Source organism: Sceloporus occidentalis, unplaced genomic scaffold (genome assembly GCF_023333645.1).
Source record: "Sceloporus occidentalis isolate IW3139 unplaced genomic scaffold, rSceOcc1.0.p SCAF_90, whole genome shotgun sequence".
NCBI lineage: Eukaryota > Metazoa > Chordata > Lepidosauria > Squamata > Phrynosomatidae > Sceloporus > Sceloporus occidentalis.
Window position 1 is genome coordinate 4,103,391 of NW_028317070.1, and position 219,292 is coordinate 4,322,682.

At 39.9% G+C, this 219,292-nt stretch overlaps 3 protein-coding genes across 3 annotated transcripts; 1 reads left to right on the top strand and 2 right to left on the bottom strand.

The window, feature by feature from the left end:
- Positions 1 to 42,991: 42,991 nt before the first annotated feature.
- Positions 42,992 to 73,435, top strand: LOC149284630 (cellular communication network factor 6-like). Its single transcript, XM_089496472.1, has 7 exons — positions 42,992 to 43,033; positions 46,205 to 46,369; positions 51,746 to 51,901; positions 54,174 to 54,465; positions 63,730 to 63,969; positions 66,921 to 67,114; positions 73,154 to 73,435. Exons 1-7 carry the CDS (start codon positions 42,992 to 42,994, stop codon positions 73,433 to 73,435), a joined length of 1,371 nt encoding a protein of 456 aa, XP_089352598.1.
- Positions 73,436 to 75,923: 2,488 nt separating this feature from the next.
- LOC149284631 (tubulin epsilon chain-like) lies at positions 75,924 to 82,034 on the bottom strand. The gene is given in 12 exon segments (XM_089496476.1): positions 75,924 to 76,082; positions 76,162 to 76,336; positions 76,615 to 76,755; positions 77,204 to 77,344; positions 77,806 to 77,975; positions 78,332 to 78,519; positions 78,702 to 78,823; positions 79,308 to 79,423; positions 80,203 to 80,258; positions 80,798 to 80,855; positions 81,443 to 81,516; positions 82,010 to 82,034. Coding segments are annotated over 12 exon segments (1,425 nt in total).
- A 9,797-nt stretch (positions 82,035 to 91,831) lies between these two features.
- On the bottom strand, positions 91,832 to 147,364 carry LOC149284632 (laminin subunit alpha-4-like). The gene is made up of 39 exons (XM_089496473.1): positions 147,285 to 147,364; positions 144,459 to 144,585; positions 135,652 to 135,753; positions 129,336 to 129,463; positions 126,856 to 126,936; positions 126,187 to 126,401; positions 121,630 to 121,722; positions 120,602 to 120,753; positions 120,178 to 120,333; positions 119,448 to 119,559; positions 117,350 to 117,517; positions 116,301 to 116,497; positions 115,194 to 115,310; positions 114,217 to 114,365; positions 113,736 to 113,877; positions 112,003 to 112,099; positions 110,467 to 110,583; positions 109,729 to 109,914; positions 109,185 to 109,324; positions 106,825 to 106,989; positions 105,438 to 105,583; positions 104,607 to 104,769; positions 103,444 to 103,577; positions 101,915 to 102,086; positions 101,625 to 101,756; positions 100,780 to 100,919; positions 99,587 to 99,722; positions 98,295 to 98,432; positions 98,069 to 98,202; positions 97,125 to 97,283; positions 96,413 to 96,609; positions 96,103 to 96,256; positions 95,056 to 95,245; positions 94,335 to 94,490; positions 93,764 to 93,923; positions 93,176 to 93,306; positions 92,979 to 93,072; positions 92,312 to 92,431; positions 91,832 to 91,977 (listed from the first exon to the last, which is right to left on the bottom strand). Exons 1-39 carry the CDS (start codon positions 147,362 to 147,364, stop codon positions 91,832 to 91,834), a joined length of 5,526 nt encoding a protein of 1,841 aa, XP_089352599.1.
- Positions 147,365 to 219,292: the final 71,928 nt, after the last annotated feature.

Consider the following 219,292-nt stretch of genomic DNA (forward strand, 5'->3'; position numbering starts at 1 on the left):
GTATATTGTATAAAGTACCTAATTCTTTCTGTACAAAAATGTAATTGACCTAGATGTATTGATAATCTGATTTAAACTGGAACACATATCTGGAGGGCCAGAAATCAAATGTTTTCAGGGACATGATAGTCTATTATGAGCCTTTTCCACTTTAATTCCTATAATATTATAAATGTTCAGTCACTCATACGTAACCTTCTTGTCAGATTTTATTGGACGCATGTCCTTCAACCATCACTATTTTTCCAAACAGATACTTGTACAACTAGAAGCTTCGGTAGTAATGATGATGTCATCACATGGGGCTTGTAGACAAAGTCTCGGCAGATCTACTCACACTCCCTGGTGCCCAGTAGACTGGACTCCCAAAGACCGAGAATTTGGCTGCGAAACACAAAGTGTCTTACTTAAATCTAACAATATGACAGATATTCCCAGTACCTGTTTTTTATAAAATATTTTTTGATACTAACTTCCAAAAAAACTACATGTTAGAACGTTTTGAAAAGTTTAAAAATATGAAGGTAAGTTTTTACTAAAAGATTACACAGGTCATGAAACTCACTCATTGAAAATTTCCAAAGTACGAAGGAGGTTGTGAAACCCTTATCTAGAGTAATAAAGGATGTGTCATAGTTATGTCCAATTATGCAGTACTAGATTAACCACTTAATGACAAAGCCCGTACATGTACCGGCTCAAAATGCATTGTTTTCAGGGTTTAGGGTTTTCATTGTTTGCATTGGGTTTAGGGACCGCCCATTTTCCTTAAGGGGTTAAAACCTCACAATACAGTCTGGCTGGCCTGGTGTCAGTCATAATACCACCAATCCTAAATAAATACGAGATCATGCCAAATACCAATTAGTGGTCACTGCATTAGATAAGAGAAATGTGACTCTTAAATAGTTTTTTGTCTGAACACACAATCACATGTTTGCGGATTAATAAGTGAACTTCATTAGCAGGGATAGTTCATGACATCTCTCAATTAAAGCAAATCTGTCGCCTTTCCCCATATCCCACATTTTATGCTCTATAGACCCCATATACATATATGATGGTGTTTCCAGATTCAAATAAGTATTACATAGTAATAAGAGCATACTTGATATGAATACCGCGGGGAAGGGTGATGAGAATGAAGAGGCGTTTACGGTATTAAAATCGATTAGATAATTCTGGCTGCTGTCCCCAAAATAGTTTTAGTCCCTGTAAATCAGGGTTGCCAAATTTTCTGGACAAAAAGATCACTCCCATAGGGAAATTCTACAGCATATGCAATATCTGACTAGCTTGCTAGTAGAGTACATGATAGGTGGCAGTCCATATAAAGGTCTGTAAAGTATACTGTGTTCTCTGCAATAGGTCCATTGCTTTTGTTTGGGGTTAAATAACATAAAATTTGCCTAATGTTTTCCGATCACAGCACAGCTCTACTGATTTCTCCTAAACACTTTTTTCAAAGGCGCTCATTTTAAAAACTATGGCGTATTGCTTCTTTGGATGTGCCCTGAAGCTCATAGGTAATCAGAGGATTGCAAATACACACATCAAAGAGGGTAATGTCAGGAGCTATCATTTTATATCATATGTTTGGAGGATTATTTTTTCCTTTAAAGCATGATCAGAAAGCACACTACGAAACCTAATAACCAAGCCCTTTAAACAATTCATTACTTAATGGGTTATTTATTGTCATATAACAATTACTTTTACTATATAATTACAATATATCACCACAACATGTAACATGTATCCCTATATAAAGAAATATCAAGGAAACATGTTTTTACGTTGGTATTCAAGTACATGATAGGAATTAAAAAAATAATGATGATGACATATTAACCGAATAGGAAAAAGAACTGCATATGAATGGTGGAACCACTTCCGGAAAAGAAAATATAATAATAAGCTATAGATGGCCTATGCCTGGTGGTAGGCTTCAGGTACCCAGTAACATGCCCTTTATTCTATATTTGCATTCAGCAGTCATTTGTGGTTGTTACAAAAAGCAAGAAAGAGGGGTGCAGCACCCAGGAGACACTGCAAGATTACATTACACTAGTAACACAAGCAGGGTGAGCTTTTTTGAGATCCATGAAGCCTGAATTGAAGACCTAGAGCTTCCGTATGATCAACAAAACAAAACCATCATCCGACAACTTCATGAAACAAAATCAAAGCGTATGCCAGTATATGCCAGATATTGTGTTCAATATCTAGACCACAGGAATCAAGACGATTAACAATAACATCTGAGATAACCCTAAGCGTGCTCAACAACGAAAAGCATCACTTGCATTATTATTATTTCGTATTAATGTTTTCCATCTTTGCCAATTTAGCCTTCGGACTGGTTTTGCAGACCCTGGCCTCTAAGATTAGATTGCTTTATCTTCGTGGCTCATAAACAGCAAAATAAAATACAACAAAGCAATGATAAATGTGTTGTATGTGAATGTAAGAATTAGGATTAGAGATAATTTATGGCAATGTATGTCAATGTCTATGGATTAAATAATGACCATTATTCCTACTTGATTAAGCCACGGTGGTGCATTGTCATTATTATTATTAATCTGGCCAAAATGCCTAAAGAATCTTTCTGTTTTAACAGTACAGCACATTGTCAATTTAATCTAGAGACAACCCAGTTAAAGTAGGGTGAAATACTCAGGCCTATTCGCATAAAAACATATGATGGCAGCTCTCATGGGCTACCAATGTGTGCACCACTGGCTATTTCCTCTTAGGATTTTCTCTTCAAGAAATGGATCAATGGAATCCACAAATATCGTATTTTAAATTATATCATTAAAAATAGACAATAACATCAACTGTAATAACTGTTCTTTTTTTTTAATTAAAATACATATGACAGACGTGTCACAAAGGTCAAAAGAGCATGAAGAAATTTAATTAGTCATAATCTGTGTTAGCTCTTACAGATATTAGTGCCATCTGATGCTTCTGATTGCCAGGGGCTTTCCACAGTAGGTAGTATTAGAATCCTCTGTGGTTGTTGATATGGGTCTAGGCCTCCTGCAGACATCTTTATTCAAGGGTTGACAAAACTGAGACATTTAGAAATGCAATAGTGGCTTTTAGCTGGTACTTTACTATATACCTATATGTGGGTCCATATTAGACTTTTTTTTAGGACTTGACACACAAACCTCTGCAACCATACGCTGCTAATAACAAGATATGAGATGCTACTTGGCCAAAAGGTCCAAGTGCTCAGATGCTCTGCACCCCTTGCTCCTGGAGATATATAGCAGGGAGCAGGTATATGTGTGCTCCCATTAGCACAAATATCACTATTCAAGCTCTCTGAGCAGTGAAAACTCCTGGGTATGATGTCATAAACCTGCACTCCGTGACTATGCTACCCAATAGACCACAAGGAACTCAGACCTAGACTCTCCTACCTAATGCATAAGAATATGACCTGAGTTGCAACGGATCGGTGTTTAAGGGCTCAAAATTAAAAACCAATACTAGCAAACAAAGCTGTATTTTATCAACAACCAGAGACAAGGAGTTTGTCCAACCCAAATATAATATAAAGAAGACTAATGAATTTGTAACACAACTTCACAAAACCATAAATGATTATGTAGTAGATTGAGATGCACTAGCAGAATTTACCATAACGTTGTGTTTTACCGGCAGACGTTGGTGCGGAAAGAACCAAAGGAGTTTGCAAAGGAAAAGTGGGGCTGGAAAACATTACTTATCTGAAGGGAGGAAGGATGTGGGAGTTGATGAGGTTGAAAACAAGCAGGAAAAGACAAGGTCTCAACAGATTGTTTTCAATGTTTGTGTTGCAAGCTTTTTTTTTTGTTTTCCGTGACCTACCATGTGGCAAAAAGCATCTTAATCTGAATATTTAAGAAGAAATTTATATAGTATTTTTGGCAGGCACATGGTTTCAAATCCTTCTAAAATGGATGATGCCAGCTGACTCTAGATCCAAGTTGTTTTTTTCAGGAAGCCAGGTCTAAAATGCTAAGAGGGGTCTAGAATTTTTGAAATCTGCCGTTAAAACGCATTCCACGAACCCACCCTGGTGGGCAGACGTTTCATTCAACCTAAACAGGGATTCGAGTCATTTGCATGAATAACAGCATCCACATTGCAGATGGGCAGTGGCAGCTAATGAGAAAAAAAATAATAAAAGGGAATCCAAAGACAAAAAATCCTTGTTTTGTATCCCACCACACTGGGCATTTTGTTGCTGTTTTGTGCAGTGAAATGAAAGAAGGCTTTGTCTGAAACATTTATCCGGCAGTGGGTTTTTTTTGTTCTTTTTCTGAATATTTTATAAGAAAATAAATCTGAAGCTTGTGCTCAGCGAATTTGCATAGATAGTGTGAATGTGCTGATGAGACCGTATAGAACCCATGCCTATGGTCTACGTGGGGAAAATACTGCAACGTGGTGCTTGTCCGTGGCAAATCCCACGCAAATTGCTTGTGTACCACCTGTGACGCCACTGGCACTGTACCACACATGCATGAAAATCAATGTACGCACACTGTACATTCGGTGTGATTGCATATATAAAAGGTGACTGTAGCCAAATAATATAGATATGTAAAAGCCAAGAAAAAAAACCATTTACGCGTTGACTATATATATATATATATATATATATATATATAGTGAAATTATTATTTATCATTATGTTTCAACATGCATGCATAAAATATACAATAATAAATACACAACTATTGCTAGACATTGAAGTGAAGCAAAAATCACTGGTAAATACCAGTGATATAATGGAATATAATGACTGGAATATAATGACTGTTATATGGATCATATATATATATATAAATATATAAATATATAAATATATATATATATATAGTATATATGGATATATCTATATAAATATGATGATGCAGAGACACAAGGCACATATAGCAGGATTAGTGTGCATTTATGCCCCGTGAACATGTCTGTCTGTACACACGAACAAGGCAGCTGCCAGGCACCTCTTTCGTATTGTACGAGGCTCACAAAGGCTTATGGAACAAATGCAGAAGACAGGGACACGCGAGAATACATTCATCTAAATCGGGGAACAATGAGACAATAACCCACCCACAGACAGACACATCCCGCAGGGCCCGGAGATGCTGTGCCCTGCCATCTACTGCACTCACTCTACGGTACAGCAGTGCGATGAAGAGCCATGCATGCAGATTATTACATATACATGCACGCAGGTTTACAGGGCCTGGACACACATACACCTATATGTACTAATGTATACCTGCGGTAGCCGGCCTCGGTGGAGCGCTTGATTCACATCATCATGTCTTGATCTGGTTGCTGTGTTTGTACCGGGGGCCGGTGTTCTCCTTTGTTGCGGTAGAGGGGTATTGTACGCCCGGAGCAGATCACACCAGACGGCTGCTGCTCACACCCGATGTGAACACAAATCAGTGCACCGAGAGGCCGGCCGTGCACAGGAGCAGTATGTGTGTGTGAGAGAGAGTGTGTGACAGCAGCACAGCCTCCTCCTCTGTGTGTGTGACCAAGAGAGGGGGCTGCAGGGGCTGCTCACAGTACAAGCCGGTGACTCCCTGCCTCCTGTTCTCTTCTCGCTGTGCCCGCACACACGCACACACACACACACTCACACTGACACACTCACACTGACACACTCTCTCCTGCTGGGGCTGGGAGGAAATCCCAGGATTACAGGGCTGAGATAAATTCACTGACTGCAGAATAAGAACGTGATGAGAAAATCTCCGGATTTCCAAGATGATTTTTCTCCTGTCTGCTTTTCCAAATCTCTCTCTGTATTGAAAAGCCAACCAACCCTTGCTTGACCTACTTGTTCAGCCCACAGCTAGGGAGGATCCTTCTCATCCTCTGATTCACATTACTCCTCCTCTGCTACTCACTGGAGACCACCAGACTTCCCCCATCTCAGCTCCTTTCTCCTCCTGATGCCCAAAAGAAGGAGATCTGAGCCTTATGTGCTCACTGGCATGCACTAAGAGTACAGGAGGGCTCTTGGTCTACACATGATCATCACTGGTGCTGTGTCAGTGATCTGTACGGTGAAATACCCACATTTAAAGATAACATCAAGGGGGAATCTAGTCTGGAGGAATAATACTGGTGCAATGCTAATGGTAACCACATGGGTGAAAATGACATGATAAAGAGTTAAATAAAGAAAAACATTGCTAGCAAAATTATTACGGAAAGGCTGCAGCTTTTTTAAAGTTAGGGATTTAACGGAATCTATATTTATTGAAATGTATTTCGAGTGTATTCATGAAAGGGAGAGTTGTGGTTTCAACTCCCTTGCTTCACTGTAGATCTTAAAGGGCAAACAATGGCACATTTTCCCAGCTGAATGTGGCTAGCTGGCCCTGTATCAAAACCAGATTAAGGAACTTTGGGGCCTGGGGCCTTGTTGCCAACTGTGGTGTGCGGTGTCAGTGAGAGAAGATCATTGCCGGACTACCTCGTGGGACCCGATTGGATCTCAAGCTTCATAGGTGTCTAGACTGTAAGCTTGCGAGCAGGGGACTCTCTACCTAATGTATTGCTTTGTCTTAGTCCGTCAATTCTGGTCTTGTCAGATACCTTGAATATATGTATTGTAAGAAGATCTGCGTAAATTGCTGACGCTATATAAATAAACAATAATAAGACAGATAAGAGGTACGCCGGGGCCCTTGAGCAATTGTATGAGCAAGTATCATGAAGAACCAAACCATAGTAGAACTAGGCTTTGGTCCTAAGAACAAGAGGACACAAGTGAAGATGAAAACAATGTTGTGGTTTTTTTTTGTTTTCTGTTTTTTTAAATCAAAATCTAATTCCCTCCTTTAACATCTTAACTTAGTTCATCCCTAGCCCAGCCCGACTTGGTGATAGCAAAATATCTGCATGATTTTAAACAATGATGTCCCATAGATATACTAGAGTAAACATGTCCCTGGAAACTGGCGTAAACGAACGCACTCAATACAACCTCTAATTAGCACTAAATGAACCATATAGCAAATAACTACGTGGAGTAGACACCTGTATATGACTGTGGGTGAAGGTGTACAAAAGCAGGTAGCTGGTTATGCATGATTTCAGGTAATTGAAGGTTAGAGTTACAGAAACGTGACAATAGTAAAGTCAATTGTGAGAGTTATTACCCATAACCTTGGTAATGATCGGCTTTCCTATCTGTATCCACCGTTACATACCTCAGCCATCCATCACTACACAAGTTGTTATTCTCACCCTAGGCAAATACATTTGTGTTTCTAAATGTACATTTCTGGATTCTTCAAGGGAATGAAATATAGTATTTGTTACAGAAATTTCCAGGGCAACATTTTTTCCTTTCTAAAAGTGTGAACTTGTTCCAAGTTATGTGAATGATGGGTTAACACCAGGACAGCAATGAGGTACCACTATCCACTAATACGATTGTTCTATGCAGTACTCTGATTGTACCAGCTGGTAGAGAACTCAGAAGTACGGTAGGGACCACAATACAAATAAGATGATGTGGGAATAGCTTATTCTGAAACACAGAATTTGCGGGGCAAGCTTTTCGCTGAGCAATTTGTGATATTGATCTGTGCCTCTGAAGTCTGTTCATAGATCCTGAGAATGACCTGAGCTTTGAAGTTTATTTGATTTTGTTGACCGATGTCAAAGAACCAAACTCCTAGCTGCCACTAACCTTATTTCAAAAATAGAAATACCTTTAACTGAAAATCTGTATAAAAGTATATACTGCATGACTTCACTAAAATCTTAATCATGGGTAACCATCATCCAAGATTGCAATCTTTGCAGTTAATAGGTGATGACAATTTTAATAAAAAAAAAATTAATATAAGCCCAAGTTATGCAGAAAATATAAAATGCTTATTTTGCGATAACGAAGCTAGCAATGCTAAATTTTGCCCCCACCATAATGACATTTGAGCAATTTAGAAAAGGCATTTTTAAGTGATGTAGCAGTATAACAGAGACTGCATTGATTCTACTTAGTAAACACGTCTTTTTTTTAAGATGGCTGTTCCTTTTGGCAAGTGAACACAAGACATGGCTGTGTACATTGCCGGCACAGGCAAACTAGAATGTTTCTTATCTGCTGCCAAATTCTATGTTTTTATGATATTGGATTGTCATATATCAGAATCTGTGTGAGCCACAGTTAGGGCCCATTGAAAGATATAGGCTCAAAGGACTAGGAGCATGGAGACCACAGGATGCCAGAGCCCCAAATTTCTTATTCAAAGAATTCACACCAGGCGTGACAATGGCAGGCATCCACAAAGGAGCCAAACCAGGAGGCCATGCTTTAATACCTGCAGAATCCATAGGCATATAGTTACATAGTACATAAGGTAGAAAAAAGAGTCCATCAAGTTCAACCCATCTACCTAACCTTCCTAATCTTGATCCAAAAGAAGGCAAAAAACCCTTATTAAACTACTTCGAATTCTGCCATCAGGAGAAAAAAAAATCCTTTTTTACTCCAAAAGGCAATTGGATTTCTCCTTGGATCAAGAAGCTCTAAAATATTAATTCTATTTATAGCCTTGTATGTCTTTTGAATGCATCTAATGTATTTGATAACACCACCTCCCTAGGCAGTGAATTCCATACCTTTATTGTCCTTACTGTAAAGAATCCCTTCCTTTGTTGTCTATGAAATCTCCGCTCTTCCAGTCTCAGAGGATGACCTCTTGTTCTTTGTACATTTCTGTCAATGAACAGGCAGACCAGGACTAGGTGATATATACTGTATGGACATGGGACACCTGACCATTACACCAACAGGGACTTTTATAAATACCGTATTGGCTCGAATATAGGCCTCACTTTCCCCCCCCACTTTAAGTCTTTAAAGTGGGGGTGCGGCCTATATTCGGGGTCTAGTGCCCGCCGGGCAGGCAGCGGGGTTAGGATACAGATCCCCCGCAGCAGTGCAGGGGACCCGAATCCTACTCTCCGATCCGCTCAGACAGCCTCCCCTGCCAGCACTTTCCACGGGGGAGGGTGCCGGCACGGGAGGTTGTCTAAGCGCATCGTGCGGACGGTCACCGGCTGCGGAGGTTGTTTACCCGCATCGCCGGAGCCGGTGACCGTCCGCACGATGCATTTTACCTCTGCCCCCAAGACTTACCAGAGCAGACTCCCGGGTGTCTTGCGGGGCCGGCAGGGGACATCTACGCAATACACGTATACAACTTCCGGTGCCGGCACATCCGCTGAGTGCCGGCACCGGAAGTTGTATACGCGTATTGCGTAGATGTCCCCCGCCGGCCCCGCAAGACACCCGGGAGTCTGCTCTGGTAAGTCGGGGGGGCAGAGTGGCAGCATATCTCGGGGGGGAGGACAGTGGTAGCATATCTCGGGGGGGGGGAGGAGGACAGTGGCAGCATATCTCGGGGGGGGAGGAGGAGGAGGACAGTGGCAGCATATCTCGGGGGGGAGGACAGTGGCAGCATATCTCGGGGGGGGGAGTGGCAGCATATCTCGGGGGGGAGACAGAGTGGCAGCATGTTTTTTTTTTCTTTAAAAAAACACCAAACTTTTAGGGTGCGGCCTATATGCGGGGGCGGCCTATATCCGAGCCAATACGGTATGTAGACATTAATAATTAGTTGGCCCCAGTTTGGAGCATTTGTTAGGCCAGGCACTGATGTTGGACCAGAATGCCTGGCTCGCAATCTCCATTCCAGTTCATCCCAAAGGTGCTCAATGAGGTTGAGGTCAGGACTCTGTAAGCCCCAGTCAAGTTCTTCCACACCAAACTCATCCTATCATGTCTTTATGGACCCTGCTTTCTGCACTGAGGCACAGTCATGCTGGAATAGAAAAGGGCCTTCCCCAAACTGTTCCCACAAAGTTGGAAGCAAAGCATTGTCCAAAATGCCTTTGTATGTTGACTTGAAAAAGACCTCATTGTGAGGTTGAAACGTTGTTTCTTGTCTCAATAAATCTGCCTGACGTTGGAACTCTTGAGTGCCTGGAGCCTTTATTTATCTACCGAAGAGGACATACCAAGACATTTTGGACAATGCAGTTTGGGGAAGGCCCTTTTCTATTGCAGCATGACTGTGCTGTCATTTCTGTCTTGCTAGATCTGCCCGGTCCACTGTAAATGCTATTATTGTGAAGTAATCACCTGTACTCTTTAGTATCACTCAGTTCCAAACTGCCTCCAGAAGCAACACACAAGCACTGTGCGTCAGGAGCTTCATGACATGGTTTTCCAGGCACTAAGTAGCTGCACAGAAGTTGAAGATCACTTTGTGCATTGCCAAGTATCAGCTGGAGTGATGTGAAGCACACTGCCACTGCACTCTGGAGAAGTGGAAATGTGTGAAATTAACTCCCATTGAACACATTTGCGATGAATTGGAACACCAATTACAAGGCAGATTTTGTCATCCAACATCAGCTCCTGACCTCACAAATACTCTTTTGGCTAAATGGGTGTAAATTCTCACAAACATACTCCAAAATCATGTGGAAAGCCTTCCCAGAAGAGTGGAGGCTGTCATAGTTGCAAAGACAGGGACAACCCTTATTAATGTCCATGGTTTTGGGATGGGATGTCCAACAAGCTCATATAGGTGTGATGGTCAATTGTCCACAAACTTTTGGTCATATAGTTCCCTGACTGGATTAATACATGTGGACTACTTTTAGAATCCTAAAGATCCCTGAAAATGTCATATAGATCTTCACCTTATAGGTCTGAAAAACATAAGAAACTTATAAGACATAATAAAACAAAAATCTCACAAAATGAAGAGGCATGGAAACAGGGGTAGGCACAGACATGTTTTACGGTGGGCATTTTCAAAACCAACTGGATCAGTGGAGGACGCACGTGACCCCCGATTACGCTCCTGTCTCTCTGTGCCGGTTCAAAATAGTTTAGAAAGGTCCCTTCCGACCTGGATTGGTACAGTCCAGGTCGGATGGGCCCTTTCTAAACAATTTTATACCGGTACGAGGAGACAGGAAGAAGGGGTTGCATCGGCCCCCTACCGGCATGGGTCTGATCACAGCTGTGACTGCTGAGACCCCTGTAGTTACACCAGTGGTTAAACAGGATATGATAACACATAGCAATTTGTACAGAAACTGCATGAGGAACGGTTCCAAAAGTAAGCCCTACTTGTCCTAATAAAAACAATTTATAATTTGGGTGGGTACTTAAAATGAGAAAGAGCACAATTACCTTTTAAGAAAGACATGGTAAAAATGCTGAGAATGCATGTAAAAAAACCTTCATGCTTAATAGGTTAAAGATGTTGTTCCACCTCAAACCAAATGTAACACTTTAATAACTAAATGTAGCATTAGAAACATTGTTCCTAGTACTGTTGAATACCCACATAATCATCTGAACATTTGATTCAATTTATATTTTTTCACTTGGCATTAAAGCAGGCACCGATAGGCTGTTGCCATAAAAAATGCCAAAACTTCTTAAACATTCAGGGGTGACCCTAGTGTGTAGTGGCTCCTGGGGGCAGTAATTATTTGGTGCTCCCTTCCATAACTAACACACACATGCTAACATGCAAACTTATCATTCACCCCAACACCATACACTAACACTTACAACACTTACACTTTCTCATGCTCTCTTTCCTTTTGCACTCTCTTGGACTCCACTAACACTAGACTCCTCCTATACATACACTCATGCTTACACCATACACTAACACCTACCCATTTTGCTAACACCAAATACTAACATACACTCACACTTACACTAACATACACACACTCTAACACCATACACTGACACGCACTCATGCTAGCACTGTACACTAACACTCATGATGATGCCATACAATAACACACATAAGCATCTTTTAGTAATAGACACACATACTTAAACACCGTACACCTACACACTCTACAACACCATACACTGACACTCACGCTAACACTATATTCTTGTTCTTATTCTTCCCCTCATCCTCTGTGCACCTCACACTGCTCTTCCTCCTTGTCCTTCCCTCCCCTCCTTTCCCTCTTAACTCTTGCAGACCTTTGTCTTTAGTGCGCTCACATTCTTCGAGCTGCTGCCTCAGTACCCCATTACGTGACTCTCCTGGGCGCCAGAGTTACTGGACACCTGGGTGCCATGCACACCCACCTTAGCATTTCCCTTTAAACGTTTATGTGTTGTTGTTTAACCTCCAGAAGAAAGAACCAAAAGAAGTGACCTTCTAAGGTGTATTTGATTGACATACTAGAGATTGTGATGAATATTTTAATGTTCTAAGAGCTGTCTTGCTTTGGTCAATGGGAGTTGGCAGTACATGGCCTACTACCACTGTTCTTCTGTGTTATTTACCAACCTCAACCGTGATTCATTATAACATGTACTGAATCACCAAGAATACTATTACCCAAAAGACATTATTTTTACATTCTGGCAACTAAGTCCTAAACTTAATTATGTTTTGCTTCTTCTGTTCATGAAGTCAAGTTTAATTTATACTGAATTAAAAGGCACAAGTAAAGCTTCTGATTTAAGACTAAATACTGCTTGCAAAGTGTGTAATTATTACAGTCACTTTCACCACAACTGACTGACCAGGCTTCTCATGAAGCTACAAAATTCTAAGTCAACGTGGCTTAATCTTCCTATATTCAGTAATTCAGAGGCTGCCAGAATAGCAGATTTCTTTTAAAAGCTTTATTGTGTTTTTCTATTACTGTTTCCAAAAATTAATTATAAAGACCAGAGAAGAAGGACATTTTAAATTACTAAAGGTGTTGCCCACAGTTACCTGTGATCACCCATAAGGGTTTTAAGTCAGATGCTAGAAAATGCTAAACATGTTGACATTAAACCATATTTTGGTCAGCATTCTGTTTTTAGTTCTCTTTTCGGTAATTATAACAAAGTGCTCTTTATAACCAAGGTTTTGGAAGCATTTTACTGTACTAAATTAAAGGTGTTGTTCCACCTACTCTGCTGAAGTTAAAATTTTTATAGCTAATTGTAGTATTAGAATATATATTTTATAATACTGTTGAAGGGCTACATGCTTAATTGCCATGTGCCAAAGCAACTAAAAAACTTCTTAAACACTTCTGTTTTTAAGTTATCAAATATTCAGAGGAAGAAATAAAGTGTTAGATCTGCTAAAATGTAATTGAAATTAGATACATTCAGCAGTCATTGTCATTAGAGAGTTTTGTATATTTAAGTATAGTTTGTTTTTACTTTAATATGTTTTTACAAATACAATTTTATTACATATCTGCTATTACAATTACAAAATTATGTCTATGGTAGATCGTAATATGGCTACTTCAACCATAACAAAAATGGTCCATAAGTACATATGCCATATATTACTTTTGAATATCCTAAATATTGGTAAATTGTTTATCTGTGAAAAGGGCACACAAATTGCTAACACACTCACCTTTTACACTCAGAATGGTAAAAGTAATTTCCAGCATATTGTGTACATTTTAAGTATTGGTTTATTATATATAATATTAACTCTGTAAAGATTGAGGTTTACTGTTTTTATTTGGTTGTAATATTTGGGGTTAATATCAGAGAGTCAAAAAATCTACTTGAGGCAAGGAAGGAAATCTTTCTTACAGTAGTATCTATAGAAGCTGTATAGTAGAAGCTGGCTATGCAGTCTACAAAGGAATCTTGAGAGAGCACCAGAAAATTAGCTCACAAAGGAGACCTACAGGACAAGCGGGACACAGGGCTCCTGATTGGATCTTTCACTCTTAGTGAATGGACCTGTAACTGTTCCATTGTATGTTTATATATGACTACCACTGATATTCTCACAATAAGCTGCTACTATAGCTGTTTCATTTTTATGTAATTTTGCCTATTAGATTGTATCAACAAATGGCGATTGAAAGCCAGTTATGTCAGGTCATAGAAAGGGGTTAAATATATATATGTATTTTTTTTAATTTTTATTTGACTTTTGTGTATATCTTGAGCCATCTTCCCACGTGTAATAGCAGACATAATTAGGATGTTCGGTCTTCATTCTGTATTGTATTGCATAAAGAGAGCATCTCTAACCTTAATCAAGACTTGTGATTATTTAGTTTGGATGTCTCTTACAGAAAGCTAAGGTGATGTCATAGCAGACTGTTACAACAAGGACAGAAAAAAAATAAAATTAATGGTCTATGGATGATTATGGGCAGGTTAGCACCTTTGGGGTAGCAAACATCATATAATAAGGAATGTATTATCACTAAATGTAATAAAGAACAAACTGGTGCTTGTACAATTAATGGACTGCCAAAACAAACCCAGGATAGACTAAAGGGACATTTCAGTGTACGACAATGAATACCGTTTCTTGTCTGAAAGCAGTCGATTTATTTTTAAAAACTTCCACAGTAGTGGTAGTACATTCTAGATATTTACAGCCTCCTTGCTGTGTAAAACATATTGAATGTGATCATTCTGAATACAACACAAATGGTTAGTGGCTTAGCTCAGGAAAGTTCCCGAGGACACAAAAAATCTCAGACAGAGAAGTTATGTTCCTTGAAATAGAAAACAACAGTAGACTTTGTAATATAACTTTATGTCCCAAATGGCTTACGGATTCTGCATGTTCAACTGATTTGTTTGATCAATTGAAATAACTGAACTTAAAATACCCAAGGAAAAGGTGTCTTTCCACATTAATTAAAAAATCATTCCAAGCAAATTTGAGAGACAAAAATACCAAAACTATGGACAGTTCCCAATGTTATAAACACCAGGACTGTAACCAGATAAGCAACATAACAATACAGCAAGAAAAGAAAAGCAATGTTTCAGAATTTTAAGTGGCTATAAAACATTTTTGGATCTTATAGAGCACTTTTCACATTTAATATCGATAAACAGTTATATCTGTGAATAAACGTTCCCTTATATGAGAAAGCCAGAAAAAGAATCTCATTCTACAGTAACACTTAGAATTATCAATAAATGTATGCTTGGCACTTTATGTTCAGCATCATTTTATAGCTCACCCAGAGACCCCGCCCAGCATTTCAAATATGGACATTTTTGTTGTGGGTGTGGTTACAGGTGTGGCTAATAACCTAGCAACTCCTTTGTAGATTTAGAACCGGTTCCAGTCTGAAGTCATGTTGTTGAAATCCACATTTGTTGTTTTAGAAGATTTGTTCTTTATAAATACTTGACTCACTGTTACAATATTTTAAAATTAAATACAGATCTTGTAACTTCTGTTTTTACTCATCTGTATTTACAGTTTGACAAATGCATGGAAAGTACCATGAATCTGTGGAATGTTACTAGTGGGTGTACTCCTCAAAACAGCTATAAAAAATCTTCTGATTGCCATAAAGTGTTGAGTACATCTAGTCTATTGTAGTCAGTGAGACATATATTGTAGATCTGTGGATTTTATTATTTAAATGCTTATTTGTTAAGGTCTAACTTGGCACTGGTCATGCCATGATCTGCACAACAAAGCTCGTTTGAGCAGGGCCCTCCTCACCTGTTGTCTCTGTAAGTCAATTTGTTATGTTACATACTACTTGTCATGTCCTGCCTACCTATTGTACAGCGCTACGGAGTTTGATGGCACTATATAAAACAATACATAATAATAATAAGAAGAAAATATATAGTATATACAATCTTTCAAGGAGAGTATCATTAGTTACAGACTATTTACATGGGCAATATTAATTAATCACAAAAAATTACCAAATGTTCATTAAACAATAAGAAATCCAATTTGAGACTTGTTGTTAGGAATTTAGAAAGCTGTACGCACTAACATAATTCAACACTCATCATATTTACCACAAAGTGTTAAAATGCTACTTTTACTCTAATAGTTAAAGCCTTTTGTGTTTCTCCACTAGCTGATATTAGCGGTCCCTGGCTATCAATCTTTGGAGTAAATACATACTATGACATGTTGCTTTTAATGTATGACATGTTTTGGTGTTAACACCAATAAGAACCAATATATTTTTTTCTAATGATATTTTGTGCAGAATAATACTGATAACTTTAAAGTATTATGTAATAAAAGGTATATATTCTTGTGTAATTTACGTGTAACAAAGGCTTTATAGTTTACCCCAAAACATCACAGCCACATATCACAATGCTAAGTATGTTGCTACACACCTGTGTGATTTTTTAGGGTAAATCAAGATTTCTTTATTTTGTAATTTTTGCAGGAAATAGGGGATACAGAAGGAAAAAAAGGGGAATGCGGGGTAAAACAGAAAACAATGGTCGCAACAAGAGACCCACAGTAACATATCTCAATACAAGAGGCAGGGTGCATTAGGGTAGCTCACATTGCGCGTAGAGAGAGCCACACATCAAGAGACATAGTTAACAGTACATCGTAAAACGGGCAGATCACATAACAACAGCGCACTCGTGCTCGAGAGAACCATATGACAAGAGGCAAAGTGGCACACATGATAACCCCTATTGTAAGGTTTGCAAGGTATTACAAAGGGCACTGTGTTGTTGCATACGTGGTAGCTAGAGGAGCTCTCGTTTCAGCAGCCCCAAAACTGAAGGGGAATCACTAAGGTGGGAGAGGGAGAGGGAAAGAAGGAGAGTGAGAGAGAAGAAGAGAGAAAAAAAAACAAAAAAACAAACCCACAAAAAACACAAACACAAACACCACAACAAAAACTACTACCCCACCGGGCCACCACAACCAAACGCAAAGGGAACACATCTCCGTGGAACTAATCCAAGAGAGGGCGAATAAGGGGGCCTGCAATAAACTCCAGCCAGTGAAACCAAGTCTTCTGGTATCTCACCTCCGCACCCGTGGCAAGCAGGTGCAACTCCTCCAGGACCCTCGTTTGCTCAACTCGGAGGACCCACTCCTTAAATGTAGGTGGGGCAGGATCACCCCAGTGCAGCGGGATGAGCGCCTTAGCTGCTGTGAGAAGATGGCGCGTAATAGACCTGCGGAACCAACGTTCCGAGAAGGGGGTATGAAGGAGAAGGCAAAATTCCGGCGTGAACGGGACCACGCGGTCCGTGAGGCGTTGCAACTGGGTATGAACAGATTTCCAGAAAGGAACTATACGAGGACACTGCCACCACAAATGCAGGAGAGAGCCTGGGGAGGCGTCACATCTCCAGCACCTGTTCGGCACGTCAGGGCGGTATACAGAAGTCAAGGCAGGGGGTCAGTACCAAAGGGCCAGTAGCTTATATGACATTTCCTGGTCGTTAGCACTCCTGGAGCAGCAATGAGTAAAGACACAGATCTTCTCCCATTGTTCCGCCGTAAAAGTGACCAGCAGCTCGGATTCCCACCGTCCCATAAACACAGGGGGCACTGGGTTAAGTGCCTCAAGGGGCAAACCATATAGCCGTGAGATGCCATGCGGCGGGAGCTCAGCAGCAACACACAGGTCTTCAAACACCGTGAGTGCTCGCGACATGTCATGTCTCCGGGGGAGTGACCGCACAAAGTTACGTAGTTGAGCATAGTGGAACGCTTCTAGAAAAGAGGGGGGCGTGCGAGGGGAAAGCTGATCCAGAGGCTTAAGACCCTCACTGGAGAGGAAAGTGCGGATCTCCGACCTCCCGCCCCCGGTTATACCGAACAGGGGTCAGCGGCAAGGGCACCGAGGATAGGCGCGTCTTCCTAAGAACCTGAAAGCAGACATCCAGAGTGGCCCGTATGAATGGGTGAGGCAAAGCCGCTCCCCGGGCAGTAGGGGGTAGAAGCCAAGGCAAAGAGCGCATAGGAAGGCCCAGTAAGGCGGTTTCAACAGCCACCCATTGTTTGTGTGCCGGGCTGTGGGACCATTCCAGCACACGTAGTAGATGGCACGCCCTGTAATAAGTGCGAGGGATTATTGGGGAGAATTAGCGTGGCAAGGCGTACCCTAGGGGCCCGAGAACCCCAGACAAAGCGAAGAAATGCCGTGCGCAGAGAAGCGAAGAAAGAGGGGGGGACAGCGATAGGGAGGGTCTGAAACAGATACAGAAAACGAGGCATGACGTTCATTTTGAGCACATTGATACGACCCAACCAAGAGATCGTCAACGACTTCCAGGACCTCAGATCAGACCGGAGGGTAGTCAGTAAGGGTGAGAAGTTATAGTGGAATAGTTGAGAGAAATCAGGCGATAACCAGGTCCCGAGATATTTGAGCTTAGAGTTACACCAGGCAAAAGGGAACGAGGTCCTCGGGGGACCGACCACCTCATGAGGAAGATTTATGTTCAATATTTCGGACTTCGAGGCATTAATTTTGAAGTTCGTAAGAGCACCATATAAAGAGAACTCACGGAGGATATTGGGGAGAGAGATCTGGGGGCGAGACACAACGAACAGCAGGTCATCCGCGTAACCTAAAATTTTATGATGGGTACCCCCAGCTTGCAACCCACATATATCAGGGTTCAGCCGCACAGCTTGGAGTAAGGGCTCAACAGAGAGCACAAACAGCAGGGGGGAAAGTGGGCAGCCCTGCCTCGTCCCATTTCGGATAGCAAAAGAATCCGAGAGGGAGCCCTTAACCCGGACGCGAGCTGAGGGAGTGGAATACAAGGACCGAATCCAGGTCAGTAGACCGGGACCGAAACCCATATGAGACAGGGTGGACAGCATGAAAGGCCAGTCCACCCTGTCAAAAGCCTTCTCAGCTTCCGTGGAGAGCAGCATGGTCGGAGTGGAGGTGTGCTTGGCGTAGTGCATAAGTGAAAGGGCTCTGATAGTGCTGTCCCTGGGTTCACGCCCAGGGATGAAGCCCGTCTGATCCGGATGAACCAGCGAGCGCATGAAAGGCTTGATCCGGTTGGCAAGGATCTTGGCCAGCAGTTTCAGATCCACGTTCAGCAATGAAATTGGGCGGTAGCTGCTGCATTGCTCCGGGTCCTTGCCCTCCTTTGGAATGAGAGTAATCGCGGCAGACAAAGTATGATCCGGAATACGACCGCCCGACAGAATAGAGTTGAAGGCACTCACAAAGTGAGGGCCCAAAAGATCTTTAAATTCCGAGTAGTAGCGTAAGGGAAGCCCATCAGGGCCTGGGCATTTCCCTGCCGGGGAGGCTGTGTGATTTTTTATTGGTGCAAACAGCAGTTTAATTTATAAGCATTCTTTTGCAAGTATATTATTTAAGAAAATACTATACAGTTGTTTTCAACTTTTTCTTTGCTTCGCTATGTTCAGAGTCGGTATACTTATCAAAGATGTGGGAGAAAAGGAGTCCTTAGCACTCATAATAAATGGAAGACTCATGTATTATACTTCGTGGGTAGATGAATAAAGAAAGTAAAATGAGCAATAGCCTAAGCTCACTAGCATTCCTTGGGATGGAATCCCTCAGAATGGAAAAGCCGCATCAGGCAGAAAGAAGTAGAGGAATGGAGCTTAGAGGCAGACCATTCATTCTAGATCAATTAAACGTAAATAACTGTTTCATTTGTATTTACAATACCATTGGCCTAGCATGCTTTGTAATAACTTAAAATAAATAACACTAATTATGTTTTTGTCAGTTTTGTACTGAATGCTGATTTCACTTGAAGAAAGTCCAGCTGACCAAACCACATGGACACTCCTTTATGGAATCTAGATCATTATGTATATACCATTATGGGGTAATGCATTTTCTCTAGATATTGTAAGGGTTTGCCATGAGCTGCTAGTAAGATCTATTGGCTCAAGTGCTAGCCATTTGTCTATTTATTCATAACTGAATGTTACCGAGCATTTTTTTCTTGTGCATTTCACTAGAGAGGTTAGTAATAAATGACTCCTAAATTGAAGTTTATCTAGATTTATACATAAATCTTACCTTTTCTTAAATTAATGGACCAGTAAATTATTTGTTCCATGAATTGACTGACTCATTTCCTTTCCCGTGGTTCAAGAAGAACGATTATAAAGAACATTTGTTTTCTATCTGTTTTTCAGCTGAAAGGTGGGGTTACTCAAAAGTTCAGAACATCAAGTCAGATTGAAAGAGAGTATGGCAGGCTCCATGCCAGTTGCCTTTACAAAGCATGCAAAAAAAATCTATTTATACTATTAAGCTTGTTCAGCATTCTGCTTACATAATTTGGCAATTTCTTTGAAATTCTTGAACAAAGCTTATGCATTTAGTTTACCTCTTGATCTAAATACATCTATAGGAAGGAACCTATTGTTAAAATCCACAAGAATGCAAGAATAGAAATGGGGCTCCAGTAGAAATATTTAAAACTCATTTTGGATATTTATTAAGTGCAGTTAAGTCTCCTTACATATTGAATTAGGCATTATACAGGGCCAGCTCAGGACTAAACACTGGTGAAACCTGCTAATGTTGGCCAATGAATAGTGAAGAAAGCTAAAACGACACTTCTCCTGCAAACTCTCCTGACAAACATCCCGTTAAAATGAATACATCCAATTGAGAAGTATATGGAGAGTAGATTGTTCCCTGCTAAAATGATGAATTGAAAAACCTTGTTAATTTATCAACTGAACTGGTAGTTCCGTATAAAGGTATCATTTATAAAAATTGGGTAAAAAAACATTTAAATTGTTAATAGCAATGATGTTTAAATTGGTTTGTGGATGTTAGTTACACAGAGTGTTCAACAAACTCATTACATTGAGAGAAACTCCTAGGGCCTGTGGGTTGCTGCAAGTTGAATTCCAATTAATTTTTATTGGCAATCAATTCACAAACAAAACTCACAGGAAACGCATGGGGTCTGGACTGCTGTGAGTTGACACATTTGCTCTACATTCAATACTAAGGGACCTTGTGGGACTGGCTTTATGGTTGAAAGAGATCCTAATAAATCCCCCTAGGGAGGCCCATTACATTTAAAAATGCTTAAAAAACATATATGTGTAAATCTATTATTAAAAGTGTCTTCAATTTGCAGAGCCATGAAAAAATATTAATACAACATTAAGTTTTTTGCCAATCTTAACAGCTTCATCATTTCTCAGTAATAAAATCTTTCCATCTCTTTAGAATGTTTGTTAATCCACTTGACTTGGTGGCCAAGGTCAACATCCATATTTATTATTGCCAACTTGCATGCACAGTACAGTTGATGTGAGTATGGGTAAACATAACAAGTAGTAACTAACATAAGTACTCTACTTACAGAAACAAGAGGTAAGGAGGGCCCTGCTCAAACCAGCTTATACCTGCTTTTAACTTGAAAGGTGAAGTCATGCCCAATTTTATTTGTGGGATAAGCAAATCTAACTATGCTTGGTTCACTTTCACTGGAAGCCGAGCAGTGCTATAAACATGCTGCTAATTCACTTACCCAAAAGGCAGCCTTTTCCAACCTCCATGTTTATGAAGACAACAGAATCAGTACATGATCAGAGCAACCACTATACAAACCAATGGTCAGTTTCTGTGCTGACAGTAAACAGTCTGTGGAGCTGGGTGATACAGTGATATTGACGTTTTGGACGTGGGAAAAAGGATCTGAAGCAACCAAGGACGTTAATTAGAAAATGTGCAATTATTATAATACAAACAAAGTTAATAGTTGAATGCGCCTTTAAAAAATCTAAGTTTGCCCAAAGTAGGACATCTTTGTTGGTTGACATGGTTAGAGGCAGGGCAGGTGGCATGGTTACAGATAGGGTCCAGCTACCTTTTGATGTATTAAAGCAAAATGCTGGGATATAACATCATGTGGAAGCTCTCTGCTTTAATACATAGCGAGGTAGCCACTTAGGAGCTGCAATTGAGGTCTATACTGATACGCACAGACCTAGATCAATTTCACAGCTCAATGAGTTGGTGAATGGAACTGGTCCATGATCTCCACTGCCCGAAAAAAGGAGGACAGTGGGGCAACTCAGAAGCAAAATACAGAAAAATCTGGATTATGCCACTTAAATCCAATATTTAGGAAAGATAGCCTTTTTAATGTTTAAATGGAATCAAAATGTGTAAAGTGGTTTGATTAATCCATAATTGTATGATGAGCTTCAGGCAGAATAATATGACATGCATTTGTTCAGTTATGTAGAATGATCATTTGGTTGGAAAATCTGTGCCAGTGCACACTGCAGCAATTAAAAATGATGTTCTATGAAACTATTTTCCCATGTATGGAAATAAAATTAAAAAATTACATTTACAAAGATTCAGCAGACTATTAACAGGTTATGAAGCGTTTCACCTTTCAGGAAAATATTTTGGAAAAAATCTGTAAAGTGCATTTTGTACCTTTTGTGGCTAAATGGGAACCTGCATATAAAGAAAAGGCTAAAGGACCAAATTCTTAAAATGAGAGAAGCACAAGGGGTAAATAAACGCCTGTCCATTGACATTCTGACAGTATCAATTCATCTAATCCAAGTAGAGTAAAAAGTTTGGATCTCAGATGTTGAGACCTTATTCTGGCCTGGTCCAACTAGGGTAACAAAAACACAATGTGTTGCTGCCCAATAGGCCAAGGGAGGTCTCTGTGTTAACCATCATAAAGGTAAGACCATCACATTTAGTGTACTGAACAGATCCATTTTAACCAAAAAAGATTTCAAATAAATCATTAGAATCTCAAAAGCCACCAAAATTGTTCATGCAGATTTGTATCAGTGTGCATAATAGTATTTTATGTTCCAATACCCAGTACCGTACTACATGGATGACAATTTTATGGCAAGACAGGAGGCTTCATATTTGCATCAACTTCTTTACTCAAAACCTCCAGCAGCAAAGAAATGGTTAATAACATTGAAACAAAACACCAATCAGAAACAGTCAGAGGTCATAAGAAAGCCCACAAAGTAGACCACTTCCTCTTCTTTGCTGCTGACCTTCAGGTGAGCACCCTCTTTTATAGTGTGCTTCCCAAATTGGGGCATAAGTATTTGGTCATATTTATTTAATTGCTGGGGTTTTTTATTCACCTCTGTTTTATTGTCTGTTGGTTTGTTTGTTTTGCCTGTGTATTTTAAACTTTATCCGCGCGGTTTAGTTTTCGCGCCTTTTTTTCCATGTACCGTTTTCTTTAATTTTCGTGTTGTTTGGTTTCTGTTATCGGTTCCCTACCTTTATCTCTGGTGTTCCCTACCTTCATTTTAGCTGCTGCTTTCTCCTTCCCGCGAGCCTCGTGCTCCGTGTAGTCTGCGTCCTCTTCTGTCTGTCCGCGGCGTTTTTATCCTATAGCGGCGTTTACTGCCTCACGGGACGGCTCAGTTTCCTTATAAGAAAACTTTATTGCCGTCCGGTCCCGTGTACAGCCGGTTCGGCTGCCTCTCTGTAGCTGTTGCTAGGCAGATACGGAGGATTCCCCCCCCCCGCGTGTGTCTTCCTGCGGCTTGTCTCCCTTCGCGGCCCGCGTAACTAAGCGGCGCGGAGCCTGTTTCCTTGTTTTAAGCTTCCCCCTATGTTTTGGATTGTTCCCCTTTATCCTGGCCATGTTGTCTAAACACGAAACTTCCTTTATAAATCATAAAATATTAAAATAAAAAAGATAAAAAAAATACTAAATGTCATATATATATATGTATATACTGTACATACTGCTTAAGCCTTTCGTGGCTACTTACCTATTGTGACTTCGCCACTCCTGTGATTGGCTGAGTTCCTCTCTGCCTGGCGTCTGGATACAGCACCCCTAGGGTAACCCCCTAGACAATCGGGTTTGGCCTCTGGCCTATAAAACCAGCCCTCTGGGTGACCCCCTCAGGTGCTTACGGGTGACCCCCGTGTTTTCTTACCGGATTCTGACTCTGTCCCTTTCTCTGTACCCACAGATTGTTTCTCGATAAAGAGTCTGCTATTACAACAATGTCTGAATCTGATCAGCCTTTACCCGCCGCCTTACAGGCATGGCTCAAGACAGCCCTAATGGAGTCCCTCCCGGCTGCACTGGCCTCCATGGCCCGCCGGCTCCACGCTCCGGCTCTCCAGGGCCTGACATCTCTGACTCAGACAAGTCACAACACTCTCCTCCTGAGGAACATCCTCGTAAGCGCCAATGGGTCGAAGGAGAAGTATCCCTTAAGGGCAAGGTTCCCCTAAAAAGAGCCAAGGCTCCCGCTTTACAAGTAACCTAACGACCTTCTTCTCGATTGGAGGGGGAAGGTGGCGTTGAAGGATACGAGACGCTGGACGAGTACCCCTCAGCCGCTTCTAGATCTGCGTCCCCTGTTCAACAGCCGGCCTTAGTACGGGAAATGATTTTGGAGGATCTTTCCTCTTCCTCTGCGCCAGGGACATCCACACAAATTCTGGACTCTGCGGGCCTCCCTATGTTTGACCCTCGGAATCTACGACATCCTAGATCTTCGGAGTGGGCCCCGGCGGCTCATATTTCACAATTCCTTCGTTTTTGGCAACGCCGGCCTCTTGAAAAAGAGGACCGTCAAAAGCTACGTGCCGAATTCCTTCGTCGTACTCTACCAGATAAAGTGGGTAATACCCCTGAATAACCCCATCCTTCGTTACCTTCATGACGCGGTCCTGCAAGGACCCTCGCAAAGGTCTGGAGCAGGGTTTACGCTCTGCCCAAGATAAATTGCTGGACGTGGCGGGCCCTCTCACTCAGCTTCTGTCGGTGGCAGACGAGGCCTTGACGGAGGGCACCCTAGCAGATCCCTTTGTCATTCGTGAATGGGCACAACGGGCAGTTTGCCTTCTGGGCAATGCCAACTCGGCAATCTCTGCTGAACACAGGAAAGCAGCCCTGTTTAAATTGGACAGCAAGCTAGCTGAACTGGCGCCCAAGGAGTTAGGGCCTGAAGCCCAAGGCCTGCTTTTCAGGGAGAAATTCCTCAAAGAGCTCAACATGCACGTGAACGTGTTTACCTCCCTGAACAAGGCACAGACCTCGATGCGGAAGGTTTTCAGATCCGGGGATCGTTTTTTGGGGGGAAAGCTGGTCGGCAGAGGGGCCGTGCCACCAGGAGAGCGCCCTTCCAAGACAACATGCCCAGGTTTCAGGAGGGCTCGGCGGGACAACGCTCCCAATTCCGCTCTCCATTCTTCAGAGGCGCCACCAGGGGTAGAGCAGTCTCCTCCAGATCACGAGGTTCTTCAGGTAAGACCCTCTTTAATGTTACCTCACATTCCTATTGCCGGTCGTTTGATGTATTTTTCCCGAGCTTGGTCGCATCTCACTCAGGACCCTTGGGTTCTTCAGTGTGTCCAAGTCTTTCGCCTAGAATTCCATTCTCAGCCTCGACAGGCCGGTTACCCGCGTCCCATTCACTTCTCCGAGGCAGCACTTGCGCAAGTTCATGCCGAGTTGACCTCGCTTCGAGACAAATGCGCGATGGAGCCATCGTCAGGGGCTCCGGTCTTCGTAAGCAGTATTTTTCTAGTGAAGAAAAAGACTGGGGAGTTCCGTCCGGTCGTCAATCTCCGCGCGCTCAATTCCTTCGTCGTCTATCACCATTTCAAAATGGAGGGCATCCATCTCCTAAGAGACCTGATGCAAGAAGGGGACTGGTTTTCGAGATTAGACCTGAAGGACGCCTACCTGACGGTGCCGGTCCACGCAGACGACAGGAAGTTCCTTCAGTTTCGATGGCAGGGCGCACTGTGGCAGTTCACCTGCCTTCCCTTTGGTCTGAGTTCCGCCAAACTTCTAAAACCTGTCACGGAATTCCTGAGAGGGCACGGTATCCGGTCCATTGTCTAGCTGGACGATGTTCTCCTGATGGCTCGGAGCCAGTCTGCCCTATCCCGAGATACCCTTCTCACGGTTCGCCTTTTTCAATCTTTGGGCTTTGTGATTAACGAGGCAAAGTCACAACTGACTCCGACTAAATCAGTAGGGACACAATATGTATATAGGTTGAACTTGATGGACTTTGGTCTTTTTTCAACCTTATGAACTATGTTACTATGTTACTAAATCGATCCAATTTCTGGGGTTTACGGTGGACTCGGTGGAGGCGGTCTTACGCCTTCCACAGACAAAGCTCTCGGCCATCAAAAGGGACATCCGGCGGTTACTCCGACGTCCGTACGTGTCTTCCATCCAGGCCATATTTCCGGGACCTCTTCACTACCGGGCGATGCAGTGTTTAAAAACGGCATGCCTCCATTGCTCGGGTTCCTATGACCAGCTCATTCGTCTTACAGACGAATTACATCTGGAGCTGAGGTGGTGGTTACACCACATGGAAGCATGGAACGGCCGGGCTATCTTTGGGCACGCCCCAGATTTTTATCTGGAATCCGACGCCAGCCTCCTGGGCTGGGGTGTGGTTTGCGGAGACTCCGCCACTGGCGGTTTGTGGACGGACTAGGAACGGGGCTTCCACATCAATTGCCTAGAATGGCACGTCAATTGTCACGATTTTCGGTGACGTGCCCGGACCGGCAATTGTCATCAAGGGATTAAAACTGCAAATATGAAGCCTCCTGTTTTGCCATAAAATTAGGGATTATTCTAGCTTTAGTGTAGAGATAATCTAAATTTTATTAAAGACAGGAGGTGAATATTTCCCTCCCTGTTTCTTTTTCCCTTCCCTTATCTTTGAGGGCATGGTCTTTTACGCTGTGTTATTTTACATTGTATTTATTGACCTTTTTATTTGGTGTAATATATGGCTCTGTTTGGATTACTGTCCCATGTACAGTTTACTTTCACAATGTCTTTTCTTTCTTTTAGTATGATCCTACTGGGATGTCGTCTGGATCCAGAGTGCCTTGGTCCTTTCCTGGGTTCTTTCTTTTCCGGTTTTTCTACACTGTTCATCGGTGTGCTACTGTTCGATACATCAAAGAAGAGGAAGTGGTCTACTTTGTGGGCTTTCATATGACCTCTGACTGTTTCTGATTGGTGTTTTGTTTCAATGTTATTAACCTTTTCTTTGCTGCTGGAGGTTTTGAGTAAAGAAGTTGATGCAAATATTCGTCCCCTGTCTTTAATAAAATTTAGATTATCTCTACACTAAAACTAGAATAATCCCTAATGAATCATTGGAGAGATCATGGCAGAATTTCCTTTTTTTCTAAGGGAAGCACCTGCACATTTAGGAGAAAGGAAGGAGACGCAGCTGCGTTTTCCCCCGATACATAACTGAGACAAGAATGCAGTATGAGTCCTTTCTCCTGTTTCCAATATGATTGTAAAAATTGTGCCATCAAAAAATTACATTACAATTACAATTTTTTACAATTTGCATTCTGTAGCATGCAAGAGTAATTTAAACATTAATTTTATGCAGAAAAAAAGCAGTAGTAGGCACTATCATTGAAAGATAGCATTTGTATTTTACCAAAATTAACATTAGTTTAAAACGTGACTGTTGCTTTATAACATTAAACAACAAATATTTTGCTCTGATATTAATATTTTAAATGTATGCATTTGCAATCGTTGGATCTACAGTATATTAGCATATTAATCAAAATAACACAACAAGCAACACATTTACTTTTACCATTGATTGTAAAGTGATGAATGAACTGGTGGTTCATTAGAGTGTCCCTATTTAGGATTCAAATTCAGTCTTGTTATACCCCATGAATATATGTATTGTAAGAAGCGCTGTGTAAGTTGTTGGCCCTATATCAATAAAAGATAATAATAACAATAATAATAATGTTCTTTTTTTTCTAGGAGCTCAGAATGTTCGTGTCACATTGTTCTAGTCACAATGATGTATTTAGAAACAGTAGAAGTGTCTTTATAAATTAAATTATGTAGTGGCCTGTTTGTGGGCCTGGACTGGCCATCTGGCACACCAGGCTAATGCCCCGTACTTATCTGTTTGGATAGACCAGGTGCTGCAGGGTGCGGCTGCCAGCTGAATATATCCGTCCGCGAACTGTGTAAGCATAAAAACGTAACATGCGAGCAGGTATGTCAAGTCAGGCACACTTATGACATCAGATGGCCACCAGCCTTAAAGTGCCAGTGCTGCCTTGTCATCGCCAGTCTGGCACTGCCTGCTTGGTGATGGGAGACAGTACACATTTTATTGATCCAATTGTGTCATACATGTTTTTTTAATAAAGAATTTATGTTTAATAAGACTATGAATATTAAATCTAATCCCCATGAAATCACTTAATTATAAGCAAATTAAAACAAATGACATGGAATTCTCTGGACATTTGAAATAATCTGATTGCACATGATTTTTAGAAAATCTAGATCATGTAGTTCTAACTCTGTAGAGCTAATCCAGCGTCAGATAGAATTTCCATCTTGATGAAGCTTTCTTTTGTGTGTCTCCATTAAGTGAACCACTTAATATTCAAATGAAATTCTTTCAAGCGTGTCACATAACCCCTCTTTTTAGTGACATGGTCCCTGACACAAAGGACCCCTCAATGAAGCATAGATGTCAGCGACTTTGCACATTCTATGCTGCTAAGAATTATGTAAGACTTTTCACAATATAGCACATACCTCACATTATTCATAACAGTGAAACAATAGTGTTTTCAGGATTCTTTACAGCTGCACACATATGTTCTGCTTATGATCAAGTGATGTCACTTCTAAAGCTCGCTTTCTGTTATTGTCCATAACTAGCTACGTAAACAGCATTCCTGGATAACTGCATCTCTGTCCAAAGTCAAGAAAAATATTCTATCCACCCACATTTTATTGTGCCATTCTTTAGCAAAGGCCAGCTATACATTAAGGGACCCTGATCAAGAAATAATCATAATAATCCAGAATCAGCTTTGGAACAAAATATTTATAAATGCAAATTTGTTTTAAAGAAAAAAAAAAAACATTAAATAATATTATACGGTAGATTTGAATGCAGCAGATGCAAGTAAAAAAATCCTGCCTGCAACTAAAAAAATCCTGCCTGCAACTTTCAAATTTGAGTCAGATCTTTTGTCCCAACTCAAAAAAAAAAACACCTTGCAACCCCAGAGAGGTTTAATATTTATATACATTTTTGGGGTTTGAGTTCCTCCTGGGGGGCTCTTGAAATATTCCCAGATAGGTGCTGCATTCTGTAGAGAGGAGTAAAAAGAAGCTGTAATTTTGTTTCCTCCTTGTCCCCTTCATGTCCTTATGATGAGTTAACTCGTCATGCAGTAAAACGGGCAGTGAGTGCCATACTCACCTCCACCCGGTGTTTCCTTGGTGCAGGAGTCTCACGGCAATCATTAACGATCACATGACAAAGTCCATGTTCTGAAACTTTGTGTCTACATCACTCTCTGTATCTCTCAAACTGAGGTACAAAGAGTGACAGGTACAGGTACAGAAATATTTTTGTTAAAAATGTATACAATGTATACAATTAATTACTTTTTAAAGCTTTTTAAAAAAAATGATATTGCTCTGATCAGTACATTGTACTGCTCAGATGCTTTTCTCTTTTTTGTGGGTATGTTGTTTTTATTTTAATTTTATTAGTTTGGTTGGCAATTGGTTGCGATAACTTGGTTATTTTTAGATTGGGAGTTAGACATATAAATGAATATATATTTTTTATTATTTTATTTATATATTTATTCATTTTATGCCCCATACCTATAGTGTGGATGAAATTAGTCATCCAGTTGAGACATCACATTTGAAATACCCTGGGGTGTCTAGTTGTCTAAACTATATAGTTTAATGGGAGTAAATTGAATTGGCCGCCTTCAAAGATATCCTTAATATGATATGGGTGTAAAATGACAGATGTCAAAATTCCAAATAGAAAAATTGAATTGCTTATGTCCCAAATGTGGTCTTATAGCCCCCAAACAACATGACAAACCTATGCATGGTTGGTATCACTGTACTCAAGAGATAATGCTGGACATGTATTGAGTGTTGTTTGGCAGTGACGTATACCATGAGCTGTTAATTCATACCTAAAGTACAATGTGTTACAAAAAAAACACATCAAAAATGACTACCACAGACACTACCATAATGCATGGAAAGTGTTAAAATACCACCATTTCAAATACACTGGGGTGTGTAATTTCAAAAATATATGGTTTGATGGGGTTAAATTGAATTGGCCAGCTTCAAAGATGTTCCAAATTAGACATGAGTACAAAATAACCAGATGTCAAATTTCAATTTGAAAAACTGAATTGCGCAAGTTTCAAATGTGGCCCCCACAAACCTATGCATGAGTGGTATCACTGTACCTAGGAGATGTTGCTGAACACATATTCGGGTTTTGTTTGGTTACATATACCAGGGGCTGTAAAATCATACCTGAAGTACAATGCGTGTGAAAAAACCTACAACAAACAATTACTACCACAAACTTTGACAAAGGCTGGTGATTAGATTGGTGCATGGAAGGTTATAAAGTACCACCATATGAAATACCCTGGGGTCTAGTTTTGAACAATATATGGTTTGGTGGGGTAAGTTGAATTGGCCAGCTTCATTGAAGTCCCATATAGGATAGGGGTGCAAGATAACCAGAGGTCAAAATTTCAAATTGAAAAAATGAAATGGGCATGTCCTATATGTGGCCTTTTACCCCCAAACACCCCAACAAACCTGTATATGTGGTATCCAACGAAAGCTCTAATTGTCCTTTTAAAAACAGCATATAACTTGAAAAGGTGCGTGGAATGACAGAGAATAAAATGACATTTAAACATCCACATATCAAAAATGGAAAAATCTCTCTGGTCATTTACTCAGGAAAATTCCTGGTCCTTAAGGGGTTAATGTTCCCTCTCTTTAAAAAACTGTTTAACCGTTTATTGAAACACTACAGTTGCCTTGGAGCAGAGTCCTGCCACTCCTCCAAAGTCCTCCTTTATGTATTACATCACAGCAGGCTGACCACCTATAACCACACCCAACTGCCATTTCATGCATCAGCAAAGCTTTACAGATCCTAATACACAGTGACGACCACAATGGGTGGTGTTGGGGAGTGAGTGTTATTGAATGAGCTGTTTTGTGTGATAGGTGTGATGGGAGTGAGGTCCCTTTAAACTAGAAGACCTTAGATGTAATGCCCCTTCTCTGATGTCAGAGATGGGCAGGCTGAGCCATGAAGAAAGGCATTATTAAGAAACGCAGCTGAAATGTTTTAGAAAATACAGCAAAACAGTATGTTAATTTAACAAAAACAATACACTTATTTAAGATACATACATCATAATAATATAAAAATCTGAGGAAGTTGGGTCTATGTGGAACAGCACCTTTAAGGTCAGATAAAATTCAGCAAATTCAGTAATACAGCGGAACAAGAATGTTTGGCTGAACTAACAGCAGACATTTCAAGGACAGGGTGGGTCAACATTGAAATGGCTTAAGAATAAAAAATCTGTCACGTAGAATTCCCCACCATAAGTATTATCTAACATTCCATGCCAAAGACATTGTAACAATTAAATAGTGCTGTACACGTGGCCAAGGCTGGATTGAGTATATTAATAGTTTTGTGGAAAATGACTAGTTTATTTATTGAGAATAGCATGACAACAGACAGTGCCGAGTCTCAGATGCCTTATAACAGCAACTATTGCTGAAAGAAGAGGCCAAGTTCTCATTTTAAATGAGAATGACTGTGAACTACATAACTAACTAAGCTTTCTTTAGAACCTCACTTCCATGTAAGCTGCCAAATACAAATAGAAACATAACATGCTAAGCCTGATGAGAACTATTTGGCCCATCTAGTCTGCCCATTTTCCTGATATAAAGACTAAGACCATAACATCCCATGGTGTCATGGCTCCGTGGCCCCCAACTTCAACACCTAATCTGTGCCATCATTGCCCCACACAATTGGTCTGTGCCTTTTTTACCCCTTGCCCCCTTCCAACATACAACATACTGTATGTAAACATTCTTACTCATACCCACTAACACCATTCCATCTCACCCCACTTACACATCCTTGCTCATACACACACAAGTACACATCTCTGCTTACACACACAAGTACACATCCCTGCTCAAACACAGACAAGTATACAGACAAGTATACATCCATGCTCATACACACACGTACACATCCCTGCTCACGCACACATAAGTACACATACCTACTCAAACACACACTCAAGTACACATCCATGCTCTCTCTCACACATACACAAACACACACAAGTACACATCCCTACTCAAACACAAACATGGAAGTACACATCCATGCTCTCACACAAGTATACATCCATGCTCTCACACAAGTTCACATCCATGTTCATATATTCACACACACACACACACAAGTACACATTCCTGCTTTCAAACACACACAAGTACACATCCCTACTCAAACACACACACGAACACATCCATGCTCTCACACAAACAAGTACACATCCTTGCTCACACACACACACAGAAGTACACATCTCTACTCAAACACACACACCCAAGTACACATCCTGCTTAAACACACACAAGTACACATCCATGCTCTCTCACACACTATCACGATCCGCAATGCAACCATTCGCCAGAGTACCCGCGTCTAGTGTGTACTCGATACTCACCTCCTCTGCTGCCCGTCCTCCAGGAGTGTCGCGGTCCGCGCCGTGTCCAGTCCTCCGAGTACCCGCGTCCGGCAGGTACTCGTGGTGTGCCTCCTCCGCTGCTGTCCCTCCCCATCCTCCAAGAGGTGGGCTGTGACAGCACAAAGTCACAAGTTGGGGGCAGGCTTAGGATGTTGTATTGGCTGAGCTCACTACTCTTGTAGTAGTTTACTTACAATCATTCTGTTGCTGATATTTGCCTGTTTTTGACCACGTTGATCTCTCCATTGCTGACCCGGCTTTTCTGACCATCCTATTGAAGTTTGTTGCTGCAATTTGCCTGTTTTTGACTACGTTGTTCTCTCCATTCCTGACCCGGCTTGCCTGACCATTCTATTGGACTATATTGCATATTTCCTGAGACTGTTTTCGCAATCCCTGCATACTGGGTTCCTCATCTGATTCAATCGTAATACCTGGCTTGCTTGACCATTCTATTGGACTACATTGCATATTTCCTGAGACTATGTCCATGTGTATGGGCAGGTTTTTGTAAGGGCAGTGTATATGTACGTATATAGGCAATGTATATGTGTATGTATGAGCAGGCGTTTGTAAGGGCCATGTATATGTGTGTGTATATGGGCAGGTGTTTGTAAGGGCAGTACATATGTGTGTATATGGGCAGTGTATATGGGTTTAAGCTACCATTTAAATTAATAGGATTAGAAGCAGCCAGTTGCATGTGTGCTTTCTTAACACTGATGTTTTGCCAGCATACATGTAATTGGCTGCTGCTTCCTGGTTTCAAAAAAATTTGCATCAAACGTCAAAAAATGAAAGTACAATTTTGCAGATGAGACTGATACTTTAAGTAAAAACTGCTTATTTTACTCATTTCATTAAAAGAAAGAACAACAATAATTTGATTTGATGTGTTCTAGTCCCAAATACTTCTGGTATGTAATCTTTAATTATTGTGCCTTATACATCTTTGTTATTTGTATGAGGTTTTGACCTTCAAAACAATACTGTCTACTATGGAGTTGCTTTGCCTGCTTAGGCATTGATTGGCACCCCATGCCGCTACCTCAGCTGCAGCAACACCTGTCATCATAATAGGACAAGTATGTGACACAAAGACCAGGTATGAGTTTCCACCCTTCTGGTTTAAGATGGCAATATGTATACCTATGGTTGATCCTTCTGCAGGATTCCATCAACATACTGCTCAGTTGAAGTGTAGCTTAATCAATCCAAAATTTCATATTACATTTCCTATATTCATTCAGTGAACAGAAGATCAATGTGCTCTAATTTACTTAAGTCTCTTGTTTTCAGATAACTTGATGCATACTACATCTGAAATATTATGTTGGTGGAGTGGTGCTGTCTCAGTTTTATGTAACTCTTATAATTTAGTAATGTTTCTATATATGGCTTGCTTCACAGATATTACTAAAACTAGGAAGCTCATTGACGAATTAAGTTGAAAATCTCTTGGGTAAATGTAGGAAGCAAACTCAATTTTGTTTAAATTATTTTGTTCAGTAATTGCAAGTAAATTCTTAATACTCAGCAGCTTAGTTCATGTTAAGAGTTACACATGTATTAACCTATGGATTGCAATGTATTTGCAAGATAATAGGCATTTTAAAACTAAGGAAGTGGGTTCTTTTAAGTAAATGAGGACAGGCATAAGAATCAGTACAATCATATCTGAGACAAAAAACTAGCATTGTTAAAGGGGCAGTTATCATATGCACTTGAATGCATGGATAGTTTAGTGTTCGTTTAAAATTATTTAAATTATGATGTTTAACCCCTTCACGACAAAGCCCTTACATGTACGGGCTCACAATGGAATGCATTCAAGTTGTTGCAGTTGCCGCATTTTCGCAGGCAACACGGCTTTGACGCGTTCACGGAAGCCTCACATGCGATGCTAGCCATGGACATTGGGAACGAGAAACCATTAGTGAGTGTGTGATAGACTTGGGCACCAGGGGGCTCTTCGTGTTCGTCTTCGTGCTCGTCTTCGGCAAAAAAAACAACTTCGTATTCCGCGAATATTCGCCTGGTCCTGTCTTCTCTTCGGGCGAATATTCGCGGACACTCTTCGTGCTCGGGTTTTCTTCGTTTTCCCCGGTTAAGGGGTTAAAACGGGGTTAAAGCCGCTCTGGCGCCAGGAGTTTAAATGTCCGTATGAGCAACTCTATTGGTCGTCAGCAGGGGGCTCGTCTGCCATTGGTTGATGGCAGACGAGCCCCCTGCGGGCGACCAATAGGGTCGCTCGTACAGACTGTTATACTCCAGGTGCCGTAATTGTTCGGCAGATCCCGCTGGTCTCCCTGTTCTATCATTTATTAACTGATAGAACAGGGAGACCAGTGGGATCTGCCGGGTAAGTTGCAGCATTGGGATTTTAAAAGTCTGTACGAGCGACTCTGTTGGTCGCTCGTACAGACTTTTAGGCTCCTGGTGCTGTAACTTACCCGGCACATCCCACTGGTCTCCCTGTTCTATCAGTTAAATGTCCGTACGAGCGACCAATAGAGTCGCTCGTACGGACATTTAACTGATAGAACAGGGAGACCAGTGGGATGTGCCGGGTAAGTTACAGCATTGGGGTTTTAAAAGTCTGCACGAGCGACTCTGTTGGTCGCTCGTGCAGACTTTTAAAACCCCAATGCTGCAACTTACCCGGCACATCCCACTGGTCTCCCTCCCTGTTCAATTAATTAAATGTCCGTACGAGCGAACAATAAAGTCGCTCGTACGGACATTTAACTCTGTACAGGGAGGGAGATGAGTGGCATCGGCAGGGTAAGTTGCAGCATTGGGGTTTTAAAACCCCAATGCTGCAACTTGCCCTGCCGATGCCACTGGTCTTTAACTAATTGAACAGGGAGGGAGACCGATGCCACTGGTCTCCCTCCCTGTTCAATTAGTTAGTCTGTGCCGGGTTAAATGTCCGTACGAGCGACCAATAAAGTCGCTCGTACGGACATTTAACTCTGTACGGGAGGGAGACCAGTGGCATCGGCAGGGTAAGTTGCAGCATTGGGGTTTTAAAACCCCAATGCTGCAACTTGCCCTGCCGATGCCACTGGTCTTTAACTAATTGAACAGGGAGGGAGACCGATGCCACTGGTCTCCCTCCCTGTTCAATTAGTTAGTCCGTGCCGGGTTAAATGTCCGTACGAGCGACCAATAAAGTCGCTCGTACGGACATTTAACTCTGTACAGGGAGGGAGATGAGTGGCATCGGCAGGGTAAGTTGCAGCCAGGGCCGGCCCTACAATGGAGCCGACTGGGGCAATTGCCCCAGGCGGCACTTCAGAAGGGGCGGCACTTTGCCGCCCCAAGCGTTTTTTTTTTGGTTTTTTTTAAGCGGAGGAGAGAGAGAGGGGCACCGAGTGGTTTTCGCTTACCCGCTCGGCGCCCCTCTCTCTCTCCTCTGCGGCGAGTTTCCCTGTTCGGTCTCTGTGCCGGCTTGTAATGCAGAGCGCCGGAAGTGACGTGAATTTCCGGCGCTCAGCATTACAAGCCGGCACCGTGGCAGCACAGGGAGACTCGCCGCAGGACTGTTTAAGGGTAAGTACCGGTGGGGGGCGGGTAGATAATGCCGCCCCCCCTCGGCGGGGGGCGGCATTTTAAACTTCGCCCCAGGCGGCGTTAAGTCTTCGGCCGGCCCTGGTTGCAGCATTGGGGTTTTAAAACCCCAATGCTGCAACTTACCCTGCCGATGCCACTGGTCTCCCTCCCTGTTCAATTAGTTAGTCTGTGCCGGGTTAAATGTCCGTACGAGCGACCAATAAAGTCGCTCGTACGGACATTTAACTCTGTACGGGAGGGAGACCAGTGGCATCGGCAGGGTAAGTTGCAGCATTGGGGTTTTAAAACCCCAATGCTGCAACTTGCCCTGCCGATGCCACTGGTCTTTAACTAATTGAACAGGGAGGGAGACCGATGCCACTGGTCTCCCTCCCTGTTCAATTAGTTAGTCTGTGCCGGGTTAAATGTCCGTACGAGCGACCAATAAAGTCGCTCTTACGGACATTTAACTAATTGAACAGGAAGGGAGACCAGTGGCATCGGCACTGCCGATGCCACTGGTCTCCCTCCCTGTTCAATTAGTTAGGGGTTAACTTTTTTTTAAAGGGTTAAGGGGCCGTGCAAGTGAGCCTATTGTTCGCTAGCACGGCCCTTTAACCTATGGATTTCCGCTCCCGTTAACCCCTTCGATGCTGTGTTAGATAACGCAGCATCGAAGGGGTTAACGGGAGCGGAAATCCATAGGTTCGCTGTCAGGGGCTACAAAGACCCTGCGAGTGAGCCTATTGGTCACCTGCAGGGTCTTTCTCTGGTATCAACCAATTGGTTGATGCCAGAGGAGGTCCCTGTAGGCGACCAATAGGCTCATTCGCACTGCCCTGTAGCGTGACGGCGAACCTGCGGATTTCCACTTCCGGGAACTGCCGCGATGCCGCGAAGCCAAGAAGCCAAGACAAGGTAAGATGAAGGGGGGGAATGGTAGACGAAGACGAAGACAATCACGAAGATCTTCGTGGTGTGTGTCTTCGTCTTCGCCTACGTTTTACCGCCGCCGTCTTCTCTTCGGCGTGTCTTCGGAACGAACACGAAAACGCACTCTTCGTGTTCGTTTCCATGTTCGCCCGAAGACGAATGCACAAGTCTAGTGTGTGAGAGTGATGAGAGTTATGCTGTACCATTGTCAATGTCTTGTTCAGTGTGTCGTGTAGGGAGGTATGCTGTACTACCATCAGTGCCTGGTTCACTATGTAGTGATGGGAGTTATGCTCTAAAGGAGATCATAACTCCCATCACTATATACTGAGCCAGACATTACATTATATGAATGTATATGTAATGCCAGCAGATTCCATAGTGCTGTTACAATCAGTCAGTAAATTTTAAAAACACATAGCAAACTGTGGTACAGCATAACTCTTATCACTATATACCATCCTCAAAGTCTTTCAGTATGTAATAATAGCAGTTATGCTGTACCACCATCAATGTCTACCTCAGTTTATAATGATAGCAGTTATGTAGTTCTAAAGTGTGTAGGGAGGTGCCACATACAGGATCCACCCTAGGTGCCAAATACTCAAGGTGCTCCCCTGTTCCTTTCATTAGTTGGAAATTAATTAGGTGAGATGTTATGTTTCTGGACGAAAAAATACTGCCAGGATTCGCAGGGATTTGAATCATCAACCTTGTGGATTCCAGATGAATCACCTATACACTACTCCACCAGGTGGATCTTGGGTTGCTGCTTCCTTCTGCCTCTCCTTGGCCATGTTAGTCCTGCATGCTCTTGACACACCTGCCCCTCATTCAAGCAATTAAAGCCCAATATAAACCAGGTATTATCCTAACCTCAGTGCTAGAGCATTGTGTTATATACTGAGCTACTGCATTGCTGCATCTGATCTGTCTTCTGCGTTTGACCCTTGGCTTTGGACTCTGAATTTGTTCTAGGGTTTGTCCCTTGGTACCCTGTTGATTGTGATATTCTGGTTTCTGACCTTTGACTTGGACTGCAACTATTCTTCAGATCATGCTTTCTACTGTGCTTTGGTCAGCATCCACTGCTGCGGCCTGCCAGTCTGCTGCGGCTTGCTATGTGCCCTGCCAGAGAGCTTCCAGCAGTGCTCCTGCCGTGTGCCTTGCCAGGGGGCTTCCAGCCGTGCTCTTGCTGTGTGCCCTGCCAGGGGGCCTCCAGTTTCCTTCTTGTACTTATAGGTTTTTATCATACTCATGCTCAGAACACCTATAGATGGCGCCCAAGAGAAAGACTAAAGCTAAAGTGGAGAGCTGCCATGAACCAGATACATCATCAGCCTGCCCACGGCCATGCTCTGAATTCGAACCTGCCCCTGCATCGAGACTCCTATCTGATCCAGACCCAGTGCCCTTAAAATTAGTTAGTTAATAAATGTTCCATTCATAAAGCTCGACAAACCCTGGGTGCCAGGGAGGCTAGAATCCACTTCCTGGCGCCCCAGAGTTTTGCAGGGCTGCCATCATAAATCTGGTGTAGCGGGTGCAGTAAGGCACCCAGCCGGGTCACATAATGCACGCTATGTGACCTTGCTAGATGCCTCGCTTCAATTGCTTCAGCGTGCACCCACAGGAAAGCATAGGAAAGATAGGCAGCTGCGTGGCAGGTGAGAGGGGTAGTTGTGTATGTGAGTGTGTATACAATAGTGTCAGAGTCAGCATGTATGTGTATTAGTGTATAGTGCTGGAGTCAGTGTGTATATTTATATAGTGCTGGAGTCAGTGTGTTTATGTGTATATGTATAGTGCTGGAGTCAGTGTATGTGTGTACTATAGTCAGAGTCAGTGTGTATGTGTGTGTATATATGTACAGTGTTAGAGTCAGTCTGTGAGTGTGTGTGTGTATCTACTCTAGTATCTAGTGTAAGTATGTATATGTATAGTGCTAGAGTCAGTGTGCGTCTAAATGTATAGTACCAGTAGGTCAGTAGATCTACTGTATTCTAGTGCAAGATTCAGTGTGTATGTGTCCATGGTGTTAGAGTGTTTAGTTTTATATATGCGTAGTGTTAGCCAGTGTGTGAGTGTGCATGTGTATTAGAATGTTAGAGTGTGTATATCAGTGTATGGTGTTAGCATGTGTGTACATGAGCATAAAATGTTAGCATATGTGTTGGTGTAGTGTGGTAGAGTGTGTAAATGTATGTTACTGTATGACAAGGCTCAACAAACCCGGGCACCAGTTTGGGTAACATATGAAAATAAAAACATGACTGGGGAAGAAAAAAAAAGATGGTTCCAAACCAAATTTGTCAATCCCTGCATTAAAGAGATTAATGTACCTGGATGGAAGTAGACATATGGGGTTGGTAGCCAAAGATAATTTAAAACTGTATGGAAGTGGAGAGGAATCGGGCCTGGAGTGGATATGCCTTAACCCCCCTTCCATGTTCAGGAGCCTCAGCACTGTGACCCAGAGACTCTAGGTAAAACCTAGAGAGTTCTCAAGTATGTTGATTACACACACGTTTTGCAACCCAGCAGTAAACGGTTTAAATAATTACACACCCCTCGTCCACACAATTTCCATACTTTTTCTTACGGTGCTGCTGCTGCAGACAAACATGGTCACATTACATTAGAGCCCACATGGCCAGCCATAGATCTTTGTAGCAGGCCAGACCATGTAGGAGGATGCCTCCATATTGTGACATTTCAGGTAGTAACCCTGTACCCAACCATCAATTTGGCACATTGTTTACATTACGCTCTCACACTCAGAAGCTTACACATAAACATGTGAACATTTTGCACACTGAATTTTTGCTCTCTAGCACACAGTAACAAGTATACTGAAAAGGTAGTGGTTATCGTCATTGTTGTGCTGCCTGGTTACAATGTATTCTTTACCTTCTATCAGTCAACTGACAGCAGGGTAGGGGCAGGCTGCCCTCTGAGCCAACTTGGGCTGGTGCACTTACAGAGGCAGGAGCACACTTGTGTCACGTAATGCATTACATGACCTTGTGGTAATAGCGTGGCTCCTTGCTTGTTCCAGGGAAGGTAAGGCTGTAAGAAGTGAGGTATGATTGTGTATGTGCTAGTCTGTATATTAGTTACTAGGGGGGGATGAGCCAGGGGAGGCCACTCAGATTTGGTTGCCTCTCTGCCCAGAAGCTGCCAGCCCTTCATGTCCTTTAAATGTAAAAACCACTGAGTAAGCATTGCTATATTGTATCCGACAGTGAATAGACAAGTCTACCAGAATACAGACAGCCTTGACCCTGCACATAGTGTTTCTCTATAGGGCAGATGAAGGTATCCAACAGACAGTTGGCTTAAGCTTTAAAGCTGGGCAAATATTGGCCACTTGGTAACCTTATTTTCTCCATAGAACTCTATTACTAAGTCAGTTCTGTGATAGTATTGTTAAATCCATGTGAACAGGCACAAAATGGTCTCCCACTTTATATTTGAGCTTTCAGTCAATTTTATCTTGAGAGCTCCGCTGTCTCCATCTAAGTAGCACATAATTATGCTAATTTATCCTTTAAATAGTAGCTGTGCGTATCACAAAATGGCAACTGGAAACTGCAGACATTTTAATTAAGTACCACTTATTCTTTGAGTATTATCTAACTTTTATAACCTCCAAAAAATATTTATATCTATACCAAATAGATACAAAAAATGCTAAAAAATGTCATAGATTATACAAACAATATAATAATATGTCTGGATTAAAAAAGAACATTGTCTCATCTATATATTTACAGAGCATTAACATCAAAATAAAACCAATATCCATCAGTGAAATTAAAGCTGTCAGCAGAGGAAAACAACGACCAAATCCTTTTGTAAAGCTTTAAGTGTCTTCCATTATTGTGTAATCGTTGTTGTAATTATCTGTGTGTGAAATTGGATTATTCTGGGTGCCTCTACCTCTCCAGTGTTAATGCCAAGGCCTGATTTCTTACTTAGATTCAGCCACAAGGAGAGGTTTTAATACATGCAGTGCTTTTGAAAACCATATCATAAAAAACAACAATATAAAGTTTGGAGTACATTAATATTTTAAACAACAATCATGGGCCAAAAGCAATCTTCAAAAGGATACCCAATAATTCCCTTAATGATGATTTGCCAATTATGATTTTCTATTTTACTCACTGTTCTGTGGGCATCTGCTCCGACGTCCTGTGTTGTGCCAGAAGGTATATGTGATGTTGCTGATGTCACAAACGCTATGTTTATGAACAGTGATGTCCTCTAGCTCTTCTATAAATCTTTCCTTAAAAGGAACCTTGGAGTGGCCCTCATAAAAGTCAGCATCTAGAAGTGGATAAACAGAATAAAAAATTGGGATAGCCATGTAAACACCACTTTAAATAGATTTTATAACTAAACCAACGTTTTAATGGAAATAAATACTATTAACATTGAAGATTAATGTTTACTGTCCAATACATGTACATACAAATCATTATTTCTGATCATATGCTTACAGTATCTGCATGGTTCGTTTTTACCAGTCCGCTTGGCAGTCTCAAGACCAAAAGACTACAAGGCAGGTACCAAGAGAAATAAACAGAGTACATGAAGACTGGCAAGGGAGTAGTGGGGCAATTGTATTACGGCTGCCCTGACGTAAAGATTTAGAGCCATTGCCATTATCCCCTTTAAGTGTGCTTTCCTACTAATCATACATACCCTATTTTGTAGCAAGGGCTCTAGCCATGATTGACCTTTTGTATATAACGTTTAAAAAAATAGTTTGTACATACAGCTGCTATTAATGAAAAGTATTTTCCAAAGAAAAAAAAAATGGTTACCAAAATACTGGCCTATATGACCCAATCATGTATATTTATAATGGATTATACTTATTTTTAATCAAACCAAATGTTAAGAATGTATTCATATATACAGCCTTAAAGGGGAAAATAATAAATGTTGTGTTTTTTTTGTAACATGTTATAGTTAAAGTAAAATTAGGGATTGATATTCCTTTAGACATTCTTTCATGGGTAATCAAGCTTATGAGGAATAATTATACTAGACGTAACCACTTCAGAATGGGGCATAGAGCTAAGCTTGTGGCAGATAAAATGTATCTGATCCCTGCAGGCTTTCTCCCAGACTTGATTCCCAAATACTACTCAAGGTTCATTTGGTCTCTAATGTACTATTTGTTAATAGATTTTTTTCTACAATAGGAAATAGGAGAAAACACCAAACAGATCTAGAGCAAGTAGGAAAAATGAATGGGAGAATGCAGGTCTGTCCTTAAAGTCCTTCTGTGACAATCATGTTGAAGTGCTTTGCCCGGCGGCTATCACATTCACATTCGTTTCACATAAAAGATATGTGCCTTCTGATTGTATATTAATTGATATGGCAGGGATGATGTTTGCATTCATGCCTCAGGTCTTCAGATGTCAATTTCCTTGGGCATGTCTATCATATAGTGTGGATGGATATGTTCTGAAGTTAATGTCATGGGTTATACAATATGTGGCAAGTCACAAGATAGTAGACCATATTTTTTTTCTTTAATTTATATATTGGTTCAAAAATAAGTAACCTATATTTCTCTACTTATGGTGTAATGTTGTGGTTTTTTCTATGTTTCATAACATCTATTTACATTTGCTTGTCTGGGCCACATAAACTCTGGCACTCTCTCTGTAATCTGCACGCACGCACTCTTATGCAAATATAAAATATAAAAAAATCATGTATGTATATTTTTTATTATTTTAATATTTTTTCTGTACCACCCTTTATCTGTATATGTTGTCTCACACTATGTGTACTTAATTGGTATTCATGCATATTGAAGTACCTAGATTATGGTGTATCATGAGTAGACACTGGGAGGGAGGAAGCAAGGGCAACATGCGTGGCTTTCCTAATGCAGATGTACACCTTGGCACCCTTGTGTTCGGTCATGTGACATAATGTTACTCCATAAAAAGGCAAAGGCAAGGGGCTGCTTGATTGAGGATAATCTGATTCTAACGCTGGTGTTACAGAGAAGGGAGTGGCGATGGGTGATTTCTTTAGGATTCAGATTGAGGGTATCTGGAGGGTAGGTTGTATAGTTCTCTAGGTTGGTGAGTGTTTAAAGTTAGAGTAAGTAGAGAAAAAATTAACCTTTCTTGCCTGGCCACAGTAGAATGTTGGCTACTTACAACCTATAATCCCACCTACAAATAAAAATGTTAATTTAATTATACATTTAGATCTCTGTTACATAAGCCCTCATAATGCTTACCCTGCTTAACCAACCTGCTTCTGAACCCTTCTGTGACCTGCCTCATGCATGTGCTGATGTGATATCTCTGTCCTTTGGCTCAACAAAACTTCAAACTACTATAAACAGAATGGCTAGTTGCACAAAATATCCCTCTCCATACTAAATGATGTCACATTATTGATGTGTTTTGTCTGCATTGAGGGAGCCTTTAGTGGCTTCTATAAGCTCCTACTCTTGTTAATCATAACAGTAATAATCATTTATATGTATTTTTCTTTTAATTATCATTGAATTGTAATTTTTTTCAGTTTTACCCTTATCAATTTTAAAATAAAGAATGAATACAATTAAAAAGCCCACCCCAATTACCGGTATGTAAGTAGAATTATGAGTAGATGGTCCGTTTAAAACTACTTATAGTGTTTTTTTTGGCACTCGGCATGTAGCACATTGACATGAGCCTTACTGGTGTTTTCTCTTAATATACTGGCCACTTCTGAGTAATGATTTTTATATCACTCTACCAGAACCACTTAACATTGTCATCATTATACAAAAAAAGCCTTAAATACTTGATGTAGCTGTAGCAAGTGTCATAAATAAATCCACTCAGTTCTTAAAAGCTAAAGTATTATAGCTGAATATAGTTCAAGAGGAGGTCTGTAAGGATAAACATCTATGTCACAACAGTGAAAATATATATCAGAAGAGTAATGAAAATAAAAAACTGCATACAGTTTACCACATTGTGTGTACTGTGTGCATATAGTTTCAAAAGGTGCAAATCAAATCGCGTATCTGATATTTGGAAAGGACTGGCAGCCATCAGGACCAGGACTAGCCAAATATGAATGATATAGTGGCTAAACATAGTAAACAGGCATGATGTTCAACACTGTTCAACACAAAGTACTCGAAAAATGGACTCCATAGAAAAGACATTCAAACAGCACAGGAAGGATCCAGTCATTGTGTAAACTCTGCATAAAGCTTTGTTAGTCTAGACAGCCATCTTGCCATATGTAGGACTGCACGTATACACAGACACATAAGAAAATGAATCCGCCGTGAGGGGTATTCCTCCTCTGCACCCCTTGCCAGCCCTGCTCATCTTGATATGAAAACAAACATAGTATTTACAACACTATATAAATCTTTACTAATGCTTACATGCAACATCTTTAATATATAACACACAAGGGGTGGTTTCCAGGCTGTCGATAATCCTGCACCTATGTTGTGGTGATAAAAGAAAATGTCCAGGCCTAAAAAAAACAATAGATTCCTCTCCAAGTGGAAGCAATGAACACCTTAGATTTCCATGTTCACGAACACTGTTACTATCTCTTTCATCTGAACATTATTACATCAACTCATGATATCTCTATAAAGAACAAGTTCTATTGTGATGTCATTCACCTGTTGGAATACTGGGCCTGCTAAAACAGTATCTGCTGCTGTAGTAGGAGATTGATTTTTTTAAACTCTAACAAGAATTTAAGATAATTTATAGAAAGACTTCCTTAAGTCTTGTTCCTTTTTAAGGAGAACTGTGGAGGAAACATATACAACCCACACATGGCATTAGTAATAATGGATAATTAATAATAATAATAATAATGAAATAATTAAAGTGTTTACCCCCCGGTCATATAATCATATTGTTTTAAATTCCTTATTATAAAATGGATATCTGATACTTAATCTGTGTTTTTTTCCCAACCAGCCATCATATCTTATTTCATCTTTCAATTCTATGTTTGTGACAATAGAGAAGCACTTACTTCTTCATCTATGAAGAGACCTTCGATAAGAAATGTAATATGGGGAATTTCTCTCTATTTGAATTCTAGTTGATGCACGTTTTCCTTTCTTTTAGTAGATCTGAAGTAGAAGTTATTTTGATTCAGGATTTAAATGTTAAAGCCAACCCTTTAATGCAGCAGGATAATACCTGCAATATTACATCCAAGAAAAACTGGCACTTAATTCCAGGGACAAAATATTTGGCTAGTAAAACAGGGAAAGAACAAAATAGAAGAATGTATTTTCACTATGAAATGGAGCAATAAATCTATAAGTATCCAAATCCCGTAACATTTGTGCATTTATTGGATCATCTCTAAATGTGGCCTTTTTCAAATATGCAGTAATTAGAAACCACCAGTAAAACCGAAAATTGGCCAAAATTATGTATAATTACTTATTTCAAAGAATCTTTAGGTAGGCGCAATGAAGGGGTAAATGCTAATAGGGGATATATCTGTATAGAAATAGCTCGGTGTTCGGTGTATTCTTATGAGTAGGTGAAGTTAAATATCCCTCTGCTTAGACAAGAATTTTTGTTCTTAATACTTCCTGCTCGATTTGTGTCGATCCATGAAGTAATTAGATTTTCTCAAAGGAAAATAGCAAGCTATGATATCTTATCCGTGTGAAATAACTGGTGAACCCTTGGTAAGCTTATTTGCTCAGTAATATATATATATATATATATATATATATATATATATACATATACAGAAAAATCACAGAAACGCTCTTTAGATGCAGCACGCATGTTGAAAGTAATGTATGTGATGAAGTCAGCAGCAAACCATACACAGGGAATACAACCTGTGAGACTCAATAATTTACACATATGTGTATATCACATAGTGTCCCACACATTGATTTCTATAAAGGGTTAATGGCATTGGAGTGTTTGCAGGATGCTGAGATGTGTGGCTTTTCATATTCTCACATTAAAATTGTGGACACAACACACAAATTTGTGCTATGTCACACTAATATTGAAAAATGTAAGAAGATGCACAACGCGATTCATGTGCCATCTCATCTGAGACATGAAGTAGGTATTACACTAAAGTGCAGAGGAGGTATTGATAGTGATTTTATTTTTATTCATAATAGATGTGATGGCATAAACTGTGGTAGTGTGACTCTTCAAAACAGAAAATTCTGGAAATTTACATATTATGCTTGTATATTCTTCTCCAACAGCCTTACAATCATAAAAGTGCCAGATGCAATGATTTTGTTTATGCACCGCAATCAGAAAATCGAAAGTCTATAAATTACGTATCATTAATACAGAAACGACGACTGATTAAAGATGTTTTTGTAGGAAACAATGATCTAAGCTTAAGTGTAAAAAACATATCGTTTGTGAGTAGCAGGCAGTGTAGATCATGCCTTCTTTCAATGCATGCTAAAGGTTATGTGTCTAAACAATAATAATGATAATAATGACTGCAATAACACACCAGATGGTGTGGCTGCTCCTGTGTCAGGTTCATAGGTCATCCAGACCAGATGCAGGATAACGCTTTCTAGGTCAGTTATGGTTTGAAATGGCTTACAAACGATTCCCAATTTGGACAGTGTATATGAAAAGGGCAACGTCTGTGCTTAATATTGTTTGATACCTCGTACAAAATATAATTATTTTTACGAGTGTTAGTAGGAAATTTAGATTTTAAAGAGGGGGTGTATATTTGCATCTCATCATTTTTTTAAATACCATATTGCAGTTTAGTCAGTGCCACGTGAAACTATAACAAGCATATATTTCTCATTAAATGACATTTTATCATGATTGCAATCATGTTCTAATTACATACATTCACCACCATGTATTATATGATCAATTATTTAAAATAATCACTCCTTAGAGAGTTCAGTATAATGTTGTTCAAGAATGGTGAAAACTATGTTAGTGGTTTGAAATTCCTATCAGTATCCCAGGGCAAGAGGGTACTAGAAGGAGGCCCCATAGTCCTCTCTTATTTCATGTGTCAAGAATGAGATGCAGCCAGGTCTTCTTTAAAACCTTCTAAGTAATTTCTCTGCTCCCTCAGTTACAAACTAATTAAGCCAACTTGACAAAAGTCGTTGAGTCTGTCCGTCATCATGGAAGCCTGCTCAATTGAGTCAACAATTGGATGTTGAATCTATCAGTCTTATTGAGTTTTATTGGGTTCTGAGTCAAAACATCCTCTCAAAAGCAGTAATGTTGATTGCATTAGGTTGAAATACCAACTTGACTACGCTCTTCATAACAACCATAAAGTTGTCAGTTGAGTTGATATGAATTCCACCAACGTGACCTGGTTGGAAGTCAAGTTCACCTAAATGAATAGGCAAGTTGCTTACTTACTGAATAACTTTTTTTACTGCTCACTTTAAACAAAAACACAATGGAAGCTATATATATGTAATCTGCCCTCATGCCCACTATATTTCTTTATGTAATTAAAGTTATTTCTTGCAAGTATATTCCTTATGTATAGAACCATATTTGTAAAGAGAGGCTACGGGGCTAAGTACTATTAAAGAGCAAGCACCTGGGATATTATCTTGTCTCCAATGGTGACTGCTCTACATTTAGAACTTTGCTCCAAAATTACGGTTTATAACTATATCCAACAGTCTGCACATATAAAAAAAAATATGTACTGATCTTTACTGATTATTGGACCATTTTTGTAAATGTTACGAATTGACATTAGCAGTGAAAAAGAGATTATTGACAAATATAAAATGCCTGTGTTTTCTGCTGACACTAAGTTATGTAGCAGCAATTTCCAGGCACCAAAATTAGGTTATTCCTAAATGCAGAAGGCTTTAAAAGCTGTTGCAGACAGCAGGCTTAGTAGTAATAAAGCAAAGACAAGCATCAGACAGCAGCTGCAAAAGATGAAAGCATGTGCCATGTAAAAGAATCTTCGCAGAAGGAAACAAAACTGGATATTGTCACTGAGAACATAGTCTGACTAAGAGTAAGGGGCATCAGTCCTTTAGTTATTACACAAATACGGGTTTCATATCGTATCTTGTTTTGTTTTATGCATTTTAAGTCGGTATAGGAATATTGACAAGACACGAACAAATTAGACCAAAGCACCAAGTGCAGGTTTAATCTATCTATCTATCTATCTATCTATCTATCTATCTATCTATCTATCTATCTATCAATACAATTTCTTATTTCTGCTGTTTTTGTACATATTATTGTGATTTTTTGTAGTTGTAGAACACTGTGATACACGCATACCCTGCAAACATTTAGCTCCTAGAAAAGAGGGACATCCATGAAGAAAAGGGGGGTTTGATGGATATGGATCTCAACGTGTAATTGTACAATAACAGTCAAGAGAACTAAAGCCGTTCATTACTAGACTGTACCTTCATTGCTATTTCAGAACTATTAAGAAGACATATGGCTTTAAAACCAATTTATTATTATGTTTGAATAACTCATGCTGCACATTTTATGGTACAAATACAATATGTATCTTTTATTGTGATTAGTGAAGTACAAGTTATTTCCACGAAATCTAAAGATTATTTCAGTATTACCTTCATCTTTGTGACAATTCATAACGTTCAATAAAAAGATTTGCCAGTTGTTTCCAACAGGTGGCAGCAGAGCACATTGTATGTCATTCCTGCATTTAGTGCTAAACTATATGGGTAAATATTTGACTATAACATCATAATTCATTTAAGGAGCTGTCAACCACACAACTTTCACATCTTACATTAATGTATTACAATTATCTATAATCTGTGCTGTAAAGACACAGGCCATTTAAAAGCAGTTGGCAGCAATACCTGCAGAACCTGTGACTCTTGATGCCTTCTTCTTATGCTAAAAGAAGGAAAGGGGATAAATCACAGATGTTGTGTTACTTTCCTGACCATTTATCACATACAGACCCTGTAACTTCCCTGTAACTTCTAGAGCACCTCTACACTACACCTTATTGGAGGCTGGGAAGAGGTGCGGCCATGACTAAAGACATGGCTACCTGTGCAAAAGGGGTAGGGGTTGCTAGATGTTAGATGGAAACTGTGCTTCTTACAATACATATATTCAAGGGGTATGACATGACTAGAATTGACGGACTAAGACAAACCCATACATTGGGTGTGGAGAGCCCTGCTGACAAGCTTACATACTTTAATGCATATGAAAGCTCCCCTATGCATTTGCCCCTTTCTATCCACCCCATCTATTTTCTGAGCTTAAGATTTGTTCTGCCAATGTGTTTTGAAGAATGAATATTGAGGTATTCATAGAATATTTGAATATGCACTCCTTTAATTGGGTTGTCAAGGTACCTTTAGCTTCTTCTGTGGTTACATTTATCGTTGTGTACCAGCACTACGGATTCTGTTTTATAAAAATAAACAAAAACATATAAAATATATATTCTTTGACTTATAGTCAAAGATCACAGAACAGATATAAAGCTTTGATACTTTGTAATAAAAATGCTTAGTATGATAATATTTATTTTCTAATTGCAGACATATTTAACATATTAATGAAATAGTTCAACTACTTCACATTTACTAATTAAGTATCCATTTACAGTTTAATACTGACTTTTACCCAGTAATAAAGAATGCTCAGATCGGAATATGCACATTATACATTTAAGAGGTGATTCTTTTACATAACTGCTTTTTCTATTCATTTAATAATGCATTTTGTGTTCGTGGGTGGACTTATTTCAACTGCGTCTCAAATGTAATGGTATGTTTTATAGATATGAGAAATATATTCGAATTATAAATAAAAATATTTCTTGATATATTTGTCAAGGGGATGCTTTCTGTTCTGTCATATGACGCTTTGGCTTTTTATCTATCCACTCATACAATTCCATTCACAATCCATATGTCGAATACAAGATGTGTTCATTATATGTATTTTACATTAATATGAAGTATACTATGTCCCAGGTGTGCTGTTGAGTGCCATCTGGTGGCCAATATAATAATTGAACTGTAGAGCACAACTACCGTATTTGCTCGATTATAAGACGACCCTCCAAATCTGAATATTAATTTAGGAAAAAAAAAAAGAAAAAGCCTGAATATAAGACGACCCTATAGGAAAAAAGTTTTACCAGTAAATGTTAATTTATCTAAACTTTTTTTTTTTAATAAAAGCTATGATTGAGAAAAATATTTTGGTTTTATTTCCTTCTATTTTCCAACCTGCCCGCCAGTTATGCACATCTGCCCCAGAAATGCCTTATACCCCCTATATGCCACTGTGCCCCATGATATGCCTTTTAACCCTCTAAATGCCACTGTGCCCCCTTATGTGCCACTCTGCCTCCAGAAATGCCTTATACCCCTATATGCCACTCTGGCATTTAGAGGGTTAAAAGGCATATTATGGGGAAGAGTGGCATATATATGGAGGTTTAAGGCATTCAGGAGGCAGAGTGGCGTATAGAGTGTTAAAAAGGCATTTCTGGAGGCAGAGTGGCATTAAGGGGGTTAAAAGGCATTTCACAGAGCACTCCAGAAATGCCTTATGCCCCCATTTAACACCCCCCCCCCCCAAACTTACCGGTGCTTCTGATTTTCCTGTCATGTAGCCGGGGCAGCGTGTGGATCCCACGCACTTACGCTGCAGCCGTAGACAACTTCCGCTGCAGCAGGAAGGAGGTGTGGCTAGCAGCGGGGGTTGTCTGCGGCACCGGCGCGGGGAACTCTGATCCCTGACAGCCGGGGAAGGTCTGCGCGATGGACGCAGACAACCCCCGCTGCTAGCCACACCTCCTTCCTGCTGCAGCCCCAGCTACACACCGGGGACTCAGAAGTACCGGTAAGTGGGGCGGGGGGGGGGGGAGACAGGAGGATCCAGGTCCCCTGCAGCTGCGGGGGATCTGGATCTTAGTCGTCTCATAGTCAGACCTATTTGAGGTCTGATTATAAGACGACCCCGATTATAAGACGAGGGGTATTTTTCAGAGCATTTGCTCTGAAAAAAACCTTGTCTTATAATCGAGCAAATACGGTATTTTATTCCACCAAAACTGTGGGGTGAAGTAGTGCTGAGCACTGCTAATACCAGATTAATTCTGGTATTCACTAAAGACAAAGCTCACAGATATAGTTTCATCCAACTGACTTCACAATACATAACAAAGGGTTAACCATAGTGAGCTTCTACTCTAAAAATAGCTTTGCTGGTCCTATATAACTCACACTTAAGTCAGTGAGACTTTTTGAAATTGATGTTACTGATGCATTATGCAGGGCCAGCTCAGCCATTCAGAAAAAAACGTCACAAATAGCTGTTTACACTGCGTAGTAAAGTTAGGGAGTAAAAACCACAGCTCTTCTGCAAACTCTCATTCTCGGCCTGGCTTTAGGAAATAATTCCAACTGTTATTCGTTTAACGTTAATATCAACATTTTACACAATACAAATCTTCAATAACAATTGGTTTCCATCAAATACCAGTTATTTATTTGATGAAAGCCCTGATGTACCTCCTGTACTCTTTATAAGCAATGTGGTAACCTCTATGACAGATAGATCAGGTAAGGATGGATGGTCTATTACATACACTATTAATGTAAGTGCCAACATTTTAGTAATGGGAGAGGTGATGCTTTTTTCAATAGTTGCACTGTATCTTATGTCTGTAAGAGAGTGTATGCCAACATTACAGATAAAAGCACACACTGCTCCCCTGCCCATTTTTCCCTTTAAATGTTTCCCCCTGACATCAGCGGAAATGCCCCCGATATCAGCGGAAATGCCTCCGGCATCGGCAGGACTGCCCACTGACACTGGAGGAACTCCCACTGATGTCAGCGGGACCTCCCACCGACGTCAGGGGAACTGCCACCGACATCACGGGACCGCCAGCTCAAGACTGTTCCCAGGTATGCCCATATCCCCTTCTCCAAACTGTGGGAAAACAAAACATTATTGCTAAAGGCACGGTTAGTGCATGCCTGGAGGCTACAACATCCTGCCATAAAAGACTATTGCTTTTTTTGTACCCACATAATAATTACTCCAGGATAGACTACTTACACGTCTCCCATCGCTACCTAAACTTACACTATATGGACAAAAGTATTGGGACACTTGAACATTACACTAGCAGGGACTTTTATGACACTAATATGTAGTTGGTCCCCCCTTTGCAGCTATAACAGCTTCCACTCTTGGGCCCACAGGGAGGGCTTTCCACAAGATTTTGGAGTGTTTCTGTGGACATTTTTGCCCATTCATCCACTGATGTCGAGCCAGAAGTTCTGGCTTGTAATCTCTGTTCCAGTTTATCCCAAAGATGTTCAATAGGGTTGAGTTAAGGGCTCTGTGCGGACCAGTCAAGTTCTTCCACACCAAACCCATCCATTCAGGTGTTTATGAAACCTGCTTTGTGGACTGGGGAGCAGCCATGTTGGAATTAAAAAGGGCCTAGCCCAACTCTCAAGAAAAAGCTACTGTTGTAGGGGAACTTAGGGGGGAGTGGGGCATGCTGCAAGACCACTCCCATGACCTGGAGTTTCTCCGGGGTTACCCGGAGACCCAGAGAAGCAGACCTACCCAGTTATGCCCATGTGTAGGTTCTAGATTTCTCTATTTCTATTAACCTCTCTAATATTTCTTTTTTTCCTTTCACCTTATCAATTTTAGAATGTAAAAGAAAAAAACCCCTAAAACTTCAAGGTTACGTTTTAACATTATAAATATAAAAACTGTAAGATCTTAATAAAATATGTCCTTAGTATGATTTTAAGCATACACAGCTTAGAGTTTTAGCATTTACTTTGCCAGTAAGTATGTTTAAATTCTAATAAATATTCATACTTCCACTAAAAAGGGGGATTACTCTATGTGTGTGAGTGTATGACAGGGTGTATGTGTGCACAGGGGAAGGTAAGGCAGGCGCTGAATACAGAAGAGACCTTTGTGCATTTTCTCATATTCAGCTCAGCCGAGTTTCTGTCTCTCATTAATATTCGAGTCTAGAAGAACATGCGGTGGCTTCTTTTCACTCTCCTTATGACCTGCTATCAACAGGTAATCTTTCTTTCATCTATGTACATTTTATTGTAGCAGGCTTACTTGTAATTGTTTAAGAAAGAAAGCAAAGAATAACTGAAAATGTCTTTGAAGGAGGACAATACTTTCCCACTGTTCTATATAGATTTTAACATTTTGTATCTAATAGCTCCCCTCCATCTTGCCGGTATACATTTTCAATTACTCCTAAGCTGACAGTAAGACAAGCACAACTTTCAAAACAGAACATTATAGCTTGCTATGCTGACAGCTTCCTGAAATAACAGAGCACTTACGTAAACGATATGCCTCCTTTCCCCTAAACCCAGCAAGCTCTGTGCCATCTGAGACTGCAAATGATTTCTGTATGTAGATTTGTAACCTTAAAAGAGTTGTATGTGAACTCTGTTGTATTAAACTTGTTAGTTTTGATGTTATTGATAGCGATGACAAACTGGTATGACATCTGGACAGCGGAAGAGACCACAGGATACAAAAATGTGTTCCATATCCTTTTGAAAGTTGTATTAAAATAATATTATTTTAGATTATATATTTAACGTCACAAAAATTACTTAAAAACGGTTATTTATTTTTAAAAACCTATTCAACAAAGATAAATCAAGCCTACATGTATGCTTTTTGTGGGAAAAAAACCCAAATAGGATCCCACTTTAATAACTACTCAAGTTAAATAATTATTTTATAATTGATAACAGAATGCAATCCGGGTTATGTACTAAGCAACAGTATTATTGGTGTGCCTTCTTATCTTGTTGTCTAATAATAATAACATTTTTATAATAATAAGTTACACATTAAAAGACATTAAAAATCCTTATGTTTATATCATGAGGGCAGCTATGTTAACTTCCTGTTACTTGGATCTAGCTTATAGCTAATTTTTTATTTGTTAGAAAAGTTATAGTTTCTTGATACATTAATCAAATTATGTTAAAAGCTGTGGAGGTGAGAGTTTCACCTAAATATCACATTTTTCAACAAGGTGAAGAATGCATGTGTCTGGGTTGGTTGTGAAGCCTTACATATACCCCCACTATATACACATATTTGTAAACGATATGTGTTTCTTAAAATGGCAGGCTGCATATATGCTCATATAATAATCTATTATCTAAGTTTCCCTGCAGTGCTGAAGAAACTGTGAACACGGTACTAATGAATGGGAAGAAAGCAACAACCTCAATTGTCCTGCAACGCAGAGAATTTTGTCATTGGCCGTGTAAATGCTCACATGAGGACACATGCCCACGAGGAGTCAGCCTGGTGATGGACGGCTGTGGGTGTTGTAAAATATGTGCGAAGCAGTTAGGGGAAGGCTGTAACGAGGCTGAGGTGTGCGACCACCACAGAGGCCTGTACTGTGACTATTCTGCTGATACACCCAAGTATGAAGTTGGAGTTTGTAAATGTAAGTTTCTTTCATAATACTATATATCCTATAATAACTGTAAATATTCACACTACTTGTCCACATTTTGCGTAGCGTGCCACTATATCAAATTACCTATATTTTGGGGAATTCTATCTAATCCAAACAGGGCTGTATTCACCCCAGTACAGCTAAGCCAGTGATACAACTTTTCAACCTACTGAGATTTCCTTGCAATTAATAGTCCTTTTTGTTGTGTTATATTATTATACATTTTTGTTGGGTTATAGGTTTCTGCATGTATGTTATGGTGAGAAAGTCATAAAACCCTTTAATATACACCAAGTATAATAAAATACACCTTTGTCAATATGAACACATCTAAAAACAATCCTGCTCCAAATGAAAAAAAAGGTAAGTTTCCAATGGACTTTTACATTTCTATGCAAATACATGTAGATATAGACATAAGGTGTGTCACTTTTTGATTCCTTATAGATGGCTACATTGGCTTCCCTCATTTTGGAATGCCTGCTCCTTTTTACATAACAATGAGCATAGGAAAGGGTTGGAACCGCATTAGTCTTGAGCTCTCTACCTACTTAAACTCTACAGTACCAAGAGTTTTTGTACCCCAAATAGAGTGCCGCTGCAATAAACTCAATACGCACTGGTACATCCTAATGTGCTTCTTGCCAGAGTTTTTCAGGCTGTACCGATATGTCCAGGGCTGGACTGGCCCACCAGGAAATCTCCTGGTTTCCCTGTGAGCCGGCCAGTCTTGGAGCCGGTGGCGCACTGAAGTGGTTGATGTGGTCGCACAACCGCCAGAGCTGTCTTTAACGCTTACCCTTGACTTGTACCATAAAAACCCACCCTTGCCCATATTAGTGTAACAACCTCTGGGGTCTAATATACCCCCAAAAACACGTTGACTGCTACCGTCTGATCCCCCTAATGACCTTGTCGTCCAGTCCCAGCTTTGCTGCCTCTATGGTGTCTCTGATATGAAAAGCATGCTTACCAAACTCTGACACCCACTACATCACCTCACGGCAAGGCAATCCCTACAACTTTGCTGCTGGTGCTGACTGCAGAAACTGCTTCCAATGAAAGCGAGAGATAATCAATAATCACATTTAAACAACCTGGGACATGTTTAGCCCTGAGCAACACATTCAATTCCATGCACAATAGGACAAACCACTGAAGTAAGCGGACCACCAAAGCAAAAGAAAATGACAACAGGATATCTGAATGGACGACCGCCACATTATCCATAAGGAGGCAGCTCTGCAATTGCGCATTTGCCATCCCCAGAGAGTCAGGCCCTCCAACAGCTCAAGGAATGCCAAGTTCTTGATGAGAGAACTAGAACGCCACTCCTCGAGCCACTTAGCCGCACACCCCTGGCGAACTAAATATGCCCCAAAACCAAGCTCCCAGAAGCATTCGTGTACAAAAAAAAAAACTAAGCAGATATCGTGGATTGGGAAAAAAAAAAACACCTTCCCATTGAACCTAGTGGGAAAAATGTCCAAGGGCTGAGAGGACCTGGAGAGTAAGGAGCAAACTACCTGCATTAGTCTCTGACAGTGACTTGTTAGGCATCCTTAAAAAATATATTAGGTGCCGATCTTCTTTAATGGCGCTCTCTATGTGTGTTCCTGGAAAAAGTCCATATAAAACCAAGTAGTAAGAGAGTTCTGCTCTTTTGTGTTTGTTTTCCAGGAATCTCAACAAACCCTGTGCCAGAACAAATATAGTGATGTCTCCTCTGCCACAATGCACTACGGGTATTATCTGTAACTGCACAGCCCCTTAGCATGCTTAAATGTCAATTCATGCCATGTCCTTGTATCAAATGGTCATCCTGCTTGATGCCAAATTAGTCCAAACAGTCTTTTCTGTGGCCTCCGGGAGCCCTGGAATCTGTTCCTTTGTGTCCTTGGCTTTGATGACCTTATGGATCACTCTAGAGGACCACCTGTACAACTGTTTTCAATGTGTTTATAAGTACAAGAACATTCATGGAAATCTGCCAAGGGTGACAAGCCACAGATTCAGTATGCTTATAGTGAGCAAAAACAGGAATTTTACTCACCGGAAATTCTCTTTTTCCTTAATATAGTGGCAGTACACATGGTGTTGCTCTTCCTTAGGATCTGAAATACAAAGAGTTAAAACCCTCCCCCTTCCCTAACTCCTCCTCTTCCTTACCCATAAGACCACACCGGACCAAACACAGCCAGTAAGTACCAAGAATACAAACATGCTTGAAAAATACCTTTAACCCCTTGATGACAATTGCCGGTCCGGGCACATCACGGAAATTCAAGTCGATAACGACAAATGACGTGCCAGGACCGGCACGTCTTTAAACGGGTGCAGAAAGCGATCTATTTTCGCTTTCTGCACCGAAACGGCGTTGCTGTAATGCCTCGACCTCGAGGCATTCAGCAACGCCATTATCGGCACAAAGGGGCCATCTCTGGCCCCTCCCCGGACGCCCGTTTTAAAAGCGTTTAAACTGAAATGGTGTCGCTGGAATGCCTCGATCAGGAGGCATCCAGCGACACCAAACACTTACCTGGGGATGGACTGTGACCGCTCAAATTGCTTTGAAATAGCAAAACGCTACCTGTACTTATTGCTCCATAACGTGCAGAAAAAAGCAAAAAAACATAAAAACATTGGGTATTTCTAAACTCAGGACAAATAGTAGAATCTATTTGGCAGGTTTTTTTATTACCTTTTATAGATGAGTAAAAGATTTTTCAACTAAAAGTTAGAAACAGTCATTTTTTTCTACATTTTTCACCATATTTTATACTTTTTTTAATAGTAAATAATATGATACAATCAAAACAATGTCATCTAAAGAAAGCTCTTCTTGTCCTGAAAAAAACAATATCTAATGTGTATGGGAAAGAAGAAAATTACAGCTAAACACGAGCAGCACACAAATGTTAAAACGGCCATTGTCACGAAGGGTACAAAAAGTAAAATCAGCCTTTGTCACGAAGGGGTTAATGGTAGACAACATGAGGGAGGGAATGTACTGCCACTATATTAAGGAAAAAGAGAATTTACGGCGAGTAAAGGAAAAAATATATGCCAGGAAAAAATTCCTGTTTTTCCTGGCATATAGTGGCAGTACACATGGGATATAGCAAGATAACCAAATGGGAGGGGAATACTTAAGAGGCCACTAACTGGTGCATCCTGCGCCAGAAAAAATGCCACAGAGGAGGAGAAGATGTCTAGTAAGTAATGCTGGACAAATGTATCGAAGGAACACCGGGTAGCTGCCTTACACATATATCTTCAGGAGATGAGGTCGACTTCCCAAACCTAGACCCAGACATAGCTCGTGTGGAGCGAGTCAAAATATGGGACAAGATGACTTGCCTGCTGCTTGAGTGAGATAGTCAAATGGTCACTGTAAGCTACCTCAAGATGGCTAGCATGATCTGAATATCTACCAAAAAAAAAAAAAGGACAAACAATTGATCCGTATAGCGGAAAGCAGTGGTGCGATCTGTAGAAATGTCTAGAGCTCTTTGGACATCCCAATGTGCCATTGTCTCCTCTAGAAATACCTGATCCTGATGGAAAAATGGTGACCATAGCAGCTGAAGACAGAGCTAGTAGGTATCCAGTTGCCCTGCTGAAGTAAGAGTCACCAACAATGTCATCTTCAGTGACAAAGACTTCTTCCAGCGGTTCGAAGGGTACAGAATAGAGAGCTAGTAAAATCAAGGTCAAAAACCCAGGAAGGAAAAAAATGAGACTGACTGGAGGTTGCTGAATAGTTGCAGCTTAAAGAAATGCCTGATCAGAACATACAAGGCCAAATCCGAAAAGAGAAAAGGGCCGATACTAGCCCTTTTGAGGTTGACACATTAAGACCTGCTAAGAATCTGTCTTGCAAAAAAAACCACGAGGATGGAACAAGTAGAAATAAAAAACCCTGCATAACCAGGAGAGGAATTTCCTCCAAACCTGAAACCTCCGAATAAGGAGGACCTCAGCATTTTCATGGGAAAGTCCAATACCTCTAAGGATAACCCTCGCCAAAGCTAGGCTATCAAAATGACCATCTGAAGGAATTCTGTTCTCCACCAGCTGGGACGAAAATGGCAGCTCCCAAACTCGAGGCCATATTGTATAACTCTGAGAACTAAGTCTGTATTGGCCAATATGGGATAGATGTTAAGACCCTGGCCTAGTCCTTTCGAATCTTGAGGAGGACACGTGGGATCATAGCGAACGGAGGAAAAAAGTAAGCCATCCTGAATCTCCATATCACTGGCATAATGTACAACACCAGAGGGTTGACCCATGAATACAGAGAGGCTAAAACCCAGAAGATTGCTGTTGTCTCTGATTGCCACAATGTTGAAACCTGGAAGACCAAACTAGAACCAGGATGGAGAAGATTCTTTTGTCTAGGGAATAAATCCGATCTGCTGATGTAGCCCGCAATACAATTGTCCCTTCCCCTGAAACGCGTGGCTGACAAATCTTGTGGTTTTGTTGAGCCCATTCCATGACTTCTTCCGAAAAGGCCTGAAGTTTTGGAATCCGGGTGCCGCCCTATCTGTTGATATATGATATTGTGGTAACGTAGTCGGATTGGATTCTTACAGCCTTCCCTTTTAGCCAAGGACTGAACGCTTAAAGATCTTGATAATTTGAGGACTGGGTAAGATTGTTAGTGACCGCTTGCCCTGCCTGAACCAAAATGAGCTCCCCAGCCTGTTTAAGGCATCTGTGGTCAGAGTGATCCACAGATGTTGATGAAAGCAAAGACCCTTGCTGAGACGATCTGTCCTCTTCCACCAGTTTAATTGGGCTTGGACACTGAAGTCGATGTCCAGATCTTCTTATTTCTGGGACAAATGCCCAAGGATGTCCCATTGAAGTGGCCTTATATGTGCTGTGGCAAGGTAATAGAGTCTGTCTATATCAGTGGCAAGATGGGCGCTCTATATTCCTAGCATGGGGGGGTTAATTGCTGGAAGTCAGCCGGTGGATCCAATTAATGTGCACTGAGACATTTAAAGGGTGGCCGTTAGAGGCATTAGTTGTCTGAACACAGGGAGAGAGGCAGTAAAGCCAGAGTTCCTAAGACTTTATGACTGGGACAGGATTAGCTGGCCAGTTTGTATAGGTAGTCTCCAAGATGGAGTAGGATTTGTTTCTTTGTTTTGTTTATTTACACTGTGAGGCGCAATACTGTGGACCCAAAGAAAGCTACAATAAACCACATTTTGCTTTTATTCTGTTGGTGTTGGGAGTTTCTAGATTGTAACTGGGCCATCCTGCCACAGTGCCTTGGAGCAGCTTGCTGCAGGGATACAAGTCATCAGAATGCCCAAGAAGCTCATAGCTTTTCTAAAGGGCCAGGTATGATTTTGTTACAAAGCTGACACAACCCTTCTTACTTTTCTGATCTTTGATATGGAATAAAGAGCCATAGGGAGGAGGAGTCCACTATCAGCTGCAAGAACTGCATACTTAAGGTTGGACTTTTTATGATCAAAACATATCTGTATGAACCATTGCAGCCGACCACCAATTCCATCAGAATTAGTCTAGGCTCTTGTTCTTAGGATGTTACTGAAACCTTTTGTCCTGTCTTTGTCTACAAAATTATGCGCCTAATAAAAAAAGTTGAAAAGTCCTGTTCCATCTGGTCTTCTTATCCTGGGGAAGCGTACTCTTGCTTGATGCGCTCTGCCAATGGGAAAAAAATGCCATCTTCATGAGAACGAAGGCCAGAGCTGTAAGTCGTCCAGGGATGGGATGACCCTGATACCTTATACTCTGAAAGTTGAGACCCAAACTGGAAATGGAGAATTCTTGGCCCATTCCTTATAGAGAGCCTGAGGAATTTACTAGATTCAACTGCAATAGGCACATGCACATGAGCATCCTTCAGGTCCATGGTCACCATGTAATCTCCTTGTTCAGTAGTTGGCTGACTGTGAGGATAGATTTCATTCTAAAATGCTTGTATAGAATACAGGCCTAGACCATATTAAAACTGGACTGAAGTATCCAACTGGTTCGTGACCAGGAACAGCCTGGAGTAAAAATTCTGAAAATTCCGAACATTTAGGATTCATTCTTTTAGAAGGGTTGCACATGAGACAAAGTTTTAGATATCCCATGTCTGCAGGTTTAAGACAGCTGAACTGGACAGCTTCTCTGGCAACTCTTTCACATTCACTAACTGGCTTGAGAAACAAAACGATACCAGTGATGATGTGAGTGATAATGTTTCACAAGAATGTGGCTTGTGTTAGCCATTTAAAGGCAAATCGTCCGCACTATGTTCCATACTTGGTGACAATGCATTTATTGCCTAAAATTATTTCCGTCTGCAATGATCCTCAGGATCCAATTGTCTAAACAGCTTATGCCTTACAAATGTTAAAACAAACAAGGCCGACATAGATGCTGTCCTGGCCACTGATTCTTTGGCAGATACGACAATTATAAAAAGCTCAATTTCCTAAATTGGCTAGATACTTCTGTATCCGGTTCCCTCGACAGGAAGTACTCCCATCCAAGCCCAACCCTGCTTGGCTACTGAGATCAGACGAGATCAGGTGCATACAGGGTGGTATGGCCGTAGGCCTAATACCTGTTACCAGATGCCTAGAGATCTAGCCACTGAAGCGCTAGATAATGCTACTTGCACTGGAATGCGTAGGATTGGAACATACTCCTCTTAGGCAACATGCAAAATCCTTTGAATGCTTCTCACGGATTACCTCTTGTAATCGTCTGGAGAGTTCTTATAAAATTTCCAAAGCTCTTGTGGAGGAAGGGAAGTTTTATCCTCTGACTCCTCACAAGATGAGACTGAATTAATAGATTTTTAAAACCTGGTATTCCCTGGTGGAAATTAACCAGGCCCAAGCCTGTTTAGCTACCGAGATTATGGCCATAGGCTAACTCCCCGGTAATCTCCCCCGAGGACAACAGATTCAGGAACCAACGTGAATGAGACTTGGGTTCCAAATCAAAAACAGACGCAGTCTTGAATGGTTATGTGCAAAGTTGTCTAGAAGCCAACGCCCAAAAACTGCATGTCCTGAGCAATTAAGCTGGGCAAGGATTGCTAACTCCTTTATTCAGCCGTCCGGCAAGGGGGTGCACAAAACATATTTGGATTTAAAAGGAGCCTTAATCTTTAGAAAAAATGGTACAGGGCAGAGGCTTTTTTTAAGATTAAGATAAATTAATCATACCATATCCAGTACTGACAAGCCCCACTGCTGTCAGACTGGACTGCACAGCTTAAATTTAAATTTTGTGCCCTGAAGATCGGATCCGCGCATGCTCTGTAACACGATCAGATCTTCGGCGGAATGCAACGCCTCCCAGGTGTGCGTTCCACCACTGTGCTACTGCTCCTTCCCTTGCCGGCTTGAAGAGAGAACTCTTATTCTGTTCCCTAACATCCGCCGATGCGGATGTTCCTACCTCACTCTGCTCACCACCCGGGGAGCAATCGGAGGAGGGATCCCCCTGGACACAACCCGTGTGCCCCACCAAACTACATGTCCGTCCCTGACAAGGGACAAGGAAGAACTGGCTGTGTTTGGTCCGGTGTGGTCTTATGGGTAAGGAAGAGGAGGAGTTAGGGAAGGGGGAGGGTTTTAACCTTTTTGTATTTCAGATCCTTGTCCCTAAGGAAGAGCAACACCATGTGTACTGCCACTATATGCCAGGAAAAAAAGAACCTGTCATTGTTTAAATTCAGGACTGGATTGGTTTTGGAGAAGCTCATATTGTCGTACATGTGTTATTTTTTTTCAGCTATTTTGTACATATAATTGTGATTCTAACAGTGTTATATGCTCATATGCAGCAAACATAATTACAGTATGCTCCAAGAAAAGTGGGGCACCAATGAGGTTTGAGTCACAAAGAGGTATTGTCCCTTCTAAAGAGGGACAATTTAGGCATACTACTCCGCACAAGGGGAATTTGAGTATGTGCATCTAATTACATGTTTCTGGCCTATGTGGCATAAGCATTCTGTAGTGCTTTCCTTGACCGATTGCTTGTTACCAAATACTTTCTGTCTCATAAGATCCTGTTATAAGGGGTGAGCATAGGGTTAGAGGTGTCTAGCCCCCCCACTAACTAAACCACATATATACATACCAACATGCAAATTTGCTATAACATACACACACTATCTCCCTCCTCTCCCTCACACTACTAACCCTAAGCTCATCCCAACACTCTTATACCACACATTGACATACACTATGAGCAATACTCTAAGAACAGATACTAACACACAGGGCTGGCCTTAGGGGTGTTGCGACCGCACAGGGCGCCATGGCAACAGGGGCGCCTGCCCAGGACTTAAATTAAAACATCGGGTTTTTTTTCTTAACTTTATTTAACATCCTCCATGGTAAATAAAGTTTTTTTTTAACTTTAACACGGGGGATGTTAAATAAAGTTAAAACAACAACAAAAAACCGGTGTTTTAATTTAAGTCCCCGGCAGGGGCGCCGAGCAGTTGCTCGTGAAATTTTCGGCAACCGCTCAGCGCCCCTCACTCTCCGTGACTCCGTCGCGGTGCCGGCGTTTCATGATGAGCGCCGGAATTATTCTGGTGCTCAGCTGTGAAGCGTGCACTGCGGCAGAGCGGGAAGACGCACACCTCCCGTTCCCACCACAGGACTCCGGCAACAAGGTAAGTAAGGATAGGGAGAGGGGGTAGATAGTGAGAAGGGGCGGGGGGGTAGATAGTGAGAAGGGGCGGGGGGTAGATAGTGAGAAGGGGCAGGGGGGGTAGATAGTGAGAAGGGGCAGGGGGGTAGATAGTGAGAAGGGGCAAGGGGGTAGATAGTGAGAAGGGGCAGGGGGGTAGATAGTGAGAAGGGGCAGGGGGGGTAGATAGTGAGATGGGGCGGGGTTGATAGTGAGAAGGGGAAGGGGGGGTAGATAGTGAGAAGAGGCAGAGAAATTTTTTTCCTCTCTTTTTTTGGGTAGGGGGGGCCCCAGAGGAGTAGTCCACACAGGGTGCCAGATCGTTTAAGGCCGGCTCTGCTAACACACTCCATACAATACCATACACACACTAAGGTTAACACCATACATTTGTATTAGTGTTAGCAATTAACTATAAGAAGAAAGGCTGTTCTAGTAATATGTCAGTTGAATTAACTACAAAGGGAAACAAAGTGTGAAAATGTGACACCTCTACGAGATAGCTCTATAACAACTAATGCATCTAAATTACCACCAATTTTTACTTATTTACAGATTTACTAGCTGTTGGGTGTGTTCTCAATGGCGTACTCTACCAAAATGGCCAAACTTTCCAACCTAGTCCCTTTTACATATGTCTTTGTATAAGTGACATTATTGGATGTACCCCTCTGCTCACGAAAAAGCAAGAGGAAACATCCTGTGGAGAGTCGACAGGTCTGACTAAAAATTCAGAACAATCAAGTTGTGCATTAGAAAAAGTTCAGCAGACACCAGACTACAAATCTGTACCAGGTATGTCTAAGTTTTTTAGTGTTTCTTTTCCACTGAATGATTTAACAAAAGATATGTTTTTCATAAGCAACAAAAGTGCACAAAAGTTTGACAGCAGGTAACCATCTGGCCCATCTAGTCATTAGCCATATGCCTGTGTTGTGCATGTTTAAATCATCTCACTCTTTTAATATCTGCAAACGTAGTTTAATTCTGACTTCAGTTCTAACTTAGCATGTTAATTACCAAATGGTAATTAACCAAACTATAGACCCATTATTCAATAATGAGTTATAAGTAAAATAAATGCAGACTTGGAACTAAATACCCGTACTTCCCCATGTATAAGACGCACCTTAATTTTGGGGTCTGAAATTTGAAAAAAATGTATTACATAGTTATTGAACTCAAGTTTTATTTATCATAAAATTCATACTTATCATCCTCATCACTCCCACCCATTAACTGCCCCTAAATTAACCCTAAAGACCCATCAACCATAACTGCCCCTAAATTAACCCTTAAGACCCCTTCAACCATAACTGCCCCTAAATTAACCCTAAACTCCCCATGAACCATAACTGCCCCTAAATTAATCCCCACCTTCCCTAACTTTCAGCAGCCCAAATATTATTTTTTTACTTACTGATAGATGAGTTGCTTAGCCATATGGATGCTATAAGGAAAGGGGCGGGGCCAATCATCAGTGTGACTGCAGGGAGGGACTGTTAATCAGAAAGGGGCGGGGCCGATTGGCAGTGTGACTGCAGGGAGGGACTGTTAATCAGAAAGGGGCGGGGCCGATTGGCAGTGTGACTGCAGGGAGGGACTGGGAAGTAGTAACTGCAGTCTACAACCACTGTATAAGACACACCTAGTTTTTAGACCCCACATTTTTCAAAAAAATGTGCGTCTTATACATGGGGAAATATACGGTAAATCTGATGTGTACACCACCTCAACAGTGTTTTAGTTTTGAAACTATGCCCTAAACAATTGTGATGTCTGATAATTTTGGTAAACTATCTTAGATCACAGATAGCTATGAGTAAGAGGGCACAGGGGTGTGACAGGACATAAAGAGGGCACAGTCCAGTAAGGAACATGTGGAGCTTTACAACAGCTCCCTGACACAGAGATCAAAAATGAAAAATTGAAGCAGCAATCAGCTGCCATTCACGGCTCATGTAGAGACATCCTAGGTGTATAGCTTAGGGAGGTTATGTTTACAACTTTTCAGCCCACTTCCTAGAGGTCATATAATAGGTAAATATTTAGATTTGTTTAATTCAATAAAAAGGGTTGTAGCAATCACAAACATATATAGTTCCTAGTGTTACATGACTTGTTTTTAATGATAGGTGTTGTTTTTAAACATTTTATTCTGCTATGTTTAGTTAACTAAAGACTTAACAAGTCTTATATAGAGGTATGCATTTACCACCCCCTCTCCCTTCAACCTATTCATTTTCCCCACTCGTTGCCCAATGTTTAGATTTTTTCTCTCTGCTTTTCTGCAATTCTCATTTGTTTTCTGCTTTCCCCAAGTCTCAGCCTTTTTCATTCTATGGACCCCTGCCTCTTCTTCTCTCCACTACCAATTAATAGCCATTGCCTCTATGTGCATACACTTTATCTGAGTCCATTCAATACGTTTCACAATTTACAGAACTCCATGTCAGCTCTTGACCTATGTATTGGGGAAAAAGTTATGTAAACCCCAGGCAAGTCTTTGGAGTTTTCTAGTGTCAGTAACAACAACTATCTGAACTGTGAAATCCTAGCCTCATCCTAAGCTCAGTAGGATATAATGACCGTTTAGTTTTTGCAACAGAGGATATAAAAAAAATCACCATTATATCCTGAAATGTTTTGCCAAGCTTAACTTCTATGCTTTATCATATTGCCAGCTTCTTAGCACAAAACTGTATCATTGTATGATGCAATGTTTCTAGATTTATTTAATTTTATCTCTTTCCGAACCATTGCTTCTGCTTCACACTTGCATTTTTAAACTTTACTTAAAGAGAAAGAACTAAAATTATAACCTGCCTTTATGTATTGCAGATGTATGCTGGGCTTCTAACCTGCTTCCTGCTCTGACTTCTGTAAACCAATGTCTACCTTCCAGGTATCCTTCAAGAACAACCCTCATTTGTTTCCCTCAAAATTTTTACTGGATTCAGTAATTTGTTGCAACTCAACAAGCAAATAAGGGTTTCCTGTGAGTCCTTGAAACATGGATAACCGTGCTGTCAGCTATTCTTTCACAGATCTGTATGTTCTAGATCATTTTGCTATTGCATAACTCATTTTCTGTAGATGGAAGGCATGACGACCTACTCTATTGCCATCGGAAAGAGAAGCCCACAACATAATATTTTGACCACTATAGTTGATGGCTAGCAAGAGGCTCTTCTCATATGATGGATATGATCTAGAGTGAACATTATATGAACACCATTCTTTTTCACACCAGGTAGACATAGATTAAGAAAGATGAAAGTGGCCTGCAAGGTGACTTCATGGATGGTGTATTATCATTTTTTATTTTTTTTTTAAAGATCCTGTTAGGACTACACAGCCCTAGATCCTTAGCATTTATTTTACACCAGTGGAAAACAATAACTATCTTTCTGATCTAACTGTATGGTAAAACCCAAGTTCATGCAGGTACTCATCCTCTTAAAAAACTGTAAGGTAGCTTATTAGCAGAGGTATTTTGCCACAAGTAGAATCAGTGAAAAGCTAGACACAAGCAAGAATACTGAATTATGACGTTCAGCATTAGTAAGCAAAAGAGCACAGCTCAAAACAATGTGGTTTTATACCTAGTATTGCTTTTAGAAGACTGCTGGCATAACAGAAAATGTGCTAAAAGAATCTCTGATTTCTTTTGATGTGTGAAGTACTAGGTGTGAAGCACTGAGTACATTTTCTTGTAATCTATGATCTTTTGGCCTATGTTGCAGTTTACAAAGTTTTACCTCTTGTTTGGAAAAGAAAATGCCTTGTTCAGGCAACACAATGGAGTCCTTGTTCAAGGACATGTGGCATGGGTATTTCTATTAGAGTAACCAATGAGAACAGCAAATGCGAACCGAGAAAGGACAGAAGACTGTGCTACCTCCGGCCATGTAATTCCACGGTACCCTCTAGTGTGAAGGTAATTCAATTGGTTAGTGATACTAGTTGCACTTTTCTTTTCACATATATATCACATACTTAACATTATATATTAACCACTTTGTTGAGAAATTAGCATGTTAGGGATAAAATTAAACTTAGGTTAACAAAGTTTGTATCATTATAATACTGATTTCATCGATGTATGTTATAATTCTAAATGTGCATTGTCTTCCACCTCTCATACATAAAAAAACATTTTATGTTTTTATGCATATGTTTTAAGTCTTTAGTAGGCAATACGCAGAACTCATTCTAACATTACAACTACTTCACTCATTTTCTACTTGCCAGTAAGACCTCAAACTTTTATTGTGCCTTGGCGTGGTCTTATGTTTAGAACACATGCATGCATTTCCCATATTCAATCTTAAAGTGTAAGTCTCATGGAAAACAGTGTTTGAGTTTTAAATACAGTGTTGTATACAGTATAGTTGTATAGCAATGAAAATAACTTTTTTTTTGTTTCACATAGTACCACAAAACTTATTTTTATCTGGAGGTCACCATGATAGGCAGACTTGAGATAGTTACACTCCAAACCTAAACTGAGCTTTCTCTTTATGGCTATCTAGTGAAATCCTGCTTATGCTGAGAAAATCTCTTTCAAAATTCCATTAAATTTATTTTTGTAGCACATTATTAGGCAGCGCTGACAGGAGACAGTATTTCTCTCCCTCAAATTGTATGGCAAGTGGTACCGATATTTGTCTTTCTCTAGGGGTATTCATGTATTTCTGACATCATTGCTTAGGTTTTATATACTCTTCCACTTTTAGAGCAGCACTGACTGCATTGGCCAACTTAATGACTACTTCAACTAGGAAAAAAAATATAGGATCTCTCAGGCCATTCACTTTTCATAACACACCACCCCTGAAAAAATTCCTCCTATTGGTTCTTCTTGAAGAATGATGGCGTTAGAAGGAATGGGAGATCTGCTGCCACAGTAAATGTATAATGGAGGTTTATAGATATTGGTGCTGTCTGCAATATAAATAAATGCACTGGGTATAGGTAGCATTGCTGTTACTATGGTAAACAACATACACGTACAGTGATCATATGGCACCCTTTCTTGCTGCTTTCAACAACTCGGATGCCATATTGTATATCACACAAAGTTGCTATCTGAAGCAGCCATCAGCCTTGATCTTTGATTCCACCAGGGACCAACAGAGTAAGACTTCCTCCCCTTTCAGTCATCCCTTCTTAAGAATCCTGCAGCACAAGTCTCATTGGAGAGCTATACTGCCAAACAATGGACTTCTCTAGAGGTCAGAAAAAGGGGTTCACTTCTTCTTACCCAACTGTGAATGCTACAGTGGGTAAGGAAAAACAAAGACCCCTACTTGGTGGAAGATCTCACAATAATGAACAGGAGATGAGAAGTCAGTTTATTGAAAGTAGGGCAGAAACAGGAAGTTCTACTTACCGAGAGCTTCTTTTCCCTGTCAATCCCTGGTGACACTAGGATAGACTCCTCCTCCGTACCTGATAGGGCAGGACTCAAAACTTTAAAAGGGCCCTCCCCTCCTACTAACACCAGTGAATACCAAAGACCACACAGGCAAAGCAATCTGATGCAACAAAATGTATTGAAAAGAAGGGAGGGAACAAAAACGTGTCACCAGGGATTGACAGGGAAAAGAAGCTCTCGGTAAGTAGAACTTCCTGTTTCCCTGCCATCCCAGGTGACACTAGGATAGATTTACCAAAGAAGAAGGGTGGGCAAACTAAGGAGACAAAACAGCCTCAAGGACCTTCCGACCGAAAAGAGAGTCCTCCTGAGCCATCTGGTCGAGACGGTAATGCTGCACAAAAGCGTGGAGAGTCCGCCAAGTAGCCGCCTTGCAGATCTGGTCGGGCGAAAGACAACATCTTTCAGCCCAGGAAGTGGAGACTGCCCTAGTAGAGTGGGCACGAATCCCCACAGGAGCAGGTTGGCCGGCTGCAGAATATGCCAAGTTGATGGTTGCAACAATCCACTTAGCGATGGAAGACTTGGAGATACTGATGCCCCTGTTGGGCCCTGAAGCAGCCCCTATGTCATTCGACGACTGTCTCACATTGTCAGCAGTCTCTTTGTCACTCGGTGACTGTCTCACTATGGCAGAGGTCTCCCTGCCCAAAAGGAAATCCTGATTGATATATGAAGAAGCCGAGGACTTCTTGTGCCCCCTTGTCTGTTGATATAGGCTACCACTGCTTGATTGTCGGAACGAAGCAAAATGTCCTTGCCGGCGAGCAGATGCTCCCAGTGATGCAGAGCTTTTTCTACCTCAAGTAACTCCAGACAGTTCGAGGGAAGAAGTTTCGTAGCTGGAGACCAGAGACCCTGCACAAACAGGTCCTGATACGTAGCTCCCCATCCCTTGACGCTGGCGTCGGTGGTGAGAAGTACCTTAGAGACAAGAGACCATCTTCTCCCTGCGGCAAGGACGTTCCGTTGGAGCCACCAGGAGAGGGAAGCTCTGACCTGCGGAGGAAGACAGACACGCCTGTCCAGAGCCAATGGGTTGTCTTCCAGATGGTTGAGGACAAATCCCTGAAGTATTCTCATGTGGGCCAGAGCCCAGGGCACTGCATAAGTTGCGGAGACCATCTTGCCCAGCAGGGACATACATAACCGTAAGGAGCTGCGGTGCGCAGAGCGAATCCTGCGTACTAGGAATCGAATCCCCTCTATTCTGGCAGTCGGAAGGAAAGCTTTCCCGGAGCAGGAATCCAGACGAAGACCCAGGAACACTAGATGTTGAGAGGGAACGGTGCAGGATTTGTCCCAGTTCAGAATCCAGCCGAGATCTTGTAATGTGTTGACCACCGTGGAAAGATGAACTCGAAGAATCTGCGCCGAACGGGCATGGATAAGCCAATCGTCCAGATAAGGAATGACTGAGATTCCCTGGACACGGAGATGGGTCGCCACGACTGCCAAAAGTTTTGTGAAAACTCTTGGTGCCGCCGACAATCCGAATGGAAGGGCTTGAAACTGGAAATGCTGGACAGTTGAACCCCGAGGAATCGCCACTCTCAGGAAACGTTGATGGGACGGATGGATGGGAACATGGAAATATGCATCCTTTAGGTCTAATGAAGCCATGAAGTCGTTGAGGTATAAGGTGTGGAGGGTGGATCTTACGGTTTCCATCCTGAACCTGATGAACTGGAGGTGACTGTTCAAAAAACGCAAGTCTATGATTAAGCGAAGACCACCCGGTCTCTTGGGGACCAGAAAAACCGGAGAATAAACCCCTTGGCCCAGTTCTGGCCAGGGGACAGGAACCAGGACTCTGAGGTCTGACAACTGCTGAATGGTGGATAACAGGACTGACCGCCTTGCCTGGTCTGGAGGAAGGTGGGAGATCAAAAAACGGTCTGAAGGTCTGGTCCGGAATTGAAGTTGATAGCCGTGCGATACAATGGCTCTCACCCAGGGATCTCGGGTGAGTGAGAACCAATTGTCGGTGAAAAAACGGAGCCTTCCTCCCACTGGAATGGAGGAGGCGTCATGCAGCGTTCTTGGGGTCTTGAAACGCTTTGGGGAAGGCGATCCTGTCAAATCTCCCCCTTCCACGAGGGAATCTGCCTCGAAAGTTTTGTTCTCTAGACGAGGGGTTGAATCTAGAACTATGGCCTCTAGATTGTCCCGGGAAAAAAGGCCGAAAGGACTGCCGTCTTTTCGAAGGAGGCTTTCGTTGAGGCATCCAATGCTTGTCCCCTGTGGTCTTCTCCAAAAGGGACTCCAGCTCTTCCCCAAATAAAGTCTTGCCCTTAAAAGGGATATTAAGAAGCTTGTTCTTAGAGGCATTATCCGCCGCCCAGGCCTTAAGCCACAAGGCTCTTCTAGCTGCCACCGAAAGCGCCGAAGCTCTGGCCGTCATTCTGATGTTTTCAATTGAGGCATCACAGAGAAAATGCACGGCCAATCTCACGGCAGCAACATTCTTGAGGATAGTCTGCCTGGAGGTTATGGCAGCAATATCCTCCTCGATCTGGCAGAGCCAAATTTTGACAGCTCTGGAAACTGAGGCAGAAGCAATTCCAGGTTTAAAGGTCGCAGCTGAAGCCTCGAAAGATTTCTTAACTGCAGCTTCGGCTTTCTTTTCCATATGGTCAGAAAAATGAGAGCCATCCTCAAGCGGCAGAGTAGTCTTCCTGGAGACCTTCATAACAGCAGTATCCACCAGCGGGGTAGCACAAAAATCAGCAAAGTTCTCATCAAAGGGAAACATGCGTTTAACCCATCTGGATAGGTTAACCCTCCTTTCCGGGTGGTTCCATTCCTGCTTGATAATGTCAGAAAGCGCAGGATGAACAGGAAACGAGGCAGACTGTTTGGACAAGCTGGCACCAAAGAAAGAGTCATTTTTCTGGGTGGAGGCCTCCTCCAAATGCATAGCTGACCTCACAGCAGAAATTAAAGTCTCAATTTCCTCCACCGGGAATAAAAAAGAACTTTCCTCCCGGATCTCTCCTTCCTCTGAGGAACCTTCCTCTACCTCAGGATAATCAAACTCAGAGTCTGAGAACAAGGGCTGACGCCCCAGAAGAGCAGGGTCTTGTACCGCGGGAAGGTGATGATAGGCAGGAACAGGAACAGGAACCGTCTGACGGAAGGCAGAGAAGGTAGACTGCATCTCCTCTTTAAGCCAGACCAAAAATTCCCTACCCCCAGACGGCTCAGAATCCGCTACAGACCTCAGGCAAGCGGAGCAGTTTCTTCCTTGAATCCTGCAAAGCCTTGTGACACCCAGAGCATTGGGCATGTTTAGACTTCATAACAGCTTTCTTAGGCTTGTCCTCAACAGAGGGCGGCTCAGAATTATCAGGGGCCGACATGATGAAAGACGCAACAGCACCTGACCAAAAGAAAACAGCAGGAACACACACAGCATCCAAATCACTTACCTTCTATATATATACAGTGAAAGGAGCTGAAATTAGGCTGGAATCTGCAACAGCAGAGAGTTTGGCGCCAAAATTTTTAATTTCGACCAAAACGACGCACAACCAGAAGTGCAGAAGCCCAAAACCGGAAGACATCAGACGCCATATTGGCCGAAGCCAGTAAGCCGCAACAGCGGCATCTGTACGCCGAACAGCCAGACCGGCAGGCGTCCCCGGCTATAGGAGGTGCCGGCAACCCGCCGGATCACCGTAAACACGGCCGGAGGAGTTGCCGCGCTAACCGCCAGGACGGCGGCCACGATCACCGCCGGGACGCCGGTGCAGCCGAACACCGCCGGGATGCCGGCGCCACCGCGGCCCGATCACCGTCAGGACGACGGTGCAGCCGCGATCACCGTCAGGACGACGGTGCCGCCGCGATCACCGCAGGGACGACGGTGCTGCCGAAGCCGCGAACACCGCCGCGACCGGGACAAGCGTTGGGCGACGCAGCACCAGCCATCAGGCTGAGGTGCAAGGTATCCCCCAGGAATGGGGGCTTAGCCCGGGGAAACGGCTCAACCTAGAGCCTAGAAAAATAATAAAAGGTAGACGAGTCCCCTACCTGGTAGGGCAGGAAAAAAACACTGGTGTTAGTAGGAGGGGAGGGCCCTTTTAAAGTTTTGAGTCCTGCCCTATCAGGTACGGAGGAGGAGTCTATCCTAGTGTCACCTGGGATGGCAGGGAAAATTAGTGAGCTGTGTAAGATTTGTCTTGACTGCTTTTGGAGGAAGAGCTGCCTTAAAATATAAATAAAAATATATTGTCAAATCAGGTTATACGCTCTTTAAAGTACATTAGTGAAAGGCATTTGGTTATACAATATGGATATTGCCATATTAACCCAAGAGTCTTTACAGTTATAACACCTTTTGAGTCAAATTAGAAACATATGAAGAGTCATATAAACATTTGGGACTACAGAGATCTCTCTATATGTAGGCCAAATAGAAAATACTGTGTTCCACCAAACACTAAAAAGAATGTCATAATTTAAAATAAGAAATATATTAAACGTGTGGTATTATGATAACAAATTTAGTAATTTGATATTTTATATATTTTTAAGATTCCAAAAGGGAAAACCTGTCAACCAACATTCCAACCTCCCAAACCTGTGAAGCTAATGCTATCTGAGTGTGCATCAGTTAGCAACTACAAGCCCATGTACTGTGGAGTTTGCAGAGATCGAAGGTGCTGCACCCCCAACAAATCGAGGATGATAACAGTGCATTTCCGGTGCCCCGGCGGAGGCACTTTCACCTGGAAAATGATGTGGATTACTTCCTGCGTTTGTCAAAAGATCTGCAGTGACCCTGGTGATATATTTCCTCACCTTAGAATATTGTGAGAGCTAGAACCATGGTTCCTGGACAGCTAAATTTTAAGTATTAGAACAAGATCTCCCCTGGAATTAGACAACAAAACTATTTTCTTAATTAAATCCAAGGCCTTTCACAAACAGATCAGTTAGCAGAAATTATGCACCAGGCTATGTACCATAAGTCTTAGTCTGTCAATTCTCGTCTTGTCAGACCGCTTGAATATATGTATTGTGTTAAGCGCTGCGAAAATTGTTGGCGCTATATAAATAAAAGATAATAATGACATGATTTGCAAAGCAAACCGTTTATTGCCTAGAATTGTGTAAATTATTTCAACTGTGTTTGCTTTACACAAGCAATTAACAGTAAATATGAGTGATAATGTCACATAATAATCCTCTCATTTGAGAATGAAATTGCTGTCCATGAAGGAATAGTTTACTGTGCCTGATAGCCCCACTAAAGAATGCATATTAAAGTACTCTGTGAGTATGTTCATATGCGTTGCCCAAAAAAGCACTTACCTGAGGTAGAAGCTGTAGCTCTGCATCTACCTTCCTCCTATGTGGTCCTATGTTATAAACTTTAAAATGAATATGATCACTGAAGTGTCCCTTTTACATCATTACTATATTGAGAAAGGGCCACATTTGTGATATATATGCCCCCATTTTACTTAAGTATTTAACATTTTTTTTCGGGACTTTGGTGGATCTGATGCTTTCCTTATGGTTCATATATTATAGCTACTATCGGTCAAGATATGTAGACTTAGTACTGGTGATAACTAAACGGTAGCCTGTGCAGCTGTTTATAGCCTGTGTGAAAAATGATTTACCCATTTCCCTGATGATTTGGATACAGACACTGTATACACAAAGATACGTTTAGCTTGTTCAAACTTTACTTTTTGTTTAAATAAATAAAAGCTATGTACAATTTGTAGGGTTCACTGAAATAAAGCTTGTGTTTGTATTATCCATCAGGTAATTATTCTGGGCTTGGAAAAAGTTTTGGTCTTCATATGCAACAGTACACAGAGTATGAATTTCAAGACATTAATATGCATAATACTTTGTTTTATCACTCAAGCAAACAGTACAAGTAGTAGACCATCATAGTTACACAAGCGCTGTTTAAGGCAAGAAGGGAAAATACATAAAAATATTGAGGTGTAAATGATACCCTAATATACAGTAGCTTTCTTGGAAATCTGGCTTAGTTTCCTCCATTAAACTTAACTAAAACTATTACACATTTTGGTATGAGACACTGTTATAGTGTAGCTGTACAAATGGTACATTTATGTCCTAAAGAGAATGCTATGGTACAAAGTCATTTCTGACAAGTAATTGTAACAGGAGAAAAAAAGATTTGTATGCTAGCCACTAGTTCATTTCTAAATGTACTGCTTGAGCTTTACAGTTACTGAGTGGCCTACAGTTGTTTTATGTTTTATTATCCAGTGCTCAGGCTTGGTTTCTGGAGCGTGTAACAAAAAGTCCTTGTTACCAAAATCTAAACCCAAATTTAAGTACACAAGATGCAGTGATCCAGAATGTTGCTTCAGTTTTTGTGTTAGGATATTACTGTAGATCAGACATGATATTGTTATACAATGAGTAAAATAAACCGATTTCAAAATAAGAATTATATTAACCACTTTATTTAAAAGCAGCTTCTATTCATCATATGGATTTATGTTCATCACAGCAAAATATACATTTTAATTTCATTGTTCTATACAGTAATTCCACAATAAATATCCTTTATATATCTATACAAGTGCCATCTATACAAAAAATGAAAACTTGTTAAATGACAAACTGAAATTATAATAATGTGATAGTTTTATTAGGTCAAATTTGCATATAATACCATATTAAAAAGGCAGACAGCAAAATAGCCGTAGGTGTTGAAAATAAATAAATAAATCAAAATAGGAGCTACAGGAACATGTTCCAGTGCCCTGCACAATGTTCCTGAGCCATGTCTATTGTTACCTCAGGGGAAACACTGACCTTACTTATATGCATATAAAAGTATAGCTAACAGGTACTGTTAAAAAAAGTTAAACTGAAATAACGGGCATGTCAAAGGTATATAAAAAAAAAAACACAGCTAAAATATACAACAGGAATAGTTAGAAACTATATTTTACTATATAGAAATTATTTCTAAATATATATTTTTTACATACAAAACTTTACATACATACAGTGCATTAAAGTAAGATTAAAAGGCAACTTGACCAAATCATGGCTTGGTGGGAAATACATATACAGTCAGGATCAACTGGGTATAAAAAGGATCACTGTGTGGAATCAGGAGTAGGCAGCAATATTCTTTGTTATGGACATCAGACTAAATGCCTCATAAGCAACCAAGACTTCCTGTGTACACGGGTCTTGTACTGTGGTGTCTGAGTAAAACACTTTGCTTATCCTAGTATTAAATTACCTTTTCCACATTTGAGGTGACTTTTTTTCATTTTTCTTGGTCAACCAGAGGTTGTTACAGGGCTATATTGAGTCTAGGAGGACCTGGTGACTGGATTCCTTTAGTGGCATCAAGCTGACTATATTCCTCTATCAGTGATGACAAAGAAGAAATTGCTTCAGTAAAACAGCCTTGCTCCATTCCATCCACTTGCAGGTAATGATGAAGATGGGCCTACAATGAGGAAACAGACTTCAGAATAGTGTTGCTGCTTTTGAAATACACACACTCGCGGATAAGTAGTGATCCTTACCTTCTTCTTGTACAGCTTATTAAACCTGTCTCGGAGATCAATAAACGTAGGCTTCACACAGGTGTTATTTGCCAATGCCAGTAATGAATGCGAATGGCCAACAGGAGGCACTGAGCACAAACCCGTCTTCCATCCCTCCTGGTTCCAGGAAACAAATTGCAGGGAAGGTTTTAACCTTAAAGACACAAAAAAATGAATTACATTTACATATAATTGTTGATCCTTCCATCAACTTCAAACATTTAAACCAAATGTCTTCAAAACAAATGCACTTACTGTAAAACAAAATACAAACTGTAGGTAGATTTAATCAAATTAGTTTAGTTAATATAAATTATATATATATATATAGTGAATTTCAAAGTATTGCATTGTTGTTCAGTTAGGGCTTAACATATTTCTTAAGGGCTTGCTGAAAAGATTTGTTTTAAGTCAGAAAACCGTGGTGCAAACCTTTCAATGTTCCTGCGAAGGTCTGAAATTTGGACATTTCCTCGAACCATCAACGCACACGCAAGGTACAGACTGTGTTTTGGGTCAGCATGTATGAGCTGGTGGTCTTTACTAAATGCATCAGAGAACATCTGATCCAACCTTTAAAATATATAATAATCAGATAATACAAACAATACAAATAATCAGATAAGAATACAGACACTTTTGGAAGCTCTTTTAATTTCTATGGCAACATGCCATCAGTGTTTATATTTGTGTCACTCGAAAATTAGGTATTCCAGGCCAAAATTATGAATGAGACAAAGTTTTACTTCATTCCTGAAAATAATTCTTTTATGGTTTGGCACTCGGCAATATTAGAAACAACACAATTACTATAGTGTTAAATTGAGTGGATCACATGGAAGAAGACCCTTAATCTTAATATTATAAGCACCGAAGACCAGAACAACTGCTTTAGTACAATCTCTACTCTGCTTCTGTACAGACAGTTAATGTATTTATAGTATAAAAGACACACAATCTTCAAAATCATGCCTTTGACGCTAACATTTTTAGTATCTCTCAAAAAGCTAATATATGTTACCTTCTACTGGGCACATTCACATCAGCCAGTGTATAGAGAGGTGTCAGACTAGATGTGAGGTAATGGAGTTGGGGAAAGGGGACTAAATTCATGCTGATTTCATTTAAATCCATGTTAAGCGAGCCCTCAAATCTGGCAGAACTGGAAAAACAATAGAAAAGAAAACATTATGGGAAACATTATAATGGCTAATAATACAATGTCATTTCACTCCTTTTATTTACTTTCAACAAAAACAGTGTAGCACAAATATATGTAGAAGAATGTGTAGAGGTCAGCTTGATATAATATTAGGAGCTTTAAATGGATATATCCACTGAGGTGAAAATTTGAGTTCAAACTATCTGGTGCCATCAGTAAAAATTTGGGAGCTCTGGTTACCTTGCTTCTGAAAATGCCCAGCACCCCAAAATATATAATTGCTTGGCTTACAATTTAATTCCTTTTCATATAACCACAAAATACAACTTCATGAAAGATAAAATTACATACACACACACTAAATTTATAGATGATGTAATATAAATTAATTTACAAAATTAAAGGAATATATTCCCCTCCCTCATTTCTGTGACATTCATTTACTGTAAAATGTTTGTTACCTGGTCAAATTCAGAAGTAGGTTAGCCACGATGTTGTTCATGGCATCAAATGGTTTCTCATTCTCTTTTAAACCACCTTTGCTGGAAGTAACAAGGCTGTTTTGTTTCACACTACCAAGCTTTCCACAGGCTGCCATTTGATGAATTTTGTTCACAATGTCAACTAGTGACTAAAAGTAAAGCAATCACATTTAGAGGTATTCATATTTTAGAAGTTGCCACTGAATAGCCAGACATTCTGAATTAAAGACAATGTTTCTCATTAAAAGTATACAGACAAGTCATTGAGTAACATAAACAATTACAGCGGGATTCATTATTAGTTTATCTATAGAGCACATCTAACTAATCCCCCACCCCTACTAAATTCTTCAGGTATAAAACTAATTAGTAAGTGTAAAAAATGCTCAAAGTGAAAGACGAAATTTGGAAGATGTGTAAATCCTACGTTAACTGTGTAACTTTTATGATCTGTTTATGAAAGCACATTGAAAACCAATTTCTGCATAACTGACGGTTCCCTTACTTGATTCTCTATTGGCAGTACACAGTCTGCGTGCTCAGTGAGTTCTCTCATAGCTAAAACACTGTTGTACGGAGATGTGATGACGTCATCCTCTGTGGATGGGTATACAGAAGTAACAAATCTGTAAACCTCAGGGAATTCTTCCTCAAGCACATTCAGTACAAATGTACCTAAACCAGAGCCAGTCCCTGTGGAAACAAAACCTTAATTGTATAACATAAAATAGGATATCATATATAAAAAAAGCATAACCACAATTTAGTATGTCCATTTTGGGAAAACCCTTATCGTTAGAGTTGTACAAGAACTCAAAAACTAAGGTAAGACTCGGACAGGGATTGGGCTTGCTCTTTTTCCATGGCTTACATACCTCCTCCCATAGAATGGATAACAAAGAAACATTGAAGACAATCACACTGTTCTGCGGTTCTTCTTAAATTTTCCACTATCTGCTCACGGTACAGACTGCCATAAAGTCTGTTGCCTACCGCCCTGGACAAAAGAGGCAGGCTTAAATGTTACACATGTTAACCTACAAAAAATGTAAATACAGTCTATAAGAGTATCTATTTACCAATGGTATGCAAAGCACTTGGAAGATAAATTTAAAAGCATGATAAGAGAACATGCACAATTACTTTTTGCTGGTCAGTCATGGACAGCAAGAGAAGAAACCATGAAGGGGGAATCCATAACCAGCAAAACCACGCAAAGAGAGATAGGTTTGGAACATTTAGACAAAACTAAGTTTATTTAGCAGGTACTTCACCACACACATGACATTGTGCATAAACCTTATTTTTCAAAGGCATATGTGATAATAAGCAAATGAGACTAAACGTTAATAGTACTACCCATAACTGCTTTTGAACAGACTTAACCAGGTGTCAACATTTTGTATAATACACGATGGTATTAGCATATAGGGATTGCTCTCTAGATGCTCTGATTTAAACGGTTATAACGGTTTACTTACCAATTGTTTCCTGAGCCTGAAACATCCGTGATAAATTGCTTAGTATCAAACAAATCTCGGAGCGGTCCCTGCAGCATCTCTTTTACTACTCCTTCTTCCATATCGATCAAGACAGCCTGGTAAAAGGGTTATATTTTATTGTACGTGAAGCAAAAACAACTGGGGTAAAACATAAGAATGGAGTAATCAACAATATCTTAACTATTATTTTTTTTAATAAACATAACATTAAATGCTTATATAAAGAAACCATCAAAAATAAAGACAAGCATTATTTTTTTGTGGGGTACTTAAGTAATACTGTTACTACTGCCATGTCACATTACCTCATTGACAATTACCCCATAACATATCTATAACAAGATTAAATATAAAAAATGAATGATGGACACCACTTTCCTCTCTATGTGGTTTACTAGGTAAGGACAGAATTGGCCAAAAAGTAGCTCACAGATGGAAATTTGGGGGTATTGGTTTAGAGCCAACCTGGTCCTCATGGAGGGGTCCATGTTATGTATATTTATTTGTGCCATTTAAATAGAAATCCATGTAAACATTTCAATGTTTGGAACCTGGTACTGGTGGAAAAATCACATTTTATTTTCACTCCAACATGCTAAATTACTAATAAATAAATAATTTGGAAGATTTACTTCCACATGAGAAAGAAACGTTATTCTTAATGTCTTTATTTAAAAAAAATGCTGATAACTTTCAACTGTGTTGCTAGATTATTGTAAAGTATAAATTATTGCAAGTATTGAAAGTCTTCATTAAATACTAATCAGTATGACACCGCTTTTGTTCATGTATATCCTCCATTCAAAAGCGACAGCAATGTCTAGGTAGTGGAGACTAGAAACCACACTACAATGCAATCAATGTTATTTCTTACTCTTGCTTTAAGGGAACAAATTTTGCCTTTCTGAATCTCTGCTCCACCAGATCCGGCTCTGAAAACCAAAAACAGTGGAAAGGGAATTAAGGTATTAGTGTATAAGAATTTAAAATTATGTAGATGGAAGCTAACACCAATATGTCTAATCTTCAATGCTGAAGAGAGGGCTGTGAGCAATTCAATAATTAAAGTAACCTAAGATTGTATTCCTATAAAATTCCTGTCTCCAATGTAGACAAACTGCAATCTATACACAAATTTCATTAGAAAATCAGGCGTGGGTTTTCACCTAAAATATGAATTGAACTCTCTAGCGTGTAAAGCAAATAGACCACAGCAGATTTGCCATTGTATTCTTTCTTCTGACTTTTTAATCACATACAACCAACACAGAAAACATTCCTAACTTTAAGTGTCATTGCAAGCAATCCTTGGCCAATTCTACATTGATAGAAAAACCTGTTCCTATGATGAAATTGTGTATTCATCAGTAGTATGAATGATCCTACATTTAGTTGCAGTAGTAACAAGGAATGCCACTTTTAATATAAGCTTATATGGTGTTACCATTTGAACAAAATCAAAATTAGACCTTACCTTGTATCAACATTTCTAAAGAAGCTGCAAAGCGCATCATCATAAATTCCTTTCTGCAAAAGCAAACCAGTAAGTAACTTTCATCCAAGTGACAGCTGAAAACTATATATGTAGTATGAAGTGTTTTAAGAAACAATTAGGATGAAATACACTAGCAAATATTTAAAGTGTACTATAATTATTCAAGGTGTCTCAGGTTTCAGGTGCTGTTCAACATCCTTAAATGAATATAAAATCACTAGGGAATCTGTCTCCAGCAATACAAGCTAATAAAGCTGTAAGAACGAAAGGGACAGGTTAGCTGAATTTTGGGATATATCAGCCACAAAAGTGACAGGAAACCAAAATGTGTTTCTTCTCAGCTAGGTAGGGTAAGACCAATTAGCTTGTGTGTTCCTCTTGCACGAAAAGCTTGGTTGGCCCTGTCTAATGCATAGGTAAAAAGTGTTCTTTTACCTTATTGATAAACTGCTTATTATGCAAGGCCAGCTTAGCCCTTCATGCAAAAGACATTCACTGGGGTTGGCCCTTCATAAGGCAAAGCAAGGTCAATGCTTTCCTTCAAAATCCACTGTAAACCTCTGCCTGAATGACTAAACTCCATAGACATATATGTGCATATTATGGGTAGTTTACTTACCTTGTTGACAGAGGCATGTTCTCTTAAGGCCAGATCCCAGAACCTGCAGCCAATCTGGTTGCCACACTGACCAACTGTAACAAAATCAATCACATTAACAGATTACAATGTATGTTTCACATTCAAGAACATAGAATACACATTCATCTATACACCCAGACTTTTATCATTATATTGTGAATTAGAACCTTTATGAGATGGGGCAGTTGTAGGTCTCGGAGATGCTAATTTGAAATAAAAATAAGTCAGTTACAGTTAAAAGTCATAAGAATGCTTTCTGCAAGTGACCATGACCACTCATCTATCATACCCAAGATGCTGTAGTATTTGCTTAGTTTATTACCACTAGGGACATTAACTGCATCTTTTCCCTCATTGTTTGTAAAGAAACAAAATAATAAAGAAAGCATTTCATTTACTGCTTTAAGAATTAGCTATCGCTAAACCTAGAGCAAGGTTGTAGTGCTACTTTCTAACAAATATACCTACCTTTTAAACTTACAAATTAAGCACTATAAACTTTCTGCTCTGTTATTTTTCAAAGCAATGTCAATGTTGTTTTCTCACCTTGCACTACAATGGACTGCGTCATGTCGCCGTTATATTCAAACTATGAACCTGTTAGCTGCCAAGACACTAAACTGCAACCGGAACCTTTGTAATAGCTCAGAAGCAAACGCACGGAGCAAATTCATTAGTCGAACCAATAGACACTGTAAACATTACTCCCTAGTTCCCGCTTCCTCTTTCGTCGCGCGGCAACGCTGACTGGCAGGGCTGTAAACACCAGAAACACAACACGGTTTTCCAATAATATCATCAAATCATGGAATCATCTTGTTTTACACAAAGGAAATTTACTTAGTTGAATATTAGTCGCCGGACAAATGGTGGTTAACTTAGATATCTGCCTGGAGATTGAATCAGTTCTATTTATGACAAAAGTTTTATTGGCAGTTGAGGAGTTATTGTTTAGAACTCAGTTTACCGTTTCGCAGCCGAAGAGCAGCGTAACTGTGTTCTCTCTCTCTCTCTCTCTCTCTATTATTAATACACACATTATATATATATATATATATATATATATATATATATATACACACATACATACATATATATATATATACACACACATATGTATATATATATATATATATATGTATATTTACACTGCTCAAAATAATAAAGGGAACACTAAGATTACACATCCTAGATCTGAATGAATGAACTAATCGTACGACATACGTCCTTCTTTACATAGTTGAATGTGCTGACAACAAAATCACACAAAAATTCTCAATGGAAATCAAATTTATCAACCCATGGAGGTCTGGATATGGAGTCACACTCAAAATCAAAATGGAAAACCAGACTATAGGCTGATCCAACTTTGATGTAATGTCCTTAAAACAAGTCACCATGAGGCTCAGTAGTGTGTGTGACCTCCACGTGCCCGTATGACCTTCCTACAACGCCTGGGCATGCTCCTGATGAGGTTGCGGATGGTCTCCTGAGGGATGTCCTCCCAGACCTGGACTAAAGCATCCGCCAACTCCTGGACAGTCTGTGGTGCAACGTGGCGTTGGTGGATGGAGAGAAACATGATGTCCCAGATGTGCTCAATCGGATTCAGGTCTGGGGAACGGGCGGGCCAGTCCATAGCATCAATGCCTTCCTCTTGCAGGAACTGCTGACACACTCCAGCCACATGAGGTCTAGCATTGTCTTGCATTAGGAGGAACCCAGGGTCAACTGCACCAGCATATGGTCTCACAAGGGGTCTGAGGATCTCATCTCGGTACCTAATGGCAGTCAGGGTACCTCTGGGAAGCACATGGAGGGCTGTGCGGCCCCCAAAGAAATGCCACCCCACACCATTACTGACCCACCACCAAACCGTCCATGCTGGAGGATGTTGCAGGCAGCAGAATGTTCTCCACGGCGTCTCCAGACTCTGTCACGTCTGTCACATGTGCTCAGTGTGAACCTGCTTTCATCTGTGAAGAGCACAGGGCACCGGTAGCGAATATGCCAATCCTGGTGTTCTCTGGCAAATGCCGAGCATCCTGCACGGTGTTGAGCTGTAAGCACAACCCCCACCTGTGGACGTCGGGACCTCATACCACCCTCATGGAGTCTGTTTCTGACCGTATGAGTGGATACATGCACATTTGTGGTCTGCTGGAGGTCATTGTGCAGGGCTCTGGCAGTGCTCCTCCTGCTCCTCCTTGCACAAAGGCGGAGGTAGCGGTCCTGCTGCTGGGTTGTTTCCCTCCTACGGCCTCCTCCACGTCTCCTGATGTACTGGCTTGTCTCCTGGTAGCGCCTCCATGCTCTGGACACTGCGCTGACAGACACAGCAAACCTTCTTGCCACATCTCGCATTGATGTGCCATCCTGGATGAGCTGAACTACCCGAGCCACTTGTGTGGGTTGTACACTCCATCTCATGCTACTACTAGAGTGAAAGCACCGCCAGCATTCAAAGGTGACCAAAACATCAGCCAGGAAGCATAGGAACTGAGAAGTGGTCTGTGATCACCACCTGCAGAACCACTCCTTTATTGGGGGTGTCTTGCTAATTGCCTATAATTTCCACCTGTTGTCTGTTCCATTTGCACAACAGCATGTGAAATTGATTGTCCATCAATGTTGCTTCCTGAGTGGACAGTGTAACAGTATGTAGGGCAGCCATTTATTGTAATTGAGATTCAGGTCCTTAAAATAACTGATTTGTTCACCCCTCTCAAAACTGGTGGGAATCATGTTCACACTTTCTGTGTTTTGATTTTGTGCATGTTTGATTTTATTTTGATACAGAATTTTCTGATATTGTTTATGCACTTAAAACAACACAATGCCTTGGAGCTCAGCTGTTTGGTGTTTGAAGAAGAGCACTTCCACACTAACAATGGGAAGCACACAATACCTCTGGCTTCAACAAAAAAGAAAAAAAAACATTTTCCTCCAGCAATCTCATCCGCTTCATAGTGTATTGTATTTATCAGTGATATATTTGGCATATCACTAGGGAAGCAAATTGAAAAGTGAAGCAAGCTGCGCACAAAACGCTGCCCAAGAGGCAGCAGAGATCTATTCCGCTCCAACATAGATTAGGGAACCATGATAGAATATAATCAACAAACCAGTTTGTCAAACATGCTAAGGTGCCCTGGTCAACTGTGCTGTCATTGTAAACCTGAAACGTCTACAACAGCTCATTTGTGAAGTGGTAGGGACACAAGTTAAGAGAATGGAGCCACAGAGTGCAGAAGTGTAAAGTGTGTGTATATGGTTGCATTGATGCCATTGAATTTCACGCTACCTCTGGAAGAAACATCAGTATAAGATGCCTTTTTTGGGAACTTCATGAAATGGGTTTATGTGGCTGATCAGCTGTGCATAAGCATATCACTATCTCTGTCATCCATCATGCTTCACTATATGGCAATCTGATGGATGACCCTGGCTTTGGCGGATTCCCGGAGAACACTGTTTTATTGTATAGTACTAACTGTAAAGTTTGGTGAAGGAGAAATAATGATCTTAGCTCCTGGCACATGTTAATGCTACAACATACAGTGACTAGAGGATATATTCTAGTCACAATTCTAACTTTGTGGCAATAGTTTCTAAATGCCCTTTCCTGTCTCAGCATGACAATTCTCCCCATGCATAAAAAGAGGTCATCACAGAATTAGGATTAGTGTAGAAGAATAGGTCTCTCCTGTGTCTTGTCCACAACCCCATCAAACACCTTTGGGATAAACTGGAAAGTTGCAATGACAAGCCAGGTTTAATTGCCCAATGTTGGTACCTGACCTTGCTATGCTCTTATGCCTGAATGGAAGTAAATGCCCACAGCACTGTGGACTGTCACAAAGGGAGCTTAAAAAAGAAGCCTTACAATAGCACCCCTTTTGATTATATTATATTGTCCCTTTGCCTTGCTTTATTTGCCAATTGCACTTATGCAAAAGTTACTTGGTGACAAAAAAAATGTGCATGAGTACCCCATTGGTGATAGGTGTACCAATGGACCTACGCAGGGGATATAGAGGAAGTCAAAAAAACCATGCAAAAGTTGCGTCCCACTATGTGTGACCTAAACGCTGCCCCAAATCTTCTTACACTTGTGCTCAAAAGTTTGCATACCCTGGCAGAAGTTGTGAAATGTTGGCATTGATTTTGAAAATATGACTGATCATGCCAAAAAACTTTTATTTTTATCTTTTAGGTTAGTGATCATATGAAGCCATTTATTATCACATTTAAATCATAATGATAACAGATATCACCCATCAGATGTCCCTGATCAAAAGTTTACATACCCTTGAATGTTTGGTCTTGTTACAGATACACAAGGTGACGTACAAAGGTTGTGGCCACACTTGTTGCTTTTTAAATTGCAGTTGGTGTCTGCGTATAGTCAGTTAATTTGTTAGTTTATTAGGCTAGATACTGAGCCATGGGGAGCAGAAAATAACTGTCAAAAGACCTATGTAACAAGGCAATGGAACTTTATAAAGATGGAAAAGGATATAAAAACATATCCAAAGCCTTGAAAATGCCAGTCAGTACTATTCAATCACTTATTAAGAAGTGGGAAGTTTGAGGAGCTCTTGGTACCAGGCCAAGGTCAGGTAGACCAAGAAAGATTTCAGCCACAACTGCCAGAAGAATTGTTCAGGATACAAAAAAAAAATCTACAGGTAACCTCAGGAGAAATACAGGCTGCCCTGGAAAAAGACGTTATGCTTGTTTCAAGCAGCACAATACAGCGATACTTGAACAAATATGAGCTGCATTGTGGAGTTGCCAGAAAGAAGCCTTTACTGCACCAATGTCACAAAAATTGCACATTGTAATTTGGAGTGATGAGACCAAAATAGAGCTTTATGGTCACAATGTTTTGAGAGGGGGTCAACAAGCGGATAGAATACCATTCCCACTGTGAAGCATGGTGGTGGCTCACTGATGTTTTGGCTGTGTGTGAGCTCTAAAGGCACAGATTACGACCTCCCTCTAACTAGCCCAACATTAGGGAGCTCGAGGTCTGGCACTTCAGACCTCGGCTTCCGTGCTCCCTAATCACTATGCGCCGGCTATTGATGCCGAGCGTGGGGATGGCGTCATATCCCGGTGCTCGGCATCAATTGCCGGCGCGTAGTGATAAGGGAGCAGTAAAGCAGAGGTCTGAAATGACAGACCTCACGCTCCCACAACTGGATGGAAGATAGAAGATGAGAAAGGTAAGAGATGGGGAGAAAGGGGTGTAAGTGCAGTGTATGTGTATATATGTGTGTGTAAGGTCAGTGTATGTGTATGGTCAGGTGTGTGTAAGAGCAGTGTAGGTATTTGTGTGTTTGTAAGCTGGTGTGTATATATATATATATATAGATATGTGTGTGTGTAAAGGCAGGGGTGTGGGCAGTGTATAAATGTGTATGTATGGACAGGCGTATGTCAGTATGTGTATATATATATATATATATGTGTGTGTGTATGTATGGGCAGTGTATGTGTATGGACAGGTGTGTGTAAGGGCAGTGTATGTGTATATGTGTGTTTGTAAGCTGGTGTGTACGTGTATATGTGTGTAAAGGAAGGGGTGTGTGAGGGCAGTGTATGTCTATACATGTGTGTGGGGACAGGCATATGTTAGGGAGAGCTGACCCACCCAATCCAAGCAGGCTTTGTATACAACAACCAGCCAATCACCGGTAAGGTACATCGCTTGCCGTGATTGGCTGGTTGTTGTATACTGGGTAGAGGGGTAGTCTTATACGGCGAGTATAGCCCAAACTCTATATTTTAACTGGAAAAGTTGGGGGTCGTCTTATACGCCCAGTCGTCTTATACGCCGGAAAACACGGTACATTCTGGAACTCTTTACCGCTCTCAATCAGAGACGCAATATCATTACAGACTTTTTTTTTTAAAAGAGCTACCTCTTTCAGTCATCTCATCTCATCTGACCATCAGGACCGACTAATGTCCTTTTTGTGTTTGTTTATATATTTGTAAAGTGCTTGGAGTATCATAGGGAGCAAAGCTTTCTAAAAATTTGCAAAAAATAAAAATGATAATAATAAGTATTATTATATTACTCAGAAAATCCTAAACAGCTGAGACTTTAAACTATTTCCAGCCCCATAATCAGACCAAACATTCCCCCTTCTCACAAGTACTTACTTATTCTTTAATAAGGATCCAATATGCCAGCTTAAGTCCTAAATAAACAAAATGTTACTCCACCTTTGGAGTGCTCGATCAATGGGACTCAGTTCACTAAACAATGTAGCACCAGCTGACACCAGTAAAAAAGTAACTAAACTTTACTGCAGTTCGTAGACCAAAACAAAATTATCATAAGACAGGCAGCACATGGACGATGTGTTTGGCACAAAAATGTCCTTATTCCTAAGAAGCCCAGTTGAAGTACAACCATTCACCCTATTTAAAGGCAATGGTCAAAACAGAAAATCAATCAATTAAGACATAAATGTGCATTGGAGGAAGGGAGAAAGCAAGGAACTCAGAGGTAGTATAACAACTCCATCAGAAACTACTTGATAAGTCTCTCCCTCTGACACAAAAAATATATCCACATAGAGGATGCCCTCTCTTTCCCCCGTTTTTGGGGTGTGTGTGAAAGAATTACACCTTGGTGAAAACCCAGATTTGAAAAGCCTAATTTTTTATATATTTAAAATATTTTTTTTAAAAAAATTAAATATATATATGTATTTATGACTACTTGATTGATTTTTGAGCTTGATATTTTTTTACATTGATTTATTGATATACATGTTTTATTTATTGGTCATTTATGAATCTTATGGATTAAGTATTGATATTTATTTCAGGAGGAATTTTAGACCATTTCTCCTTATAGAACTGCTTAAACTCAGCCATATTCTTAAAATGTCTGATGTGAATGGCTCTTTTGAGGTCATTCCACAGCATCTTTAATGTGTTAAGGTCTCAGCTCTGACTGGGCCACTCCAAAAGGCATATTTTATTATTTTTAAGCCATTCTTCAGTAATTAACTTTAATGTTTAGGGTCATTGTCCTGCTGCATCACACAAGATATACTGAGCTTCAGCTGGCAAAAGCTATCTGGACATTTTCCTGTATTGTACCTTGATAAATTCATTGTCCTCACGATGATGACATGCTGTCCAGGCCTCCAAGGTAGCAAAGCACCTCCAAATCATGATGTGCTGTCCCCCGTACTTCATCGTTAGGGTGATGTTTTCAACCTCAGTTTAATGAGTCCACAAAACATTTTTCCAGTAGAATTGTGGAACGTCAAGGTGTTCTTTGGCAAACTTGAGGCGCGCAATGTTTGGGTTTTTTGGAGAGCAGCATTTCCTCCCATGGACTCCACGCCTGTTCATTGTTTTGCATGTGGTAGCCACGTGAAAAAATATGTTAACCAGTTCCAGTGATTCATTCAATCCATTAACTGTTAGTCTAGGTTTCTTTTTTAACTTATTGAGCATTCTGTGTGGTGTCCTATGAGTTATCTTGGCTGAGAGCCCACCTCTGGGAGTAGCCACAGTACTATTTTTTTCCATTTATAAACAAATTGGCTAACTGTGGACTGATTAATAAACTCTTTGAGATTACTTTATAACCCTTTACATTGTTATGCAAATAAACAATCTTAAATGTATGTCTTCTGAGATTTCTTTTTTGTAAAGCAAGTGATTAGCCTAGAGGTTCACATACTTTTTCCAACTCACACTGTGAATGTTTGAATGATCTATTTAATATGGACAAGAACAATCCAAAAATGTGTGCATTATAAAACAGATTGTGATTGTTCATTATTGTAACTTAGATGAAGATCATATATTTATTTAAACATTTTAAGGCACATTTATACATAAATGCTGGTAATTCCAAATGGGTTAACTTACTTTTTCTTGCCACACTATATAATTTTACATTTCTTTTTATAATTGCATGTGTATTATTGTTATTCTTGGGGATTATTATATCCCCTATGATTATATTTTTTTGTATAAGAGACAGGGACTTGAGTAATCACGGGTTGAGTTGTTATACCTCTGAGTTTCATACTTTCTCCCTTCCCCCAACTATTTTGACTATTGCCTTTAAATAGGATGTATTATTGTACTTCAACTGGGCTGTTTAGGAATAAGCACATTTCTGTACAAAATGTGTCAAGCGCCTAGTCTAGGATCTGTGTGCCGACTCTCTGTCTCTCGATGCTTTTATTTTGGTCTATGGACTGCAATAAAGTTTGTTACTCTTTTACCTGGATGTCCCCTTGTGTGCTTCTTGTGTCAGCTGGCATTACAAGCGATCGGCCAGCAGGAAGCCAATGATGCTGGCTTCTGCAGACAAGGGGGAGTCTAGGCTGTCAAATGAACATGTTCAAATAAGTCCTTTATTGAATGCTTTTTTAGGATGTACATGTACTTCTGTAGGGGACTGAAGAGGTTCAGTTGGCTTTCCTACATGGGAAGCCCTCGGGTTTTAGCTCACTTGTGATATTACAAAGGATCTTCATCAACATATCAGTCTGATTCAGCAGGCAAAGTTCCTCTCACTAAGGGAAGCAACAACCCAAAAAGTATTTTTCAGTCAGACTACTCTGATATGCTGATGGAGTTTTTTTTTCTGTAATGGCAAGCATGAGCTAAAATTCGAGACTCTCCTTAGCAAAGACTCACTGTAGGACAGGTTATGTAGGGATGAACTACTCTCATGCCTTTATATATATATTTTCTCCCTTTAAGGAATCTCTGATGGGTCTTCTCAAGTGTAAAGGTCAATCTAGATATGGACCTTCTAGTTTAATGTGCCTAGAGGGATACCACCTTCATCTCTGATATTTTCAATAGTAAAAAAGAATGATCAATATTCAGCATGAGAAGCATTTAACAAAGAGTGAGATTATAGGTGTAGATGAGCTAGAACAAGAGGAGGTGCCATTGTAAAGTCAACAAGTGAAATGCAGATTACACTGCAATGAAGACTGAAGCAATGCAGATTTCAGGAGACCGTGCCCATAGAAGACTAGGAGCAGCTATTTGGTTTTGGAAATTTGCCTGAAACATTTGAGTTTTCCTTTCTTTTTGAACAGGCCTAAAAATGTGAAACACACAAACGGGTTGTGGTTGTTTTCACGGCAAGCATAGAGTCTTACAATGATTTGTTATGGTTTAACATTTCTCCATTTGACTCAGAAGTAATCTGGTACTCTTATTTCGAATCTTCATAGCAGGGACAATTAGGGACACAAAACACTTTATCTTTTTTCTCAATGTACTTCTCTTCTAGGAATGTTTAGTAATGAATGCATCACAAAGTTGTACAACATAAGAAGTCATAGTAATGTCATTATAATGTGTATATAAACAGCAAAAAGTAATTGACATTGTGTGGATAACTTAATTTTTACCTTACTTAGTTATGTCAGTAGCTACAACAAGGTCATATACAAAGTCTTGGTAAACTTCTGTTAATAGTCATTAATCGCACCTCTTTGTTTTTAAAAAGTTGGGACTCTTAACCCCTTAATGACAAAGCCCGAATATGTACGGGCTCAAAATGCATTGTTTTCAATGGGTTTAGGGACCGCCCATTGTCCTTAAGGGGTTAAAGTTCAGAACTCAGGTAGCGACAGATACCATTTTTAACAGTAACCTTGAAATACTTAAAAAATGGATTGACAAAGTGGGACCAAAATGAAAGTAATTGTTTAGGTAGGGAACTAACACAGTGATTTGCATAATGGCATCTTTTTATTGTTAATTGTTGAAGTTTTTATTGTTAATGCATATATGGAACTTGTGAGAAAGGTGTTATGACATGTTTTGTCTTCTGACTATAAAACATTTTGAAATCTTCAGCTTTGGATAAAATCAAAGGAAACAAAATAAAAAGTACTTGCTTTTTTTAGTATATTCCATGAATAACTATATGTTTATGCAACCATATGGACGAACATAGATCTGTATTAAGATCTCTATTTACCCTGCTTGCATATGCCAACAATGCACATATATTTGACAATGAGCATACCCAAGAACACAGATTGTTTATTAGAGATTATAAAACGCAGAAAGCCTTTATTTCTGTTTGATCTGTTGAATTGCTCTATGTATTGACATTTAAAACCACTATAGTTTATATGACTGTGAGAAATACTCACAGATTGTACCGCAATTATTAATTTATAAATGGAGCCTTGTTGCTCTGCCTCAGGTTGTGTACGTGTTAATAAAATTAATCCATTCAGAAAGCACTGCATTGAGTCTCACGTATATCTCACATACATAGACATTGAAACCAATAATGTTAAGTAAATTGTATATTTATTGTAAGATTGTGCAGTAGACTGTGGACATTTACGCTGCAGGGCAGGTATTGATGCTGACTGCACCACTGACGAGGGATGCTTTGCTGAATCTTACAGGCCGGCGGTCTATGACGAAATTGCGCAGGCATCCAGTAAAGGAGTTGCGCATAGTCAGGCTTGGAGGAAGTAAAGAATCTAATATTGGAAGAAAAATAAAAATGTGTGACTATTTAAATACCATTTATTAAAACTCAAGAAGCTATGAAATATGAGAAGCATAAACTTATTTTTATGAGATATAAAATGGCATTTGATCACCCCTTGGGTTTTATCAGAATAAAATATCTCATTGGCAGAAGGTTATTGCCAGTGAAAGGGCAAAATATCATCATAATAATGTTTCAGATGACCTTTTAGAATTATACATTATGAATTTAAAATCTGAAATACCAAAATTCTTGCTACAAAAATACATGTTTCTTTTGTATAGTTTATTTATGTAGCTCCATTCAAATAAGTATGACCTTACCTGGCACACCTCCAACAAACACAGGTTCTTTTAGGTCAAGGCCTTTGCTGTTAAGAGGACCCACCACATGGTTTATCTCAGAATCTACACCCAGCTGCACAACATTGGAATCTCTTATTACTGAAACAATAAGACATAGGATAATACAAAATGAAAACATGCTAGAACATAAATGAATAAATCAAGGATTAGAACAAACAGAGAGCTAATAATGAACCCAAAGTATGAAAACAGGGAGAGGCAACTTAAGAGTGGTACAACGGATGCATAGTTTTTGTATGACACTGGAGAGTTTGAGCAAGGGACATTTTGATGGCTATACTACTCGAATGTGTTTTTGTTCTTCTAGCTTTCCAGTTTAAAAAGAAATACTAATGATTTTTAATTGAACAGTAAAAACATGAATATTTCTAAATGAAAATCTTTAAAAAATCATCAAAACTGGAGATTACAGTAAATCTGGAACAGTCACTCTTTCTTGCCAAAGCAAAAATATTTCTTACCCTTACCAACCTGTCCTGAATTTCCTCGGGAAAACTACAATTTGCCAATGTTGATAAGGAAACCCATATAAATGAAAAAAAAACTATATTTGCGTGTAATAACAAATACCATGTATGTATGTATGTATTATAGACAAATTATGACATTGTAGGTATTTACACACCAGAAATCCGATGCCATTGTCCATCACACAGACCCTGTTTAGGTATGACATTGGTAGAGAACTCATAATCTGAATTTTTCACCTTCACAAAGACCTGCATGAAAACATGAGAAATATGTCACTGACAGCAATATCTCTATATATTCTGAAGACTTTCATTTCATTAGCATAGGGATTACGTATTTTGTATAAAATACCTGTCCTTGCTTTATATGCACATTTAGATAATCTCCATTGCCATTTTGGATGTGAATCAGAACTCCAGAGCTGCTTCTGGGACGCACTTCAAATACTAGGTCAAACTTCACCCCTGTGTTGAAAGACTCATCTGCAAACACACAGGAATTTTGAAGTACATGACACTGACAGTTGCTATTGACTGAGAAACTGGAAATGAATACTGTCATTTACATGTATAAAGCTCTCAGTGAAGTAGTACTTTCTTCTTGTTTATTTAGCCATTTTAGATAGTTGGATGTTTCTAATGATGATATTATCATATAACCATATCATATCATATCACCCCAATATACTAAAGAGTAAAAATATTGGAACGGTATCTATAGCCTATACTTTTCATTTTGTGTATGTATGGTGTTTTGACCAAAACTGAATTCCTCAATGGTTTTTCTGGACCCTTTCCCCCTGAATGGATCATACATCAAAACAGCAAGTCATTTTGTTCTGCTGTGTACACTATGTTTCTGTAAAAGATATGCTTTTGCTCAAGCATTTACGGCAAGGCCACAGACATAATACAATGTTTTCATTCTGTAGCTAATTACCAAGAATGATGTAACCTCCTTCCGATGAAATGTAGGTTCCGGATTCCATGGGACCGTCAAAACAAGGAGTCACACTGAATGATTGAGCCGGGGAGGTTACAGTGTGTCCATTCAGAAGCAAGTTGCTCAGGCAGCCATTGAAACTGTACACAGAGTTGATCTAAGGAAATTATTATTTTTTTTTAAATAAAATAAGCATGTTTAAGAGAAGAGGGATCAGTTCCAAGAGCCAAGCTTGTTTGACAGTTGGGAGTCCCTAAGACATAACCCTAAGACATGGTCCCAAGTTCTTCTAACAGAACACATAGCAGAAAAGAAACCTTAGTGCCTGAGGGCAGGCCCATTTGTAAGAGGTCAGGAGAGATAATTGGTAAACCTCTTCTCCAGTAGATATACTTAAAGGTATGAGGAAGCAGGAGGGGAAGAGAGAGGAAGAAAAAAAATCTTAATTCTAATACCAAATTTTATATGTCTACAACTCTATGTCTGTTATCTTGAGTTACTCTGATAATGGTAATAATATAGTATAATGCAACATTGTTGACTTTCTTCAGTTATAAAAGTTTATTACCTGTATATTCTTTATTGCTTTTCCAGGTGTCACTCCTCCTACGTAAAGAGGGGCCTCTACTTTCCACTGTGCATCAGTTGCAAAACCACTGTCTTGTAATACTCGAATGCCATTAATTATTAGTCTACCCTTGTTATTTTCACGGGTGCATATAATCTGAGGAATAAACAAATGGTATAAAATCACTAGAAGGAACAAGCTATGTATATACATATATATATATATATATATATATATATATATATATATATATATATATATATATATATATATATATATTCATGTCACATTTAGTACTTGGATTCTACGTTTTGATGTCAGGTCAAATGAAAGAGTGAAAGTTTACCAAATTCTAGATCAACATGGTTTATTCCAGATATCACATCACATTTTTTTGAATATCAAAACTTTTCATTTTGCACAATTAAGAAGATGCTTGCACCTTTGTTGGCCATATCTATCTCTACAAATATTTCAAGTAATCACCTTGTATTATTTTTATTATTTATTATCTTTTATTTATATAGCGCCAACAATTTACGCAGCGCTTAATATAATACATATATTCAAGGGATATGACAAGACGAGAATTGACAGACTAAGACAAACCGATACCTTAGGTAGAGAGGGCCCTGCTCGCAAGCTTTCAATCTTGTATTTAATAAAATCCCTATTAGATCTTCACACTTTCACATCAGTTAAAAAAAGTAATTGAACTTACATTGTGCCACATGCCATTGTCATATTTTTCCTGGCTTGTGATTCTTAGCTTTTGCTGCCCATTGTTGAACATATATACAAGATGGCCATCAGAGAGAAACAAACTCATGAAGTCCTTCTCTTCTTTATCAGATATATAGAAAATCATTCCGTGGGATGAATATGTTTTTAAACCAAGAGACAATTCTGACCTGCCAAAAATAATTAACCATGCGGATAATCAGAATACATACAATTGACAATAGCAGATCAAAGATATATTATACAGTCAAAAAAGGGAAAATTGCTTAGGACCTGAGGACTATTTGTATTTGCATAGTTTACTACAAAACCTTTACTAATGTTTCATCAATTATAGCATATGTGGTACTTAAACCATATCAATTTAAATACTATTTTCAAACAGACTATTAAAGACTCTAAAGAAGTTTGTGACATATCTTAGTAGAGCGAGTTAGGTAATAAAGTAAGATATTCTTCAGATTTAAGGGACCTATGAGTTCTAAATTTTAAACCCCTATGAGGAATCAACTAAAATATAAAATGTGACCATTTTTGTAGAGATATATTAATAGGAACTGTTGCTGACAGGAGTTTGTAAAAAATAGTAATATTTAGTACATTTCTTACTTCGTACTAGTAAAATGAAAAAGATGAAACCATATTTTTTGCAGAGGGCCATTCACTTATCAACATCACAGTAGTTACGTAATAATAATACATTTTAATCTATCACAGTCATATTATTGTAGTTTTGGGCACCACTAAAAGAGATGTCAAAGAGATTTAACATATTTCTGTACATATATTGTACAGTACATGAAATCAGGAGGTAGTAAATGCTGAGAAAAATATTTATGTGTTTCCAAAATGTAAAAGCAAGTCTCACTTGTCCACTTTAAATTAATTAAGTAGATTCTGCTACTTTAAATAAATGTCCTTCTTGTGATGGAATAAAAAAAACCCCACGGACTACAGAAACCGAGATTAACCATGCAAAATGCATTTTAGCTCATGTCATATAATCAAATCCTGTTACACTACTCACTTTTGGTAGAACCCTTTAGGAATCTGGTTGAATTCCTGGCGGCTATTTGCTATCCCGCCAAAATGATAAGCTCCCATAATTGAAGTTGGTCTACTAGACAGAGAGCACTGAGCGTTTTCCTCCACATTATGTTCTTCTTTCAATGCCTTGGAGTCAAATATGGGCATCGGTAACACTGTTTTGTCTTTTCTTTGCTTTAAGAAACAAAAGCAAGCATGAAAAGCAGTTGGTATCAAATTCACATAAACTACAGTGTGCCAGTGTTTCTAAAATGTGTTTACTTTTTGCACTGTCCAAAATGCTTAACTAGTCGTTTTCATTTGAGGTGTTGCCAATTCAGTCTTACTTACTCTCTTTTTTTGTCTTTCCTTGGCTTTGGAGGAGTTTTTGCCTCCTCTTTTGTGAAACAAGGCCATAGGTGGGGACTCAACAGGACAGCCATGAAGAGATGCTTGGATTTTCTCTGTGTATTTCTGGAAATCTTCCACTTCTACATCTCTGTCAACTCTTTAGAGTAAGGAAAACATGGCAATCAGTAATGACTTTTAACATGAAATGGTGCTATGCATCTTCTCCTTGAAAATGCTTTGCTGGTAATATATTTGTATTTGCCAACCATTAAGCACCATCAACATGAAATACACTTATGCCAATATGGACATGCTTAAAAATGATTATAAAGGGTTGTCACCTTTTGATCCTTTGCTCATTGTTACCAAAAACCATAAAAGCAAAGTTATTGTGGACATCTCAGTTTTGGGTTTCAAGACTTGGTGACCCAGAGCTACTTTGTTACACGCAACAGAGGTCACACCATTTAACCTCTACACAGTCTGAACATTTCAGTACTGTGACGACCGGATATGAAAGTGCAAGTGACATCATATATTTACCCAGCTATTCAAAAGCTATGAATTTAATGTTATCAAAGAAAATATGTATATAGCATTTGAAGTACATTTAACATTATTAACACTGCTCTTAACATCTCCTCATCCAATAAGACAGCAGAGACAACATACCTGGCAAAATATGCATTACTGATACACCCTGTTAAGTTGGCCTGTGACATATCAGGAGGGGAACCACCAAAATAGAATTTTCTTGCCATGGGAGACTTGGCATCTGTTTTTTCCCTTTCTTGAAAGCTTGCATCATTCTCATCCACCATCAGTTGATACCTGCGTGCATAATACATCTCATTTTCACTTTTATACAAAACAGACAAGAACATTAAGAAACAAAAGTGTTAAGATAGAACTCTATAGCTGTTATACTTATAGATTATTTAACTGCAACTCTGTCTCCGTCCTACCTTAATTTACCGTTTCATTTTTTTTAAGCTTTGTTTTTTTTTCATATTTTGTATAAGGATGTTTAGAGACTATAACTGGAAAAATGTGAAATCATGTATGTGAGGGAAAACTGTGACTGAAGCATTAAATACAACTGTATCTTCTTAGCAGTGGATAATTGACTAATTAGAACATGTTTGAAAGTCAGACACTGATTCATGCTTACCTAAAGAAGAACCTGAAAATATCCACTAAAAGAGACACTTGAGGACTGATCTTGAGAAACTGTGTGGCATTGTGCAGGCACTTCATAGAATTCTTAACCATTTTTGGCAAGGGATCAATTCATGCAACATCAGATTTGGCAGAGTAATATGCCAGAAAGGGCTTGTGCTTCTGGTCTGAAGGGCGCTTTTTACCTCAGTGTCCAGTGTCAAAAATATTCATAAAAAATAACCCGTGTAAAACTTTCTTGCCTAAAATGGAGGCATTCTTGCACTTTGATGGGTTTATGTAGAAAAAGTGATTCAAGAGCAAAGCTTTTTAAAAGTGGGTTTACTATAAAAACAAAGGGTTTCAAATTCCCATAAAAATAGTTAAGAAGTTTAAATGCTACTTTCTAACCTTTAATATGTTTAGCAAGTTTCAATGTCTAGGGAATAAAGATTTACCTTGTTGGTGAGACTGTTGCAACAAGAAAATGACTTTGTCCATCATTGTATTGTTTATTTTTGGATTTAACTTTGATGTCTTTTATTTGTAAGACCACCGAGCCTTTATCCATGGACACAGAAAACACATCATTCTAGAACAAACATAGAAAGAATTTATATCACAATGTAAACCCCAGCATGAAGACTGCACTTTAACCATCTGCAAAATGAAAAATGTTCTTACCCCATCCAAGTGATAGAGCAGCAGGCCACTGGGCTGTAATGTCTTGAAACTAAAACCACCCTCAAAAGCATCAAAGGGAGCCAACTTATGACTGGAAGCAATGAAGCTCTGTCCATTAAAATAAGCTTTGCGGGACATCTGTATTGACATTAAAAAGCGTATTAGTAGTTTCCAATAAAAGAGTCTTGGAGTGTGTTTCTTAAAGAGACACTCCAGCCACACGTGTGCATATGATAGCCAAGTGTAACACAGACTCAACATTTCTTTCCCTTGCAAATGCATGTTTCCCTCACCCTTATTCCTTGTCTTAGAGATTATGTATTTGGCTTGCATGAGAGTTCCAGTAAGCAGGGCCAGACTGATAATGATGAGGTGGCCCGGGCACTTTAAGGCCAACGGCCACCTAATGATGTAAGTGCAGCCGATGGCTGGATATGATAGACGGCATGCTACGTTTTTATGCTCCCGTAGCGTGCGGCTGGAAATATCCAGCCACTGGTTGCACGCTACAGCACCCGATCTGCCACTTAGTGAGTGTATGGTGCTGTCCGGCCTGCCATTAGGTCTAACAGGACTCCATTGTACATATGCATAAGGCACTTCAAGCAGCCAAAACTGTAACCAAACAGACAGTGGAGGGGACCTTAAAATACTTACAATAAAACATTAATATGGCTTTTTAATTGGTGAGACTATGTGGTACATTGGTGTGTCCCTTTAATACAAAACATAACCCTCTGTCATGCAGAATACTGCTATTTTGGTATGAATTATAGTAACAACAAAATTCAAACCATATTTTCATTTCTGTATATTTGGTTCCACATTAAAGCTTTAACAAAGGTTCTGGAGAGATGTTATTTATATAGAGATATCAGCTTTGATTTATAGGACTGTATACAAAACATGACAATCCATTCTGGAAATATGTACGCCAAATTCAAAAAAAGAAATGGTATGATTAACTCTCACATTTTAAGTGCTTTCTTATACTATGATCAATATACATTATATATATATATATATATATATATATATATATATAAATCCTCATGCTCCATGTGTCCCTGTTACATTTATGTATCAAACAATTATTTGGTAAATATGTAGACAATCTAACTTATTGGAAATATACACTCATCACTTCCCTTCATTGCTATGGAGTACTGGATATAAGAGAAGGTAGCAGAGCCTCATAGTTCCTGAGAGCTCCATCTCACTGCGTTGCTAGGTTCCTAACAAGTTTCAGCTGAGACAGAACCAAGTGATTCACGGTGAAGCTGTGAACATACCAGTGATTCTTCAGGGCAGCCGTAACTAATGCCAATAGTTTCTGGCTCCTCCAGCAGATTGAAATCCTTTTTCTGAAACTGGAAACCTTTCATGCATCCCTTGTAGGAAATGTCAGCAGCCAGATGACTCCTCATACTGGAGAGGATAAAGTTCACATTATCTTGTGGGCACTATGTATCTCAACAAATGTATCATCTGCAACTTTCAGTGAATATTATGGTTTAAATCATTCTTTAGGAATATGCAGAATGAATATTAATGACTTTTAGCATTCATTTTTTGCCCAATTTTTATACAAGTGTACACCATTAGCAACAATTTCCAAATCTATAGGGTAGTAAGAGAAAATTAGTATTTCCTAAGGCTGTTGGAAAATCATGACAAAATTTACATTTCTGCCATAGTATATATAAAGTTCTAGCCTTATATATTGGTGAATATAACATGATGTTCTTCCATATATGAAAAAAATATTTGGTTTAAATAATAGGCAAAGCAATTAAAGGAGTCATCGGTTATCTCACACTCTCATTCATCTTTCACACTCTCTCTTAACGTCCACCTTGTCTGTCAGCTGCTTCTGTGACCCTGTCTATGTTTCCGTAGCTCCACATATGCTTCTCTTTCTCTGCAAATCCGTCTGCAATATTCTGGCCTCTTGAGAGCACATCTGCAAAAGGGCAGAGCTAGGGTGCACACCATGTGGACAACCTCGCCACTTTTCCCCAATCAGAGGAGAGGGTGTGCACAGAGGCTCCACCCTTTTGAGGAAGTGCTCCAGGAGGCCTGGTCAATGGAGCTGATCCCGGGGAGAAGCGGACAAAGACAGAAGAAAAAGAAGAGGCAAGAGAAGAAGCCTGCATTAAAGCTGCGGAGCTGCATTAAAAGAGACAGGGACACGGAAGTGGTCGGTGGAGAAGGTAGGAAAACACTGAGAGAGAGTGTGCGTCAGATATATTCTTGAATACATTTTTCGAGAGGCTTGGGACCTTTGAGACGGCACAGGGGAGGTAACTTTGCACTGCTCACCATCCTGAATATCCAAACCCTGACTATAGTCCATTCCCCTAATTTGAAGATTTAAATTAGGGGAGAAAAGGGTGGCCTATAATTGGAGAATATGGTAATATAAAAAAGGAGAACATTACGACTTCATATGTGATTAAATGGTTGTGATTTGATGTAATCTTACTTTCGCAAAATCTGTGATGGAGCCCCTCCAATATATATGTCAGAGAAAGGAATTGATGTCCTGTCATTGTCAACACTTTTCACATGTCTTCTGTCAACGAGTAAGATCATCTTCTTGGAATTGTGATAAATAACAGAAATCTGAAAAAAAGGAAATTGTCTGTTATCATGTAGAGAAGTTTGTTTACACAAAATGTTTAGTTCACTGTCAAGAGGTAGGAAATAATTTAACCTTTGTTGCTAGTGCAAATACAGATATTGTATTTATTTAAAAATGTATGTGTGACCAAGACTATTGAAGCAGTTTTGTTCTAGTAAGATACATTTTCATTTTTGCCATCATCATCATCATCTTATGTAAAATGGGATTATTTTGTACAAGGGCTCTGTGCAGGCCAGACAAGTTGTTCCATACCAAACTCATCCTACCATGTCTTTATGGACCTTGCTTTGTGCACTGGGGAACAGTCATGCTGGAATAGAAAATACTATGCTTCTACTTTTCTGTTAACAGTTTGGGAAAGGTCCTTTCCTATTCCAGCATGACTGTGCTCCACAAAGCAAGGTCCATAAAGAGTTTTACACACTGAAATAGTTCTTTATTATAACTAAATACATGACTGGATGCTTGGTATTTTTTTTTTATAATTAGATATGTATTAAAAGTGTCATTATATAAAATTAAATTAATTGTCCATTGTCCTGTGATCCTACTTAAAATATTAAGACTGTTTAATACCATTTAACTTTGTAATACATTATGTTTGGACAGGCTTAAAAACATTTGACCATAGTATAGTAAACTGCCCACTGTCCAACTCAGGGTTTGTTGAGTAATTACAGTACCTCATGGTATTTTGCATCGTTAATTTGGAATTTCTTCATAGAATCCTCCAGAACAATAGGCCCCTGATTGAATCCAAAGTCATACAGCAGTTTTAGGAAGCCATCCTGAATCTCCAGACTGAAGAACTTGGTCTAGAAAAACAAATGAGCATTTACAAAATGATTAGTGCCAATCAACAGACACACGATGTTGTGAAAAACTGGATGTTTGGTAGCTCCCTGTTTTACAACATATACATATTAACATATTGCTATGCTTAATTGTGCTGTAAGAAATTAACCATACTCACTCCATTCACCATCAGGAAGATAAGGGCATTATCAGCTGGTGTTCTAACTTCAATATCAAAGCGTGTGACTTGGGTGAACCGACCCCTCCTTTCTATGTTCCGCACAAGAGCATAGCCAGTGCCATCAAAGAAATAGCTTGCTGCACGACTTTGGGTGAAGGCCAGCTTATTCCTAAGGCAAAATGTATGCCCATTATTGAAGATGTAGAATATAACCATGTATTGAGTGAAATATAAAACTATGGCAAAAGACCACACTAAATAGCAATTTAGATAGATGCTTACCATATTTCCCAGAGTCCTGACAAAGAAAAAGGACTGCCCTATATTGGATAACCTGGTCTGGCTTTGGTCAGTACAGCTAGGGAGTTGCATATCGTCAATGAGGACATATTATTCTGAGCTAGGAAGGTAGGGCCATTTTTAGCTTTATGTCTGAATGTGACAATAAAGCCACTGAATAAAGGATCCAATTTCATAAGCAGTCTTGGATGGACAAGGCCGTAATGACCATATACCTAATACAGTTGTGCCAGAGCTGAAGTGGACCTACATATCAAAACATAAAAAATAGCCCATGTCTCCTGCTTGAATTTCACATTACATATTCCTGTATTATTTTTTAAGGCTTTGTTATAAATTGAATTAAATACACTTAATACAGGGAAAACAGCCAGTTATAATAGGTATTCATATGTTTTCTTTGACTTGTTTGAAATTAACCATGATAGTCATGGTACACTGTGCATGGTAATGCCACTGGGTGAGTAAGTAGGACTGTCTGTACATCACATGTACAGTACATTGTGTTGATATGCAGCCTGTAACATGATGTTGGTTTTAGATCCTGAGACCAGGAGAAGCTGGTTAACATCTCTAAACCTCAGAGAAACCATGTGATAATCATTACCATGCCAAAAAAGCACTTTGGCCAAATTTGACTCAATCTTCATGGGGTAGTCTGCTAGTTTGACTGTGAACGTATGTAACATTACAAATCCAACCAAAATAAACCACTCTCTCAGCTAGGATGCAACAAGTTATCCATTAATTCAGACGTGCAGCCAAGCTGAACACTTATATTAGCTACTCAGTGAATAGTATAGGTGCTGAGTGCTACCTGCTCATAATTGGCTGTTATGAGTTTGGCTAGAGTGTTGTCAATTTCATTTATGTATTTATTTTTGCTTAGTTTTGTGACTTTTGTTACTAGAAACCATCTTAACCAACATCTCTATAACATAATGAAACATTGGACATTTTCAAGAAAATATTTTGGAGTAAATGACAAAATTCATAACGACATTCTATAGTGCTTTATCCTCATCAACAAAAACAAAACGATGCTACCTGGGCATAAACTATCACCTATATAGATGCTATAGAGAGAAAAACTAGAGTCTGTTCGGTTTAGTCTGTTGTCGGCCACCATTTCACCACCGCTATCTGGATCTGGTTATTTATATATAAAAATAAAGAATAGATGTCATTACACTTCATGTAAAATGGCTGCAGTGGATTCTCCTTACCTGACACAGGGTGGTGCTGTGACTGTGTTTATGTTGTAGATGTTGTGAAAATTGTATAAACTAATCACATCGTTGTTCAGAGACGCCAGCTCCAGACAGCCAACAAAGCCTGGTAGGTTTAAACTGGCAGGGAGCTGAAGAAACATCACAAGCAAGCAGATGTAAATCACATATAAACAGTGTTTGACACACAGCCTAGCATGATCACATTATTTACTAATAAAATATGCCATATCTGCGTTAGCTGTGACCTGTATAACAGCTTTGTTGCTAAGCTGGCATGAGATGCATCAGTAATAGTTGCAGTGCCAGCAACTGCACGATTTAAATGATGTTTTACCACTTAAAAACATCTACTTAGCTTGTAATTGTTTTATTATATAAAGAAATACCCTGGTATGTTTTTATAAAGGCTGAAAGCAATTTACTGTAAATGATGCACCATGTATTTTAAACAGCATACAGTGGGATATTAATTCTGGCTGTACATTTATAATACAGAATTCAGCGCATTATTTCAATCATTTGCACATGTTCCCATTTTTATTTAGAAAGCTAATCAGGGGAAGACTTATTTTCAAATTCCTGGAAATGGAGACTTTCTTGGAATTCTGGTGAGGAATTTCTAGCTATTTTTTGTAATCAAACAAATAATTGAGAACAAAAGATTGTAATCACTCAAAAAAAAATAATCTAAGCATAAAAATACCAAAAATACTTTGAACGCTATGTACAAAAACTGATTCTGGTGTATAGTTTTGAAAAGTGACTTTATCACTGTAGCTTCCAATGAAGTGATCCAACCAAGGTCATCACAAAGAATGGACAATTATTTTTATATTCTGGTGTGGTATTTATTTTGTGATGTAGTATTAAATACATGATTTCAAGGCAAGATGAACAAAGTTCCCAAAGTTCCCTGTGGCCAGGCCACAGACCCTTTGCTTTAGTCATAGCAATGTCCATAGTTTTGACAAGTTATAGGTATTTATATAACTCTAGCTTTATGATCTTTAGAAGTTGTATATTGTTGTACTGGTAAAGACTCAGCTGTGCCAAAAATTTCAATAATGGGACTTTAATCATATGAAAGGTGGTTTCATTTAATTAATTAGTCCATTTAACAGATACTATTGTGGCTGTTTACACATTTGTACACTTACATTAAAATCCGCAGGCACTCCTCCAACTAGTAGCACGGTGTTGGCAGGGTCTAGGTCCAACAGAGAATCGCTTCCTGGAGCTTCACCCTTCTTAATGAATTTTTCCTCTGCTGTGCTACTTGGGCTAGGGACAGTTAAAAGCACCTTGCCGTGCCGTCCAAGCCTATGGACAGATTAGAGAGATTTAAAAACAAGTACTGAGCAACACAAAACAGTTGTGAAAAGTGAACCTTGACTAAAAAACATCTATTGATTTATACATTATATACTTATTTGGCTGGCAGAAGGTACAGGTCAAATAATCTGCACTTTTTTTGTGGCAGCCTATGGCACTAAAGCTGCTTTTGGTTATAATTTGGTTGAGGTAGAGAATTAGTTAGACTAACAGATGTTGCTTATCTTTGGCATAAAGTTATACAGATTTTTGTAAAATGTTAATTTTGTACCTTGGCAGTGACATGGAGGTAAATCTAAGCCATCACACCATGCCATGTATTTAAATAAATTAGTGAATTATTACAAATATAGACTTATGTTCAGCCTCTGACTCATTTATTAGTAATACCCATTCAGGAGATCTTCTGAATGAGAACATACTGTATAACATAGGGAAGCCCAATTGTATTGGTTAGGTTCAGTCTTGGAAATACCTCTACAGGCGTCCCTTTTCCTGCTGGAAAAACTAGAGTTGTGCATCCCTGATATAGCACCATTGGGTCCGTTTGGACCTGGATGTTGCACTGTGTCCTATGTAGTTAGTTATCTTAGTACAAAGCATTTTCAAATGTGCAGCGAACTTACATCATAAATGTTTTTGGCTCGATAAATTACCTTTCAAGCTTGATTAGACTAAAATAACTTGGCCAGGTGCTGACAGGCTTGGAGTCCAGGGGAATCTCAACATCTCCACTACCCAGGTTGTATATGTATACCAGATTGTTGCTTTTAATTGCAAGTCCCATGTAGTCGGATTTGCCCTGAAATAAAGAAACAGATGAATCTTACATTATCATGGGACATTCAGACTGCTAGCTACAGTTACATACTCAGCATATTAAAGATAAATATATCATAAATGCTTTCTTTAAAATAAAATTGACTAGATGCATAACATCCTCTGCCTCTGGTGGAAACGCCCCAAACTAAAACAATTCTGCACACAAATAGATCATCTTCTCAAGAAGATTTTGCACTTAAACCTGATTATCACTCCTGCGCTTGGTCTCTCATGCGTTAACCTGGAGGAAGCTCCCCATAGGGTATCAAAGCTACTTGTTCATATTATCAGAAAAAAAACTGCAATTGCCAGAAAATTGGAAAACGTATGATCCATCAAATTTCTTCATTTGAGGATCTGGGTAACATGGCCTGTAAGCATCTAGAGGGGCACAATTTACAATACAGAATTTGAGTGACTAGAGAGGAAGACCTTTAATAGCAGAAGTAAAGGTGTATGCCGACTGTTTGCTTCTGTAAGACAAATATCTTTCATATACTTTCAAACTTTGACTTCCTTTTTATGTTGAACATCGACATAATTGAATATTTTTTTTCTTTCTCATTTTTTTTATTGTTTACGCCTATGTTCTGTTGTCATAGCACAGTGTAAACCTTTAGGTGATATGACTGAAACTAGTTGTGACATACTGTTTGATTATAACTTGTGTATAATTTAAACATTTAATAAAATTAATATTCCAAAATGGAATGGAAGCTGGCAGAGAGACTAGCTAAAGCTATAGACCTCCAGACACTGTTTAGCAGCTCAGAGGAGGCAGACATGCCCCCTAAAGATGTCCCTGCATCATGCTTCCACTTTATATATGATATATGATTTACATCAGTGCAGACCTAGACTTGCTTCATATTGCTAATTTATCCACCAAATGTAATGCTACCCCCTTTTCTGTTTAAGCAACTTCACCATACCATGTTACTAAGGGCTTGATCTCAGACTTAGCTTATATCTCCTTTCCTGGAAGCTAACCCAACCTAAATGTACCTTTAGAATATAGGTATATAGAAGAGCAGAATGCCCAAATCAAGTAGCAGCTTCTTTTCATAGAAAGGTTTAAGGTTTAAACATCTGATCGTCTAATTGAGCATACAGACAGAGTCATGTTTATGTGGCCTTGCTTAATTACCTCCCAACTGTTCACCAAGGCAGCAGAGAAACATTATCAGAGTAAAGTTTTCATCACACATACTAGACACTTACGTTTTTATTTCCTAAATACATGATAAATCTGTCTTGTGGCTGGTTCTGGTGTGCAGCTGGGTTAATGTACAAGCTTATCGATGAATATGCCTTGAGATCAGCCATATCTGTTTTCAGATTCACATCCACAGCAGAATTCCCTGCAAACTTCATAGACACTTGGACCTGGTGGTGAAATACAAACAAAAGTCGACCTGGTTCTTATATGTAGTCAAATTCTATGCCCTATCAGAAACATGCTGAAAAATGTCAAATGCAGTTGTTCACAGAACATAGAGTAATATTACATGCATGTAGTGAAAATAATATGTGATGTATTCATTTTGATATTGGTTTGCACTAATATAATACTGTGCAATCAATGCTTTCTTTCTATTTTTATATAAGCAAATACACATGCTCTATGTGTAATTCTCTTATTTCCAATAACATTGTTTTATACATAAAATTGATTTCATACATTTATTTGATGTATTTCTTCTTTTTTGGTGTCACGGGATAGGCATCGTTAACAGGAATACACATAACAGGTAATAAATAAAGATATACATCATTGCACAGTGTGACAGCTTGTATGGATTGAGTAACACGAGCAGTGAGACAGGGTCATCTTTGGAGATGGTAAGGTTATAACAGCCCATGTTACTTCTCAGTCATCATCATGACATGTGCCATGGAGAATAACAATGACTATAACAGAATAATAATAAAGACTATAACAGAATAATAATAAAAACATCATATAGTTTGCTGGCTGGTTAGCTCGTCACACTTTGCAATTAAAATACAAGGAAGACTGGTCAGTGTAAAGAATGTTCTACAGGGACTCCCTATCGTATTCGTTAAGATTTGCCCGATTATGAGATGACCCTCCAAACCTTGGATCTTAATGAAAGAAAAAAGAAAAAGCCTGAATATAAGATGACCCTATTGGAAATAAGATTAAAACCACTCACTTATATGCACACTTACACTCCTCCACACACCCGTACTGTATGTACACTTACACATACACACATTTGTGTAAGCAAAGGATGTGCAGGAGTGGTGATAATAAAGTGGGTTTTAAGCACAGATATGGTTTTCTTCTGAGACATTTTTTTAGAGACTTAATCTTTTGATTACTGCAGCAAAGGATGTGAAAATGGAAAAATGGTTCTATTGCTTTTATTACTTTATTTTCAGGGACACACTTTCTGTCTCTTTTCTCTCTCTTTGACACAAGATCAAAATGTGTCAGTAAGGGAGAGGGAGAATTTGAATTGGTACAAATTTGAATTTTATAAAATTTGCCAATTGATCACTGAATAATTGCAGATGAATTACTATAGCTTGCAAATGCAGCATTAGTTTGAGCCCAACTCAGCCCAGCGCAAGACCAAAGACTGGTTAAGGTCTGAGTCCCCACATCAGGAAAAATATCTGGCAGACAGCCAGGATGCAACCAGGGAGTGGCAAGCCATTGTTTCAGTTAATCTGTTTAATGTCTGACCCACCCATGGTGCACTAAAATGTTGTTTAAATCAGTCTTTTCCCATACCTCCCCCCATTGTATTCCAATATGTTGAAAATTCATTAACGTCTGTATTAAAATCCCTGTGTGTGACTCTGAACAGTTCTTGTACTTCACCCTCCAGTAAGCTTCGGCTAGTGATTTGGGTGACTGGAGAGTCGGTGCTTTTGAGTGTGCCCGTATACAGTTCTTGTAAGAGCTAGGAAGCAGCTATTGACGGCGGTACCCTCTCGGGGTACAGGGCATCCCATCAAAGCTCAGTCATAGGAGCCCTGGCGAAAGCATCGGGTAGCAGTAGAGGTTGTCTATGCGCATTGCGCGATATAGGGGGGTATAAGGAATATCAGGGTGCAGAGTGGCAAATAGGGGGGTATAAGGCATATCAGTGGGACAGAGTGCCAAATAGGGGGTATAAGGCATACCAGGGGGGGCAGAATGGCAAATAGGGGGTATAAGGCATTTCTGGGGGGCAGAGTGGCAAACAGGGAGGTATGAGGCATATCTGGGGGGCAGAGTAGCAAGCCGTGGGGCAGATGTGCATGACTGGGGGCAGATGTGCATAACTGGGGGGGGGCAGGTTGGAAGATAAAAGTAAATAAAAACAAGAAATGCATTTTTCTCAATCATAATTACTAGTTAACCTTTTTTCCTAAAGGGTAGTCTTATATTCAGGCTTTTTCTTTTTTTCCTAAATTAATATTCACATTTTGGGGGGGGGGTCGTCTTATAATCAGGGTCATCTTATAACCAAGCAAATACGGTACATCTGTACAATCTAAACTGTGGAATTAGACTGAAATAACCCCTAAGTTACTTATTTGCATAGAATAATTTCTATTATCCTTACCTTACTGGCCACACTTCTTGTCTGTGCAATCAGCTCCCGGATGCGACTTATACTAGATGAAATGTTGTTTGAAGGCCATTTGTATTCCACAGTGCGCAGCTTATTCAGCAACAAGGGGACCACTTGTGTTAGGTTCTTCACTGAAACATGAATTAAAAGGAAATTAAAAGGTCCAAACAGTAGTGGTACTCATTACATGAGGTAATCAAGACATATATCAGTTGAATTAAAAAAAAAGTTATAGAAGTCCCACTTGTGTTTCAAAACGGTCAGAGGGACACATACTTTAGGGGTTTAAAGGGCCATTGGGGGGGATTCCAATCTCAAAGAGGGATTGTGCTCCCTACAAAATGCTACACACCTAACTTCTAACCTCTTCTCAAACCAAATGTATGAAGGACATTTCTGGCTTATTGTTGCAGGAGTCTATTGTGGTAAGGGATACAAATACCACCCAGTTTTTGAATGACTCCCATCAAGAAGCAGACCCAAGAGGATGGAGTTTGCATTGCATCCTCCATTTAGTTGAATGGAAGCTACTTACCAGCTTCTCCTGCTGAGTTTACAACTGTGTTGTATGCAGAAGTATCATAGTCCGAAGTGTTAAGATTCTGTGCCCAAATATGTGCATATTGTGACATTGGACCAGTCACTTTAGACACCATATCAGTGATGTTCAAAGCTTCTTCTGCCATTAGTTTAGACTTTTCTAACCTCTTTCTGGTGGCATCTGTCAAACACATTAAAAGTAGTGTAAATATACCTTTCAGAGCTATGAACATTTATTAAGCATGTAGCAATCAGAGAATGAAAATATATCTATGCATAGTGTATAAGTCGGAGTATAAGTCAGTCAAGACTGCAGGTTCTTCTCAGGTATGGGGCTGTACACATTTACTAATATTCTGCTGGCAAGTCCTGTATTATTATTGGGGTGGCTGTGCGGTTTGCAGGCAAGTGCGTACAAGAAGGGACATTTATAGCCTAGGGTACTGGACACCTTAGTGTAGGCCCTGGAGCACAGAGAAAAATGTTGGGTGGCACTGGATCAGGGGGCACTCCCTACACAGCCCCTACGGGTTGTCAATACTTTACTTTATACATATCATTTTTACGTCTGATATGAACTTTACTGTACATGTCTGTTAAATTTGTTTCACTTTTAGAATATCTTATAGTGTGTTTTGAATAATGGTATTAATAAAACACGTTCTGGTGTGTAGAGAACGAAAATTCCCAGTACTAAAACAAATAATAAAATAAAAACGCAATATCTACTTACCATCTTCTGCCTTTTCAAGCTGATTAATAGCATTAGCCAATTTTTCATTTAAATAATTTTTCCTGTACATGGCAGCATCAACACGCTGCTTGGTCTCAGTTACACCTAATTCACTGCCTTTGAACAAATGAAAACAGGATATTATCATTCAATGCATGCTGCTTTAAAGGGGTGATTAAAGGGGCGATTGAATGTGGCACCCCTGCATTAATGTTAAATTCCTTCCTTGTGTTGGAACCTACATTACGTCAATGCAACAAATTCTAAATTTATTCTTGGCCTGAAAATACCGTATTTGCTCGATTATAAGACGACCCTGATTATAAGACGACCCCCAAAATCTGAATATTAATTTAGGAAAAAAAAGAAAAAGTCTGATTATAAGACGACCCTATAGGAAAAAAGTTTTACTAGTAAATAATAATTCATGTCTATTTTTTTGTTTTTAATTTCCTTTTATTTACCAACCTGCCCCCAGTTATGCTCATCTGCAGCCAGTTATGCACATCTGCCCCCAGGCATGCCTTATACCCTCCTATATGCCACTCTGCCCCATGTTATGCCTTTTAACCCCCTATATGCCACCCTGGCATATAGGGGGTTAAAAGGCATATCATGGGACAGAGTGGCATATAGGGGGACACTTACATACCCAGACACTAAAATACCCACCCAGACACTTACACTTACCTACCCACTCTGACACTTACCTACCTACCCAGACACTAATATACTCAGGCACTTCACTCACCGCGATGCCTCAGCAGGCGCTTGCTGCAGCTCCCACGGGATTTCAGCATGATGCTGTGTGACCCCGCTAGGCCCCGCCTCCTCCAGAAAATTGAAGAGGTCTACCGGATCTGCTTTGGGACGGCACAGTGCCGCCGGGTCCCAGTCCTGCAGCAATCTCCCCAACCGGCTCTGCTTCCCCGCAGTGGGCGGGCTATCCCGGGAGCAGGAAGGTACGCGCGTATGCAACCTCGGCTGCTGCCGGCACTTTCGCCGGCGCTCGGTGATAGACGCCGGCAGCAGCTGAGGTTACCATACAGGAGGATCCAGGTCCCCTGCAGCGATGCGGGGGATCTGGATCTTAGTCTAATAGTCAGACCTCATTTGAGGTCTGATTAGAAGACGACCCCGATTACAAGACGAGGGGTATTTTTCAGAGCATTTACTCTGAAAAAAACCTCGTCTTATAATCGAGCAAATACGGTAATCAGTTTTGATTATTTGATGCAATTAGTCCTTTTTTCTGCAGGGGCAGTTGTGAAGTAAAGCCAGGCATTGGCTTGAGTGTGACCCTACTGAGTCAACAGTTGAATTTGATAGGATGTAAGAGTAGCTGGGACCCTACTAACTCAAGTGCAACTGAAAACTAACACAACCGAAAGCAATGGGGAGTTCAACAAAGCTGGCTTCTGGTTGACCCACGTTTTAGTCTACCCTACTCATTAGCCACAATTTGTTAAAAAAAAGTATGATGCATTTAAAATACACAGAAAATTGAAAGGCTGAGTTAAGGAGACACCAACTTACTAATTTCAGAAGATAGTTGCAACTCCTTTGCTTGTGAGAGGAGTCGATCACTCCCAACTTTATGGTAATTTATCTGGTTGTCAATTCCATCCACGGCCTTCAAACATAATCAATAGATACATTAACCATGAAATATCCAATAGTTTTGTGATATGTCTGTTACATGGAAGCACTGGAATTTACTACTTGCATTACAAGAATACAGTTACATTGTAAAAATTATTGAAAGCCACACATAATAATCCCATTGAATGCTATGATTTCAACACTGCAAGTGAATAGATGAAGTAGCACCTGGATAAAATGATTTGTTAAAAACATTTATCCTGTGTGCATTTTCCTTAAGAGTGTTCACCTTTGCACTAAATAACGCAGTGTTATTTATTGTAGGTTAATGAAACAGTTATTAAGAGAAAAATCGACCTCCCCCTACATATTTCCATTTCTCTAAGAAAATTCTACCATGCAGAGACACATGCAGGTTGCACTGTATTCACTTCCAATATGGGATGCAAAACTTCTTGAGAGATGGACTCTATTCCAGTGATGGTTTATAACAGATTGGTTGATACGCGATAGTAAGAGTGGGCTTGGTTTCTATATGTATTGTCAGTATTGCATTTCCACTTATTATAACTCTAATGATGTTATGTACTGACTCAAGCAATGTGTTCCATTTTTACTCTGTCTAAATAAATAATGGAATAAGCAAAATAGAAGAACTGAACGGCCAATAATTGCCAGGGAATACATCTCTCAACCCAATTGGATTATTATTGTGTGGTGAAGGGTATAATGTGTACTGCTTTCATTACATTATTAAGACTTGGGTACGATCTACGAAGGGAAATGAGGTGTTCAGTCTCTTGGCCTAATAACAACACAACATGACCTAAGGTTAGTATACTGGGCCTAATCCCGTGCACTCACATGATCCAAAAGATTGAAACATTGTCAACAGATACAATTTGTGTTAATACATTCTACCATGTTGTTCTTAGTAGCCACATACAAAGCAACAAACATGTGGAAAGAGGGGGCTCATATTAAACTGGGTGAGGAAACTAAAGGTGTTCTTATTTGTATATGTTTGCCAAACACTACTTTTTATTATTTAATATTTTATCATATGATAAAAAGCCTGTAAATCTTCAACTCCAAAAATGTAGGCCACGTAACACAGGAGCTAATGTTGGGTCACATAACTTGTGAACCATAAGCTCACAGGAGCGAGGCTAACTCTTGACTACTGCTGGGCTCCATGTGTGTAATCCACAAGAGAGGAAGGGTCTCAGAGGAGTGTGACAGAGGCACAGGAACCGGGGAATAGAGTAGAGGCATCAGGGATGGTGGGACGGTAGATACATCAGGAAAAGGGTAGAAGAGCAGAGACACTGGGACAGAGGAGACAGGGGAGAGGTACTGGAACAGAGTGGTGGGGAAGATACACTGAGATAGGGGAGATGTACAATGGAGACAAGAGGAAGAGGGCAGGTGGACAAAAAGACCAGGGATAAAGGGAGAATGAAGTGATTTGGAAGCAAACAATGCAACCCTGCTTCCTTATTAATGGAATCATACAGATCAATGTGCCCTTTATTCTGAAAAAATATGGCACATGTCTAAATATGTCTAACAGAGATGCCTCGTAGTAATTTGATCTGCGGAAAACACCATAGCATCATTTATCTGCCTTTTTAAAACAATACATATAGAAGAACATTGTAACTTACATCATTAACTCTTTCAGCAATATTCAGAGCCATTGCCGCTGTCTCATTGGCATCTTCAACAAAATTTACAATCCTTTCATACACATTGGAGGCATTAATGGCTTTTTGAACTAGACCGTTTGTGTCAACATCGTTTAAATTGCTGCAAACAAATCATGAAGATGCATACATTAGGGCACAAGAAACGAAGGATCTTTACCTCTTTAACATAATGGGACATAAGCAATTAAGATATATATGTCTTAATACATTTGTGGTCATTTAAGTTATTCTTTTGGCTGTAAAATCAATCTCTATGTTTCTATGAGCAGTTTCTGATTTAATGATATCTGAGCATCCAATCTGTGGCTTTTTGCACTTGTAGATCACATCTGGTATGCCTTTCCATTTTTTCTTGTCTATTTTGTTGATATAAATGAATGGAAAATAATTCAAAGGAATATGGACATGACACTGAATCAAATAATCTAACAAAGTTTACCTTGTAAGTCCATCTGCTTCCCTTTGAAGTTTAAGTGCATGGTTGACTGCCTGCTGAACAGTATCGGCAACATCCTTACTTAAATTTGCAAGTTTCTCTTGGAGCCCTTTGTTCGCACCATCTATTTCTGCATGGTGTCCAGACATGTTCTAGAGTTAAAAAAAAAATAAAAATCAAGAGGTTTACAGTGTGGAATACAGACATACTACAAAAATGCACATAAACATTTATACTCATAAAATCCACCTAAGCACAAAGATTGTTCTTTGTAGTAACATTTGTTACATTGCTTAGAGAATCAAACCCAAATGAAACATATATCAGTCTATTAGTAGGGACTTGTAAAGCTTCAGTTTTGGACCATCACTACATCTCCATCTGTAGTTCTGTGGTATATTAAAACACTTAAGGAGCCACAGAAAGGAACTGGCACTGGAGTCAGAAGGGGCTCCTTCTACCACTGTTCCTCTTCCTTGGTGGTCTAGCGCTATGACTCTCAACCGAGCCCTCCAAGGCACACAAACAGGGCATAGTTTATTTATTAGCACTATTTTAACTCCAATAGGGGGATTCATAAAATGAACTGTAGATGTGCCTTGAGGACTAGATCTCCTGCCTTATAAGAGATCTGGCCTTGCCCAGACTCTCATTTCTGGTACATGAAGCCACAGGAGAAAGAAGTATCTGTGTATTTTTTAAGGAATGCAGATGCACCACCGCCACTGGCATAAAAACAAAGGTGATGGAAAAAATCAGTGGGCAGTTGCTTGTAAATCTGTCCCTTCAATGCTTTATTTTGCTACTGCCATCTATAAACTAACACGTCCTTAAAACATAATATCTGAACACTCCAAAAATGTAAGTGTATCTGACCACATCATCAACAAAATACAGATTTGGCAAAGACTCAGTAATAATGTGCAATCATGGAATTTTACTTGGCTTAAATGGTTTTAATTCTCTTTGGTTAAAATTACCTTAATCATATCCTGAATATCTGCAATAGTTATGTATGAATCATCCAAGATCATTCTACCCTCTCTTAGTGTGGAATTAGTAGATTCTGCAGCTTCATTCACATTCTGTAACTGAACCTAGGTGGAGAAAAAAGGATTTATTCAATGAGATATTCACACAAGATATAAAGTATACAGTAAGTGTATTATCCCAACCACTGGGCATTCACAAAGCTTTAACTCTCCATGACTTCAAAAGCAAACTACAGGAACACCTTTTAAACTACCTGTTAAATTTAGTTGTGTTCCAGTTATTGCATTCCAATGTCTTAAGTATGACCAGGGTCTTATCATATGCTATATAAAAATGATTAGTCTTTTTAATGTCCACTAAATGTTCCCTATGTGTCACACATTCCATAAACATAATAGTGATTCTTAAATGAAAAACAAAACAAATGCAATTCAATTTTTTACTTTTTTGATGCCTGGAAATAAACATACTGCTCCATTATCCAATTTTATATAGTTTAAGGACAAATACCAAAAAAGAACATTTCTAGCTAAATATCCAATCTTTCTAGATAACTAGATGTGAATAAACAGAAATCTGCCGAGATCTGACAATGAATATGATTGCACTAAATTACGTCTATATTCTCTAGGTTCCTTTCAGCTAGAACATAATGTCCCGATTTTACTTCATTCGATGACGGGGACTGAACAAAGTTTCACTAAATGGAATCAAACAAGTTGGAAGCTTTAATAATCTTTTTGTGAATCAGTAATTGCAGCCCAATCACTGAATGAGGATTTAAAAAACTAAGATGCTTCCCTTGTAGTCATTTTTAGGTAAAGAAATAGTCTTGAGATTTTCAAATATAAAATAAGAAGAAGAAGAATAACAAATAGATATAGTGTTATATATGTGTTCATTTAATAGAGTTTGCTGTATATAAACTCTTGATGCTGTATGGTTCGAATAGTAAGCAAAAAAGTGTCTTATGTTTGTTTAATCACACAGAACATTTGTTACAAAGCTATATCTTCTAACAATGCAATAGATTTTCTGAAGCCTTGTTAGAATATATGCAACCTTAATTTGTAGAAAAACGGAATATATCTTACAGCATATGTTTGGAGCCTAGCGATATTTTCTGTGTTTGCGTCTGTTGTTTTTCCAACATGCTCCCGAGCTTTGTCCATTGCTTCTTGGAGATCTTGAATCTTTTCATTATATCTTGCAATAGGCTCCAGTATGTCAGGAAACAGAGCCAGTGTATTGTTTTGTATTTGCTGCCAGTCTTCCAGAACTTCACTTAATACTGAAACATCAGGACATCACCATTAAAATGATGCCGATTGCAACAAACAACCAAGCTGCAGATTTTAAATATGGTCAAATTGCCTTCCTTGTGTAAGCAGGTTATTTACTACATTCCGCTGCTTCCATAGATATCATTTTGCCATACAGCTACAATAGCGTTGTCTAATTGCCGACATGCACCTGTTGTGGACCCTATACAGCTTTTTGGATAGCCATTATAAACACTCATAGGTTCTACTGCATTATAAAACCAATGTGTTATAATGATACAAGGGTATGAATATGGAGTTTCACTAGGTGAATTGTTATTTCATGGCAGACTCCATATAAAAGTGCTGAATTTTCTATCCCCCAAAAGGTGGCAGCAATAAGTCATAACAGACAAAAAAAGCTTATGATATTCACAAAGAAAACATCCAAACCTGTAAACAGTAATTATTGAGAACAGACAAATATTATTGTAAAGATGAAATACCTTTTAAATGAGAATTTTATTTAGCAATTAAATATTTACGCTACCCTTTACGAAAAAGTCAAAGGCAACAATCCCAATATACAGCTTACTGCATTAAAGCTGTGGCCATAAACTGGCCCTATTATTATTATTATTATTATGTATTGTTTTATATAGGGCCATCAAATTCCGTAGTTCTGTACAATGGGTAGACAGGACATAACAAGTAGTATGTAACATAAATTAATAAATAAACAGAGACAACAGGTGAGGAGGGCCCTGCTCAAACGAGCTTACAGTCTAAAGAGTTTCTTTTAATAAAATTCCCTCCTCAGTATTTCCTTGTTGCCATTTATATTATATCTCGATGTAAAAATCAAAATCAAGAGAACTCACAATCGTTGGCTTTATCTGTCTCCTCTTGAACCATAGTTCGGTGTCGGCTGAAGTTAATAATTGCAATGTCCTCTAGCATCTGCTCTGCTTTACGCAGGTTTTTGGCACGATCTGTGACACTCACTTCCCCTTGAAGGGATTCATAGTATATCATCTTATCAAGCACCTCTGTTAACAAAATGAAATTGCATATATTGATGAAAAATCTTGCAGAAAACATAAAATGTCTTCTAGTAGGCTGCATTTACTAATGACATGCCATTCTGTACCCTATCAGTTTTTTAAACTGTAAAAAAGTACTGTAACCATGGCCTGAGATTAATTTAATAGCATACTTAATTTGTTAAGGCGGATGCACGATGCTGTGGATCAATGGTAAGAAGAGACATGAGAAAACTTAGGAAGATAGACGGGAGCATAGGGACGGACCTTTTGGAGACATTTTGACGCGATGGGGTGAGTTGTATGGAGACACGTGTATTAGTTATTTTGGTCCCCGGGGCAGAGCACTACATTATAATATGATGCACGTATTCCTGGTATGCATGAATTTAAACCATTGTTTCCCAGGGACTGTCTATCGAGAAACCATCTATTTTTATTTTTAACTGTTTGGAAGATGCATTGGATCCTCCCTATACTTGGATGTGGCCCATTCAAGACTAGGAAGGACTCCTAGTGCAGGGGAGTATATAAATACATTCTCCATATTTCCACCTTCTGCCATTGGGCTTCGGTGGACTAGTGTAACTTTTTTTCAGCAGCAGTTTTTCAGTTTTGCATCTGGATTTTTTTCTTTAAAAAAAGAAATCAAGAAGCTCTTTCCTTGGGATGGATCACCAAATAATCGGTGGATAGGCCCTGAAAGGGTAAAATATCATTTTTTTCCTGACAGATTTACATCAGAAATGTGAAAGTCAACCAGTCAAGAAGTAAGGTGGAAAGGTTTGACGGCTGCTCTTTGCAGTTCTGTTGCATAGATAAAATGAAGTCTGAAACAAAGACTCAGCAGTGTAACCTGTCTTTTTTTCTATGTTCCACAGGCAATATAAATATGGATTTTGTTGGACTGTACTTGAGCTATGATGAAGTGCCAGATTATTTCGCTGTCTTGATAATGCAGAATAGATGTGGCAAGTTGGAGAAACAGGGAAGGTTCAAACCAACAGCTATAAATGTGACAGAGACTGAAATTGTGGGACAGTGGAAAATCAGCTAAACCACAGAATGTTCAGAAGTGAATGCAGATGTAATAAACCCCAGTTTCAAATTAGCATAGATGTTTGAGTCATTTCGATGGGTTGATGAAAGGACAGTTGAGCCTGGTAAATATTCTCCATGGGATTAATAATTCAATATATACCAACAAGCACAGTCTGGCAGCTTTTAATGGCACATGCTAATGGTATGTGTGTTGTGACTATAGTGTATTTTCTTGTTCCTTTTAAACAGTGTATCTGTTTGTTTGTTTTTCATCAATACTTGTGCTACCTAAACCACATGATGTCTAAATTAGTGGTCTCCTAAATAAATGCCTTCTACAGGTGATAATCTAAATAATTATGAAAACAAAAACATATTTGAGTTCCCAAACAAGAGTGAGTTACATATAAAAATGTTCTGGTTTTATGTTTCAAAAGTGGCCTTCAAGAATTGATTACCTGAAATAAAAATGGCTATGATAAGTAAAAATAATAATCAGCCCAAGACCAAAGCCTTGCAATCACTATAAAAGCCTACTAATACTGGGGTGTCAAACTTAATTCTCAGGGGTGGAATAAGGCCCCAACTCATTTTATAAGTTCCCCAGTTGGCTTTACGGATGGGGGTAGTCACTGCCCTCTGTCAGTACTATTTAAAATGCATATCTGGTGTATCTTTAAGACTATTGATTATCCCTGTTCCGAACCAGCAGATTTCTTTGAGTGTCTGTGCATTATTCTATGCACGTGTATATAATAAGAAATGCAGAGACATAAGTGGACTAAAAACAGCGATATAAGGGCAAGGGATGAGGCATGACAAAATGACAATTAGATGCTAAAACCTAAGATAGAATTATTAAAATAGTAAAGCCAGAACAAACATATATATATACCTTGTATGCCATCCTTTATATCATTAGCTTGTTGTGCAATAAGATGGGCTCGCTTGCTTGTGTCCATGGTTTCCTTGTGTATCTCAGAGCCTTTGATCTCTGCTAGATTTCCCTAGAAATAGCCAATATCAACACAAGTTTAGAATGTTGTGGTCAGTGTTTATACACCAAGTTTATTTACTGTGCAGTGCAGAACATTCCAAACACAGTGTGAAAACTGATCTGATATTATAGACCACATGTTAAAACAATGCAGATTTATACTATTGAGCTTAAAGACAGGGCAGTTTATACAGTGCACATTTTATGTTACAACAGGAGATGTTTATTTATACATACTAATATACTAGATAGCAACCAAACTTAACAAATTGTTTCTAATTTCTAAATGTTAGACTGAGGCACACTGAGGTCCCGAAATGGACATTTGGCTTGTTATCAGAAATATTCTGCTCCCCGAAAAACACATACTGATTTGATATATAGCCTGACTTTTGGCCATCCACTACAGTTCCAAAACAAATTCTAAACATAGCAAGGTAATACTTGTTGCTTCTTATACTGATAAGAAAAGAAAATTCTGCACTCCATATGTTGAATCCGGCGGTTTAATTAATGTATCAACAAGGGATACTTTTTTGGTCACACCAGACCTTTACGAACCTTAACTTAAAAAATCCTACATCTTAATAAATAACCACATCAAAATGTACTATTTAAATATACCAACCTTCGTTGCTAATTCATTCACTTCAGCCTGAAGAATGTCAGCTTCAGTTTCAACACTGTCAATCTGGAGGTTTGTACGTATGGACTCGCTTTCTTTGTCTGCCAAACTCCCCTGAGTTAAGGTAAAGAGAATTGTGTCACTCGGTACAACCCAATCCTATACAACACATATACAGGTAGCTTATATTACTTGTATAACCAAGACCTAGGATCTTAACTTCAATTACAGATGCCTTTTTCATTTTTGAGTCACCTAAGTTTAACTCCCAGGTTGCTTTTTTCCCTGTATTTGTAAATACTGGAACAATTTCCAAATTACTTACAGCCCGGTTTATCATAATGTTAAAAGAGATGAAGCATTATAATCTTGAGACTTGTTTGTGTAAACAGGGACAAGGAAATACAGATTTTACAGTTTTTGTTACCTTAAGGTGGAAAATAGTAGAATTAATTTTGGTGAGGTATTTTTGGGCGGCAGCACCAGTTGATATGCTCAGTATAGTTGCCCTTGTTCCATTGACTAACAATGCTGTTCGTCGGAGGTCATCAATCAGGTCCCAGATACATTTATCACAATCTAGTAAAACCAAAATACAATCAATAGAGAAATGCTAACTTGGCTTAGGAATCAAAATGTTTAGAATTCAAAATTTTGATTTGTTCCTGGATTTCTGAAGAACTGTGCCAGGGCTAAAGTTAATAAAACTAATAATAAAAGCTACTACAAAGCAGAGAATGACAAGTACAATTTTGCTAATTCTGTGGTTTCCACTCTACACTAGCTTTAACCAGAATGAATTCTGTACACACAAAAAAGATAGGTATATACAAAATATAGAAAAACATAAAAAAATAAAAGATGCAAAAAAATAAACAGACGAGGCCATCATGGAGCAAGGGAACAGCTTGTATGTTCTTTAAAGAATGTTTGTTTTTGAAGAATACAGTACTACAATATGTTGTTGGCAGGGATTGGTTCAGTTATGAGAACCTGTGAGGGTTGCCTGAAAATTACTCGACAGTCTCTAATTTAGGGAGTGTATCCCACGTCCTGCATTGTTGTGATAAGGCAGTTCAGATGTCCCTCTTTGCAGCTGCATCCTAAGTGTACACAGTGATGCAGCCAGTCTGAAGGAAGGAGTCAACGCTCAACAGGATCATGTGTGGGGTTAGCCAATTTGTGGGCGCCTGTATCACTATTTTTACCCAAAGGTGTAAGCCAGATTAAACATTATGCATTAATGTATGAAGCATTAACTGGCTGGCCTACTGTCTAGCCTTGACCTCTGTTACTACAGTCTGTTGTAGGATACTGGCTGCATGGAGCAGCTGTTTAAATGCAGTGGTAGAGGTCCACAAAATCTTCTGTTTGGAAGAACATGTAGAGGAAAATTACTTACAACACAGATTGTAATTATGAAAATATTTTTGTTAAAAAAACTGTAAAACTTACCGAATGAACAGTCTGAACTAATTGGTGAATCAGGATCTTCTAATAAACACTCTCCAGTTTTATTATTACATGGCCCTCCTCCACAGTTACATTCTAAGGGAACAGAAGAAACTATTACACATCTGTATTCTTAAAAATCAGCGAGACAATATGTGAAAGGTGATAATGTTTACCATACAAAAAAGATTTTAGATTAACTCACAGAGGACAGACAGTGGCTTAATAGCCTGTACTGTGGTATATTTCTGGTTTGGGAGCATCTCAAATATTAGCTCTTCTGTGCTATTACAAAGGAAAAATATATCAGTCTGATCTTGCCAGAAGGGCAGTCCAAAACATAAATGTGAGGTGAATTTCCTCTGGATGAGGGAACCAACAATCCGAAAAGGACATTTCAGCCTTCAGGAGCCTCATCAGTGGAGTCTAGTTGGCATCCATCTAGGCACATTAGATGAAGGATGTCCATGTCTGGAGTCACCGTTGCACTTGGGGTGAGTCCCAAGAGTTCCCGAAGGGAAAATAGCATAGAAACACTTAATAGCCTGTCCTATGGTGCACTCCCGGCTTGGGAGCATCTCCATCAACATATCAGTCTGATCCTGTGGAAGGGCAGTCCAGAATCTAAATCCAAATTCCCCCTGCACTAGGGAAATATGAAACCCAGACGTCAGTGGGGTCTGGTTGGACAGGCTGTCCATCCTTGTGGAAAGGTGAGTCCAGACATGAATAACCTTGTTCTCTTGTGCCTAGAGGGATACCCACCAGACATCACTGACAATACTTAAGAAGGCTGAAACGTACGTATGATGTAGCTGGTTCCCTTGCGCAGAGGAAATTTGCCTTGTATTTCGGTTCTGGACTGCCCTTGCATCAGGATCAGACTGATATGTTGATGGAGATTTTTCCTCTGTAATGGCACACATCATTTTTACAGACTGCAAGATCTTTAGTCTTCAGTAAGTGCAGTGTTGTATCTGTCAGCACTTACTCTGACAGCCAGATGGACTGTAATTCCAGTACCCTGGCCTGCACCTCTCACATCTCAGACCTCCTGTACCATCTCTGCATTTACACTGTTGAGTTACGGGATCACAATAGTTATCCAGAGCCGCAACGCTGCACTCACACTTCTGACAGCCCAAGCAACTGTCATATCCATAGTATCCAGCCTGGGAAACAAAACATAGGGCATAATCAGGCATTATCATATTCCATACATACAGTAACTTACACTACAACAGATGTTGCAGCTGGCAACCTGGCTGGCAAGAGTTAAATTTTTTTGTGAATGGAAAGAATTCCCAGGATTAAGTTAGGTTCTGTGAATTGTTGAATTACACGCTGTATTACAAACTGACCTTTTTCCTGGTCCCAGTGAAAAGGCTTAGTGGATATAGTTACACAATAAGTAAAAAAAATATGTAAAACCTTATCTAGTTACAAAAATATATGTGCAATTGTATTGTGTAAGATAAGACTACTGCTTTTTCCTGTTGTTTCCCGCAGTCAGTGGAGGTTAACAGGAAATAGGGAGATCACTATTAAATAGTGTAATGTCAAAGTTACTTTATCCCTTGTCTCTGTAATGAAAGCATCCAGAAAGGCATATTATGTCATAATCGACAGGATCCTACTTCCCTAAAAAGGTTATTAATATTGTGAGAAAACTGCTATATAAACAGGCCTGGAAATATTTGTACACTGACACAATTTTCATAAGTTTTGGCCCTTTACGCCACCACAATGGATTTAAAATGAAACAACTGAGATGCAATTGAAGTGCAGACTTTCAGCTATAATTCAAGGCGTTGAAGAAAAATATTGTATGAAACATTCAGGAATTGCAACCATTTTCATACTTCAAGGGCTCAAATGTAATTGGATAAATCAACACAATTCTGAATAAAAATTTTATTTTTAATACTTTGTCGAAAATCCATTGCAGGCAATGACTGCTGGAACCCTGGAACACATTCCCATGCCATCACACTGCCTCCACCATGTTTTACAGCTGATGTGGTATGCCTTGGATCAAGAGCCGTTCCAAGCCTTCTCCATATTTTTTTTCTTCTCATCATTCTGATACAGGTTGACCTTAGTTTCATCTGTCCAAAGAATGTTGTTTCAGAACTGGGCTGGCTTTTTAGATTTTTTGGCAAGTCTATTCTGGCCCTTCTGTTCTTGAGGCTTGTGAATAGTTTGCACCTTGTATTTGCTCTCATGAAGTATTTATGGTAGACTTGGATAATGATATGCCTACCTCCTGGAGAGTGTTTTTCACTTGGCTGGATGTTGTTAAAGGTTTTTTTTTAACCAATTTAAAGGATCCTACAATCATCCACAACTGTTGACTTCCGTGGATGTCCAGGCCTTTTTGTGTTGCAGAGCTCACCAGTGTGTTCTTTTATTTCTCAGAATGCACCAAACTGTTGATTTGGCCACAAATAACGTTCCTGCTATTTCTCTGATGGATTATTTTTTTGTAGATTTTTTTGCATTGAGAGCTCCTTGTTGTGGGTTGCCAGCAACAGCTTCCAAATGAGAATGCCACACCTCGAATCTCGTCCTTTTAACTGCTTTATTGATGAAGAAATAACGAAGGAATAGCCCACACCTGTCCATAAAACAGCTTTGGAGTCAACTGCCTAATTAATTTTGGTCCTTTGAAAAAGAGGGAGCTACATATTAAAGACCTGTAATTCCTAGACCCTTCCTCTAATTTGGATGGGAATACCCTCAAATTAAAGCCGAGAGACTGCACTTTAAGCACATGTTCATTATTCAACTGCAACTTAAATTTATTTTTGTAAACAGACAAAATAACAAAGCTTATGTCAGCGTCCGAATATTTTCAGACCTAACTGTATACAGTATATATATATATATATATATATATATATATATATATAAATATATATGGGCATGGAGTACATGAAGGAGAGACTATGGCAGGATGTACTTGAGGGGATGTAGACTTCCTTTCATTTACAAAGATCCTCATGTTTTTTAGATCATGGGAAAATGTTTTACTATCCTGCTATCTTCTGGTCAAGGGGGAAAACTAATGAAGAAAATAAAAAAAAACAGGCTTTAGCATAGCCAATCAGCATCTATAAACCACTTACTTTGTCTGAATCCTTATTCAAATTGGGATTATATTGAATGCTGACTGTGCATACTTTAATATCAAAATTTTATGTCAAATACACACAATATCCCTATCTCACCAGAGAATGTTACTACATTATGTTTTTTCTATGCATTTTTACAAGAATTATCCATACTGTACTCACCTGACAGCGATCACAACTAGCTCCTATGACACCTGGTTTGCAGTGACATTGTCCGGTAACATCATGGCAGAATGTGGTACCACACTTTGAACACTGACACTCTAAAAGTATAATTAATATATATTAACCCCAGCATACATGATCAACTAATCATATGGCCGATTGCATTATAGGTATCACACCACTGAGCTTATATTACAGTATGAGTAAATAATATTATCGTTCTCAAATATGTAACTCCTCTGAAATTATCATTCAAGTAATTATATCATGCATATATATCTACCAAGAAAAGTATTTTTGACTGTAAGAATGAATAGTGGATGGTTTAACTCTTTATCAAACAAAGCTGATATGGCAAATGTACAACTGAAACAATACTCTAGTACTAGGACGAGCTTGGCTGGCCTTTTATAAATAATAGTCACATTGCAGTATAAGCCATGTATTATGCATGATGCCCTTCTTGCAGGAGCCAACTTGCCAGAGTTGTGCGTACTAGTTAGCAGGCAATGGAGAAAAAAATGTTCTTAACTGTTTAAACAGACAAATAAATCCCCAATATATATGCCTTAGATATGTGTTTTTTGAATGCTAGTTGCTGGGTATGCACTGATTTCTTGCTCTATTTTGTATAAGAAAAGAAATGCAAATTTATAGAAAAAAAAGCTTTTCTGGAGGCAGAGTGGCATAAAGGGGGTTAAAAGGCATATCATGGGGCACTCTGCCTCCAGATTAAAGGATTAAAGCCAGTTCACCGGCTGCCAGAGACGAGAATTCCCTGCAGCGCTGTGGGGAATTCTCCTCTGTGGCAGCTGGGGAAGGTCTGCGCGATGTGCGTAGACAACCTCCGCTGCTGCCCGCGCTTTTGCTGGTGCTCGGTGGAAGTGCCGGCAGCAGCTGAGGTTACCAGACAGGAGGATCCGAGTCCCCTGCAGTGCTGCGGGGGATCTGGATGTTAGTCTCATAGACAGACCTCTATTTGAAGTCTGATTATAAAACGACCTTGATTATAAGATGAGGGGCATTTTTCAGATCATGTGCTCTGAAAAAAAACCTCATTTTATAATCTAGCAAAACGGTAAGTAATTTCTTTGTGTATAGGGCTGCCTTTAATATATCTAAATCCAGCCAGAGCCACAATGAGTTTATATACATTATACCACCTCATGATTCAATGTTAACAATATGTAGTTTTATTACAGCTTACAAACATATGATAACATGTCAGTTACTAACACAAATTTATATATATATAAAATACCTGTGCAGTTTTTTGCTATTCTGGCATCTCCATAATAGCCATTTGCACACTGTTCACAGTTAAAGCCAGAGGTATTGCGCATACAATTATTACATTGTCCAGTCAGCTCATTGCAATCCTCAAATATCAGATTAGGATCTGAATTCCCACTACAGTCACATTTTTTACATGTGCTTCCTTTCAATAAAGGGTTTCCATAGTAGCCTGGGGCACATCTTAAAAAAGAAAAGAGGAAAAATAACACATTTAGACCTGCACTTAATTAAAATAAACTATTTTGTAAATCACATCGTAAAAAGCTAAAGCTGAAGCAAATTAATCATGGTTTACATCAAAACCTTTGGGATACATCTCTCATTTTTTTTTAATCTTAAGGTGCTTACAGCTGTTTGCATAAGATATACTCTCCTACTTCATTACTATGTTTCCTAAGCAGGGACCTGTAAATCCTAACATTTTTATGTTATAATATTATACAAGTTAAATCTCTCTTCATTTTGATGAACATCTGGATACTACTAAAATACTGCTAGCAGCATTTCCATCTCACTTGGACGCCCACAGCAGAATTTAATAAAAACATTTTTTTTTTTACATTTTACAGTACTATTTTGCATAATGGCAGAGATCCTTTGGGTTGTTCACCAGAAATGTCAGCTGTGCTTATACCTTTCACATTTGGGACCAGCATAGTTTTCCCTGCAAAGGCAACGCATCGAGCCACGCTTCATTCCACAAGAAAGAGCAAAACTGCAAAATAAAATTAAAATATAGTTAAAAGTGTACCAAAAAAGGCTCAAGTTCAACCAGACAATACTAAGGATGATTACAGCTCCTTTGTGACTTGGACAAAGCAAAAACTACAACTGCACATAACTATTCATCCATAATGTATTTAACCATTATCTTAACTTTGTACGGATACCCTTATACTCTGGTGCTTCAGATCTTAATTATACCCCTGAACTCTGGTAAATCAAGATTATTGATAGTCTCAACAGCTGGTTAAATTTATCTAAGTAATAGGCCAGCTTTAAAGTTATGGTGGTGCTTGGGCCGAGCTTGAAATGCTGATTGTCCTTTTCAGTTACCAAACCCATATGAAGAAAAATATGAAATATAAGTACAGTTCACAACAGCTGAAAAATACTTGATCAAAGTTTTTTTATTACCAAAAAGAAATTCACAGAAAGTGGCAATGGTGCAAAGTGTGAACATCTAGAGGAAAGTTGCAGCGCAGATGCCACCAGTCAACCAGGGGACATTATAGTTTACCATAAGAACAATAGTTTTCTGTACGGATATTTTTCATTTAAATAGAAAGAAAACATAAGGAAGATATCCTACACAACATTTAATAGGGTTCCAAAATTACGACAACCCTTCTCTGTGTCTTCCAATAATCAAACAGTGAAACTTTAAGAAGACTTTTGGGACTGTACAAAGAGAAGAGACATCTGGCGCTATCTAGAGAGTTTCCTGCATTTGCCTCTTCGTTACATTCATACGAGCTAGTAATTCAGTTCATGGGAACTACAGAGAAGCAAATGTTCCCATCAGAGTTATGATGAGATCATGTGTTCTGCTTCGTATCCTCTCCCTCTGGAGACACAAACCAAATTCTCAAGCATTTCGCATTCTTTAAGAATGAAAGTCATAATCAAAACTTTTATTTTGAGCATGTTTACAGTAAATTCTAAGAAAACATAAGTATGATTAATACACTCTTCTATGTTCTATTAAATGAACTGGGATATTGTATGATGAGTCACTTAAGTACATATGTAGAAAGGTACAGAAAACATGAGCTAACATGTAAATAAGTACAGGCAGAATCAACTGAACATTACATTAAGCAGATTTAAAATCTAGCTTGTTATATGTACTACTATGATGTCATTTATTATGACATACATCACAGCTAGGTTTATCTCTTTGATATTTGTTAATTACTTTCAAGACACACCTAGGCAGAACCATATTTAATGAACCACACTCATTTGCAAAGAAAACATGGGAAATGTAAAAAAATCAAAAGCTATATAAAACAACATGAATAGTGTATTACTAAAGTTACTTTAATTTTTTTCAGACAGTTTTCCGTTTGGTAAATCAAGAATTCTGGTTTTGGCAGCAAGTGGACAATCAACTGTGCATTGTCATCAAATCCAGTGTAAATATTAGATTTACTCACAAGTCATGTACTTAAATGGTTGTTAATGTGTGTTAAAAACAGAACCATTTCATTTTACAGATAATAAAACAGGTCATTGTTACAAATTACGAATGCAAAATACAGATACATCATATTAAACCTGTTACCAAAAAAACTGTCATTTTCAGATGCACAAAACAGATATGTTTTCTACTGGAGATTTTGCTTTAATGCAAGTGTGCCAAAAAATGCTCTGAAGATATTAATTAGCTTTTGTAATAGTTTTTTTTACATATCCTACACCAACCAGTAACATTAAACCAAGATATTAGTTGGAAGCAAAAGATACTGTGATATTGGTCACAGAACAGATTCATTTTAGTGGATCAATGTTCATCAAGCAAGATTTAGTGTTACACTAAACCTCAGAGCAGGTCTGTCTTTATCCTGCCCAGGGCCCTGCACTGCAGCTACATACTGTTCTGTGATCTATCTAGGTTTAAGTAAAGTGGAGTTCTGAGGTATGCTGTCATGTCACTGCATTCCACTTCTCTTGGACCCACAGAGCAGTAAGTAGCGCCAGTGAAGGGTCCTCCTGATTTGGACTTGGGACAGGATAAGGAGGGTTCTTCTCTAAGGTCTTCATACCTTATGCAACCCTACAAAGGCATGGTGGAAACCCCACTTGCTCCTTTCTATGGGCAAAAAGGCTATAAAAAGCATTTTTACTCTGAGCCCTACAAACTCTGAAGGCAGTTCTGCCTTAGTAGTACCTTCTTCAGGTGTAAACATTAATAATTACATCAGAAGAATTGATCTTTGATAGCTTGAAAGCTTACAGTAAGTCTACCTCAGACTCTATGAACATTGTCTTCTAAAAATGTGTCACAATCCTGAAAAATGGTGACTAGTGACACACTATCGCTTGCTCAAATGTGCTGATAATGTTTTTTTTTCAAAATCTTATAGCACGTTTCCCCCATTCATTACATACTTGTTGGAGCTGGTTGGCAGTGGGCATGGACAAGCGAGGCAGTTTCTCAAAACGCCGTGAATCATATCTTCCATGTATCCAGGTGGGCATTTATCACAGTGTTCACCTGTAGTGTTTCGTTGGCAGTCCTGTATTAAACAAGTACAGGCATTATTATTATTATTATGTTTTCAATATTAATTGCGCATTAGTATTATTACAGTATCATTAAATGCAATAATATTCCTCTGCGAGTGAATACATTTAGATAATGCTTATGATGTATTCAGAATTAAAAAATACCAGAACTGATAGCTTTATTTTTAAACAAAAGGAGAATCCTGTTAACAATGTTAATCCTGTTAAAGCCGAACGTGAATTGTACTGGAGTTGTGCAGGACAATAGCAGTAAATGGTCTATGTTATCACCAAATGGGATGGGGTAACATCCCATACAATACTAATATTGTGTATAGAGCATAAAAGATAATCTGTACATTATAACGAAGAACCCTATGTGAATTGAGTACTGCAATTGAGTACGGTTACTTTGCTTATGGTGTCACATGTTAATGTCATAAAAGTAGGAACAGATCCAGTAAACCTATATTTTTTTTTCTTCTGTGTGGTTCTACACATCTGTTTGCAGAAAAATACAGAGCTTGACCCTACGTTCAACATTAACAGTGCAAATCCTGTTTAGGAGACAGATCCCCTTTAATACACACATTGAAAAAGTGGTTAAACACATGCTCACAACCTTGCAGCCCTTGAGATATACTGTAGGCTGTAGGGGAATGCATTTTTTCCTATAACACCCGCTGTTATGGCACACTTGTATATGACCCTAGAATCTTGCAAATTCCCAAAGGGACACCACCAGATCAACAATATGGCTAACATTATATGGTACACATTACTGTGGTTAGAAGACTTGTGTGGACGTTACCACAGAACTATGGATACATCACAGCTTTCAAGGTTTACAGTGTTTGGACTCATGTGCATTGGACGTTGTTGTTCAAAGCTGCTACTCTATGTATATACAATAACAAAAAGCATCTGTGATTGGGAAACCTTTTTGAAAACATTGTGTTTGGCCATAAGCCAAAAGTGTGGCGGATAAAGGACTAAAGCACAGTAAATATGGTTCCAAACGTCTTTGTTGTCAGTGGAAAGTTTTTTTTTTGGGGGGGGGGCAGCAAAAAAAGTCCCATCCTTTCATATAAAGATAACATTTACAAATAACATATTTGGTGATATAAGAAAGTAAACCAAAGTAGCTAACTGCATACCTAAGAGCCAATGCATGCTCTTATTGTTAAAGGAAGGCACTAAGTAATATAATAGTACTTTTAAGAAGTACTGTAGAACCCACTCACTATTGATAGAAAACTACAAATACAACTTTCAAGGGCTCTGATGTTTACTGGAGTGGTCAATATATGATTTTTTTTATAAGCATTCTTTATTAAATGCTCTGTTTTATACTGATTTTTAGTCTGTACTCCAATTGGATTTCTTGTTTGGTTTATGATTAATGCTGACCAGATTGCTATGTAGTTTTCTGTTTTATGCTTTATTCTTTTTCCATCCAATTAGTGTGGGGACAACTTATACAGTACCCTATGGCTCCAATGATGCTGTGCCCTGCACAGTATGGGATGTAATTGATTCACTTTTACGAGTCTGCCCATCCCATATACTGTAGGGCAGCACTTCACATGTGTATATGTATCAATTGGCCAATGGGGTCACCATAACACCACTGTGCTTCATAGAATAAAGCAAAGGCAAGTTTCCGGTGTTTTATCACGGTGACGTTGATTTACATTGTTATCTTGGAAAAGTGAGTTCCAGTGGCCAAATAGGTTCTGGAAGGAGCCACACAAATTTATACCTGGACAGGGCCATGTACTACCCTTGGAATAAAAACCCGCACTCACATGTGGAAATGTTAGAATAAAATCAATATACTGTATACATGCTATCTAATTAAATAACATCATCCTACAGTTAGATTATACCAATAAAAATAAACATCAAAACACATAAACATCAAAATGCATTTCAAAACAGGAAAGTCTATGCATGCAGAAGATAAATAGACTTCTTGTAGCCTTGACCTTCCTATTGCAAAAAAATTGTCTTCCTTCTTCATAGCACTTAACAGTGACTCGTTTTGTTTTGTCATATTATATCTTTTCAACTTTCCTGTTTGGAATAAATCATTGCTTAAATAGAGAATACATATTAAGTTGAGAGGAAGGATTGTCATGGTAAATTCTTCTCTTAACTATTCCATATGTGATAACATTGCATGGTTTGACAGTGGAGGAAACATAGGACACAAGGAACATTTGTCAAAGGATTTGTTATGAAATACAGAGTATTTTTTTCTAAAAGATAGTTCAGGGAGGACTTTTGTTTCTCCCATCTCAATTTTACAATTCATTCATGAACCTGCTTTCAGGTTTTGATGGTTCAGTTGGTTTCATGATTATAATATAACATTTTAATGGCTTGATAAATTGGGTAGCAGCAGACATTTAAACAACAACCGCAATGCATACAATGATCACTCATCACTACAAATGCCTTTTCTTACTGCACTAAATGTTTGGAAATTGCCTCTTGAAAATTATTTTCTATAAAGCTCTAAACATCAGTTTCCAAAACTACTAAACTGATGGACTTAGCAAACTCTAGATATGGCATTTAATTTCCATCCATCTTCCCACAGAGCAGTCAAGTTTTAATAGGGCCTTTTATCTTCTGGAAACAAAACTCAGATGAATCAATGAATTATCCTAATGGTTCTTAGCTGTGTTTTTAGGATCAGGACACTGTAAAATACTGTATCAAATGGGTAATTTTGAAACAAGGACTGATATTGCTTCCTGAAATTTGCTTTTGTGGATTTTGTGGGGATGAATTTTATAATTTCTTTAGCCATATACTTAGTGTATATGTATGTATATGTATAGATATATGACAAATATATATATAGATTGTTGGTAAAATGTTTTCACCTCCACAACCTAACATCACTTAATGGCTTAAAGTAATAAGGTATGCTTACTAATATCTAGATCACCTACAGGAAGAAGTAGGCAGCAACAGGAGCTGTGGTGAACATTTCAATAAACATCTCATGTGCATCTTATTTGTTATAACAAATTTGGTCATGGACACTAATGTCTGTTTAGGAAACTTTGTCTATCCTTGGCTCTAGATTCCAGCAATTATGGAAATTTCTTCCTTAGTTACATGCTTTTTATTTAATTTTGTTGTGAAGTTTCAAATATACTACTTCAAACATTTGGGGTCACATAGCTGTTTTCATGGAAAACAAGGACATTTCTAGCTGTGTTAACATAATTGGTTTTCTAATGATCAATCAGCCTTTTAAAATTAAACTTGGATTAGCTAAAACAGCGTGCCGTTGGAACACAGGAATGATGGTTGCTGATAAAGTGCCTCTGTATGCCTATGAAGTTATTCCATTTAAAATAAAAATAAAAGATTTAAAAAAATTGTTTCCAGCTACAATAGTCATTTACAACACCACCAAGTCTACACTGTATTTCTGAACCATTTAATGTTATTTTACTGGACAAAACTTGCCTTTCTTTCAAAAACAAGGACATATCTAAGTGACCTCAAACTTTTGAACAGTAGTGTATATTAGAATTTAAACTGACATGCAAACATCAAACATTAAGTCACAATCTAAGATTATCTATAGTAGACTTTGGGGAGATCATGAAAAATTTAAGTAAAACCACAAAACACAATATAATGGCACCAACAGCACATTTTAAACATCCATGGAAAGACAGTGTCATAGACCCAAAAGCTTTCCATGACATATAAACATTTGTTCTCATTATGTCTCCAACCATCTTGATTTTGGCAGTTCTACCCAGAACTGGAGCCAGACTGATGCTATTTCTGGCTAGTAAACTTGTGCCCCTTTTTTTCCTGATAAAAAAAAATGTGTTTTTTTATATTATTTTCAAATGAACATAATGCTATTCTGTTCTGTTTGGTGACCTATTTCCCTCTGGAGACATATGTATTTTTTTATTTAACCCTTTAATGACAAGACTGTTTTTACTTGTAGTATACTTTGGGACAAAGGCTGTTTTAACATTTTTGCGGTGTTGCTGTTTAGCTGTAATTTTCTTCTGACTTCTGGCACCCACATACTTTATATATTGTTTTGTTTTTTTAGGACAAGCAGGACTTTATTTAGATAACATTATTTTTTACCATATAGTCTAATTTACTATAAAATATGGTGATTTTTTATTTTTAAAAAGGACTTTTTCTCACTTTTATTTGAAAAATCTTTTACTCAACTGAAAAAACTAATGAAAAAACCTGCTAAATAGATTCTAATATTTGTCCTGAGTTTAGAAATACTTAATGTTTTTCTTTATTTATTTATTTTTGCTGTTTTACATGTTATAGGGTAATAAGTACAAGTAGCTTATTGCTATTTAAATTTTTTTAAATATGGTCACACTACCCCCATGTCCTATTTGGGGCAACATTGAAGCTGGCCACTTCAATTTACCAAATCAAACCATATATGTTTGAAAACGGGACACCCCAGGATATTTCAAATGCCAGTATTTTAACTCATCCCATGCACTAATTCTATCATCAAACTTTACTTCAGATTCCATTTTACTTCAGGTATAAATTTACAGCTCCTGGTTTATGCCACTGTCAAACAACACCTCAATATGTATTCAGCAACATCTCCTCAACACAGTGATACCACATACATGGGTTTATTGGGTTGTTTGGGGAGTAATAGGTCACATTTGGTACATGCCCAATTCACTTTTTTAACTTTGAATATTGACATGTTGAAAATTCTACCCCATGTCCAATTTGGGACATCTTTGAAGCCGGCCATTTGAATTTACCCCATCAAACCATATATGTTTGAAAACACCCCAGGGTATTTCTAATGCTAGTATTTTATCTCTTTCCATGCATAATTCTAACACCAGCCTTTGTCAAACTTTATGGTAGTAAACTTATTGGTGTGTCAGTTGGCGCCGCCATCTTGTGAGTGGCAGCAATGTCACTCACTGATGACGTCAGGTGTTCGGGGTAGGGGGGTTATGTTGCTGAATCGAGGCATGTCAGCAATATCAATAACACTTAGGAAGTCATGTAGGGTCATTCGTGACCCCGCGAGAGCTGTACTAAGGTGGCTTATTCATATTATTGTTATTATTGCATACTCTACACGGATATATGTAAATTATATTACTTTAAAAACACAGACTTATACTAGTATATATTAATGTATTTAGACAATATACAGTATCTCACAAAAGTGGGTACACCCCTCACATTTTTGAAAATATTTTATTATTTCTTTTCATGTGACAACACTGAAGAAATGACACTCTGCTGCAATATAAAGTAGTGAGTGTACAGCCTGTGTAACAGTATAAATTTGCTGTCCCCTCAAATATAACTCAACACACAGCCATTAGTGTCTAAACCTTGGCAACAAAAGTGAGTACACCCTTAAGCAAATTTACACTGTTATACAGGCGGTACACTCACTACTTTACATTGTAGCAGAGTGTCATTTCTTCATATGAAAAGATATAATAAAATATTGACAACAATGTGAGGGGTGTACTCACTTTTGTGAGATATTGTACATATCATCCTGCATTGTTGCTGGCCCCAGAGTATAATGCATATTTTGAAAAATGTAGAACAGTTCAATAATAATTATAAGAAAACTCATGTATCGCTTACAGTGAAAGCACATTTATTTTTCAAATATGTATTCTTGCGTTCGCCAATATAGAAGAATGTCTCCCATTGAATCATATAATGGATTCTTGTTTTTGATGCCATTATGAAAAACTGAAATACTTGCAAATTCCACTTGTGAAAACTATTCAAGGGGATTATCCTGTGATAATCAGGTTACAGTTGTTTTACTAACAACTCTCTGTATGCTGTTGTCTTCTTAATCCAAGAACAAATTAAAACAAGAACTTCCTTAAACCTATCTCTTTTCATTTGTGCAGTGAAATTCTCTGAACCACCAACTCAAATGCTGTATCTCAATGGTTCATATCTAATTACACATCATGATCCACATTTCTCTTCCCTACTTAGTGCAAATAATGCGCATTTGTTTGACATGATCTGCCCTCTGTAAACCACACTAGCTTCCACAGATAATACTATTGATCAATGCCTAACTATATTAAGTTTTAATGTCCTTGTAGCTATATTCTATATAAAAAATTTTACATTTTATTTTTATTACACCTAAAAGGGATCTTACCACACAAGTTCCAGAACCATCCAAGCACTTCTGCGAGTTTCCATTGCATTTACAAGGTAGGCACTCTCCAGAAACTGAGTAGTAGAATCCCACCTGACACCTCTGTTGAAGAAAAGGAACACAATATTAGATAATGTTTCTTTTTCACATGAATGTGAGTTTAAGGATTTTGTCACATTTTGTCCTTTGCATAAAATTTGAAACAGAAAGAGAAAGACTTATAAGAACAACCCTCTACGAATTTGAACTGATACAGTTAAAAGTGCACCCATGACACGATCACACACATACGCTGAGATTTATGCACAAGCTGATTCTAATCAGACCTCCATTGACTTTATAGCTCCCTTGGCTAGTCAGGGAATATCAATAGATCTGCACAACTGGCCCATAATTCCCACAGTCTGGAAAAGCGAGACAGTGGAGTTGATCAGAAAAGCTCCTCAAAATTGAGACTGTCCCAGGAAAACAGAACTGCTGGGAGATATGCACTGCTTACTTTTAATTGCAGGAATGGAACTTTATAATGGTGAGGGAAGGATTAATAGATCTGTACCATCATGACATGTTCATGCCTAATTATAGTGCTGCAAAGTCTATAGGCCCTACATATGCTCAATATTATAGTCCAGTACTATTATCCCCGCTAGGACGCACTCAAAGCTCAAGACAAAAACCATTACCTCACAGATCATATACTCCCTCTACATGATGAGCAACAATGCAGTTTTCAATTTTCCCATGGACCGCATGGGTCACAGAGCCCTAAGGTCAGATTTGTTTTCTAAATTCACTGGATTCAATAAAATGTTATTGGCACAATACCCTAGTAGACTTCTTCAAAACAACACTGTAATGTTTCACTTTATTTAAATTAATGTTTCAAAAGAAAGAAGAAAAAATTAGTTAGTTACAATTGATACATTACAAGCAAAATTTACTATAGAAGCAAATAAGCTATAATGATCGCATGCTATGAAGCAATTTAATACACAAAACAATATATGAATACATATATATCTTGATTTAAAAAATGCAGCATATTAGCATGTGGTGGTAATATTTATATGTTTGATATTTACATCCATGCTGATATGCTATAAGTAAATGGCAGCTAATTTTCCATAAACAGTGAGCCAAAAATTCAATTTGGAAGCCATCTGTGTGAGGAATGGCACAGAGAAAGTGTGGAATGTGGTACTGAGGGCTTTATCTATAAGACAGCTTAGTGTATGGACAGATGTAATTCACACTTACACTATGAGAGAACACTTGGTGGTTAAGACTAAAATTGCTACGTGTGTTATTTAACAACTTGTATGGCCATATCTTTTTTTGTTACAGATATTACAGTGTGCCTGATAGTTACAATCCATTGGCTTTAATAACACTTAAGATATATAAATGGAACCTGGGGGAACAAGAAGTGAGTTGAGAAGAAAGGAAAATTGTAATATTGTTTTAATGACAGCACAGTTGAAGACAATACTTATTACATATTTAAAATCAAATGATTTAGTTCCAAGACAGCATAGACAAACTTTAAGAAGATTCTTAATACAAATGTAGTTTTTTTTTTTGACCAGTTAAGCGCAGTCTTTATAGTTTAAAGTGAACAAGACACACAACCTATTCCAATGTAAACTTGTTGAGAGTAAAAGCAGAATTGGCTGTTAGCCAGTGATGTATTTACCCTTATGAACATCAGCAGCAAAGGTAACGTTTAAGTAGCTTTACATCTTTTTCTATGTTGGTGGCATTAAAGGATTCAACTTTGATTCATATTTACAACTCTGCAATCCTTTATGAGTAAAATATGGCTTATCAACTACAGAAATATAAATATACTAGGGATGGAATGTAAATGATGTTATCAACAGAAAAATTAGATGTAGATTGTATCACCTGGAGTAACATAATAATCCCCAAAGGATTCGACTAACTATAAAAGTCCACAAGATATATAAAGAAATGGGTTTAACGGTAAAAAGAGTCTGATGCTACTTTGTGGATGACTTGTAGGGCCTCAACTAAAACAAGGTTTTGTAGACCTTATCTTCAGAAGCACATTAATACATACCATTGAAAGAAATACTACAATGAGATCAGGGACAATGGTACATTTTTACAATGTACAAATATATATGCGGATACAAAAAGTAGGTTCTCTTACCTACTGTTAAAAAAATATATAGCATGTATGGCAAAAAATTACAATAAGGTTTACTTATCTATCTCTGAAAACCACACATGGCGAGAATGATTTCCTTTGTTTAGCTCTTAGCAACTGTTGCCTTTTTTGGCCACAGTTACAAGACCCACAGATAAAAGGAGTCCTTAAGTGGATGTTTACCTATAAGATGAATGGGCGAACACAGTCGAATTTTCCAAGGTCGAAAGATAGCTAGAACAAGAGGTCTTGTTCTAAAGAACTGTAGGAAAGGCAATGATGTATTGGTAACACTAGTAAACACACTTGATAGGAGTGGTGCAGATACATAACATGGGAAATCAATGATCTGTTGGACAGGCACAGCTAGACAACTCCCCGTGAAGAAACTGACCCTGTGTTCAACATGGCAAACTTCCAGGTATGCACATGTGTGTATCCTGAGCAGAAAATCAAGGCTGTGGTTAACAGAGAATTAGCAGGCTGTATTAATAATATATACCGTATTTGCTCGATTATAAGATGAGGTTTTTTTCAGAGCAAATGCTCTGAAAAATACCCCTCGTCTTCTAATCGGGGTCGTCTTCTAATCAGACCTCAAATAGAGGTCTGATTATGAGACTAAGATCCAGATCCCCCGCACCGCTGCAGGGGACCTGGATCCTCCTGTCTCCCCCCCCATTTAACACCCCCCCACACACACTTACCGGTGCTTCCTGCTGTATTGCCGGGGCAGCGGGTTGACGTCTACGCGATCCGCGTAGACAACGTCCGCTGCAGCCGGAAGGAGGTGTGGCTAGCAGCGGGGGTTGTCTGCGTCCGTCGCGGATACCTTCCCCGACTGTCAGAGATCAGAGTTCCCCGCACCGGTGCGGGGAACTCTGATCTCTGACAGCCGGGGAAGGTATGCCCGACCGATGCAGACAAACCCCCGCTGCCAACTCCACCTCCTTCCGGCTGCAGCGGAAGGAGACGTCAACCCGCTGCCCCGGCAATACAGCAGGAAATTGGAAGCACCGGTAAGTGTGTACGTGTGTGTATTAAATGGGGGCATAGGGCATTTCTGGAATGCCTTATACCCCTATATGCCACTCTGGCACTTAGGGGGTTAAAAGGCATACCATGGGGCACAGTGGCATATAGAGGGTTAAAAGGCATATCATGGGCCACAGTGCCATATTGGTGTGGCAAGTCTGGGGGCAGATGTGCGTAACTGGGGGACAGGTTGGAAAATACAAGGAAATAAAAACAAAAAAAATATTTTTCTCAATCATGGCTTTTATTTAAAAAAATAGTTTACATGAATTAACATTTACTGGTAAAACTTTTTTCCTTTAGGGTCGTCTTATATTCAGGCTTTTTCTTTTTTTCCTAAGTTAATATTCAGATTTTGGGGGGTCGTCTTATAATCAGGGTCGTCTTATAATCGAGCAAATACGGTAATTATAAATGAAATATAATTCTCCATAATACATAAAAAAATATATAAATTTAGATTTAATAATATGCAGTTTATGTCCTAACCAAAGTCGTCACTGATAAAAATGGAGCATGCATCCGTGCATATGCAGCCGTTGGACACACTTACATCTTCAAGTGGTCGCTGGCTTTAATGTTCCAAGGCGGCCCTGTAATCACGGTAATACCCTGGCTGGGTATATATAAAGTGACCTATAGCCAACTATAGACATAACTGTGCTATCATTGAGTTGAATGTATATTTAGATTATTCACAACTGTATGGCTTTATACGATGCGAAAGAAGTGTGGGATTCTCATGATTGCAGAGCATGACCTAAGTTAAGCCCTATGCCTATGACTCTATATTACCCGTCTCTTATGTACAAAGTTTAATTACATTAAATGAGATTAAATAGATATTTTTAAAGCTCAACTCACAATACCTCAACCAACTCCTTTTGAAAATTTAATTATTTGTCTCATTGGGAACAAAATAAACCTCAAATCTCTGTAACAAGCCCAAATACTGGTCTCCCAAGTCTACAGATTTTTACGTTAGGTACTCCACCAATTCACTAGCTGCCAGTCTTAAAATAAGAATATACGTTTTACTGAGTTGTAAGGTTGTTTATTAGCACAGTAGCTTCAAAGTTCTAATCACTATAGATTTAGCACAAAATCATATAGACATCTGCTTATCAAAAGACCATGCCAACCTCAGGTGTTGAGGATTTAGAGGCAAGATTTTTTTTGTGGGTCTTTTTACTGTCTAACTTCTAAAACGTTTCATGCAAAGCTCACAATTTGGATAAAATCAGAAAACTATATGAAATATAGGATTTGTTAATTCTGCAATGTTAGACAAGTTTTTCATTAGCAACCATGGACCACATTTGGTTCTGACTAACCTTACCACATTAGTCACTTTTATTGTCTAAGAATTTCATATATTGGCTTAAGTACAAAAATAATGTTCTGGTAGACAACATATAACATCGATATGGCTCTCATGAAAATGGAAAACAATTGTCAACATGGAATTGTCATATGTGTGTCTTTAGTCAGTGGATACAACTAAATATTTACTGAATCAAAAGGAAAATTTGTGATAAAAACAAGTGACACTGTGTAGCATTATTCATTGTAGCCTTATAAAATATGCCTCATACAGCCTGACCTTGAAAACAGTTTGATGTCACAGCTGAATTTAGCAGGGTGGGTCTATTTAATAGAGGGGCGCCGAACACCCCAAGGGCAATAATGTAGACAGTTATCCATTTATTCTGTAAATTAATATGCCCAGTGTTATCCTAAATACATAATGTGTCATCTCCATAAACTGCTTAATATCTTCTACATTTGATCTGCTACATGTGGCTACTAATTGCTGTGTTGCATGAATGGAAATTCTACCATGTGGACAAGCCATAATGAACTGTCACACCCTCCATCTCTGTATTGGTGTGCAATCCAAACAGGAGGCTGCACATAAACCCTTCTCGTTTACTGAGTGATTGCTGTTGCGTACTCGGATTCCAGCATATGATTTTAATTAAGATCTCCATGAGAAACTAAAACACTTCAATATGAAACATATGTGGCTTAAATTTCCACGGATTTGAGCGTCTCTAAATTTAACTCTTAAATTTCCACAAAAAAAAAAGAGTGTGACTAATCTCAAGGGTTCATTTTCACAGCATAGGTAATATAACATATTTGCCCCATCTGACCTAAACACTTGCTTGCACCTCACATGGCAAACTTTCTCATGTTGAGTAGAAGTGTCTACAACGTAAAATAAACAATGTGCACAGCAGCTACAAGTAGATGATTAGACTGGTTCATGCTTCAAATGAAAGTAGGACTGATCTGAAAAGTTACCACCATAAGCTTTCTTTTAACAAATGTTTTATCACTGAATACAAATACTAACAAAAAAATGTTTTTAGTGAGTATCACTGATGTGACATATAAATTATTATTACAAATACTAAAAAAATGTTTTCTAATTAGTGGGTATCTAGGATATGGATTTGTATATTTACATAAATGCAAAAGGGGTTCAGTACAGGACAGCCTGAAGAACCTGGGAGCATCCCTATGCTGGGTCTGCTTAACTAGAAAGTCGGTAAATACGAATCTCAAACTGCTATATGAATTAGTTCATGAACATAATAAGAAATATTAGTTATATCTGTAAATAGTCAATCTAATAGATTTCAATTTTCTAGAGCAAATTATATTACTGCAACCTGTTGGAGTATTATTTAGAGACACCTTAGCACTAAATGCATTCATCTGTCCGAATTCCTGAGTTAAATCAAATTGGTTCAGATCATTGCTAGTCTTGTTTTTTTTGCATGACTAATTTAATGTTCTGTACAATACTTATTCACAGTTGGATAGCACACATAATTTTGACCTGCATACGCTAAGTCAGAGTATCTACAAACTATGAGCAGATGGTAGAACTCATAACAGTTCATGCTTGGAGAAACTGTAGTTTTTGTATGTTTTATACAAAACAACATTAGCCTCTATATAGCCATAAAGAAGTAATTTGAGTTCAAATACACAATAAACTCACGCTTCACAACAGGAAAGGGATGTTAAGGAAAACCCCCTCACAAGAATTGTACAAGGTTAACAAAAGGCCAAAATAAGGCTGAGGTATAGCTAAGCAGTAGTTTTCTAGAAGATATATTTAGGACTTGTTCATGGCTAGAGTGAAAATCTGGTATTTGAAACCACGTCTTATGCCCAGTGTAGGTCAATCTTTTACAGAGAATACAGCTATTCTAATAGTTTGTACATCAGCTTGATAATATGACACATGTTTTACACTACTTTGCCCTACTGTAACCAACAAGGGAGGAAGAGGCAACAAGTGTATACATCAGTATATATGGCAGCTGGTAAAATAGTGGGATATTATCTCATATGTTTATATCATGTGCTAGTTAAGAGAGCATTAGACAATAGTCCCCAAGTACTATAGTTATTGCATACTGGGGTCCATTCTGTATGAGTGGCAGTAAAGCACTCCTAATTAGGAAAGTGCAGAGCCAGAGCTGGCACTGACTGGTGGGAAGTATATCCTGTGGTGTGTTTACCTTTGGTGCTGTCCTAACCCACACCACCATGGTTGCTGCCCCCTTAGCACCATTGTCCTTCCTAGTAGGCTCCGGGATATGATGTCATCTTCCTGCACTCCACTTTTAAATGGAGCGTGATGGCTCAGCACAGCCCTCCTGCATGGAAAATAGCTGAAGGGCAGCAAAAGTGGAAAAATGCTTATGGGGAGATTTTGCAGGTTAGCCCTCAGATATCTTAGACTTGTACGGGAGTGGGGAATTGGGTGGAAATAGGCATGGCCAAACACCGCTTCTGCACCCCACAGAAAGAGCAGAGTGACCCAGTGACCTGAGAAAACTCACATGCAACATTTTTTTACTCTGTTTTAATAAAAGATACTGTCCCACCAAGGTTTAAACTGTAAGCTAAGTAAATGTTGCTTTTACCCCACTTACAACTGTTTGTGTTCATTCTGTGGACATTCCTAATTTGTTTGTTCAATACCAGTGGCACATTCCGGCCTAGGCCAACTAAGCCTATTGTGGCAGCTGTATTGAGCTGTGGTTTCACTAGGAACAGGACAGCATCGTGTGTAGGCCTCCAGGAGTGCCTCCCACACTACTATAAATCACTTAAAACTATATGTAATTTTGAATGTTTAACCCATTGCAGCAACTACATCAATGCAGCAAATGTGATTTTCATACCACAGAACAAGAAAAACATTGTCATGCTAGGAAGCACCAATCCTTGTGGCAATTTTACATGCCACCGTTCATTCATATGAAAGGAATATGGCTGGCTTTGAAATCTACTTATTAGTTTAGGAGAAATAATGTAATAAAAGTATTATTTTAAAAAGAAAAAAACATTAGGATATTATTTTAAAGAAAAAGTAAATATTCAGTGTAGCAGAACAGTGTGCCATTGACAAATGGTCTGTGGCTTCATTTTAGTACCTAAAAAGCATAATGTGAAAGTTTCACAGAATTACCCAGCATAGCTACACTGTATACTTCTATAGGTTCTTCTACACTAATCCTCTGCAACTATACACTCAGAAAGTCAAGAGAAAAATAACACTCCCCCAAACTCAAGGTTTCATGGTGACAAGTATGTGCAAATAGGATGATGTCAGCGTCTGTGGTTCTATTTTTGTGTCTAGAAATAACTTAGTCACTGGACACCTAGTAAGTTTAATTCATGCATTCTATTATTTTTGCTTAATATAGAAACCTTACTATGGAATTGTCACCAGTGAAGTTTTAGAGTCAGGGACATCTTTAAGGCTTTTGCAAAGGAACTAACACAGAGGGCTAAGGTGGCTTTAGGAGACCCTTTAGGGGGTGAGAACCACCATGAAGAACTTTGCCAGGATCTCTTCAACATTAAAGATGACCCCAGTTACAGCTTACAGAACTGATACACTTTTTAAAATTCAGATCGTTCAGCAGTTTAATATGTTAACTCTATTGTTGTGCAGCTCATTACAAAAATGCATAGAGTACAAAGGATATACATGAAGTTGAGCTTTGTTTGTGTGTCTTTAATTTGGTAGCTAAAAGTCTACAGCCACCCATGAGCTCTAGAATGGTTGAATACAAAACTCTTTGAGACTGCATCAGAAGACAACAGTATCCACTCTAAATTACCTAAAACCCATTCAATTCACTTGTCTAATGTTTAACCTGCAAATATCATGTCATTGACCTATGCTTGTTGAAACTAGCTGTATGTTAACTGTAGTCAAATGTGGACCTTAGAACCCCTAGGCACCCTATAGAGGTGCAACCACAAATTGACTGCCCCTGCTATACGTATCATTAACTATTTCTGTAGTGTTCCCAGTAGCAGATCCTTACCAATTTCAGATTAGAAAGATTAGGCTCCTTGTGCATTGTACTCTGTGAATCTGAACTCAATCCCTTGTTGCACTCCAACACCAGATTATGTCACCGTGCAAAACTAAACTCCAAGGACAGGTAACCCATACAATAGATTACTACTCTAATTCTGCTCAGTTAAACTAAACCTGTGAATTACACTTGGACTGTATATATATATACGGTATGACTACAGCATTAATGTTGGGAATATTTACCTGTGAGATAGGCACCAGTCTTGCAGGAATGGAGGCATGCTGTATGTCTATTACTCTGGACTCTAGTCTGCTGGGACTTGATGAAGTGCTGCCTTCAGATTCCAAAGCACTGCCTTCAAAGGCTACACTGCAATAACAGATATATGTCCAAAGTGATATTAACAGGCAAAAACATTGCCACTGAAACCCAGAAGCCATTCTTCAACTTGCATCCAAACGTGTTGCTCCCAGGTTAACAAATGCTGGTGCTCTGGTGTTCTCTGAAGCAGGCACACACACCCTCTTCACTCCACTGGTGCCTCTTACATTGAAACTCTGCTGTGATTTTACTTTCCAGATGTTTAGCTGAAGAGGGGCTGTCCACAGTCTAGTTGCTTTTCCTCTTCACACACACACACAAGCAGTCTCCTTCTCTGCTAATGCCAGTTGTTCTGATCCCCTCTGGGGACTACAGAAGGATATACTAAAAGAGGGCAGTGCTTTCAAAAAGCAGTCGGTGAAAAATACACCACTTGTCCCCTAGCCACCTTATCTTCTGCTTGTCTGGACACAGCCAGTGTACGGTTGTGTTCCAGGGTCTGCAATTACATTTACCTTAAGTATTAGTACCTCCCTCTATTTAAGGAAAGCGTGGTCTCAAACTGTTTTTATTGGAAAACATCATATGAACACTTACTGTACTGTACTACTACTGTACTTGACATGTAACATTAACTCTGAGATGTTTTCTTCCTGATAGCTAAGTGTCAGGTAACTAAACCTGTCAAATTGTCTGTCATTCACACATATCAGACATGAGTGTAAATGACATGGCATTTATGTTATCTAGTAGCATGGAAGCAAACTGACAGACTGAATGTCACATCTATGAAATGTGCAAGATATACACATTCTTTATTTATTTTGCAGGTTTTTTTAAATATTATTCTATGTCAATTTTTTTAGTTATTGGAGTTCAGATTGTACCGAGATTTGAGGTAACCTTTGATATATTATGGCATAATCCATATCGTGCCAAGAGGAGGAATTTTCTCAGACACTGCCGCAAGGTTTACGGCTATGAATAACCGAAAAAATGCATTTATTTATTCTGTAAAGTTGTTTTTTTTCCTTCTCATCAGACTTCATTATAGCACTGCTTGTTCAGTTCATAATTGTCTTGTAAGCTGATGAGTCCTTAAATGTTACTTTATCGGTCCAGGGATGCGAAGCATCATTTACAAAGAGTGTTCTGTATTACCCTTAAAGGAGTGCTTTGTGAAGCACCAGAAACAAGGCTGGTAGTGTACGAGGACGGAGTGAACTGCCTAAAGCTGACCAGCGCTTTCCACTGTAGGCCCATAAAACACATGGAATGTAACCTTTACGTCATTTTTCTGAGCTGAGTCATAATGGACTACTAAATAATATTTATAACATTAACTTTTTCGCTTGTGAGAACAATTTACAGGCCAGGGAAAGATAGGAAGAAGAATAAGATTGAAAAATGTTTTCAATGAAAAGGAAGTACACGCTCAGTATCCATGATGGTTTAGTTTGAAATAGTTACAGGTGGGGAAAGCTTTAGAACTTTTTTAATTGATCTATAATAAAAACAGTATTTCCAAGTAATTATAAACATAAGGGGCTAGATTCAATCTAAAATTTAGACTTTCGCTGAAAATGAAAATCACACGCTAAAATCATACTGCCAACTTACAAGGTACAAAAATGGATACCAGCTCCTTGGTTTTAGAAAACGGGCTTCAGGGAGATTGATGGGGGGTCTGGGGGGTTAATTCACAGAAGTATTTTTTTTAGTTCAAATTTGATGAAAACAAGGAGGAACCCGTATAAAACAAACAAAATTAAACTGATTAATTTCAATAGGAACTCTTTCTACATCGTGTTAGATCCCCAGAACCTTTCCCAAGACAGCATTGGAGGTGACTGGCGGTGAGAATACCACATGGGAGCAAGAAGCAATTGGTCTGTTTGGCTGAATGCATCTCCTACAAGCAAATGAGCTTAAATGCAGAGAAGTAAGAGATTGGAAATGAGAGGCTTCTACAGAATGCCCCATACATGTGCCATGGAGGAGGGACGTCTGTGTTGGATGTGTAAAGAACATGTTAATTTTGTAAAGGTAGTGTAAGAAGTACCTGTGGGTATTGAAAGAGAATGACACATTGTCTAACACCAAACCCTATTATTTCTATTCAAAAAGACACAGAATTTGAAGTATACTTAGATATCCTTCACTCCTCATATGAACAATAACATTTTCAGCATTCCTTGCTACTAGAAGTCATTAGCAATACCATCCTGTTTCTCATATTTACTGAACTACGCTATTGTTTTTCTTTAAAGCATAGGAAACCGCTGCTTAAAACCCCCAAAGAAAATTCATCTATTCATTTCCTGTCCTTTTCATGTCCTTTTAATGTACAATAAAATATATGATACAATTATAATTCCAAGTGGAATCCAGTTTTCATTGTGAAAACACTCCTGACATGCATTTGAGGGCCAGGGAATAGTATAAATAAAGACAATGTTTACTAGTTTAACATAATATTGTTAATTTTGTAGTCATCCAGTAAACAGTACAGACAAACCAACTACCCTTATAAGCATTTAGTGACCACCACTAGTGTATGGTTTTTCAAGGTTGATTTTCTATGCTGTGCTGCGGCTTGGTGAAGAGAATGTCACTGGTAGAAACACAAGGGGAAGAGTGATACTGGTGCACAAAATGGGGACATGTGGTGCAACTGCACAGCAAAAAGCACTGACTAGTGGTGTAAGACTGTATTCAACTCTGATCCAAGCAGTACCTCAGCATACCTGGGACCTCCACAGGTCTGTACCAGAGTCTCTGCTTCCTGAGTTGTCCGGTTTCTTTTTTCTCTGGACAGACAAGACATTACTCCGTGCTCAATCCCTATTGACTCCCTTCCCACTTCTCCTTTGCTCCCCACATATTAAAGACTACTACAACTACAATGTTTAGCTACAACATTCAGCTAAACTCACACCTTCACCACCAACCCTTCACTAGGTAACCAACCCTGGGAATTCACCAGGTATGCACATCATTGACTAGTAGCACCTGGGTATCCATAGACCCAGTAAGATCTAAGAATCAATTTATGCGATTGCTTGTAATCCTTGTTGAATGTATAAACATGGAACATCGTATCTTTTTTTTTAAATTATACTGTATAAAGTACATTTTGAACCAGAAAAAGGCACTGAATATATCAAAAAAAAAAAAGAAAATGTATTCATTCACAGATGGTGTTCTAGGGGCCCCGTAAAGAATAATCTCCTCACCTGGGGTCAGTCTTGAGGCTGGCCATCAGATTATATTTATATATATATTAAGACCGTACTGCAGACATGAAACAAGAAGACAGAAGAAAGAAGCCAAAGGAACAAAAAAGGCAAGAGAAGTGGAGCTGCAGTAAAGTAGACATGGAAGAGTGACTGAGAGTGTAAGAGAGGGTTAGCAAAAGTGAGAGGGCATGAGAGAGAGTGGCAGTATGAAAGCGTGTGAGTCTAAATGAGGATGTCTCCTGCGAGGGTCTCATACAAACCTCTAATGTATTTGTACATTGTGATATGGTCACCACTTATGGGCCTTCCTTCAAAATCCAATTAAGCTAAACACTCTTTATAGCAGAACTCCGCCGTTTATTATTAATTTTGTAGCTCTTCAAATTGAAGCACATATTTCTTATTCTTCTTATTGGTGCCCACAATTAAACTTATAACACCAAATCAGACCTAATCACAGAGCCTAACTGTATAGAGGCATAATCACATACTACAAATACGCATTGATGTCCATTGTCCATTGAGGTCCGGAAAGTCCGTTGTTTTCTAAACACACAGACTAACTTTGGCACACTTTTCCATGATGAGTTCATCATAGTTAAAGAAAAAAGCTAAATAAAAAAATAGACACAACAGAAATAATTTAATGTGAAACTAAATTATTTAAAATCATAATACATACAACTCCACTACCATTGGTTATAATCAGCGATGTATCTTTTTCTGCTATTTTAATTTTTACTCTCAGCATTCTCTGTGTGCATGGTTTTACGACCTACTCTTAAAACAGTTAATATGTTTATTACTGGTGTGCCAAATCAAAACATACATAGGACCTCTCTGGTTCTCAGGAGGTTCTCAGGAGGTTAATCAAGTAGTTCCCAGCCCACTCTTTCCATTCTCACGCAGATTGGCTAGTACCCAATAAAAGACTCAAACCAGGAACATCTCTGTAAAACATGGCCTGGTTTGTATTGAGTTCAATAGCTATGTTGTATCTATAAAAAAGTTCAGTAAAAAATGAATATTAATGGTTTCCAATTCCTCAGATTACTGAAGGTACGTGTGTGTACAAAATTAATGATGCCCGCTGTTATGCAGTCAATGGTAAATCATTGACTACTTTCATTAGAAAACATTGCTTAGCTTTGTTTCTTTTATTAATCTCACTTGCAATCAGTCTTTACTTGAACATATTATCAAGATGTAAGCTCAGCCACTTTCCGATGAAACCATGATTCTTACTGCTCTTGTCAATTTCTTAATATTAAAATATCTGGTTCATGCCTAAAACGATGAAATTATTATTTTTGTCTGATGTTTTCTCTACTAAAACTGAAATAGGAAAATCTGAGGTGTGTAAAGTAAGACGAGAAAAAATGAATTTATAATCTGCCTCCCGGAATTCCTGGAGGCTTTTCAAAACCTCTGTGATAGGATCCGTGCCTATTTAGAGAAATAGATTGCAGACTCTCTGCAGAGGAGGCTGATAAACTTAAGGGCCCAATAGTGCATGAAAAGGTTATGAGGGCACTTAAATTGTTGGCCAATAAGGCTACATGGACAGATAGTTTCTTCCTATTACAAAGCATATAAGGAATTAGGAATAATTAGTACCCTGGTTCTGTAAAACCTTTAATGTACTGCAAGATGGTGCCATGTTACCCTCTTCTGCGTTAGAAGCTAAAATTACCATTCTACCAAGAGGAAAAATCCAAACCTCTTCTGGGAGTTAAAGCACAATTTCTCTCTTAAGTGTAGACCTGATAAACTTTTATTTTCGCTTGTGTACTTCAAATATCAAATATCTGGGGATGTAGACCTTAATCAGCTTTATTCGCTAAATTCCAAACCCCTGTTGGGTAAGCCTGATAGAGATTTGCATTCTTGGGAGCTCCCACATTTCACTTTATTGGGAAGGGTAAGCATTCTTAAAATTAATGTCTTCCTTAGGACACTTTATCGCCTGCAAGTGATTCCAATACGTATCCCGTAGGCAGGGCCGGCCTTCGGGGTGTGTGAGCTGTGCGGCCCCACAGGGTGCCATGGCAGCAGGGGCGCCATGCGGCACAGACAGGGTGTTTATGGTACACAAATGGCACAGGGCAGGCTGTTTGAGGACTAAGATGTCTTATGCTGGACTGTTTGGGGTCAAAAAAGCCTCACCCTGGGCTATTTAATGTATTTAAGGTACATTATTACACGATTGTTACAAGATTTTTTCCCTTTCTTTTTTGTTGAGGGGGGGTGCCAGAGAAGTAGTCCGCACAGGGCGCCTGAACATCTAAGGCAGGACCTGCCCGTAGGAAATCTTTATCAAAGTTGAATCCTATAAGCACTGAGCCTACACAATTCAGTAATTTGTTCCCAAAAGGCAATATTAGGATTAAGGACATTCTAGGGGATTGGGGTCCTGAAATGTTTGACTTCTATAATTAGTGTAAGGGTACCTAACCAGGTAGAGAACTTTGCCAACAACCAAATTAAACACTTCATGTTGAAACTCTGAAGGTTATGGGACATGTCTTGTTGAACAGTTTGTTTAAATGGAGAATAGATAATCCCATTTGATTTCTGCTTCTTAATATAGAAAATGTTAGGAGAAGGATATATATGTTACACTTACTAGGGAACAGGGACACAAGGTCTTTATCCTCATGCATAAGGGCGCTATTTCTTGAAATGTTGTTTCAAGATTGTATAAGACTCCAGTGGGGCTTTGTCAGATTTATAATTACCTCAGAAAAAGTTGTGCTGCCAGTTGGGTAGAGGCACTTTCTGTTTCTATTTGTAGGATTATTTAAGGCAATAACTGCTCCAGATCCAGTTCAGGTTTTGCTAAACCACACTACCACTTCTCTTTCCAAATACTGGACTTATTCATGTTAAACACGGCAAAAGCAACCATTCCTACTGGAAACAGCAGACCACAACTAAAATTAGCACATGGTTGTGTAACATGGAAAAGCTGTGCAACTCTGGATAGCAGATGTTGCTTTATCATGACTGATATCACTAATTTATAGCTACGTGGCTTCCATCATCAGATCTTTTTAAAAGGTCTCTTAGGGGGGATTAAATATTTAGGTAACTGGGAACTCTGCAAAAACATGTTTGGTTATTCTTGAGGGAGACAGATATATCTACAAAATGTTTAATATGCGTCATAAAGTGTTGTACAGATGAGAACCATGCCCTTTTAGCCTGCCACCAGGGCCAGACTGGGAATAAAAATGACCCCATGAAATAATTGGGGATTAATCTAGCCTTGGTGCAGTATGTTACAGGGTCACCGTACCCAAGGCTGGGTACCCCTGTTTGAGGGCTGAGGAATCACCAGTCAGTCCCTCATACGGATAGCACTCAGCTATCCACGGATCATCCAGACCACCATTCGTAGTAAACCAAGAAGAACTCTCTTTATTACAAACACACAGAACTTTATACAATCTCAATGCAATGTGTACCGAACCCAACCCCCAATCCCATCAGCCACATCCCATCACAAATCCCATCAGTATACAGGGGATGTATCAGGTGAGGGGATTACAGAATACAATGGGTTCCCCCACCTGTGTTATCCCCCCTGTAGTGCGGGTGCCGTCTGGGCAGACAGGGCTGTGCTGGCTGATTAAGAGCCCCAGCCAGATTATAGGATCGTCTCTTTGAAGGCTGGGGCTGAATCCACATCAGTCTCTGGGCCGGTTACACAATAAACACAATATAATATATTACCGGGTCACAGTATACAGAACCGGACACAAAAGTGCTCCGTGACCCGGCTAAACTTCATATGACACATGAGCCAGCTAGCCTGGCCCTGTCACAGATCTCCCCCTTGACCAACGGTCCGGCAGACCAGGCAGATCCACACGGGTCTGCTGCAGGCTGTCCGAGTGGACAAAGTTCACAGGTGCAGGCCTTAGTTCATGGCGCCCTTTGTCAGAAGCATCCAGAGAAGGTGGGCCAGGGCCCTGGTTGCCCAAAAGGATAGTCAGTAGTCCTCTTTGAATTGGAGGACGGTCCCAGCTCAGCCGGGGGCACATGGCTATCCCCCTCACCGGGGTAACAGGGGCACGTGGAGACTCTTGCTCCCTAGTCTTGGGAACTGAGTCTGGGGCAGCTGCCAGGCCAGGGCGGCCGCATGGAAGGAAAGCCCTGCTGATCGGGCCGGGGGCACTCGGGGAACCAGGGAAACACGTAGAGGTAGTAAGCGAGGCCTCTACCGGGACACTGGAGTGACCCAGGGGACACCCCGGGACAGGAACAGGTGCCCTTACAGGGTTATTGGGCGAGCCAAGCAGCCCTGCGGGGTACTCAGGGGAATACTCCGGGGCAGGGACAGGTGCCAATACTGGACCACCGGGAGGGTTAAGCAGACCCTCGATCTTCCTCTCTGGGACAGGTGCCTCTGCCTGGGCACGGGGAGAGTCAGAGGAACACTCTGGGACAGTGACCTGGGCTTCTACCAGGACACTTGGGGAACCAGGGATAGGAACCAGGGCCTGCGCCAGGCTACTGAAAGGACCCAGGGAACTCGGCAGCCCCTCTGGCGCCCTCGCTAGGTCGGGGAACGGTGCCTCTACCGGGTCACCGGGGACTTCATAGGGAACCTCTGGGGCAGTGACCCGGGTTTCTTCCAGGACACTCGGGAAATCAGGGGGACAGTCTGGGGCACTGGCTTCTACGGGCATAGCTAGGGGTTTGGTGAGGGGAATTGTGCCACTTACTCGGGCGGTGGGGACAGTCATCTCTTCTGCCGGGGTAGAGCAGCCAGGGTTGTTGGTGGGGACTTGGGTCGGAGCTTTTGGCTACCTCCTCCGCTTCTTCTTGCTGGCGAGGACCTCGGTTCTTCTCGCCAGGGCAGGGGCCGCGGAGTAGGTGAAGAGGACCTCTGTCCCACTCCTGCAAGTTGTAGTATCATGCGCCCAGTCTCCTTGTAACTCCTGGAGCTCCACTCTCTGCAGCAATTCTTTATAGTCCCTCTCGAGCTGCCATTCCTCTTGGACCAGGCAATCCATAACAGCCTCCAGCTCGGGGGGAATAGCATAAACCAGGACTTCTGCACGGTTGTCCCAGATTGTATCCCTGCGGTACTGGCAGGGGCTTCCGAAGGACGAGTCAAATTGGAAGGCATCATATATCAGTCCTGGGTCGACGGGGCTATACAGCATCAGAGGGTCGCTGTGGTCTTCACCTGCTAACTGCTGGGAGAATCCCTGGTAGCGGCTCTGGAGGTCGAGCTCTGCATATATGAGACCCCTCAATTCTTCTTCCCACTCCGGCAACGGGTTCTCCCCCAGGAGTGGAACTCGTATATCCCACATTGTCCAGTACTGTGCCCAGTATGATTCGAAGTGGGGATGGGAGAAATCATCCCTCCAGTCTGCAGGCGCAGACTCTAACTGCCATTGCTGGTGTTCCAGCTCACACACCTCGGCTGTAACCCGGTGTGTCTCACCCTCTGGTTCTCGGAAGGGTTGGATATCCTGGTATGATATTTTGGTGTTCTGTTCCCCTAGTCTGGGAGATACAGACCCACTCTGGCTCAGTTCCTGGTGACACATTTTAATCACCGCCGTCACTTGCTCCGATGTAGCCCCTCCTGGGTACAGGGATAGGTGCCATAGAATGTTCTTTTGTAGAGCACTCAGTCCGAGGCTCTCCTCTGGGGCATCCTGGTGCCGGTCCATCTCTCTGCAGTCCGCAATCAGAGTAGCCTTTCCTTTGCTACAAACCTCCAGGAGCTCTCTTGGTGTCTCTCGTCTGCAATCCCAGTTGGTGGTTTGGATTTCACCCAAATCGTGGGATTCTTCCCACCGCTGCCAACCAATGTTACAGGGTCACCGTACCCAAGGCTGGGTACCCCTGTTTGAGGGCTGAGGAATCACCAGTCAGTCCCTCATACGGATCGCACTCAGCTATCTACGGATCATCCAGACCACCATTCGTAGCAAACCAAGAAGAACTCTCTTTATTACAAACACACAGAACTTTATACAATCTCAATGCAATGTGTACCGAACCCAACCCCCAATCCCATCAGCCACATCCCATCACAAATCCCATCAGTATACAGGGGATGTATCAGGTGAGGGGATTACAGAATACAATGGGTTCCCCCACCTGTGTTATCCCCCCTGTAGTGCGGGTGCCGTCTGGGCAGACAGGGCTGTGCTGGCTGATTAAGAGCCCCAGCCAGATTATAGGATCGTCTCTTTGAAGGCTGGGGCTGAATCCACATCAGTCTCTGGGCCGGTTACACAATAAACACAATATAATATATTACCGGGTCACAGTATACAGAACCGGACACAAAAGTGCTCCGTGACCCGGCTAAACTTCATATGACACATGAGCCAGCTAGCCTGGCCCTGTCACACAGTATTAATCTAAATTTTATTAAAGACAGGAGGCGAGTATTTTGCATTAAACCTTCTTTACTGTTAACCTCCAGCAGCAAAACAGTTAACAGAGAAACAATAAAAACAACCAACAGGAACACAGAAACAGTCTATAAAAGTCTGCACATCCAGAAACTCCTCCTCTTTCTTTGCGAAGAAGCTGAAACGACAGCAACAACATCCCAGCAGGAAAACTCAGGAACACAGGAACAGAGCAGAAAAGGACCACCGTGGCACCAACACCTCAACCAACTGGAGGACGACCTGAAAAGACAGAGAACGTGACAGTACCATGCAAATATATGCCGAGCAGGACACAAAGTCAACAGGCACAGGAACATAAACAACAGCCCACCACCAACCCCCCAATCATTCGAGACCGAAGTCAAGTAAGAAGGGAGGGAAAGAACAAAGAGAAGGGTGGGAAAATACTCGCCTCCTTCGTATTTTGCAGTTTTAACGCCCCTAAACCAACGCCAAGGCAGCGTGAGCCGGGGCCCGGAAATAAAAGGTCCGGAAAGTAGATTCCCTGGACCAATCCGCCGCTGACAAAAGGTCCGAGAGGGAGCAGCCAGCCGACAACGCCGGGGAGGCGGCCGCGCCACGAACTGAATGCGCCCCAAAGGAGCCTTCAATGCCAGCCAAAAGGAGTATCCAACGAATCCACATAGAAAGCGTGGGAACAGAGACATGGCGAAAGGGACACACGTAGGAAATGAAGAGCGGACCCGACAGGGAAGACCGGAACTGAGCCGACCTGGCTAGATAAGATTGGACACAACGAGCCACACAAAGGCGTGGCCGATCGGGGAAATAAGGATAAGACACCGATGTAGAGTTGGATTTTGTCCTAAGGAAAACGGAAACCGAAACACCCTCGGGGGAAAACAAAAAAGAGGATACATCAAAAGCACGAACATCAGACACCCGACGAAAAGAAACAAGGCACAAAAGAAGAGCAGTCTTGGCCGAAAGCTGACGGAAAGACAACCCATCCTCCAAAAAACGGAGTACCAGGGAGACATCCCAAAAGGATTCATAACGAGCCTTCGGGGGTCTGGAGAGCCGAACACCCTGTTACCTCGCCGGCGGATCCGCGGTGTCCTCGTGCAGGGGAACCGAGACGCAGCTCGCGCCGGCAGCTCCCGGCTGCGGGACGCGCGCCCCCGTGTGGATCGAGTGATCTAGACGGGACGCGCGCCGAGACATCATGCGCGAACGGCTATCTCATGAATATTCATTAGGGGAATTAAAGGGACCTTTTATCTTTTTTCCTCCTCCCCCTTAATTAGGTGGGTAGGAGGATCTAGGGATGGAGGGATATTTAAACCCTCAGTTTAGAGCTATACCTTGCCTGTGATAGAGCCTTTATTGCCTACACTAGCGTTCCTGTACCTGATTTGACTTATTGTTGCCTGAACTCTGCTTGTACCTGACCACCCGTTGTTTGCCGCCTGCCTTTACCGTAACTCAGCTTGTACCTGACTATCCGTTGTTTGCTGCCTGCCCTGACCTCTGCTCGTGACCCCGACTATCCGTGTTTGCTGCCAGTCCTGATCTCTGCTCGTGACCCCGACTATCCGATTGTCTGCTCCTATACCATCTGCTCCTGCATTACTCGTCATCACCGCTTGGGGCGCCTTTCCTTGTACTGCAGCGAGGATCCACAGCCTGAACCACCGTTAGTGACAGTATCACAGGCCCTACTATGGATCCCGCAGACTTGGTAAGGATGTCCACCAGACAAGACAGACAGGATCAAGTTCTTGCGGCTCACGCTTCCCAACTCCAATCCTTGGAACGGAAATTGGACGACGTGGCGGACCTGCTAAGATCGATGGCTACGAATCTGTCCCCAACTATGCAGCAAGGGGCATCCTCTGATTCTTCACCTCCTGTGTCGGGGCAAAGTACCTTGGCCAAAGCACCCAAGATGCCACTACCGGACAAGTTTTCTGGTGATCCTCAAGAGTGTCGCGGCTTCCTGAACCAGTGTGCGTTACACTTCCGGGCCCATCCTCAAACCTTCTCCTCTCATTGCAACCGAGTGACTTTTATTATAAACTTATTAAAAGGAGAAGCGTTGGCATGGGCATCACCATTGCTAGAACAGAACTCGCCTATTTTGGAAGATGCAGACGCCTTTATTACCTCTTTTCGTGCTGTCTTTGACGCTCCTGGGAGGCGTGAATCTGCAGAATCCAATTTAATGGAAGTCCAACAGGGAAGAAGATCTGTGGCTCAATACGCCGTTGAATTCCGCACATTAGCATACGAGACAGACTGGAATGTCAGTGCTCTGACAGCGGCCTTTCGCAGGGGTTTGAATGAACCCATTAAAGATGCTCTCACCTACCGTGACTTACCTCATGACCTAGAAAATTTGATCACCCTGTGTTTACGTTTAGAAGCCAGAGGTCAGGAAAGAAAGTTCGAACCCGACCGAGAACGCGATAGAAGGCCATGGACACGACATCCCACTCCTGCTCCGGCTGAACCTGCTGCCGCCGTGGCTGAACCTATGGAAATAGGTCCGGTGCGCCATCTATCTGCTGAAGAGAAGCAACGCCGCAGAACTTTGGGACTATGCTTATATTGCGGTCAAAAAGGACACTTGATTTATGCTTGCCCTAGGAAACCGGGAAACGCCAGAACTTAGTGGAGGTTGGAGGTGCTTCACTAAGTGCTACTGTTGCTACACCTCCTCAGTCGCAGAGACTTTTGGTTCCCATCCAGCTGCAGTGGACAGGCCACCAAGTGGCCACCCAAGCTTTCATTGATTCGGGGGCGGCTGAAAATTTTATTGACAAATCATGGGCCTTGGAACACAGAATTCCTTTACAACCTAGGATCCAGAAAACCTCAATTGCCGCATTAGATGGTTCGCCTCTGGGAACTGGGATCGTGTCCTTTCAAACCGAGGTTATTGGGGCCGTCATTGGAATACTTCATTCGGAAGAAATACAATTTAATGTACTATCCAGTCCTCATATCCCTGTCATTCTAGGAATGTCATGGCTCCGACAACATAATCCCAGCATAGACTGGAGAGAGGGACAGATTCTGGCTTGGAGTAAAGAATGTTTAAAGAACTGTTGCAGCCCTCCTACCAAGTTGAGTTTAATGCTCGAAGTACTGGCTCAGGATCCTCGTCACCTGGTACCTCCTCAATATTGGGAGTATTTGGAGGTGTTTTCTAAAAGAAAAGCGGAAACCTTACCTCCCCATCGGGCGTACGATTGTACAATAAAATTGTTACCCAGCACCAACCCACCCAAAGGGCACACATATCCATTGTCCCAACCAGAAAATCAAGCCTTGGCCCAGTATATCGAAGAAAGTTTAAAGAAAGGTTTCATCAGACCTTCTGCGTCTCCGGCAGGAGCAGGTTTCTTTTTCATTGCCAAAAAAGACGGTTCTTTGCGTCCATGCATTGATTATAGGGGTCTGAATAAAATAACCATCAAAAACAAATACCCGCTACCCCTCATAACTGAACTTTATGATCAACTAAAAGACGCTACTGTCTTTACCAAGCTTGATCTACGGGGGGCCTATAACCTGATTAGAATTCAAGAAGGGGATGAATGGAAGACGGCTTTCAATACGAGATATGGACATTATGAGTATCTTGTGATGCCGTTTGGGCTATGTAATGCCCCGGCAGTATTCCAGAGTTTCATGAACGATATTTTTCGCGATATGTTGTTATCCCATGTGATGGTCTATCTCGATGACATTCTGATTTACTCAAAAAATTTGAAAGAACATCAGCAACACGTCTGTCAAGTATTACGAAGGTTAAGGGAACATTCTTTATTTGCTAAAGTTGAGAAATGCGAGTTCCATTGTGACAAGGTGAAGTTTTTAGGATATATTCTATCTGCTGGACAATTAGAGATGGATCCTGACAAACTTACGGCCATCAAAGACTGGGAGGAGCCTTCGGATATCAAGGGTATTCAGCGATTTGTAGGCTTTGCCAATTATTATCGTCGCTTCATTCGGAACTTCTCTCAGATTATCGCTCCAATCATTGCACTGACTAGAAAAGGGGCAAATCCTAAATCTTGGACCCCTGAAGCAAGTAAGGCCTTTGAAAGACTAAAATTGGCCTTTGTTATAGCACCTATCTTAAAACGCCCCAATCCTGATTTACCTTTTATTTTGGAAGTGGACGCATCAGAAACTGGGGCTGGAGCTATTTTGTCTCAACGAGATCAGTTTTCTAACCGCCTTCATCCTTGTTCCTATTTTTCTAAAACTTTTTCGTCGGCCGAACAAAATTACGATATAGGGAACCGAGAATTACTGGCCATTAAGTTGGCGTTGGAAGAATAGCGACATCTCCTTGGAGGGACTGTAACTCCCGTTACTATACTCACTGACCACAAAAATCTAGTGTATATAGAAAATGCCAAACGACTCAATCCTCGACAAGCTCGATGGGCATTATTTTTTACGCGGTTTAATTTTTCTATTTCATTTCGACCGGGTTCAAAGAATACTAAGGCCGATGCACTGTCTAGACAACATGAGGCGTCTAATGTTGAAACTTCTGTCGAACCGATTGTTCCACCTACAAAGATAATTGCCACCATACACAGTATCCTCATGTGGCACATTTCTAAATCTCAGACGCCCCGTCCCCGAGGGCAAATTCCACCTCCTGGGAGACTTTATGTGCAATCACGCTTTCGTAAAGCTGTTCTGTCCTGGGGTCATGCTACTCCGGTAGCTGGTCATCGGGGAACCCGGAATGTAAAATTTCTCCTGCAGAGGAACTTCTGGTGGCCTACTATGAATCATGATATTTCTGACTTTGTACAAGCATGTACTGTATGCGGTCATAATAAGATACCGCATACTCGACCAGCGGGGTTATTATGTCCGTTACCTGTCCCAGACCGACCATGGCAGCACTTAGCCATGGACTTTGTTACGGACCTACCTCCTTCTCGGGGACATACAACTATTTTAGTGGTGGTAGATTTGTTTAGCAAACAAGCACATTTTATCGCTCTCGCTAAGCTTCCGTCAGCCAGTACATTAGCTGACATCTTCATGAAGGAAATCATAAAAGACTTCACGGGGTTCCGCAAATAATTATTTCTGATAGAGGTTCACAGTTTATCTCGAAGTTCTGGAGAGCAATGTGTAGACTTATGGGGATTGAGTTACATTTTTCTTCCTCCCACCATCCACAATCCAATGGTCAAGCGGAGAGAACAAATCAAGTTCTTAAACAATACCTGAGAATGTATGTTTCAGAGGACCAGTCTGATTGGTCAACGCTTTTGTATCTTGCCGAATGGTCATACAACAGCTCATTTCACGAGTCACTACAGATGTCTCCGTTTAAAGCGGTTCATGGTTATGAACCGTCATTGTGGCCTCAAGAAACCAGTACCACGGGGGTTCCAGCAGCCGAAGCCCAATTCCAGGTCTTGCGTGACCACTGGGCACTTATTTCTGAACAGTTAAAGCAAACTAAAAGGTTACAAAAGAAAACAGCCGATAAGTATCGATCTGCAGGGCCGGTGCTCAACCCCGGGGACTATGTGTGGCTCTCCACAAAGTATCTTCATCTCCAACAACCTGCCAGAACCCTTGGGCCTAAATATATTGGCCCATATAAGATTAGGACACAGATTAACAGAGTAACCTATTCGCTTGTGCTTCCCAAGACGCTGCGCATTCATAATGCATTTCATGTTTCTTTATTAAAGCCAGTAATTAAAAATCAATACTCCTCTACGGTTCGTACTCCCGACCCTGTCATGGTTCAGGGCGAAGAAGAATACGAGGTACAGACCATCCTAGACTCTAGAAAGAAACAAGGGAGGCTCCAGTATTTTATTAGATGGAAGGGATACGGTCCTGAGGAGAGTTCTTGGGTTCTTGCTTCGGATGTCCATGCTCCAGCCAAGATTCGTTCTTTTCATAAAAAATTCCCTCAGAAGCCAGCCTCTGATCGCCAGGATGGCTCTTGTGGACAGGGGGGTACTGTTACCTCGCCGGCGGATCCGCGGTGTCCTCGTGCAGGGGAACCGAGACGCAGCTCGCGCCGGCAGCTCCCGGCTCGTCTCGCTCGCGGGAAACGCGGCGAGGTCCGTCCTGCTGCGGGACGCGCGCCCCCGTGTGGATCGAGTGATCTAGACGGGACGCGCGCCGAGACATCATGAGAGCTATCTCATGAATATTCATTAGGGGAATTAAAGGGACCTTTTATCTTTTTTTCCTCCTCCCCCTTAATTAGGTGGGTAGGAGGATCTAGGGATGGAGGGATATTTAAACCCTCAGTTTAGAGCTATACCTTGCCTGTGATAGAGCCTTTATTGCCTACACTAGCGTTCCTGTACCTGATTTGACTTATTGTTGCCTGAACTCTGCTTGTACCTGACCACCCGTTGTTTGCCGCCTGCCTTTACCGTAACTCAGCTTGTACCTGACTATCCGTTGTTTGCTGCCTGCCCTGACCTCTGCTCGTGACCCCGACTATCCGTGTTTGCTGCCAGTCCTGATCTCTGCTCGTGACCCCGACTATCCGATTGTCTGCTCCTATACCATCTGCTCCTGCATTACTCGTCATCACCGCTTGGGGCGCCTTTCCTTGTACTGCAGCGAGGATCCACAGCTTGAACCACCGTTAGTGACACACCCCTGGAGGAGACGACAGACCGCCGGATCCTTACCAACACCCAGGCCCTGCACCGGAACATGAGCAGCCGAAATGGCAGAGCGGAACAAATTAATAGTGCGGTAGGACTTGCCCAGGGAAAAAAGATGGGCCAAAAAATTAAGGACCGCCGTCACAGGTGCCGTAAGGGGATCAAGGTGTCGAGCCAGACACCAGCGACTCCAGGCGTTCCAAGCCTGGAGGTAAGATCTCCTGGTGCCTGGGGCCCAAGATCCCCAGAGCAGATCTCGAGCTGACTCCGATAAGCCCGGCACATGCCAGGATCCCCGGAAACCGACCAAGCCACCAGAGTCAAACGATCCTGGAGGATGAGAGGGTGAGGGTTCCCCTCCGGATCCCAGGTTGAGGGAAGGATTAGGGGATCCGCGCACGACAGTTCCAGAAGCAGCGGGAACCATGGCTCTGTCCTCCACAGGGGCGCTATCAAGAGGATTGAAACACCCTGACGACTGACTGAATGGAGAGTCCGGAGGATCATGTTGAACGGGGGAAATGCATAGGCTCCCCGGAGTGGCCACGACTGCAGGAAGGCATCCACCACCGAAGACAGCGGATCCGGAAGCCAACTGAAAAACGCGTCGGTCTGACGATTTGCCCTGGACGCGAACAGGTCCAGATGGAGTGGACCGCGACAAAGGTGGAGAGAGTGAAACACGTCCGGACGAAGATGCCAGTCGCTCACGTCTCTCCAATGGCGAGAGAACCAATCGGCCACGAGATTCTCCTTGCCAGGCAGATATTCCGCGCGAATGGACAGATGGTTGTCCAGGCAGAACTGATAAAGCTCCTTGGTGAGCTCCGTGACAAGCCTGGATCTCGAGCCCCCCAGCCTGTTGATGTAGCGGACGGCCGAGACGTTGTCCATGCGCAGCACCAGAGAACAATGAGTGACGTCTTTCATGAAGCTGCGAACCGTGAACGAGCCAGCGATGAGCTCTAAGCAGGACCTCCGGTAGCTACGTCCCCGCAAACAGCCCCCCAACCAGACAGGCTGGCGTCGGAGTCTAGGACAAAGTCTGGGCTTGACCCGAAAATGGCACGTCCGTTCCACGCGTCCATGTGCACCAACCACCAATGGAGTTCTAATCGAGCCTCGTCTGACAAGCCAATCATGGAGTCGTAGGAGGCCAACTCGCGGAGGTGTCATGTCTTCAGACGCTGGAGGGCCCGGTAGTGGAGCGGGCCCGGGAAGATGGCCTGAATGGACGCAGAGAGAAGGCCTATGACCCTGGCCAGGTTCCTTAGGGAGACTAGGCCACAATGAAGGAGCTTCCGAATCTCTTTCTTGATGACCAAGACCTTCTCGCGAGAGAGCCTGAGAACCGACGCCACCGAATCTACCGAGAAGCCGAGGAATTGAATGTTCTGCATCGGGACCAAGACCGACTTGGCCTCGTTGATAACGAAACCCAAGTCCTGAAGAAGATGAATCGTGAGGGAAGTATCGCGGCGAAGGGATTCGACATCCTGAGCCATGAGAAGCATGTGGTCTAGGTAAATGATGGAGCGGATACCGCGCGCCCGGAGGAACTCCATGACCAGCTTCATAAGCTGGCATCAGTCCAGGTGCATTTGTGAGAAGACCTAGCATCAGCCGAAGAAGCGGAGCCGCCAGCTTCCGAATCCTCCACACCAGTAGGAGAAGGAGGAGGTTGGATGGAACGAGACTGGAGCTCCTTAGCGTGGGCAGGCAAAGATGCATAGGAATAACACAAACATAGGATGTGAGTGTCAATAATAATATTCATATGGCTGGAACAAAATACGGGGTTCGCCTGTAGGTAAAATGGGGTTCGCCCACCAGGCAAGCTGTGAGGGAAGGGGGTCACCCCTAAAGCAAAGTGGCAAGCACCCAGAACTCCAAAGCCGAGGAAGGCTTGGGTTGAAGCCCAACAGTCGGGGTTCACCCCAGGTAGAGGCAGCAGGGGTTCGCCCAATGGTAGGCAGTAGGGGGTAATCCCAGCAATAGACTCAAGGGATTAATCCTTCACCTGAAGAGCCAGAGGGGTTAATCCATATGATCACAATACATGCAGAAGGCATAAATGAGCAAATAGATCCAGAGAATGGTAGATACAGGAGAAAAAACTATCCAAGGACTAGGCTGTAAGGGTTAACGGCCGGGAGCCCACCAAAGAACAAGGCAGAAAACCAAATATGAGTACTATGAGGAAGATCGGACCCTAAAGGAAAAAATGTGACAAAATGGCGCGCAGCAAATGGGCAAGGGACGGAGAGGCAGAAAAGACCGCAGGAGCCGAAAAACTGCCGCGCGGTAAGCAAAATGAGCGACCGGGAGACGGAGAAAAAGCCTCACATAGCCGGCCGAAGAGCAGGCGCGCGAGGCAAGTGACAGCAGATGACAGAAACGAGAGGCACCACGTGGCCTCTGAGCAGAGGACGGAATGAGAGGAAAAGGAAAAAACACCCCGCAGGGCAGAAATGAGAAAGGAACCACTGAAACAGAGCCAAAAGAAAAAAGGTACAAGGAGGAAAATTTTAAACTAGAAAGTAGAAAGGGATAACGAATAAGGAAATTAAATTCAAAATTAGAACAAACCAATAGACTACATAGATGCAAGAAAAAGACCAAAATACATATATAAATATATATATAAATGCACCAAAATAAAATAGATACCACAGAAAAAAATAATAATATATATATATGAATAACTACATATATAAATGGAATGTTCTCACCTGGAGGTTAAGCAGCAAAGAAAGAGGAGGAGTTTCTGGATGTGCAGACTTTTATAGACTGTTCCTGTGTTCCTATTGGTTGTTTTTATTGTTTTTCTGTTAACTGTTTTGCTGCTGGAGTAAAGAAGGTTTAATGCAAAATACGAAGCCTCCTGTCTTGCTATAAAATTAATGGCACTAAAGCCACATGTCTGGGGTCCCAGCCTAATTGTTTTTGTTCATAATAGAGACAAACCATGCATTTTAAAGTATATTGGAAGAACACACTAGTCATATATAAGAAACATGAAAATACATAATAATATCACTGTGGCCCATGACGCCATCTAATGAGTTGGGACCAACTGGGAAAGCATCGGTATAGTCTGAATAATGGTAACTACTATTTTAAGTATGGCATTAACCATTTTCAAGTTTTATTTAAATAAATTACTGAGAACAAGGTTCTTTAAAACACAGAAATCACTTTCACAGTAGATGATAGCAGAGAAACACATGTAAACAGAAAGTGTATGTATAGAGCTGCCCCTATAGGTAGTCCACTACTACCCCTGGTCCTAAAAGTACTGCAAGCACTGCCAGCATTTCATACAGCAAAGATGGTCAGATGATAGCATCAGATCTATTTTTAGTCCAGAAGATAGTGAGGAAGAAGAGGGAAACATAGAATTTGGCGGCAGATAAGAACCATTCGGCCCATCTAGTCTGCCAATTTTTCCTGATGTAAGGGGTTCAAACCCGTATGAGTCTTTGGTCAGGTCCTATAGTGAGGAAAGCTTTATGTCTTTCCCATGCTTGTTTAAATTCCCTTAATGTATTAGAATGCACCACTGCTACTGGGAGACTGCTCTATTTTTCTACTACCCTCTGAGTGAAGTTGAACTTCCTTACGTTACATCTAAGCCTCTGGCCTTCAAGTTTTAGACCATGACCTCTTGTTCTAACATTGCTCTTCCTTTCAAATAAGCTTGCCTCCTGTACTTTGTTAAATCCTTTAAGTATTTAAATGTTTCTATTGCACCTCCTCTCTCTTCTTTCTTTCAAGCTATACATATTAAGATCCTTTAACCTTTCCTGATAATTTCTGTCCTGCAAACCACTTACCATTTTTGTAGCTCTCCTCAGAACTCTTTCCAATGTCTTGACATCCATCTGGAGATGGGGTCTCCAAAACTGTACACAATATTCTATGTGAGGCCTGACCAGAGATCTGTGAAGTGGCATAATCACCTCCCTCTTTCTGCTACTAATGCCTCTCGCTATGCAACCCAGCATCCTGCTTGCTTTTTGAGATGCTTCATTGCAGACAATGCAATGAAGACAGTTCGTCTGTTCTGTTGTTACTGACAGTACAGTGCCACAAATTCTATACTCTGACTTGGGAATTTTTACATCTCAAGTGCATTATTTTAGATTTACCATTCTTCTAATTTACTTAAGTCATTAAGAATTTAAGTTGTTCCACCCAGAATGTCTACCCTGTTGCAGACCTTTGTATCATCTGCAAAAAGACATATCAAACCATTAAGACCTTCTGAAATATTATTAACAAAAATATTAAAAAGAACAGGTCCCAATACTGATCCCTGAGGTACCACACTAGTGACAAGTCCTTCCTCGGAATATACACCTTTAACTACAACCTTCTGCCTCCAATCACTCAACCATTGGCTTATCCATTCAACTATTCTGGCATCCATACCCATAGACTGCAATTTATTTATAAGTCTTCTATGAGGGAGAGTGTCAAATGCTTTACTAAAATCTAGACAGGATATACCAACAACTCCTCTCTGGTCTATTATCTTAGATACCTTAGTTAGTCAAAAAAATAGATTAAGTTAGTTTGACAAGATCTTTGTGTAGTAAACCTGTGCTGTTTCTGATCATGCAAACCATTTACTTTCAGATATTTAATAATCCTATGCTTTAACATGGTTTCCATTTGCTCCATCCACTACAGAAGCCGCAGCAGTACCTATGCTACGGGTTGTGTACATGCAACTGCAGCCCTACTGTTAGGGACCAGGAACCAGACAGACACAAAACATAATGTGCAAAACACCTTTTATTGTAATAACTGAGCAATCAAAGCGAAATCGTGATCCAGGAGTGTATAGCAAAAGACAAGCCAGGGTCAGGAACCAAGACAGGTACTCAGACAAGCCAGGGTCAGGAATACGGAGATCAGAGAAGTCAGGATCAGGTCAGGAGGGACATCACAGAAAGCCAGGTCATTCACAGGTAATCAGGAACACAGGATAATGCACTTGCAGCCAAAAACAACACAAGGGCAAGGAGGAATGTTTGCTGCTTAAATAGCCAGAAGGGGCTGGCTGTGGGATGGATAATTGGCTGGTCCAAAGGAGAGCAGCCATGGTAACTCTGACAGGCTATTAATTAGCCTTCAGCTGAGAAACTCTGGTAGCAAGCAGAAAAGCAGCAATACCATAACAACTACCACCACCATCACGGATACTACTATGGAAAAAACTAACAAAAAAACACTAGTACCACTGCTACCTTGTTTAATGGGAAAAGTCATAGTAAAGTGTGAGAACATTTTGAGGCTATAGGAGATGGGTGCACTGCAAGGTGCAAATATTGTAAGGACATCTTACCGATTCCGAAATGAATCAACACCTACGTACTCACAATGCAGCTTTGTTTCAGGAGAAAACTGGTGGCATTGGCGACAACAGCAAACCCACAACAGCCACCACCAGCAGCAGTCTTCTCGTAGAGTGTGACTGGTTCCCAGAAACAGATGGGGAAAGGACGTCCACTGCACCAGCCTACCCTAGAACAATTTGGGGCTTTCCATTCAAGGGGCATGTCAAAGCAGCAGTCAAAAAAGGTGACACGACTGCTTGGTGAGCTTATCACTGCTGGAGGTGCTTCCTTTTCTGTGATTGAGGGGGAGCCCTTCAGCCAGCTGCTAGAGGCCCTTGCTCCTCACTTTCGCCTCCCTTGTCGTACACATTGAAGGACGAGCTGTCCAAGGCAGCTGGAAAAACCATTCACTTCACCTCCGTAATATGGAGTGCCACCAGTGCACAGCATGCCTTTCTTTTATTGACGGCATTCTGATGGTTGCCCAAGTATTTGGAGGACAGTACCACTGCAGCCAGTGTAGGCAGACGAGGTAAAATGAAATGTCGAACTGGAGCACAAAAAGCTCACTGTAGCAGAGACAGCTACTAAGTACTTATTCGATTGTATTGAGGCTCTTTATTGTACTGCTGGGCTCAAAATTAGGTAACTCCTCCCCTTTGTTATTGACCTGGAGAGACCCAGTCAGGGAGAGGGTGAAGGGAATGCTGGGCAGTCCCCGAAGCCTGCCTTCGTTGCTGTACTGTCTGTACTTCCCCACTCCTGTAGATTCCTGCTGGCATCAGGGGCCTTGAAAATGAAAAGTTGCTTCCGATATTGGTGACAAAATTAGGCATTTAGTTGGTGAAATACTGTTCCCGAGTGGGGTTTATTAATACAGTTGCTCATTTTGTTACCAGGAAAACCTCTAGTTTGTGGGAAAAAAATATTGATGAGTGGAGTTTATTAAGACAGCTGCCCAGCATTTTAGCTACCAGCAAAATCTGTAGTTTTTAACCGTTCCAAGTAGGCTAAAGCCTTCTTGCTCGGTGTCAAAACTACCATGAGCAGTATACAGCAGCAGTTCCGAACATATTCACTCTATAAGTGCTAAAGTCTTGTCCACCCTACCTACCAAAGTAAGGTGCAATTTAAGTTAGTACCAAGAACTCACAGATGAGTCATGTTCTGATGCCTTGGTGGTATCAAAGGTGAAGATTGCTTGCAAGCTATTCTATGGTGAAGCCCAGAATAAAACAACTAGCAGTGCCACTGCAATCACCACTGATGCCACCACTATGGCAAGCACTGCAGTGTTTCTAATTTCACAGAGTAAAGATGGGCAGGCATTGTCAGATGATAGCAACATATCTATGTTTGGGCCAGAGGAAGATTCAAGCTACACATCTTCCAGTAATTTCTCTGTTAGATGTTCTCTCACCACCATCACCACCAGTACTTTCAAAAAATAAAAACGCTAGTGCCACTACTAATTCACTTGATGTACAGGGTTTTAGAAAAGTGTGGGATTAGTTTCAGAGTGTGGGAGAGGGGCAAACTGCAAGGTATAAAATATGTCATAAAGAAGTGAGCCTGGGTAAGGTGTTAGGACATCTCACCATTTCTGGTATGATCCATCACTTATGTACACACAACAGCACAGCGGAAACTGGCAGGGGTTAATCTGAGGTGATCATTATTCAAATTATGTTTCTGAATATTGGGTAAATTCAGTCTTGGGTCAAGTAGCTGGCCATGTTAGTCTGGCAGTGCCTATGCTGTGCCCTGCCTCTGCCTCAGTCTCCTTCCTTACCCTGGGGTCAACTTTTCTTTTATTCTAAGATTAGGGGCAATTTAGTGCTGCACAATCTGGATGTATCTGTCTGTGAGTGTCTGCCCTGTACCCCGTCTTTGCGCCTCAATGTTCTCCTTCTTAACTCCAGGGATCAATTCTTCTTCTTTTTTCGAATATTAGGGTGAATTAAGTCCTGTACCGTCTCGATGTCTCTGTCCGGCAGAACTTCCCTTGTATCTCGCTCTATCCTGCTTCTTCTGCTATGACTCAGTCTGCTTCCTTACTCTGGAAAATAAATTCTTTTTTTCCAAATATTGTGGTGGGGGGTTCAGTCATGTAGCTGGATGTGTCTGTCTGCCAGTGCCTGGCCTGTGCCCTGCCCCTCAATGTCCTTCCTTACTCTGGCGGATCAATTATTTTTTTCTAATATTGGAGTGAGGGTTGGTTTAGTCATGTAGCTGGAAGTGCCTGCCCTGTGCCCTGCCTTGCTTCCACACCTTAAAGCTCTTCCTTTATCATCTATACTATAATGGAGTTCCACAATTTTTTCTATGGTTATAGAACACAAATACAAGAATAAGAAAATTAACCCATTAGAGAGATGTACCAAACAGACCAGTTTCCTCCCCCACTAATATGCCATATGTATGCTGTTGATTTTGGAAATGTTGCCATAACTGAAACAGCAGAAATAACATAATGGGAAACAGCCGGACAGTACAAATATTTTCTTGCTGCTATGGCAACATAAATAAACTGCTACGTAACTTAAAAATTATACATATATAATATATATACAAGCTTGAGAGTAAGATTAAAGCAAAGGCATTAGTCTCAAGTAAATTTACAATTAAAGATTGCAGGAAATCAAGTGATTTGTTTATTTTCTTGGTGTCCTCACGTAATTTGCTCTTACTGTAGTATCCACAGCTGGAGCATGTTTCACACACAATACTTAAAGGTAAGATATAGCTGACAAAGCTGAAGCAGCATAGCAGTGTGTTGGCCAATGTTACTGTCAGAGATTGACATTGACTTTGGAATGTTCTGTGAAAAAGAGCTTTAAGGATATTTAGTAACGCCTGAACTACATCTGCTGCTTTAATTGAACTGTGAATAGTTTTAAAGTGACATAATGTGAATGGATTGAATGGACAATGTGCCCTCTCTTTAGTTGAGTGTCAGGCATTTCCTCCTGCAACATTTTCACAGATTATGTCATGTAAAATTCACACAAGTTAAATATAAAGCTACCAGTCTGGCTCATTCATGTGTGTAGGAGTCAAATATTCACTAGTATGGAGAATAGAACGTTACACGGTTTGTGAAAAATCCTGGGTTTCATGCATAGGTAAATGATTGCTTTGGGTGCAGTTATCTAAATGAATTTCCAATTGACTGAAACATTAGAGATATACAATTTTAGTAATTGTTATAGACACCACCAGCATAGTAGGGGAAACATAAAAGAATAAACCAAACTTCCCAGCATTATTTTTAATCTGTGTTTTTTGTCATACAGTGAAGGTTATGTATAAAAACAGGTCTGTTAAATAAGGTATCAGTTGTCAGGTTACAGGGGTCATTTTACTGCCTTAACTCCAAAACACTCAACAGTACTTGGCCAAACTTGAAAAGCAAATCATCTTTTAAAAGTGGGGTTGCTGTTGAGTTAAATCAAGAACTATCAAGTTCTCCAGCCATCATCTTCATCCTTACTGATTTTCCGTTGCACTCTACAAGTATTGTGTTATAGTTACCTGCTGTTAAGTTGAAAGTTGAGAGTCAACTAAGGTGCCAGTTGAGTCTATCAAATTTGTCAGTCAAGTTAGTTTTTGAGTTAACCGGAGTCCTGGATAAACTCACCTCCTCCAGTTTAAATTGTGGGGTTGGAGCAGGGCCGGCCGAAGACTTAACGCCGCCTGGGGCGAAGTTTAAAATGCCGCCCCCCGCCGAGGGGGGGCGGCATTATCTACCCGCCCCCCACCGGTACTTACCCTTAAACAGTCCTGCGGCGAGTCTCCCTGTGCTGCCACGGTGCCGGCTTGTAATGCTGAGCGCCGGAAATTCACGTCACTTCCGGCGCTCTGCATTACAAGCCGGCACAGAGACCGAACAGGGAAACTCGCCGCAGAGGAGAGAGAGAGGGGCGCCGAGCGGGTAAGCGAAAACCACTCGGTGCCCCTCTCTCTCTCCTCCGCTTAAAAAAAAACAAAAAAAAAACGCTTGGGGCGGCAAAGTGCCGCCCCTTCTGAAGTGCCGCCTGGGGCAATTGCCATTGTAGGGCCGGCCCTGGGTTGGAGCATTTTTTCAACTTCACTTTCATCTTGACTCAAGTCAAATTTCTCATGTGCTGCTGTGCTATTTGACAGTCAAATTAACTTGATTAAAGTCAAGTTGACCTTTAGTTCATCTTCACTTTAGTAAACTAAAGCTCAGTTCATTAGAGCAGCTGGACTCAACTATCAACCCAGCTTTGAGAATAGATCCCAAAGTGACCCTGAAACAACATGCAACACTTTATTTACTAATATACCTAAACGATATTTATGGCAGTATTTAATGAAAAATACTATGTCAATGAAAAAATAGATTGCTGCCAGAAGGCTACTATTCATAGTTTAGATATTTTAAGAGCAATTAAAGAATTAATTAAATTGTGTTTCATCCATTTCCCTATGTTGTTGGCAAAAGTAACTCTCTTCATAACAGTCCATGTAATATATTCTCCCTTTCTCTCTCTCTCAGCAGGGAATCCATTGTCACTTAGCAGATCATCTGGTCCATAGATTATTGAAGCTGGGTAAACCGAAGCTGTTATGTCATGGTTTCCCCTAGCACCAGGTAACATGATATTTGCCACATTCAGAAGTAGTACCCATTAGACCATATCTTACTAAATATAGATGAAAATCAATTTCAAAGTGAAGGAGATTGCATGTTGATATGATTAGGGATAATATAACATTAATAACATTTCAAATCATTATTGTCCCTTATCTAATCAAATGAGAAGAACAGAACATATGATGTTCTATGTTTTCAATCAGTGCGGCATATGCAAAATAACACACTGTAACTGCACTGGATAAACAAATAAAAAATGGCGAACATGAAATTTCTTACAATATGAAATATTTGTGGCAGCAAGCTGTCTGGCAGAAGATAAATTAAGTATTGTTTGTGACATAATTACATTTGTAGTAAGGGTAACTAGACGCAGTCCAAAGTTCATCCAAAAATGAGTAATGTGGTTGAACAGAATTATTTTGTTTATTGGTGAAGTAGATAACAGTAATAATTTATTAGTTTTAATATCATTGTGCTTCTTAAAAATGGGAAATTAAGTGCAGGAAAGGAAAGATTACTGTGTGACTAAACACCATCATTATTAAAAGCCCACCATGTTCCTTAAGCTCCGGAAAACAAAATTCAGTGGAGCTATTTAGAGGAGGTATTTCAAACATTGTTATATAAATACTTTTACAAAACCACATATCTCTGTGAAGATGAAATGGACAATATTGTTTGGGTTAAAACAGTTAACCTTAAACAATATAAATGTCATTTGGCGATGACAGTTTTGATTCGCTTTGATATTTTCATGCTCTAGGCCCCCATTAGGCCTTGCAGCATTGAACAAATTATAAAAAAATGTGGAGCACATGAAAAAAATATTAATATATCAAAATAGCATTTAATCATATGATTCTTATTCTGACATTTTTCTTAAACACAGTAAAAGAAAAATCCTGTTATAAGATGGTAAACATGAAAGGAAATTGTCCTGGTCTGGATTATTATTTACCTCAGATGTGAGTTTAATTATTTATGTGCCAACTACATGGTCAGCAAAATAGGCCCCAGATGACAATCATGTAGGTATTCCTTCTGAGAATGTGTAGTGAAATGGAGACTTCCATTAAAGATGAAAGCCTTGTGCTCACAGTTTTTCTGCTATGGCTTTCTCTTAAATTAAAAATAATGCTACTGTCACAAAACTACACAGGGTATGCTGTATTGGTATTTGGACCTTCTTAACGCATAACATTTCTGAAATATACTTTGAAATGCAGCGCACTCTAGTGGTTTTCTATTTTAAACTATACACGGTATGACAATTTGAACATATTTTCTGCAAAATAAGGTAAGAAAATACCAAGAAAGTTTTTTTAGTCCCCTGAAATATAACGACTATATTACTAGACTTTATATATTTACATTTATTATGTTTAATGATAGGCTTCGGAAAGTATTAAAAAAACAGAAGTTGGAAATAATACAGTTTTAAGTATTTGCAATGGTACAGAATCCTGGGTCTCCCTGCAAGTTTTGTTTAGAGGCCCTCCCCATGTACTTAGGAGAAGCCCCCTTATGTCTTGGAACATATTGTTGGTGTAAAGTAGTACTCACTTCTGTGTGCTTAGATTTTGGAACAAATAAACACAACTGCACTCAAAATAGGAATCAACGTATGTTAACAAACACCTTGTACAAACACTTTGTGCACGTGCATTGTGCATGACAGAATATTTTAAACATCAAGAGTGGATTAGGGTCAGTTTCAAAGGGCCCACTTGTACTCCAAGAAATCCTTGGGGAGCCCTAAGACCAGAGACTGTGGTGACAGTGAATATAGCAACTGAATATATTGCTCACTTTATGTTATGATTATTGCAAGCAGACATTTAATGCAACGCTCAGCCTTGGCATATGAACAGCAGGCTGTGGCCCCTGGAACCCCCAGCAACAACTGTAATGGATAGAGTCGCCTAATTGTTACATTTCAAGGGATACTCCATGCATGTTAATGCATATGATAAACAGGTGCTCCTTTTATCTTTTTTATGGTGTCTTCCTTTGCATCCCCTTTCAACATGCAACAAATGTACACACAGTTACACACTCCTACTCACGCTCACTAACACACATTCCATCTCACCCCACTTAGACATACCTGGTCACAAACAGGAGCGTAACTACAAACAACTGGGTGCGAACATTCCCCACAGGCCCACCAACTTCAACAGCTAGTCTGTTCCTTTTTAATGTCCTTCCAACAAAAAACATATGTAAACACACAAATTACACACACTTACTCATACTCACTAACACACACTCCATCTCACCCCACCTACACATCCATGCTCACACACACAATCACACATCCATGCTCTCACACACACAAAATAACACATCCATGCTCACACACACGTACACATGCATGCTCACACACACACACACATCCATGCTCACACACACACATCTATGCTCACACACACACATCCATGCTCACACACACACAAGTACACATCCATGCTCACACACAAGTACACATCCATGCGCACACACAAACAAGTACACATCCATGCTCACACACACACACAAGTGCACATTCCATGCTCACACACACACACACACAAAGTGCATATTCCATGCTCACACACACACACACACACACACACAAGTGCATATTCCATGCTCACACACACACACAAGGACACATTCATGCTCTCACACACAAGTACACATCCATGCTTACACACACACACACACATATATATATATATACACACACACACAAACACCTACATACATTCCGCCCCCGCTTACCTCTCACCGCTCCTGCAGCTTGCCTTCCGACTCCTCACACACTGTGCAGGCAGCCTTGGTTTCACCGTGGGGTCACATGACCCCCGATATGCTCCTGTCTCCCCGTGCTGGCTCAAAATTGTTTAGAAAGAGCCCTTCAACCTTGATCAGTGCGGTCCTGGTCGGAAGGGCCCTTTCTAGACTATTTTGAACCGACACGGGGAGACAGGAAGAAGAGGACCCCTGTACTGACGCCAGTGCTTACAAGGTACTTACCTGATTGTCCCTTAAATTTTAATGGGCAGTTACTAAAGCCTTTTCTAAATTCTAGTTATTGAAACCTTGCAATTATCCAGTATGCCCATTTTAACTACGCACCAAGTCTGGTTGTGACAGCTGAATGGTGCAGTTTTTGTCTACAAATTCACTTAAGTAACTTAATCAAGAAGAAAATAACCCTCATTTCTGTTTTCATGTTGTTCAATGTGTACTATGTGAAAGTATCAATTAACTTGTACCCATTTTGTCCTTAGTTCGCTCAACCTTGAACTAAGTTAATTCACCCTCTTATTATTTTCCTCATATAACCCTAGAAAAGATTTATAGTCATACTTTTTTGGCACTCATTTTTAGAAATTTGACTTACCAAACAACATGCAATGAATTTCTTGGAGGAAAAGATCTTTTTCATCCATCTATTTTCTCTCTGTGTACCAATTTACCAATTTCTTGTGGGACCAGGAGAGGGTTCAGTGGACATAACCTGTGACTGAAAGAGCGTGAAAGTGTGAAAGAGTGTGAATGAGAGTGTGAGTCAAAGGGCCCACGAATTTCGGATGAAAATTCTGAGCATTTTACTTTGCTTTCGTCTGCTTCGTGGGGGTCTGGCCTCATTATTGCAGCTTCGTACAAATCACAGAATTGCCAGAAATTCAGTACATTTGCAATTTGTACCAATCCAAATGCACAAGTCTACTTTCTAAAATCTTTTCACTCTCTTTCTGAAATTGTGTCTCATATATACATGTATTGTCCTATTTATTTGTCTTTGAGTTGCTCTAAAAAGTGGACACTTGAGATTTCTACAAAGTACACTATTGTTTTATTTAGTTTGTGTTTCATATATACAGACTTATTTATCCAGAGAGTTCTCATGCTGGAAGAATTACGGTATATAGCATATTTTTTTCAAAAGAACACGAAATACTGTATACTATTAAGTATACATTTTGTCTGTTTTTTTGGTATTTAGACAGGATTTAGATTACAGAGAGGGTATTGTCCCTGATAGATTAGGATGCTAGGGGACTATTGGGTAATATAGCTTAATGGAAATATTTGAGATACTATACATAGTGATTTTAAAAGGAACAAAGGTATTTTCATCAGTACTTAAAAAATATAAACATTTTTGTGAACAAGATGGGGGTAGTAGCAAACTCCTTTTATTACCTTGTATAGAACTTTACATAGAAATGTTTGAAACTGTCCAAAATCATCAAAAGTGTGGTTACATAAATCAGAAACTTCTCTCTATGGCATATCAAGCAAATAAACCTTAGCAGGTGTGTCATTTTCCTCATTGGTGTGAATATTTAATCACATAAAAAACAACACCACCAAATCCAAAAAAGCAACATATTACATGATTAAATAATTATTTCTAGGTAGGGTTTGAACATCCAATAGTAGTATAAATCATGTTTGTAATGCTGCATTTGATTATAAAAACATTAGATTGGGTGGAAAAACATTTAATCTCCATGAAATACTTTACCCAGACCCTGTAGATATTACTGATTTTACTGGAAACTAGAGCTATTTTAATTCATGAAATGTTAAAACAGTTTACATTGTAAATGACTGTTTAAATATTTGATTTGTGTTAAATTGGTGGATTAAATATGAAATGGTTTTGATGTGCCAAGTGCAAAATTGCATTTTTTTGGTGACAACACATTTTTTCTATGTCAGCAAGTAAAACTGTCAGTAACACCTGAATCCTGTTTCATTAAGTCACATGTCATTCTGTCCCTCTCCTTTTGTGTGTTAGTAGTGTTGTGGTTGGAGAATACATTTAATCTCACAAATTTAACGTTGAAGCGCTTCTACCAAACAAGCTTTTCTTGCAAAATTTCTTTTGATGTGGAACAGTTGATGTAGTTTTAAAATATTTTTTGGGTCTAGAAATTTGGCAGATGAAAAGCAATGCACCAGAGTTACAAATTATTGTAGCGTAAACATTGCAGGGGATAACCTGGATGTAAATAAAGAGGAGCAATCATCACAAAGGGTTTTTTTTTGTTGTTAATGTGTTGGAATGACCCTCTTAATTGGTTTATTGGGTACTTAACAGGAATGCTATGATTTTTGTATTAGAACGAACTTCATGAAAATCCTTTTACTGCACAATGTTCTATAGTATATCAATGTTAAGTGTGATATATTTCCCGATGAAGCATTCTGGCATGAAGCACTAAACAAACAATATTCATAATCAGGGAACACCCTTATATACTTTACATTGAAGCAAATTAGTGGCAAAAATACCAGAAATCCATAAAATTAAGGGAAAAAAGGAAAAAGTTGAAAAGTGAAAATAATTTTAAAAATCCAGGTCCTGGATGCAATATTTCTGATTTCCCATCTATTAAAATTCTTAGAAAAAACCCAACGCTGCGCTATTTAGAAAGAGGCAAAAATCTTCTAATTTCCAACGAAATGCAGCCATAGCATTATGTCTTGAAGTAAACACAATTGTAGCTAATATGAATAATTTTGCCCACTAACATTAAAAGCCAAGCTTTAGCTCTTGAAAACATAGTTTCTCTTTGAAAATTCGCCCCTTTTGGGAAAAGTGATGTCAGAAGTGATAAAATAGCTTTTGGAAATGGTTTGCACTAGGGTATCCTGTAATGTTGGCTTATTAGAAGGTATCACAGTATACAAAATCCTTTGATCTTTACTGGAGAATGTCTGAGACCACATATCTCAGATGTATGGAAACAATTCAGTGCCTCTCACATTTCCTATGCTGCTTGAATAATACAGCCTGGACATTGGCTGTACAACATTATTGATGTCAAGGACCCAATACTTTTTCATCAATTGTGGAATGCAATCAAGCTTGCCTGGCTCCTTCTCAGATCACTAACGCTATGTGAAATGATCAATCATTTTCAGACACTCTCTGATAAGCTAAGCCACTTCATACTGTATGATTTATCTGAAAACTTAGGGGTTTTTTTAAAAAAATAATGCATTATAGACTTGCTGAGCACAAGCATATCTGAAGTCTATTATGTGGACATGATTAATGGAATGCTTTTAAGGGAAACAGAGAGGTAATAAAATGCATTTGTTCTTGGCCTGGACCTCCACATTATGTCTGTATCTTGGATCATCAATACAAATATTAGTCTCTGGATATGGTTTATTATGCAAAATCCTATATACCCACACAGGTATAGGTGAATATTTGCATTTGATTTCATTATATTTTGACACAATGTCTCAAAATTCCACAGATGTAATGGAGACTAGTTTTGTAATATGCTCCAGAAATTAAACCATGATTTAAATCAATTCTAATTTTGTTTCTGTTATGCACTTCATTGGTTTATGGCAGAGGAGCTCCCTGCTGACGACCAATATAGTCACTCGTACAGACTTTTAAATTCCTGGTGCCGAAACTTAGCCGAAACCACTGGTCTCCCCATTCCAAGAGTTAAAGGTCCCTTACGAATGACCAATAGAGTTGCTCGTACGGACCTTTAACTCTTGGAGCGGTAAAACCATGGTCTCCCCAGGCCAAGTTACGCCGTCAGGAGTTAAAGGTCCATGAGAGCGACTTTATTGGTCGCCTGCACATGCCTCCTCCAATTGGTTGATGCCGGTGACCAATAGAGTCACTCTTATGGACCTTTAACTCCTGACCGCGAACCTACGGCGAGCCAATTGGTTGATACCAGGGGAGGCCCCTGCAGGCGCCCAATGGAGTAGCTTGCACGGCCCTTTAACTCTTGGCGGCGAATTAACGGATTTCCGCTCCCGTTAACCCCTGCAATGCTGCATAGATAAGGTAGGCTAGATGGGGAAGGGAGATTAGTAAATGATTCTTTGTGTTGTGTGTCTTCGTATATGTTTTGCCGCCGTCATGTTCGTTTCTTTGGCATTACTTTTGAGCTCTCTGGTAAGTATTGCTACAGTGCTGTTTGTGGTCATACTGTCTATGCTTACCATAGTGAGCATCATTTCTACACCATCGTCAACACATCAGGTTAGGCTTAGGCGGGCTTTTATACTGGGTACGTACGCCCTGAGGATTCGTTTATAATTGGCTGGTTTGCTCTGTCAGTCTCCTCGCTCATAACTCATAGGTAATATGATTCATTTAAATACACTCCTACTTACCTGCAGTTTAGCCAGCTGACAAGGTCCGGCGATGTTATGGCCTGGTCTCGCCCCAGATAATCCTCTATCTTGCATTGACAGTCTGACACAATCTTCGGACTCATGTGTTTTGGCCTTTCATTGTTAATTGATCCATTAACCCAGAATGGGTCACCGTGACACACCTCGGCCACGCACGTACACCCCCCTCGTTTTAGGAGTCACACACTGGTCACACACGTCCGTCCAGCTGCCATTGATGGAATCTACGTGGTTTTCACTGGCATATTTATCGGCACTGGGTCTGGTCTGGATGGTACGAGCACATGGTGGCTTTTCTGTTGTTTAAACATGTTTATGTAACTCCCCCAGACGTTATGTCACGTGCATCGGACAATGATGAACTGGTCTCTGTTCCCGCTACCCCAGACAGAGCATCTGAACGCGGTAGCACTCAATCCACGAGGGCCTGGACGATACCGAAGCTGGTGGCTGAGTTGCAAAAGAGAGGCATAGCTTACTCTGCCACAGCAAGGAAGACCAAGTTGTTCAGATTACTGTTCCCTACAAGTGCCCAAGCCGCTACGTCAGAGCAGATGCCGCTTCAGACGGTCACCATGCAGATCCAAAAAATACTCAATTTACTTTCCACATCCATGATACAGCTACAGCAGTGTACAGGGGTTTTGGAAAGACAAACCACGGATAGTCAAATGCTGTCTATTGCCATGTTTCTAGCAAGTCCCGGCCAGCGGCTTGAGGCCACCCTGCCTCTAGGTACGCCCCCCCCTCCCACTACCACACCGGCCCATTTTGTTCCCACAAGCATTAGGAGAGATGTGCTAGAAGGGAAGGATGTTAATCTGGTAGTGGTGGACAATAAGTCCTTTGCCTGTGGCAAGGTTTCAGTGATTCTTAAGGCTAAGGACCACAGGCTGCACGGGAAACATTCTATCCAAGAGTTTGTCCTGGTCTTTAGTTTATTCAGGGATATTATCTGTTTAGTACATCCAGACAGAAGAGAAGAGTTGGATCTCTACCTATACAATGTCTTGGACCTAGGCCACAAATACGGGGGTTTCGTGTTCTATGACTATCACCGTTCATTTGCGGCAAAGGCAGCGGCAGCTCGTTGCTGGACTCAGTGCATACTTCCAATTGGTGCCCTTCCGTCAGCATGGCAGCTACCACCAGCTCCTCTAGAAAAGCAGTTCAGGGTCTGCCATAACATTCTGTGGCTCCCAAGGTGGACAAATTGAGTAGGCCCATATGTTATTTAGGGAAGGCCCAGTTATGCAACAATTTCAACCTGACCTCCCCCAACTATCGGCAGTGTCGGTTGCTTCATGTCTGCTTTAATTGTTATACCATCACTACCAAGCAGTTTCTCACCCATGTTCATATTCTCTTAGCTAATGTGGGATGCGATCCTTTAAGGTACTCCGAGGATTCATTTTGCATTGGTGCAGCCTCTGCGGCATCCAGGAATGGGGTACCGGCACACGTCATCCAGCATTTGGGCAGATGGAAATCCACGTGTTTTTCCAGCTATATCCCAGGTCCGCTGGAAGAAAAGGCTAGCGCCTTTGCTAGCCTTGCCGAATAAGTTACCTGCCATTTGCAGTTCCGAGTAAAATGTTATCACAACATGTTACCTTTTGGCCTCTTTTTGGCGTACTGACTATCACGATCTCGGCAGACCTCAGATCATGTTTATCTTTACATCCTCGTTCTTGGTCTTTATCTCTCCTTTCCTCATACTGACTCATGTCATCCCTAGACTCCGGACACAAGTAACAGTCTAAGGAACTTGGCCGAAATCTGTGGGCAGGGCCAGGGACCTATATAAACCCCCTACCCCTCTCTCCCATTCTCGTCAATCGTTTCGAGTTTGTCCCACCTACCCCTATTTCTTTTCACTTATCACTAGGGTATGCCCTTGTTTTGGCGTACGGACCATCATGATCTCGGCACACCTCAGATCATGTCTATTTTTACATCCTCGTTCTCTGTCTGTACCTGTCCTTTCCTCATACTGACTCATGTCAACCCTAGACTCTGGACACAAATATATATATATATATATATATATATATATATACACTTTTAGTCTGACATTTAGACAAACATTTTGTACTTCAAAGAGCCACTGAGAGAGGGCAAAGTAATTATTTTGAAGTTTTAGAAATGATGTATATCGACTGAGATACACCTAATTTCCCTAAGGTGTCTAACTAACAAGGGAAGGGAGATGCACCTTGGTGCTTCTGGATGTAATTTTACTGCAATGAGGAACAACACAATTTCAGCTCACAAATGCTAAAAGTGATTCACTTAAAATCCCTTCTACCAATCTAGATTAAAAAAAATAGTAACACTATAAATCTGTAGGGGCATAGTCATTTCTGATCTATATTTTATCTATAGTCAATATAGGTTTGGTTTGTTATAAATTAACTAGTTGCATTAAACACTTTTAAGGTAGAATTGTGACCCTGGGCAGAACTAAAAAAAAATGCCATGCTTCTTCACTAATGATGTAATATTTTTTTCTTTAAGGACTTTTGCAGATGAATTAAATAATAATCACAACCGACTACTGCTTACTGTACAACTTGATGATAGTGAGGGTTTTCAAGCCTAGTGGCCTTTAATTTTGTACCGGTTGTACACTTATTGGTAAACACTGTTTATTAAATGTACTGTTTGAAAATGAAGGTTTGAATACAATGAAAGGAGTTACCAAGTTTAGCATATTGGTCAACTTTAGCAATTACAATTCATAATACACTAATTCTTCCTTTTGAAAACACAATGTGTGGACCAGTTTCTGGAAATGGTTTATTAAAAGGAAGGACATCTCTGTTAAACAGCAACACAGAGCAAAACAAATTAAAATCACAAAAATATATAGGACAAATCACATGGTAGAAAATGCTTTACCTAAAGTGAACTTTCAGTAAATTAAATTGATCTTGACAAGATTAGCTTGAACAAGCAGAAATTCACTATATAAGATTATTTGTTTGTATTAAAAGAAAAACAGAAATGAAAGGAAAAAAAACTCAGGTCTGTGCTCAAGTAATCATTTTCTGAACAGATAAAACCTGTCTCAGTTTGGAAGCTAAATCACCATGTTCCATATGCAAAAAAAACAAATTCTTATTAAATAATTGCTATTCCTTACTTAAAAATCTCTTAAAATGACTTTAGTATTTTCAGTAAGTAGTAACTTATGTGTAAAGATGTTGTTTACTTTACTCTAAAGAATATATATATATATATATATATATATATATATATATATAAAGAATATATCTAAAGAATAAGAATATATATGCCTTCTGCTTCCCCACTTTGTGAAGCCTATCACTGGCTCCCTATTACCTCAAGAATGAAATTAAAAATCGTCATACTAACATACGAAGCTCTTGCTACAGACATTTCTGCCCTCATAACAAAATTCTCCCCTACTTTGTCATTACACTATTCCCACCGTCCAAGGCCCTCCTCCCTTTGGCTTAGAAAACTTGCTATCTCAACAGGGTTCTCAATATTGAAGAAGAAACTCAAAATTAACTTTTTCACAGAAGTGAACAACCTATTCAAGAAGAATTTATATTATCTGCCACAATGGCCACATTTCTTTATTGCAGTGTTTCTCCCTTTTTCTCTATACCTTATTTTTTTCTATACCTTATTCTACTTATATTGTAAACTTTCAACCATTACTCTCTTTACCTAATACAAAGGTTCATCCACCGGCGTAACTACAGGGGCCCATGTCTCCAGAGGGCCCTGGTGTAACCCCTGAAACCCCTTCTTCCTGTGTCCTCGTACCAGCTCTGACTGCTGACCAACATTTTACATGGCTATACACCACATGGCACAATACATCAATCAATATAACGCAAAATAAAGTTTAGCATAAGTCCAGCAAAGATACACTTATGTGTACACAAATGTATACCCAACTTTTTAGCTCATTGTTTTAAGCTTGGTTAACTTTTTCACCTTGCATTGCTCAATACTTGCTTTTAACTGAACAGATACCATGGATGAACGTTATACATCTTTTACATATCAGTTTTAAATAACCTTGTATTATTTAAACAGTTTTGCATACCTGTAGAATAATGAGAATCAGACGTCTTTATCATTCAGTGTCATTCTAGCTCATTGGTCTTTTTTTGTATTCCATCTTTGGCCAGAATGTCATTACCCTCTCCAGTATAGCCTCAAATGCCACCAACAGGCTCCATACAGAATACCTGTTACAGTCCTCCCAGAACTTAACTAATAAGATCATAACACGAAAAAAAGGGATATCTGTTTCCTGGTAAATTCCATTGTCCGCTTCCAGACCATCACATTTAGAACATCAGTCACATTGTTGTCATGGTTATATTAGCTGGTAGATCATCAAAATATCCATGTGATCAGATAAGACCAGTGCAGGCTTTATAATGTAGCTAGAATGCCCAGATCAGACACAACCTGCATGGAATTCCTACAGAAGTGTAAACTTAAAATAAACTGTAATCATGAAACCATACAGATAGAGATACTGGCACAAACATGAATTTACCATGAAATATGTAAGATGAAAATGTTTTCTGCATTTAAAATTCAGTTCTTCCACATTTCCCAAACAATAGGATAGGGAAGGATACATCTTAAAAAACAAAATTTAAACTTCAAAATTAGGTACAGAGTAAACATCCCCTTCGTCAGTGTCTCTATATACCTAACATTAAATAGACAACAACTAATAATTCCCCTTGAGTAATATCTGCTAGTTGACAAACCATTTTTTTCAACCTAGCAATTTCTGTGAACAAAGACATCTGCAAGTTTTAAAGCCAAAGCTTTCTCTAAGTACCTTGCTTATCCTATTGTAAGACAAAGGTATTGGGTAGACAACAGTAGTAACTTTCTACAGAAAATACAAATTACAATAACAAGTTGATTCAGTGAAATATTTACCCGTCCACTAACATTGTCAAAGCCAAGACTGGATTCAAAAGAAATAGATTGCAAGACTTGGTGAATGATAGGGCGGCTTTTGAACCCTTGGACTTCTGTCTACTGTTAAAGTAGGAAAGTAACAGGAGCAGTAGAAGGTGAAATGTCCAAGGATTATTCAAGTAGGTAAATGCTTTTCAGGTGTAAGCAAGTTAACAAATTTGGCTTTATGCACTAATACATTTGGCTTACATTTGTAGTAAACAATAGAATTCCTCAATCACAATCATCATGTAGTACCCTTTGACTCATTGAAGTCTATGGACAGAAGGACTTCATTAGCATTGCCATTAAGCACTCTTTTCATCCCTGAGCTCACAGAAAGAACTGTGAAACTGGAAACTGGAACTGGAAACCACAGCCCCCCCCCCAACTTCACCAAGCAACATATCCCACACTGCCAACTTTAGCCCTAAGCAGCTTATAAGTGCCATCCTAACCCCCAAACAGCCTGCCCGTGACATCTTTGCTCCAGCTTGTCAGAGCCTCGAAACAGCTTATCTGTACCATCTTTGCCCCTAAACAGCTTGTCTGGCACACTTACACAGATGTACACATTCTAACACACACACTTACTCATAACCACTAACACATACAAACTAATTCTAATATACACTCCATCTCATATCACTTACACATATATGCTCACACACAAAACACCTACACATACACATCTATGCTTACATACACTTATACAGACATCCATGCTCACATACACATTCATGCTGACATAAAAATACCCAAATTTGGTGTTAATATCCAAAAGGGATTTTTCCTTTAGCCAATAATTGCCAGGGAGCATGCTATCCATAGGGGATAGTGCTTTACAGCACACAAAATAGTAATGAGGGCTTGGGACAGCTCCCCTTAGGATGTAGTTTGGGAACTGTAGACAAAGTTGTATGGAAGAGACCCTACGGGGTAGGGCCTACAGGAAGATGATAGCTGTGATGACAATGAGGTGCTAGCCAACATGATATGGCCACCATACAACTATTCCCTCGTTGGTTCCAAGTCAGGCAGAACTTCGCAAGAGAGGGAACAGGAGTTTGTGTTAGTTATGAATGGTGTTGAACTTTGCTGAACCTTCACAAGCACTTTGTGTCATGAGGATTTGGTAAGTGTTGGTCACATAACACTTCATATTAATGATTTTTTTTTGGAAATTAAAAGCAAAATGTAGATGCTATGTAATGTAATATGTAATTAATGTCTGTAATGTAGTAAATTCCATATATGTCATATTGCCTCAATTTACCTATGGCAACACATTTTATAACAATAAACTTGTTCATACAAAAGTTCACAATAATGAACACACACTTAGGATTTAAATGATTAATTATAATTTTTTTTACAATGCATATTTGTGCTTAACCTTTAATGGGTACAGAATATAAGTATTGGTATATGTGTGTACCATATGTTATTTTGGCCCCATTTCTGTTTTCATGTATTGCACCTCCATCCCTGTGTTTCACTCCCTCAACCAAAGGAATATATTCCCCGACTTTTCCAAGGATTAATGGCTCAAAGACTCGGTGTTCCTCTTGTGCTGGGATCCACTTCCCCACTGCCTGGCACCTGACCGGGACCTAGCCGCGAATTCATAGAACTGCACATTGGCTAGGAACCATGGCGAGGTTGCCGACAATTGGAACTGCTACGGACACCAGTTGTCCCACCACGTCGCTCTTTTGGGGTTACACTATGTTCGTGGTGGGCAGCACTCAGAGGTGCTTACGGAGAGGGAGCTCATTTGCGAACCCTGGTTTTATTACCCATCTTTAGGACTGGGGATTACCCAGCCCCGGCTCTCGAACTCTGGCCCAGCTACCGCGTGGACTATTCCTGGGACGTTTCCGCTGCTGCCACTCAGGGTCTCGAAGTCAGATCAAGTCACTTTTTGGAACATAACAGCGAACCCCGAGATCTCCCCTGGTGCCCGCTGCCTGCCGCTGCCACACACCGAAATATTGACTCTTTGTTGGGTGGGCATTGCTGGCCTTAGAACTGTATGGAGGCATCGGGCTGTCTGGTGGTTGATGAGATTATACTCCAAATACAATTATGTTTTGTGTATAAATATCTGTGCTGTCCCCAATAAATTCAGTTCTGTTTGTATCCTACACTAAGTCTAATACACTTGGTATAATTATTCATATTATCCAAAGGCGGTCATGTGTGCTCAGAAGAGTGAGCACATTAATGACTGATCCAGGTGGTCACAAAATAATCCAGACTAACATGTAAAGAACTGCAGGCTTCACTTACCGTAGATAAGGTCACAAATAAGAAAAAGAGACCAAAAAGAACACAAAGGCACATCTCAAATTTGCAAACAAAATCTTCATGAACCTAAGGCTTTTGGTATAATATTCTGTGGACTGATGAATCATAAATTGAACTTTTTGGAAGATAAGAGTCCTGGAACATCTGGCATAAAGCTAACACAGCATTCCATAGTCATATCAAACACTGGTGGTGGTAGTGTGATTATCTGGGGCTGCTTTGCTGCTTCAGGACGTGGGCGACTTGGCATTAATGATGGAACCATGAATTATGTTATCTACCAGAAAATCCTGAAAGTGAATGTCTGCGCATCAGCTTGTGACCTAAAGCTCAAGCACAGTTGGGTTATGCAGCAGGACAATGTTCCCGAAGCACACAAGCAAGTCCTTCTCTGAATGGCCTTGAAGGAAACACAGTGATTGTTTAGGTGTGGCATAGTCAAAACCACTTGCGTAACTACCCCTGCGACCCCTTCTTCCTGTCTCCTCGTACCGGTTCAAATTTTTTTAGAAAGGGCCCTTCTGACCTGAACCACACCAATCCAGGTTGGAAGGGCCCTTTCTAAACTATTTTGAACCAGCACTGGAACACAGGAAAGTATCGGGGTCATGAGATAAGCGGGGAGGGAGGTGGGATATCTGTATGTGTTTGCATATATATAGATATATATGGATGTGTACTTGTGTGTGTGTGAGCATGCATGTGTACTTGTGTGTGTGAGAGAGAGCATGGATGTGTAATTGTGTGTTTGTATGAGCATGGATGTGTAATTGTGTACGTGTATTAGCATGGATGTGTAATTGTGTGTTTGTATGGGCATTGATGTGTAATTGTGTGTTTGTATGAGCATGGATGTGTAATTGTGTATGTGCATACCTGGGAACTTTCCGGGTTTGACCTGGAGATCCAAGACCCGAATCAAGACCTGAATCCTCTGGGTTGTGGGGTCTTGACACGCCCGCCCACTTTCCCTTAAATTAGGGGTGTTTCCGGCATACATCAGCAGGACCGCCCCTGACATCAGTGGTACCGCCCGTAATGTCAGTGGGACCTCCCCTGACGTCAGCGGGGCCGCCCACCGACGCCAGCGGGACCGCCTGCTGACGTCAGTGGGCAGTCCTGGCCGCATCCCGCAAGAGAAGGCTCCGGGTAGCCGGAGGCCAAAAGTTCACAGATATGTGAATGTGCATGAGCATGGATGTGTAATTGTGTATGTGCATGAGCATGGATGTGTAATTGTGTATGTGTATGAGCATGGATGTGTATTTGTGTAAGTGGGGTGAGATGGAGTGTGTGTTAGTAAGTATGAGTATGTGTGTGTCATTTGTGTAAGTTGTATGTTGGGGGGGCAAGAGGCAAAGAAGGCACAGACCTGTTGTGTGAAGCTGACTGGCTGTATTTCACATGCAGAGAGATGTGTTTCAATGAACACATAACCTGCACAGAAAATAGCTGGGAGGTGGAGGAAGAATGCAGAATCCCCCATGCGACTGCAAAAGGGACACCATGTAAATTTAAAAGGAATCTTAGCTATCATATGCATGTAAAGAGGAAAGGGCTGTATGGCCTTTCCAGACCAAATTAGAAAAGTGGTCACCATAACAGGCAACTGGAACCTCACAGCTGCTACCTTCTAATTGTTTAATAATAATAATAATAATAAAAGTAACAATAATAATAAATAATTAAAGAGAAGCAAAAAAAATGTGGACTGGCATAAATTTGTGTAAAATGGCTTTGAAACTGCTGGATTAAAACAAATGACCATGCTTTTGTGAGGAAGTGGTATGCACTGAAAATTCCCCAATATGTTGTTGCATTTGCAGCTTTGCAGATTTGTAAATTCCTTATCATAATGCAAATAACTACAACATTCTAATCTAATATCAATTGATGTGATTTTAATAGGATTACCTACAGCTGTCTAAAAGGAACCCAAGCCTGTGATGTATAAACATGACATTTTGTATCGTGCTTATCATTTTCACCTGTGCATCTTAAAGCAAAACGTGATCTGAATAATTATTACGCAGAGTTCCAATCTCCATTTTGATAGCGTTCCAACTAAAATTTCTGGCTTGCAATTCCAAGTGAGACACAGTAGATGGCAGCGCGAGATCCTACTTATACCAGAACTCTTTTGTATCAGAATAGATGTTGCATAGATGATCTGACAGCAGCACACTGCATTCTGGGCGGTCCAAGTGAATTTACAGGGTCAACTAGGAAACCATGAGGAGGGGGAGGGGGATGGGTGAAAACTGGCTGCTGAATTTTCTCACAAAGGCTGACTCGGTCACAAAAGCTAACATGTCTGGGAAGGACTTGTGTCCACAATTTGGGATTCAGAGATTACATTCTAAACACACAGACTGTGATGTGATCCGAGGTGCTGACTGCGTTGAGCACGTGTTAATGTTTCAATCAATTTAACAGATAGGTAGCAATTCTCATGTAGTGTTCCGCACAGCTCAGGCTGCGGCTAACATTTCCTGTCTGGTAACACCCCATTTGTCAGATTTAAAGAAATAACATACCAACTGGATGGCAAATCATTAGGGTATTATATACTGCATCGCGTATATAATACCCTAATGATTTGGCATCCAGTTGGTATGTTATTTCTTTAAATCTGACAAATGCAAAATGAAAGGTTTATGATGAGACATACGAATTCATAAATAACCTAACTACATAAAACATCCTCACTTGACGTGTTCTTTAGGTTTATATTTGTAACTAAATATGAATATTCAAATTACTTGTAGTATATAAACGCATACATGCACACACACACATACATAAACAGGCCCTGACTGTCCATTTGGGCACATCAAGCAAATCGAATGCGGATTTGTGCGGCCATGCTACGTGAGCTGACCGTAGAGTACCATTGCCGCCTCGTCATTACCAGTCTAGCCCTGTGTTTAAAAATTATTTCAGGTTAATGTGCGCAGAGTGACCCTGAGCTGCTGACAGGCTTAAGTCTTTAACACTCTAAAAGAGCTGTTTATGCGCATAATATGGGGCATAATATGGATCTGAATTACATGGATAGAGCATTACGTTGTGATACAGCACATTTAAATTAACACTATTCTGATCAATGGTGTTCCATTAACCACTAAGGCTCCCTTCCATATACCCAGCCTATATTAAATATGCTTTGGTTGCTTCCGTGGCCATAGACAATGTGGCATCAAGCAGACTGGCCACTGATTGTGTGGCCATTCAAGGAGGACTCTCCTTAAAGACATTTATAAATGCCATGGGATTGTGCAGATACAGACACTTCCCACAAGGCATAGTGGGTGAGGAGACCCCCCTTCACTTGTTTGGCAGTGCTGATTGGCACAGGCTTTATTGGGAGCCCTGGAGCCAAACTCAAGAACTGTATTAAGAGAACGTACTTTCTACTCTCTACTTTAACAGATTCTTTCCAGGAACACACAGGGAGGTTGCCATGAAAGATGTCTGGTGCTTAATGACTTGTCAGGAATTGCCTGGTATGGAAGAGGGAGCAGGATTTAGTCTATGACTGCTGTAGGCGCTTCTATAGCCGGCTAAGGGACTACACTGTTATGAACCGTCTACAAGAGGAGCATTTACTCCAACTCACCCCAAGCCCACACCCCGCACCCATTCCTGTCATACCACCACCCCATTTCCCCAGGACATGGTATATATTTTATGCACTATGGAAATGTCATTGTAATCTCCTGTTATTTTTTTAAAAATTTATTGCATGATTGAGGCTTGTACACTGCATGTATCGTCAAGCAATGGGACACAGTACTGATAAAGTACAAAGTATATATTATTTCTAATTGATTTGCAATTTTAATGTGATATTGTATTTTTTGATTGAATTAACTACTTTACAACACAAAAAGTCTACATGAAACTCACACTTATTCAGTGAACACGCAATGAAACCTGCACACCTCAGTTTTGTAGCGCAGATATTAGTGCATAATGGTACATAATACATACTGTTGATGCCAATAATATCATAATAGTAAACTGAAAACAAAAGGCAAGAGTAAAAACTAAAGCGGATTGTGTGATCTAGCTCCCATGTTTTGGTGATATACACCTTTCCAAAGAGTAAATCACACTCTACCTTCTTTTTTCTCTTTACTGTTGCTTTAAACACTCACTAAAAACTAGACTTGTGCATTCGTCTTCGGGCGAACATGAAAACGAAGAGTGCGTTTTCGTGTTCGTTCCGAAGACACGCCGAAGAGAAGACAGCGGTGGTAAAACGTAGGTGAAGACACACACCACGAAGATCTTCGTGATCGTCTTCGTCTACCACTCTCCCCAGTCCCTTCCCCTTCTAACTTACCTTGGCATCGCGGCAGTTCACGGAAGTGGAAATCCGCAGGTTCGCCGTCACGGGTTACAGGGCAGTCCGAATGAGCCTATTGGTCGCCTACAGGGTGACCAATAGGCTCACTCACACGGCCTTTGTAACCCCTGACAGCGAACCTATGGATTTCCGCTCCCGTTAACCCCTTCGATGCTGCATTAGATAACGGGAGCGGAAATCCATAGGTTAAAGGGCCGTGCAAGTGACCAATAGGCTCACTCGCCAGAAGAGAAGACAGGAACAGGCGAATATTCGCGGAATACGAAGATTTTTTTTTCCCGAAGACGAACACGAAGAGCCCCCTGGTGCCCAAGTCTACTAAAAACTCACCTGTTTAGAGATGCATACAATGTATACTTTTATACCACAGTTTTCATTTTCAAAAAGAAATCATATGTTCCTTCAACCTCTGAGATCTCCAGGCCACTGACTTCAGCTTGTGACTGTCACTACAATCACATCATTATTGCCCATGCACTCCCTCACCTTCTGTCTCATTCATCCTAATAGATTGTAAGCTTGCAGGAGCAGAGCCCTTTTCTCCTTCTGTACTGATATATCTTATTTCATTTATATCCATTTGTATAGTGTTATAAAGTACACCACACAATTTGTTTGATATTCATGATAATTGTTGCAGTGGAAATGCATAAAATAAGCTTCCTGACATGTCAAGTATTACCTATATATTGAATACAGCTCAGAATTAAGGAAAAGAGGAGGTTGACAGGCTAAGGGGAAAATATATTAAAATAAAAATTAATATGTATCTGATACACTTATGAAATACAATATTAATTTAATTAATAAATATATAATTACAATACAGTAAATATAAGTCCTCAACAAAAAACCACTTCATTTTATTTCAAAGTAAATCATTAAAAAAAGTCTTCCTTTTTCACCCATGTATGGTAGACGTACTGTCCTATCCAGAGACTAGAACCATTAGGTCATATAATGAAGATTTTTTTAAGTTAACACATTCATCAATAGTCATTCAGATAAACAGCCGAATGTGTACTACAAGCCTTCCACAGGATCCTCGTGTCCACAAATGGATGCAGTGTTTTAATAATGATAAATTCATATGAAATAGTCGAAACCTCAAGTTGTTTGGTAAGATATTGTGCATGGAAGACCATTTTTCACCCCCCCCCCCACATTTTCTGCAATTCTCAGACACAGCTTTTTTGCAATTCTTGAAAAGGAGGTTCTTTGCATCCAAATAGTGCAGTGTGATACCTTGCTACAATAACTGTGAAGAATTACTGCTAGTACATTTCCACGGTCTAGTGCTTTTTGTTTGTAGAATGTTATATAAATCCCTCACTTTACAACCATAAGAAATGCTCTTAACATTTTAATTTGCTAGTTTAAAAAGAGCCTGGGAAAAGCTAACGCATTCTACTTGTATATTCCTGGGCAATATTCAATAAATAATAAGTAAATCTTTGACAAATTACAAATTACCGTATTTGCTCGATTATAAGACGGCCCTGACTATAAGACGACCCCCCAAAATCTAAATATTAATTTAGGAAAAAAACAAAAAGCCTGAATATAAGACTACCCTATAGAAAAAAAGTTTTACTAGTAAATATTAATGCATGTAAAAAAAATTTCATATCTAATAAAAGCTATGATTGAGAAAAATATATATTTTTTTATTTCCTTTTATTTGCCAACCTGCCCCCCCAGTTATGCACATCTGCCCCCAGGGTTGCCACTCTGCCCCCAGAAATGCCTTATACCCCCTATTTGCCACTCTGCCCCATGATGTGCCCCATGATGTGCCTTTTAACCCTCTATATGCCTATATACACATCCATGCTATCATACACACACTCATTCACAAACATTTAAATACTCATTCATTCCATTAATCACACATACTTGCTCAAAAACCCTCCCCCACCCCCTTACCTGAACTGCAGATCTCTCACTCGAAGACTTCTGCAGGGGCCCGGCTGTGCGAGCAACTTCTCTGGCCCCGCCCCCAGAGGAAGGAGGGGGGAGGCAGAGTTATGTGACACTCTACTAGCTTCCTGTTCTTCTGCTGCCAGAAGAAGAGACGCTGCTCGCGACCAAAGCACCGGTAAGCAGCCTGGCAACCTAATCGAGGTCTGATTAGAAGACGACCTCGATTATAAGACAAGGGGTATTTTTCAGAGCATTTGCTCTGAAAAAAACCTCGTCTTATAATCGAGCAAATACGGTAAATGAAAATCTGTATAGTAAACCTTCGGCTAAACCTTACACTATAGTGGACTTAATTGAATCTATATAGAAGAGGACTATATCGGCTGACATAGCAGCACATAAATATAAAAATATGTAGTGTTAGGAATAGATATATTACATTGTCATTACCTCTGTCAGAAGGAAAAGTTTTAAGAACGTTTTCTATTGTAATCTAGTGCAGTAATACAGAATATACTCATATTTTGAGTTTGTAGGCACTCAAATTTTCTTACTTTTTTTTATGATTACTGGTATAAGGGTATAGAGTGGTTTGGAGACAATGCCCAGTTCCCTTGTGCGAAAAAGTAATTACACCTTGTGCTTAAAATCTGGTTATGCCATCATTAGCAACAATAACTGCAATCAAACAATGAATGTAGTAATTGATTTGTCTTCTACACAGTTGTGGAGGAAATTTGGCCTTATGCAGCAAAACATCCCTGAACCAAGGCAGTTAATTGTTGGTAAGAGGTCCTTAATGTGGAATCCACTACTGTATTTGCTTTTCAGCAGACATAATGGGCTCCATGCCACCTGAAAAATTTTGCTTTTGACTGTATCTCCATATAACTTGAATTCCATATTTGCGTTTAAATTATAGAGCTGTGAATACAAACCTTAGCTTTGACTAGAAAGTCATGCAGATCCATGGAGGTTGCTCTAGGCCTTTTGTGACTTCCTGGATGATTTTACATTTGCTGTTTGAGGAGTTTTCGCCAGATGGTCACTGCTGGCAAGATTCACTACTGACCCATACCTGCTCTATATCAATTTACACTGTGACAGAAATGGCTTTGTAACCATTACCAAACTGCTATGCATCAGCAACTGTTTTCTGGACGCAACCCAGAATGTCTTTGAAACATGGCTTGATGTGCTTATAACTTTAGTCTGATAGTAAACGTTAGTTAGGTTTATTGGGTAGGGGCAATTCTGGCAAGCATATTTGCGAAGGTCTTTAAACACCTGAAATCAATTTCATTAACTTGCGTTTACTGGGAAGGGTAAACTTTTTACGCTTGAAGACAGTATGTATGTAGAAAAATATACTACCACGCAGAAAACAAGAGGACAAATAGTTTTTCACACTACCGTAATAATATGTATTTTAAATAAAAAAAGTATATCCATCAGATAACATAGGTTTCAGTCTTAAAAATACATAAAATAGCACCACAAATGACACTGGAATATATTTAATTTGGTAACTAAGCAGTACTATCCACCACTGTGTAATAAGAAAAGCATTTTGAAACAAATAGTTATAATTTGTGCATGCATATTGGTTGGTGTGGCCATCAAAGTTGTATATTAGATGTTGACTGCAATTAAGCCTGACATTAGTTGACCCATATGTACTAAGGCAAATTCTTTCTATCATGTAACATGAATTTACAGAATTTCCCACCTATAGACAGATGTTATCTCAGCAAAATGCTTCAAAACTAAATAACAACATCTTTTGAATTAGGTGACAAAAGGCCTAAGCTGGCCCAATTCAGTTAGTGAGTTTTGCTGCAAAACAAGCAATCTTTAATTAGAACAGACATGTATAATTAAGTGAAGATTTGCTGCAGTGTGGTTGTTGAAAGAGCAGGGAATTGAGATGCTTGTCTCTTGGGGGATTTAAGAGAGAGAAAGCGGCAGCTATGTCTGTCTGTATCTTTTCATTTAACAAATGGATGCGGTCCACATCTGAAAGCAGACAGACATCAGTGACTGTCACATGGAAGATGCCAAGCAATTACAGTGCTTTATTCATCTTGTAAGTATCTCAAATGAAAGCCTTTCAGATATGCAAGGTTTTAGCTAGCATGTGACCCAAAGATAGAATTCATGTTTAAATGGTTGTATTCGGTACATAAAGGCGCTATCAGAAGATACTTAGCTCTTCAAAAGGGAAATTGGCTTATTCAGTTTTAATTATCAATGACAGAAGTGTGTAGACACAACCAACAGCCAAATCAGTGCTTATGAAAGTCTTTAAGATATAGTAATAAGCCTCTCACTTTAATTCAATTCGCATGGCAACTAATCCATGACTTAAACACTAAATAGCGACCAAACTAATGCCATTTTGCAATAACAAAAAAGGTATGTCTAAGGTATAAATGATCACATGGCTAATTACATTGAACACTAATAAGAAGTGATAGACAAAACAGCATTAGGATAAAAATTAGAAGTATCAAGTATCTGAATGTCCTGTATGACCTGTCTCTACTCATGGCTGCAATTAGCTCATTATGATGGGTCGAAATGACTTGCATAACACTGGATTCCCATAGAATCCAATAAATGAACCTTTCCCTCTTAGTGTTTGTTACTAACAATGATGTCAATAACCCATAAATCAAGTATTGAATTGTTCCAAATTTAATTATTCTGGATTTCTGTAAAATCAATGCATATGTCTTACTTCCAACTGTTTGTATGGCTCAGTGAGCAGTAATAACAAGTAAACCGCTGTTATTTAGTTGGCCAGGACTACAAGTTGCAGCTATTATTGTTATAAAGTACTATATTTATCTGAAGTCATCCAACGCAAGGCTTCTCCAGATGGTACTCACACCTTGAGTGGAATGGTCTATTTTAATACAAAGAAATTAGGAGGCGGAGTTATTTATGCATATGTTTGTAGCAGATCATGAAAAAACTGTTTCAGTCATTTGTATTTACTGTAGGATGATGACCATCTGTTTTAGATATAAACTCGTATGGTAATTGTTCAGTCTGTTTCTCCTTCTGTTTATGTTTCCAGACTGAGGGACTTGTTTCAGAGGTTTTAGAACTTTAAATTGCGCCTCTGTGACCTGTACAGAATAGGCATCTGTCCACCTGTCTATGGGTTGAAGAGATTAATAACAATTGAGCAGCATAAGGAGTTTAATGCAATAATAAGGGCTAAATAGGGAGAATGTTAGTAACTTAATTTTATCATGGTCACTGATGACATGTGTTTTTGATTTTCCAACTAATAAGTAAGTAGTTGAAAATTATGTTTCAAAATTAGGGATGTTCAAAATATTCTTTTGCATACCCCTAAACAGAGAGAAGGGCTATGTGAGCATTTTGCATTATTTTATTATTATTTCATTTGGTTAGGTTTTAAGTATACCGTATTTGCTCGATTATAAGACGACCCTGATTATAAGACGACCCCCCCAAATCTGAATATTAATTTAGGGAAAAAAAGAAAAAGCCTGAATATAAGATGACCCTATAGGAAAAAAGTTTTACCAGTAAATGTATTTTTTTTAAAATAAAAGCTATGATTGAGAAAAATATTTTGGTTTTATTTCCTTCTAGTTTCCAACCTGCCCCCCAGTTATGCACATCTGCCCCAGAAATGCCTTATACTCCCTATATGCCACTGTGCCCCATGATATGCCTTTTAACCCTCTAAATGCCACTGTGCCCCATGATATGCCTTTTAACCCTTTATGCCACTGAGCACCATGATATGCCTTTTGACCCCCTATGTGCCTCTCTGCCTCCAGAAATGCCTTATACCCCTATATGCCACTCATATAGGGAGGTTTAAGGCATTCAGGAGGCAGAGTGGCGTATAGAGGGTTAAAAAGGCATTTTTGGAGGCAGAGTGGCATTAAGGGGGTTAAAAGGCATTTCACAGAGCACTCTGCCTCCAGAAATGCCTTATGCCCCCCATTTAACACCCCCCCCCAAACTTACCGGTGCTTCTGACTTCCCTGTCATGTAGCCGGGGCAGCGTGTAGATCCCACGCACTTACGCTGCAGCCGGAAGGAGACGTGGCTAGCAGCAGGGGTTGTCTGCGTCCATCGTGCAGACCTTCCCCGACTGTCAGAGATCAGAGTTCCCCGCACCGGTGCTGCCCCAGCTACACACCGGGGACTCACCGGTAAGTGGGGCGGGCGGGGGGAGACAGGAGGATCCAGGTCCCCTGCAGATGCGGGGGATCTGGATCTTAGTCGTCTCATAGTCAGACCTATTTGAGGTCTGATTATAAGACGACCCTGATTATAAGATGAGGGGTATTTTTCAGAGCATTTGCTCGTCTTATAATCGAGCAAATACGGTATTTAACGTTCCATGTAAATACATGGCATCTGACACTGCAAAGGTTAGAAACTTTGTGGTTGCAACCTCTCATCAGGAGGCTTCAGCCAGTTCCTGATTCATCTGAGCATTGGATGGCTTCTGGTGTGGCTGTCTGTGGTCTAGAAAACCTATTTAACCGCTTCATGTCGAGACATTCAGCAACTCTGAGGGCGTCAACATCTGCCATACACTGTATCAACGTTCCCCTCCTAAACTTTAATGGTGTCGCTGAAATGCCTTGATAGCGAGGCATTCAGTGACAACGAACACCCACCCCAGAAGGCGCTGTGACCGCTGCGAGATTTTGCCACTCGCAAATGCTAGTATTTTAACTCTTTCCATGCACTAATTCTACTACCAGTCTTTGTTAAACTTTGTGGTAGCCATTTTTTTGCTTTTTTTTTCCCACACACATTTTACTTCATGTATGAATTAACAGGTCCTGGTATATGTCACTGTCACACAACACCCCTATATGTGTTCAATAAAATCTCCTGAGTACAGTGATACCACCACTGGGTTTGCTGGTTGTTTGGGGGCAAAAAGGCCACATTTGTGGCATGCACATTTTTCAATGGTGAACTTGTTGCTCTTCTGTCTTCGCCTGCTGCGTGTGTTCAATCACCTGCATATGCATCTGCTTTCCCTTACCTGTACACTGTAATGTCAATGGAGATCCTCTGTTTTCTTAGCCTGTGCATTTACTTGTCAGCCCTTGACCAAGCACTTCACTGCTGGGGAGGCACAAGGTGATTATTACCTTAGTCATTATTGATGTTACAGTAGTACTCAAATCTAATTAGGGACTTGCACATGAATAATAAATTCTGATTAGATGAGTTCATGTGATTTTATGTCCAATGAAGTGCTACTTACTGTTTAAGCTGTAGAGTGTTAAAGCTTGTCTCCCGCTACATGATGGAAGGCAGTTTTGGAGACAAGAAGCACCAAACAAAAAGGGCGTAAATTCTAATTAAAACATATACAAATTCTAGTTGAGTTAAACACAGAAAACATTGTACAATTTTATTCGTATTTTGCATATGAATGTTTGAAGTTATACTTATTTCAGCTGATATCATATATGGCTCTAGGTGTTTCAAGTCATTTCATGCATATTTGCTTTGACCAGTTTCCAATATACATCTAGTGCTAGTTCTTTAAAGAAAGGAGACATTACATATACCACCCATATGGGACATGAGTAATAATTATGAACCAGCCAGTGGAGTCACCTACCCGTTAAACAACTAAAAGACGGGTGAAATAGTTGATTGTGGACTGTCCTAATATCTGCAATTGTTGTCCCACTTCGCTTAATAGGGGTAGTTTTTGTATTTACCTATTTAGATACTTATGTGAAGGTGTCTCACAAGTTGCAGCTTACATTTGCAACCCTTAGGTTAATGAGTTTATAAGTTTTTTATTTTTATGTTTAACTTACATACCCTTGCAGTTACTTGATTCTGCTGCCAGCATCTGTATGTAATTTTTTTTTTAAAGTGATAATAAGAGCTTTATATCGTTATAATAATAGTGATTTGTGAGTAAGACCTTTGCTCCTGCAAACTCACATTATTTTGCCAACTCACAAGTACTCACAGTTTAGTAAATGTTCCTTATGGTATTTGTTATCATATCACTGGCTTATATTTGTGCAAAACAGTATGTAATATTATACACCCTAAGATAAGAGCAGCCATGTTTTCTGCTGTATCCAATTTTGTGTAAAAACCTTACACATTAACTGTATAGTTACAGTCTGTAGCACCTGCGCCTTGTGTATGGATACTGCATAAACATGGTAGAACGTCTTATGTGGACTGAAATTTGAATATCAGCGCAATTGTCGATTATGACAAATTAAGTACATTTTTGGAATAATGTTTTTATCTCCGCTTAAAACTATAACAGTGCAGACATTCATTTTTATGGGTTTGTATGTTTTGTTTTTAAGAATTCATGAAAATAGTGAGTAATGGACAAAAATGAATAATACGAAAGAAAGCTGGAACAACAGAAAAAATAGCAATGATTGCTGTTTATATTGCTGTTGCCAGCTCTTGTTCTACCGACAGTACATTATGCCAAGTTTTATTACTTTTCAGGTAACTGAGAGACAAACATCAACTGGTGATACTGTGATGTTTCACACAAATGAAATCTGCAGCTTGACAATTATATTGAGATCTTTTTATCTATATTCAGTACCACATTGGCAATCACTATTATTGGCAGCAAGTATTTGCACTTAAAGATGCAAAAGGTTTAGCACATTTTATAGTTAACAATATGCAAAAAAAGTTGTCAAGATAATTGTCAAAATGGTGCATGCGTTTTTGTAGAGTAGTATGAGCCATCTACTAGTGGTTGCTACTTAACACTTGACTTTTCTATCTGGATGATTAAATACAGTATCTAATAAAGATAATAGTACAATGAGATATGTGATTGGATCAATGGAGAGCTAACTGTATCTTGAAAGTCTGCCTTACAGTAATGATTCTTATCCACTATCAAATACTATGTTTACAATATTGGGGTTTCTCCTCAAGACTGTCAATGATGAAGTAGTCTCTTAAAAAGCTGAGGATTTGCCTGCAAAAGTCCCGGATAGTGACCAGTTCCCGACCCAGGATCAGGTCTTTCATGTAAAACCACAAAGCATCCTTAACATAGCACATTAGGCACCAAGCTTCTTCTACTGCAGCTTCTGTGTAAGTTCCTGGAAAAAGTCCATACAAACCTGAATGAGACTTTGAGTTAATTTTCCAGGGATCTCAATAAAGCCTGTGCCAGAACAGGTGTACTGAAGTCTCTCTTCTGGTATGATGTGCTGTGGGCAGTGTCGGAAGCTGCACAGTCCCCTAGCATTCATAAATGTCCTTAAGGGGGGAATGGCCATCCATTCAATTTCCATTTGTCTATTGGTCAGCCTGTTCATTTAGTCCAAACCCTCTCTGTGGATGCTTCAGCGAGTCATGGAATCTGCCCTATAGTATCTATGGCTCTGACGAGCTTATAGATCAGTCTATAAGTCTGACTTAACCTCCTAGAGTTTGTGTTCCTTTACAAACTTGGAAACATTCTGGTAAAAACACAGTGTATGCCAGTTGTAACGGATGGTGCTGACCCACTTGTCCCATTTCAGGGTCCTCCAGATTACTAGCAAGAAAAGATGAGTAGAAGAATCCTGGTGGTGTGGAGGGCGATTGGCTGGGAAGCGGGGTAATCAGGGGAGACCATTTGTTAACTAAGGGGCCCCAAAATTTCTGATAGTCTGATAGTGGCCTTTATAGGCCTTATCAGTGGGGTGCAAATATTATCCTTTTTTGTACAAGTGAGCACAACGCATTTGTCTAAACTCACTGTTACACATGCAGAGAACCTTAAGAAATCCCCAAAGTGAATAAATGTGTACAAGGAATTATGAGACTAGCTCAACTAAGAAATAGAAAGCTATAATCTAAGGATATCTAAGTCTTAAACTGGCAATATTAGATTTTTTTTTTACAGAAATTCCTATCGGAACTCATCACTGGTGGGCTAGAGAGAGTGTTTGCTTATTTTCTTTCAACGCTCCTAATATTTGGTCTGTACCTTTTAAAGAAATACTGTTTGCCGTGTATTAATTTCACTAATTTTATTGTTTGATTTATAGTTATGAATTTCAACTAGACAGAATTGTAGCTTTTTTTCTTGTTTTCTGCAATGCTAATTAAACAGATGCTTTTTAATTATATTGTTCTGTCACTTTGAAGAGGGCTGCACATACTTGAAAACAGAATCTCTAATGAAGTATCTACTTTTTTGACACAAAATTGGTAAGGTGTTGTTAGAAAGCTCTGGTTAATCTGTTTATAAACAAATAAATACTATGGCCCTGATTCAGTCAAGGCCGGTTAAAATATCAGTATGACAGAAGTGAATATTTCTACCAACTGGCTGCCAAACAGGAGGGAAGGAAAATGCCACAACATCATAGGCAGTGGAGCTCCGTCTCCATCTATTATCCACAAACTCTTTGCTGTTTCCTGTTGCTAAGAGATGTACACCTTCATACTCCTCATTGTTGTGCATAGACCGTTCATTTCACTGACTTTAAAGGGACATTCCAGTGTCTCAGGCAGCCACTTCACCAAAGCTGAAAAATAAAATCAATTACCTTTGAAAGCTGAAGCTCCAGAGCCTCCTGCCGGGACTAACATTTTGTGTCACTGATGGCAAACAGTGTCAGGAACGGGCTTACGTTTAAATCAATGGGAGTGATCTGGTCAGTATACCCATGAACCCTCGCCGAGTCAGTGTTTGAGCTAAACACATATCCTAAAAGCTAAATTTTTCCCCCTGAGCACCCACATGGGCACTTAGAAGAACGTCTGTTCTGCTGTGGGTAAGACTGGGTTAACTTGTGCATGGCTGACCATATGGACCCTAACATGTATTTCCTTCTTTTGTCAGCATGTGCATGGTTCAATTAGCCTGATGTTAAGCTCAGCCCTGACTTGACCCACTGACGAATATAGTATCAACTGTCACTTTTTCAGTGTGCATTTTATTTAATTTAAGTGGCTTTTAATATTCATTTCTTTTACACTTGAAAATGCCATGTAATTATGATGTTTTGTCTTCCCAATCAAGGAACAATTTGATGGTAGAATAAAAGGAACTACTCACCAATACAAATGGTAGATAAAGGCATTGCCATACTGTTTAAATTGTCGGCGCTATATAAATAAAAAAATAATAATAATATAAGCTATTAAAGGGACACTCTAGTGCTCCATGTAGGTTCACCTACCCAATGAAGAATGCACATTAAAGCATTTTCTAAGTACTTTAATATGTATTAATCAGCTCAAATGGAAAAAAAACACAACCCATTGGCCAATTTTGCCACAGGAATAGAGTGCTTGATGCGTTTGTCCTATATGACTGTCAAAACCTATATTACCCTCCTTTTACCCATGCCCTGGTCTAATCATTAACTCCTAAATACCCAACTTCTGTGCTGAAAACTGTAGTGCTCATTTACATTTTACAGTGTTTTGTTTCCTAAATCTTGGAAAATCAGGGCATGGGGTACATATTGTATCTATCATGAATTAAGCTTCGAGGTCAGTGTTATATTGCACTCTTCGGGATCCTTGACAAAAATGTGCAGTAGCAGAGTGGTTATTCGAAGGCTTTGCATATTAAGTCTACTTTCCAAATTGTAATGCAATTTAAAATTGGCTCTCCCTAATCTCCAATCGGCTTTTTGGGCCTGTTGTCAACAGGAGTGGCTTATGTTGCAAGTAGTTCAAATAACTCACTGAAACCCTTTATGTAAGTAATAAAACTCTGTTCTCTAAAAGCTGCAGAAGTGACATAGACTGATCACATTCCTGAGACAGATGTTAAGCACTAAGATACTTGGTACTACAGATGGCTGGGAAAAATGTAGGAAATTAGATGGGAATAATCTGCATCAATGAAATAACTGTTTTCGTTTTTCGCGTGGGAGAATAGCCCAAGGATCCAAAATATTTAATTCTTCTTGCCCCTAATTTACCTTAGCTAATTTTAATGCAGCTGTAGCAAATGCAGATCAGGAAAACTCAGTATATACCATATTTGCTCGATTAAAAGATGACCCTGATTAAAAGACGACCCCCCAAATCTGAATATTAATTTAGGAAAAAAGAAAAAGCCTGAATATAAGACAACCCTATAGGAAAAAAGTTTTACCAGTAAATGTTAATTCGTGTAAACTGTTTTTTTGATAAAAGCTATGATTGAGAAAAATATTTTGGTTTTATTTCCTTCTATTTTCCAATCGCCCCCCCCAGTTATGCACCGCCCCCCCCATGATATGCCTTTTAACCCTCTATATGCCACTGTGCCCCATGATATGCCTTTTGACCCCCTATGTGCCACTCTGCCTCCAGAAATGCCTTATACCCCTATATGCCACCCTGGCATTTAGAGGGTTAAAAGGCATATTATGGGGTAGAGTGGCATATAGGGAGGTTAAAGGCATTTCAGGAGGCAGAGTGGCATATAGAGGGTTAAAAAGGCATTTCTGGAGGTAGAGCGGCATTAAGGGGGTTAAAAGGCATTTCACAGAGCACTCTGCCTACAGAAATGCCTTATGCCCCCCATTTAATACTCCTTTCCCCTGTCATGTAGCCGGGGCAGCGTGTAGAGCTGCGGCTAGCAGCGGGGGTTGTCTGCGTCCATCGCGCAGTGCTTAGTCCGGGCAGCGTTTAGAGCTCTACGCGAATCGCGTAGACATCTACACGCTACCCGGGCTACACACCGGGGACTCAGGAGGATCCAGGTCCCCTGCAGCTCTGCGGGGGATCTGGATCGTAGTCGTCTCATAGTCAGACCTATTTGAAAAAAACCTCGTCTTATAATGGAGCAAATACAGTAGTTTAGTATGAAATATTGGGTAGATCTAAAAAAAAAGAAGAGGTAGAGAATATTTGATATTGCTTTGCACCACTATTTTTTTCACATCACATTTTAGCCCTTTTTAGGTCTTAAAACATAGAAACAGGTCTGATATGCTCCCCAGTTCTAGACGCTAAATACATATTTGAGGGCTGGATTATACTGACAGTAGTCCGTTACAATGCTGTCTGTCCATAGTCGAAGTATAGTTGACAATATAGTGGACTTGACACAGAAGAGGACACCCTCTTCTGTGTCAAGTTAGTGCTTTGATTTTATTAATTATTTTGTGTAAGTATTCACAGAGTACTTTAAAATGCATTAAAAACCACTTGGCTCCCTCTTGTTAACTTTTTTTTACACCTTATTTTCTGGAACCCAGGTTTCACCAAAGTTACACTAATACACTTGACAAAGGAACCTATCCAGTCTTCAAAACCCACAGAAGAAATGCAAACATACTTCTTAGCATCATCATTTGTGAATTTGCAGAAAATATTTTACAGTTATCTTTGCAAACAAATGTATTATAAAAACAAACATAAAAACTCAAAACAATTTAAAAGGTCGCACGTTTACTCCAAGGGTTAATGTACCAATGTGAAAAACAGCGTGTACTGTTATTATGTTGGTATTAAAGAAGCTATTTAAAATGTGTTTCCTATTCTCAAACTGTGTGATTTCCTGCTCTGTGAACACCAGCCTATAATTTAGAGAGCATCCAAGGCAAGATAAGTAATAGGCCTATTACAACAGGATATATCAAATTAACCTTCAATATGTTCAATTTTCTTAGCACAGAAACAATTACCAGATTCTGTAAAACAGATTAGGCTAATGATTACATTATAATTGGTTTTTAAATACTTTGCAGATACATTTGTGGAAATTCTAAAAGCAACTTGAACAGTAGCAAGTACTCATTTTACGAAATGTGTGCAGGACACTTTGTATGGATATAGTTTTTGAAAATATGTACATTAGTTTCATTAAGTAATTTTTTATAGTTATTTTCATTGGTTTGTTACTACAGTAACAAATATTTTTTTTTCATTTTTTAGAATCTGTACCCCTATCAGCTTCCTTTACATAACAATACGTTTCAAAAACAACACCAATAAAAACCTCCTTATATTGCAAACTGATGGAACACACCTAGTTATTTTAACAGCAACAGCTTCCATCCATAGTACGCAAAAGCCATGATGTATAATCACATTTATTCTGATACCAGAAAGACACTGAGGAATGATTTTGTTTGGACATTGGATCTAAAATTTACAATTTCCTAAATACACAGAGCCACAAACATCCACAGTAAAGAACTCTTAATATATATAAAGAACCACCGAGGAATTACTGAGTACTTGTAATCTTAACTCACTGCTAGAAGTTCAATGCAAGAAATGAAAAGAGCTTCATATAACAATACATAAGGATAAGGGGCTAAAAGACATATTCCTACCGTCTCCTCTGCTGTCTTGGAGACAAGCCCCAAAACTGAAACAACAGGTCGCAAGAAGGTCCCTAAACAGACCCCAGAACAGATGTTCATACCACAGACACAATACCTCTACCACATACAGGCCTACCCCATAAGACCAATAGTGCTTTCACATCCAATCAACCAATTTGCAAAATCTCATATTGTCTTCGCTGTTCTAACACAGTTCTATATGTAGGAGAAATAAATTCACATAAATGCAGTTTATTGTGCGCATGTGTAGAAAGTGACTTTAAGCAGCTTAACAGTGGCAAGAAATGTTGGACCATGTAGCAGGACAGCTGCAGCTAGTTCTGTGTCAGGTAAGTGGCTTTTTTATTTTTATTTTCTTAGGAATACATATTAAAAATATCTTTTGGGTACGTTCACTTCAAGTGGCATATCAAATGAAATAGTCTAGCCAGAGCCTTCACACAGCAACCGGAGACTCCATAGAGCTGCTTCTACCAGTCTGGAATACTACTCTGTATCTTTTTTTTTTTCTCTCCTTTTATGAGCCGGTTTATCAAAAGGAATTTGCTTTCAGAAAAAGATTCAATATTTTTATTTTGATCACTATAAGCGCTTTTTTTTACAAAGTAATGCTATATGGAAAGATCCATAGTATGTTTTTTATAGTCCATTAAATGTCGTAGCTTCATCAGTGAAAATAATTAACTGCTTTCAGAAACTGTTTGAAGTAGCCATTAATACATGAGCGTTTACATACAGATGCACACTTTTCCTGTGATAATAATCATTACTGATGCTGTGGGTAACTGAATGAATTCTCTTGTCTAAACAAATACACCAAAAAGACATCTTGTCTTCCTAATGCCTGCCTTAAAACACACGTTCTATAGGCAGTGGTTTTTGTATCATAATAGTATACAAGGAACTTGCATTTAACAGGCTAAAAAAAGCAACCGATGCACAATGAAGACAAAAGAGAATGCTTGGCATGTAAGATGCGTGAATTTAGTGCGTGCAAAAATGTTTGCATTCTTTGCTCAGACCAGTGCAGTTTTAGGATAGGAAAAGATACCTTGTTTTCAGAATATAAGGCACACTTTTATTGATCCATGGTGCAATTTGAGGCCTTTTCCGCAGTACGCAAACCTCAATATACGCTATGATGTTACACGCTATGTTGCATGTAAGGTGGCCACCTCTAATTTCTGCCATTCAGGGACACAGCATGAGATTACACACACAGGCATATATTATATATATCTATCTCACATACACACTGATTGACACATACATACACGTCACATACACATTAAATACACTTTATATTATATAACTTATTAAGAAGCGTTGGGAATCGTGATGATCAGATATTAGAATATATTTACATTATAACATACATACAGTCATCAACAGGCATGATCATTAAACCCTCTCTTACCAGGCATAAGTAGTTTCAGATAATTAGCCCCTCTATTACCAGATTATGAGCAACTTCAGAGAATTAACCTTTTACCAATCACACTACATATCACACACAAAGTCAATATAATTGGTTTGTAGATATTTAGTTTAAAAGCAAGGGTTTATTAATATCTGTGCCTCAGAGTGACGGGGACAACATTACCTGATCAATTGTACGTCCTCACGTTCCCTCAAGTCTTTTCACCCACACTTATAATTCTTTCTGTACCATTTAAAACAATCAGTAAGGTAACATTAAGATATATTTTCCTATTTTATACATGTAAAGTTTTTAAAAATCATTGAACCTGTTTTTGGGTTATTATTTAACCTACTTGTGAGTTATGCAGTGCATATCACTGTACCAGTTCATATACTGTGTATATTTCAAGAACGTTTTAAACATAAGAAATGACACCAGAGTTATTCTTTGTTAACTGTGCCAAGAAAGAGAGCATTCCTTACTGTAAAGGTCCTGAGAAAACGGGTCTTGATGTTAAGTTGCAATTTACAAGGATAAGGATCCTTTATATTTAAACCTGGAATAATTCATGCTGAATGGACTTTTGCAGTCTCCTCAAGGAGTGTTCACAGACATCCACAACAAGGGACCTTTGCAAACTCATTGGAAATTCCCTGACAAAGGTCACCATATTCTAGTCTATGCCCTAACCCTTGGATACGAATAATATTATGCTCCTCTGCTTTTCCGTGGATGGGCAGGATAAGTCTGTAAATCACAAAACTAGTCTTAATCAGTCCTTGGTCTCATTTTTAAGCTAGTTTTATCCACATCCCATAGCCTCTACCGCTTTTGCTGCTCCATTTATCAACCACTTTCACAGTAATGTAAAACTCCTTTACGTTACATCTGAAATATTAGTCATTGAAAATATAAATGTCATAATATGAAAATGATCCCCTTGATAAAAAGACCATAAACACAAATGTTAATAATCAACAGTTTCCAACTCTCAAAACATACACCAGGTCATCGAGGTGATAGAGTCATTCACACAATTGATATGATATTCTATTATCTTACCATTATCTGAGGTCTGCAGTAGATATTTGTTAATTAGGGAGAACATAGCTAAATATTCTTATGCTCCTGGTTAATCCAATTAATATCAATACAATTTCCTATTAACGTACAATTTGTTCTATTCTTGTAAGGGTTGGCTATATTTGTTTGTGCACCGTATATTTTCCAGCCGAACGGTAATGTTCATTCTCCACACAGCTGTTGGCATGGAAACCAGAGTGGGGAATTTTTTATTATCATCTGGTACCTGTAAATATAATTATTTCAGCACAAATTTATCCTTGGCAGTATTCATACTATGTTGGCGTGATACAATTTGGTTTTCTACAGAACCATTATTAATTGTAACGACTTTGGTTTTGTAATTTTTACGACACAAATGTCCACACAACGACTGAGAACATGGGAGCTGCTGAACAATAATGTCCAAAATGTGTAACACAGAATCCAGGAAGAACAATGCATTGTATTGTTGGACACTGAAAACACAAAATGCTATATATGTTCTATATACACAATGAGCTGCACCTTGATTTTCTCTGCTAATGGATATCGGGCACTTTATATAACACTTCAATGCTGGTTTTAGGTATTTTTCCAGTGCCATCCTGGATACTAGGAGTACACTTAACATTGACTAGTGTTGGGTGATTGAACTGTCTTCTCTCAGCTGCATTCCAGAATTCCAGGTGAGTAAGCCAGCCAGCATAATAGCCAAGACAGGCCCCAGCTTGGCTTTCTGAGATTGCATATGACGTGAGGAAGACTCATCCTCATGAAAAACGGGCGCTCACTGGTATTCACCTGCACATGTGCAAAGGGACGTTTGAGCTGAGTTGGCTCTGGTTCCAAACACTACTATACTAACCAAGCTAAGCAAGGCAGTTACCTCATGCCGACATCTCTTCTCCCAGCTCTAACAAAAAAATTATGTCAAGGAGTGATGTGTGCTATAATTAATGTTGTTTTTAATAAAATAATATATGATAAGGTAGTAGGAACAAGGGCATCAGTTTTATATTAATTATTATAAGGAACAACTAATTAGTTGCTTAATGTTGGATGTCTCTTTCATTGCTTTTCTGTATAATATATTTATTAATAAAACATACCTTTCTGTTGTCACAGTGCTTGCCCTGGAGGTTTACCTTGTGGTTTTATTTTGAGTAAACCCTTATATGCAGTTCCATCACATTTAGCTGATACTGAACATTGCCATTTGAGCAAAATAGAAAATTTTCAGATATGCCTTTTGTGATATCAATATTTTATTTTGTTTTATTGAAATAGCTGAAGACACTGTTTTCTGGCATAAATACAGGTTAAACATTCCTTTAGTTTACTTTTTCAGGGAAGTGGAGAAAGAACAGCACATTGGTGAAGTTTAGAAAAATAAACCAAAGATACAGACATGACACTTTATACTAAATTTTTGCTCTGTATTTATATATGATATATATTAACAAATCTTACAGTGAAATATGACTACACAGCTGCATGTATAGAAAAAAAGTTCAAAAAGTCAGCTAGAAACATTTGTTTGTTTTCTTTGTTATCCTATCACATGATATTATTTATTTGAAAGAAGTATGAAGTGTGAGCTATTTTGTTCCTTATGTAGAACCATTTTGCACTCTAGTTAGTTTACAGAAGTATGAATGGTGAGGTGATACCGAGCTGTTCCATTTGTTCACATTTAGACTGTGGAAAAACAGTTATCCATAATGCTTTAGCAGTAGCCAAGACTGTATCACATTTAATGGAAATATCTACCCATCATGTCCACAATGACCAATGCGTACCGAACGCTCCCTAGATAGTGGGAGCGGGCATATAATATCAATTTACATTGATTTTCAGAGGCCATCTGCTAAGGGTACATAGTGGAGAATATGCCTTTGTCCTTTACAGTGTGGGTTAATCTGGGCACAGATAAGGCATTCCGGAATACATTGTATGGCAGGATTTTGGGACCATATTCTTGTCCTCTTTTACCAAAAGGTATCAATCTATATTGTTCTGGTAAGCCAGAGTTTTTGGAACCATCCTATTATAGTTAGGGTTTATGGTACCTCTATGATTCTTTCAGATATTTTTTGCTTGTGCCTTGACGTCATATTCCGGTGCTCAGCAGTGAAGCAGCGCGCACCGCGGCAGAGCAGAGAGACAGAGCAGGACTTCTGGAAGGTAAGTGCATTTACAAAAAATAGGTTGTACAGAAAAAATATTCAAACCTATGCTTGCTACCTTCATTATTATTCAGATTGCTTAGTACAAACAGCTTCTCTATGCCACCTGTGCCCCCCAAACAACTTGCCTGTATCATACTTGCCCCCAAAAGCTTGCTTGTGCTATCGGTTTCCGAAAACAGCTAGCCAGTGCCCCCAAACAGAAGGTCTGTGCCATATTTGCCCTCAAACAGCCTGTCGGTGCCACCGTTGTCCTTATTTGGCATTTCAGTGTCCCCAAACAGCCTACCTATGTAATTTTTTGCCCCAAATAGCCTGCCTGTGCCATTTTTGCCCTCAAAAAGCCTGCCTGTGCCATCTTTGCCACCAAAAAGATGAACAGAAAAGTAAATCCTGGTGGTGTGGAGGGGGGTCATCTATGGAGGGAGGGCCATTTGTTCTGTAAGGGCCCCAACATTTTCTGATGATCGCCCAATGCTGCTGTTTCCTGGAGCAAAACGTAAGGAGGCTTAGTCTATGCAGAGCTTACAAGAGGGTGGATTTATTCAGTTTTTGCAGAGCTTCATTTTATGAAGTTTAATTGTCTGTTTGTGTAAATTTGCTATTTTCAATGTACATATGAAATTTCTTTAAGGAGAATATATTTCTTAATTAATTAAGCCTAATATACATGGTAAATTTAAAATTATTGTACTGGTCCGTTAGGTAATGTATATACATTTAAGCATATTTGTATCAATTTCAGTGATGTCTAAAGGTCAGTTTATATGACCTTTTTGTATGATTTTTACAAATCTTCACAAAATATTGTGATGTTCCTTCTGCTGATGTCAGTAATGTTTCTTTTTGTGATGTCATGTTACTCAGCATTGACCCTAACTGTTTTTGTTTCAGGGTGGCAACCTGAATTATATTCCTTTCATTACATTAAAGCAGTGCTTTATAACATGGTGGATTGCTACAGTTGTCAAAACTGTGCCCTATCATGTTAAGAACAATGGAGAATATGATGTTCCACATTACCCATGCAATGAAACGTCTCTCATGTAGCACGAATAAATCTATTCTTTTGTCCGCTGGAATTTATGTGAAACTGTGCAGACTTTATTAGAGGGTTGATAGAAGGCAAAAGTGTAGGTGCAACAGTTTATTTTGTGCAAATCACTCAGAATGTAATTGCTTGTAGTTTAAGTGGTCAAGAAATAGGATCAGGGTATTTTAATCTCAAATGGAGGGATGTGGGGGGTTATGAGGAATATCAGGGAGACAGAGTGGCATATAGGTGGTATAAGGCATTTCCGGGGGGGCAGAGTGGCATATAGGGGTGTATAAGGCATATCTGGGGGGCAGAGTGGCAAAAGGGGGGGTTAAAAGGCATATCTGAGAGGCAGCGTAGCATATAGGGGTATAAGGCATATCTGGCAAATAAAAGGAAATAAAACCAAAAATGCATTTTCTCAATCATAGTTTTTATTAAATATGAAAAAATAGTTTACATGTGAATTAATATTTAGTAGTAAAACTTTTTTTCCTATAGGGTAGTCTTATTTTCAGGCTTTTTCTTTTTTCTTTTGCTAAATTAATATTCAAATTTTGGGGGTCGTCTTATAATCAGGGTTGTCTTATAATCGAGCAAATACGGTACGTACAATTAAATTACATACATTGCGCTGGTATTCTTTTGGCAGGTCTCTTATATTTTGTAAGCATGTCATTGTCCATTGTAAGTAGATGCAACAAGATGCTATGCTGGTATATATATATATATATATATATATATATATATATCTATCTATCTATCTATCTATATATATATATATATATATATATATATATATCTCTATATATATATATATATATCTATATATATATAAATATGTAGTAGAAGTATTATTAAACACTCATCTACAGACACCAGACAAGCCAGAAGGCTTGTTTTTCCCTCCGAAATCTCATGGTGCTGCCACAACCACAAGGGATTCTGGGTAGGCACATGCAAATAAGGTCAACAATTATCACCTTTTGCCTCTATATCCACTTTATACATGGATCCCTTGAAAGTAACTGCCCGCTGTACAGAGCAGCCTTTTGACAAAACTCGGGAAGAAGTGCAATAGCCAGATCACCACTCATGGCAGCACCATGAGATTTCTGAGGGAAAAACAAGCCTTCTGGCTTGTCTGGTGTGTGTAGATGAGTGTTTAATAATACTTCTACTACCCCCTTAATTTTAGTGGAAGTGTTTTCCATCACCTTTACCCACCATAACTTATGTAATGGTATATATATATATTCCATTACTCTTTTTAGTAGTAGGAGGTATTACTTGACAATAAACTGTGACAGGACACTGAAGCTTCACATATTTTTTCTTCTTGTTCTGTAAGAAAAAAAATGTCAAAACCACATTTAAATAACGGTACCCTTTTTTGCTTGTTGTAATCCAGGGTTGTTACAGTCCAGAGCCAGCCATGCGGTGACCGTCACCAATTGATTTAACCATCAATTGCAGCAGTCATTAAAACTGCTAGAAGTCCCAGCCAAACTGATGAATTGCAATTGAATGTGAAATGAGACTCCAAGTCCCTTTCCCACCATCTAATATCAAAGGCCATTGTGTTCCTGAAAGTAAAGGGTCGGAGGTTCAGCATGAAATTCAACAAAAGACCTAGCCAAATGAGAGGTCCCTATTCACACTTGCATTCCACAGTGCACTTGCCTGTAAATTTACTTTCCATATTTTGTTGTAAGGAATTTACATAGGCCTTAATCTGTGCAGTGTCAGAATGTAGGCAGTAATGTTGTTCAGTATGTACAGTTTATTACACTAAGTAACCAGAATATACAACTGAACCTCTATATTTACAGACACAGTAAAGAGATCGTTGTTCTTTCCAAAAATGAAAAAAATGACCTTGATATTAAGTCTATAGGTTGGAAATGGGGCACTGCCTTGTTAAAGGTGATACATGCATACCAGTTTCTCCTTGGGGGGGTGACATTACCCATGCTTTCCAAGACACATATAATTATCAATGTAATTTGTATGGAGGATGTACAAACTCTTATAAGCAGGACCGGTGCAAGGATTTTTGCTACCCTAGGCAAAACATAATTTTGCCACCCCTGGCTCCACCCCACAAGTCCCTCCCCTTTTGACATTTACTGAATAACCGCAGCCGGTCCCTGAATGACCCTGCATATAAGATACATCCATACATCCCACGTATCTCTCCTTAGAAAGGAAAGACATTCGAATACCCTGTCCCTCTTCGCTCCCATCCTCTATTTTCTAGAAGCTTAGAATGTTTGTGGTGTTTTATAGGGTTCTACAGCCCTAATGATGTGTCCGGAAATAGCAGACCATTAAAAATTTCCAACAGTCATCTACAACATTATCAATATGTTGTAGATATTAAAGGACAAAAATGGCTTTTCGTTCAAAATCAAGAAATAACTTTTCAATGGTGGTGTCTATACCATCTCACAGGACAGTAGTGCAGTGAAGGGGAGAGAAGATAAGGTGGGGAGGTACATGTAAGCACCAAGAGTACCGTAGTTGCTCAATTAAAGGACGACCCTGATTATAAGACGACACCCCTAAATTTGAATATGAATTTAGGAAAAAAGAAAAAGCCTGAATATAAGACTACCCTATAGGAAAAAAGTTTTACTAGTAAATATTAATTCACATGTAAACTATTTATAATAACTATGATTGAGAAAAATTATTTTTTGTTTTTATTTCCTTTTATTTGCTCCCAGTTATGCACATCTGTCCCCCAGATATGCCTGATACCCCCTATATGCCACTCTGCCCCCTGACATGCCTTTTAATCCCCTTATTTGCCACTCTGCCCCAAGATATTCCTTATACACCCCCTATATGCCATTCTGCCTCCCTGATATGCCTTTTAGCCCCCTATGTGCCACTCTGCCTCTAGAAAACCATTATACCCCCATGCCACTCTTACTTACCCCCCCCAACATGCCCCTACTTACCGATGCATCCCTAGACTTGTCCCCCGTGCTTCAGACTCCCCGTGTCTAGTGGGGGCAGCCGGTGGAGGTCTGTGTGATGCCGCTGCTGCTGGCCGGTACTTCCACCGGGACTTCTATAACTGAGCACTACAAGGTCATGTCATGCCGGTGCTCTCTCATAGAGGCCCCGGTGGAAGTGCCGGCAACAGTGGAGGTCTGTGCGCATCCCGCAAACATTCACCGGCTGCGCGCATCGCACAGACGTTCACCAGCTGCCAGAGAGGAGGATCCAGGACCCCTGCTGCTCTGCGAGGGATCTGGATCTTAGTCTTGTAGTCAGACCTCTATTTGAGGTCTGATTATAAGACTACCTTGAATATGAGATGAGGGATATTTTTCAAAGCATTTGCTCTGAAAAATACCTTGTCCTATAATCGAGCAAATACGTATTTATATAAGTCCCCATCACAGTGGGCATAGAATGGCCACACATGAAGTGAGGTTGATCATGACCCTATCCCTGGTCAGTAGGGGGTCCAGGAGCCCCCTATTTTATTTTATTTAACATTATAGTGGCATTGTAGTGGCACAATATGTCAATATGTGAGCAAACCATGTGTTCACTATATTTATGCAAGCAGGTGTAGTGTACCAATGTATTGCTATGGTATGTCAAAACATACCATAAAAAATGATTTTTCTTCATAGTATTTTATTTTGGAATGTTTGGAAAACCTCACGATTTATACAATTTTAAGAGAAAGCATTAATGAAGCACATACAGTCTATTTACTTGTTGAGATACAAATACGAGGCTGTTAGTTTGAATTTTACACAAATCACCTGCAATCCTCTGCAGCAGAATGGCTTACTAGCTTGTTGCCATAGTAACAGTTTAAGAAAAAGGTGAAACGGAATCATTGAATGTCTAGGATTTACTAGTACATGGACTAAAATGAGGCCTCATTTGCATTTTACTGCATAAAAAGCAAAGTGATGTTTTTCAGTTGACATGCTGTGCCTCTGTACATATGATAAAGACTTCATTCTAGAGAGGCAAAAATAACTGTAGCAAATTTGACAAGTATGTGCATTCACCTTTTTAAATATTGAATCAAACATAAACCTGTTTGGTCATAAGCTTTAAAGGAGAAGCCTTCTCTGGGGTAAAGCAAGTATGGAAACAAACTGTTATGATTTTAAGATACATAATTTTGTATTACAGGGACAGTTCAAGTTTACTACTCCTTTTTGTTGACGGTGCACTGCTCATAAGCATACTTGGCAACACTCCGAGTTTGGTGCAGAGAATTCCAGGAGAAGCTCCGGTTCTCCGGGTCAACACCCGACTCCCCCTGGGTAGTGGGGTCTTGACACACCCCACTTCCCACCCATTATCCCCTTAAATGGAGGGTGTTTCCTGTGATGTCAACAGGATCGCTCACTGATGTCGGCGGGAACGGCCACTGACAACAGTGGGAATGCCCACTGATATCAATGGGAAAGCCTCCAATGTCAGCAGGACCGCTCACCGATGTCCTGCAAGGGTAGGCTCCGGGTGGCCGGAGTCCAAAAGTTCCCAGGTATGCTCATGAGATCCTGCTCTTAAACCCAGTTTATTGGATTATGAAAGGCACAGTATGTTTATTGAGCCTTATGCAACTGAACAGCCTCCACATTTAAGGGAAAGCTTTCCATAAGATTTTGCAGTTCGTCTGTGGGATTTGTGCCCATTCAGCCAAAAGAGCGCTTGTGAGGTCAGTCACTGATGTTGGATGGGAAGCCCTGGCTCACAATCACCATTCCAGTTCACCCCTATTGTGTTCAATGGGGTTAAGGTCAGGGTTCTCCACACCAAACACATAAAAACATGTCTTTATAGACCTTGCTTTGTGCACAGGGGCACAGTCATGCTGCAAGAGGAAAATACCCTTACCAAACTGTTCCCACAAAGTTGGAATTGTCTACAACGTGTCTTGTGTGTTAGTGTTAGTGTCTTGATATGTTTATGTGAATATCTGGCTGTGTGTATTAGTGTGAATAACTGCAAATATGCACAGAAAAAAAAACCAGAGGAGTGCACAAAAGGCATACACATTCAGATTTTTGGATTGCTTAGCCGACCACTACATCAAAGTACCTCAAGCTTGGTGAGTCCTATCTAATTTTTCATGGCTATGTTGCTTACCAAGGAGCAGAATCAGTGGGGCTGATTTGCATTTAAACCCAAAAGATACTCTCAAGCAATTGAAGCCTTCTCTGGAAAACATTTTATCAGGAACCTGTGTGGCAGGATTGGCTGGTCAACCCTATATGGTATGTCGTTTCTCTGTAGAAATCACTTGTGCTGTTTGTTCTACAGGTTCCAGCAATGTTATTATGTGCAGATAAGTATAACCAAGTGGCCTTTCTTCAATGAAAATTGTTTGCTGGCTTGTTCATCATGATACCATCCACCATTTAGCGCATGCCTATGGCGACTTACTCTGTAAATCTGTGAAGGGCTGCCTTCATTATTGTAACGGGAACCAGGGGCTCTAGCAAAATGTTCCTGGCTGTTGTTGCTCCAGCTCTCAGAGTAAAGGTGCTCCTCTGAGGAAAAAGAGTCTCCCAAAGAACTGTCCCACCAGTCACGACACATCAGTCAGGATGCTAGAGAACACACTTAATTGGGATTCTGCATAGTTTATATAACCATTTTAGAAGGAGAGAGGGCAACAGATGACAACATCTACACCAGACCAATCTCCTCACACATTCAATAATGGTAAATACACAGCATAGACTAGACGTGAGTCATTCTTATGACACATATAAATGGAAACAAGAGAGTGAATAGACCAAATATTACAATTTAACCAATATAAGTCAATGTAAAATTGCAGTCCCAATCATTTTCCTAAAATGGGGATCCACATCTGTTGGAATAATTAGCTGTAGAAAGTTTCTCCTATGAAGCAGGGGTTTTACCTTACCTGGAACCAAGTGCCACTTGTAGAAGTTCACTGGCTGGTACTTACTACTAGACTTGCGCATTCGTCTTCGGGCGAACATGAAAAGGAGCACGAAGAGGCCGTTTTTTTGTTCGTTCCGAAGGAACGTAGAACAGAATACAGTGCCGGCAAACCGTAGGCGAAGACGAAGACTCACAGCCATGAAGAATCGAAGATTGTCTTAGTTTTTGCCGCGCAGCCGCCAAAATTTCAAACAGGAGTGAGCTGATCCTCGTCTGTCCAATCAGCTCGCTCATGTGACATCACGCTAAGGGTCTCGTCCAATGCCTGTGCTGCTGTTTTTTGAATTCTGAAACCACCTTTATAAGACCAGAGCTTGCCTGAGAGATCCATTCATTTTTCGCTGTGACTGCTTTGGCAACACTGCTGTGCTGCATCCGAGCGTTACAGAGAGAGATTGTTCTGTTCTGTGTGAGACTGGTAAGCCTCAGCCTGCCATTTATCACAGTGCACTGTGTTCAGTTCTACTGAATTAATAATTTTATTAATTTAGTCATTTTTTTATTTAATTTTTTTTCAGTGCTTTTGTCTGTCATCAACTGTGTAGTGCTGTTGAGTTGACAGTGCACCCAGTGCCTCACTGGCACTGGGGTGCCCTTGTCCTGGGCTGGCACTAGTGCCTACTGCCTGTCCTGCTTAGATAAATTAAATAATAGAATTTATAAATAATTTAATAATATATTATTAATAAATTATATATATTTGTCAGTTATATATACTATAGTTAGTTAGTATACTAGTGTAGAGTGTACTGTAGACATTCAAGACATCTACTAGTGTCTAATCTAAAATCATTCAGTAATATTAATAATTCTATAATTCATTTTAACTAGCTTAATAGTTAATTAGCTGTAAATAAAATTAATAATTCATTACTACTATCTTATAGTTCAGATAATCTTATTAGTACTGGTGCTGCAGCTCTTTAGTTTGTGCTTTGTTTGAGCAACAGCAAGAGACGAAGTCAATTTTTCTTAATTAATAATATTTCATTTTATTTCATTTGTGTTGCTCACCTCAGTCCATCAGTGAAGTGACTTGTTGGGCTAGTGAGTGCAGCCGCATAAGTGCTGTGTTCTTTTTTGATCAGCTAGCATTGACGTTAACTGTTTTGCAAAGATTTTCTCATTTATTTTACATTTTATTTTAATTTTATTAAAAGTACCCTTAGTGTTTTGCTCACCTCAGTCCATCAGTGAAGCGAACTTGTTGGGCTAGTGAGTGCAGCCGCATAAATGCTGTGTGTTTTTGTTCAGCAAGCAGTGAAGCTAACTGTTTTGCTGTGACATTTTATTTTACCGTATTGGCCCGAATATAGGCCGCACTTCCCCCCCCCACTTTAAGTCTTTAAAGTGGGGGTGCGGCCTATATTCTGGGTCTAGTGCCCGACGCCCGGGACATGCAGTTCCGGGCGCCGGGCAGGCAGCAGGGTTAGGATACAGATCCCCCGCAGCGGTGCAGGGGACCCGTATACTACTCTCTGATACGCTCAGACAGCCTCCCCTGCCGGCACTTTCCACGGGGAGAGTGCCGGCACGGGAGATTGTCTAAGTGCATCGCGCAGACGTTCACCGGCTGCAGCGATGCGCACATAAACAGCCTCCGCTGCCGGCACGTCTGCTCGATGTTTAACAATCTCCCTTGCCGGGAATTCCCACGAGGGAGTCCCGGCAAGGGAGATTGTTAAAGCACATCGTGCAGACGTGCTGGCAGCGGAGGTTGTTTATGCGCATCGCCGCAGCCGGTGAACGTCCACACGATGCGTTTTACCTCTGCCCCCAAGACTTACCAGAGCAGACACCCGGGAGTCTGCTCTGGTAAGTCGGGGGGGGGGGCAGAGTGGCAGCATATCTCGGGGGGGAGGACAGAGTGGCAGCATATCTCGGGGGGGGGACAGAGTGGCAGCATATCTCGGGGGGAGGGCAGAGTGACAGCATATCTCGGGGGGAGGACAGAGTGGCAGCATATCTCGGGGTTGGAGGGCAGTGTGGCAGCATATCTCGGGGGTGGGGGGACATAGTGGCAGCATATCTCGGGGGGAGGACAGAGTGGCAGCATATCTCGGGGGTGGAGGGCAGTGTGGCAGCATATCTCGGGGGTGGGGGGACAGAGTGGCAGCATATATATCGGGGGGAGGACAGAGTGGCAGCATATCTCGGGGGTGGGGGGACAGAGTGGCAGCATATATCGGGGGGAGGACAGAGTGGCAGCATATATCGGGGGGAGGACAGAGTGGCAGCATATCTCGGGGGGGCAGAGTGGCAGCATATCTCGGGGGAAGGACAGAGTGGCAGCATATCTCGGGGGTGGGGGGGACAGAGTGGCAACATTTCTCGGGGGTGGGGGGACAGAGTGGCAGCATATCTATTACAAAACTTTTTCTTTAAAAAAGCACCAAATTTTTAGGGTGCGGCCTATATTCGGGTGCGGCCTATATCCAAGCCAATACGGTATTTCTAATTTCTTTTCAAGAAAGATTGACTGTGTGACGACAACAACTGTACTAAGCAAAGCTTCAAGCTACTAGCTGTAGTACTAAAATAATTCTAATCTTTAATCTTAATCTATAATATATTATATAACATAATATAATATAAATTCTAATTCATAATCTATAATATAGGTAATTCTAAATTCTAATTCATAATCTATATTCTTCTATCTATAATCCATAATATAAGTAATTCTTCTATTTATTATATAACATAATATAATAAATTCTAATTCATAATCTATAATATATAAAAGTAATTCTTTCTAATTCATAATCTATATTCTATCTATAATCCATAATATAAATAATTCTAATCTATTAATAATATAATATTATATATAATTTAACCTCACTTTAGTTTAGTGGGCTTGAGAGCGTCTGCTTTAGGCTTAGCATAGTAGTAGGCTAGGCTCTTAGGCCCGTGTAAATTCAAAGTCTTTAATTTTTTTATCCCCTTCTACCATCTTCTGCCATCTACCACCACCACATCTACCACCACCACCACCAGTTCTAAAATGCAGCCTTTGCGTCAGTCTAGTCGTCCAAGTAGGCCAAGCTCTCGCTTATCATTTGGGGAAGCATTGCTTGAAGGATCATCAACTAAAGGAAAGGCACCAAAAGCAGGCAGTAGTAGTGCTGCTAGGCCCACAAGCTCTATGGTTTTTTACGGAAAGCCTAAAGCACCAGAAGCACGTTCAAAGTTAAAGGGTAGCACAACTAGTACTTCTACTAGCCCAGTGAGTAAAAAGAAGTGCCTTTTGCCCCAAGCAGCATCTTCCCCATCCACAAGCAGCACGCATGGTACCAAGCAGAGCCAAATTAGCAGCAAGACTCAGAGGGGTTTTCCCAAACCAAAGCGATCTCACCACCACCACCACCTCTACCTCCTCTACCACCACTAGTGCTGCGCCTACTGTTCCCACCGGTACCGCCACGCCATGTCCTCCTAGTACCTCTAGCAAGCCACCAAGTCCTTACAATATTTTTGTAAAGACAGTTAGAGAGAGGGCTACACATAGTGGAACTCCACCTAACGAGGTAACAGAGGAGCCTGAGACTGAGAGGCCAAGTGCAGAGTCTGTTCTTCCTGCTCGCACTACTACTAGTCACGACGATATCAGTCTTAGCTCCAGCCTAGCAGGAATTCCATTTGATCTGGCTAATGAAGAACTAGACTATGAGCCAGAGGAAGTAGAGGAGATGAGTGGTCAGGAATCAGATTCCTCAGGGAGCAGTGTCCAAATGA

Bases quoted from the DNA above. Each gene is read 5' to 3' on its own strand.
- LOC149284630 (XM_089496472.1), top strand. From the start codon at position 42,992: ATGGGTGATTTCTTTAGGATTCAGATTGAGGGTATCTGGAGG. The intron at 46,370-51,745 runs GTGAGTAGCAGG...CCCTGACATCAG, and splicing joins GTGTAAAAAACATATCGTTT to CGGAAATGCCCCCGATATCA. The intron at 67,115-73,153 runs GTAATTCAATTG...TATATTTTTAAG, and splicing joins CGGTACCCTCTAGTGTGAAG to ATTCCAAAAGGGAAAACCTG.
- LOC149284632 (XM_089496473.1), bottom strand. From the start codon at position 147,364: ATGTCTTGTCTGTCCAGAGAAAAAAGAAACCGGACAACTCAGGAAGCA. The intron at 117,518-119,447 runs GTATATATATAT...TTTTGTTAACAG, and splicing joins TATAAAGGATGGCATACAAG to AGGTGCTTGATAAGATGATA. The intron at 99,723-100,779 runs GTAAGATTACAT...TATCCTCTCCAG, and splicing joins CCATCACAGATTTTGCGAAA to TATGAGGAGTCATCTGGCTG.